Source organism: Schistocerca piceifrons, chromosome 2 (genome assembly GCF_021461385.2).
Source record: "Schistocerca piceifrons isolate TAMUIC-IGC-003096 chromosome 2, iqSchPice1.1, whole genome shotgun sequence".
Lineage (NCBI taxonomy): Eukaryota > Metazoa > Arthropoda > Insecta > Orthoptera > Acrididae > Schistocerca > Schistocerca piceifrons.
The window spans coordinates 901,588,091-901,876,448 of record NC_060139.1 but is presented as its reverse complement, the minus strand read 5'-3'; the positions used below and the strand labels follow the sequence as shown (position 1 = coordinate 901,876,448).

The window sequence follows — 288,358 nt, the reverse complement described above, 5'->3', positions numbered from 1 at the left end:
CAAATTTGGAGTTGTGATGCGCCATTCTGCACGAACAGTGGCATCCGCACGATTAAATGAAAAGGTAGAAATGGCTGTGACAGGATGTCCCGAACGTGTTCAGTTATGGAGCTCAGATTCTGCACTTCCCGATGCTTAAATTCTTTTTTTCCCATCGCCCAACAGCACTCCTATCAACTGCCTGATTGTCATACACTGCATACCAACGTTTACAGATTTTCTCCCGTTTCTTTTACCGCAACCAAGAATTCAATTACAGCACTTTCACTACAGCTCTGTCATGTTGAGGGACGTCCGTTTATTTGAGTAGATATTTCATTACAATCTAGTCTCTCAACTAGATACGCTATTTTATCATTTTCAAGTGCCATCTTTATGATTTTCTACTCGGATCCATGCCTATAGAAAGTAATCTGTTGGTATGTGTTCTAATTAATCCTGATTTCCTCTTTATGATCGGCAGCATTTGTTTCACTCCCTGTCTTGCATGAAATCCGTTCTCTTAGTCTGGCTCTGGGCTAAGGCGAATTTCCTGCTCCCTCCAAGCTTAGCAACGGAGGGCTGAACCGTTGGAATTCACAGATTTATAGCGGGGACAGGAATCGAAGAAGAAGGAGAGATGATGATGAGGATGATGTTTGCTTTGTGGGGCGCTCAACTGCGCAGTTATCAGCGCCCGTACAAATTCCCAACCTTTGCTCAGTCCACTTTCGTGAATGATGATGAAATGATGAAGATAACACAAACACCCTGTCATCTCGAGGCAGGTGAAACTCTCTGACCCAGCCGGGAATCGAACAAGGAGACAGATGGTGGCAGAGGACATTACTGCCTTCCGTCTGGGCATACGTGTCTTGGGGTACGTAGGTGGAACGATCTTTCCCGCCGAATTCGTGGACGTGTGCTTCCGTTGGCTGCTGGAACTACGCGGTAGAAGTTTCAAGACCTTTACAGAGAGTCCGTCTGTTAACTCGGGCGGACAAGGAATCCGTAGAGCGCACTTTGGACGCGAGTTGATTAAGCCGCCATATTGTGCCTGAAATGTGATTAGTCGGAAGGTGCACCAAACAGTGAATCATCTCATGGGTGTGGTGGAGTGAACGGGCACTTGAAAACTGGACGTGCTACAGGCTGGAAACGTAATAGATGCTGTTGGCCGATCGGGATACGCTGTACAGCTGTACATGGGCCAATATTGATGAGATTCAATGCAACTGCTTGTTCGTGTACAGTTATTTATGCCGCGATCAGAGCTTGTTAATAGTTACAGTTCTTTGTATCAAATTCTTTCCAGATTTCTGAAGTCTTTTCCATGTGTATCGTAACATAAATTCTTTACACTGCTCTCTTTTAGGCTGAGCGATGTGCTCGCTCTCTTGTCTCAATGACCATAATAAGCATAATTTTTTTTTCTCTCGACCTGCTCTTGCCGCGTGTAAAACGGTTAAAGAAGTTTTAAGTTTATCAGCATCGCGAATTTCTGTGAATGAGTATTAATAACGTTCCGTCTTGTCCTTTCCCTTTAGCAGTGCTTATGTCTGTTGCAGGATGTTGGATCACAGACAAGCTTAAAAAATCCTTTTCCTTGTTCCGATAGAGGCAACCCCCCCCCCCCCCCCCCGCACTCCGCCCCCCCCTTACCCCTCTCCCATTCATGAACATTGCCTGTTACGAAATTAAACTCCGTTCATGTACAAGTAACTGCAATAAATCCCAAGGTTCAAATTAAATCTTCTACTTTAAGCCTCTCAGCTCGTTTTCAGGTGCATCAGACAATAGATTAAAAATTATATGAGGTACTTTTCAACTTGGTTTCGAAACCATAAGACCATACTGTGCTGCTTGTTCGTAAAGAAACTGTTTTTACATGCTTTCTGGGAAGAAATTCCTCGTCCTTTAATCAATCACAGTGTGACAATTGCACTTATGGAGTACGCCACCAGTATCAGTGAATGTTATAAAAAAAACAAGAAAGGTTAGTACTTGATATACTCAAGTTCCAATTTTGCCTATTCGTAGCTAGAATCACAGATTCAGATCACTAGTTTACCATCAGATCATTCCATACTACGACACATAAAACATAGCCTGCACTTCATAATCTGTCGGTTCTCTTCGAAACTTCGCACATGTGCAGAAGAAACAATAAATCTGAATCACCTAAAAGGACGTTTTCCTATGTCTATTAACGGCTGCAAATATTTTTGGGTCATATTTTCTGAATTTCAGTAGGAGTACCTTAGAACACTTTTCAGACTTTTGCCTCTAGCCGGCCTTGTAAAAGAAGTTTAATGCATTTCGTTATTGCATTGTCGAATGATGGCATTCACTTTATGTATGCTTTAGTCTTTTTCTGAATGTACTCCAAAAAAGCAAAGTTTTTCCAAATGTGAAAGACTGTTCCAAGGAACAGCATGGTCATGTACTTCGAAATAAACATTCTATTCAAATTTAAAAGTGTTGCATCGATAAAATCTTGTTAATGCCGTATTTATTAGCCTGTGTGTTATATTGTTACTGTACTACACATCAATAATCAGTAAGTGAAATAAAATTAAGAAGAAGTATTATCAAAAACCAGTTACAAGATAAGAACATTTTGAAACAGAAGCTATTGGTAACTAACACATATGTCTATTTTCAATACAGGGAAAATTGATAAGGCATTAAAGGAACCAATTTCATTTGCAAACACTGGGTGGCTGTAATTAAAATGCAGGTACTCACTGTAGTGGGACGAAATTGAAGCGTCACCCATCCACCAGTGTCAGCCCAGTTTGCAGGTGAATATAAGTTTAATTTAGTTTTGTTTATGTATTTTACTTAATATTTGTAATAGCTGTGAATTATCTAAAAGTTTTGTATTTTTTTATGTTTCATGTACGGAGAGGGCGGCGCAACGAACGGAGACAGCATCTTCGCTGCCGCGACCAGAGAGGAAATTGCTGGCCACTATACGTCGCGGGTCGACAGCCAAAGAGCAACAGAAGATCCTGGAACCGAGTTGTTGCGTCGTGCTTCTAAAAATTAAAAATGAATTTTTTTGTACTCTTTTTGTACAACAATGACGTCATAGAGAGCTTAATCTTATTGAAAAGTCAGTCCTAGTTTGTCAACGGTCAAGTTCACATCTGTATGTGTAGGAAGCTAATAAAATAGTGTATGCTACTAAAGTTGAAACACGTGTTCTGAGGATTTATTTATGAAGAATTATGTGAACGGATTAATAATATATTTGACAAGATTATTGAATTCTGACAGCGTTCATCGAAACTTTGAATCTCAAAGGTTTATTCAATGTGTGATTCTGATATCGATTAAATCAAGATAACGTGTGTCAATATAATTTCTGAGGAGAAACAAACGAAATTTAAATCGAAAAAGTTTACGAAAACCAATTGGCCCAAGTGATGTAATTCTTTGCATACGACTCAACTGACGTTTTACAGTTTCGTTCAAGAACCATTCTATGACAATTTAAAAAGAATATAAATCATTTTGAAGTGGGTTGTAACTGACGTAGGTGACGAAGTCTGCACATGGTCATATATCAAACGAAAATCGGTTATAAAAAACTTACGTCGTTACACTACATCACGGAGGTCCAGTGTGGGCTGTAATTATCGTATGGCAGCGAAACTTGGTTGATGTACTAATGCGTTAATGCGAAACCGATTTACGCTGGAAAAAATTAGTTCCAATTTTGGCCACCAGGTGCAAATCTAGCCCTGTATAGCATGTCGCCGAAGTCTTTGGTGCTCATATTGGACAAATTGCGTAATCAGTGGTTAATAATAAAATCAGCATTATGACTTTCTCTTTTCTTTCACTTGTTCAGGTCAACTCCTGTTCCTAAGCCATTACATATTGAATCATTTCTATACGTCCTTCTTGCATTCACAGCGCCAGATTTGTACCTGGTGGCCAACAGGGGAATTAAATTTTTCCAGCCTATATCGATTCCTCTTTAACCCATTAGAATATCTATCCATTTTTTCTGCTGTACGATAACTACAGTCCGCACTGGCCCTCTGTGAGTAACTGCACTTTAATTATAATCACCTGATACCACATGTCCGATGGTAGAAGACATTCTTCCGTTTCGAGATACAAGAAGGCACACGACCGACGAAGTACGGTTTAATTGCCACGTCCTATGTAATCAGTTTTAAAAATATAGATTCTTATATTCGCCATAAAGCTCTCTAACTGAAGTTACCAATATCCTCCCAGTAGCTTTAATATGTCACAGAGCACTTAAATATGCAGCTCTCTTAATATCAAAAAACACTGCACAAACCACAACCTCATATCTCGCAAAAAAGAACAGCAGAAAATGCCAGAAACTGCTTATGACAGTTTCTAGTGTACATTGCTTCATGTGATTCTAAAATCAGTCACTAGATTGAAGCATCCACCAGGGAACATCCCTAGATACGCTAACCTCAAGGTACAGCACTCTCCCATACACACGTTTTTTCTTTCAAAATTGTTGTTTTATTTGTTCTGAATTTGTCATTGATTTTAAAACGAGCAGATAAATTTTTGGTACGTTCTGCACAGTAGGCCCGCACATACACTTGCCGACTGCATTCGCCATTGTTGGTAACCAATTAGTTTAACAGTAAGGTTGTTCATTTTTAGCTAGTGACGGTATTATTCACATCTCTTCAATTTAACTGTAATTGTGAGCACTTATAACCGGTCAGTTATCTTTTGATTTGTTCTGTAAATCAAAATTAATTAATATAATAATCAGTTCTTTAAGCTGTCAGTTTGATTCTAAGTTGTACACATTATTGCTGCAGCCCCATGTATTTCGATCTCAAGGTTTGTTTCCAAGTAGTTAGGCGTACTATCAAGCATTCATGAAGTGGCTGAGGCAATCGGAGAGAGGTATGGTGTGTTTTATTAATTGCAGTTCAGTGTCGACATACACTCGAACTGTGGTGAAATAAATCTCTGGCTGCTAAAAAGGCTGTCTTAGATTACTACTTTTATAACTGTTCAACGTATCTTAAATTATATACTATATTGACGGAAAATTTTTGCATTATGTACTCCAAACTTGGATTGAGCAAGCAACAGCTCTACCAGAGCCCTAAATATTCCAAGTATCTACGACCAGTTGCGATACTGAATTCCTAAGCGTATGTTTCTCTTGCCAGCTAATGAGAACACGGTCGTTGATGCTGGCCTTCGTCGACTCATATGTGGTACCGTTGTTGCATTATAAATGTACTCGGTCCACGTTTTGTACCTCTTGCCTTAACGGACAGTTGAAGGTCACGGCCATGAAACGTTCTCCATTCACATATCGTCCCAAGCAGCGTCTTATCTGTAGCCATTTCCTCTTGTTCTGTGCAAAACATGTGCCACTGAGTGTAATGGAAGCTGAAAGCTAAGTATCTGTGCCTCCTGTACATATCAGCTGTGCAATCTGACACTATGAAGCTAATCATGCAACGAAGGTTTTCATGACCGGATGTTTTAGCTACTGGTGAACCTTCCGGATTGTGTAGCTCGGGTTCATGAAACTTTTTCGTTCCTCACGTTTCGGATAGAGCTGAGTTGGACATCTTCAGAGCTGTGAAACTCGGCACAACCTGTAGAAGCTCTGAAGATGTCCGGAGCAGCTCTACACAAAACGCGAGGGACGAAAAAGTTTCATGGATCACGACCATGCAACCAGCAAGATTCAGCAGCACTGAAAGCTTGTTTGTTACAGCCTAAGTTTGGGCTATTTCTCGCCAAACAAGGCTGTTTTTTTTTCGATATAACGGCTTGGAGATGTGCTTGAGGCAGAAAGCACGTCGATTTCTCTGGAAAGTGAATGATTTTCAGGAGACAATCCTTTAAACTTGTCAGCATTCAAATATTACATTGGAATCTTCCATTTTTGGCTTCATTAATTTGTCGATCGGCTTGACGCGGTCTTCATTGATTTTGATCCCGTCGCAATCATGGAGTACCTAAATGCACCCTACATCTTTAAATATGCAGGGATTTTTAATAATTTTGATATAACTTTGGTGGTGTTGGTGAAGGACAAATGTATAAATGTGAAGAGAGGAACCCTGGTCTGGAAAGGACAGAGCGGAAACATGAAACCAAACGCATTCCAGCATAGCTCTGCCGCTGGAAACAATTGTTTGCATGGAGTTGTTGACAACACTGTAGGATAGGCAAACCCAACCAAACTGTAGGCGTTGATGATGAGGAGCGGGAACAAGAAACGAAGATAACACACTACTTGACAACTGCTAATGAGCATGTGACACTTGCTAAGGGACAAATGCCAGTTGCTACGAAAAAACTGACTATTGCTATGGAACGCCCTACCAATGATAGTAAAAGGAAATGTAGAGGGCAGGTCGCGTTAACTGCAGCGAAACCTGTGCACGAACGCTCTGTATGCATTCGACATTTCATGCTGTATGGTGATTGGCGAAGGTTGTTGTGGAACCGATTAGTGGGACATTCCGTATGTTACGACAACACGTTTGAAAGATATCATTTTATGGCTTAGATAGTGGACGGGAAGTTGTATGGCTCGAAGTGTCACTGCTGTGGTCACAGTAATGGGTGGATCCAAAAGTGTCATCGCGTGATTACAAAAGGCCGCTGAAGGAAATGCTATGCAAAAGCATGCCAATTATCGCAGACGAGTCACCACACAGCAAGAGGATAGATTCGCAGCCCTAGTGGCGAACAGGAACAGACATCTGACTCCTAGGCAGATCGCTGCAGACCTTGCAACCGCTACTGGTACTTGTATTTCTCCTAGAACCATCAAGCGGTGATTAAATTAGACTGGTTTGTACGCTCAGAAGCCTGTTAAGTACAGGGTGATTCAAAAAGAATACCACAACTTTAGGAATTTAAAACTCTGCAACGACAAAAGGCAGAGCTAAGCACTATCTGTCGGGGAATTAAGGGAGCTATAAAGTTTCATTTAGTTGTACATTTGTTCGCTTGAGGCGCTGTTGACTAGGCGTCAGCGTCAGTCGATGCTAAGATGGCGACCGCTCAACAGAAAGCTTTTTGTGTTATTGAGTACGACAGAAGTGAATCGACGACAGTTGTTCAGCGTGCATTTCGAACGAAGTATGGTGTTAAACCTCCTGATAGGTGGTGTATTAAACGTTGGTAGAAACAGTTTACAGAGAATGGGTGTTTGTGCAAAGGGAAAAGTTCTGGACGGCCGAGAACGAGTGATGAAAATGTAGCACGCATCCAGCAAGCATTTGTTCGCAGCCCAGGAAAATCGACTCGCAGACTAGCAGAGAGCTGCAAATTCCACAATCAACTGTATGGAGAGTCCTACGAAAAAGGTTAGTTATGAAACCTTATCGTCTGAAATTGGTTCAAGCACTGTCTACAGCTGATAAGATTAAAAGAATCGATTTCTGTGATTTTATCCTTGCTCAAATGGAAACAGATGAATCTTTCGTTTCAAAGATTGTGTTTAGTGATGAAGCAACTTTCCACACTAACGGGAAAGTCAACCGTCACAATGTCTGTATATGGGGCACTGAGAATCCGCGGGAAACAACTCAGTATGAACGTGACTCGCCTAAGGTGAACGTTTTCTGTTCCATTTCAGCCAATAAAGTTTTTGGTCCCTTTTTCTTCGAAGGTGCTACTGTAACTGGACTACAGTATCTGGAGATGTTAGAGAATTGGCTGTTCCCTCAGCTCGAACAAGAAGCACAACAATTCATATTTCAGCAGTATGGAGCGCCACCACATTGGCACTTATCTGTCCGTAACTACCTGAACGTCAACTACCCGAGGCGATGCATCGGCCGCCAGGCAGCCCGTGACAGAGCACGTCATCACTGGCCTCCAAGAAGCCCTGATCTTACCCCCTGCGATTTTTTCTTATGGGGGTATGTTAAGGATATGGTGTTTCGGCCACCTCTCCCAGCCACCATTGATGATTTGAAACTAGAAATAAGAGCAGCTATCCAAACTGTTACGCCTGATATGCTACAGAGAGTGTGGAACGAGTTGGAGTATCGGGTTGATGTTGCTCGTGTGTCTGGAGGGGGCCATATTGAACATCTCTGAACTTGTTTTTGAGTGAAAAAAAACCTTTTTAAATACTCTTTGTAATGATGTATAACAGAAGGTTATATTATGTTTCTTTAATTAAATACACATTTTTAAAGTTGTGGTATTCTTTATGAATCACCCTGTATATCCCAGTCCAACCACACCATCGTCGAGAAAGAGTTTGTTGGTGTAGAGAGCATGTTAGTTAAGGTCAGCACATCTAGAGTGATGTCCTCCCCGAATCCCGCTTTACTGCGGCAAACTATTCTTCCCACCAATAATTGTGGAGAGAGGGGGGAATACGTGACATACCACAGAATGTTCGTGAGCGTCATCGGTACAGCGTTGGCGTTATGGCGTGGGAATGCTTTATGCACAATGGCCGAGCAACGCTGCATATCCGGTACCGTTACAGCACAGCGGTATTGCACGTAGATTATTCTGGATCATGTTCGTTTGTTTAGGGGTGCATCCCGACTTTCTGTTTATGGACGACAGTGCCACACACACAGGACTGCTGAGGTCTCAGACAAACAGGAAGGTGAAGGTACTGAAAGTATGGAATGGCCTGCGTATACTCCCAGGACCTAAACCTTGGTTGACGTCAGCAAAAGTGGGCCAGAGTGGTGTTCTCCGACGAATACTGCCTCACTGTGGCAAGCGACTCTGAACATCCGTCCCCGAACCGTGAAAGAACTGAAAACCGCCTTGACGGGGGACTGGGACAGTGTCCCCCAGGGACCCCTCAACAGTTCGGTAGCCAGCATGATTAATACGTGCAAAATGTGCATTAGTGCCCGAGGAGGCCATATTCCTTACTGAGAGTCCGATATCGACCTTTACGTTGGGAGTCTGCCTGTGTCAAACTTAAACATCACTTACGTCTCTTATGTGCCTTCGCCTGTACCATTTCTCGTTATAAATATACCAGTCCACCTCTATTACGTATGTAGTGGGTTTCATGTGGTCCATCATCGCATGCGGTGATTCCCGTCCATCAATGCCTCTGCCCCTTAGCAACTGTCAAGCAGTGTACACTGCAAACGTACCTAAGGGTGTAGTCTGTTTTTACAAGTTGAAGTCTTCATTCGACCAGCCAGGACATTGTTTTTATGTACAGCCAAGCTAATGTAAATTGTAGGAAAGTCTGTAGGCTGCAACGGATCAAGCGATCACGTAACACACATCCAATGCACTCCATGCTGCAAGACTGTTCCAATGGGTAATGGAAATATGGCAAGTGGTAACATACAACGACCAGGGAGACAAAGAACTGTAAGCGCTTTTGATTTTGAACAAGCAGTGCTTCTATTCGAATTTGAAGAGATTTCCATCAGTACTCGAGCAGTTAAATGATAATGAGCGCCTAGTACAGCACTGTGTGAAAAGTAATATGGGAAAAGCAGAAACAATGCCTTAATAGAAAGTGCAACCATTGACGTCTTAAAACTTCAGGCCTCGCGAGATTTTGAGCAAATGCGTGCTCCAGTGGTGTATAATCAATCTTCACTTCCTTGTGTACCTACTTACCGTGGGTGAAGCCTGTACCACCAAATGCCGATACTCAGTAGTATCAACAGCAACGTATGGGTCACTTAGCGTGATGACTGGGTGTTGTGTGCTGTCCTTAGGTTAGTTAGGTTTAAGTAGTTCTAAGTTCTAGGGGACTGATGACCATAGATGTTAAGTCCCATAGTGCTCAGAGCCATTTTTTTGGTCACTTAGGATCCTAACGCTGCATTTAAGTGCACGCTGTGTGTTTGAGATACTCACCACGTAGTTAGAATATAATGGAAGCCACAATCTATTCCAGTACGACTGTTCTTCTGCAAACTTTGCACATGCATCTCGTGAACATCATCTTCAGAATTGTGGCTCTGAGCACTATGGGACTTAACATCTGAGGTCATCAGTCCCCTAGAACTTAGAACTAATTAAACTTAACTAACCTAAGGACATCACACACATCCATGCCCGAGGCAGGATTCGAACCTGCGACCGTAACGGTCACGCGGTTCCAGACTGAAGCGCCTAGAACCGCACGGCCACACAGGCCGGCTCTTCAGAGCTCTTGAATGGTGAATCTGAACAGAATAGCTTATTTCGGTGTTAGCTTGTCCATTGATGTTAACCCTCGTGATTTATCTTACGATTTCATGCAAAAAGTCTTGTGCTCTAGACTCATGACGACTGAAAGGATTCTCCTAGTAAGAATTTTCGCTGCCTGTGACAATGTTTTGATAGAACTTAGGTTGTTAAAACAGATACGACAGAACTTTTTGCGTCCATTTTATGCCTGCACAGAAGTCAATGGGGACCAATTTGATCAACTGTTGTGAATGTACAATCTTACGCAAGCTATGCAGACAAATAAAATTGTTATACAAATCGTTATTACATGACCCATAATTACCTTGCTCCTTCAGTGACAAAAATGGAAGCGTGCTTACATCTCCAGTAACTGCTAAGTCCGTACAAACGAGTACCGCCTATGCCAAAAAAAAGCACGCAAACCCATGCCTAAAACGCAGCACAGGTCAATTGGAATTGAGACATATTCTGGCGCTAGAACGACAAAAAATACCACTCGACACAAGGTTCAGTTTTGAAAAGGTCAGTTTCATAGAGTATGCTGAAAATTTCTATGTATAAATAAAGAAATTCAGCCCAATACCGGAAAAGTACAAAGGCTACATAGAGACATAAAAAAATCCAAGGGATGTATTTCGTGAGGTTACGGCGAATATTTTATCCCAGGACTCACAGATGAATAAAAGAGCATCCTGAACGAATGTGAAGCAGGACCCTTTTAACTTGTGCGGAACTGAACAATGAAAATGTTGAGTCAGACAAAACAGAAAAATTGGATTGAAACCTTGAAAGAAATGGACCTAATCGACAGTAGAACATCGCCCGAATTTTGTCAAGAGATGAATTGTGGTCGTCAAGCAACCGGAAAAAGTAACATCCCACCAAGTTTCCCACGTGTGTTCCCTAATTAATATTGGTACATTTGCCCTTCACCGTCATTCTTGAAAGTTGTAGTTCCCATGGAATAGCTTCGCATCTGTCACTCTTAAATAGTAAATCTAACAAAAGATAATGGATATCAAAAATAAATATACCCTCAGCTTTTGTCTAAAAAAACTCAACATAGAACTAAAGTCAATGATAAATGGAAAAGCAACTGGGGTTGAGGACATTTGCGGGTAACAGTTAAAAAATTTTCACCCTGGAGAAAATGGATCGTAGACCTTATCAGTTACTGCCTTAATTCGTGCAAGATCCCATGTAATTGAAGAAGACCACAGAGGATGCACTGTCAAGTCCAGGGAAAAACGGAGAATCCCCGAAGAACTATCGTCCGATATCGCTATTATGTCACCTGTACAGACTGTATGAACGACTGATACTGAGCCGCATAGCAGCCATCAGGGACCCAAAACTCATCTGCCAATTGTCCAGTTTTAGATCAGGAAAATTTTGCACCAGCCATATCTTGTTCATTACTGGATATGTAGGAAGAACATGAAATAAACAAATAATGGGGCTAGCCTTAGTTGATCTAAGCTCTGCATACGACACAGTGAACTATAGGTCGCTCATGGCATAACTGTGGCACACTCTTAAAGATTACCAGATCGTAAAATTCAGTGAATCCCTGCTGCAAACCCTAATTTTCTGTCACGCTAGTGGTTATAAACAGCCACTGGCAACGCCGGAAAAACGAGCTCTTCTATGGCAGTATCCTGGATCACTTTCCTGCGCGCAGACGACTTGCCTGTCATAGCTCAAGGAAACAGAACTGAGGTAGTGGAACAAAACACGGATGTCAGAATACTATCAAAAAATTCCTTTACACTCTATCTGTGAAAGACATCAGTCAACGCCTTCCACATTCTCTCAAAACAAGCAAATCGAAAGCTGAATGTAGCCTGGAATCGCATCACCCTGGGACACGCAGATAAATCGACGTACCTGGGTGTCGTAGTGGACAGATCATTAACCTACGGATGGAGCCGCGTGACCGCTACGGTCGCAGGTTCGAATCCTGCCTCGGGCATGGATGTGTGTGATGTCCTTAGGTTAGTTAGGTTTAAGTAGTTCTAAGTTCTAGGGGACTGATGACCACAGATGTTGAGTTCCATAGTGCTCAGAGCCATTGACCTACGGATTCACTGAGAGAATACCCGTTATAAAGTCACAGCGGGAAATAACATACTGAGAAAATCGGGTAACATCACATGGGGACAAGGCAAATCCTGCAGCTCACAGTCTCAACATCATTTTTAGAAAGTTGGGTACCCTGCCGTTGGTGGGGAGGCTTGCGTGCTTCAGCGATACAGTTAGCGGTACCGTAGGTGCAACCACAACGGAGGGGTATCTGTTGAGAGGCCAAACAAACGTGTGGTTCCTGAAGAGAGTCAGCAGCCTTTTCAGTAGTTGCAGGGGCAACAGTCTGGATGATTGACTGATCTGGCCTTGTAACACTAACCAAAACGGCCTTGCTGTGCTGGTACTGCGAACCGCTGAAAGCAAGGGGAAACTACAGCCGTAATTTTTCCTGAGGGCATGTATGACAGAAAGGTGGAAGGAGTAGATCGAGGATCTATACAAGGGCGACGTACTTGAGAACAATATTATGGAAATGCAAGAGAATGTAGAAGAAGATGAAATGAGAGATACGATACTGCGTGAAGAGTTTGACAGAGCACTGAAAGACCCAAGTCGAAACAAGGCCCCGGGAGTAGACAATATTCCATTAGAACTACTGATAGCCCTGACAAAACTCTACTATCTGGTGAGCAAGGTGTATGAGACAGGCGAAATACCCTCAGACTTCAAGAAGAATGTAATAATTCCAATCCCAAAGAAAGCAGGTGTTGACAGATGTGAAAATTACCGAACTATCAGTGTAATAAGTCACGGCTGCAAAATACTAACACGAATTATTTACAGACGAATGGAAAAACTGGTAGAAGCTGACCTTGGGGAAGATCAGTTTGGATTCCGTAGAAATGTTGGAACACAGGAGGCAATACTGACCCTACGACTTATTTTAGATGATAGATTAAGGAAAGGCAAACCTACGTTTCTAGCATTTGTACACTTAGAGAAAGCTTTTGGAAATATTGACTGTAATAGTCTCTTTCAAATTCTGAAGGTGGCAGGGGTAAAATACAGGGAGCAAAAGGCTATTTACAATTTGTACAGAAACCAGATGGCAGTTATAAGAGTCCTGGGCCATGAAAGGGAAGCAGTGGTTGGGAAGGGAGTGAGATAGGGTTGTAGCCTATCCCCGAAATTATTCAATCTGTATATTGAGCAAGCAGTAAAGGAAACAAAAGAAAAATTCGGAGTTGGAATTAAAATCCAAGGAGAAGAAATAAAAACTTTGAGGTTCGCCGATGACATTGTAATTCTGTTAGAGACAGCGAAGGACCTGGAAAAGCAGTTGAACGGAATGGACAGTGTCTTTAAAGGAGGATATAAGATGAACATCAACAAAACCAAAACGAGAATAATGGAATGTAGTCGAGTTAACTCGGGTGATGCTGAGGGAATTAGATTACTAAATGAGACACTTAAAGTAGTAAATGAGTTTTGCTATTTGGGGGGCAAAATAACTAATCATGGTCGAATTAGAGAAGATATAAAATGTAGGCTGGCAATGGCAAGGAAAGCGTTTCTGAAGAAGAGAAATTTGTTAATATCGAGTATTGATTTAAGTGTCAGGAAGTCATTTCTGAAAGTATTTGTATGGAGTGTAACCGTGTATGGAAGTGAAACATGTACGATAAATAGTTTGGACAAGAAGAGAATAGAAGCTTTTGAAATGTGGTGCTACAGAAGAATGCTGAAGATTAGATGGGTGGATCACGTAACTAACTAGGTATTGAACAGAATTGAGGAGAAGAGAAATTTGTGGCACAACTTGGCGAGAAGAAGGGATCGGTTGGGTGGACATGTTCTGAGGCATCAAGGGATCAGCAATTTAGTATTGGAGGGCAGCGTGGAGGGTAAAAATTGTAGAGGGAGACCAAGAAATGAATACACTAAACAGATTCAGAAGGATGTAGGTTGCAGTGGGTACTGGGAGATGAAGAAGCTTGCACAGGATAGAGTAGCATGGAGAGCTGAATCAGACCAGTCTCCAGACTGAAGTCCACAGCAACAACAACAACAACAACAACCTAAACGGCAAATAGTTTTCCGTCTACACTCGCTCAAGTAGCGAAAGTTTAATTGAAACTACCCTGTATTTAAAGACTCCCTCTGCCCACACGATTTAAGAGTGTAATGTCAGAAAACGAAGCATATCATTAATAATAGGATTAAGCTGCCTGAAGGATAGTTCTGTTTTCATTTATATTAGAGTAATTTAAAAGAGTTTCTGTGGTGCAATTTAATTTTGTTTCAGTGTATATTAATGTGGTAGCAACCGTAATTGAGTCCACTATTATAGTTTCAAACCTGTACGTCATCGCAACAAAATAAAGTAAATAAAATCTGTTTTAAATTTAAAATGATTGTGAATTTCTGTGTAAAACGTCTCATCGTAAAGCAACATTCATGCCGATTCCAACATTGCTCTTCAATTTTCCGGGTATGTAATATTTCCGAAGCTTAGTGTTTGTTGTTAGATGTCGCGATCGACTTCGCTTCGGCAATCGATTACGAACTTACATCACTGGCGATGAAATTTTCTCCCCATCTCCACCTTTCAAAAAATGTTCAAATGTGTGTGAAATCTTATGGGACTTAACTGCTAAGGTCATCAGTTCCTAAGCTTACACACTACTTAACCTAAAAATGGCTCTGAGCACTATGCGACTTAACTTCTGAGGTCATCAGTCGCCTAGAACTTAGAACTAATTAAACCTAACTAACCTAAGGACATCACACACATCCATGCCCGAGGCAGGATTCGAACCTGCGACCGTAGCGGTCGTTCGGTTCCAGACTGTAGCGCCCAGAACCGCACGGCCACTCCGGCCGGCTACTTAACCTAAATTATCCTAACGAGAAACACACACACCCATGCCCGAGGGAGGACTCGAACCTCCGCCGGGACCAGCCGCACAGTCCACGACTGCAGCGCCTTAGATCGCTCGGCTAATCCCGCGCGGCCCCGGCTTTCAAACTAGCTTCTTAACGAGCAGACGAGGTTAGCTAACTCGATGACAAACGGCGCCAGCTGCTGCCTTAGCGCTATCTGAAGCACACTCGGGGAAATCGCGTTGTGTGTGTCACGGAGAAGGAGAATGCAGCAGCTGCTAAGGCTGTTACAGCGCTGCAGTAAAGAGAGCCCCGTTACTTCAAGCCGAGTGCGGTTTCTGCTTGAGGCTGCCCGCACAGTAAGCCAGTCTGACTTTACTTTTACGGCCGGTGGTAACTTGCGTTACTGATGCACAGCTGCTGTTCACACTTGTCAGTACACAAAAGCCAGCGGAATATTTTATTCCGTGTAAGAAAAGTGAAAATTAGTCTCACCCTTCTTTTTCAGACGCTCTATGGTTTCTAGAAAAATAAAACACCGCGCGAAGGAACTGTCATCATTATGTCTGTACTTCACCCGCTTGTGGCTTAGATAAAAACATTATATAACCTTTTCGGACTGCACTGGCATTTGAAATACAAAGCAGTATTCGTACTTGACGTATTGTCGGGCTACAAGGTCCAGCGGCTTGCGGCTGACAAAAAATTCTTTTGAGCAGCGCTCGAGGATATAGCTGCAGCTGATCCGGCCACTCACGGCGGCCGCTCTTTCCAATAACAAACGTCCTCGGCGCAGCGGTGCGCCAGCCAATTAACGTCAGCCCGTTCCCTAGGGACAACTGCAGCCTCGCTACTTCCTGGTGCAAACACAAATACACAGTATGTTTGAACGAACAGTCGTGCGAAACTGCCGGCTCCAAATAATACGTCACAACTCGCCTACCGGTACTCTAATTAAACATTGGGTTCTTGTAGGACTGGAGTCGAGTTGTATTACGAAACTAATGCCAGCCATTTATTTTTATGGAAACTACAACAGATGCAGAAAGCACTATCGCTCAGTAAATACAGAACACGATTTCAGTTACATACTGCCATTTTTCCACATAGTCACTACAACATGTATCCACTTCTATTAACAAGAGCCTGCACGCCACGCTTGTATATATTTGAAGCAGCTAAGGTTAGCCACTCCCTTATAGCTTTGAAAACAGCGTCAGGGTCTGGAATACGTTGACCAAATAGTCCATCTTTCGTTCGCCTGAAGAGATGGAAGTCTGAAGGTTCTGGCTCTCTGGCTCTGAGCACCATGGGACTTAACTTCTGAGGTCATCAGTCCCCTAGAACTTAGAACTACTTAAACCTAACTAACCTAAGGACATCACACATATCCATGCCCGAGGCAGGATTCGAACCTGCAACCGTAGCGGTCACGCGGTTCCAGACTGTAGCGCCTAGAACCGCTCGGCCGCACAGGCCGGCATAGTCTGAAGGTTCTGAAAGAAGACTGTACGGTGAGTATGTAGAAGAGTCCAGCGATTGGTTAACGAATTCCACAGTAGTAAAACTGTTGGGGTGCTTGGCATTATCGTGCTGCAAACGGAAATATTAAGATTTCTAGCTCGTTTCTAGTATCCAGTGAAACTAATCTGAGATCTCTTTTCATTCGATGTGTTATAATTCAAATCTGTACACTGGATATTTTTCAAACAGAAGTCTTCAAGTAGATTGTTACGCCACCGAGATTCTGAGTACAAGCAATGTCAGTAGCATTGTCGTCGCTTGTGTAGCAGTGAGAAAGAAGTAAGTGAGAGAGATAGGTTTTGGTCACCGAGCTGAGCGGTCTCGAAATAACTAGCACAAAACAGAGATGCAAATGCGGGGATGTTGATTTTTGGGAATATGATTTTGTAAAGACTGAGCTGAGAAGTGTGATGATATTTAGGTAATGTAGTAGCTGCATTGCTTGCTCATGCGTAATTTATTGTGAGGTTGAGAAAGGAAAGTTTTAGCATGATTTTTCTTTATTGGTTTGGGTAAGTTAGTTTGATTGTCGACACGTGATTAAATAAAGTTATCTTCTCAATGACTTGGACTGGGAGTTTTAGATTGATGATCCCTTGACTGTTTCGTTAACTAATTTCAAAGGAGTCATAATTTTTAAGTAGTGATTTTTGTAAAGATGGTTTTAACTATTAATGACTGAAATTCATAATACACTTCTAAATGCAAGTCGCTTTTCAATCATTCGGTAAGTTTTGTTTCTCCCACCGTCTCCTAACGAAAATTTTGTTTTGTGGTTATGTGTCGCCATACTGCAGTCAGTGGAACAGTCGCTCAAAGTAAAGAATGGTGCGCTTAAAAAAGTTGTTTTTCTTGCGTTGCACTTGGCAAACTCTTTCTTTAGCTAGTTTGCTCCGGTGCTTTATTTTAATATTCAGCACCTTCGAGCAGTACCGAGCTTCTGTTGCCACAAACTAAGTCATCAAAGTTTGTTAAGGCCAATTCAATGTCACAGTCAGGACACTAAAATTGTTCACAGTCCAGCTTTGCAGTTCCAAATCATTATCAGGTATAGTCCAGTAATCTTGAGTTCAGGCCTCATTTACAATGTCTGACAATCATTTTCTGACAGTGCAGTGTCACATGTGTGTATGTGTGTGTGTGTGTGTGTGTGTGTGTGTGTGTGTGTGTGTGTGTGTGGCATTTAGTATTCGGGATTTTCCATGGTCAGTTTGCATAAGTAAAACTACAGGACATTTTAATAAAAGCATTTTGGATATCTACTCTTTCAAAATTTGATTCGTTATTGTTTATGTAGAATTTTTATTCTGATAGTTTTGTGTGTTGGACCTATGAGACAAACACGGTGAAGTCACGTATGGTAGCACTGTTCATTGGACTGCACAATACACAATTTCCCAGGATAGCTTATTTAGTAGAGAGTTTCACATTTTCTAATTATTTTTGAGCCGGCCGGAGTGGCCATGCGGTTCTAGGCGCTACATTCTGGAGCCGAGCGACCGCTACGGTCGCAGGTTCGCATACTGCCTCGGGCATGGATGTGTGTGATGTCCTTAGGTTAGTTAGGTTTAATTAGTTCTACGTTCTAGGCGACTGATGACCTCAGAAGTTAAGTCGCATAGTGCTCAGAGCCATTTGAACCAATTATTTTTGATAACAGATAATTGCTATATAGTTTACGGTTTCATATGGATTTCGCTACTCCTTTCACCAACTAGCGTATTGCACAACCGTATCACTTGCATTGTTCGAGTTCACATTACAACACAGACACACAGAAAATTTAAAGAATGGGAAACCAGTTAACATACACAACAAACAACACTGAAGCAAAACAGTTATGAAGTTCGTCTTCCCCTCTGGTCTTACGGCGGCAGTTCACAGTCCGACCGGTCCGCCAATCCTCTCGCCATCCACAGCTACGACTCGACAGACTGTGTGTGGACCCTGGCGACTGCCTGGTGAACGATACCTGCCGGCACTGACGGAGTGTGGGCTGCCAGGTAGCGGTCGGCGAAGATCGGCGAGCGGGTAGGCCGACCGGGCCACCTGTGTGTGGAGGCGTTTACTCTGGGCATTCAGTCTAGCCAGTGTCGTCTTGTAGCGTTCTGAATTGACAATTCCAAGACACTGAAATGAACTACGTCTTGCTATTTCAGTACACTTCACTTTGCCTGCAGTACTATGTTGCTGGGGCACGCGTATTGTAAGTAGGCTGTTTAGGTTTCCATATTGGCAACGTCACGTAGCGCTCTGTATGAAAATCACTGGCTGTGCTGTGTGCAGTCTGTGGCTGGTTGGCATTGTTGTAATATTCGCTATTGTAGTGTTGGGCAGTTGGATGTGAACAGCGCGTAGCGTTGCGCAGTTGGAGGTGAGCCGCCAGCAGTGGTGGATGTGGGGAGAGAGATGGCGGAGTTTTGAGAGCGGATGATCTGGACGTGTGTCCATCAGAGACAGTAAATTTGTAAGACTGGATGTCATGAACTGATATATATATTATGACTTTTGAACACTATTAAGGTAAATACATTGTTTGTTCTCTATCAAAATCTTTCATTTGCTAACTATGCCTATCAGTAGTTAGTGACTTCAGTAGTTAGAATCTTTTATGTAGCTGGCAGTATTGGCGCTCGCTGTATTGCAGTAGTTCGAGTAACGAAGATTTTTGCGAGATAAGTGATTCATGAAAGGTATAGGTTATTGTTAGTCAGGGCCATTCTTTTGTAGGGATTATTGAAAGTCAGATTGCGTTGCGCTAAAATTATTGTGTGTCAGTTTATTGATGATCTGAATTAGTAAAGAGAGAAATGTCTGTGCACTTTCAGTTTTGCTCAGCTGTTTGAAAATCAAATAACGTAAGGGATTTATCAGCACAGTAATTCATAAATTTTTCTAAGAGGAGGTTTCAGTATGTCACCACTCCATGAGCTGTTATGTGGATTCCAGCTCTTAGTGCCGACATTACGTCACATCTCATATGATACTGGTATTCATAAAATTTTTACCTTCAGGCTTGAGTTGTTTCAGCAGGTCCTGACAAATTTACATTTTTGTTAAGAGTTAACCAACTTTACATAACTTTTGTCTAAGATATTACATGCATAATTCAGTTATGCACACAATTCCTTGGTCGTATTTCGCCGATCATCACGGATTAGTTGATGGAAAAAAGTGGTTCAAATGGCTCTGAGCACTATGCGACTTAACATCGGAGGTCATCAGTCTCCTAGAACTTAGAACTACTTAAACCGAAGTAACCTAAGGACGTCACGCACATCCATGCCCGAGGCTGGATTCGAACCTGCGACTGTAGCAGTCACGAGGTTCCGGACTGAAGCGCCTAGAACCGCTCGGCCACCGCGGCCGGCAGTTGATGGAAAAATTGTTATTAGTGAAGGATGGCAGCTGCCATTTTAATTGAACTTTCAGGGTGAAAATTATTTAAACTGACGAACTCTGGAAGGTTGCACAGGACACCAAAACAAATATTTTACTCTAATGTCATATTTTCCTGTAAGGATTTTTTTAAACTGATAGAGGGAGTTTTCTCTGGATGAAAATTAATTAAACTAACAAACTCAGGGAGGTTGCATGGGCCAGTGCAAACACTTTTTCTAATGTGTGGACCAAAAGTAACTCAAACAAGTTTTAATCCTTTATTACCAAGAAGTAACAACATTAACATAACACAGTTACTTCAGTTGTAGTGGAGGTTTAAAAATACCTCCATTGACTTGTAAACAGAGGTTAACCGGTGGGTCACGTTCTGTCTAACATGGTCAAAGACTGGAGGAACGTCCTTAGTTACCACTGCTGCTGCTACTATTCGGGCTACCAGATCCTCTTCTGTTTCAACACAGGTTTTATAAAGAATGTTGCACATCTCTCTTTGCACAAAAAGGTCCAGAGGGATTAAAATCAGGGGATCGTGTGGGCCATGGTACAGGACCACCACTTCCAATTAACTTTTCTGAAAACCGTCGGTTCGAAATCGATATACAGAACGACTGAATCATGGCGGCGCCCCCTCATGCTAGAACCACATGCGCTGTCTTGCAGCGAGTGACACATTAAACAGCAACTCTGGAAATGCTCTGCCGAGGAAACTGTAATAATGCTTGTCATTTAATGGACTAGTTAGGAGATATAGTCCAATTAAACAGTCACCAACATCTGCCCACACATTCATGTAGCACCACCATTGATGAGAGCGAGTAATTGTAGCATGTAAATTAATGTCACTCAAACACGCCAGTTGAGGATGTTGAAGACCCCATCACGCCCGAACGTTGCTTCGTCTGTAAACAATACACAAGGTGGAAATGTAGGATGCATTTGACATTGTTCCAGGTACTACTGAGAAATCTCTGCTCTGACTGGGTAATCATCTGGTTCCACGCTACACACACACTGTAAGTGAAATGGATTAATAATTGCTCGTCAAGGACGTTTCGTACTGAAACTTCTCCTTTGAATGAAAAGAATGACTACCCATCCCCCTCCCTCGAGGATATCGACTCATCCGAATGGCATTGCATTACAGGTCTGCGTTCTCCTCGGCTCTGGAGCAGTGTAGCACATCGTACACTGTCAGGGGTGACAGTCTGTCGCCGTTTGTTACGGCGTGGGTTACGTGCGCGTCGTCCACTTCTCCTCCTACCTTTGACGAATGTGCATAAACATGCTAGACGGCAATTGTGGGCGGGACGACGTCATTGGACTCAGGAATGGCATCAGACTGTGTTTTCGGACGAATCCGGGTTCAGCTTGTTTGAAAATGATAGCCGCATTTTGGTTCGCCGCAGACAGGCGTAGCGGCATCCAGTGCACAAGACATACAGCGCCACCTCAAGGCCTTACGGTGTGGGGTGCTGTTGGATACAACCACAAATCGCAGCTGTTGCGTGTCCAGGCCCGTGTGACCAACGTGAATCGCTTCCTGTGACCTGTAGCCACACTCTTTTTGCACAACACCCAAGACGCCACTTTTCAGCAAGACAACGCACGTGTCTTTTTGGTAATCACAGGATGTCAGCCTTTTGCCCAGGCCTGCCGTATCACGAGACATGTCACCAATCGAAAATGTGTTGGTTACGGTTGCAGCGCTGTGACCCAATGCCAGCAACCGCAGACGAACTTTGGAACCAGGTCAATGCAGAATGGATGGCTATACTACAGGACGCAATTCGCACATTTTGCACTTCGATGTAATCACATATGCAAAAGGTTATCAGGGTCCATCCTGAATCGAGGTGACTGAAACTATAATAATTTCTGCAGAGCATACTCATTTACATGTCCTGTGAATACGAACGACGTATCTCTTCAAGAAGAATATAATAATTCCAATCCCAAAGAAGGCAGATGTTTACAAATGTGAAAATTACCGAACTGTCAGTTTAATAACTCACGGCTGCAAAATACTAACACTAATTCTGTACAGACGAATGGAAAAACTGGTAGAAGCCGACCTCTGGGAGGATCAGTTTGGATTCCGTAGACATGTTGGAACACGTAAGGCAATACTGACCTTACGACTTATCTTAGAAGATAGATTAAGGAAAGGCAAACTTACGTTTCTAGCATTTGTAGACTTAAAGAATTTGGAGTAGGAATTAAAATCCATGGATAAGAAATAAAAACTTCGAGGTTCGTCGATGACACTGTAATTCTGTCAGAGACAGCAAAGGATCTGGAAGAGCAGTTGAACGGAATGGACAGTGTCTTGGAAGGAGGATATAAGATGAACATTAACATAAGTAAAACGAGGTTAATATGGGGTGATGCTGAGGGAATTAGATTAGGAAATGAGAAAGTAGTAAATGAGTTTTACTATTTGGGGAGCAAAATAACTGATGATGGTTGAAGTAGAGAGGATATAAAATGTAGACTGGCAATGGCTGGCGGGGTCAGGGATTTTCTCTGCCTCGTGATGACTCTGTGTTGTGTGATGTCCTTAGGTTAGTTAGGTTTAAGTAGTTCTAAGTTCTAGGGGACTGATGACCATAGATGTTAAGTCCCATAGTGCTCAGAGCCATTTGAACCATTTTTTTTTCTTTTTTTAACTGGCAATGGCAAGGAAAGCGTTTCTGAAGAAGATAAATTTGTTAACATCGAGTAGAGATTTAAATGTCAGGAAGTCGTTTCTGAAATTATTTGTGTGGAGTGTAGCCATGTATGGAAGTGAAACATGGACGATAAATAGTTTGGACAAGAAGAGAATAGAAGCATTCGAAATGTGGTGCTACAGAAGAATGCTGAATATTAGGTGGGCAGACCAAATAACTAATGAGGAGGTACTGAATAGAATTGGGAATAGAGAAATTTGTGGTAAAACTTGATTAGAAGAAGGAATCGGTTGGTAGGAAATGTTCTAAGGCAACAAGGGATCACCAATTTAGTATTGGAATGCAGTGTGGAGGGTAAAAATCGTAGAGGGAGACCAAGAGATGAATACACTAAGGTTGTATGTTGCACTAGGTACTGGGAGATGAAGAAGCTTGCACAGGATAGAGTAGCATGGAGAGCTGGACTGAAGACCACAACAACAACAACATCTCTAGTCGTTCAACGTGTTCTGTTTTTCCGTTATTTCTGAACATACAATTTGCTGCTTATTTCCAAACACAAGCATATGAGAAAAATTAAACTCAGCACAATACACAAACTCGAAGCTCCGGCTGCTCCAAGCTTCGTCGTGCCTGGTGCTAACGCCATAGGATCTAAAGCGCCAATAGAAGAAGTAGAAGAAGGCTGTGCGACAGTTATGCCGCCGCCGTTGTATATCGCGTGTAGGGTTCATGAAAGCAAGATGAAAGAGTTTAGAGAGCATGCAGAAACATATAACAGACATTTTTCCTCCGGTAAATACCCGAATGGAACAGAAAGTAAGAGCGTTAATATTCGTACAAAGCACTCTTCGTCATGGAGTATACAGTGGCTTGTGGAGTAAATACGAAGATTTAGGTCACAGGCCGCAGCGTTAAGCATTAAGCTATCCGATCACTCTTCCAGGCCTGACTCAAATTCCTTTTGTCACTAATTTGTCTCCTATTACTACCGAAAGTTACAACCGTTGGTTTCTGCTATCACTTCCGAACAATCAGAGGTCTCCCATTGGGTGTGTGGGAAAAACAGCACTGGGATAAAGCATCTGCTGGATTTACCTTCCCATAGGGCTATATGCCAATTTCATTAAAGGAAATCGTAACTGGAATTACACTCCGGAATAAATTTTTCCTTTTCACAAAATATTCATTATATTTTTGAACAATTTTCACTAATATTATTTCAGGTCGGTCCTTGACCTACTCGTGTAGCGCACTAGTTTGTAAGGCAGAGAAAGGAGCCAGACCCAAATACATTCCGCGCGATGGGTTAATCAGCGTGGGCTGGTAGACCGGGCAGCCGGGATGTTGCTTTTAGACGATATTCCACGCTCGTTTTCGCAAATTCTGTGCTGACCCTCAAGACCCTAAGAAAATATGCTACATAAACAGTTAAAATACGATGATACACAGAAAACATTTACTGTTCTGTATTGTTACTGTAGTGACAGGAAAGGTATCTACTCACAGAGTTAAAATAAATTTGCCAGATCATGAAAGCATTGGACCCTTTTCGACCGCATAAATGCCATGAAAGAGATTTCATGCCAGTTCATCTTCGCTCTATTTCATTCCTGTTGACCCTAGTTATATCATTACGGTGAATTTAATTCAATACTGGTGGAGGAAACTCATTTTTTAGTTGATACTGTTGCTCTAACTTATGACGAATTGCTTTGTAGTATGAGCCAAGCTTTTACACACAAACGTAACGTGTGAGATTATTTCCTTATTATTATTATCGTCGCTGTTATTGTTATTATTATTATTGGAATTCTGCCGACTCAGGATCACGTGAAACAGCTATTTATGACAAAATATACTTTACTTTTTTTCCCGATACTTCTTCATTCTTGCTCTCCATTGTTCTCTTCTTTCTTCTGTCCATATCTCTCCACTCTTAAAATTTGTTCTGGAAACCTTTAACTTTTTGTACCTTTTCCCTGTGTTTTATCTGTTATTCTCAAGTCCTATTGTTCTTTCTTTACTTCTAAAATTCATGAAATTTCGGTTTTAGCATTTTGTCAGAGAAGTTGGCTTCTTTTTGTCAGCCTCCTTTTATCCATTCTTTTTGAGTGACCATAAAATGTAATCCACCGATTACTCATTGTATCTACTATATTCTTTTTTTTCTTATACCTGCGTATTGCTTCTCGATCTTTAAATCCAGTTTTCATACTTTGGACCCAAAGTTTTTCAAATTATTCATCTTTCCAAATTATATAAGTATTTAGCTGTGTTAACGCCGAGGCTTTCCATTGCATGTGTTCTTTCTTAAGTGTAACGCCATTTTCAGTTTTCTGGTTCTGTTTGTTTTAACAGCTTTGTCCAAAGCATTAGCCTGCATTATTTCTCCCAAGGATTTAAATATCGACACTTACTTTATACGCCCATATTTTGATTTCATATATTTCGGTGTGCCTTTAACGTGGATCATGTACACGGCTTTTTCAAATGAAATTTGTTATCCCGTTTTTCTGTTACCGCATGGAAAATTTCCGTCCATTTCTCTGCATCTTCCACATTCTCTGCTAAGACTGCTAAATCAGCAGCAAAAGCTAAGCAGTGAACTTGGAAGATTTCTCTCTTTCTTCCAAGTTTCGGTGTATTTATTCAAACTTGTTTTGCTCTTTTTGTTCATTATTATCGCCATTTATATAAACAGCGAGATCGATAGGTGTTCCTTAAGAGTCAGCAAGTATACTCAACAACAAAGAAACGTTTGTGAGAAAAAGACAAAATTCTTATTTTTAAGAACCGACAGGCGGCAATTTGTAGAAGGATGTCGAACCACAAGGATTGTGCTTGGCGTTCATAATCTGCTACGATGACGCGTCTTTGATAGGCTGCGGAACAGGGTCGGCTAATTGGTTTGGTGAGTTTCCAAATTGTGTAACGACATGCGTTATTAAACAATATCCAAACATTCGTTTGAACCCCATTGCTGTGATTCGATTTCTTGGGCGTTGTTAGGATATTCTGAAATACTGAAATAGAGACCAGCTTTTTTCTTCAGCGTGATGTGTCAAGCGTAATCTAGTGTTTGTTGTTAAACGACTAGAAAATATTGTAGAATGAGAAGCCCAGTTCTGCCACAGCCTACACTACTCAAATAGCACCGAAGTATCCGTCAGGGTCAAAATCCTTTCATTCGACTAATCACACTGTAAATCACTGTAATTCCTTTTGACACTACGGAGGCGTTAAGAATTTAACACAGAATTGGTGCCAAGTTGTTCGAGAACTGGTTGCTGCGACTCCTATACGTATATATATACCTCTTGCTACGTATATTGGAAACCATACCGCCTTTCCATTACCGTCATATTAACTTGAATTGTGAAGCTTGGCATTGTCAGGCGAGACAAATATATGAAACGGAAAATTTAAAAGAACTTCCCCTACATCCTCCAAATTACCAACCACTTCCTCACAGTACCTGTATATTCACTCTGTAGTGCAAAAATATCGTATGAAAAAACGCAAAATATGTAAAACGTAGCTGTATGCCCGCAATCTCTACACATTATAATACACTGCAGTTTAATACTGGTCTTATATCCACTACCTGATCAAAAGTACACTACTGGCCAATAAAATTCCTACACCACGAAGATGACGTGCTACAGACGCGAAATTTAAAAGACAGGAAGAAGATGCTGTGATATGCAAGTGATTAGCTTTTCAGAGCATTCACACAAGGGTGGCGACGGTGGCGATACCTAAAACGTGCTGACATAAAGTTTCCAACCGATTTCTCATACACAAACAGCAGTTGACCGGCGTTGTTTGGTGAAACGTTGTTGTGATGCCTCGTGTAAGGGGGAGAAATGCGTACCATCACGTTTCCGACTTTGATAAAGGTCGGATTGTAGCCTATCGCGATTGCGGTTTATCGTATCGCGACATTGCTGCTCGCGTTGGTCGAGATCCAATGACTGTTAGCAGAATATGGAATCGGTGGGTTCAGGAGGGTAATACGGAACGCCGTGTTGGATCCCAACGGCCTCGTATCACTAGCAGTCAAGATGACAGGCATCTTATCCGCATGGCTGTAACGGATCGTGCAGCCACGTCTCGATCCCTGAGTCAACAGATGGGGACGCTTGCAAGACAACAACCATCTGCACGAACAGTTCGACGACGTTTGCAGCAGCATGGACTATCAGCTCGGAGACTATGGCTGCGGTTACCCTTGACGCTGCATCACAGACAGGAGCGCCGGCGATGGTGTACTCAACGACGAACCTGGGTGCACGAATGGCAAAACGTCATTTTTTCGGATGAATCCAGGTTCTGTTTACAGCATCATGATGGTCGCAACCCTGTTTGGTGACGTCGCGGTGGACGCACATTGGAAGCGTGTATTCGTCATCGTCCTACTGGCGTATCAACCGGCGTGATGGTATGGGGTGCCATTGGTTACACGTCTCGGTCACCTCTTGTTCGCACTGACAGCACTTTGAACAGTGGACGTTACATTTCAGATGTGTTACGACCCGTGGCTCTACCCTTCATTCGATCCCTGCGAAACCCTACATTTCAGCAGGGTAATGCACGATTGCATGTTGCAGGTCCTGTGCGGGCCTTTCTGGATACAGGAAATGTTGGACTGCTGCCCTGGCCAGCACATTCTCCAGATCTCTCACCAACTGAAAACGTCTGGTCAATGGTGGCCGAGCAACTGGCCGAGCAACTGGCTACCGTTGATGAACTGTGGTATCGTGTTGAAGCTGCGTGGGCAACTGTACCTGTACACGCCATCCAAGCTCTGTTTGACTCAAAGCTCAGGCGTATCAAGGCCGTTATTACGGCCATAGGTGGTTGTTCTGGGTAGTGATTTCTCAGGATTTATGCACCCAAATTGCGTGAAAATGTAATCACATGTCAGTTTTAGTATAATATATATGTCCAATGAATACCCGTTTATCATCTGCATTTCTTCTTGGTGTAGCAATTTTAATGGCCAGTAGTGTATCTGGATACCGCCAGATGTCACGAGAGACGGACCTACCAGTATAAAAGAAGGTAGTGTTGAGTTACCACTAGAGGAGAAGCAACAAAATGGCTCTGAGCGCTACGGGACTTAACATCGATGGTCATCAGTCCCCTAGAACTTAGAACTACTTAAACCTAACTAACCTAAGGACAGCACACAACACCCAGCCATCACGAGGCAGAGAAAATCCCTGACCCCGCCGGGAATCGAACCCGGGAAGAGAAGCAACAGCACAGTGTGTCGGTCAAGAAGCTCAGTGGCGATCGTCTGCTAGTCATTCGATCGCACTTGAGTAACAAACACATCAGGGACATTCTAACAGTTCTAAAGCTGCCCAAATCGATTGTGTTTGATGTTGTTGTCAAGTGGAAACACCAAGTAACGACCACGGCCAACCCGAGACCAGGCAGATCTCATTTACTGACCGACACATAGGGTGGTTGTAAAAAATAACATATAATCAGCAAAATAAATCACTCGTATGTTCCGAAGTGCTGCCAGCAGCCGAGCCACCTCAATAATTGTGCGTAACGCCTTAAAATGAATGGGTTTCAATTACGGGGTAGCTCTTCATAAGCGACACTTATTTTCTGTCCTCGGTGCCAGGCGACACTTGAGCTGATGTAAGGCCACTGGACAGGGGCTGACTGGAAACGAGTGGTTAGTGGTGGTTATCATGCTATGCCCCGCCGCAGTCGAATGGTATCTTTTGGGTTTGGCGGATGTCTGAATAACGTGAACTGTCGGCATATGTAGAACCATCAGTTAAGCACGGAGTAGGCGGTGCCAATATGAGGGTGTTCTTCGGGGTTACGGTTTGGTACCCTTACTGGAGTTACGAGAACGCTAAATGCAGAAGGACTGAACACATGTTTCAAACTTGTGAGCTGCATACCGTAGAAGAACAGTTCGGAGTCGATAATTGTGTCAACGTGACAATGCACTCTATCATAAAGTAGCATCTGTGAGGCAGTGGCTTGTGGACAATAACATTCCTGAAATGGACTGCCCTGACCACAGTCCCGACCAGAATCAATAGAACACCTTTGGGATAAGGTAGAACGCCGAATTCGCTCCAGACCCTAGTGCCTCTGCGTTCGGCTGTTGCGGTAGAACGGGCTGTCATTGTTCCGCAGACATTCAGATATCTCATTGAAAGTGTCCGCTGCAGAGTGCGAGCCATCATAAAAGCGTAGGTTGGACACACGTTATGTTAATATCCGGTAATAGGTGCCCTGATTCTTTCGATCAGATACTCCATATGGCTTCATCCTTACTGCTACGACTTTAGCACATCAGTATGTACATATAGACAAACCTTTCCTTGTTCCACCGTCGGTGTCTTCTAAGCGGGAATGTCTTAGGCGTTGCACGAAGGCATGGGCGTGTTCGGTTTCGCTTTGTAAGAATGGTGCCTGGACATGTTAGCTTCAGTTTAGTTCAAAGCAGATGTACTCGTACGCTTTTGCGTAAGTCACGAACTTTCTGTGGCGTCATAAAGAGGAAAGACTGGCTGTCTCGCCTGTTCAACTAGACTTCACCCTATTTATTATTTGAGAGGATGGGAATATTAATTCCACCATCACTTGCTACATATGGTGCAGCCACTACTTATCAATTCATACCTTTTCTCTGTAAGTACCTGTGTTAAGTAGAAAAGATATTCCTTGTTTTGTAATGCCACTGCTCCGTGTACGTATGTCCATTTGCCCCGTTAATTATTGCATAGAATTAAATTCTTATTCTGGTAAAATTACCATACGGGTATTGTGATTAAGGAACGCACATGTTATGCACTATTCATGAAATTCACGTAGCTGTTGACCGATAGGTCAATTTCTACAGAGGTCCATGAGGACATTCAAATCGTTTTTCCATCTGTCCCATACTGTCTAATGTTGTTCACGCATTTGTACGATTATGTGAGTGAATATTTCGCTTAAATTAATCACATATCGCTTCCGTAGCATGTCGTTACATAGTTAATGGTAAGCCTTCAGCTATAGACCACGTATGTTAAAAGTAATGAAGTACCTTGGACTCCCATTATCACTGATCTCGTAACTTACGTGAATTTACCAAAGCCATCACCACATGAACCATAGACCTTCCCGAGGTGGGATGGCTCGCAAGCTTTAATGGCACAGACAGCCGTACCGTAAGTGAAACCACGAAAGAGAAGTATCAGTGGAGAGGCTAGGTAAATTTTTGTTTCCCGAAGGGATTCAACAGCTATTTCAGTGGATGCACGGGAAACAGTCTGCATGATTGCCTGACCTGGTTTTGTAACATTTAGTCGACATTGCCTTGCTGAGATGATACTGCAAACGGCTGAAAGCAAAGGGAAACTAAGGCCGTTACTTTTCCCGAGTGCGTGGATTTCCACCGTATCGCAACATGAAGATATTTCGGAGGTGAAATAGTCTCCCATTCGGATCTGTCTACGGGGTAGGTAGACTAGGTAATTTATAGAGGGAAATTGCTAGACTGTTGTTATGTATGGTAGGAATTAGGGATGTACGGCGGCAGGAACAACAAGATTTCTTGGTATGTGAGACAGGATCCATGCACAAGTAGCGCTACTAACGACTAATAAATAGGAATAGGTATAAGCCATTATGAACAATATAATGAATACATCATTGCAGCCAAGATAGATACGAAACTAGCACCCACCACAATAGTACACTACTGGCCATTAAAATTGCTACACCAAGAAGAAACGCAGATGATAAACGGGTATTCATTGGACATGTATATTATACTAGAACTGACATGTGATTACATTTTCACGCAATTTGGGTGCATAAATCCTGAGAAATCAGTACCCAGAACAACCACCTCTGGCCGTAATAACGGCCTTGATACGCCTGAGCTTTGAGTCAAACAGAGCTTGGATGGCATGTACAGGTACAGCTGCCCATGCCGCTTCAACACGATACCACAGTTCATCAAGAGTACTGAGTGGCGTATTGTGACGAGCCAGTTGCTCGACCACCATTAACCAGACATTTTCAGTTGGTGAGAGATCTGGAGATTGTGCTGGCCAGGGCAGCAGTCCAACATTTTGTGTATCCAGAAAGGCCCGTACAGGACCTGCAACACGCAGTCGTGCATTATCCTGCTGAAATATAGGGTTTCGTAGGGATCGAATGAAGGGTAAAGCCACGGGTCGTAACACATCTGAAATGTAACATCCACTGTTCAAAGTGCCGTCACTGCGAACAAGATGTGACCGAGACGTGTAACCAATGGCACCCCATACCATCACGCCGGGTGATAAGCCAGTATGACGATGACGAATACACGCTTCCAACGTGCGTTCACCGCGATGTCGTCAAACACGGATGCGACCATCATGATGCTGTAAACACAACCTGGATTCATCCGAAAAAATGACGTTTTGCCATTCGTGCACTCAGGTTCGTCGTTGAGTACACCATCGCCGGCGCTCCTGTCTGTGATGCAGCGTCAAGGGTAACGGCAGCCACGGTCTCCGAGCTGATAGTCCACGCTGCTGCAAACGTCGTCGAACTGTTCGTGCAGATGGTTGTTGTCTTGCAAGCGTCCCCATCTGTTGAATCAGGGATCGAGACGTGGCTGCACGATCCGTTACAGCCATGCGGATAAGATGCCTGTCATCTCGACTGCTAGTGATACGAGGCCGTTGGGATCCAGCACGGCTTTCTGTATTACTCTCCTGAACCCATCGATTCCATATTCTGCTAACAGTCATTGGACCTCGACCAACGCGAGCAGCAATGTCGCGATACGATAAACCGCAATCGCGATAGGCTACAATCCGACCTTTATCAAAGTGGGAAACGTGTTGGTACGCATTTTTCCTCGTTACACGAGGTATCAGAACAACGATTCGTCAGGCAACGCCAGTGAACTGCTGTTTGTGTATGAGAAATCGGTTGGAATCTTCCCACACGTCAGCATACTGTAGGTGTCGCCACCGGTGACATTCTTGTGGGAATGCTCTGAAAAGCTAATCATTTGAATATCACAGCATCTTCGTCCTGTCGGTTAAATTTCGCGTCTGTAGCACGTCATCTTCGTGGTATAGCAATTTTATTGGCCAGTAGTGTAAATGGTTCCTCGGATTGATTTGTAATAGATTTCTCATCGTTTTTGCCGGCTTCTAGGCTAGAAGACAGCCTCCGGGATAGTTCGATTGGAGGTTAAGAACGATTTTTTGGAACTGTTGTTGTTGTTGTGGTCTTCAGTCCTGAGACTGGTTTGATGCAGCTCTCCATGCTACTCTATCCTGTGCAAGCTTTTTCATCTCCCAGTACCTACTGCAACCTACATCCTTCTGAATCTGCTTGGTGTATTCATCTCTTGGTCTCCCTCTACGATTTTTACCCTCCACGCTGCCCTCCAATACTAAATTGGTGATCCCTTGATGCCTCAGAACATGTCCTACCAACCGATCCCTTCTTCTGGTCAAGTTGTGCCACAAACTTCTCTTCTCCCCAATCCTATTCAATACTTCCTCATTAGTTATGTGATCTACCCATCTAATCTTCAGCATTCTTCTATAGCACCACATTTCGAAAGCTTCTATTCTCTTCTTGTCCAAACTATTTATCGTCCATGTTTCACTTCCATACATGGCTACACTCCATACGAATACTTTCAGAAATGACTTCCTGACACTTAAATCAATACTGGATGTTAACAAATTTCTCTTCTTCAGAAACGCTTTCCTTGCCATTGCCAGCCTACATTTTATATCCTCTCTACTTCGACCATCATCAGTTATTTTGCTCCCCAAATAGCAAAACTCCTTAACTACTTTAAGTGCCTCATTTCCTAATCTAATTCCCTCAGCATCACCCGACTTAATTAGACTACATTCCATTATCCTTGTTTTGCTTTTGTTGACGTTCATCTTATATCCTCCTTTCAAGACACTGTCCATTCCATTCAACTGCTCTTCCAAGTCCTTTGCTGTCTCTGACAGAATTACAATGTCATCGGCGAACCTCAAAGTTTTTATTTCTTCTCCATGAATTTTAATACCTACTCCGAATTTTTCTTTTGTTTCCTTTACTGCTTGCTCAGTATACAGATTGAACAACATCGGGGAGAGGCTACAACCCTGTCTTACTCCCTTCCCAACCACTGCTTCCCTTTCATGTCCCTCGACTCTTATAACTGCCATCTGGTTTCTGTACAAATTGTAAATAGCCTTTCGCTCCCTGTATTTTACCCCTGCCACCTTTAGAATTTGAAAGAGAGTATTCCAGTCAACATTGTCAAAAGCTTTCTCTAAGTCTACAAATGCTAGAAACGTAGGTTTGCCTTTCCTTAATCTTTCTTCTAAGATAAGTCGTAAGGTCAGTATTGCCTCACGTGTTCCAGTGTTTCTACGGAATCCAAACTGATCTTCCCCGAGGTTGGCTTCTACTAGTTTTTCCATTCGTCTGTAGAGAATTCGTGTTAGTATTTTGCAGCTGTGACTTATTAAGCTGATAGTTCGGTAATTTTCGCATCTGTCAACACCTGCTTTCTTTGGGATTGGAATTATTATATTCTTCTTGAAGTCTGAGGGTATTTCGCCTGTTTCATACATCTTGCTCACCAGCTGGTAGAGTTTTGTCAGGACTGGCTCTCCCACAGCCGTCAGTAGTTCCAATGGAATATTGTCTACTCCGGGGGCCTTGTTTCGACTCAGGTCTTTCAGTGCTCTGTCAAACTCTTCACGCAGTATCGTATCTCCCATTTCATCTTCATCTACATCCTCTTCCATTTCCATAATATTGTCCTCAAGTACATCGCCCTTGTATAGACCCTCTATATACTCCTTCCACCTTTCTGCTTTCCCTTCTTTGCTTAGAACTGGGTTTCCATCCGAGCTCTTGATATTCATACAAGTCGTTCTCTTATCTCCAAAGGTCTCTTTAATTTTCCTGTAGGCAGTATCTATCTTACCCCTAGTGAGACAAGCCTCTACATCCTTACATTTGTCCTCTAGCCATCCCTGCTTAGCCATTTTGCACTTCCTGTCGATCTCATTTTTGAGACGTTTGTATTCCTTTTTGCCTGTTTCACTTACTGCATTTTTATATTTTCTCCTTTCATCAATTAAATTCAATATTTCTTCTGTTACCCAAGGATTTCTACTAGCCCTCGTCTTTTTACCTACTTGATCCTCTGCTGCCTTCACTACTTCATCCCTCAAAGCTACCCATTCTTCTTCTACTGTATTTATTTCCCCCATTCCTGTCAATTGCTCCCTTATGCTCTCCCTGAATCTCTGTACAACCTCTGGTTCTTTTAGTTTATCCAGGTCCCATCTCCTTAAATTCCCACCTTTTTGCAGTTTCTTCAGTTTTAATCTACAGGTCATAACCAATAGATTGTGGTCAGAGTCCACATCTGCCCCTGGAAATGTCTTACAATTTAAAACCTGGTTCCTAAATCTCTGTCTTACCATTATATAATCTATCTGATACCTTTTAGTATCTCCAGGGTTCTTCCATGTATACAACCTTCTTTCATGATTCTTAAACCAAGTATTAGTTATGATTATGTTGTGCTCTGTGCAAAATTCGACCAGCCGGCTTCCTCTTTCATTTCTGTCCCCCAATCCATATTCACCTACTATTTTCCTTCTCTCCCTTTTCCTACACTCGAATTCCAGTCACCCATGACTATTAAATTTTCGTCTCCCTTCACAATCTGAATAATTTCTTTTATTTCATCATACATTTCTTCAATTTCTTCGTCATCTGCAGAGCTAGTTGGCATATAAACTTGTACTACTGTAGTAGGTGTGGGCTTCGTATCTATCTTGGCCACAATAATGCGTTCACTATGCTGTTTGTAGTAGCTTACCCGCATTCCTATTTTCCTATTCATTATTAAACCTACTCCTGCATTACCCCTATTTGATTTTGTGTTTATAACCCTGTAGTCACCTGACCAGAAGTCTAGTTCCTCCTGCCACCGAACTTCACTAATTCCCACTATATCTAACTTCAACCTATCCATTTCCCTTTTTAAATTTTCTAACCTACCTGCCCGATTAAGGGATCTGACATTCCACGCTCCGATCCGTAGAACGCCAGTTTTCTTTCTCCTGATAACGACATCCTCTTGAGTAGTCCCCGCCCGGAGATCCGAATGGGGGACTATTTTACCTCCGGAATATTTTACCCAAGAGGACGCCATCATCATGTAATCATACAGTAAAGCTGCATGCCCTCGGGAAACTATCATACCATATTTTTTACTTTATGAGAAGCTTTGAATATTATCGATAATTTTAAAACAATGCTTCGTGCATACATTTCGTGCCAATGAGAGCCTGGGTTCACTGACGGCAGCAGTGTGGAAGAAGGCGAGAACTGTCGTCACCGCTGCGCCCCTGCTGTAGTCTTCTCCTCTCTCGTATTGCGAAGCATCGAACCTGTATTCACTGTTGACAATTAATTTTAGGACACTGGAGAATCACACTTCACTGTTCATCGATACATGAAGCCAATACGGTCATGGTTTAGCTGTTGCTGTTCCTTAGCGTTTCCAGTTCACAGTCACGTCACCGAAAGTCGACTTGGGCAGCTTCAGAAGGGTTGAAATGTCCCTGATTGATTTGTTGCTCAGGTGACATCCATTGACTAGTCACGGTACAGGTCACTGTCCGCTCTTGACCGACCCCTTCTGCTGTCCCTGCTTCTCTACGGACAGATCAAGCGGCGTGGCCCAGTGGTTAGCACATTGAACTCACGTCCAGTCATATTGAATTACCTTTTCCGTGATTTCCATAAACAGCTTCAGGCAAATGCTGGGATGCTTCCTTAGAAGCGGCACGGTCGACTTCTACATCTATATCTACATTTATACTCCGCAAGCCACCCAACGGTGTGTGGCGGAGGGCACTTTACGTGCCACTGTCAGTACCTCCCTTTCCTATTCCAGTCGCGTATGGTTCGCGGGAAGAACGACTGCCGGTAAGCCTCCGTGCGCGCTCGAATTTCTCTAATCTTACACTCGTGATCTCCTCGGGAGGTATAAGTAGGGGGAAGCAATATATTCGATACCTCATCCAGAAACGCACCCTCTCGAAACCTGGACAGCAAACTACACCGCGATGCAGAGCGCCGCTCTTGCAGGGTCTGCCACTTGAGTTTGCTAAACGTCTCCGTAACGCTATCACGGTGACGAAACGCGCCGCTCTTCTTTGGATCTTCTCTATCTCCTCCGTCAACCCGACCTGGTACGGATCCCACACTGATGAGCAATACTCAAGTATAGGTCGAACGAGTGTTTCGTAAGCCACCTCCTTGATGGACTACATTCTCTAAGGACTCTCGCAATGAATCTCAACCTGGCACCCGCCTTACCAACAATTAATTTTATATGACAATTCCACTTCAAATCGTTCCGTACGCATACTCTTACGTATTTTACAGAAGTAACTGCTACCAGTGTTTGTTCCGCTATCATATAATCATACAATAAAGGATCCTTCTTTCTATGTATTCGCAATACATTACATTTTCCTATGTTAAGGGTCAGTTGCGACTCCCTGCACCAAGTGACTATCCGCTGCAGATCTTCCGGCAATTCGCTGCAATTTTCTAATGCTGCAACTTCTCTGTATACTACAGCATCATCCGCGAAAAGCCGCATGGAACTTCCGACACTATCTACTAGGTCATTTATATATATTGTGAAAAGCAATGGTCCCATAACACTCCCCTGTGGCACGCCAGAGGTTACTTTAACGTCTGTAGACGTCTCTCCATTGAGAACAACATGTTGCGTTCTGTTTGCTAAAAACTCTTCATTCCAGCCACACAGCTGGTCTGATATTCCGTAGGCTCTTACTTTTTTTATCAGGCGATAGTGCGGAACTGTATCAAACGCCTTCCGGAGTCAAGGAAAATGGCACATACCTGGGAGCCTGTATCTAATATTTTCTGGGTCATATGAACAAATAAAATCGAGTTGGGTCTCACACGATCGCTGTTTTCGGAATCCATGTTGATTCCCACAGAGTAGATTCTGGGTTTCCAGAAATGACATGATACGCGAGCAAAACACATGTTCTAAAGTTCTACAACAGATCGATGTCAGAGATATAGGCCTATAGTTTTGCGCATCTGCTCGATGACCCTTCTTGAAAACTGGGACTACCAGTGCTCTTTTCCAATCATTTGGAACCTTCCGTTCCTCTAGAGACTTGTGGTACACGGCTGTTAGAAGGGGGGCAAGTTCTTTCGCGTACTCTGTGTAGAATCGAATTGGTCTCCCGTGAGGTCCAGTGAACTTTCCTCTGTTGAGTGATTTCCTTGGACACTTATTTCGATGTCAGCCATTTTTTCGTTCGTGCGAGGATTTAGAGAAGGAACTGCAGTGCGGTCTTCTTTTGTGAAACAGCTTTGGAAAAAGGTGTTTAGTATTTCAGCTTTACGCCTGTCACCCTCTGTTTCAATGCCATCATCATCCCAGAGTGTCTGTATATGCTGTTGCGATCCACTTACTGATTTAACGTAAGACCAGAACTTCCTAGGATTTTCTGTCAAGTCGGTACACAGAATTTTACTGTCGAATTCACTGAACGCTTCACGCATAGCCCTCCTTACGCTCCTAATTCGACAAGACTGATGGCCTCGTTGTTTAGTCACCTCCCCCAAATCAACCAATCTACAGACGACGCAATACTCCGTGCCTCCTTTTATAATGGCCGGTCGGCCTCTCATAACACGTATGCTCAACTCTGCATCGGGTAGAGCTGTCCGGATACTTTGAATGAGATATGTATGTTTAAGACAGGTTACGTTCCTATTCACTGTGTATTGATTATTGTGACCGAGCAGTCTGGGCATCACATACACGAGGAGAGCACAGTATGATCTGGATCCAAACCGCGTTTCAACTCCTCTGACAGAGCAATTTAGCCAGGCTACGACACGTACACTTAATAGCTAATTCACTGGTCCAGTTCTCCGAGCAATAAAGCACCGCAGCGTTGAAATAAACCTTCGAATTTTTGATTGCCTTAGGTTACGTGCTACACCTTGAGCATGAGAGCGCTTTCAGACCGCAAGGTAACAACGTGGCGGAGCAGCCAGTTCCAATCGGGTCACTCTGCCGTTTCAAGTTCATCTCGCCAGATCGTTACACGTTAGAGGCGAGTATTTAGCCTCCAGCGTCTCAATCCCAAGGTCATGAAATAAGAACGAGAGGGATCGGGTCCAGGTAAAATTCAGAGAAAGTGTACCAGGCTCTGCCACAGTTCAGCCAAATGCTCTTACTGCGGCCTGCGCTCTTACTCGGGCCTTACTGGGCCTGACGCATTCCAGCAGTTGAGGATCCAGTTCCAGCTCGAAGAACTGGAGGGCAAACACGCGCGTCTGTTCTAGTGCTAGTGCGAGGCAGGCATGCCGGTTATCGCTGAAACAATCGGTTTTCGGTTATATCGTTTTTTAAACTCCAGTTTAACTTGACTGCTAAAAGCGCTTAAAGTGGCCGCCTTCTGAAATAACAGCGTTCGGTTTTTTGTTGCTATTATTTCCTGTAATAAACGTAGACATGGAACAATGATTGAAGAATTCTAAGACTCCCTCAGACTTTTGCAATATAAGTTTCAATATACGTAACATCAAAATATTACATAAAATAGGAAAGAGAAGAAAACTTAGTCCATCCGCCGTTCACTGTTTTTCTCTGAAAGTGATATGGGGTTGAATACCACAAAAAATCACCAGTATTCTCTTATCGATTCTAATGTTTTGAAATCCTGCTCAAAAATCCCATTGTGACAGAGAATCGTACCACTATTTAGGCGTCACAGATAGTCAGTGCTAAAGGATGAAAACTGAGGTAGATAACAATTTTTTGTGTTAACCTGTCTCTTTCCAAGGGCTACAAGAAAATAAAGGCAAGTCAGTAAATAAGCAATTTTCTATTTTTATTAAAAATTATGAATTAATTGTGAAAGTTTAAGTTTTCGCCCTATGTGATGCCGGAATTTTTTATGCCTCCTTCCGTTTTTAGTCTTTTACCGTAAATGGAGCGTCGTATTTCACTGCTACCGCACTTCATAAAATACTTCCAAACTAGGTGGTTGGTTGTTTTGGGGAAGCAGACCAGACAGCGAGGTCATCGGTCTCATCGGATTACGGAAGGATGGGGAAGGAAGTCGGCCATGCCCTTTCAGAGGAACCATCCCGGCATTTACCTGGAGTGATTTAGGGAAATCACGGAAAACCTAAATCAGGATGGCCGGACGCGGGATTGAACCGTCGTCCTCGCGAATGCGAGTCCAGTGTCTAACCACTGCGCCACCTCGCTCGGTTTTTCCAAACTAGGGATGGTGCCTTTCTATATCGTACCCAATGTCTGGCAGCGACAGCGAGAAATTACAATGTGGACCAGATGGAGTAAGTCTTGCACACTGAATGTGCTAGCGTACCATCTAATAGGACAAGCCACATGGCAACATGTGCATTACTGTCGCGGCAGTGCTGTACCATTTCTTATGCCGCGTGTGTGGTATCTTTCTAACTGTCGGCGTTGTTATTAAAATAGCACGGGTCACTGATCACTTCTCCCATTTTCTGTAATAATCCAACATTTCAAAGCAGTGGAAATTTTACGAATAAACATTTATCGTTGTTTAAAAAGTTTTATTTTGAAACCAATAATTTTAGCACCGCTGCTGTGCCAGATTGATATACTGTTTTTTTTTAAGACGGGTTATTAGCAAAAATTGTAGAAATGGACGAGGACGTAGATGTAGATGAGATGGGATGTGTGATGCTGCGAAAAGAATTTGACAGAACACTGAAAGACCTAAGTCGAAGCAAGGCTCCGGGAGTAGATGACATTCCGCCAGAACTACTGATAGCCTTGGGAGAGTCATCCATGACAAAACTCTTCAGTCTCTTGTGCAGGATGTATGAAACAGGTGACATACCATCACACTTCAAGAACAATGTAATAATTCAAATTCCAAAGAAAGCATTTGCTGACATGCGCGAATTACCGAACTATCAGTTTGATAAGCTATGGTTTGAAAATACTAATACGAATACTTTACAGAAGAATGGAAAAATTGGTAGACGCCGAACTCGCGGAAGATGAGTTTGGATTCTGGAGAAATGTAGGAAAACACGAGGCAATAGTGCCCCTACGACTTATGTTACAAGGTAGATTAAGGAAAGACAGACTTACGTTCATAGCATTTGTAGATTTAGAGAACGCTTCTGACAATGTTGACTGGAATACTCCCATCGAAATTCTGACGGTGGAAGGGGAAAAACGCAGGCAGTGAAAAGCTATTTACATCTTGTACAGAAGCAGACAGCAGTTATAAGAGTCGAGGTGCATGAAAGGGAAGCAGTGGTTGAAAATGGATGGTGATACGTTTGTAACCTATCCCCGATGTTATTCAGTCTGTAGTCTGAGCAACGAGTAAAGGAAACCACAGAAAAATCGGTAATTTAAGTTCAGAGAGAAGACATAATAACTTTGAGGTTTGCCGATGACAGCAATGGACTTGAAAGAGCCGGTGAACGGGATGGAGAGTATCGTGATAGAACGATATAAGATGAACATGAACAAAAATAAAACAAGCCTAATGGATTGCAATAGAATTAAAAGCACGTAATGCTGAGGAAATTAGATTAGGAAACGAGATACTTGAACTAGTAGATGAATTTTACTATTTGGACAGCAGAATATCGGATGATGGCTGAAATAGAGAGGATATAAAATGTAGACTAGCAATGGTAAGAAAAACATTATTGAAGAAGAGATATTTGTTAACATCGAACATACACTGAAGAGCCAAAGAAACTGGTATATTTGCTTAATATCGTGTAGGGCCCCCGAAAGCACGCAGAAGTGCCGCAACACGACGTGGCATGGACTCGACTGATGTCTGAAGCGATGATGGAGGGAATTGTCACCATGAATCCTGCAGCGCTGTCCATAACTCCGTAAGAGTACGAGGGGGTGGAGATCTCTTCTGAACAGCACTTTGCAAGGTGTACCATATATTCTCCATAATGTTCTCGTCTGGGGAGTTTGGTGGCCAGTGGAAGTGGTTGAACTAAGAAGAGTGTTCCTGGAGCTACTATCTAGTAATTCTGGACTTGTGGAGTGTCGCATTGTCGTGCTTGAATTGCCCACGTCCGTCGAAATGCACAATGGATAGGAATGGATGCAGGCGATCAGACAGGATGCTAACGTACGTGTCACCTGTCAGAGTCGTATCTAAACGTATGAGTGGTCCCATATCACTACAACTCACATCCCATACCATTACAGACCCTCCACCAGCTTGAACATTCCTCTGCTGCACCCAGGGTCCATAGATTCATGAGGTTGTCTCCATCCCCGTACATGCCCATCCACTCAATACAATTTGAAACGAGACTCCTCCGACCAGGCAACATGTTTCCAGTCATCAACAGTCCAGTGTCGATGCTGACAGGCCCAGGCAAGACGTAAATCTTTGTGTTATGCACACATCAAGGGTACACGAGTGGGCCTTCGGCTCCGAAAGCCCATATCCATGATATTTCGTTGAATGATTCGCACGCTGACACTTGATGGTCCAGAACTGAAATCTACTGCAATCTGCTGGAGGGTTGCACTTCTATTAGGCTGAACAATTCGCTTCAGCCGCCTTTGGTCCCTTCCTTGCACGACTTTTTTTCAGACCGGGGTGATGTCGGAGATTTGATGTTTTACCGGATTCCTGATATTCACGGTTCACTCGTGAAATGGTCGCACGTGAAAATCCCCACTTCATCGGTACCTTGGAGATGCTGTGTTCCATCGCTCATGCACCGACTATGACACCACGTTCAAACTCACTTAAATCTTGATAACCCGCCGTTGTAGCTGCAGTAACCGATCTAACAACTACGCCAGACACTTGCTGTCTTATACAGGCATTGCCGACTGCAGCGTCGCATTATGTCTGTTTACATAACTCTGTATTTGAATATGCATGCCTATACCAATTGCTTTGGCGCTTCATTGTAGATTTACGTGTTACGATTTCTTTTCTGAATGAATTTGTGTGGAGCGTAGCCTTGTATCCAGCTAATAAGGAGGTACGAATATGACTGGGGAGACAAGAGGTTTGTGGTTCAAATGGTTCAAATGGCTCTGAGCACTATGGGACTTAACATATGTGGCCATCAGTCCCCTAGAACTTAGAACTACTTAAACCTAACTAACCTAAGGACATCACACACATCCATGCCCGAGGCAGGATTCGAGCCTGTGACCGCAGCTGTCGCGCGGTTCATGACTGAAGCTCCTAGAACCGCTTGTCCACCGCGGCCGGCAGAAATTTGTGGCACAACTTGACTAAAAGAAGAGATCGAGTGATAGGACACATTGTCAGACATCAACAGCTTACCAGTTTAGTATTGGAGGGAGGTGTGGGAGAGGGGGGGGGGGGTAAACATCGTAAAGGGAAACGAAGAGGTGAGTGCAGTGAGCAGATTCAGAAGGATGTAGGTTACGGTAGTTATTCGGAGATGAAGAGGTTCGCACAGGACAGAGCAGTATTGAGAGCTGCATCAAACCAGTCTGCGGATTCACAACAACAATATTAGTAAAAATAAAAAACACCTTTTATAACTGAGACAGCCGCGCGGGATCAGCCGAGCGGTCTGGGGCGCTGTAGTCATGGACAGTGCGCCAGGTCCCGGCGGAGGTTCGGCTCCAGTTCACCACCGCCACTGGAGGGTGAAGCTTTGACAATGCCAGCCACTAGTGCTGGCTAAACGTCAGTAAAACCATTAGATGAACGTCGGCCGAAGAACCCGATACAGAAGCCAATAGGCAGTTTGTCAGCAAGTGGCCACGAAAGCCTTATCAATTTTGTATTATGAAAAACGTCGAAGAAAGCGATCTATTGACGCGCAGCCAGTTCAGATACAGAAAGTATCGTTCTTATGAAACACAACTGACATTTTCTACACACGAAGCAATGAGTGCTATGGGTAGGGGGTACCAAGATGATTTTCATAGAGATTTACAGAAGGTCTTTGGCACCGTTCCTGTGACGGTTCGTTTTCGTCACTAATATTAGGGGATTTGAATTCCCGATCAGCGAGTCCAGCGCGGCGCGCGCGCGCCACTGGAGTAATGCACACGGCGGCCACAAGTGCTGGGAGGGTGCTTCACGGACTAGACCAGTAGCGCTGCACAGCAACCCCGACGGCGAAAAATTCAGATTGAGCGATCAACCCGTCCGATCACTCGAACGAAGACGACGGTGCGGGCACATCTGGCTGTGTATCGGGATCTGCTGGCGAGTGGGCCCTTCTTATTGAGAAGTAATGCATCGAGAGAAAATTGTTGTGGCGAAGCTTGAAAGCAGGTTCAGTGTACCATTCTAACTTGGAGACATTGTTTGGAATCAGAATTAGGACTGTTGATGAAATATCGATACATGGAAAGTCGATTTTTTCCGAAGGAATATCGATATACCGGGTGATCAAAAAGTCAGTATAAATTTGAAAACTGAATAAATCACAGAATAATGTAGATAGAGAGGTACAAATTGACACACATGCTTGGAATGACATGGGGTTTCATTAGAACCAAAAAAATACAAAAGTTCAAAAAATGTCCGACAGATGGCGCTTCGTCTGATCAGAATAGCAATAATTAGCGTAACAAAGTAAGACAAAGCAAAGATGATGTTCTTTACAGGAAATGCTCAATATGTTCACCATCATTCCTTAACAATAGCTGTGAACAGCACTGTAAAGCATGTCCGGAGTTATCGTGAGGCACTGGCGTCGGATGTTGTCTTTCAGCGTCCCTAGAGATGTCGGTCTATCACTATACACTTGCGACTTCAGGTAACTCCAAAGCCAATAATCGCACGGACTGAGGTCTGGGGACATTGGAGGCCAAGCACGACGAACGTGGCGGTGTGAGCATACGATCATCACCAAACGACGCGCGCAAAAGATATTTCACGCGTCCATCAATATGGGGTGGAGCGCCACCCTGCATAAACATCGTACGTTCCAGCATGTGTTTATCAGCCAGGCTGGGGATGGTGCTATTCTGTAACATATCGGCGTACCTCTCACCCGTCACGGTAACAGTTACAAAACCAGAATCACGCATTTCCTCGAAGAAAAAAGGCCAGATAACGGTAGATGTGGTAAATCCAACCCATACCGTGACTTTCTCGCCGTGCAATGGAGTTTCCACGACAGTTCTAGGATTTTCGGTAGCCCAAATTCTGCAGTTGTGGGCGTTGACCGACCCTCGGAGCGTGAAATGAGCTTCGTCGGTCCACAACACGTTACTCAACCAATCGTCATCTTCCGCCATCTTTTGGAACGCCCACACCGCTAATGCCCTCCGCTTCACTAAATCGCCGCCGGCCAGTGTGGCCGAGCGGTTCTAGGCGCTACAGTCTGGAACCGCGCGACCATTACGGTCACAGGTTCGAATCCTGCCTCGGGCATGGATGTGTGTGACGTCCTTAGGTTAGTTAGGTTTAAGTAGTTCTAAGTTCTAGGGGACTGATGACCTCAGATGTTGAGTCCCATAGTGCTCAGAGCCATTTGAACCATTTTTTTTTTCACTAAATCGCCATTAACAGTTCATGATGCCGATGGATTTTGTACGGATAGCATCGGAGGGTACGCCTAAGTGCCAACCAAACAGTAGTGTGTGGAATGCCGGTGCGACTTGCGACTGCACGAGCGCTGACTTCCCCGTGCGCAGACGAACCCGCTACAGTCTCCATTTCTACCTGAAGTTTCTCAGCAGCATTACGCCTTGTGCTCGATCGGCTACTACGGGGTCTATCGTCTAAACAACCCGTGGCTTCGAACTTCGAAATCATTCTCGCCACAGCTGCATTTGTCTACGGACCCGTTCGAATACCCTTCCTACGGCGATAGGATCGTAACGCTAGCACATTCCCCATTCTGATAATACAGCTTCACTAAAAGCGCCTTTTCAGGTAACGTCAACATGCTGGGACTGCTGGCGCATCTGATTCTCTCATTACAGCTCCTTTTATACACGATTGTAATGCGCAGTCACTGACGTTTTGCTGTCCAGCGCCATCTGTCGGACATTTTGTGAAGTTTTTTTTTGTTCTAATAAAACCCTATGTCATTCCAAGCATGTGTTTCAATTTTTACCTTTCTATCTACATTATTCCGTGGTTTATTAAGTTTTCAAATTTATACTGACTTTTTGATCACCCGGTATTTACTGACGATGTTTTTTTCCCGACATATTGATATCGGAATGGCAATTACGAGTGCCAATATTTTTATTTTATACAATATTTTTTCGCAAATTTCGGTAAATATTTCAAATTTTTCTTTTCAAATTGGAGTAGAACATAATTTTACTTTCGTTGAGTGAAGGAGTTTTACTACTTAAAAACAGATTTTAATGCAACTAATGTGCTATTTCTTTACATAGGCATTCTTCAAAAACAGTTGCTGAAAATGATAAACAAAAATCTAAATCACAAGATTGGTCTTTGCGGTGGCCGGACACATGAGACATGACGTAATCGGCGCTCGGTGTTACTAACAGAAACTGCGGCGTTTAACTTCACCACTTAGTTTTGACACTACAGCTCCCAGGTCGCTGGCGTTTGCAGAAATGAAAAACGGGGAAGTCGACATGAAGTGTTCCGAACGAATCCGATATGTGACGATACCGAAAGACAAGCGCAACGGACACCTTTTATTGTGCCACTTACATGCAGTTACCATTGTCAGGAAAGTGTTGTCGCCAAACGTGAACGTGCATCGTTTTCCTTTCAATTCTTGCTCTAAGGGAGGGGGGGGGGGGGGGGGGGTAATCAGACTGCTAGCTTCTTCTTGTACAGAATATCTAATAATAAATCAATACTTAAACATACAACCCTAAATCCGGCAGTATATTTACAATATGCAGTTGATATTTTTGTAGGCTGATGCGCCGATAGCTCTTCATTCTATATATCAATACTTTTCTCGATACGTCGAGGTTTCGTAGAGCGATATTTTAAATATCGACATAGGAATCCCGATATTTTTAAAAATATCAAAAGTCATAATCAGAATCTGAATGTACTACTTTCCATGTTTTGTGACATATGACAGGTGAGGTTAGTACATTTTGTAATCCAGCTGGAGGGACCGTTGTTAGTGCTGATTCTAGTGCTCAGTTTAAGACAGCTTTATCTGTTGCGTAAAGAATTTGCACTGGCTCTTGCTTAGGGGTTATTGCTTCCTGAGTTCATTTCTTGTTTTGCTATTTTCAAGCAATATTCAAGAGGCACAGTTCTGGCTAAGAGTTATATATTTTTTAATGAGATTTATTGGTATAAGACTATTCTGTTTGATATGAGGAAGTTCAAATTTCTATGTCACAGTTGGCCAACTTATAAGAGAGTTCCTTGACACCGTTTTAATGATAGTGGGTTATTTCTTTCGTACTTCATAATAAAATGCAAAGCTAATTTGGGGGTCGCCCCCTCTGTGTTTAAGATTTTTTTATAAATAAAGAAAAGTTAAATTATGATCAAAATGTTACGTACACCTTTCGATCTCAGTACCACCACTTCTAAAGTCATTATAGTCCCTCACTAAATTTCCGACGGCCGGACTGGCCGAGCGGTTCTAGGCGCTACAGTCTGGAACCGCGCGACCGCTACGGTCGCAGGTTCGAATCCTGCCTCGGGCATGGATATGTGTGATGTCCATAGGTTAGTTAGGTTTAAGTAGTTCTAAGTTCTAGGGGACTGATGACCTGAGCAGTTAAGTCCCATAGTGCTCAGAGCCACTAAATTTCCGGTCCCTATGGAGTGTCATTTCAGTTGTGTTCGTGATTTCCTATCAGAAGGACACAGTTCGTATTAACTGATTGCAGGTGGTTGATTGAAACAGAAATTGTACCTGGCGTTCCCCAAGGAAGTGTTATAGGCTCTCTGCTGTATCTAATCTACATAAGCGCTTTGGGAGACAAAGTAAATAGCCCTATAAGATTGTTCGCAGATTTTTGCAGTTGTTTACCGTCTACTGAAGGTCGTCACGAAACGAATACGAATTACAAAATCATTCAGACAAGATATCTGGGTGGTGCAAAAACCCGACCGGACAGCAAAGCGCGTTTACGCGCCTTTTGTCAGATACAGGGTGCGACGCCGGTTCCGCATCGAATCCACCGTGCTGAATAACGACGAGGGCCGTTGTGCAGATCAGCATGGGCGTGGGCTTCAGGCGGTTTCCCACATACGGCTACGTGGATGCCAGGCTTCTACCCATGTCCCGCCTCTGTTATACAATTCGCAAACATTTAGGAAACGTTCGCACACTTTCACGTGGACAGTTGGGAATGGGGGAGGCCACAGGTACGACATGTGGCACCCCTTAAATTAATTACAGTTTCATAAACAACCATGCAGGAAAAAGGCAAAAGAAAAAGAGCGTTTGATACAAAAAGTGGCAGCTGATATTAAACACTAAGATCCTCCACAAGCGAACTAAAAAGAACCCAATAAATCTAGGTTATACGATAAATAATACAAATTTAAAGGTTGTCGATTCAACTAATTAATTAGGGGCTACAGTGAAGAAGAACTTAAATTGGAACCATCACATAGAAAATGTTGTGGAGAAGAGAAATCAAAAACTGCGTTGACTCTGCTGCGCGGTATGGTATCCTTACCAGAAACGATTGACGGAAGACATCGAAAAACTTCAAAAGAGGTTGGTTGGGCGGTTGGTTTGGGGAAGGGGACAGCGAAGTCCGGTCCCGTCCGATGAGTTAAGGATGGTGAAGGAAATTGGCCCTTCAAAGTAGGGCAGCTCGTTTTGTATCACCCCAAAACAGGGCAGAGAGTATCACGGATATGATACGCGAACTCGTGTGGCAATCATTAAGACAAAGACGTTTTCCGTTGCGGTGAGATCTTTTACGCAGAACTCGATTCATCAACTTTCTCCTCCGAAACCGGAAATACTTTGTTGGTTCTCACCTGAAGAAGTTACCATCGTAGTAAACTAAGGGAAATCAGAGCTCGTACGGAAAGATTTAGGTGTTCATTTTTTTCCAATTGCTATTCGACACTAGAACAGTCGAGAAATAGTCTGAAAGTGGTTCTGTGAACCTTCCACCAAGCACGTGGAAGTGAGTTGCAGAGCAATGACGTAGATGTAGATCTCTACAGATTTCAAGAAATGGTTCAAATGACTCTGAGCACTATGGGACTTAACATCTGAGGTCATTAGTCCCCTAGAACTTAGAACTACTTAAACCGAATTAACCTAAGGACATCACACACATCCATGCCCGAGGCAGGATTCGAACCTGCGACCGTAGCAGTCGCGCGGTTCCAGAGTGAAGCGCCTAGAAGCGCTCAGCCACACCGGCCGGCTCTACAGAATTACTGCAAACTACATCCATTAGAATTTGCCAATTTAAGTTAAGCCTTGATCTCTCTCTTCAATTTCAACACCCCTCTCTCCCTGTCTAGGCAAATCTGGGTTTATAGCATTTGTAGGCTTAAAGCTTTTGACAGTTGTTATTGGAATAAAGTCTTTGAAATTCTAAAGGTGGAAGTGTTTAAAAAAAAAGAACAGGGAGCAAAAAGTCATTTACAAATTGTACAGAAAACAGACGCCAATTATACAAGTCGAAGGACGCGAAAGGGAATCGGTACTTGAGCATGGTTGTAGCCTATCCCCGATATTTTTCAATCCGTACATTGAGCAAGTAGTAAAAGAAACGAAAGAAAAATTTGGAGAAGGAATTAAAGTTCAGGGAGAAGAAATAAAAGCTTTACCCTTTGCCAATGGCACTGTAATCATGTCAGAGACAGCAAAGCACTTGGAACAATAGTTGAACGGAATGTACAATGTCTTGAAAGAAGGATATAAGAGAAACATCAACAAAAGTAAAACATGGGCAATGAAATGTAGAAGAATGAAATCAGTCGGTGCTGAGGGAATTAGATTCGGAAATAAGATATTACAATTATTATACGAGTTTTGCTACTTGGGATTTGGGCACTAAAATAAATGACGCTGGCTGAAGCAGAGAGAATATAAAATGTAGACTGGCAATGGCCAAAAAGCGTTTCTGAAGAAGAGAAATTTCTTAACATCGAATATGAATTTAAACGTTAGGAAGTTTTTCCTGGAGGTTTTCGTTTGGAGTGTAGCCTTGCATTGAAGTGTAATGTGGACTGTAAACACTTCAGACAAGAAAAGAATAGGAGCTTTTTAACTATGGTCCTACGGAAGAATGCTGAAGATTAGATGGCTAGATAGTGTAACTAGTGAGGAGATACTGAATGCAATTGGGTAGAAAAGAAATTTGTGGCTAACTTGACTAAAAGAAGGGAGCGGTTGATAGGACATATTCTGAAACATCAAGATATCATGAATTTAGTACTGAAGAGAATTTTTGGATGTAAAAATTATAGAGGAAGACCAAGAAATGAATATGGTAAGCAGGTTCAAATGGATGTAGGTTGTAGTAGTTATTCGGAGATGAAAGGATTTGCACAGGATAGAGTAGCATGGAGAGTTGTATCAGTATAATTTTCCAACTGAAGACCACAACAACATAGGTACCATTATCGTGTCTGTGCCGAATTATACTCTAGTGATTCTTGTTTTTTTCATCGGCGTCGTCTTCAGTTCGAAGACTGCTTTGATGTAGCTCTCGAAAATAGCATATCCTGCGAAAGGTTCTTCATCTCTGCATAACTACTGCAATGTACATCCATTTTAACCTCTTCACTGTGGTCAAAGCCTGATCTGCCCCTACAGTTTTCACCCCACAAGCTTCCTTCCATGCCGGCCGCGGTGGTCTCGCGGTTCTAGGCGCGCAGTCCGGAACCGCGCGACTGCTACGGTCGCAGGTTCGAATCCTGCCTCGGGCATGGATGTGTGTGATGTCCTTAGGTTAGTTAGGTTTAAGTAGTTCTAAGTTCTAGGGGACTGATGACCACATCTGTTAAGTCCCATAGTGCTCAGAGCCATTTGAACCATTTGAACTTCCTTCCATTAACAAACAGATTATCCCTTCATGCTTTTGGATGTGTCGTATCAACCAACCTCTTATTTTAGTCAAGCTGCGCAATAAATTCCTTTTCTCCTCAGTTCGATTGATCACCTTCATATTAGTTATTCGATCTATCCGTTTAATCTTCAGTTTTCTTCTGCAAAACTACAATCCAAAAACTTCTATTCTCTTTTTGTCTGAACTACTAATCGTCCACATTTCCCTTCGGTACAAGTCTATACTCCAGAAAAATACCTTCATAAAATGCCGCTTTCCTTGCTGTAACGTGTCATTTTATATCTTCGCTACTTCGGCAACAGTGATTTTTTTTTTCTTTTGCCCAACGCATCTACTATCTTTACGATCTCATTTAGAAATCTCATGCCCTCAGTTTCGCTTGATTTAATCAGTATCCATGCGATAGAATGCTTACCTAATATGTTCCAAAACGCAGCGCATAAAAACGGGTTTCCTCCGGGGCTCTACCTCGGGTTCTGTTGGTGATAAAAAGATAGGTTCAAGTGTTTTAGACATCCCTTGGCTAGGAACGTATGGAGGCGACATTAGTTTATGGACGGATTCTCGGAAAGTCCCACAAAAAGGGTTTTTCATTATATTTTCGCCGTCACCAGCGGACCAAAACGCAGCCGATGATTCAAGGACGTCAGCGTACAGCAAATGGCTGAAATTTTTACGATATATTCCTAAGATCCCTATCTCGAAAAATATTGAACGATATATTTCCGAGATCCCGAACACGAAAAATCTTAAAAATTTTCTTAATATCTTTGTCCTTTTCCAAGATACACAGATTCAAAAGTTACCCTACTTCTGCACGTAACATCCAGTAGGTGGGATAATGTATATAATAAAAAGCGGCAGAAAATTGCTCAAATTTTAACGACATATTCTCTAAAAATTTATATAGAAGCGCTATCTTCCTGTTTTCAAAAAATTTTATCCGTTATCGAGAAACATTTCAAAAACTTGTTTATTGGGTACCGAAACTCAGCCGCGGATTCCGAGACGGCTATAAACAGAAAATTGCTGTAATTTTTGTGTTGCATTCCTAAGACCCCGATCTCGAACAGTCTTGAAACATTTTGTCGTATCTTCATCCGTTTCCGAGATACGGAGTTTCAAATTCACCCTTGTTGCACATGTAAAATCCGGTGTAGGGCGAGAAACATGCTTTAAGTTTGTCCGTTATCATCAGAAGGGTTCCGGGAACCCGATGTTGTGTTACTGAAACACATCTAAAATTTTTGTTCACGTAAAATCCGGTCTTAGATTAACATTAATTTTGCGTTACTGTTCCTGTTTTTTTCAAAGAAGTCTGACTGAAAAGTTGGGTTCCAGCTGCCTCATTCTACCTTCCTCAGCACTTTTAAAAATTTTCCTAAAATTTTTGGCGTGTGGACATATTCGCAGTTTTTATGGTGAGAGAGAAGAAGACAGTGGCAGTGGCAAAGAGACGGAAAAGTTGTAAATACTGGAAGATAATAGATAATGGTTGTGGTATAGAAAGAGCGAAGGAGACAAGGGCACTGTGGAAGTGGAACATAGTTGACAATGACAGGAGAGTATTAGAAAAAGAGAGTGAAAGAGACAATGCCAAGGGTATTCGGAGGTGGGGAATAAAGAGAAATAGTGAGTTGAAATGGAGGAGAGCCAGTGACAATGAGAGACAGAGTATATGACAATGACAACGAAGAAGGAGAGCGAGTGACAGTGAGAAGAGATAGCAGCAGTAGGAAAGGAGGAGTGTGATGTTGGCAGTAAGAGAGCAAGAGGGAGACAATGATAGTGACAGGAGACTGCAGCAGTAGGAACAGAACGAAGGAAACTGTGGCTGTGACGAAAGAGTCAGTCATAGAAAGACACAAAGAGATAATGACTATGAGTTGCGTTAAATGTGTGAGTGAGGCAAGGCAAATGGGAGTGGATGGGGTATGAGCGACTTACAGCTACGGACTAGTGGGCGTGAGTGAGTTAACGTTAGGGAAGCTTGTGGCAGTATGAAATAAGCTGCTTGTTGAAAATGGCGCGAATACGTTCGCATCCCATTATTTTTATGAAAATTTTTAAAGATGTAAGGAAGGTGGAATTCAGTAACATATTCGCATTTTTGCTAGTTCGATTACGCACCACTACCCTGTTTCACATTCGTTGATGTTCATCTTGTAACCTGCCTATCACTGACCGAATTATGACTCATCAACAAACGTCAAAATTTTAATTTTTTGTCACTGAAATTTAATTCCCTTTCCAAAAATCTCGTTGCTTTCCTCCACAGGTTGCTCACTGTATATACTGAATAACAGAGATAATTCACTACAACCCTTTCCAACTTTTTCTCCCCCTTCATGTTCTTCGACTCATATAACAGCAGCCTGGTTTCTGTACAAGTTGTAAATAACATTTCACTCCCTGTATTTTATCCAACTGCCTTTACAATTTCAAAGAATATAGTCCAATCAACATTGTCAAATTCTTTTTGAGATCCATAAATGCGAGAAACATAGGTTTGCCATTCTCAAGATTACTTACGTTTCGTAAGTAATCTTGATCCTGTTGAGCACCACAGCTAACACTGATGTTAATGATTAAGGAAAACCTCCTCAGCTGCATTATTACACATTTATTGTGTTACGATCGGTTGGTTCGTAGAATATCTTCAGGTTGCCGAGTTGTGCTAATGTCATGACACAAATCGTCTGGTTGTTGTATGTAACCTTAAAGAACAAATTCAAAAGAAATGCTCATAAATATTCCGCCAGGTGGTCTGCAGAAAGTTTTGAGCACTGCTTTTGGACTTGTTCTTTAATATTACATACTAGAACCAGACCATTTGTGTCATTATATTAGCACAACTCGGCAACCTGAAATGTTCTGCGAACGAAACCGGTTGTAACACGATAAATATGATATAATACAGCTGAGTAGGTTTCCATTAATCATTAATAAGATTAGCCTAGTTTTGCCTTTTTTTCATTTTACCTTCTAAGATAATTAATGTCGTGTGACTAGGGCCTCCCTTCGGGTAGACCGTTCGCATGGTGCAAGTCTTTCGATGTGACGCCACTTCGGCGACTTGCGCGTCGATGGGGATGAAATGATGATGATTAGGACAACACAACACCCAGTCCCTGAGCGGAGAAAATCTCAGACCCAGCCGGGAATCGAACCCGGGCACTTAGGATTGACAGTCTGTCGCGCTGAACATTCAGCTACTGGTGGCGGACACCTTCTAACATTAATCATAGGGTCAGTTCAAATTCAAATGGCTCTGAGCACTATGGGACTTAACATCTGAGGTCATCAGTCCCCTAGAACTTAGAACTACTTAAACCTAACTAACCTGAGGACATCACACACATCCATGCCCGAGGCAGGATTCGAACCTACGACCGTAGCGGTCGCGTGGTTCCAGACCGACGCGCCTAGAACCGCTCGGCCACACCGGCGGGATATGGTCAGTACCGCCTCGCGTTTTCCTAGTTATCTCCAGAACCAAACTGGTGTTCCCGAGGACGGCTTCCGAAAATTTTTTCGTTCTTTTTAACATAATACATTTCATTATTTTGCAATGATGACTTATTAATATGATAGGTCGTTTGAACACCAGTGAGCCCTGACTCCTTCGGTTGATATTGTTATATCGCTGGATGTCGTCAGTGCCGCGGAAGGAGAATCGATGGACACCGTCCAGATGTAGAGTGCGCACACGTGTGCAAATAACATGGGTCGTGGCGCTCGCCAGATCTTGCCGTAAAAGACACAGCACAGTCCTACCTGAACACTTGCAGCTATCATTTATGGCCTGCTTACTCTGGCTTTTGCTGGACCCTATACAATGAGACTGTAAGTAGGCTGTTTAGATGTAAGTAGGCTGTTTAGGTTTTTATGTTGGTAACGCCACGTAGCGCTCTGTATGAAAATCACTGACTGTGCTGTGTGCGGTCTGTGGCTGGTTGGCATTGTTGAAATATTCGCTATTGTAGTGTTGGGCAGTTGGAGCAGTTGGATGTGGACAGCGCGTAGCGTTGCGCAGTTGGAGGTGAGACGCCAGAAGTGGTGGATGTGGGGAGAGAAATGGCAGAATTTTGAGAGCGGACGATCTGGACGTGTGTCCGTCAGAAAGAGTAAATTTGTAATATTGGATATCATGAACTGATATAACTTTGGAACATTATTAAGGTAAATGCATTGTTTGTTCCTTATCAAAATCTTTCATTTGCTGACTATGCCTATCAGTAGTTAGTGCCTTCAGTAGTTAGAATCCTTTTATTTAGCTGGCAGTATTGGCGCTCGCTGTATTGCAGTAGTTCGAGTAACGAAGATTTTTGTGAGGTAAGTGATTCATGAAAGGTATAGGTTATTGTCAGTCAGGGCCATTCTTTTGTAGGGATTATTGAAAGTCAGATTGCGTTGCGCTAAAAATGTTGTGTGCCAGTTTAGTGTTGATCAGAATAGGAAAAGTGCGAAAAGTCTGCGTACGTTCAGTTCTGCTCAGCTGTTTGAAAATGAAATAATGTAAGAGGTTTATTGGCATAGTCATTCATTAATTTTTCCAAGGGGACGCTTCAAGCCCTATTCGAAACGGGCAGTGATTGTGGCCAATCTTCGAGCCGTTCCATAAGTGCCATTCACAACCATGTACGTTATCCCCAGGCTGTTTATTCACGACGATCAGTGCGCCGACTCTGATTTAGCGGATTCCTGTCAGTTCACCAAATCATCAGGACAGCCGTTATTTCTGTGTCGTATCAACATTAATAATCTGTTCTCATGAACACACCGGAATACAAGGAACATCACAATCAACAGCAAGAACTGACCGATTAAAGTATACGAGAACAGAAGCAAAGTCATTCCAACAAATATTGGTCCACTAATGAGCGGTCTGTGGGATGACTGTGAATGTGCGGCTGCGAAAGCCACTCACTCCAGTATGAAATATTGTCCTACTTAGTGCAAATGTAATTCAAATGCACATGTTTCGATCACGTCCCTTCCGATTCCTCTCAATTTATGTGCGGGCTACAGATTTACGAGTTTTAGTAGTAACAGTGACTCGAAGGCGCCAGCTGACTATGAATGAAGGTGCGCATTGTTATTGACAGTAAGTTTTTAGTTACGACAGGACAGTAGAAGTTTTGTGTTGCTGAATCTGGTACAGTCCCGTTACCAACAACGAAGTCCGACTGCAAAAGTATTGTCGCAGTCTTAGTAAAATGATAAGTTTGTAACTTCTGTCACTTTCCACTGCCAAAACAATCGAAATAAGAGTAGCTGTGTCAGAACTCCTCTGTTGAAAAGAATCGTGACATCAGCACAACGAAGCGGTAGCTTTACAGGCGGATCCGGTTAACAGTGAATAGCCCGGTGTTTCACAGCAGTGCACTGTCTCCACTTATCTCCGATACAAGTGTACGAAGCGACGAGCAGCAGGATACCGCCCGCGGCAAGTGGAGCAGTTAGAAATTTGGCCAGAGCAGAGCAGACCAGTGGATGTGGAGTTATAGAGCACTGTTCTCCTGAGGGGAGACTGGTGGCCAGGGCTGTACTGCAGACTCATCCTGGTCCTCTTCAGACATGCACATACACTACGAGGTGTGTGACACGCTGCATTGTTCTGCTAGTAGATGCCGTCCTGCCGAGGAGAAGCAAACTGCATGTAGGATTCCACATCGTCCCCAAGGACAGAGGGATAGACGACAGAGGGATAGAGAAACAATTAAAATCGCTCAAAAGAGGAAAGGCCGCATGGACCTGATGGGATACCAGTTCAATTTTACACAGAGTACATGAAGGAACTTTCCCCCCTTCTTGCAGCAGTATACTGTAGGTCTCTAGAAGAGCGTAGCGTTCCAAAGGATTGGAAAAGGGCATAGGTCATCCCCGTTTTCAAGAAGGGGCGTCGAACTGATGTGCAGAACTATAGACCTACAGCTCTAACGTCGATCAGTTGTAGAATTTTGGAACGCGTATTATGTTCGAGTATAATGACTTTTCTGGAGACTAGAAATCTACTCTGTAGAAATCAGCATGGGTTTCGAAAAAGACGATCGTGTGAAACCCAGCTCGCGCTATTCGTTCATGAGACTCAGAGGGCCATAGACACGGGTTCCCAGGCAGATGCCGTGTTTCTTGACTTCCGCAAGGCATTCGATACAGTTCCCCACAGTCGTTTAATGAACAAAGTAATAGCATATGGACTACCAGACCAATTGTGTGATTGGATTGAAGAGTTCCTAGATAACAGACCGCAGCATGTCATTCTCAATGGAGAGAAGTCTTCCGAAGTAAGAGTGATTTCAGGTGTGCCACAGGGGAGTGTCGTAGGACCGTTGCTATTCACAATATACATAAATGATCTTGCGGATGACATCGGAAGTTCACTGAGGCTTTTTGCAGATGATGCTGTGGTATATCGAGAGGTTGTAACAATGGAAAATTGTACTGAAATGCAGGAGGAAGCGAATTGACCCATGGTGCAGGGAATGGCAATTGAATCTCAATGTAGACAAGTGTAATGTGCTGCGAATACATAGAAAGAAAGATCCCTTATCATTTAGCTACATTATAGCAGGTCAGCAACTGGAAGCAGTTAATTCCATAAATTATCTGGGACTATGCATTAGGAGTGATTTAAAATGGAATGATCATATAAAGTTGATCGTCGGTAAAGCAGATGCCAGGCTGAGATTCATTGGAAGAATCCTAAGGAAATGCAACCCAAAAACAAAGGAAGTAGGTTACAGTACGTTTGTTCGCCCACTGCTTGAATACTGCTCAGCAGTGTGGAATCCGTACCAGATATGGTTGATAGAACAGATAGAGAAGATCCAACGGGGAGTAGCGCGCTTCGTTACAGGATCATTTAGTAATCGCGAAAGCGTTACGCAGATGATAGATAAACTCCAGTGGAATACTCTGCAGGCGAGACGCTCAGTAGCTCGGTACGAGCTTTTATTGAAGTTTCGAGAACATACCTTCACTGAGGAGTCAAACAGTATATTGCTCCCTCCTACGTATATCTCGCGAAGAGACCATGAGGATAAAGGCAGAGAAACTAGATCCCACACAGAGGCATACCGACAATCCTTCTTTCCACGAACAAGACGAGACTGGAATAGAAGAGAGAACCGATAGAGGTACTCAAGGTACCCTCCGCCACACACCATCAGGTGGCTTGCGGAGTATGGACGTAGATGTAGACGTAGACAAGATCACCCTGCAAATGCCACGAAAACATTCCCCAGACCGTAACGCTCCCTCCTAGGGCCTCGACCCCTCCGATGATCAAACGGTCACCTTCCCAATGGAGCATAAAACCTGGTCCATCCGAAAAGACCACCTGTCGTCACTCAGTGGACGTCCAGTTGCGGTGCTGGCGAGCAAATTCCAGCCTCTGTCGCCAATGAACATCAATCAGGATGGGTGTATGAACCGGGCACCTGGCCTTCTGCGGAAGCCCATAAGCAGCAACATTCTCAACGGTCGCTGAAGTGACACTGTTGGTTGCCCCTTCATTCACCTGCTCTGTGAGTTGCTCAGCAGTTGCTTGTCTATTCGCCCGTACAGCCGTCGATCACCCCTGTCGTCTATGGTCGTGCACTACAGATGCCTCGGTGTTATTTGCATAGTGCCATTTTCCCATCCATGGTATACTTTAACCACGGTGGCACGTGAACAGCTTACAAAGATAGCTGCTACGGAAATGGTTCCACCCTTGGTTCAAAAGTCGATGATCATGCCCTTTGGGATGTCATCTAAATCCCTCTGTTTTCGAATTACAACAACTGCACTGTTTCCGCCTCCCCCGAGGAGCTTGATATACCCTCCAGTGCTACAGTTGGAGACAGAAACGATGGCGGTCGAGTTTAGACTCGTTCTGCGCACCTACGTCACGCATACTCCGACAGCCAATGAGCGTTCAGTAATGTTCTGATGGCTCCGTTGGGAATGTTGTACCCAAAGCAAACATTAAACGTGATCGTAGAGAGTTATTTACCGAATTTTTAATTCCATCTGTTGCGAGTCGTTATGGCTGATGCTGATGGTAAGTAACAAATTCTACACAAGCGAGCCGCGCGGGATTAGCCGAGCGGTCTGGGGCGCTGCAGTCATGGACTGTGCGGCTGGTCCCGGCGGAAGTTCGAGTCCTCCCTCGGGCATGGGTGTGTGTGTTTGTCCTTAGGATAGTTTTGGTTAAGTAGCGTGTAAGCTTAGCAGTTAAGTCCCATAGGATTTCACACACATTTGAACATTTAGAAGTCTACACAAGCGAATGACAGACACAATTTGCAGGATAGACTCTTACATCAAATGCAAAGCACGTGTATGCGCGTGCCGCAACTGACTCTTGGAACCGGCAACAATGCGGTTCCCGTCCGTTTCTCGACCTGATCAGATCGGCGTCATTCATGGACTGGACTATCCTCGTAGTGTTGCCAATTGCCGTCTTTGAGTGCTTATTGCATGCTGACGCCTAACATAGCCGGCGGTAACATTAATGTAACTGGACCATGTACGTGCCTCATGGCACAGCAATTTCTCTGAGCGTCTCAAACGCGCAGTCATTGTTGTATAGAGTGGTTCACCATAAAATTACTGCTAAAAGCAAACTGCAGTCTAGAAGCCATGGTACAACACACATTTATGACCGTGGTCCATGGAACTCTTCTATCCCTGACGTTTCGTCCAAAGCTACGTTGGAGATCTACGGAGCTCCTCCTGGTTGTGCTGAGTCTTGCCAACTGACAGACTCAGCACAACCAGGAGCACTTCCGAAGATGTCCAATGTAGCTTTGGACGAAACGTCAGGGATAGAAGAGTTCCATGGATCACGGCCGTACAACCCGGAAGAATTCTCGGCAGCTGAAACACCCATTCGTGAAAGCCTTCATTGTATGACACACTTATGAGCCAAAACATACGACCATCTCTTAATAGCGTGTTGATCAGCCTTTGGGAAGCAATATGGTAGCGATGATACGTTGCATGGATTCCACTAGTCTTAGCAAAGTATGCGGTGGAGGTACATGGCGCCAACTGTCTATTACACGTCACGTACTTCTCCTAAATTGCGGGTCGGCTGTTTGTGGGCGCAGTGCTGACACCTGATAGGATCCCAGTTGTGTTTCATGTGATTCAGATCAGGAGAATTTGAGGGACTAGAGATCGGCTTCAGTTCATTATTACGCAGCTCATACTACTGTACCACAATTTTGGCGTCGAGACACTGACAGTTTTTCTATTGGAAGATGCTATCGCCGTCTGGGAAGACATCAAGTATGGTGAGCAAAACTACACTACAGGCCATTAAAATTACTACACCTCGAAGATGACGTGCTACAGACGCGAATCTTAACCGACAGGAAGAAGATGCTGTGATATGCAAATGACTAGCTTTTCAGAGCATTCACACAAGGTTGGCGCCGGAGGCGACACTTACAACGTGCTGACATGAGGAAAGTTTCCAACCGATTTCTCGTACACAAACAGCAGTTGACCGGCGTTGCCTGGTGAAACGTTGTGGTGATGCCTCGGGTAAGGAGGAGAAATGCGTACCATCACGTTTCCGACTTTGATAAAGGTCGGGTTGTAGCCTATCGCGATTGCGGTTTATCGTATCGCGACATTGCTGCTCGCGTTGGTCGAGATCCAATAACTCTTAGCAAAGAATGGAATCGGTGGGTTCAGGAGGGTAATACGGAACGCCATGCTGGATCCCAACGGCCTCGTATCACTAGCAATCGAGATGACAGGCATCTTATCCGCATGGCTGTAACGGATCGTGCAGCCACGTCTCGATCCTTGAGTCAACAGATGGGGACATTTGCAAGACAACAACCATCTGCACGAACAGTTCGACGATGTTTGCAGCAACATTGACTATCAGCTCGGAGACCATGGCTGCGGTTACGCTTGACGCTGCATCACAGGCAGGAGCACCTGCCACAGTGTACTCAACGACGACCCTGCGTGCACGAATGGCAAAACGTCATTTCTTAGAATGAATCCAGGTTCTGTTAACAGCATCATGATGGTCGCATTCGTGTTTGGCGACATCGCGGTGAACGCGCATTGGAAGCGTCTATTCGTCATCGCCATAATGTCGTATCACCCGGTGTGATGGTATGGGGTGCCATTGGTTACAAGTCTCGGTCACCTCTTGTTCGCATTGACGGCACTTTGAACAGTGGAAGTTACATTTCAGATTTGTTACTACCCATGGCACTACCCTTCATTCGATCACTGCGAAAACCTACATTTCAGCATGATAATGCACGATCGCATGTTGCAGGTCCTGTACGGGCCTTTCTGGATACAGAAAATGTTGGAATGCTGCCCTGGCCAACACATTCTCCAGATATCTCACCAGTTGAAAACGTCTGGTCAATGGTGGCCGAGCAACTGGCTCGTCACAATACACCAGTCATTACTCTTGATGAACTGTGATACCGTGTTGAAGCTGCATGGGGAGCTGTACCTGTACACACCATCCAAGCTCTGTTTGACTCAATGCCCAGGCGTATCAAGGCCGTTATTACGGCCATAGGTGGTTGCTCTGGGTACTGAGTTCTCAGGATCTATGTACTCAAATTGCGTGAAAATTTAATAACAAGTCAGTTCTAGTATAATATATTCGTCCAATGAATACCCGTTTATCATCTGCGTTTCTTCTTCGTGTAGCTATTTTAATGGCCAGTAGTGTATTACGCGTCACGTACTTCTACTAAATTTCGGGTCGGCGGTCTGTGGGCGCAGTGCTGGCACCTGATAGGACCCCAGATGTGTTTCATCTGATTCAGATCAGTACAATTTGAGGGACTAGAGATCAGCTTCAGCTCATTATCACGCTGCTCATACTACTGTACAACAATTCTGGCCTTGTGACACTGACATTTTTCCTACTGGAAGATGCTATCGCCGTCTGGGAAGACATCAAGCATGATTGGATACAGGTGGTGAGCAAAACTATTCTAGTAGTCTGCAGCGGTCTCGATGATTGAGATTGCTGCCACACATTCTGTTCAAGTCAAGATGTATGTCACCTGCAGCATAATACTGTCCTCAGCTGCCCGTGTCCGTGACGTGGCACGTGTTCCGAACAGCAACTCGTACAGGTGTCGGCGTGTCTGGACGCGGCAATAGGCCTGCTGTAACTGAAAGTGATTCATCTCAGCAGGCGACACCTTCTCATTGATCCATAGTCGAGTCTCGAAGATTTCATGCTCACTGCAATCGTAACTGATCATGTCATTGGGTCAACAAGCAAATACGTATGGGCCATACGCTGGTGAACCCCATGATCAACAGAGTGAGCCCAGTTGTGTTCTCTGAAATATTAGAACCTGCACCAGCAATGTGTCAGGCAGTTATAATTAAAGTGCGGCTACTCAAAGGTCCTATGTGGGCTGTGAAACTTGGTAGATATGGTAAACCGCTAATGCGGAATCGGTTTATGCCGGAAAAATTAGTTCCAATTTTTTCCACCAGGTGCAAATCTGTCGCTGTGAGTGCAAGAAAGACGTCTCCCTATGTAATGGATTAGGAACGGGACGTGGGCAGCAAGTCAAACAAGTGAGAAACGCATACCGTTGATTTTTATTAACAACCGCCGCTTTCAAAATTTGTTTTCTATGAGCACCGAAGACGTCGACTAGAGTTCGAAGGCTTGCGATACCGTACCTCACAAGCGTCTTCTAACCAAACTGCGTGCCTATGGAGTATCGCCTCAGTTGTGCGCCTGGATTCGTGATTTCATGTCAGAAAGGTCACAGTTCGTATTAGTAGACGGAAAAATCATCGAGTAAAACAGAAATAATATCCGACGTTTCCGAAGCAAGTGTTATAAGCCCCCTGTTGTTCCTGATCTATATTAACGACATAGGCGACAATCTGAGTAGCCGTCTTAGATTGTTTGCAGATGATGCTGTCATTTACCTCATCTCACCAGATGACCAAAACGAATTGTAAAATTATTTAGATAAGATACCTCTATGGTGCGGACTGTGGCAATTGACTATGAATAAAGAAAAGTGTGAAGTTATTCACATGAGTACTAAAAGAAATCCGCTAAATTCAAATCTGAAGGCTGTAAATGGTGCAAAAGGCTCTAAGCACTATGGGTCGCCTAGACGTAGAACTACGTAAACCTAACTAACCTAAGGACATCACACACATCCATGCCCGAGGCAAGATTCGAATCTGCGACCTAGCAGCAACGCGGTTCCGGACTGAAGCGCCTAGAACCGCTCCGCCACAGCGGCCGACTCTGAAGGCTGTAAATTCAACTAAATACTTAGGGATTACAATTGCAAATAACTTAAATTTGAACGATCACGTAGATAATGTTGTGGGTAGAGCAAATCAAAGACTGCGATTCATTGGCAGAACACTTTGAAGGTGCAACAGATCTCCTAAAGAGACTGCTTATACCAAGCTTGTCCACCCTATTCTGGAGTGCTGCTGTGCGTCAGGTGGGACTGATGGATGACATCGAAAAAGTTCAAAGAAGGTCAGCTCGTTTTGTATTATCGCGAAATAGTGAACATGGTGCAACAGACATGATACGTGAATTGGAGTGGCAATCGTTAAAACAAAGGCGTTTTTCATTGCGACGGGATCTTCTCATGAAATTTCAGTCACCAGTCTTCTCCTCCAATTGCAAAAAACTTCTGTTGGCTCCCACATACATAGGGAGAAATGATCATCACGATAAAATAAGAGAAATCAGGGCTCGCACAGAAAAATTTAAGAGCTTGTTTTTCGCCCACGCCGTTCGAGAGTGGAACGGGAAAGAGGCAGCTTGAAGGTGGTTCATTGAACCCTCAGTCAGGCACTTCATTGTGAATAGCAGAGTAATCACGTAGATGTAGATGCTGCACACCACCAGATTTGCACCTGGTGGGCAAAACTGAAACTTTTTTTTTTTTTTAAACTGTAGATGGGTTCCGGATTAACGCTTTGCGCTGTATCGGAGTTTCGCTGCCAACTCTTACAGGACCTTTGTGAGTCACTGCACTTTATTTATAACAACCCAGGACTCTTTGACATATCTACCACAAGTCGCCCCCTGCCCTACTCTATAGAGCCGGCAGGCCCCCAAACTCCATATTCTACTATGAAGCTTGGACGTCCAACACGTTGTTGGCCACTCGTGGCCTCATCTTCCTTCAGCTACTTCCCACAGGTGCTCAAGACAGTAGACCAGCTTCGCCGTTTCCAAGGTGCTCGTTCCCAGGAGCCAGGTCATAACAATCTGTCCTTTGTCAGTGTCGCTTACGTCAGCAGATTTCCCCATTTTCTGAGCGATCGTTGATAGAATGATTCCTATTTGAACTTCCCGTACTACCTCTCAAACCGGAGCAAGTTTCCAAGTGAAATGATGTGAAATGTCTCGCTCCTGAAAATCCGCTGCGTTACCAGCATTAGTGATGACTGACGGCGTCTGTTGTTTTGCAGACTATCGAGTACCAGTTTTCTGTGCCTGAATAATTTAGCTCATCTGCGACGACAAACGCAGACCTAATGTAATTTATCTACAGCTACATTATCTACTCTAACAGAACACTAAGTTTATTAGGACAATTAATATGAACTGATGGCGGGAGCAGGAGACTGAATAAGTCTGACATTACACATCTTTATTACGTCTACTAAAAGACCACTGGCGTTTGAGCTCAGCAGACTGTTAGTGCAGGCAGGATCGGCACAGATACTGCAAAGGCAACTGCATTGACAAAACGTGCGTAGTAGATCTGTTACTGCCAAACCTTAAGCGGAGAAAGTAGGACAAGGCTTGCACTGCTAAACAGCGGGAACATTTAATGTGATCTACATGTCTACTCGGTACCGCAGTCCCTGTTTACACATCGAGAGCACGGAGTTTTCTCTCAGTCGCCACAAGTTTTTAGACAAACAGGCAACCGCTCTCTCCTTTGTCCACAATGATGGCTTAGTAGGGACGTTACAGCCTGTTATGAAATTATTTTAGAGCCGCTAAAGCAATATTGTGCAGTTAGTATAATTTTACCAATGCACAGAGGGTACCATACGTGTTACGAAATGTTTACTTAGAATTAAACACATACTTTCGGTGATATTGTCTTTTTTTCGAAACATTTATACCCAGCATGGAGAAACCCTAAAGAGCAATAATTTCTGTGTTTTATGCATTAAGATTTCCCTTGCCCATTCAGAGATATCTTTCAGTTTCAGCAAGTTGTGATAAAATTCATGATTTTCATTAAATATTGCAAAAATCCGTTTAGGTTAGCTATCCTTCGTATAGGTTTTTAATATGTCGCACTGTAAGGAAATACATAGGGTATAATCCCACAGTTAGTACTACCACAGCTCCCCGATCTCAGAGATGTTGTATGACTTATTTACGATCCGATTTTTTTAACAAATGCTTGTGTCTCAAGACCGTCTTCTACTCTATCTCTTCTGTTGTAGAACTCTTAGCAATGGGGTGTAGTAAAAGGTTGTATTTTACAAAGTTAGTTTCGATTAGCTGAATTACAATATCATTCCGTTACATGGTAACGAAGTCCAATGCCGGTCTATAAGCGTCATTGTATTGCAGAGTTAATTCTGACGCACGAAACTGATTAGTCATCTTTCCATGGTCATGAAGCATCGTGTTAAAGATAGGCCTACAACACAGGCTTTGCCAATTTTGTCAGTCATCTCATCATTATAATCGCCCTTTCTCTCCTCTGCCTGTTATATTCCCTTCGAGCAATATTTGATAATTTACTAAACGGAAAGAGCGATTGTAAGGGATATATAATTCTAGAGTAGTGCAAAGTTGTTACTCCAGCCAAAACGAAGTTTTGTGTGTTCTTTCAGAGCCCAAAGTCGATCATGTCAAGTCCTGAAATAATACCTGGGCCTTTGTTTTGTAGACTAGAGTGATACAATTTGCAGATCTTCAGTCAGGGAAAGATCCCCTAATGATAAAAAATGTATCAAGCCACAGTAGAGAGTCAAATGAGAACGTCATGAGTGATTTATTTGGCCGGATGGACCACATTTTTTGGGAGTGAAAGGAGCTACTAGCGAGTTGACGGTGACTCTCTCGTCCTCCGCCCGCTCCGTCATAATAAACCTACGCCCCTCGCCAGCCAGAAGGGTGGTTAGTGATGGTGAAGGGGTTCTATATTAGTCCGCCTTCATGTAATATTTCCTAGGAATATTTAATTACGTGTAGTTATTCTAGCAGGTAAATGTGTTGCTGTCTGCTTTACAATGAACGAGAGCTGGGAGAAATATTGCCTAGCGAATCATTTTATGTTAATTTCGTTTCACTCTGTTTCACATTAGCATCCTGTGCTATCCTCACCGCATTTCCTTTCAAGAATAAGCTCCATAATGTGGGGATTGGTGAGTTACTGGGTTTTTATTTGCATCTAGAGCATTAGGGTAGCTAGTCTTTATTCTTCTTTGTAGAGGCTCTGTAATTTTCCAGTTCAATCTTATTTTTACCACTTGCCTTGTGAATTGAGCTGGCCATAGGCAACGAGCTTCCCACTATTTTTAACAGGTGCGCCCCGTGATTTGCCAAGTTAGGGAACGCATGGGAAGTTATGGAAAGTTTCACTGAGTATTCAGTTCGAATTTTATCCAGTAGGCTCCGGTGAGAATAAGTTACAATGTTTTTGGCGGTTTCCTGGCGCCCACCAGCTCGTGTGAGCACTGTAAGTAGGCTGTTTAGGTTTTTATGTTGGTAACGCCACTTAGCGCTCTGTATGAAAATCACTGACTGTGCTGTGTGCAGTCTGTGGTTCGTTGGACTCATTGTTGGAATATTCGCTTGTGTAGCGTTGGGCAGTTGGATGTGAACAGCGCGTAGCGTTGCGCAGTTGGAGGTGAGCCGCCAGCAGTGGTGGATGTGGAGAGAGAGATGCCAGAGTTTTGAGCGGACGATCTGGACGTGTGTCCGCCAGAAAAAGGAAAATTGTTTAACTGGATGTCACAAAATTATATATATTTGCTGACTATGTCCATCAGTAGTTAGTGCCTTGAGTAGTAAGAATCTTTTATTTAGCTGGCAGTATTGGCGCTCGCTGTATTCCAGTAGTTCGAGTAACGAAGATTTTTGTGAGGTAAGTGATTCATGAAAGGTATAGATTATTGTTAGTCAGGGCCATTCTTTTGTAGGGATTTTTGAAAATCAGACCGCGTTGCGCTAAAAAAATATTTTGTGTCAGTTTAGTGATGATCAGAATAAGTAAAGAGAAAACCGGTTTGAGTACGTTCAGTTTTGCTCACCTGTTTGAAAATCAAATAATGTAAAAGTTTACTAGCACAGTCATTCATAATTTTTCTAAGGGGACGTTTCAGCACCAATCACCACCAGGGCGTATTTGTGATTGGCTGAGTAAACATGCGGCGGTCAAACGGGGACTAAGGTGGTTTTCTAAAAAGTTTGAAGAGAACGAAGAAGTTATGACCATGAGATGGGTAAGACATGCTCTTATGAGTGCTCCTATGGGGGCTTGTTGAAAAGTAATACCCGCCAGTTCTTATAGTTTTTTTAAATAAAATTAAAATTATTACCATTCTTCGTCTTTATTCTTCAGGTCTACATATTCATTTCTGGTGGGGAAGACATTTCTCCCAATGAGAGACCAGTTTCTTGATACCGCCACTGCAGAAAATTGGACTCGGTTGTGGAAGCTACAACTTCACGTCTGCTTGCAATGCTTCGTCAGTATCAAAGTGAAGTGCTCAAGTGTGTTCTTTAAGTTTTGGAAACAGATGAAAAGCGGATAAGCCCAAATCGGGGCTGGTGAAGGATGATCGATGAGAGTGGATCCAAGATGTCGGATTGTTGCAGATGTCGCAGTGCTCGTGTGCAGTCTGACATTGACATGCTGAAGGAGAGGGTGCTCCTTGTGTGGAAAAACTCTTCGAATTCGTTATTCTGTTTTTTGAGGGAATGCAGCATGCTGTTTATCACGCACTGACATAATTACACAACTGGTCATTAAAATTGCTACACCAAGAAGAAATGCAAATGATAAACGGGTATTCATTGGACAAATATATTATACTAGAAATGTCACGTGATTACATTTTCACGCAATTTGGGTGCATAGATCCTGAGAAATCAGTACCCAGAACCTCTGGCCGTAATAACGGCCTTGATACGCCTGGGCATTGAGTCAAACGGAGCTTGGATGGCGTGTACAGGTGCAGTTGCCCATGCAGCTGCAACACGATGCCACAGTTCATCAAGAGTAATGACTGGCGTATTGTGACGAGCCACTTGCTCGGCCACCATTGACCAGACGTTTTCAGTTGGTGACAGATCTGGAGAATGTGCTGGCCAGGGCAGCAGTCGAACATTTTCTGTATCCAGAACGGCCCGTACAGGACCTGCAACATGCGGTCATGCATTATCCTGCTGAAATGGAGGGTTTTGCAGGGATCGAATGAAGGGTAGAGCCACGGGTCTTAACACATCTGAAATGTAACGTCCACTGTTCAAAGTGAGGTCAATGCGAACAAGAGGTGACCGAGACGTATAACCAATGACACCCCATACCATCACGCCAGGTGGTACGCCAGTATGGCGATGACGAATACACGCTTCCAATGTGCGTTCACCGCTATGTCGCCAAACACGGATGCAACCATCATGTTGCTGTAAACAGAACCTGGATTCATCCGAAAACATGACGTTTTGCCATTCGTGAACCCAGGTTCGTCGTTGAGTACACCATCGCAGGCACTCCTGTCTGTGATGCAGCGCCGAGTGTAACCGCAGCCATGGTCTCCGAGCTGATAGTCCATGCAGCTGCAAACGTCGTCGAACTGTTCGTGCAGATGGTTGTTGTCTTGCAAACGTCCCCATCTGTTGACTCAGGGATCGAGACGTGGTTGCACTATCCGTTACAGCCATGCGGATAAGATGCCTGTCATCTCGACTGCTAGTGATACGAGGTCGTTGGAATCCAGCACGGGTTCCGTATTACCCTCCTGAACCCACCGATTCCATATTCTGCTAACAGTCATTGGATCTCGACCAACGCGAGTAGCAATGTCGCGATACGATAAACTACAATCGCGATGGGCTACAATCCGACCTTTATCAAAGTCGGAAACGTGATGGTACGCATTTCTCCCCCTTACACGAGGCATCACAACAACGTTTCACCAGGCAATGCCGGTCAACTGCTGTTTGTGTATCAGAAATCAGTTGGAAACTTTCCTCATGTCAGCACTTCGTAGGTGTCGCCACCGGCGCCAACCTTGTGTGAATGCTCTGAAAAGCTAGTCATTTGCATATCACAGCATGTTCTTCCTGTCGGTTAAATTTCGCGTCTGTAGCACGTCATCTTCGTGGAGTAACAATTTTAATGGCCAGTAGTGTACAATATGCACTGCCACGTTACACGGTACAAGCTACACCCTACTGCCCCCTGGCGGCAGACGGTCGCAACTTGCTACAGCGAAGCAGGAATTTTTTTTTCCCTCCTTTATTGATTTTCGAGTCCCCCCCACCTGGGGATGGGCGGGATGACAGCAGCTTAATACGCTGCTCTACAGCCGAGAGAAAAGTTAAACAAACAATAGTGAGAGAACAAACAATATATAAAAAGGCGCTAAAACGGTGATGAAGAGACAGAGGAAGGAGACATGCATAATTAAAAAACACGGCTACAGTCTGGTTTCTGTTCGCATGAGATAAAACCACAACTAGCAACAGTATGGTGGCTGTTCGCAACACTGACAGGGGACGCACAACACTGAAGACTCACTGAAACCAGCACTGTACAGGCGACACGGCAGCAGATGGGGAGTGGGGAGGGGGCAGGGGGGGGGGGGGGCGTGACCGAAGCAGGAAGGTCGACCGAGTAATATAAATGACACGTATTACTTCAGCTGATGTTGAGAATAGAATAAAAATTCGGGGACATTGTCTTTCAGCAAGCCCTTGTAAGTTGAATTAGGATAGGATCGGCTTAGTTATTTCGTAATGCGATGTATATGTTAATTGAGTTACTTTAATTCAGCCTCAGAGAGTTAATATTCTTTGGTAGTCTATGCAGGGTAAAATCTTGTAAGACTCGCTGCCTTTCCGCTCGCAAGGCATGAGTATATTCCCATGGATCAAGTTACCGTTCTAACTGCTGAGCAGATCTTTCGAAGCCGAGCAGACTGAGTACGAAGATCGATATCTGAATTTGAGTCCGAGCATTTTTATGAATTTTCTCTTTTTTTAGTGAAATATCTTCGAGGATTCGACTGGACCATGCCGCAGTTTTATACATGAAGTCTTGAAACGTTATGAAAGCAGCCAAGCCAGTGAAGACATTAGTAGTTTGAGAAACAGTAGTGATCATTAGAATCTCCGCTTCTATGTTGAACTTAGTTTCTGGACCTTGTTTTCTTCGCCTGTGACGCCGTTACCCGTAAGTCGTGCTCCTTTCTCTTGTGGTTTTGCCTGGTTAAAGATGTAAATGTCAGGGTGAAGACTTGGAGCTAATTGCTTTCCCAAATGCATTCACGCTACAGTTTTTTTTACCAAAGCCGATATCTGTTGAAGGTACAACCACGAGCCTCCTCCCTCTGCTTTCCTATCTGATAAGGATGCATAACGATACTTTTTATCTTGTATTCGATACTTGCTAACTGAGTTGTGAAAGAGAGCCTGAAAGATAATAAATGTTCAGTCTTATGAAAAGAAATTCAATGTTCATTCTTTCTCCAACATACTTTCCACTTTCTTCCCATTCCCCTGTAAGATCACTCAAAATAGTAATGCTTGTTTAAATAGAGAAGTTTGGTGCAATTCACTGCCCCATTACGTAACATCATCGTTTCCAAATTGTGTTGCGCTTCCTAATATTATTTAGTGGGCCATATTCACTAATGATCTCACACGACCTTGTACGGCAGTGGCAAACGGAAATAGGAAGGAAAGAGTCATCCGAAAACAGAAGTGGCAACGTTTTCGTGAGGTGAACTGAATGAAAACAGTCGATACAATCGGTTGTCGGAAAACAATCGACTGATTCAGTTGTAGTTTTACGTTTCTCTTGAATTATTCATTCATTCTTCTGAGTAATACCAGCCTATGGAAACAACCCTATGAAAAAAATCTATACAGTCCGCTCTAGTTTAGCACTTTGACTGAATAATTAATTCTCCCATTTCAAGTGAAATCTCTTTGTAGCCTTTTTGTCTGTTCTAGTAGACAGTCTAAGTTTTAGATTGGTTCCCCACATTCGTTTAAGTGAATGCTGCGCCGGTTAACGATGCGAAGAAAATCAACAAGTGACGACGAATATTTTTCACGAAAATCCAGCTCCGAAAATTTTCAGTATATGCTTAAAATGATGATGAGGTCCCATACTCCGAGGAGCGTAGGGGACGATGCGGGAGACCCGCACCGCCGTACTAGGCAAGGCCATTGCCCTCCTCCGACCGTAATGAGGATGAATGATGATGATGAAGACGACACAACAACACCCAGTCCGGGAATCGAACCCGGGACCTCGTGCATGGGAAGCGAGAACGCTACCGCAAGACGAGCTGCGGACAAATGTATGCTTAGAAAGCAAATGATTAAGTCAACGAACAATTAAAAAGAATTGTATCCTACTTGCTTTCTTTTCACATCATTTCAGTATCAACCAGTAGAGAATTATTTGTGATGGGTGTAGTTATTCATTTATTTGAACATAAATTTACAATTCAGCGTCAGTTCTTAGACTTTTAAAACCAACCAGATATTGATATTTAACGCGAAGGACGAAAAATTCGTATATGAGTAAACAAAATATAAATTTTGAAAATACGTCATTCGCAGAAATATAGTTTTTACTTCACTCTGCTTGATAAAAGATACGTTGTTTGCCTCGAAAAAAGTTGGCAACGCTAATCATGGTACATGTACAATCGAAAAGTCTGAACAAGAATGTAAGCGAAAACACTTCTATGTGGAGACTGGATGGAATCATTCATACAAATGACGTAACCGACAGAGACTTGTTTCTGTCGGTTGTCTCGCATAGAGTGGAAACACTCACACCCGAAGAGTGGTTGGTTGGTTGGTTGGTTGGGGGAAGGAGACCAGACAGCGAGGTCATCGGTCTCATCGGATTAGGGAAGGACGGGGAAAGAAGTCGGCCGTGCCCTTTGAAAGGAACCATCCCGGCATTTGCGTGGAGCGATTTAGGGAAATCACGGAAAACCTAAATCAGGATGGCCAGACGCGGGATTGAACCGTCGTCCTCCAGAATGCGAGTCCAGTGTCTAACCACTGCGCCACCTCGCTCGATGAAGAGTGGGTGGAAAACGTTCGTATAGCTGACGTTGTTGCAGAGAATAGTTTCATTTGCTTGTTTCAATCGGATGAAAAAAAAAAACAGTTATATAAAGAGACGGTCTGGGTTGCAAAGATATCTTCATTACGAATAACGGGTGTCACCTGGTTAAAGATTTCGCAGATTTTCTAAAAGAAAGAGACAAGTAAGGATGTAATTATACAAAATTACAATTACAATTAATAAATTATTTTTTACCATTAAAGAAAAAAAACAAATTAACACTCACAAAAGGTTATCAAAGAACTACATACCACCAGCTGATAGAGCGGTTAGTAAGAACGATGATAACAGCCCATTTCAAGGAAGGGCCACAGAACAAGATACACTGGAACGAAACCAAACGTATAAACTTAAAAGGACTAATACCTTCAAATAATCAGAGCCGTCAGGTTGAGAGCAGCGTAGAGACACACAGATGGCAAATGAACTTGAATATCAGGTGACTAAACGATCTGCTATAAGGCCACACTGAAACTAGAGTGCGGAGGGAAACAACGTTGCCGGTGCTAGTAACGTGGTACAACGACAGAAGGCGCTAGTGCCGGTAAAAAGTAACTAATGTAGGCGTAAGAGTATAAGACTGTAAGTTCTAATGTGGTTGCCTACTAGGCCGTTTAGTCACCTGAAATCCAGGTCATTCGATGTCCTTGCGCCCCGAATTATCGAAGATTCGCTTAAAGAGCATGATCTAGAATTACACGTCGTCGCCTATCTCCACAATAGCCGTCTTTGAATATATTGTTGAGCCACGGTATTCTGTCCTATGTCACCCTCCACATCACCAACTCCCGTATCTTCTATCTCACTGCTGGCGTCCCCCAGAGCTCTGTCCTCTCTCCTCTCCTCTATCTCCTGTACACCGCTGATATGCCCAAGTCACCCCCGCCTGTCCACCTTCTCCAATATGCTGATGACAAGGCCTTCCTGGCTGTCTATACTACCTTTCAACGGCCCCAACGCGCCCTCCAAACCCGCCTCGACCAGTTCACCACTTGGTGTAATCAGTGGTTCCTTCGTCTCAACCCCTCCAAAAACCAGGCAATCATCACAGGCCGCACCACCCGCTCCTTCCGTCGCCATGACTTCTGCCTCACCCTCTATGGTCGTCCCATCCAGCTCACCCCCACCCTGAGATACCTTGAACTCACCCTCGGCCGACACCTCACCTGGACCCCTCACCATCCAGCAGAAAGCACATTCACTCCTCTGCCTCCTGAAACTCCTGTCTGGCCGGACATGGGGATTACATACTTCCACCATCCTCCACACCTACAAATCCCTCATCCGTTCTATCCTCTATTATGCCAGCATTGCCTGGATCTCCACACCCACCCGGTTTTACAAGGCCCTCCAAATCCTCAAACGCCATGCGCTCCTCCTTGCCTTCTGTATCCACTTTCCTTCCCCCACATGGCTCCTGTACGACCTCATACTCTTCCCCCACCTCCTCCTTTTCCTCCAACATCTCCGCATCCTTTACACTGTCTGCAGGCTTGATCCTCCCCTCCCCCTGGTTTCCTCCTTCCTCTCTACCCCCCGCCCATTGCCGCACCTCTATCGCTGTATCTGTCCCTCTCTCCACCTACACACCCTCCATCTCCTTCATCAGGGCAATTTCCAGCACATCCCTCTCCCGGACGTTCAATTTCTCAGTGACATCTACCCTTCCTTCCAACTGTAACATGGCCTTGTTCCCCCCCCCCCCTCTCCCCAGTGCCCCCTTTTTCCTCTCTACTTCTTCTCCCAGAGTGGATTTTCCTCCTTCTCTCCCTGAGTCCCTGCACCCCCTCCTCAGTTGTTTTCCTCATCTGTCTCTTCCCTCCCCGGCCCTTCTTCACAGCGCCCCCTCACCTCATCCCCCTTTCTCCCCCCTCCTCCTCGCCTCCATCTCCCCTATCCCCTTTTCCCTTGTCCCCCCCCCCCCTGGCAGATCCTTCCAGATTTTTATACGTTATCAGTGTGATGCATTAGTGTTGTGTTTCGGTGCCGTTATACAGTGTCCTCTAGTGATGTGGTTTTAATTGTGTGCTCGACCTGTTTTTCGTCCATGACTATTCCATGCTTCACCGTCCGTCACGTGGCTGTTTTCATCATTCTACGACTTTTATGCTCCAGCCGTAATTTGCCTGATGCCTTTTAATCTAGTGTGTGTTTTTTGTGTAACATACTTTATCTAGATTTTTATCTCTGATTTACAGTCACCGCTTTGTATGCTTTCTTTTCTTCTGTTCCGCCTTTTTTGTTTCTATATTCCGCCATGTTTTCTTCTTTATATTGTTTTACAAGTCTTCCTGTCTATTTATGTCTCTTGGCTCAAGAGCAGCGCTTATGCTGCTGCCAGCCCGCCCCTGATGGAGAATGGGAATTACAATAAAGGAAAAAAACGGTATTCTGTGTTTGAAAAACAAGTAAGAATATTTACAAGGAATACTATAAAATCAGATAGAACACAATGCAAGTTGCATATGCGGCTCTTCAGCCCGTTTGTATTCACATAGATCTGCAACATCTGAGACACTGCAAGGCTACGCTTAGCTTCCTAGAGCTCAAGGTCATAGACTGTGGGAGAGTACATGGGTGCAAAGAGAGTCAATAAAACAAGCATGACCTTACCGCGAACTGGAAGCTGCTCATCAGGTCCTTAGTCAGTTCGACGCCGTCGCAGGCCACCAGATAAAATACTCTTGACTTCGTGGCTCAATTAGCTCCATACGTCAATAGGAGCTTTGACAGCGAATCGCGTCCGGTTTATGTCAGACTGTCCTTCGAACCCGCTGTAAGGAGCGTGACTCAACGTTCTCTGTGGCGTTCATATATAACTCCAAGCGAACTGCTAATGAAATCTCATAGCAATTCTTCACAGTCCATCAAGGCTGCAAGAGGTACTCACTCCGTAGTAACGGGACTTTACGCAGGACTGTAAACGCTGCTTGTGGGAAGAGCCTGTCGCTAATCCTTACCGCAAGTCAACTGAAATGAGTCTGCCTATAATCAGTTCGCATACAATAATTTTCAGAAATGTTTTCGATACCAAGTGATAACATACAAAAATCAGATGTCAGCTTTCTGGTAACTCAGTGCGCAGCTTTTACGTTTTAATAGAAAAACGTCGCTACACATCTTGTCTGGTACTTATTTACCTCAAACCACGACTATGGAGGATATTTAAGTAGAATCATATGATGACAAGCTCCAGGCTTTAAAGCCAGTACTGGATGAAATACTTAAGTCTTACTGAAAAGCCGCGATTGCTGCCGACATGAAACGCCCTACTGGGGCAGAGACATAAATATTACGAGCAAACAAAATATTCAAATTATGATCTCGCCACTAACACGATAATTTTCGGTTATCTTTAAATGTCACCTCCCTCGCACCCGCACCGAATTCCTAAGGGTGACAGAGGTGTCTTAAACCAAGGGTATATTTTTACAGATCATAACTAATAATTATGCAAATTTTGGTTTACTTTCATTCATGCGTTGCTGAGTTATGCTTACACGGAAGAACCTTCCCACCCATTATCCCATAAACAGTGAAGTAAGGGATGCGTTACCAACCTGATAATTGTCTCCTGGTGCTAAGTCCATTTTGAATCGACTTTGGTTGAAATTTCTGTAGGCATTCCAGAAGTATCTTCGACCGTACGCACTTATACACACAAATAAGTATTCTTATGCATGTATTTTTGTAAGGCTTGACAAGGTAAATTTTGTGGAGTGTACGATATTAATTTTCGATATAAAATTTATTTATCTTGACCAAAAATTTGTACAATGATATCTGGTTTTGTTTTATCAGGCAATCACCTTTGGATCATTAAAACATGGTTACAGAGAGTAGCTCTTCAAACATAAGTTCAACCAAATTTGTTTCACAGAAAAATCTGTACCAACAGATAAATATTTTAGGGGTAAGACACCCCTAACATATCTGTTTATCGGGTAGATGATGGGAAAGAGATTGCATGTAAACATAACAAAGGAACGCCTGGATTAAATTCAACCATTCTTCATAAACATACACTACACGTCAAGGGAAGTGAAGCACCAAGAAGGGAAGTAGGACACGGAAAGAAACTTCACAGGTTGAGAGCGTTTGCAATGTTATTTTACTGATTATAAAAACGAGTTACATTTACAAACAACTTTTCAATATGAGCACGCTAATAAGTATGACGTTGCATCACATCTGTCCTAGATTCAAGCGCTGATTTCTTTATAAAAGATGTCAGAAAGCCGTTGCATCCTCTTCTGAGACAAACAGGCTGTATATCGTGGTATTGGGAATGGGACAGAGTTGATGACCGAGGTGGTCTCGCTCATGTTACATCGGGGAAACACCTGCTGATCTTGTTACCCTTGCAGCTCATCAGCATCGTGGTGAAGTTCGTAGAGGTTCGTGACGTGTAGAAGAGCTTTATACTGTTGAATGTTGGCACCATGATATTGTCACACAATAAGTAACACGCGAGGCCACAGGATGTCCATAACATATCGTTGTGCCATCACAGATCACTGAATCACTACCGACTGTGAACTGAAATCATACTCAATGGCTTCCCACACCATTATGTCAAGAGTAACACCACTGTTCCGCTAGAAAACACTGGAAGAATGAGACTATCCCATGATCGCCACCATACTCGTGCACATGGGGTGGTAATTCCCTAGTCCGACTCCTGCTAGTCAGTTACAAGTGGTGCAGCATGACCCAGAATATTTCAGGGATCCCTTACTTGTTTTCAGATGGCAGGTGAGGATGTAAAGGGGTTACAATGTGCTTGGTCGACAATATGGCTACGTTCCCTTGTGATGGTCAGACATGGCTGACCGGAATCTTGACGACTAGTGTGCCTGTTCTCACATTCACATGCACTCCAATATTGCGCACTGTGACATCTGAATGTCTTACAAATGTGGACGCTGCATGACGCGAGCAGACAGCCAAATAAGGACTGAAAATGTCACCCAAGTATGAAGCATCTCCATGTCTTTCACAGTGTAAGATGTGGGTTGAGCAATTAGCATACCCATGATGTGCTACAGAATATATCCCCGGTGGCCGACAGTGATGCATGTGAATGCATGCGATTAAAAGAAATCGAGAACAAGCAATGGATAACGACTTGTCTCATTAAATTACCAGGGGTAGTCCACTTAAGCATAAAAATATGATATCGCACCTCACATGGATCTATTGATAATGTGATCCGTCAGCCTGTGCAAAGAAAATAATTATCGCTGTAACAAGTAGATTTATTGCTGAAAGACATCAAATACATTTCACCTACTGAATCAAGAATATAATTATTTATCGGTGGAACAGGGCACTGAAAACACGTATGATAGCCTTCGTACAGGTGGATCAGTACATGATACAAACAATATAAAACTATGTTGATGAATATGACCAATGAGTGTGGGATAAATTAATAAGTTAAAGAACAAGTCCCTACAATTTATGAACAAACATCACTTCTCTCTTTAACTGCGTAGTGGGTGCAGCTATTTGGCTATGAAAATTAGATCAGCAAAATACAAGACAAATGATTTTGCAGTTATCCTATCTCAGTAAATGCAAATACAGCTGATGTTAATGGTGCATGAGAGAAGAACATGGTTGCAGTAATGGCTACGAATTCTAAGTTCAGCCGCAACATCTGAGTTCTGCTCGAAACTGGAGATATCTCACCTTGCAGCTCTATGACAAAGCATAGAATCTCTATGAAAGCCTAAGAAGGGTTCTCTTACTCACCTCTAGAAAACTTCGCTGGTTCTGCCAGCACCAGAATCTCACCAGTCAATTACGACAGACCTTGTGAGTTCTGACAAATCATAATTTAGTAAACATGCTGAGCAAATTCTTTACTCGCACAGATTCTGCTGTGGTTAATTGACTATGTAAGTTTCTCCCTTAGAATGGAGCAGAAAGCAGAAAATCTCACACACTACAAAAAGGCCAGATTTCTAGTTGCAGCCAGTGACATGATGTCCACAACATTTGTGCGGGAATTCTTCCCCACTACCACAATAATTGCTAAGAGCCAATCAGAGATGTCCTTTCTAAATTTTGGACAAAAATTCTATCTGGCCTCCTTCGCGACTAATAATTGGAACCCAGGCTAGCAGTGTCATCTTTTCTGCTGTCCTCCACATCTTCCTTTTCCTGTGCACACCATGAAGCTTTATAATTGGCTGGGCCACACTTGGTAGTCACTCCTGTTGCATTCGGTCGGCAGAGCAGTCTTCCCTGTGTCTACGTGGCTAAAATTTTGGCTCTCAGCAGAAACGTTTTTACGGCCCATGCGATTCCCTCATGAGTCTCAGCTTTCGTTATCGAGCTAAAAGTTCCAGATTGCAGCTCATTACAAGACTCCTCCACCTTCTGAAAGGGAAAAGAGGTAGAGATAGTCAGAGTTGCAATCATTGATACTTCTTGTTACTGCTTGCATTTTTCACGCAGCTTTAGTGGTTTGGTTTGATTTACTAAATAGATCTGCCTGTTGGATTAGTGAACAGGTTACAAGACAGTCTTGGAAAAAAGCTGCCACATAATAACAGTGACCTCTCAATATCTGACGCTGCTCATGTTCCTTATGTATCCTACCAGGACACTAAACATGAACGATACTAATGCGCTCCGGAGGCCAGTCTACCTGTCACAGAGAATTATAACTCCATCATTTATGTACTCACTGATGGTGTGTGTGTGTGTGTGTGTGTGTGTGTGTGTGTGTGTGTTATTGTGTGTACGTGTTGTTATACTGACATCAAACTATGCTCTGGGTGCTTCATCTCTTTGTCATATATATATCTGTAAAAACATACTTTTCGAGCAAATGACATATGCTTCGCTATTTGGAAATAAATACCATGTGACTAAGTCAACCTGAAAACGGAGTGGGATGATGGTGGATGTAAGGGAATGAAGAATGTGACATGTATTCATAACACAGGAACGCATAGCGAAATTTCAGTCAAAAACATTGCACATATGGCACTCTACCAAGGAAAAAATATTTTTAGTACAAGACACCCCCAACTTCGTTAGGACTAGGGAAGGGACAGGAAGAAAGTGAAATGTAAATACAACTGAAAACGACCAGTTTTAGTATCCAAACCATAGTTTCTTTCATTGTTCGAGGAGTACTAGCCTTGATGTCATTCACCCTCGGGAAGAGTAAACAAAAATATTTTGCATGATAAAGTTCTGCCTTAAATTAACATTACAGTGAGCTTGTGATTTCACTTTATAATTTCTTTACTGTATTTCTGCTTTCCAAAACGTAAATAAATTATGTTTGGTTTTACACTGTAGAGAAGTTCCATTCGTTTCCCTATCTAAGATCAGAGTTCGATAAATAAACATCTGGATAATGCTAAGATATTATCTTGTCGGAATATCAGTGGCACAAACAACGTATATATGTCACTAAGTAACAGACATCAACCAATATCACTTTCATGAACATAGTAGTTCATTCACAATTACTTATTTTTGTCATTTGTAGTATATGCACTGTTTTCCTATAATACACTCTACCTTTTAGTAACTATGTCTTTTTCTAGCATATAACACTATTGTAATTTTTATATACTCGAACCACAGGCATTTTAACAACTCCAGTCAATATTTCTAAGAGGACTTACCGGTATGTAAATGAAACACGTAGAATATGATTGACAGGCCACACACACATAATTTAGGATAGAATTTAAACAATTTAAAGTAAGTCCTTTACCTACCTCTCACATAAAAAATTCCAGGCTAAGAGGGACAGTTAGTATTTAATTTAGTTAAGCAAGGCATCATTATGAGACTGCTATTATACAGTCTACGAATATAATATAAAATGTGTCAGTACATGTAAATTTTTTTCCATTCTTTTCAGTGCTTAATATATTATTTACAGACAAAAAGATGCTACAATGGTATGCTATAATAAGGCACAATATTTGTTTTAAAACCAAAAAATCCGTCAAAAGAAAGAAAAACGTGCCAGCTTAACCCCATTTCCTAAGTTGCAAGAACAGATCAATCAGCGACCACGCCTCTTTACTACATACCACCTTTCGCTTGCAACGAGTAAATAAGCACTTTGTGTCTTTTATTCATTTTACACATGTATGTTGTTGTGACCAGTAATGCAGACTGGTTGTTGATCATCAGTTTTGAAATTCTAGAAAACTGGCTTCAGAATAACTGTACTAGGGGGTAAACCCACTACAATCCGCTTTTTAGTATAAAAACCACTTTTCCGTGAAAAGCATTCATTCAACGTGCAAGGTAACTACAGGCAGAAGGGAAACGTCATGAAAATGGGATAATTAATGCGTCACTGCCATCTCCATATAGATTCTGAGATTACTGGAAGAAAGAGTTGGGTCTAAGACGAACTTCTCCTTCAACAATGACCCAATTGATAGCACACAGGACGTTCGATTAGTGATATATATATATATATATTTATATTTATATTTATATATACCCTTCTATACCTTCAATAAACCATTAGCCCCATAATGTCAGTAGCTAAAGCAAAGACATAGTCCACCAAGGAGGTAGATCAGTGAATGCTTTGCTACATCAAAAATATATGCTTAGGTGACAAAAATCATTGAATACCTGCTAATTGCGTGTCCGACTTCCTTTTGCTCGATGTAGTGCAACAACTTGATGTGGCATGAACTGAATAAGTCGTTAGAAGTCCCTTGCAGAAATATTGGCCATGCGGCCCCTACAGCTGTACATGGTGGCGAAAGTGTTGCCGCTGCAGTATTTTGTTCACGAACTGACCTCTCGGTTATATCCCACAAATGTTCGATGGGATTCATGTCGGTTGATCCGAGTGGCCAAATCATTCGCTCAAATTGTCCAGAATGTTCTTCAAACCAGTCGCAAACAACTGTGACCTGGTGACATGGAGCATTGTCGTTCACAAAAATTCCATCATTGTTTGGGAACAGGGCGCCGGAATTGAGTAGCTTTACCATCAGTGTCATTACTCAAGATGTACGTAAGAGGACAGAATTCTTTTACTTGTCTTGGTATATCGGCTCTAGGAATTTCGACTAAGTATTTCAGTCAGGCGCAACGTATTTCTCCTTCGTCAACAAGAGTCTTGTAACGCTTCACACAAAAGTATATAATGCCTCTGAACTGTACCAATATCAGCTAAACGAACGATAGTTACGTGCAAACTATTTTAACCAACTTTTCTCACTAGATTAACAAAAAGAGATAACAAGAATCACCCCAACAATGCGACCGAGCGGGCTGGGGCAGCGGTTAGGGTACTGGACTTATATTCGGGAGGACGACGGATCGAATCCACTGTCCCGCCGTTGAGACTTAAGATTTTCCGTGATTTCCCTAAATCACTGCAGACAAACAGCGTTACGGTTTCTTTGAAAGGGCACAGCCTATTTCCTTCTTCATCCTTCCTTAACACGAGGTTGTACTGTGTCTCTTATGACTTCGATGTGAAGGGGCGGCAAAACCAATCTTTCTTCTCTTTTTTTACGCTACTAGAAGGTGCACTTTGACTACTAGATAATCACTAATCGGGATAGATTCGGCTGATTATAAGGAGTAGTTGCGATTAAACACTCACCCGGAGCAGAGGAAACGCAGTTCTGTATCTTCCGTGTAGCTGCATCTTTTGCCCAGAACACCGACCTTCCCGTATGCACTTCGAAGGTCAATAAATTCTGCGCATCTGTGATTGTGCAGATGGCGTTACATCCGTTCCCCTAATCTTTATGGAAGTTAATCTCTCCGCATGTTGTAAATATACTGACGGGCTCTCGCACTGATAGTGTGTGCGTCAAAACACTGGCTGACTAGTCTGTTGCGAAGCAACGACACTGCTCTGCTCAACAAAACCTTTTCCGCTAAATGTATGCCTATATTTCCCCAGATCTGCGGGCCAACTACACAGAGTAAGGAACTTAAGATATTCACGTAATGTATCGCTTGACACTTGTGACATACTGGAAATCGGTACTTACCTAGACGAGTATGCGCAAATACGACAAATATCAACGTACTCGCAGAACTTTAGTAACCATAAAAAAAGATTTCATCCTTTCTTCCAAGTAACCTATGGTGTATTTGCGTTGCACTGATTCAGTATTACAATATTTTAGCACATCTTAACAGAATTTACACTGCAAAATTGCGTTCTGTTCTGCAGCGCTCGAGTCACGCTCAGAGGAAATATGCAACACACAAATAATTATACGTGAAGTCAATCACACCGATGTCTTAGACGTTCGTCCTGCCGAAATTTATTTACAATATGTTTTTCTCAAAATACAGGGTGATTCAAAAAGAATACCACAACTTTAAAAATGTGTATTTAATGAAAGAAACATAATATAACCTTCTGTTATACATCATTACAAAGAGTATTTAAAAAGGTTTTTTTTCACTCAAAAGCAAGTTCAGAGATGTTCAATATGGCCCTCTCCAGACACACGAGCAATATCCACCCGATACTCCAACTCGTTCCACACTCTCTGTAGCATATCAGGCGTAACAGTTTGGATAGCTGCTGTTATTTCTCGTTTCAAATCATCAATGGTGGCTGGGAGAGGTGGCCGAAACACCATATCCTTAACATACCCCCATAAGAAAAAATCGCAGGGGGTAAGATCAGGGCTTCTTGGAGGCCAGTGATGAAGTGCTCTGTCACGGGCTGCCTGGCGGCCGATCCATCGCCTCGGGTAGTTGACGTTCAGGTAGTTACGGACAGATAAGTGCCAATGTGGTGGCGCTCCATCCTGCTGAAATATGAATTGTTGTGCTTCTTGTTCGAGCTGAGGGAACAGCCAATTCTCTAACATCTCCAGATACTGTAGTCCAGTTACAGTAGCACCTTCGAAGAAAATGGGACCAAAAACTTTATTGGCTGAAATGGCGAACAAATGTACAACTAAATGAAACTTTATAGTTCCCTTAATTCGCCGACAGATAGTGCTTAGCTCTGCCTTTTGTCGTTGCAGAGTTTTAAATTCCTAAAGTTGTGGTATTCTTTTTGAATCACCCTGTATATAATCGACTAACAATGTCGGAACATGACAGACATTTTTAATCATAGAAATTGTGAAACGTATAAAAGTTATTTATAGATTACTAATGACTTGGCAAAAGATATGGTTTACTAAGAAGACACGGTAAATAAATTTCATCATTCCTCTTGCAGTTTGTCGACCGATTTAAAGTACAATGAACTTACTAACCAGTGTTATCCATGTTTGTACCTGTCTGAATATTAATTAGGTTATTATACTGCATCCAGAACATTTAGTGAATAAACTAGTGGATCGTTGCATCCAGAAACAAAGCATACACTTCATACCTGCAAATGTCACTTTGTTAATTATTATTTGCCACTAAGACACAGTGACAGCATTCAGCACTGGATCAGCACCAATACTACCTCATCCTGAGAGTTTTCCTATGGAAAACCAATAATTGTACTTGCTACATCCAAATATCTCATTATGTCACCGTTTCCAAGAATTTAAAACAAACAAATTGAGTACCACACGGAGATCCGATCAGTTCGACACTGTTCAAAGCCATGGCAGCAGACATAACGAAGATCATCACGGACAGCCGGCCGAGTTGGTCGAGCGGTTCTAGGCGCTACAGTCTGGAACCGCGCGACCGCTACGGTCGCAGGTTCGAATCCTGCCTCGGGCATGGATGTGTGTGATGTCCTTAGGTCAGTTAGGTTTATGTAGTTCTAAGTTCTAGGGGACTGATAACCTCAGAAGTTAAGTCCCATAGTGCTCAGAGCCATTTGAACCATTTCTTTGAAATCATCACCGACAGCTCAGCAACACTCATACTTTGTGCGGATGATCTGGTTATAGGCTCAGAAGATAAAGAAGAGCTCTAAAATGTGCCAAACAGACTCACGTCATGACTTGTGGAAAGTGACCTGCAAATAAACCACAGCAAAATCAAACAGATGATTTTCAGAAGAGGTAGTAAGCCCTCACCAAAAGACAAGATATAGCTACAAACCTCTAAAGGTAGTACCGAAATACAGAAATCTCGGAGCCACTCTGCAAACGACACTGACATCATTCAACATCCATGTGAAAAAAAGTGCAGTAGCAGCAATAAAACCAATTTACAACATCCAACAGCCTCAAAAACTCTCAGTAAAACCGGCAGTGACACAAGTTAAAATGGCCATAGCACCAACAGCAACTTACAGGATCCACTTAATTTGAGACAAACTCAAAGTCAATGAATCAGTAACACTGGAGAAAGTCAAATCACTCTGTATGAAAGCCCCTAAGACTAACTTGAATCCTTCTTCATAGAAGACATCACAATGCAAACGTTCCTGTACACCACCAAGGCATAACAAATGGTTCAAATGGCTCTAAGCACTATGGGACTAGGCAAACTACGAACTCCGACATGTGGTAACAGGTACACATCACATGGATTCCACCACAAGTTCTACCAAAACAAGACTGCGTTTGTAAACTGTGAAAGATATTTGTGAAAGATAACTGTGAAAGAGACGATCCAAAAAACTGCAGAAAAAGAACAATCTCAGTAATAAAACTAAGACCAGAGTAATACAACTCAGCTTTCTATTTGTATTAGTATTTACATTTGTGTTTCTGTTTCCATATTGGGACATTTTCATTAACAATAACAGTACGTGGGTCGTTCAACAATTAATGCAGCACATTTTTTTTTCCTCAAAGCAAGATGATTTTATTCGGGATTCCAGTAAGTCATATTATTCCAAAACTCTTTTGGCTACAAACCTGGCCTTACGCCACATTACTGGGAGGGCCCCTATGTCCGCATGGTACTCCACTGATCCACGTCGGAACAAAAGTCTTTCACTCCCTCTCCCCCTCCCCCCCAATCCCCGCTACCCCATCATACATATATTGCTTCCTGCGGAACATCCGGGTGTAGGGTTGATGAGGAAGAACAAACATGGCTCTAAGCACTATGGGACTTAACATCTAAGGTCATCAGTCCCCTGGACTTATAACTACTTAAACCTAACTAACCTAAGGACATCACACACATCCATGTCCGAGGCAGGATTCGAACCTGCGACCGTAGCAGCAGCGCGGTTCCAGACTGAAGATGAAGAAGAACAGTCCACTGAAGTTTTATGTACTCCTATTGGGTGTGCAGACTTGCATGAGGCCTGACGCTGTCATGGAGAAGGAGAAGTTCGTTTGCATTTTTGCAGCGACAAACACACTGAAGTAGTTTGTTCAGTTTCCTGTGAGTAGCACAATACGCTTCAGAATTGATCGTCGCACCACAGGGAGGACATCAAGTAGATATACCCCTCCAGAGCCCTAGAAGACCTTCCCCACGACTTTACCGGGTGAGCACGCGGCTTTGACCTTTATCTTCGGAGGAGTGGTTGTGTGGCACCATTCCATTGATTATAAGTGATGAGCCCATGTTTCATCCTGTGACGATGTTCAACAAAAAATTTTCACGATCAGCCCCGTAATGCGCAACAATTTCACACTACAGTCCTTCTGGTCTTCTGTCAGGTAGCGAAGAATGCAGCGAGGACACAACTGGTGGACCAGTGTGTCAGCGCTCCGAACAGAGACGTCCAGTTGTGCAACGAGGTGTGTGATTGTGAGACATCGGCCACGTCGAGTGAGAGTGTCCACACGTTCCAAGATTGCGGAAGTCACAGCTGTGCGCGGCCGGCCAGCACGTGGGAGACCGGACGGGTTTCCGTGATCTTGTTGCGACGATGACAGTTGCCTCGCTGGGGACTCACGGTGCTTTTTCTCAATGCTAAGTCTCCATAGACATTCCGCAGTCACCTATTAATATCTAAGATGCTCTGGTTTCCGACAAAAGATATTCAGTGGTAGCTCTCTGCTTGGAGCGCACCTCTGTTACAGACACTATTTTGAAGGCCACATATAGCGCCGCCACCTATAGAAACTTCATGTAACCATTGGGGATGAAGGGGGAATATTCTAGAACGTCCTGCTACAAAGTATGCATATACAGCGTGACAATTACTCAACTATATGAAATAAAATCGTCATAACCTGTGACCAGTTTGTGAAATTTTAGTATAATGACAGTTACAAACTTCAGTTTTCCTTTGCAAAGTTTGTTAACTAATGTTTGAAAAAGACGCCATTTAAGATCTCAATTTCATTCTGGTACAAAAAGCTATAATTACGTTTCCGGTATTATAAGTTCATCTACGCTGCCGCGCATGTATTCCTACATCCCACCTGCTCTCCATCTCTCTACTCTCCATACCCTCGCCCAAGGTGGCTTCCACCAACTCCCCTTCCCTGATGATGCCCTCATCCCCTTCATCTACCCCTCCTATCAACTTTGATCCTCCCTTCCCACTTCCTGTGTTTTTTCCTTTGGGCACCCTCCCTCCCTTCCCTCTCCTTACCCCACATCCCCCCTTCCTCCACCCCTCTTCTCCCGGGCTTCCCCTCCCCCTTCCTCCCGTCCTCCCTCCCCCCTATCTCCCCTGCCCTTGGTATCTCTGCTCTCCCGTCTCCCTCTCCCACCCCCCTCCTCCTCTCTTGGCAGGTCCCCAGACTCGTACGCTCAGTGGACATTCGCGCGCCGGAGGCCATCGCCATAAGTGCCTCGTGTGTGTGCCTTCGTGTTTGTGTTTAGTGTTCTTTCGCCATCACGCCACCACCGTTCACCTGTGCCGTCACAGTCGCTCGTGTTTTGTGCGCCATGTCAACAGGTTTTAGTGTTTTTTCTTGTCCAGCGTGAACGGCTTCGTGTATATTGTTTTCTGTCTCTACAGTTTTTTTACCCACCATTTGTATTGTATCATCTGTACCTCCATTATGTTTTGTATTGTATCACTCGCGGCTGAAGAGCAGCGTACTATGCTGCTGACAGCCCACCTTTGTACAAGGTGTTTAAAATAACAATAAAGAAATATATATATATATATATATATATATATATATATATATATATATATATATATATATAAGTTCATCTACACTGCCACGCATGTATTCCCACATCCCACTTGCTCTCCATCTCTCTACTCTCCATACCCTCGCCCAAGGTGGCTTCCACCAACTCCCCTTCCCTGATGATGCCCTCATCCCCTCCATCTACTCCTCCTATAAACTTTGATCCTTCCCTTCCACACCCTGTGTTCTTTCCTTAGGGCACCCTCTCTCTCTTCTCTCCCTCCTCCCTTCCTCCCCCCTCCTCCCTCCAGGCTTCTCCTACCCCCCTACCTTCTTTCCTCCCCCTCCCATCTCCTCTGCCACTGGCATTTACACCCTCCCCTCTCCCTCCTCCCCCACCTTCACCCCTTTGGCAGGTCCCTGTACTCGTACACATAAAGTGAACATTTGCCCGCTGGAGATCGTCGCCAGTGTTTTTGTGTGTGCCATCGTGTTAGTGATTCAGTGTTTCGTCATTTGTGCTCCTTCGTTCACGTGTGCCATTTCTGTCGTCTCTGTTAGTGCCCGAGTGCTGATCGTTTTTCTTTGGACGCCGCACTTGTGAACGACTTCATGTATCCTTAAATTTGTGTGTCTACTGTTGTCTATCTACCGTGTTGTTTCGTTTTTCGATGTCTCCACTTGTAATAAATGTATTACCTGTGGCCGAAGAGCGGCGTAGTATTGCCACTGCCGGCCTACCTTTATATAAGGTGTCAAAATAACAATAAAGGAATATATATATATATATATATATATATATACACACATAAGTTCATTATCTGTTCAAAACTGAATGAAAAATACTTCAGGATGTTTCGACTGGTATTTGCAAGGAGGTTCAAACTGCACGGTTGGCCGCGGGGCATGACGGGAATTAGTGTGCGCACTATGGTTTGGTTTGGTCACGAAGCCTGCTTTCATTTGGATAGGTTCGCCGATAAGCAAAATTGGCGCATTTGGGGGAGTGAGAATCCGCTTTTAGCGATCGAGAAGTCTCTTCATTCTCAACGGGTGACTGTGTGGTGTGCAATGTCCAATCACGGAATGATCGGTGCCATATTCCTCGATGGAATGGTGACTACCGAACGATACGTGACGGTTTTGGAAGATAATCTCCATTATCCAAAGTGACCCTGAATTCGACAATATGCGGTTCATGCAAAACGGAGCTCGACCCCATCGAAGCAGGAGACCGTTTGATATCCTGGAGGAGCACTTTAGGGACCACGTTCTGGCTCTGGGGAAACCGGAGGCCACTGGTATGGGCCTCGATTGGCCGCCATATTCTCCGGTTTGAACACGCGCGACTCCTCTTTGTGGGGTTATAGTAAAGAGAAGGTCTGCAGCAATAACCCCAAAACCATTGCTGAACTGAAACTAACCATTCAGGAGGCCCCTGACAGCATCGATGTTCCGATACTTCAGCGGGTCATGAGAAATTTCGCTATTCGTCTGCGCCAAATCATCGGCAATGATAGCAGGCATATCCAGCATGTCATAGCCTGAATCCGAATACCTGTAGTGACGTTTACATGTTCAATAAAGTGTGTGCACGGTGTAGTTTGTGACTGATTTAGGTTTTTTTAAAAATATAGTTCAATAAGTGTCAGTGAAATTTGACGAGAAAAAAAAAGTTGCATTACTTATTGAACGCCCTACTAATTTTAAGATAGGATTTAATGAAAGTAACGGTAGCTACTTGAAACAAGATGGTGACACTGGTTAGCATTAACTGCCAGTATATTGAAGGTAAAGCACTTTCCACACAGTTAAATTGAGTCTGGCTATCCTTTACATGAATAAAGTAATAACATGTCTGTACCTCGCCTCGTCAGAAGCAATGCAGCTGAGAATATGGAGCAAAATGTACTTCTGCTGATTTTTTAGGTTTCTTACTTACTGGAAAGCCCAGAGGTAGCATGAGGGCTACCTCTGATACTTTCTAGTGTTGGGGTGTTTGATGATTACCCTGACAAATTGAGCACCAACACCAAGGACAACGAGCGGGTGCAGAGGTTCCACAAAAATAGCTCTGTACAAATAACCTTCTACGAAACGGTGGTAGTACATGTCGTTCAGCATAAATTCCTCTGTAACTCGAAGATCATGGGCCACTTAATATCAATGTTAACAGACAAATTGGCCAAAGCAGGCTTAAATTCAAAGCAAGCTGTGGAAAATGCTGATACCCTGATTATCAACACGGTGCTACCGTTGGCCCCTACACATTCAACCGTCGTAGTTGTTGGAGAAGACGTGGAGCTTTTCGTCATTCTAAGAGGTCTCAACTAACAGAACAGTATATTATTGATGAAACCAGGAAGAGAGAAAAGTCCAACAGCAGTTTTACCCTCTTCAGGGACCTGACCACCTTGCTCGAGACAGTGTCCTGTTCGACCTGAAATTTAACCTTCAGAAGGAACAGCTGGCCGCTTCGAACACCGAGATTCAATACTACCAACATTACTGTAGCCAATCTATTGAAAAAAATTGTTAATTTCGAACTTTCTCTTATTCATGGTCACTTTTTTCCGTATTTGACCCAATGTCTGGTTTGATAGTACAGGATGCCACTGATTACACAACAGCATCACCTCTGGTTCGCACACCCAATAATTTGGACAGCAACCGTTTCATTCATGACATGTTACATCCGGTTATTGGGGCCCATGTTCTAAGCCTCTCTGACATCTTTCAACAAGATAACGAGGCGCCTTATAATGTTGTCGTGACCTGTTTAGAATGTGTTCGACTCCTTCCGTGGGACTGAGCGAGGTGGCGCAGTGGTTAGCACACTGGACTCGCATTCGGGAGGATGACGGTTCAATCCCGCGTCCGGCCACCCTGATTTAGGTTTTCCGTGATTTCCCTAAATCGCTCCAGGCAAATGCCGGGATGGTTCCTCTGAAAGGGCACGGCCGACTTCCTTCTCCGTCCTTCCCTAATCCGATGAGACCGATGACCTCGCTGTTTGATCTCTTCCCCCAAACAACCCAACCAACTCCTTCCGTGGGCACCATGTTCTCCAGAGCTCTCGCCAATCGATAACGTCTGGTCCTGAGTCGCCGAGAGACTGCCACGCCACCAGTCGCCAGCCACTACCATAGATCAACTCTGACACAGACGTGAAGCACCACTGCGTGCTCGAATCTGTGATACGAGCTCAATTCGACACTATGACGAACCATGTCAGAGCCATTGCTCCTGTTGCCTTTGCTGACGGCTCTGTGTGTTAAATTATCTATCCTGTTTCCTCGCAATATCACCTATAAATTTAATAATGTCTTCTTCCTACTATACCGTATGCAGAAAATAAGTAAATCTTCCAGCATAGGAATTTGGCCAGTGATTTGCTCATCAGAAATATGTACCAGTTCAAACATCTACTGACATCGTTGGAAAAAATCTAAGTACTTTTAAAAAAAGATTTTTTTGATGAGCAAATCTCTGACCTAGTTCATTTGCTAAGAATAGTACTAAAATAAAACTATTTTGATTTCAGTGGCAAATTATGCCACCAGCCTGACGGCATCGCAATGGGTAATCCATTGGCAGACATCTTGCCCGATATTTTCATTAATGCACTGGAAGAAAAATTCTTCAATAATTTTTCAGCTGATGATCTGGGTATTTTGTCGTATTCTCGATGCCTAGACGACATTTTAATTATACACAGGAATTCCCTGGAAGGAATTGGACACTTGTTTGAAAGTTTTAATAATCGTCCTGAAAAAATCAGCTTCGCTTGTCAATTAAGAAATAACGACTGTTAACTTCACTACTTGGACCTTGTTATTTGATAACGGGAGATATTTCTTCGGTATTTTTCGAAAAGCACCAATACAGATCACATTGTGATCGCTAGTTAAGTGCATCCTCATTCCCATAAAAAATAATTTTTTCATTCAGCCATTCATCGTCCAGTTTCTATACCTTTGTCACCTAACAAGCTTAATGAAGTGATGAATTTAATAAAAACTATTGTAGTTAATAACGGCTATGATCCCTCGTCAGTTGAGAAGACCTTCCGAGTTAAAACTGACGCTAAAGTGACCACTTTAGGCATCAGTGCAGTTTCTGGCAATAACTAGTACAAAAATACCTTTTTCCTGTTCCATTTTCAGGCCCTATTTCCTGTAGAATTCGTCGCCTTCTAGTTAAAAAATGTGGATGCAAAGTTACCTTTTCCACTAACAATAACTTGTAAAAAAAATCTTATTCACAATCTAAAGTCCACAGTTGCTCCTATACACAGATCAGAAGTTTATAAAATCGCTTGTGATAAGTGTCCCGTTTATTATATAGGACAAAGTGGAAGGTCTTTCAGAGTCAGTTGCAAGGAACATTTATTGGGAAAAAGAGGCACTAATGTACATAATTCCACTTTTTATGATCATCTGTCAATTTCCGGCCATAAACCGAAAAGTGTTGAAGAAATTTCCATTTTGCATAGGAAAAAGAAAGGTCATAGGCTCGACGTACTCGAAGAGCTGGAGATTTTCAAGCGTATTTCTGAGAATGATGGCAATGAACAATTACAATAACGTAACAAAAATTTTTTCAATGGCTTTAATCCACTACTCTCGGAACTTTTATTCCTTTATTTTCACTGTTTTGCTGCCTCTAGTTCCGAAAAATCTCTTTCTTTGAAACTCAAAAGATGAGTAGTTACGTTCATGCAGATATTTTTTGGATTGTGCAGCTGTTTGTATAAATATTCTATAATATTCTGAGCTTTAGGTAGTGGTTATTTCCTTATAGCCTGATAGGTGGCTCTGTTATACTTCATTTGCTCGGCTTTTTGGATTTTAAAAAGTACCGGGTGATCAAAAAGTCAGTATAAATTTGAAAACTGAATAAATCACGGAATAATCTAGATAGAGATGTGCAAATTGACACACATACTTGGAATGACATGGGGTTTTATTAGAACCAAAAATATACACGCGTTCAAAAAATGTCCGACAGATGGCGCTTCATCTGATCAGAACAGCAATAATTAGCATAACAAAGTAAGACAAAGCAAAGATGATGTTCTTTACAGGAAATGCTCAATATGTCCGTCATCAATCCTCAAGAATAGCTGTAGTAAAGAATAATGTTGTGAACAGCTCTGTAAAGCATGTCCGGAGTTATGGTGAGGCATTGGCGTCGGATGTTGTCTTTCAGCATCCCTAGAGATGTCGGTCGATCAGGTCACCCCAAAGCCAATAATCGCACGGACTGAGGTCTGGGGACCTGGAACGCCAAGCATGACGAAAGTGGCAGCTGAGCACACGATCATCACCAAACGACGCGCGCAAGAGATCTTTCACGCGTCTAGCAATACTTTGTTTTTTTTTCTAATAAAACCCCATGTCATTCCAAGCAGGTGTGTCAATTTTTACCTCTCTATCTGCATTATTCCGTGGTTTATTAAGTTTTCAAATTTATACTGACTTTTTGATCACCCGGTACATTAAGCTCTCTTCCTTTGTATTTTCTTATTATAATTAACTGCGGTTTAATTTAATTATTTCTGTTATAGTGTCTCAAATGGGCACAGGTTACTGTCCACGCCCGATAGGCGTGAAACTTTTACTGTTTTCGTGGCAGTAGTGTAAGCCACTGGGCCGAGCAGTCTAATGTTGTTCCAGGCAAGGCATACGTGCCAAAGTTCTGAACGTCATTAATTTTAATTTTTGTCTTGAACATGTCTGCTCGAAACTTTGACCATCGCTTTCAACGCAGTGTAACTTTACGTAAGTAACCTTTGTATGCCATGACAATTGTTATCTTAATATTGTTGTCTAACTTAATTTTTATGTATTATGTTATAGGTTTTGTTAAAATTTAATTCTAATAAAAACATCCTTAGAGGTGTCTAAATCTAGGTCAATGTACCAAACAGTTATTTGCAACCGGTTGGCTGTGTGATCCCTATGCTGAAGCTTACACTCATGCTCATAAATTAAGGATAATGCTGATACATGGTGAAACATCGCTCTGGTGGGCGGTTTGCGGTTTTAAATCACCTCGGGGTATGACCATGGGTTGCGTTTGACCTGCGGTCGTCGCACGGTGGCACTGGCAGCAGTCCAAATACGCAGAGGTGTGTTGGTGCATGTCAGAGTAGGGTGCAGCGAGTAAGTGTGCAGACGTTTTCAGACGTGCTAGTGGTGGTTGCGTGTTGAAAATGGCTCAAAAAACTCATATTGGTGACATTATGAGGGGTAGAATACTAGAGCGACTTGAGGCTGGTCAAAGACAGCAGGTCGTAGCACGGACCCTCCGTGTGCCACAGAGTGTGAGCTCAAGATTATGGCAACGATTCCAGCAGACAGGAAACGTGTCCAGGCGCTACAGTACGGGACGTCCACAATGTACAACGCCACAACAAGACCGATATCTCACCATCAGTGCCCGCAGACGGCCACGGAGTACTGCAGGTAGCCTTGCTCGGGACCTTACCGCAGCCACTGGAACAGTTGTCTCCAGACACACAGTCTACAGACGACTGAAGAGACGTGGTTTATTCGCCCGGAGACCTGCAAGGTGCATTCCACTGACCCCTGGTTACAGGAGAGCCCGTAAAGCCTGGTGTCAAGAACACAGTCCATGGTCATTGGAACAGTGGTCCCAGGCTATGTTCACGGACGAGTCCAGGATAGCCTGAACAGTGATTCTCGCCGGGTTTTTATCTGGCGTGAATCAGGAACTAGATACCAACCCCTTAATGTCCTTGAAAGGAACCTGTATGCAGGTCGTGGTTTGATGGTGTGAGGAGGGATTATGATTGGTACACGTACACTCCTGCATGTCTTTGACAGACGAACTGTAACAGGTCAGGTGTATCGGGACGTCATTTGCGCCAGTATGTCCGTCTTTTCACGGGGTGCAATGGGTTCCACCTTCCTCCTGATGGATAATAACGCACGGCCCCACCGAGCTGCCATCGTGGAGGAGTACCTTGAAACAGAAGATGTCAGGTGAATGGAGTGACCTGCCTGTTCTCCAGACCTAAGCTCCATCGAGCACGTCTGAGATGCTCTCGGTCGACGTATCGCTGCACATCTTCAAACCCCTAGGACACTTCAGGAGCTCCGACAGGCACTGCTGCAAGAATGGGAGGCTATACCCCAGCAGCTGCTCGACCACCTCATCCAGAGTATGCCAAACCGTTGTGCGGCCTGTCTACGTGTGCATGGTGATCATATCCCATATTTATGCCGGGGTACATGCGCAGGAAACAGTGGCGTTTTGTAGCAAATGTGTTTCGGGACGGTTTTCTCAGCTTATCACCAATACTGTGGACAGATCTGTGTCGTGTGTGTTAACTATGTGCCTAATCTATTAGCGCCAGTTTTGTGTAGTGGCCCGTTGTTTGGCACCACATTCTGCAATTATCCCTAATTTATGAGCATGAGTGTATATACGTTGCTGAGAGACAGTCACGTTTAAAACTGAAACAAAATTTCGTTGCTTCTTGTCCTTGCTAATACATTTTTAATGGCCAATAGTGCACTTGTCCAGTTCCTGTTCGTCCGCGTGGAAAAGAACGTCAAGCGGGGTACAAAACATTCTAGAAAGTATTTTGCGCGGTGACGGCACGTCAGCGTGTCCCGTCTACGACAAAGATGTTTCGCGCGGCGCTGCCGGCTGTCGGCGCGTGAACTGTTACGCACGCCCCAGTTGCGAGCCACTGGGCGAGAAGTAACTGCCGGCTTGCACGCGCCACAGGCTACAAAGACAGGCGCGCCGGCTGCCCGCATCGCGTACGGCGGTATCGGTCAGCAGGCAGCGATCGTCCGCAGCGCAGAAGCGAATAACTCGAGGAAAAATGGAAATCTGTGTGTGATCAGCTGAAATAAATGAATCTTCACATCGCACTAAACTGAAAAGAGGCAGAGAAAGTATTTGTACGTACCTCCCACTGAGCGGGCTGATACCGTGGTTAAGACACGTGTAGCAGAGGTTCGGACTCGTCTCAGGGATGGATGTGCCGTTGCTTTGCGTCCGGAGTACTTAAGAAATAAATTTTTGTGAAGTACGTACACCATGCGTGGTGAGGTGTGTTTAGTGACGGATGAACAACAACTTCTAGTAAATGAGAAATGAGGTCGTTTGTAGCTTCTGAGGAGATCAGTTACCATTATTTAGATTCAGATTATAAAAATCACTTTCTTGCTTACATTATATTTTATTGAAACTGATTGCCGGTTTCAACATTGTAGCCATCGCCAGACCTAAGGATGAGAAAACAAAACAAAAAAGCATCAATAAATTTACCAAACGAAAAATAGGCGTTAAATGTACGAATAAACTGAGCAAGTCATCTAAAAATTTGGCAGCCACACGTAGGCACGTAGTCAGTATATAAGCAGCAAGAATAAGGGGAGGCCAGCCGGGGTAGCCGAGCGGCTCTAGGCGCCACAGTCTGAAACCTCGTGACCGCTACGGTCGCAGGTTCGAATCCTGCCTCGGGCATGGATGTGTGTGATGTCCTTAGGTTAGTTAGGTTTAAGTAGTTCTAAGTTCTAGGGGACTGATGACCTCAGAAGTTAAGTCCCACAGTGCTTAGAGCCATATGAACATTTGATAAGGGGAGCTCATTTATAGATTAAATAAAAAGGGCTGTGAGTACTATGGGACTTAACTTCTGAGGTCATCAGTCCCTAGAACTTAGAACTACTTAAACCTAACTAACCTAAGGACATCACACACATCCATGCCCGAGGCAGGATTCGAACCTGCGACCGTAGCGGTCGCGCGGTTCCAGACTGTAGCGCCTAGAACCGTTCGGCCACTCCGGCCGGCCATTAAATAAAGTTTACAACGATAAGCGCTAGTAAGATACTGATTACAGGCAATTATTATCATATGCATCAATTACAACGAAAAACCTAGTACACATTTAAAGAAAAAAATGCACACGTGTAACTATTTACACTATAAAAGCATTAAATGGCACAGACTCACACGAATGTCGGAAAAATGAATCCACTGCAGAGACTCGTTTGTTGCTTTAACAAAAGTGTGTCTTTCCTCACTTCTCTGATCGTCTAGCATCAGCAGAGTTCAGCTCACAGTTTGGCCCTTTAAGCATTCTCAGATACGACGATAAGCCAAAATATCTTGGTGTCACACTAGACAGAACACTGACATATCGTATACATCCCTCCAGTACAGCTAAGAAGGTACAGACAAGTGTGGACCGGGTGAGGGAGCTAGCAGGTAGTACACGGAAAGAAAGCTACATCAGTTCTCTGTGGAGCATTCTTTGCATTGGTATACTCTGCAGTAGTATATTGTGCACCAGTTTGGCTCAGTAGCGCTCACACGAAGAAAGCTGACGTTCATTTGAATGCAGCAATGAGAACCATTAGTGGCACAGTCAGATATACAGTTTCACGCTAGCGGCCAATGCTATCCAGCTCATCTTGAATTGAAAGGCTGCTTTCTACAACCTTTGCCAGCGAGTTTCTAAAAATGCGTCAATCTCCCTTCACAAATTAAAAATAAAATCAGTCAGGTCAACAGCAAACATCGTAATAATTGAGGTAAAATCACAAGTAGAATTCAAATGGCTCTGAGCACTATGGGACTTAACATCTGAGGTCATCAGTCCCCTAGACTTAGAACTACTTAAACCTAACTAACCTAAGGACATCATACACATATATGCCCGAGGTACGATTCGAACCTGCGACCGTAGCAGCAGCACGGTTCCGGACTGAAGCGCATAGATCCGCTCGGCCACAACGGCCGGCTCACAAGTAGACAAGAAAAAAAATAATAGAAAAAACAGCACAGCTTAAGGACATTAAGTTTGAAGAGCTCAAGAAGTTTAGACCGCTGCTGGCAATGACCATGTCTCAACATATTTGACTGACCAGGAATTCTCAGAAGAGCTCTACGAAATAAAACTGAGTGAACACACTACTAAAGACGAGTTCGATAGCAAGGTTAAAATGAAATTTAAAACTGGACCAAAGGGCAAAAGGACAGTAAACAATATTCTAGAAGTGTCGCCAAGAGTACGATTACTGCTGCTTCAAAAAGAATGGGTTTTTATACAATTTGAATCTTTGTATATCAACGACTTCGTTGCTATACGAAAACGTTTTTACTGTTGGGGCTTCGGTCACCCATCGAAGCGTTGCGACAAGGATCCAGTATGCGGGAGATGTGCAAAACCGGGACACAAAAAGTCAGAGTGCAGGCTGGAGAATCTTGAAGACTGTATACCATGCAAACACAGAAATAGAACATGCGATAAGGCAGGGGGGCCAGACTGTCCTACAATAAACAGCTCTACAAAAGAAAAATAGAGCGCATCGAGGACGATGTTCTGAACAACGTCCATTAATAAGGCGTGCTAGCACAACTGTCAGAAACCCAACCCCCCCGACACACGCAGGAACAGACATAACACAAACCGGCAAAGGTACAAATCGCCATCGACTAGGATGAAAGGCTGGCGGCGAGCCGTTGGCTGGCGGCAACAGCTGGGAATATTGCGACCCCAAATGCAGATACTAGTACTAATGAACGTGAGGTAACGGGCGAGGTGTGGCACCTTGGAAATATTCTAAGTTCAGAGTTAGCGGCCCGGCAGCAACCACGTGGTGCCGAACGTTAGCTGAACACAACTGAACTACAACGGTAGTGGATGACATCGGAAGTTCACTGCGGCTTTTTGCAGATGATGCTGTGGTGTATCGAGAGATTGTAACAATGGAAAATTGTACTGAAATGCAGGAGGATCTGCAGCGAATTGACGCTTGATGCAGGGAATGGCAATTGAATCTCAATGTAGACAAGTGTAATGTGCTGCGAATAGATAGAAAGATAGATCCTTTATCATTTAGCTACAAAATAGCAGGTCAGCAACTGGAAGCAGTCAATTCCATAAATTATCTGGGAGTACGCATTAGGAGTGATTTAAAATGGAATGATCATATAAAGTTGATCGTCGGTAAAGCAGATGCCAGACTGAGATTCATTGGAACAATCCTAAGGAAATGCAATCCGAAAACAAAGGAAGTAGGTTACAGTACACTTGTTCGCCCACTGCTTGAATACTGCTCAACAGTGTGGGATCCGTACCAAATAGGGTTGATAGAAGAAATAGAGAAGATCCAACGGAGAGCAGCGCGCTTCGTTACAGGATCATTTAGTAATCGCGAAAGCGTTACGGAGATGATAGATTAACTGCAGTGGAAGACTCTGCAAGAGAGACGCTCAGTAGCTCGGTATGGGCTTTTGTTAAAGTTTCGAGAACATACCTTCACCGAAGAGTCAAGCAGTATATTGCTCCCTCCAACGTATATCTCGCGAAGAGACCATGAGGATAAAATCAGAGAGATTAGAGCCCACACAGAGGCATACCGGCAATCTTTTTTTCCACGAACAATATGAGACTGGATTAGAAGGGAGAACCGATAGAGGTACTGAAAGTACCCTCCGCCACACACCGTGAGGTGGCTTGCGGAGTGTGGATGTAGATGTAGATAGAACATGAGGGGTAGCCCCAGTGCGTGGTCGAGCTGCGTGGCTGGGAATCCCATGGTGACGCTGAGTCAATGAAGGAGACGCGCCGGGAGTGCCAAATATGGCGGACTTTGTGAAACCATCATGGCAGACATTTCACAGTTCGTATAGAAATTAATAGTAGCCAGATGAATCAAGATACCTCAAAAAGAAACATGTTCATTACCATTATCTGCATGACGATTCTGATGGTGTGATCAGTTTTTCAATATCTTTATTAGTTTAAAGTTTAGTATCTGACTGTAAATTATACACGTTACACCCACCAACGAATTTCCAAAATCTAAACGGTTATCCGATTTCGTCGGTCTTTAGAAAGCTATTAGTGTGAACCTAAATTGGTATAAGTTACAGGCCTGGAACTTGAATAGTACAGAAGTTGTTGGAGATCGAAGTGGCATCAGACCATAAGTACTCCACAGTTACACAAAAAACGGTAGCAGCATGGTTATAAATATATTCTTTCATCTATGTCTTTGTCTATATCCGATATATTCTATTCGCGAAGAAACTGGCCAAATATTTACTGTGTTTTAGAAAGCCAGAGACATTAGGCTACTGGCCTAGTTTTGCTTGCTGTTCCTTTGATATATGTTTATTTAATTTGTTTATGTATTTAACAACGTATGTTAGAGCGTGTTTATGGTCCGGCTGTAGGAATATTTATTTAATTGCAAGTTATTTAAATGTAAATCTAGTATTTCGAATGTGGTTCATTATGTTTGTGAATGTGCGTTGGCTTGAAGACATGGCGGGAGTGCTCTAGTCAATCACAGCGCTAGTGAATGGGGAGACTGGATGGAAGTGGGAGAACAGTACGGGAGAGGACAGGAGAGTTCTGGACAAAGTCGCGCAGGACGGGGTATCCGGGACGCACGGTCGCGGAAGAGACTTGGAGATTGTGGAGCGGTTTGCGCGTGGTCGCGGCAGATAGAAATACTTCGGAGTGCCGGCTTGTGCACTTGGGAGATTTTCCGTAGCTTTTACAGTGAAGACCTAGTGTGCGTTTAGAAGTGAATATCTCGCGAGCTATGTTGTTGTTCATAACTAATTACGTGCTGTACGAATCTATTGTTTCCCTGTTATTCAACTTATATTTTATTTAATTGTTAGACCATCGACACCAATAAGTGTTTTGCAGAAATATGCCGCTTTCTCAAAAGTATTTCTACTATCGTACTCATCATTTTAATTCGTTAAAATAGTACCTGCAGATTTTATTTAATTGCAATCTTTCATTTATGAATTTATATGTTACATTCATAATCCGCAATTGCCAAATGACAGGAAACTTCGACCATTCGATTCATATGTGTATTCACATTGTATACTGTAGACTCAGCAGTATTTGGCTTGTAATGCGGCAACTACGTATCACAGCCCCGAGACAGAGAAACCATCCAAAACTTTTAATATTTCAATTCTGAGTCTGAGGGTACATAGTTGAGGGCCACCACACCATCACATTTCTTTTTGAAACCCCGCATGTAGTACTTCAGTTCTGGGAGGCTATACAGTTTAGCTACTTCAGCATTGCCGACTATATAGACGATATGATATAGACGATGTAGAGACTAGATAGACGATATTATGTAAAGGATCATACCACTCATTAACACAAAATGACTGGCGCAGAGTACACCATACAAGCTTTAAGGGGCTCTGGAACGCCCTATACTTGCAATGTTAAAATAAAGCTTATAAATTACATCTTTCCTCACAAAGTATTTGAGGTAGGAAGTTGAACTTTTTACAGATTATTTATTGGAATATGGGCTACAACTTAACACAGGGATTTTACAAAATTTTAGTTCAGTTATTAAAGATGATTTTTTTTTCAATTGTAATGAAAATTCACAACATTTTTTTTTGCAATTTTTTATTTATATATTCAAAAATATACAGTTTTTTGGAAAAAGGCTGTGTTAAATTATGCAGAAGGTACTGTGTAACATTTACTGAAAGTTTGAAACAAATATGTTTGGAAGATCCTTAGAAAACATGTAATTAGTATGAGAAAATAAAAGTTTTGGGAATCGGGCGACAAAGATTGGATTAACTTTTTAGTGCATTCCAGGTCCATAGGATGGATTATCTTCATCCTCTGCAAACTCCTCCTCCAGCTTCCTCTTGTTCCTCCTCCTGTTTACTCTTGCTTGTATTTCTAGACTCTTTACAGCCCTGTCTGCAGCCCGAAGGCGTTCCTTGTCTAAAGCAAGCATCGCTCGTACCATGTTAGAACCTATCTTCATTCCCATATTTCTAAATACCTTGCACCTTACAATGTTGCCATCATTGAAAGTCGCAACAGCATCATACACATCAAAGTGAAGTGTTTCTATTCCAACAAATACAGTCTTGGGGATTCTCGACCATATAACACTATTTACACTTTCATTGGGGTTTTGAGTTTTTCCGTGAATACACTTTTTCAACAGTTCAGGTGCTGCTAAGTCTATGAAAATAGGTTTTATCACCTCCATTATTGCATGAGGCAGACTATGCTTATGAGTGTACACTTCACCAGTTAGCAATCGTTAATAATAACACCATTTGACAGCAGTTTAACAGCGCCACAGTGGGTCACGCCCATGTAGAACACATTTCAAAAAAAATTTAAAAATAGTTGTAGTCTTCGGAATTGAATAAATTATATATCCATTAAAAGGTAATAGTCTGCAGATTCAGAAAACGCAAAAAAGTAAAAATTGAACTTTTCATGATTTTGAGCCTTTCCGGAGTCCCTTAAGGGAAGACCACACCCTTCAGGTATGGAAGGCGAGGTTGAGTACAAGGACACGTTGCTCTGTTAATTACGTAGCATTGACTGGAGAAATGACTTACTATCGCAGTACAGAGGTAGGCAAGCATGAGAAACAAAAGTGATGCACACACACGCACACACACACACACACACACACAAGGGCTATGCTGAACCAGTTTAAGCCGCAACACACCAGCGAAGAATTTGGAATTACTGCAGACTATGAGATTACAACTGGAGTCTCATGTGGTAAAACAAAACAACATCGATTTTAAGACAAGGAGACAAAAACACATCTGTAACGTCTGTAAAGGGTGATAAAAGCAACATGAAAGCTCTTAATCGACCATGGTCACATCTAAGTCACCTGCAACAAAGTGGTTGAAAGGAGATAAGAAGTATCGTGAAATCAAACAATTGAACCGGTGATTGTAGGAGAATAGTAAGCTAAACACTCCTTCAGCATCTTAAAGAGTGAGAAAAGGACTATGCAAACTATCACTCTACTTGAGGCATACAAAACTGACCTACAACCACGTGGTGCAGTACACAACGAAAGCATCATGATATCCAACAACTAAAACCACAATTCATAGCGAAGTAATAAGCAAAAATCCTGCAGAACTGCACTCCTGAAAGAAAGGATATTGCGGAGACATGGCTTAGCCACAGCCTGGGGGTGTTTCGAGAATGAGAGTTTCACTCTGCAGCGGAGTGTGCGCTGATGTGAAACTTCCTGGCAGATTAAAACTGTGTGCCGGATCGAGACTCGAACTCGAGACCTTTGCCTTTCGCAGGAGAGCTTCTGTAAAGTTTGGAACGTATGAGACGAGGTACTGGCAGAGGTAAAGCTCTGAGGACGGGGCGTGAGTCGTACTTGGGTAGCTCAGTTGATAGAGCACTTGCCCGCGAAAGGCAAAGGTCCGAGTTCGAGTCTCGGTCCGGCACACAGTTTTAATCTGCCAGGAGGTTTCACACAAAACCATAATTTAATTTTAAGCAAATGCTAGTTTTTCACGCATTTCAGTGTTTATGACGACATACCTTCTGAAAATTGTGGTATAATTTTGCACACACAGTCTGGTGTGTAGAGGCTGCACGTCCCACATACAGGCGACCACGAAAGGGTTATATCATCAGATGACAGAGCTCAATCGTGCACGCTGCCTAGACCACCGGGGCAGAGTGAGCACCGCCAGTGGTCTCTGGCTCCGTTCATGTGTTTGCCTCCACGGGTCACGTGATCGAAAAACTTCCTGTAGTTCTCTTCGCGTCGTTTAGATTGTTTGCAGATGCTGCGGTCATCTAACGTCTCCTAAAATCATCAGAACATCAAAATAAATTGCAAAGAGGTCTAGACAAAATGTCTGTATCGTATAAAAAATGAAAACTGATTCTAAGTAATAAAAAGTGAGAGATAATCCACATGAGTACCGAAAGAAATCCGCTGTATTTCGATTACACAATAAATCACACTGTAAGTAGGCTGTTTAGGTTTTTATGTTGGTAATGCCACGTAGTGCTTTGTATGAAAATCGCTGACTGCTCTGTGAGCAGTCTGTGGCTGGTTGGACTCATTGTTGGAATATTCGTTTGTGTAGTGTTGGGTAGTTGGATGTGAACAGCGCGTAGCGTTGGGCAATTGGAGGTGAGCCGCCAGCAGTGGTGGATGTGGGGAGAGAGATGCCAGAGTTTTGAGCGGACGATCTGGACGTGTGTCCGTCAGAAAAAGGAAATTTCTTTAATTCGATGTCACAAAATTATATATAATGACTTTTGAACACTATTAAGCTAAATACGTTGTTTGTTTTCTATCAAAATCTTTCATTTGCTAACTATGCCTATCAGTGGTTAGTGCCTTCAGTAGTTAGAATCTTTTATTTAGCTGACAGTATTGGGGCTCGCTGTATTGCAGTAGTTCGAGTAACGAAGATTTTTGTGAGGTAAATAATTCATGAAAGGTATAGGTTATTGTTAGTCAGGGTCATTCTTTTGTAGGGATTATTGACAGTCAGACAGCGTTGCGCTAAAAATATTGTCTATCAGTTTAGAGATGATCAGAATAAGTAAAGAGAAAACTGTTTGAGTACGTTGAGTTTTGCTCAGCTGTTTGAAAATCAAATAACATAGAAGTTTACCAGCACAGTCATTCTTAATTTTTCTAAGGGTACGTTTCAACACATATCTAAAGACTGTGAATTGAACAAAATACCTGGGGATTACAATTACTTAGAACTTAAATTTGAGCGATCACATAAATGACATTACGGGGAAAGATAACCAAAGTAACAAAAGAGTGTATTTGATTAGTACAAACCCAGAAGACAAAACAAATGGCTCTGAGCACTATTGGACTTAACATCTATGGTCATCAGTCCCCTAGAACTTAGAACTACTTAAACCTGACTAACCTAAGGACAGCACACAACACCCAGTCAGAAGACAAAACAGGTCTACTAAAGGGACTGCGTACGTTTGTACGTCCTCTTCAGTATTGCTACGCGGTGTGCAATCCGCGTTGGATAGCACTGACGGGGGACATTGATAAAGTTCAAAGAAGGTCAGCTTGTTTTGCACTGTCGTCAAATAGCGGAGAGACTGTTACGGATATGGTGCGCGAGTTGGGGTGGCAATCACTAAAGCAAAGGAGCTTTTTGATGCGGCAGGATCTATTCACGAAATTTCGGTCTCTAACTTTCTCCTCCGAATGTGACAGTATTTTGTTGACGCCTGACTATGAAAGGAGACTCGACTATCGTAGTAAAACGAGAGAAATCAGAGCTCGCATGGAAACATCTAAGAGATCGTTTTTCCAGTGCGCTATTCGAGAGTGGAATGGTAGAGAAATAGTCTGAAGGAGGTTCGATGAACGCACTGCCAGGAGGTTAGGTGTGAATTGCAGAGCAAAAAAATGGCTCTGAGCACTATGGAACTTAACTTCTGAGGTCATCAGTCCCCTAGTACTTAGAACTACTTAAACGTAACTAACCTAAGGACGTCACACACATCCATGCCCAGGGCAGGATTCGAACCTGCTACTGTAGCGGTCGCGCGATTCCGGACTGTAGCGCCTAGAACCGCTCGGCCAAACCGGCCGGCAATTGCAGAGCAGTCATGTAGATGTAGATACAGATGTAGATCGAGGCCATTAGAGACGGCGTACGAGCTCGGATTGTTTCAAGGATTTTTTTATATAAAAAATCAGCCGTGTCCTTTTCAAAGGAACAGTCGTGGCATTTGTCTGGAGCGGTTTAGGGAAATCACAGAAAAACCAAATATGGAAGCCAGGACACGGATCTGAACCGTTGTCCTCCCTTTAAAACTTGACTTATTGCGTTAAACTTTGAACTCAAGTGAATACCTCTTCTGAGTAGACTGGGACGGAATTTTACAATTTTAAAATCGATCAATAATTATATGAAATAGGGAAAATCAAGCATTTGACGCCGCTGTAGTTGAAACTGGGTGACAGTTCAAGCCGTTTAGCATTACAGATTATTAGAATCACGGGGGCGTATTGATCTTTAGTACCCTGCAAACTGAAGACGTAACTTTCATATGAGCCGCCCGGGTTGGGAGCACTGTTAATAGACAGCGAAGGCGAACAACACACCGCGTGCCCACCCATCACGTTCCGGCCAGTGGCAAAACGCAAGTGTCTCTGTTGTTGGGATGCGGGGCCCTCTCTCCCCCTGTCGGTTCCCGCCCAGAGAATTCCACCGTTACGCTTGTTGCTAACTTCGGCTCAAGGACTATTCGGAAACTTGTCTGCCCAGAGACTTACGTGTGCAGACACAGGACCAAAGATATACAGGGTGATTCAAAAAGAATGCCACAACTTTAGGAATTTAAAACTCTGCAACTACAAAAGGCAGAGCTAAGAACTATCTGTCGGCGAATTAAGGGAGCTATAAAGTTTCATTTAGTTGTACATTTGTTCGCTTGAGGCGCTGTTGACTAGGCGTCAGCGTCAGTTGATGCTAAGATGGCGACCGCTCAACAGAAAGCTTTTTGTGTTATTGAGTATGGCAGAAGTGAATCGACGACAGTTGTTCAGCGTGCATTTCGAACGAAATATGGTGTTAAACCTCCTGATAGGTGGTGTATTAAACGTTGGTATAAACAGTTTACAGAGAATGGGTGTTTGTGCAAAGGGAAAAGTTCTGGACGGCCGAGAACGAGTGATGAAAATGTAGCACTTCATCACTGGCCTCCAAGAAGCCCTGATCTTACCCCCTGCGATTTTTTCTTATGGTGGTATGTTAAGGATATGGTGTTTCGGCCACCTCTCCCAGCCACCATTGATGATTTGAAACGAGAAATAACAGCAGCTATCCAAACTGTTACGCCTGATATGATACAGAGAGTGTGGAACGAGTTGGAGTATCGGGTTGATATTGCTCGAGTGTCTGGGGGGTGGGGGGGGCCATATTGAATATCTCTGAACTTGTTTTTGAGTGAAAAAAAACCTTTTTAAATACTCTTTGTAATGATGTATAACAGAAGGTTATATTATGTTTCTTTCATTAAATACACATTTTTGAAGTTGTGGTATTCTTTTTGAATCACCCTGTACTACTCAGTTCTTTTGAAAATGCTGGCAGCATTACTGCATTTAGCTAAGAGAGAATCTCAGCTACGATTGCCACATTAATAAAGGGAGGAGACTGAAGAAACATGCCTTGGAGTCTACAAAATACTATTATTACTCTAACGAAGTCGCCTCTTTCGTATTTACAGTATGTGGGAGCATAATGTGGATCGAGTTATGGAACTTGTCGGCACGACAGTGGCTGACACGTTTCGAGGTCACTGTACCACACTGGCTGTATCAGCACTTTTTATTCCTTCTTAAATGTGGATTACAGTTTCGGCATTTACTCATTTTCAAAAAATAAGGATGCGTACTAGGCATCAAGCAGAAGTGCGATTAATTGTACTTTGCCTATCTGTCCTCATATGCAAAGTGACATACATCAAATTGATATGGAAAGAAAAATACGACATTGTAGTGTCTTCTGTGCACATGAGTATATTCACATCAACTTATTACGTCTCATCATATGAATAATCGGTATAGAAGACACTAGAACGTTGCATCCCACTTCTTATGCAAATTTAAAGTATTCACCGTTACCTAACGGGAAAGATGCATTGAGGTGACAGAAGTCATGAAGTACCTACTAACATCGTATCGGACATCTTTTTTCCCGGCGTAGCGCTGCAACATCACGTGACATGGATTTAACAAGTCACTGGAAGTCTCCTGCAGATAGTTCTTAAATTTAATTGTTTTCGGCGGTGTTTCGTGCTGTTTGTGGCGAAATAACAATTTAATAAACTCTTGGAAACGTTCGCTCGCTGTGTTTTTTTAGAGTTTCCTATGCGTTGAAGTCGCTTAGTTTTCAGCTGACATTTCTTATTGCTTCCAGTGAAATATTTCAGTAAAATTTTCATTCAGTGTTTTATCTTCCTTGAGTGATCCAGTGGCCGCTTGAATTTTTGGTTTTAGCCAATAATTTTGTGAAGTTTTGTTGGTATTGGTATTAGCAGTGGTATAGTAGTAATAACACAAGTAGTTCCTTTCATAGTAGACAGAGAATTTCGAGACCGCTATTGTTAGTTCTATAAATACTTCTACTGGTGTAACTGAACTTAGGTAACGTAAACGTATAGTGTTTTTCAGTAACTGTAAAATTTTACCATGAGTAAGAAGTGTGGGCTCAGTCGTAGGTTTGTGGGATTTGTTCAAAGTATTTTCATTGGGAGGAATGCAGTGGGGAAGCCAGTGGGCATTCCAACGAGATTCTCTCCTGAGAATGCAGCATCTGTAGTAGAAATAAGTTGATAGAGGGGCAGGAGCGTAAGATGTGTGGCCTTCAGGTGCAGCTACAACGCACAAAGGAGGAACTAGATAGGTTGAGGAGGGTGAAGGGTGGTGGGGAATGGGAACTGGCAGTTGGCAAGAAGGCAGCTAGGAGGAGGAGGTATTCAGACAGTTATACGTTGCGTATATGCACTAGATTTGCCCAACTGTCTGAGTTGATTGGAGAGGAGCCTCTTGTAGCTGTAAATGTAGGGAACATGCAGCAGTCCTCAGCAGTTAGGAGGCCTAGGTTAGTTGCGAAGTCAAACAGAAAGAAGAAGGTTCTGCTGCTAGGTAGTTCGCACGGTAGAGGTGTGGGCCAGCAGTTGGGGGAAGTGTTGGGGAGTGACTACCAGGTCACCAGCATTGTGAAACCTAGTGCAGGGTTGGCTCAGGTGACTGACAGTTTATGGGAGTTATGTAGGAATTTTACAAAGGAGGATCACGTTGTGATACTGGGTGGAGCAGGGACCAGTCTTGCTAGTGACGGGGAATATGATGTAGGTGGTGACCTGGTAAAGATAGCTACTCAAACTGGTGGCTCTGATGTGCATTTCGTGCAACTGTTTCAGCGTCATGATCGGCCTCATCTTAATGCAGCTGTTAGGCGCGTTGACATGGGGCTGGAGAGGGCGCTGATGGCAGAGGGCATGGGTCACATTTCAGTGGCGCCAGTTGGGTCTCTCAGCAGATCAAGATTCACTAGGCATGACCTGCACCTCAAGAGGTATGGGAAGGGGAGGCTGGCAAAACTTATAAGTGCCAGTGTAGTGGGTGGTGGTGGGATCACTCATGTAAAAATTCCTGTAGTAGTTGGTATTAGAGGTGCACCTTTTTTAGACTGAAGTCAGCTGATAGGTGTACCTGCTTAAAGGAAGTCCCTCTAACTAAGGGCACACCTTCAGAGGATGTTATGTTTCCAAGCAGAGAAGGAATTAGCATATTTCATCAAAATATAAGAGGTATTAGAGATAAAGTTAGTGAACTGCTTATAGATGTTGACTCTGAAATTATTGGTATATCAGAGCACCACTTAAATAAGCTGTTTTTCAAGGAGTTCCTTGGGGTTTGGGGGGAGTGTCTATGTACGTAAAAAACAGTATTCCATTTGAGTCCATAGACCTAACATGGTACTGCACTGAATAGATATTTGAATGTTGTGCAGGGGTAGTTGAATTTAGTGAAACTAAACTCCTAATTGTTGTTGTTTACAGGTCCCGTAACTCTGACTTCAGAGCATTTCTGCTCAAGCTAGAGGGGACTCTTGATTCACTTTGTAGGAAGTACCAGAAATTACTTATATGTGGTGACTTCAATATAAATTTTGTGTATGATGTTGGTATGACTCCTAAATTCATAAGATCTGACACAGACTGTGTTTTTTCCAACTAGGGTGCAGGGGAACAGTAGCACAGCCATAGACAATACTTTTATTCATTCTTCATTACTAGATGGGCAGTCTGTTAGTAAAAGCGCGAATGGCCTTTCCAACCATTAAAAGGCTTTTGTACTCAAGCAAATGTTACATGTAACTTACAGGCAGATTAAAACTGTGTGCCCGACCGAGACTCGAGATCCAGAGTTCGAGTCTCGGTCGGGCACACAGTTTTAATCTGCCAGGAAGTTTCATATCAGCGCGCACTCCGCTGCAGAGTGAAAATCTCATTCTGGAAATGTTACATGTAATTACAAACTATGTATGAAAGTTAATCCAACAGTAATAGAGAGTTTTTTAAACCTTGTCAAGGAACAAGAGTGGCAGGATGTTTATAGTGCCGATAACAGAGATAATAAATATAATGTTTTCCTTAACATATTTCTCATGCTCTTTGAGACTTGCTTTCCATTAGAACGTTCTAAACGGGGTACTAGCAGTAACAGGCAACCCGGATGGCTGACTAGTGGGATAAGGATATCATGTAGAACAAAGCAGGAATTATATCAAAATGTTAGAAGTAGTCACAACCAAGCTGCAGTAGCCCATTACAAATAGTATTGTAAGGTGCTTAAAAATTGTATTAGGAAGGCAAAGAGCATGTGGAATGCAAATAGAATAGCTAATTCACGGGATAAAATTAAAACTATATGGTCAATTGTGAAGGAAATCTCTGAGCAGCAGTACAAGGTCGACGATATAAAGTCAGCTGGTAGTAAAAATATTTCTGTTACTGATAAATCAGATATATGTACAGTATTTAACAATCATTTTCTGAACATTGCTGGTGAATTAAATAAAAATTTAGTTTCTACAGGGAATCGTATAACTTTCTTGGCAAATACTCCTCTGTGATACGGACAAGGGGGAGATTCAGTCAATAATTAAATCACTGAAGACTAAAGACTGTCATGGACATGATGGAGTGCCTAGCAGAATATATAAAGTACTGTACTGCACATGTTAGCCCTGCATTTAACCGTATTTGTAATTTTTTCTTTAGGAATGATCAGTTTCCTGAACGATTAAAGTACTCAGAAAAGGATAATGTAGACAATTTTAGACCTATTTCTATGCCATCAGTGTTTGCTAAAGTTATTTTAAAGGCTGTTTCTGTAAGGATACTTGATCATTTTATATCACACGATTTGCTATCAAATGTACAGTTCGGCTTTAGAAGTCGCTTAATAATTGAAAATGCTACACTCTTGTTTCTCCGTGAGGTTCTGGTTGGGTTAAACAAAAGGTTTCGAACGCTAGGCATATTTTTTAATTTAACTTAGGCGTTTGATTGTGTTGATCACAAAATATTGCTACAGAAGTTGGACCATTACGGAATACAGAGAGTACCTCACAATTGGTTCACCTCTTACTTTAGCAGCAACAGCAAAAGGTCATTATTCACAATGTTGAGAATGGCTGTGATGTGGGGTCTGAGTGGGGTACAGTCAAGTGGGGGGTGCCCCAGGGATCAGTGTTGGGGCCACTCCTGTTCCTTATCTATATAAATGATATGCCCTCTAGTATTACGGGTAACTCTAAAATACTTCTGTTTGCTGATGACACTATCTTGGTAGTAAAGGATGTTGTGTGCAACATTGGTTCAGTTTCAAATAGCGCAGTTCATGACGTAAGTTCATGGCTTGTAGAAAATAAACTAACGCTAAATCACAGTAAGACTCCGTTTTTACAGTTTCTGACACACAGTTCAACAAAACCTGACGTTTTAATTTCACAGAATTAGTGAAACTGAGCAGTTCAAATTTCTAGGTGTTTTGATAGATAGTAAAGCCCACGTTCAGGATCTTGTTCAAAGACTTAATGCTGCTGATACCTGAAGTGAGTGATCGTTCGACACGAAAATTAGTCTGCTTTCCTTATTTTCATTCGCTTATGTCGTATGGTATTATATTATGGGGTAACTCTTTCCATTCTAAAAGGACATTTTTGGCTCAGAAAAGGCCGGTTCGGACGATAAGTGGAGTAAGTTCACGAACCTGTTGTCGACCCCTGTTCACGAGTCTGGGTATTTTGTCGTTAGTCTCTCAATATATACATTCTTTACTGTCATTTCTTGTTAGCAGTATTAGCTTCTTCCCAAGAACAAGCAGCTTCCACTCATGTCATGTGGCACTCGCGTCGTCCCGGTGCTGCCATAGCCCATTAATGCCAAATTTCACCTAACTGTCCTAACGGTACATTAGTCGTGTGTCCCACATTGATTTCTGCGGTTATTTCACGCAGTGTTGCTTGTCCTTTAGCACTGACAACTCTACGCAAACTCTGCTGCTCTCGGTAGATAAACGGGGACCGTCGGCCACTGCCTTGTCCGTGGTGAGAGGTGATGCCTGAAATTCGGTATTCTCGGTACAATTTTGACACTGTGGATCTCTAAATATTGAATTCCCTAGCGATTTCCGTAATGGAATGTCCCATGCGTCTAACTTTAACTACCATTCCGCGTTCAGAGTCTTTTAATTCCCGTCGTGCGCCCATCATCTCATTGGAAACCTTTTCGCATGAGTCTGACTACATACGATAACTCCGCCAACGCATTTCCGTTCGTGTACGCGATACTTATGCCATCTGTGTATGTCCATTACGCTATCCCATGACTTTTGTTACCTCAGTTTAATGCACCATACATGGTTCGCCATAGTAGATGGACTCGGTGGAGCTATTGTACTTCCTGTCAAGAGCAGGCAGGGTCTCACTATCGGTAAATTCCACTGAGTGCAGTGTCGTCCGAAGTTGACAAGACCACACAGTGATATCTGACCCCATGATTTACCTGAAAATGCGGAATGGAATCTGACTAAAAGACTCCAACACGACGAATCAGAGAATTAATTTCATTCATGATTTAAAATAACATTTCTCAAGCAAGGACAGCTTTTCTCATGTATCACAGGAAGTGGAACGCAATGGTGGGTTGAAGTAGGCAAATGAACTAACTAATAATACTCCATTAAAAGGATGTTTTCGAGTACTAAATCGTGGTATACTCTCCTCGAAGTTTAGCAACCATTTAACAAGTAAGGTTGATTGGTTCAAATGGCTCTGAGCACTATGGGACTTAACTGCTGAGGTCATCAGTCCCCTAGAACTTAGAACTACTTAAACCTAACTAACCTAAGGCCATCACACACATCTATGCCCGAGGCAGGATTCGAACCTGCGACCGTAGCGGTCGCGCGGTTCCAGACTGTAGCGCCTAGAACCGCTCGGCCACTTCGGCCGGCAAGCACGGTTGACATCAAAACTTTGGTTCCTTGTGGGGTCTGTTTTCTTAGTAATTCTATGGACATTATTCGGTCAGCGCAGAATCACTTGTGAGCACACTAATATTCAAGCACTCACTGCAGAAGTGGGGGGAAAACATTAGAATGTAAGTTTACCAATAATTCCTAGGAACTGCGTGCGGTTGTTGTAAAACCTGACTTGTGACCATTCATTCTGCTCAAGAAAATCTGTAGAGCAAAGTGACAGCCTAACGGGAGCGGCTAATAAAAATCAAGTCGCCCATTCAATACTAAAGTAACAATCGATAAGTATTTATACACGCAAAATTAAGTTTCAATATTCCCTTAACAAATCATTTTAATAACTGCAATGAATATCTGCATTATGAAACGAAAACGACTAACCAAAATCCCAACCAAAACGTTTTACGCGAAGTGTGCTCGGAAGCAGAACATGTGACTCGCCATACCATCACAGCCCGACTTACTGTTACTCCCCACTTTCTAACACATCCCAGAAGTTGAGCTCTGCTTCAGTCGCCTAAGGTGGCTGTGGCCACAACCAAATGATCGCAAGAGCGATCCCGACTTCCAAGCCATTTGCCCACTCAGGTGGAAGCTAAGAATGCCAGTAACCGTTACACAGACTTCCACTAGTTTACCAAACAAAACTTCGATAGAAAGTCTGGTGGAAAATTCCACAGTCTAAGCCTCGGTCTGAGTGACCAGTCGCAAGACGTACTTCTAAAAAGAGTAGAACAATCTGTCTCCGCTGCGCGCGAAAGCTTTGAAAGCTAAAATTTGACGAATGTTCCCGCAACAAGAGCCAAGAAAGCTATACTGATTCTACGACGCCACACAGTCACGTGTCACAAAGCTAACAGTGGTTAGATTATGGGTAAAGCGTAAAAAATAGGATTCTGGCACGAGAAAAAGGAAACTCAGTAAAGTCGGTTCCCCATAAAATCCTTCTCCCTCGCATGATTATACTCTGAACTGCCAAAGAAACTCCTATAGCCATACGTATTAAAATACAGAGATTTGTCAATAGGCAGAACACGGCGCTGCGGTCGGCAACGCCTATGTAAGACGTCTGGTGCAGTTGTTAGATCGGCTACTGCTGCTACAATAGCAAGTTATCAAGCTTTAAGTGAGTTTGAACGTGGTGTTGTAGTCGCCGCATGAACGATGGCACGCAGAGGTAGCGTGAAGTGGGGATTTTCCCGTACGACCATTTCACGAGTTTACCGTGATATCAGCAATCCGGTAAAACATCAAATCTGCGACATCGTTGCGGTCGGCAAAAGATCCTGTGAGAACGGGACCAACGACGACTGAAGAGAACCGTTCAACGTGACACAAGTTCAACCCTTCCGCAAATTGCTGCAGATTTCAATGCTGGCCATCAACAAGTGTCAAGGTTCGAACCATTCAACGAAACATCATTGATATGGGCCTGCGGAACCGAAGGATCCATCGGTTATCCTTGACGACTGTGCCATACAAAGCTTTATTCCTCTCCTGGGCCCATCAACTCCGACATTGGACTATTGATGACTGGAAACATGTTGCCTGGTCGGACGAGACTCGTTTCGAAGTGTATCGTGCGGATGGACGTGTACTGGTACGGAGACAACCTCATGAATCCTTGGACTGTTGAAGCTGGTGGAATCTCTGTAATGATGCGGGGCACATACAGTTGGAGTGACATGGGATCCGTGATACGTCTAAATACGACTCTGACAGTTGTCGACTCTGGTCCTGTCTGATCGCCTGCATCCATTCATGTCCATTGTGCATTTCGACGGACTTGGGCAGTTCCAGTAGTACAATGCGATACTCCATACGCCCAGAATTTCTACAGAGTGACTCCAGGAACAGTTTTCGGAGTCTAAACACTACCGCTGGCTACCAAAGTCCCCAGACAGGAACGTTATTGAGTATATCTGGGATGCCTCGCAACGCGCTGTTCAGAAGAGACCTTCATCCCCTTGTACTCTCACGGGTTTATGGACAGCCCTGCAGGATTCATGGTGTCAGTTCCCTCCAGCACTACTTTAGACGTTAGTAGAGTCCATGCCACGTCGTGTAGCGGCACTTCCGCTTCCTCGCGGAGGCACTACACGATATTACGCAGGTGTACCAGCTTCTTTCAGTGTAAGATAAGTGAATAGCATAATAGCAATCTGCTGGACTAGTTGAACCCAAGTTAATCATTACAAATAATACTTTCATGGAAGATGGCGGAGACAGGTGCCCTTCATTACTCCAAACCCGGGAAGAATAATCGCACTGAACGCGTTGTTATTCTATCAGGTCTAGGGATATTTTTTTCCTGGTGTCATTCGCCCTGACTCAGTGATGAGGACGAAAGGGAGAACCTTGAACATAGTAGTCCATCACAGATTTTAATTATTATTTTAACAGCGAACACAGTATGAAACACAAAAAATATTCAGAATCATATTGGGTACAAAATTTACACGTGTAATATACTCCAAGGGAGATTCGTTCTAGACGTCGCTCAGGCAATACACAATTTACAAACGGGATTAAACACTACTAATTTCTTAATTATACAAAACAACGGTTCAGTCATCATGATCTCATAACCAGTTTACTTGATACGTCACTTAGAAACAGAGATTTACGGTCCCTACCACCAAATTTACTTTGATGTCTAACATAAAAAGTAAACAACCTAAGTATGTGCAAAAGGCTACATACTAGTTCTTGTACCAATGTGTTATTTGTGTACTTACACTAGTATTTCTTACTGAAGTTACACTTCAACCTCATTACAATATAACAAATATCAATAACTACAAAGGGTTTGACACCCTCATTATGATCAGTTATGATTGTGTGCAGAAGATTACATCAGGGTACTAAGCATAAGTGTGCATGCGCGCGCGCCTGTGTGTGTGTGTGTGTGTGTGTGTGTGTGTGTGTGTGTGTGTGTGTGTGTGTGTGTGCCCGTGTGCGTTCGCACGTGTATGTATATTTGATGAAATTCTGAGTTCTTCCTAGTTAATAGGTTTCAGAACACCTTCGAACCTTAAATCAGATACCAGTAGTAATCCATAGATGTTACAATTCGTTGCAAACTTATTGTACGCGTAATATCTTAAGCTCAGCTGGTTTGATTACAACTAGTTTCAAATTCTAATTTGAATTATTAACTGAATTATTTTACGTACTTGGTGCCCAAAAAATCAGTACACATTAGAATATTATTTGAAGTTCGTAAAAGTTTGTAAATTAATATTTTCTCACAAATGGCGTTTGAATATTGATAGTCTGTTCAGAATAAGCCACAAAATAAAAAAAAAATACTTTTGAAATCACTCGCTAATAGACTTGTGCCACATTTATCAGCTTCCAGAAAACTGAATAAATTTTTTTCTTGCCTTTTTAGAGGTAGTACTCTGATCAATAGATGTGTTCGACACAAATTAACGAAGACGCACGTTTATTAATCATTTGCTAACAGGTATTACAGAATCATTCCATATGAAAGACCATTTCACGACTAAGTTTGATACATAATTCGTAATCTTTTTTCAACATTCTGTTATTAATAGACAGCATAGTAGTTCTTGACAATGCCCCAGCTGTTCTCTCCGACGCAAACCTTCAGCGCCCTTTGTTCAGTAACACGCACTGCCCGTCACTCCGTCGGTAGACCACCACTGGATACCATTGCCAGGAACTTGTTCGTTCGACGTGAAACAGTTAAAAAAAGACATTTTTAACATACTCATGGCACACAGAACACGTAAAAGAACAGCTAACGCTTTTTACTTAAATGACGTCACACAAGCGGAAAATAATGACAGTGCTGCTTCTTAAAATCAACACCACTACAATAAGTTCTACCTATTTTATCCGAACAGTTCACTAATACTGTCCATTGATCTACAAGGATTGACTGTTGTGCAACTAAAGTCGCCCAAAATGCATTACGACTACTTTTATTTGTTGCACTGTTTGAATTTCTTGTTACTTATGTAATGCAATAGTGCAGTGCCTGTACAATTACGAATTCCTATGTAAAGTTCCTTCGGACATAAATGCATGTATGTGGGAACAGGCGCCGTGGCATCTACAGCCGTTATGAAATACATGAAATGTATTCGCAGTTGCGGATATGGACTACCATCGGAATACAGAACAATATTGGCATTCCACTATTGTACGAGGGCAGTTCAATAAGTAATGCAACACATTTTTTTCTGAAACAGGGGTTGTTTTATTCAGCATTGAAATGAGGGCCTGTATGCCTGCACGGTACCATTCCACTGGTCGATGTCGGAGCCAACGTCGTACTGCATCAATAACTTCTTCATCATCCGCGTAGTGCCTCCCACGGATTGCGTCCTTCATTGGGCCAAACATATGGAAATCCGACGGTGCGAGATCGGGGCTGAAGGGTGCATGAGGAAGAACAGTCCACTGAAGTTTTGTGAGCTCCTCTCGGGTGCGAAGACTTGTGTGAGGTCTTGCGTTGTCATGAAGAAGGAGAAGTTCGTTCAGATTTTTGTGCCTACGAACACGCTGAAGTCGTTTCTTCAATTTCTGAAGAGTAGCACAATACACTTCAGAGTTGATCGTTTGACCATGGGGAAGGACATCGAACAGAATAACCCCTTCAGCGTCCCAGAAGACTGTAACCATGACTTTACCGGCTGAGGTTATGGCTTTAAACTTTTTCTTGGAGGGGAGTGGGTGTGGCGCCACTCCATTGATTGCCGTTTTGTTTCAAGTTCGAAGTGATGAACCCATGTTTCATCGCCTGTAACAATCTTTCACAAGAAATTGTCACTCTCAGCCACATGACGAGCAAGCAATTCCGCACAGATGGTTCTCCTTTGCTCTTTATGGTGTTCGGTTAGACAACGAGGGACCCAGCGGGAACAAACCTTTGAATATCCCAACTGGTGAACAATTGTGACAGCACTACCAACAGAGATGTCAAGTTGAGCACTGAGTTGTTTGATGGTGATCCGTCGCTCATCTCGAACGAGTGTGTTCGCACGCTCCGCCATTGCAGGAGTCACAGCTGTGCACGGCCGGCCCGCACGCGGGAGATCAGACAGTCTTGCTTGACCTTGCGGCGATGATGACACACGCTTTGCCCAACGACTCACCGTGCTTTTGTCCACTGCCAGATCACCGTAGACATTCTGCAAGCGCCTATGAATATCTGAGATGCCCTGGTTTTCCGCCAAAAGAAACTCGATCACTGACCGTTGTTTGCAACGCACATCCGTTACAGACGCCATTTTAACAGCTCCGTACAGCGCTGCCACCTGTCGGAAGTCAATGAAACTATACGAGACGAAGCGAGAATGTTTGAAAATATTCCACAAGAAATTTCCGGTTTTTTCAACCAAAATTGGCCGAGAAAAAAAATGTGTTGCATTACTTATTGAACTGCCCTCGTATTTATCCGCGGACACCGGACAAGCGACTTTCAAGTAAAAGGACTAGCTTTTACGGGAATATACACAATGGATGTACGAGTACAGCTTGTAGACACGGCGTTGACAACGTATGGAAGTTTGGGTGTCGCCGGGAGTCGTAATCGGACAGTCAAATTGTAAGACGACCGCTCGCACTAACCGGGAAATACGGGCTCAAGTCCCGATCTGGCCCACATTTTCATTGTCATCATACCATTATACAGCTAATAGCAGTCCATATTCGCAATTGCGAATACATTTCATTTAAAAATGTAATAAATGAATGCTATGATCGTTTGGACTTGGAAGAGCAGTTGAACGGAATGGACAGTGTCTTGAAAGGAGGATATAAGATGAACATCAACAAAAGCAAAACGAGGATAATGGAATGTAGCCGAATTAAGTCGGGAGATGCTGAGGGTATTAGATTAGGAAATGAGACGCTTAAAGAAGTAAAGGAGTTTTGCTATTTGGGGAGCAAAATAACTGATGATGGTCGCAGTAGAGAGGATATAAAATGTAGACTGGCAATGGCAAGGAAAGCGTTTCTGAAGAAGAAAAATTTGTTAACATCGAGTATAGATTTAAGTGTCAGAAAGTCGTTTCTGAAAATATTTGTATGGAGTGTAGCTATGTATGTAAGTGAAACATGGACGATAAATAGTTTGGACAAGAAGAGAATAGAAGCTTTCGAAATGTAGTGCTACAGAAGAATGCTGAAGATTAGATGGATAGATCATATAACTAATGAGGAAGTATTGAACAGAACTGGGAAGGAGTTTGTGGCACAACTTGACTAGAAGAAGGGATCGGTTGGCAGGACATGTTCTGAGGCATCAAGGGATCACAAATTTAGCATTCGAGGGCAGCGTGAAGGGTAAAAGTGGTAGAGGGAGACCAAGAGATGAATACACCAAGCAGATTCAGAAGGGTGTAGGTTGCAGTAGGTACTGGGAGATGAAGAAGCTTGCACAGGATAGAGTAGCATGGAGAGCTGCATCAAACCAGTCTCAGGACTGAAGACCAGAACAACAACAACATGATCACTGATGCGATACCTGCTATAAACGACGGATATTAGTCACAATCTCAGTTGGGAAGATAAGAGTAATAAAATATTCGGTGTCGAGATGTAAGTACTCGATAGAAAGTAGAGTCAATAAAATTTCCTGTCCTTACAGCTGTCACACCCATAGTAGGGTGCGCTGTACGTTTCTGGTTTGTTCTCATTGCTGAGTAAATAAGCATTTGAGTCATTTTCTGTTTCATTTGGATATTGTCTCGAGTGTACAGTTGGACAGGTACAATAAAAAATGGCTCTAAGCACTATGGGACTTAACATCTGAGGTCATCAGTCCCCTGGATTTAGAACTACTTCAACCTAACTAACCTAGGGACATCATACACATCCGAGGCAGGATTCGAACCTGCGACCGTAGCACCAGCGCGGTTCCAGACTGAGGCGCCTAGAACAGATCGGCCGCAGTGGCCAGCACAGGTACAACATTTCGACGGCGTGAATACCTGACCGCTACCCACATTCCGCCTCAGACATACGTTAAGCAAACATTTAGAAAACGTACTCGCTCCTCACATTTGCACATAGATTTTACTCTAGATGCAGACGGATGGAGTAGACTGATTATGTCGTGGCGGTAAATAGGCGACTGATAACCTTAGATGTTTAGTCCCATTCGACCCGTAAACGGCAGCAAGTATTCGTTCACACTGATGCATGTGACTTTCACCGAATTTTCATTTGAGACTTTCTGATGTTGTTTCGGGAATACGGCAACTAGACAGTCAGTCAAACTCTAGCCAGTTAAATACCCATAGTCATCCGACTACATTAGCGGCGGTGGAACGTGAGAAATGCCCTGTTTTGACGGTTTGCTGCCCTGCCGCTGGGCTTAAGCGCAGCGCTTGGGCAGTGACTAAGCGCGTACCTCGGTCACGGCTTGAGCAGCGCGCGGGGAAGCTCCAGCAGGAAAACACGCGGGTCATTGGGCCGGTCGCCTGGGCGCGGCACGTGACGCGCCCCGACTCCGAGCGACGCTCAGCTGTTTCTCGGAAATCGACTCTGCTGCGCGCCCTGACGCGGCTACGGCTTCCTGCCGCGGCCGGCGGATGTTTAGCAACTGGGCTGCTCGCGGGCCAGAGGAAGTTCCACGGCACCCCGACACCGCACACTCAGCCGCGACAATCTGTGACGTATTACAGTTTCGTACCGTTCACTGCAGCATCAAAATAAATAAACCGGAATAGTCAGAAAGCGTAGAGGGCACTGATAAGAAATTTCTTAGGGGACTAAAACCATGTGCAGGACCGAGACTGGAACTCGGAACCTTTGTCTTTCGCAAGCTAATGCTCTACCTACTCTAACAATACCACCACTTGCAAAGTAGGTTAGAAATCAGATTAATAATGTTGCTAACGCAGCATATGTTCGCTTTATCGGGCAACAACAAAGTTATTGACTTGGATGGTATCGTCAGAATAGAAATAATGAAGGCACTGTAAAAAAGTCATTAATTTTGGCATTTATCTTGAATGGAACCCACGTAGATTTCGTCGAAGTTGTTATGGCTCATCTTGTTGATTCTAGGGTGATTCCACTTTGACTGCTAGAAGGTCCAGATCTGTATTTTAGCAATATTTGAAGACCTAACAAATGCGTTTTTCAGGAAATTCTTAATGATCAAACAATCCCAGATCATAACAATGGTATGGTGGAAATAATTTTTGACTTGGTGTTCACGATCCACATTTTTATTACACTTCTTGTAAATTCACATATACTTCTTCTTAATCGTCACATCATCAAGAAAACAGTTTTGCATCAGTCTTCATATATTTAATTTCCACTTTAACCAAACGCAAGACTTGACTGTTCTTTTACAAAGCGAAACAACAACTTAACTTCTGCAAAGTGAAACAAAGACTGCTCTGTGCGCATTCGCGCCAAAACGGTTGCAAGTAAGTCAAAGATTATGACAGTCTCACAGGAATGAATACACACAAGAACCATATCACTGTAATACATAGATACATCGGAGTACGTATACATTAATAAAACCAAATGTGAATATTGTCACAAAAATATGTGTGTTACTTCGCAGAAAAGTAGTACGATATTGCTGGTATCGAGAACTGGGGTTGGACTGCCGTAATGGTCACGTAAATAAAGAACCATTACACTACCCAAGCATGACTCTCGATCGCGAAAGGCGAATGTCCCGAGTTCGAGTCTCGGTCCGGCAGACAGTTTCAACCCTATCAGGAAGTTTCATATCCGCTCACACTCCGCTGCACAGTGAAAGTTTCGTTCTGAAATTACCCCCCCCCCCCCCCGGCTGTGACTAACAAGAGGACCATCAGACCTGTTAATCACGAATTCCGATTGGTCTTGGGTATGTTGTAGACGGACCTGTCCTGAATGGATGGCTGGACGCTTTTCATGCGATGGCCCCTAGTTTCCGAGAAAATTTTACGGACACCCCGTAATGTTCGTGAAGTTTCGACCGAGCGAACGTAGTGGATTGATTAATCTTCAAGGCTACGACGCTGGTTGTAAGGGTTCAAACCTTGTATGTGCACTTTTTCTTCAGCTTCATCCAACCATCATTAAATAGTGCTATTTTGTCGAAAACTGACATTCTGAACCTGTGGTTGTGTACAAAATATAGGGTGACTCTTATAGAGAAGATATCAGTAGGCAACCACTTTTTACAGTGCTATTTATTTATTTAAATAGCGGCGTTGCCGCTTTCGACCGACAGGTTCATCTTCAGACGGCTCGTTCGCGTTAAGATCCATTTTACATTGTCTTTCACTTTTTGTTTTCCCAAATGATGAAATTTCCTTGGGGTGGTGGAGCACTACAACCAAAACATGATGTGAGGCAATGTCTTTTTAGCTGTAACTATCGTTGTGTGGCACAATTACAGTAAAAGATATTGCTTCACATCTTGTTTTGGTTGTAGGGATCTACTACCCCAAGGAAATTTCACCGTCGCACTAGGTAGCCGCGCGATCTGGGGCGCCTTGCCACGTTTCGCGCGGCTCCCTCCGTCGGAGGTTCGAGTATTCACTCGGGCATTGGTGTGTGTGTGTGTGTGTGTTGTCCTTGGCGTAACTTAAAAAATGGTTCAAATGGCTCTGAGCACTATGGGACTTAACTTCTGAGATCATCAGTCCCATAGAACTTAGAACTACTTAAACATAACTAGCCTAAGGACATCACACACATCCATGCCCGAGGCAGGATTCGAACCTGCGACCATAGCGGTCACACTGTTCCAGACTGTAGCGCTCGGCCACCTCGGCCGGCCAGCGTAACTTAGTTGACGTTACATTGAGTAATGTGTAAGCCAAGGGACCGATGACCTCAGCAGTTTGGTCCCACATGAACTTGCCACCTTACAAATTTCATAATTCGGGGAAACAAAAAGTTTGGGGAAAAAATATAAAATCTACCTCAAAGTGAACGAGCTGACTGAAGATGAACCTCTCGGTTCGAAACTGGTAGCAACGCTATTTAAATACAAAGCACTATAGAAATTGGCTGGCAGTTGTTATTTTCTCTGTAAGAGTCAACCTATTTCATTAAATGACATGCTAAACCATTCAAAAGTAGTTATTTTCCCCTTAATATTTCATTAATAAATCAATCATTACAGCAACTATGTTGAAGTCTGTATTCTGATTTTTACAGAATAGGTTGCAAAATCGTGTTACTCGCTATCACTTGTATCGCTTATTGGGTTAGAATTCTAGTTGTTATTTGTTGTAGAAGCAACCGAAAACATTCGTTGACCACCACGCAAGTTTAATTAAAGCTGCTGCCTTGCAGGAACACGGTTTTTCAGAAGCGTTACCGGAATACACAATTCGTTTATATTCAAAAAGATTGTTCTTTCTTCTGGCTTCTTCGATGAGAACTACGCGTATTTGATCACTCCTGTGAAAACCGGTGCCCTAAACTGATGCATATTTAAAGACCGTATTTTTATGGAATCTTCCGTCGAAGCTATTTCTCTATTAGTCTTTAGCAAGTCGGAAGCATTTTGAAAGTGTTTCGTGAAAACTCTAAACTGCCTGTAAAAGCAAGCATCAAATGGAAGACTAATCCGTAACGCCTGCGTGGCAGTCACAAGCCGTTGCGCTACGTATGTTTCGTCAAAACGCGACTATCGTTACTGATATAGGAAGAATCTATAAAACTCTTAGCACTGATTTTTTTTCGGAAAATAGGGGTCGTCGCATGATTGCCGCTAGCCATGAACTAAGGACAGGTATCTCTAAAACGTGCCGGAGGCTCATTAAAATCCGTCATTAACCAGGTCTAATGATCTCCTTGTAAGCCACGTCTCTGCAATATCCTTTCTTCCTGGAATGCCAGTCGTGGAAGTTTCGCAGAAGAACTTTTGCGAACTTTGGAAGATAGAGGACGAGGTACCAGCGGAAATAAAGCTCTGCTGACGGATCGTGAGTCGTCCTTGGGTAGTTCAGTCAAATGGCTCTGAACACTATGGGACTCAACTTCTGAGGTCATTAGTCCCCTAGAACTTAGAACTAGTTAAACCTAACTAACCTAAGGACATCACAAACATCCATGCCCGAGGCAGGATTCGAACCTGCGATCGTAGCGGTCTTGCGGTTCCAGACTGCAGCGCCTTTAACCGCACGGCCACTTCGGCCGGCCGGTAGTTCAGTCGACAGAGCACTTGCTCGCGAAAGGCAAGGCCAGGAAATTTCAGAAGGAAATATGATGAAAGTCACATGCATCAGTGTGGACGAATACTTGCTGCTGTTTACGGGTTTAATGGGACTGAACATCTAAGGTCATCAGTCACCTATTCACCTCCAGGACATAATCAGTGTACTCCATCTGTCTGAGTTTAGAGTAAAATCTATAAGCAAGTGTAGGGTGCGAGTATGTTTTCTAAATGTTTGCTTAGTGTAATCCGAGGCGGAACGTGGGTAATCGTCCGGTATTCACTTAATGGGTTATGTCAAACCACCTACAGATCAAATCCAGGATAGCCGCCACTTGGCGGATTCTAACCGGTTATGGTGCGCCTTCTCGACCCGCAAACGACTGCTTTGACGTGCACGGCTATGCGAGTAGCCACGAATGAACGGTTGTCGACCAAGTTCTCAATGGAAATACTTGACAAAGGTGACATATTGCACTCCAACTATAGCATGAGTCATAACGGCCGCAAACTCGAAGGACTATTTCAACACCACAACAGAGCAAAGAAGGAGGAAAGAAAGGAAGATTAAAACTTAACCTCCCGTCGACTACGAGGTCACTAGAAACAGAGCACGAACTGAGGTTGCGGAAAGATAAGGAAGGATATCGGCCATGCCATTTCAAAGGAGCCATCCGAATATTCACCTTTAGCATTTCACGGAAATCACGCGAATCCCAAACCTGGATGGCCTAACAGGAATTTGAACCGTCGTCCTTCCGAATTCGAGTCCAAGGCTGTAGCGCAGTCGATCACAATGGAGCGAGATGGCTCACTGGTTAAGATAAAAGAAAACATAAAACTGTGATCAACCCTAAGGGCAGTGTCAAAGCCACAGTAGATGTTGTTATTGCGTGTGGTATACACTTGCCTTCCTTCAACCTTTGAACAAACTTCCGCATGTTGTTATAAAGTGTCCTCCTACAGCGTAATGCAAACACCAAACCAGAGCGTACATTGTCATTGCTCATGTTAACAAATTAATATCACAGATGTATTCACATTTTTAGCCCAGATAGGAGTGTTAGATGCCTAGTGTTAAAACAACCACAAAAATAAACAAAAAGTGAATGTATATATCTCATATGCACGTCACGGATGTATGTTCCATTCTGAACTCCACAAGGTTAAACGATAACTGTTTACAGTGTAGCACGGTGGTCTAGGGAAAAGCGAGACGAACAATTTAATGTAAACACTTGTCGTATGTCATGCCGGGAAACAACCACAAAATAGCCAACAATAGCCATCAGAGCTATGGCGCATGCACGACGCGTGAGATTTTTAATATCCTCTCGCCCTCTTACGCCACCGACTTAGTCGTGATTTACATATTGTACAGCTGATGTTTGTGTAAATGTTACCTCATAACTTCGTGAATTTTAATAGCATATAATTAACAATTACATCCTTTTGTTTCTCTGGCCTTCCTACTACGAGACGACTGTGCTCGCAAGGGTTAAGTTTACATCGAATTGCATACGTAATAAGTTTTTCACAACGTATTCAAAGCTCTTTTCTTTTCGTTACTCTCATAGGGAAGGTTAAGTTACAAATGTTAACCAAAGCCTGTGGCATAAAAGGCGAGAGGATATTAAAAACCTTGCACTGTACTCATGCGCTGTATCTTAGGTGGCATTTGTAGGTCATTCTGAGGTTGTTTTCCGGCTTGATAGATCACAACTGTCTCATATCAAAGTGTTCCTCTAGACAACGCCCACACTACTGTTTCCGATTGTAAACAGGCATCGTTTACACCCTGTACCTATGTACATGAACGGGGCATACTTTCCTTTCTCTTCTTGGTCTTGGATTTAATCCATTTTCTTTCATTGTTTTGTCCTCGTTGTATTATGTTAAACATTTTATTATGCTACAGATAACTTTATGATCGCAATCTTAACAATAACGGACTTTTCTATATAGTGTCACTTACGTGTTCAACTACCTGCAATCAGATTGTAGAGGACGGTTCTTGTTGAAATATCAAGTACGAGTAATACAGAAGGACCCCTAGTGTGTTCTCGGTACTTAACATTGTTTCACTTGTTGCAACCGGTTGGCTGTATTATTCGAAACATGTTCTTGAACGGCTGCTATCTCACAGCCATGTTTAAAACTGTGATTTCACTTGCGAAATGGGATGCCCGGTTCCCTGCGGAACAATATCAACAGAGTTCGAGTCTCGGTCCGGCACACAGTTTTAATCTGCCAGGAAGTTTAACATCAACAGGAGCGTGTGTCTGGTAAACACAGAGATTTTTACATGTTCCTGAAAAATAGTCCTTGAGTCATCAGAAGTAGAAAATTGTGTGCATTTCTGGCAATTCTTTTTTAACTCATGGTTGCTGCTACTACGAAATGTTCCTTTAACAGAAAAGAGTAACGAGAATTTTAGCTTATTGTTATGACAGAAGAGACAGACAGTTGTCGCCTTGTGACTGTCGTTAAAGATAGCACATTTAAGGATCAAAAAATTATGTTTGGAAACCAAAACTACGCTGAAGGCAGCCCGAATACGAAATGAAGGTGGTAACTTAGTATAGAAATACGCCATCCTCCCGATTATACGGGTCAGGTTTATCAGGAGTTTGGATTATCCGTGGATAGTTCACTGGCTGTTTAAAAGAAAAAAATTATGCATATAGCATTGCCTTACAATTAGAAATAATATTTCCGTTTAGAACAAAAATTACACAGACTGATTCGCTTCACGTATTTATGATATGTCGTCACTGGCACTGGAGAATACGAGTCTGAGATCCGTAGGTGCATGTCCAGGGCGAAAAATTCTGTAGCAAGACTTGCTCGCATCTGGAAGACACTTCCATCACTGCCAAGACAAAGCTCACCCTCGTTTTAACTGTAATTTTCCCTATGGCGACCTGTGCAGCAGGAACTTGGGCGATGAAGACGGATGATCGTCACAGGATTTATGCTCTGGAAATATGATGCTATAGACGATTACTTCGAGTACCATGGGTTACACACCGGACTAAGCAGCCTATCCTGAGGCAGACCGGCATCAGAGCAAGACTGTCGACTCTTGTCAACCAAAATCAATTGACATATTTTGCTCACTTTCCCAACGCAAGCGCCAATGGAAAGAACCATCATAAGGGAGGTCGAAGACCTAGAGGACGGCTACCATTGCGGCCGATAGACCGTGATGGGCTTGCAGCAAGCAAGTCACCTTGTCCAAGACAGAGCTTCGAGGAGACAAGTCGTCAAGGGGCTTACCATGTGATACCACTACGCTCCTGCGTAGGGCTAAACCAAAGGGACGGACATGACGAACACATCCCTATGCAGTTAAATAGCGGTTCCTAAAAACCGTAATTTGAACAGCTAAGTGACGTGGGTATAGTGGACAAAATGTGTTCAGCAAAGGAAGGGAGCGAAGACGGGCCCGTTATCACGCTCAGAGACGAACTGAAAAGTGTGCAGGGAAAAATTTATTTAACTATATCGGTGTTTTGAATGTTGGAAAAATGAGATTTGAAGTTAGGTAAAAAGTAAATGAAAAACAGAAAAGTAAAAAATTGAACATTTATGGCCGGAAAGTGAACCGAAAGCAAGTGATGTGAACTACGTATTTTGAGTGTAATTTTGTGCAAAAAATTTTGTTACTGGCGGATAAGGCGCGATTATTGCAATGGAATTTCAAATGTAACATGTAGTACGTTTTTTAAATATTGTACATAGAAGTTTACGGCAAAAACGTTTCTTTTCGGTTGTCCATATCTTCTGATTGACCTCGTAGTCTTCGAATGGTTCAAATGGCTCTAAGCACTATGGGACTTAACATCTGAGGTCATCAGTCCTCAAGACTTAGAAATACTTAAACCTAGCTAACCTAAGGACATCGCAGAAATCCATGCCCGAGGCAGGATTCTAACTTGCGACCGTAGCAGCACCTCGTAGTCTCGGATCCTCATTAGCAAAGTGCGCTGTTGACTTCGATTTCATCATCGACGTTTATACATCGACGGCTGATAGTAATCGATCCCAAAATATACTTTTTAACGTCGATGACAAACGATGAATTTATAGAGTGGCGTAAAAAGCAGCATATAAAAATATTTAATATCTGTTAATCAATAAATGCAGTAATGAGTGAACAACTTTTTGTCTATAGACTAAATTGCTCACGTGTTTCATAAAAAATTAAAAGTTACAAAATGAAATATCAATGACTCACTGAAATCGATTCCCGGCGAATAGAACGTTGCTACTGTGCCTTATCACTTCCTACTCATTTTTTTGGTTTCGTACCTCAGTGAATGAATCGTGGAATTTGCCAGGAAACACGTTTGACAGTACAACTACAGAAAGAAATCCGAAAATTGTTAGTTTGTATGTAATTATAACACGCGAAAAAAATTTCTTTTGGTCATTTGTTATGTCCGTCAGCCTGTTAAGACCCTTTTTTCTCAGGAACAGGTAGATGGTTCAAATGGCTCTGAGCACTATGGGACTTAACTTCTGAGGTCATCAGTCCCCTAGAACTTAGAACTACTTAAACCTAACACACATCCATGCCCGAGGCAGGATTCGAACCTGCGATCGTAGCGGTCACGTGGTTCCGGACTGAAGCGCCTGGAACCGCTCGGCCACTCCGGCCGGCTGAACAGGTACACATATCAACTTGAAATTTATGTCGCATACTAAGGTCTACAGCCCAGTAGCGTTGTAATAAATGTAAGATCCTAAGTCAATGCAAACAAAAGGTGCGGTCATTTGTGTCACATGTTTTCTTACTCGCAAACTGAATCAGCAAAACCTCTAGGGTCTTCCCACTGACCTAGAATCATGAAACTGAACAGTCTGTCTGTTGTTGCGTTACGACCCGTTTTTTCATGAATTAGGAGAAGCATATCTTTCCTGTACCGATATCGATAACGCAAAAATCGTCGAGATTCTTGGGTTGCGGGATGGATGAACTACCTACATACATAATTGCGACTGTACAGGACCCTCGGCACGCGAGTCATACTCGCGTTTATCCGGATGTGTGTCTGTTAGACAGCACGAAAATGAAAGTGTTCGAAGTGTTGCTAGTAATTATCTTCCAATGTAACAAACGAAAACGGTAAAACTATTCGAGAGTCTACATATCACAAACGTCTGAAGAACCTTAATTGTGGATATGTTGTTTTCCTTTATGTAATTACTTACATTTACGTGTATCACGTATCGTAATTTTAAAAAATCGAAAAAACTGGGGTACACGAAATGATGAATTGAAAGAATGGTGAAACACGATAGTTAGCGCTTAGCTGCAATAATAGCCAAAGTTCTTGCCTTAGTACAAAAATATTGCTCTCCTCACGTCCCTCCCCTGACAACAATTATGTTTGTTTGGTCAAAAATGAGTTGCACTGGTGGGTGTCGTTATGAAATAAGTAGAGAAAAAGGTTTGTCCTTTAAAAAATGGATAAATTATTGATAGTTGTAACAAGAGCCTGGTCTTCTTCCAAATATCGAAGACCGATATTTTATGTTTGATATCGAAGTGTTACGATAATGTAAATGCTTTAGTAACGATATTAAAATATCGATGTTAAACTCCCAACATCAAAGTTAGTATATATTTGTAAACAAGAGTGTCCGTTTGTTTGTTTGTAATTCATGCAAATTTACAGTTTTATCCCGATCTTGATGAAAGTTTGCTCAGCACACTTTACCTTTAAGACACGAGGAAGTTCACTTCCCATTGACCGAGAGTACACAGTACAAGTAAAGGAAATTTGTAATTATATCATACGGAAACAATATGTATGAAGAGGAAAGGTTGTTACCCTAAATCTCTAAGTTCTTGGCCGATTTACATCAAATTTCTACCCTAATGAACATTAGGCGAATACGTATGTATATTATCAAATATCTCGAATAGTACTTGATCGGTTTACTTCAAATTTTTTGGCTCATGTACTTCAAATTTCTACATTTAGATGAAACAATGAATAATATCAATAAGAAATTAAATGTCTAAGAAACGGAATACATTGTGGTAAACTGATTGTAGTTTCTATCGCGAGAATACGTTGCAGCGGCAATACCAATTTTGGAGGTAGTACCATCAGACATCACTTTGCCTTTCACGGGCAAGTGTTCTACCAACTGAGTCCCGGGGACCCGAGTTTCGGTCCGGCACACTGTTTTAATCTGCCAGGAAGTTTCATTGACAGAAACATGATTGCCAACTCTTATTTATTGATTAGTTGTTGTTACACATGACATATACGATAGGAGATATTTTCGTCCGTGTTTCAAAGCTATTTTTATTTTTAAAATCCACAGTGACACACAAATGCTAAGGCAGTTCGTGGATATAGTACCAAAAAATGTCACTAGATCGCACGCCGATGAAAAGATCGAATAGAACCCGAGATTTCCCACACTGTGACGTAAAGTGTTCGAAGAGAGTCGTACTGAAATAGTGCCCTACTTGAAACAGCGAAAATTGAGCTGAAACAATACCCTTCCATTGCAAGCGATTGCAGTTTCCCATTGTAATGGTACTTGAATTACGTAACCATTACGGCACCTCACCTCAACCTCTCGATACCAGCAATATTCTACTGTGTTTCTGTAAAATAGTTAACATATTTCTCTGACAACGTTCAGATTTGATTTCATTAATGTAGAGGTACTTCGAAACTTCGATATGTATATGGAATGATATTATTCTTATGTGTATTCTTTCTATTGTCACTATGATCTTAGACGTGCTTGTAACTCTGATTTTTGGGCACGTAAGCTGTTATTGGAGAGTCAAGCTTTGGTCGTCATGTTAAAAAGACGCAAATTGTGGTCAGTTTATGAAATGTGAACTTTAACGGTGAGGAAGATATTTTCAAGTATGTTTTATATTGTGAGCCCGCATCTCGTGGTCGTGCGGTAGCGTTTTCGCTTCCCACGCCCGGGTTCCCGGGTTCGATTCCCGGCGGGGTCAGGGATTTTCTCTGCCTCGTGATGGCTGGGTGTTGTGTGCTGTCCTTAGGTTAGTTAGGTTTAAGTAGTTCTAAGTTCTAGGGGACTGATGACCATAGATGTTAAGTCCCATAGTGCTCAGAGCCATTTGAACCATTTTTTTTTTATATTGTGAAGTTATGTTTTGGAACGAGTTACGTGTTATTGCAACAAAAGTAATAAGAAAGGAAGTGTAACTTAAATTCGGAGTGCTGATTACTTTTTTTACATCGCCATTGACCTAACTTGCAAAAGTTTAATCTTCAAAAATGGTTTATGAAACACATCTATATAACTTTTGAATATCGCAGAGTAACACCTAGGCCTCTTTGCACCCGAGCTTGGAATCATCACTACCTAGATTTTCGACGATTGAGCCATGAGCTCACAACGAGAACAGCGTGGGAAACAGGAAAAGATGAGTGCCTAGTTTATCCATTATTTCAAGAAATGACTTTATTAACTGTGCTCTAATGACACCTGCCACATAATATAACTTTGCTGTTGCCCGAAAATGCAATATGCAGCAGCGTGAGCAATACTACAATCATAGTTAATTTTTGACCTTTGTTGTGGTAGGGTTGTTAGACCATGCGACTTGCGTTCTTTATGAGTAACAACATGGCAAAGGGCCAATCACTATGTGTGGCAGGTATTAAACGTCCCGTGCAACGCCGGGCACTAGACCTAGTTGTAAACATCGACCATCCTCGATCCCTAGCTTGCAGTGGTAACCCGGAGCTTGCTGTACTTCTAGAAAAGGTGGACAGATTTCATAGAGGGCGACGGCCAGTTGCGGCCTTGAGATAACAACTCGTCTCGCCCACTACGGAGCTCACTCGAGCGAGACCGAATTCTCAAGGTGAGTCAACAGTCTTCGGAGTCCTTCATTGACGGTTCCACTCACTCCAGTTCCGAAGAGCACCCGCCCCGCGCCGCGCCACGCGACTTCCTGCACAGAAGTGCCCAGCTGATCGGCGAGCTGTGTGGCAGACTAGACCGTAGAGTTTCTTGTGGCGGCGGTGGCGGTCCTCCGAATGGGCGCAAAAAAAGCCGCCGAAGGATTTCCCGAGCCGCGCACGACCTTCCCCACTCTGCACGCGGGTGCGCCCCCCCCCCCCCCCCCTTTTCCTGCGCCCGACGCAGCCCCGAGCGGCGCGCCGCGGCGTCCACTAGCGGCGGCGGCGTCCGTCGTATAAAAGCGACGCCGGTGCGGCGCGCCGCCTCCAGTCGTCGGGCAGCCGTCGCCGCGTCAGCTGCACTTGCCTCCACACACACACCGCTGGGATTTGCCCTCGAGGGCTAGCCCGGCCGACACGAACGACCTACCCCACGAGGAGGCACTACTGCAGCGACGCTACAAGACGGCGAAGGACGACCCGGGACCACAATACGCCTGGAACGGAATGCCGCCCCAGCAGAAGAACTCCCCGCCGTCCCGGCAGAAGCAGGCTGACGACAAGGAAGCCGCCAACGGCGGCGTCGCCTCACGACCGGCCGTACCCGAGCTGGTGGTCGTCTGCAGCTCCAAGACGCCCTCTCCTGAAGATGCACCGCTGCCGCAGCCGCCGGCGGATCAGCCCGAGAAACTGCTGGATTTCGACGACGTGTTGCCGCACATGGGGGAGTTCGGCGTCTACCAGAAGGGTCTTTTCATCCTGCTGGCGCCGTTCGCCTTCTTCGTCGCCTTCGTGTACTTCACGCAGATCTTCGTCACGCTGACGCCCGAGAACCACTGGTGCAAGGTCCCGGAGCTGATGAACCTCTCCATAGAGCAAAGGTCAGTTGCGAATAGTTGCCCGATTTCTTAGTCCACGGCAAACAATGGCAATGAAGTTGCAAACATTGGGAGTACCGCACAACTGCTGTATTGATCACTCAATAAAAAGCCACCAGCTGCTAACGTAATGATTTTTCTTGACACGTTTCGGGTAGAACCAATCATCACACTATCATTTTTGGTGGTCAGATAAATGAAGACAGTATAAAACAAACAAAACTGTCATCTCAGCTGCCATGATGTTCATGACAATGTGATGACGGGTTCTGCCGGCCGGAGTGGCCGAGCGGTTCTAGGCGCTACAGTCTGGAACCGCGCGACCGCTACGGTCGCAGGTTCGAATCCTGCCTCGGGCATGGATGTGTGTGATGTCCTTAGGTTAGTTAGGTTTAAGTAGTTCTAAGTTCTAGGGGACTGATGACCTTAGAAGTTAAGTCCCATAATGCTCAGAGCCATTTGAACCATTTTTTTGATGACGGGTTCTACCCGAAACGCGTCAAATAAAGTCATTAGGTTATCGGCTAGTGGATTCTTATTCAGTGACATATATAGCAGTTGTGAAGCACTCCTACTGACTTCCAAAACAGTCGCACTCTTACTTCATGTCTTTATGTCACAGTTGAATGGGAATACTGAGAAGCATCAAATGTCCATTTTGTGACAAAATTGAGCCACCTCTGATTTTGTACATACATACATGCATACAGGCCCGACCGCGAAATAGAGAAACCCCACATGTTTTGCCATTTTCTGTGTTGTTATGCAGCTATTGTATCACATAAATCGATGGGAAACCTCCACATCTACCAAAGGTTCTCAGCACTGTTCTAAACAGAAAGAATAATCGATATGAGCCTGTAAACGACAAAAAAATGGATTTACCTAAGGCTTTTTCCACCGCTCCTAACAAAAGAAGATATCATCCAAAACATCTACACTGACGTACGCAGTTGGCCAACAGGTGTCAAAGAAAGAACCATGAGTAGAGTATAATTCCACACACATAATTCGTTCGATTTTTTTCGGATTAATGATGAAGCACGACTTAAGTAATGATTTATGCTCGTTTATTACAAAATATTAAGAAAGCTCACATGTTCACTACATAAATTTTAACTTAACATCAAGAAAACGTATCACGATTGTATACAGTCAGTTGGTATTTTTCCCTCTACATTCATTTAAACGAAAAATACGAGGAAAACCGGACTCTCGGCGAAATTTTAAGACCTGGAATGCTCTTGTACTTCCTGAAAAGCCTATTCTTTTTTTTAATTTGGGTTTTCTCAATATTCATATTCAGTTACAAATGAAGTTTTAGCTTATAAGTAATGAAAATACGTAGTGTTCCCCCTTAGACTCAGCTCTTAACAAAATACAAGAATATCGTATACATGGTCTTTCAGAATTAATAGCGAAATCTAACATGGGTAAAAGTGTATGATAATAGGTGCAAAAGAAGTCCGGTGAGCATGGGTCCGCCATCCGTTTGAGAGATAATAACAAACGTGTGGTTAAAGTCATCGGTGACTTCACTATGAAATATTGCCCACGTTAGCATCAACGTATTTAAAGTGTTAACTCTGTGGTGAAGTCCCCGTCTAGCAGGACTCAAATTTCACCCATGGCTCATGTTTGATGCGTGACAGGGCACCACACATTTTGCTGCTAGTGGAAGACAGCTTCTATCGCGACAATGACGTTGAAGATAGTTAGGTTGGGCGGGGCCTGTATGTTTGCTGCAGGATCACCTGATCTCAGTCCTCTTGATTTTTCTGCCTGTGGTCAATTCCAAAGTTACCAAAGTGGAGTGTACAGCACCCCAGTTGATACGTTTGAAGCCAGCCGCTGTGGCCGAGCGGTTCTAGACACTTCAGTTCGGTACCGCGCGCCTGCTACGATCGCAGGTTCGAATCCTGCCTCGGACATGGATGTGTGTGATGTCGATAGGTTAGTTACGTTTAAGTAGTTTCTAAGTCTAGGGGCCTGATGACCTCAGATATTAAGTCCCATAGTGCTCAGAGCCATTTGAACCATTCTTGATACGTTTGAAGAAGTGGGGCAGCGAGTTGCACATTCCTGACAAGATTTACGACATGATTCGGAGATGTTCGAAAGCATTCGTAAACCTTTTCTGAGACGAGTGCAGTATTGAATCCGAATGCTAAGGCGACGAACGCCTCCTTCAATAGATACAAGCGTTCAGTTGCAACATTTAACTTGCTGAACTAGTACTGTATTTCTTCCACAACGTTAATTGCACTCAGTAACGAAGTGTGAGCTGATATGAAACTTTCTGACACATTAAAACTGTGCCCCTGCAGGGACTCGAACCCGGGGTCTTTACCTTTCGCCGAAAGTGCTCTACGACTGTTACTCGAGCATGATCCATTAGACCTCCTCACAGCTTTACTTCCGCCAGTGCCTCATCTCCTACCATCCGAACTTCACAGAAGTTCTTCTGCGTAACTGGCAGGATTACTACTCCTGGAAGATAGGATATAGCAGAGACATGACTTAGCCGCAGTCTGGGGGTTGTTTCCGTATTGGAATTTTCACTCTGCAGCGAAGTGGGCGCTGATATGAAACTTTCTGACAGATTAAAACTGTGTGCGGACTGAGACTGGAACACAGGACCTTTGCCTTTCGCGGGAAATTGCTCTGCAAGCTGAAATACCTGAGCACTACTCACGACTGTTTCACCGTATTTCTTGTTAAGGTACGCCATGGGAGAGATTTGAGCCCTATTAGATGTGAGCTTGATCGAAAAACTTACATTCATTTGTATTAATTAGGACAATTCTTTATGCAAACGACAAATGCAGTTCAACGATGACTTATATTAAAATATTTTATTAATATACGGCTCATAATAATTAACACAATTTCTTTTGTTTTTAACGTAGCTGGAACAGTAACAAATCGTTTACTAAACAACCTTTTCATTTTTTTACAAACCGATTTTCACGCGCATCTGTCACACTCCAGAGATAAGAGCATTTAAGTGCGTTTCTCTACGGGTCAATGACGAGATAGATAACTGTAAAAGGCTTGTGCGATTGTGTTGTGACTAAATCGTAATCGTGGCTCCGTAAAGGTTATCAATCAGCAAGAAGCACAAATTTTCTCCTGAGGAATACCTAGGCTCTTAGTTGCTTTTTTGCAGCGTTGTTTAGCATGCTCGTTGTGTTGTTAGACGGAAATGCAATGCGTGTGATGGAAAGACAATTGTTCTGATACATACTGATACTTTTTTCCTCCTTTCTTTGTGCATTCGAGTATCAATTTTTGCTGCTAATGTATGTTAATTTTTGATAAAATGAACAACACTTTACTGACTTTAATGAAAATAGGTATCTATAGTGTCGAATTAAAAAAAAAACTTAGATTCATTATTACCGTTCTGTACCTTACAACAAAAGCTGATATTGGTATCTACTTGTGCAATTTTGCAGTGTTTCTGCTTCGCATTCTCAGTCCCAGTTTACAGCTGGCCTTCGAAAATATGTCGTAAAAGTTACTGTAGTTTTGCTATATCTACTCTTACTGTCCTGATGTCACTATGGTTAAGAACGCCACCTTTCCCCATGTGTGATTTTGAAATTACTTTTGAAACAGCCTTTCTGCCAAGGGACATTGACTTGGCTCATTTTGGTTGCTTACCGTTACGGCTGCACTGAAACGAAAATTATGATAACTTCTGCTCTGTGAAAAAGTAATTCCACTTTACGACAAAAGCGTACTGCAGCCTAAAGCAAAATCAATTCGAATAAGAGACTCGACTTACGGAGAATAATCCCACTTCATCTAAATTGAAAGCCTCAGTATTTCTCTGTCAGTGTAGTGAAACGCTTCCCATAATGTCCATGTACACTTTCATAGTGGACATATTCTTAAATTGCACGAAACGCAATCATTTCTAATTGTCACTAAAGACGACGAACACCACGCGCAAATGTCATTTTTCGTGTGCAAACTGTATTGACGAATACGGAGAGAAGGCGAAATCCTCTCTCAAAACTCTTCCCTGCGGTTCTTTCCGACAGTTGTGTTACGAAAATGTAGATAGCGGAGGACAGGAAGTCCGCTAGCTGCATGCCGAGTTTCCTGTTCTCAACTTGAGCCGACCTGATTAGTGTTTCAACCGCGGCGCCGCTTCCTATTAGTTTCGAAATTACTCCTTTACTCATCTTATGTATAGAGATTTTCAAAACCTCCACTGGTATTTTAGTGTCTAGATCGAAGGGTAGTGAAATAATTAGCATTGTCAAGTGTCTTTTTATTCACTTTCAAATACGTTTGAGGACACAAATTTGATTCTTTCCAAATATGAGTTGTTGCAGCGTTTCAGAAATTATGTGTGAAGCAGACACTGGAAAATATATCTTTACTGCCGTTTCGTGTCTGGCAGGTACTGCGAAATATGAAAATAATTTTACCTGGAGAATTTTGAATGTCTTGTTACGTAGAGACCAACATATGTTAATCATTATCACAAACACTGACACGCAGTATTACGCCACCCGGAGCGGCCGAGTGGTTCTAGGTGCTACAGTCTGGAACCGCGCGACCGCTACGGTCGCAGGTTCGAATCCTGCCTCGGACATGGATGTGTGTGCTGTCCTTAGGTTAGTTAGGTTTAAGTAGTTCTAAGTTCTAGGGGACTGATGACCTCAGCAGTTAAGTCCCATAGTGCTCAGAGCCATTTGAACCATTTGAACGCAGTATCACAATTCGTTAACGGAGCATAGATGTTACACACTCAGGGCAGGGTACCTTCTAGTAAACTAAATGATATTGTCTCGTTGTTACCACAGTCAAGTTCAAATCTGAAAGTAGCGTCGTGAATGAAGAACAATACTTAGCACAGAAGTCATTATGGACACATACGTACAGAAAACAGAACTGCCACCTGGATGGAGCATACTGCTATTTATACGAACATCGAATGTCCAGTATCTGAAAAGCTTACAAATACAAGCAATTTCAAAACCTTCTAGAAGTGATAAACACTAAATAAGAAACACGCAATTTGATCCGGACACATATTAGCGGACACTACTATGTGATGCGCCCACCCTTCGTCTGGCATTTAAGATTTATGAACTCAGCTGGGAACGCTTTCAATGAGGTGTCTGAATGTCTGGAGGAATAGCAGCTCATTCTTCCTCAAGAGCCTGGACGCTGGGGCCTGGACAAAGTAGACCTTCTGACTCATCCCAAAGGTATTCCATTCGGTTCAGGTTGGGACTCAAGGCAGGCCAGTCCATTTCAAGAATATTATTGTCCACAGACCATTGCCTCGCAGATGCTGCTTCACGATACGGTGCGTTATCATGCTGGTACAAACAATCGTCGTTTCCTAACTGTTCCTTTATTGTAAGCAGTACATAATGAGCAAAATGTGATAATATTCCTCCATATTTAGGGTTATATTAAGCGCACTGAGAGGATCACGTTCTGACCAAGAAAAACATCCCCATACCGCAACATCATCTCCTCCATACTTCACTCTTAAGTTAACGTTCTCCCTTCCAGCTGATTGCCACAGCGTCTAGGACAATTTATCACTTCAGCTCATTCGTTTCCAGAAAGCCACTGCCCAGTGTCGTCGCTCTGTGCATTACATCAAGAGTCGTTTATCATTGGCGACACAAATGTATGGCTTACTATGAGCTGCTCGGCCATTGTACCCATTCTCTTTAACTCCATCGGCTCAGTCACTGTGTTCGCTGGACAGCTGGTAGCATTTTGGAACTCACGAGTGATTCCTTCTGCTGATTTCATACTATTTTTTTACAACCACAGTGGTGCCCGACTCTCCCTGACCGTTAATAAATAAGATCTACCTGTTCTTGGCTGAGATGTGATAGTTCCTCCGCGTTTTCACTTTACAAGAATATCACCAGCAGTCACCTAGGGGAACTTGAAAAGGCTTTATACGACCTCGATCGAGTTGTTATTTATGTGATATGCAATGACTACCCCACATTCGAAACCAAACAGCTCTCGTGACCGATCGATGCTGCTATTACTGCTTTTCTACTGATGACACAATACTTCCCACCTCCTTGTACACCAGCGGATCCACCTCTCATGGCATGTAGTGGTCAACTACGCGTGACATCGGGGTATCCGGATATTTTTGATCAGATGGTGTATTTGCTGGTGACTGGATTTGAGCTGGCGACAGGCAGCATCTCCAACCAGCAATGCTAGCAGCTTCTGCATTCTGCTCGCAGCTCAGCTAGCTGTACTATTACTTCCACATATAAGTATTGCACGATTACTTTTTCAAAGACGAAAAAGATGTTTGCTTTAAGTAAAGGCCGGCCGTTGTGGCCGAAGGGGTTCTAGGCGCTTCAGTCCGGAACCGCGCTGCTGCTACGGTCGCAGGTTCGAATCCTGCCTCGGGCATGGATGTGTGTGCTGTCCTTAGGTTAGTTAGGTTTAAATAGTTCTAAGTCTAGGGGACTCATGACCTCAGATGTTAAGTCCCATAGTGCTCAGAGCCATTTTTTTAAGTAAGGCCATACCTGAAGCAACAATGAAATTCACCGAGTCGGTTTGAAATGTTTCATTTACTGTCTTCACCTCTTTTTCATTATGACACTCCATTTGCAGTTCTATTAACGCATCCATTCTACGATCTTTATTTTCTGTGACACATTATGATGCGGCGGAAAGCATTATTAACCTACTGCTGTTAAAGAAAAAATGTGGCGCATCTTTCTGTGGTCTGACGTCTCTGTGAGTCGAACGGAACATGCAAGTTTAATGCACGCGACAATTATTTGAACAATGACAATAGTGTCCAGCTGTGGAGTCACTGAAATGATCAGTCTTCTGTGCACATATTTCTTTCCAAGGCAAGCCCTTTTATTTCTTTAACGAATACCAATATCAAAAAATAAAAACTTTGTGCTTACTCATGTCAACGACTTTATTCTCATTAACTTGCTGCACTTTTCATGCGGCTAGCAGGGAACAGAAAACCACCAACATAGTTCACTCTCATTAAACTTTTGAAACCAACTGACATCTGCCTGTAAGCCTTTTAAATTTATTGTTTCACATATATGTTCGACAGTCGCTAGTTCTCCTTGTTTCTTAACGTTTCCTTGGACGCTTTCCCTCGCATACTCTTCACTTGCTGGTAAACACTTACAACCTGCTGACTCAATACACTCGACTGTCGCACCGTCGAGCAATAGTCTGTTGATCAGAATTATAACTATGTCCACCGTAATTTATCGTAAAGGTTCTTGTCTATTAAAATACAATACTGTTACGTGGTATGGTCCAGGATATCGTGTAAATGTTTACCGTGATAATGATTTTTGAGTTCACCTCTGTGACCTTCACACGAAGATCATTTCTCAGATGTATATGTCTGGGCTTTATTCAGACAGATTCTTCAGCAGCTAACATAGTTTATTATAGGCTACGTACACGTCGAAATGGCTCGTGAGTGGTGCTCTGAATTGGATGGATTCTGACGTATGATGGACCGTACAGTGTTAAAAAAAACCATTTGAGAGAACTGCCGTTCTCGAAAATCGTCAGTATATACTCATTCCCAATTATATACTCTCGACTAAATATATAAACTCAAAAAGCAACGACATCTTCACCAGGCTGTTAGTTTAAAAGAGAACTTTGTTAAGCACTACTAGCTGATTTAGAGCCCTCTCTCGATTTCAGCTGAACAACCGGATTTGTCCATGGACTACAGTGTTATCTTCAAGTGCGTATGGTATGAGATTTTTGCTTTGCGTAGTGTCTCGTTTGTCTTGACTACCCCAAATAACTTTTTGTCGAGAAGCGAAAAATAAATGCACGAAGCAAATGTTTAGCTACCAGGGCGGTCATTCTCTAGCATGACTGCCTTCATTGTAACTTGGTTCGTTACGAATATATCAACAGCAGTACGTCTTTTTAATAATTCACCCTTCCTTTTTTTGGTAATCCACTGCCTCTGCTCTAGGTCCGTTCATGCACGTAAAACGGTGTACCATTCTCGTAAATATGACGTTACTAAAAACGTAACACAAAACTGAGTTCGACTCTCTCGTACGAGCACATAGGATGTAATCCTAGCAGTAACGAAATTTGTCAGTTTCTTGGAGTTGACAATGAAGAAACGGAAACGCAAAGACAATTCAAGCTGGTCATTCAGTTCCTCGTCTTCATTTGAGGATTTGTGTGAGCGCAACGTACACCAACGAAGAGAGGGTGGAAATAATACTCATCTGAGGAGAAGTAGCTACTAGGTTAGCAGAGAAGTAATAGCAAAATGGTTTCTTGTTCACAAAATGGGTACATGTAGTACAACACTTTCGTATTTCTAAACGATGTATTTGTGTACAGTAAAGGCAGTTCTTGATGAAAAACTACATCATCATTACCTTTTTTTGTTGTCGTTGAAAGTAGGCATAACGCTACTTGGGGAGAGAAATCCTACAGAGAGGGATACCCTGACAAGAACCCACCTATCCGACGGATCTTTCTTCATCTTATTGTGACTCTTCAGGAAGTGAGAAGTTTCTATCCAGGGCAACGCAGTCGTAGAACTCGCACACACGAAACCGCTGATGTTACTGTTCTCGACACTGTTGCAATAAATCCAAACTTGAGCACGCAACAGCTTGAACAGGGGACTGGAATTTATAAAACGAGTGCACATTTCGTTTCAACACGTCACCAGTTCCATTCTTACCACATACACTTACACCAATAATTCCTGAATAGTGTGCAGTTCTGTCAGTGTGCACAGCAGCAAATCTTTTCCCACCTTAACTTCTTCTCCGAAGTTCCTTTGACCAATAGATGCTCATTCTCAAACAAAGGACAAATAAATACAACGGACATGTAGTATTCAACCGGCTAAAACCCACTACGGTTTAGACACTAGGAACAACAGCGCCAATGGGGACTTAATGTCTGGTGTGGGTGACTGATATATTGGTCCTTATGACTATAGTGGTAACCCAAACGGCAGGGTATATGCCAACTTCCTGAAATGAATTCTTCTTCGTCTTATGGATGAAGTGCCACTAAGAATCAGAATGCTTGCGTGATATCAACACGATGGATGTCCAGCACATAATGCCTTGAGTGCGTTGATGTTCGGAGCCATCTTGCCAGATGGACTGGTCGTGAAGCAACAGTGGATTGGCCTGCTCTATCTCATGACTCACCTCCTCCAGAAGTTTTTCTTTGTCGATGTTTGAGCGACGTAGTCTATCGCAAAATTCCACCAGTTCTAGAGAGCAAACAGGAGCATATCGTACTTGCTTATAATTTACTTCAGTAGGTAACAATGGAACAGCAATGAACTCTTTCACCCAACGCATAGACCGATGTACTACAGTCCTTCGTCCTACTTTGAGCAACTTTGAATGTTCTACCCCTTTTTGAGACCACAACGGATTACAGTACAACAAAATGGTATTAAAGATTGCCATTTCTGTTTGTTATTAAGTTGAAAGTTGAATTTACATGATAGTTTTCGAACAGGTCTTGATAAGATGAACTGAATTACCGAATAAAAAATATTGGTTACTATTTGAAGAAGAAGAACCGTCGTTCATATCTTCGCATCGCACTAAGTTACAAGACAGGCAGTCTCCCTAGAAACTAAACAACATTCGATTGATGTCTTTCTACTTTTCTTCTGGTCAAGATAATGGGACATGCTTTTTTGTCGAAAGCTGACATTTTGAGAACGTGGCTGTGTACAAAATACAGGTTGATTCCTGCAAAGAAGGCAACAGCAACCAGCCACTATTGATAAATGCTATTTCTTTGGACAAACGACGCCGTTTCCGGTTTCGAACCAATAAGTTCATCTTCAGACACTGTTTCTACATCTATATCTACATTATACTCTGCGAATCAGACTTAAGTGCCTGACAGAAGGTTGATTGAACCACCTTCATAATAATTCTCTATTGCTACAATATCGAACAGCGCGCGGAAAAGACGAACACCTATATCTTTCGTCCGAGCTCTGATATAACTTACTTTATCACCATGATCGTGTCTCTCTATGTAGGTCGGCGTCAACAAAATATTTTCGCATTCGGAGGAGAAAGTTGGTGATCGAAATTTCGTGGGAACATTCCACGCCTTTCTTTTGATGATGTCCAGTCCAAATCCTGTACTACGTCAGTGACTCCCTCTCCCCTACTTCACGTTAATACAAAACGTGCTGCTCTTCTTTGAACTTTCTCGATGTACTACGTTAATCCTGTCTGTTCAGGTCTAGATATACATTTGCTGAAGTTTACATCAGAATAAACTTCGGAAATATGTATTTAGACGTGAATAGTCGTCTGAAGATGACCTCGTCCGTTCGAAATCGTAACGGTGTTATTTGTCTAAAGAAACAGTAGTGGCTGGTTATTGTCGTCTTATCTGCAGAAGTCACCCTCTATAATTAGGACACCACATGTGGACAATTTCGAGGGTGACGTATTCACATGCATTTCTGCCTTTAAATTCAGCACATCCTCGAAAGTTACCAGTACTGATTAATGAAGCATTCATTTGAAGTAATAGCCACACAGTTATGAGACTGTTCTTTGAGTTTGTCGAGGATGTGGTGTACACCCCGAATGCGTCAAAGAAATAAACTGTTCTCGTCCTACACTAAATTAAAAGAACAGCGTCCAAAAAACAAGGAATCTCCAAACCAAAGTCATGCAACACTTCATTCATGGTGCAAACCTAACTTGCAAAGTTGCTTCTGAGAATGTCGTTATATGTGCAACACCCGTGCAAACTGAAAGCCACTAGGCATAGTAGCATCGTTTCGCAGACGAAAGCTTTCACCAGATTTCAACACATTCGCACGTCGTCTGCCACCACTTTACAACCGTCTTCGGCTGCAACGTGGAGTGAGCAGTCACAGTCCTGATATAGCGTGCCGCCACTAACATTATTGATGAGTAACGCCAACTTCAGTTCTATTATGTGCTCTCAAAGTGCACTCTAAGCGAAAGAGAACGCAAAACAGGACGAAGAGTTCATTAGGTGCATGCACTGTAAACAAACATCTCCTTCTTTTCCAAACTGCGAGTGAGGCTGTTCGCGGCACTGAGGAAGCACAGTTCAAGGCAGCAGCGCTTTTAAAGCCGGCCGTGCTGTTTGCATAACCAGTACCTGAGGGCCAGTGGCCGTGGTCAGGAATACCCGCAGCCGCCATCAGCCGTCGACCCGTTCTCCGTGTGTGTTTAACCTATTTCCGTGTACGAGATAAATCTCTTGACAATATGTTATCTGTTTGTAGTCCTTCAGCTAATATTTTATATAGCTATAATCAATTTTTGAGCTGATAAGACAGGAACACAGAGTTGTTTTCTTTGTTTTCCCCGGTTTGTACACTTACACCATCACAGTCGTTATAGCTGAACTTAAGCGTGCTTGACAAATGCTGGAGCCGGAGAGACCTGCACAACTGCCGCCGTGTTATATCGATACATCTACGTGAAGTCACTGGTGAAAGGCAATGCCAAGCAGTCTGTGTCAGAGCTGCACGCAACAGTGCTGTCTGCGTTCACTTACCGGGAAAAACATCTTGTCGGCAGTCTGTAGGTCGTGACCCCATGAGCTTGTCAGAGGCTTATGTCATTCGTTACAATACAGTATTACTACAATCACCGAAATGTCGTGCTGGTAAAAAGGTGCAAATGAGTAGGATAGGGGAACACAGTCACAGCAGTGTACCCGTGTAGGAAATGTCTGCAGCCATTCTGGAATTTGTGGATGGAGCTGTGCAGGAAAAAAGATAGCCCCCACATCTGGAGGAAAGAAACAAGTCTGCTAATGCAGCACAGATTTCTTCTGGCCTCGCTAGTGATTCGGCCGCCCACGTTTTCCCAGGACCGTTTCGCAACCGTTGCACAGTCAGTGAGACATTTTACATTTTCAACTGTAGTACTAGCGTCTCCAATGGCGTGTTATTTATGACACGGACTTGAATGATAAAAAGGAGAGAGTTTAAGTCCCCGAGGCACTGGACTGGATCAGAGAAAAGGTTTTGCAAGAAGGAAGGAAGATCTACACTGAAGCGCCAGAGAAACTGATATAGGCATGCGTTTTCAAATACAGAGATATGTAAACAGGTAGAACACGGCGCTGCGGTCTGCATTGCCTGTATAAGACAAAAAGTGTCAGGCGCAGTTGTTAGATCGGTTACTGCTGCTACAATGGCAGGCTATCGAGATGTGAGTTTGAAGGTGATGTTATAGTCGGCGCACGAGCGATGGGACACAGCATATCAGAGGTAGCGATGAATTGAGGATTTTACCGTACGTCCACTTCACGAGTGTATCATGAATATAAGGAATCCGGTAAAACATCAAATCTCCGACATTGTTGCCGCCGGGATAAGATAATGCAGGAACGGGACCAACAACGACTGAAGAGAATCGTTCAACGTGACAGAAGTGCAAAAATTCCGCAAATTGCAAGAGATTTCGATGTGCACCATCAACAAGTGTCTGCGTGCGAACCATTCAACGAAACATCATCGATATGGGCTTTCGGAGCCGTAGGTCCACTCTTATACTCTTGATGACTGCGCGACACAGAGCTTTACGCCTCACCGATATTGTGCTGTTGATGACTGGAAACGTGTTGCCTGGTCGGATGAGTCTCGTTTCAAATTCTATCGAACGGATGGACGTGTGCGGGTATGGAGACAACCTCATCAATCCATGGTCCCTGCATGTCAGCGGGTGACTGTTCAAGCTGGTGGAGGATCTGTAATGGTGTGGTCTGCCGCAGTGACCGAGCGGCTCTAGGCGCTACGGTCACAGGTTCGAATCCTGCCTCGGGCATGGAAGTGTGTGATGTCCTTAGGTTCGTTAGGTTTAAGTAGTTCTAAGTTCTAGGGGACTGATGACCTCAGATGTTAAGTCCCATAGTGCTCAGAGCCATTTGAACCATTTAATTTTTGTAATGTTGTGGGGCGTGTGCAGTTGGAGTGATATGGGATCCAGCATCCATTCATGTCCATTGTGCATTCCGACGGACTTGGGCAATTCCAGCTGGACAATTTGACACACCACACGCCCATAATTGCTAGAGTGTGGCTCCAGGAACACTCTTCTGAGTTTACTCCTACTGGTCACAAAACTGCCAAGATATGAACATTATTGAGCATATCTGGGATGCCTTGCAATGTGGTGTTCAGAAGAGATCTCCAGCCCCTCGTACTCTTACGGATTTATGGACAGTCCTGAGGAGTTCATGGTGCCAGTTCCCGCCACCACTACTTCAGATAATAGTCAAGTCCATGCCACGCCGTGTTGCGGCCTTTCTGCGTGCTCGCGGGAACCGTAGACGATATTAGGCAGGTGCGCCAGTTTCTTTGCCCCATCAGTGTACATCTGCACCTAGATGGCGTTCACAAACAGTTTGAAAGGGTTGTAAGGGTGTTGCGGAGCAGGTCGTGCAGAGAAATAATTGTTAAGAACAACATTCGATAAGCTGCACTGTTTCCGAGTTAATTAGCACTGAAGTTAGCCCATCATGGCGCTGCGCGCGTAAATTCAAATGGCCCACCAGATACGGTGCCGCCAAACGCGCGCTTCGTTTGGTTTCCTAAACTTGAACGAGAGAGCGATACAAAAATTCGACATGGGACAGTAGTAAGGATCGAACCCGACCCAAAGGCTGAGCAGTCTACCCGTGTGCTATCATGCACGCTATGGTAACAAGTGACACTATTTGGGAGGTCACTTGAAATTGTGCGCGCAACTGCCTGATCGTCTAACTTCAAAGTTAATTAACTCGGATTTTTTTAACAGTTATATCTCAGCACAATCTAGCGTGTACCACCCCTACAAGCTTTCCAGACTCTTTCTGACCACTTTGTATCCTCCCCTAGCAATCTTACAGTCTCTTACGGAGGGCACAAAAGGCACCACTATCTGTTCCCACCTTCCATGTTCCATTCGCGAATAGCGGGTGGGAAGAATGGTTATTGAAAAAACCTTCGTATTACCTCAAATTTCTCGGATTTTCTCGTTGTGGTCTTTTCGCGAGACGTGTGGAAGGAAGTAATAGTTTGTCCCTTACTTCCCAGAACGTACTTCTCGGAATTTCAATAGTAGACCTCTCTGTGAAGCTTCTTTCTCGTAGCGCTTACTACTGAAGTTTGTTGAGCATCCCCGTAACGCTCACATACCGAGTAAAGGACCCGTTGACGAAACGTGCTGCTCTTAGATTGATCTTCTCTTTCACTTCTGTTAATCCTACTTGGGAAGGGTCCCAGACTGATGAGCGATGCTCAAGAATTTGTCGGTTAAGTTTTTTTGTAAGCCAGGTTTTTCGTTGACGAATTGCATGTCCTTAAGATACTTCCAATGAATCTCAGCATGGCATATGCTTTTGATCCGATGTGTTTTATGTTGTCGTTCCACTTTAAGTCACTCCGAATGGTTAGACCTAGATATTTTACGCTGTTTTCCAGTGGCTTGTCGTCAATTGCGTAATCGTCCTGCCGGCCGGTGTGGCTGAGCGGTTCTAGGCGCTTCAGTCTGGAACCGCATGACCGCTACGGTCGCAGGTTCGAATCCTGCCTAGGGCATGGATGTGTGTGATGTCCTTGCGTTAGTTAGGTTTAAGTAGTTCTAAGTTCTAGGGGACTGATGACCTCCGATGTTAAGTCCCATAGTGCTCAGACCCCCCGTAATCGTCCTAAAGTGAATTTCCTCGCCTATTTATACGCAATACCGTATATTACATTTATTTCCGTTCTGGGCCAACTAGTCCCTGCACCAACCATCGATCCTCTGCAGATCTTCCTACAATCTGTTACAATCTTCTGGCGCTTGCTATAGACAAGCACATCACCTGTAAACAGATTTGTGGAGAAAAAATCGCCATGCCTTGAATCTATAGTGAAGTTCATGAACATAGCCAGACTAAGAAGTGAAATGAACTTTTACCGTTGTTTCAAGCACAAATACGTCACCGCAGTTCCAAAACCTGTTGCTCGCTCAAGAAATTATTTTGTAATCTGTGAGGAAAAATCGCGATGCTTTGTGGATGTTATCGTTGAATCACTAGTGACGTCCACGAGTATTGCCACACCAACAACTGAAATGATCTTTTACCATAGTTCATGTGTAAAACCACGCAAATGATTAGAATTACGTAACTGAGCAGTATCACTGACTGAGTATTCTGAATTCTGCGAAGTTAAGAGTGTTACAATGAACGAGCCAAAAGTTCGTTGTATTTAATAAAAGATGTTCAGTCTCTCTCCACACGCTTTGTATGAAAGTCTCCAAGTATCAGCAGTGGTCAGTAGAAGTCTGTGACGCCCTTACAAATAAACTTTCATCTCAGGAGAGAAGCTGCACCAATAGTATTTCCAAGAAAACTTGTTTGTACGATCTCTCGCCCGGGTTCCCGGGTTCGATTCCCGGCGGGGTCAGGGATTTTCTCTGCCTCGTGATGACTGGGTGTTGTGTGATGTCCTTAGGTTAGGTTTAAGTAGTTCTAAGTTCTAGGGGACTGATGACCATAGATGTTAAGTCCCATAGTGCTCAGAGCCATTTGAACCATTTGTACGTTCTCTGCCACACACGGCTGAATTACAGTAGGTGTTGTTGCATGAAAGAGGGGCAGTGCTTCGGGTTTTAAAACCTCACTGAAATTGCGGCTGCTGTTCACAATGAACTCAGTACGTAGGATTCGAGAGCCCATTTTCTGTCGCATGGCGACTCAACAATAAAACATCCGGCTTGCTGCTACGACGCTCAACAGTTCTGTATTCTAGACTGCAGTCACTACGGTAGTTCTCACACGTATCTGACCACAATAGTGGTTCAGCATGAAGCGTATCTTATCCGAAAACTCAATATTTTGCCAATCAAAGGGCCACGGATTCCGTTTGCGAGTCCATCGGTACCTGACGCTTTCCTGTTTCCTGTGTAATGAGATCTACCGCAATAAGTACGTGCCCACCGGATCACCCCGTAGCAGACTGTGTCGAAATATGCACATAGACTAGTGCCTTTCTAACAGCAGTGCCCCAGTTTCATGCCAATGTGGTGCTTCGTTTTCCTGTACGGTATCTTACTCCAGTCATTTTGCTTTCTTAAGTACCCACCCGTTGCTTCGTACAGCCCTCTTCCATGTACTGTTATTACAGACACATCACTGCAGTAACAGTTTTCACTGTAGAAGACAAAATGTCATGGTGCGGCAAACCAGAGATATATTACTTTGTCCCATTCGAAGTCACTCATATCATTAAATTGCGCCTTTGACGTCGACGAGGTATTCTGGTATGCCTTTCACATTTACGCTTCGCTGTCTGTGCTAGGCCTATCACAGAGCACAAGAGCTCTTATTACCGGTATGCTATTCTGCACTCTCAGTGTTTGTATTTATTGGATACTGCAAATTTTACAAAAGTCAGGATACTAACGCAGAGGACAGCGGACTCAAGTGACAACATACTGGAGTTGTGGTAGGCAAGGGGAAAATTTTTCAGCGAAGATGGGCAAAGGCGGAAAGAAGATAGCATACCCTGACGAACAGAAAGAGAGAGCATTGTATTCTGCGTGATGTGACAATGCGTTCGGTAAGATTCTACGAGTATAACAATGCAAAAACAACTCCCTCTCTATTTTTTTTTTGAAAAATCATATAATTAAGACAGATCCCGATCTTGGCTTCGAATGAACGATCAATCAGAAATAAACTCAGCACGACTTGTGGAGAAATCCGAGATAAATGCTTTTTCCCCCCCTGTGTAATCCCCGCCATGTCTGAAACTTTTTCCACCAACTGAGTAAGATCTTCCTACTCGTATTACAGATATTTGTCACAACTATATCCTTGAAATACAATGGAGGAAATGCAGTGTTTTATTAGATAATACAATAAATGGCATAGAAAGAAATAAACCAATATTTTTGGAACTGACGTGTTCATCTCTCTCTCTCTCTCTCTCTCTCTCTCTCTCTCTCTCTCTCTCCCTCTCTCTCTCACACACACACACCCACACCCACGCCACCCACCCACACAAATACATACACACAGACACACACATCCACGCGCAGGTAAAGACGAAAAAAAAACAAGTAACAGTCGGCTCAATTGATGGCAGGTCTGTTTCCGCTTCGACTCGTTGAGACCCCGCCCTGCTTGTCGTTTAACAATGATTGAATTCAGGCTACTCTTTGGAACGGTCACTCAAAGCATTCAGTGTCGATTTAACGGCCGCTGCAGCACAAAAACCTTTCTCAGCGCAAAGACACTACCCGGCTATTTCCAGCAGCTACGACCGTAACCCCCTTTCCATTGTTTACGTGTGCCTGTACGACAAAGGTGAGATGGCTCACGTGCTTTTCGTGGTTTGGCGTCTTCGTAATCAGTTGCGTGATGTGTTAAGACAGTAGTTTCAACGAGTCGTCTAAAGCGGCCTGGTTGTTTAACATGTGATAAAAAAAAGTTACTGGATGCAGCTATACCTACGTCCTACGTTTGTCTAAAATGGTTTTTCGATACAGTTTATTTTCTTATTGCAGGATATTTTTACTGAGTGCCTATGTACTCTGGTGTTATACAATTTATGACAGTTCTTTACTGACATTTTTTTACGGTGTAAATTCTTTGCAGCTTTAGGTGTTTTAGAAGCTGTTGTGCATGCGGATTCCAGAACCTGTGGAATCCAGCGTATCGAGATCAGCTTTGTATTGCCGAAGTGCAACTGACACCCTCGCGAACGTTCAACTCGGCGCCCTGTCACACACCACATACGCCCAACACTACAGAATGTGCATCAAAATCAGCAGGAACTAAAAAAAAAAACGCCAAAGTCGTCACTTGGTCTTCAACCAGGAGTAAACAAAGTACATAGGATAAAACTGCTTCTTGCGCGTCTCAACGACAATACATTACTGATTTACTTTTTGGAAGCACTGTTTACATATTACACTAATTTCAGGCCGGTTGGAGGCCATTATTCCACATAAGCGACTTATCACATGCCACGTTGCCCTCTCCCCCTCACTTCGTACGCATTCAGCGGGATCAGTTTTCGCTAATTGTGATACGCTCTGTTTACAGATCTTGCAAAAAAAAATGGTTCAAATGGCTGTGAGCACTATGGGACTCAACTGCTGTGGTCATCAGTCCCCTAGAACTTAGAACTACTTAAACCTAACTAACCTAAGGACATCACACACATCCATGCCCGAGGCAGGATTCGAACCTGCGACCGTAGCAGTCGCGCGGTTCCGGACTGCGCGCCTAGAACCGACAGATCTTGCATTAGGCGCCCATAACGCCGATGCAGCCCCTACTAATGTTATGATACGTTGTGCATCTTGCGTCCCTCTCAGCTTGACGCCCCAAGCGGCGACTTGGGCCTAAAACCGACCCTGGTTAATTATGCACATTAAAACGACTGGTCCACGACGTGTTCCTAGATAAGGAACGCCAATGCCAGTCGAGCAGCATAACTGAACCACCGTATCTCACCAACATTGTTATAACGAGACATCTGGTGCATATATACAGACATGAATTGTGATATGTTGACAGATGTACTACCACCTTTTCCAGTAGTACTTGAAATAGTTCGAAAGCCGAAATTAGTATAGTGGAAATAATAAAAACAAGTTGTCAAATGGGTGCTCCGTTATCACTTAAAAATATCTTTTCAGTGTTACTATGTGATGCCGTTTTCTGTAGATAATACTTTTATATTAATTTCTTTTGTCTTAATGTTTCTGCATACGCTTTAAGGCAAAACAAAACAACACACCCCGAAGGACGTAGCTAAACCGAACGGAATCGGTAGATGTGCTCTAAACATACAGACAAACAAATGATTAAAATTTCAGAAAAATTGAATGATTTATTCAAGGGAAAGGGATTTTCAGATTGAGCTAGTCAATAAGGTATTGGTCCACCTCTGACCTTATGCGAGGAGTGAACCGGCTTGATACTGATTAACAGATTTGTTGGAAGCCCTCATAAGGGCTGGCGTGTTAGATCGTCAAAATCCCAAGCCGGTTGGAGAACCCTTCAGTTGGAGAGAGATTCGGTGATCACACTGGCCAAAGTAGGGTTCTACAAGAACGAAGACAAGCAGTAGAAACTCTCACCGTGTGCGGGCGGGCATTATCTTGCTGAAATGTAAGCCCAGGATGGCTTGCCGTGAAGGGCAACAAAACGAGGCGAGCAACACCGTCTAAGTGCCACTGTGATGTCAGGATACCGCGGATGAAAACCAAAGCGATCCTGCTGTGGAAAGGAACGGCACACCAGACCATCACTCCTGGTTCTCGGGCCGTATGACGGGTGATGGTTAAGCTGGTATCCCACCCCTGTCCGAAACGTTTCCAGATACTTCGCTGGTCATCGTGGCTCATTTCGAAGCGGGAGTCATCACTGAAGACAATTCTGCTCCTGTTAGTCACATTCCAGGCCAACGACGTGTCTGAGCAGGGCCTTCCAACCACCTCAGTATTTTGACAATCTAGCGCTCAAGTCGGATAGAATTTTACACGATATCCCTCAGGAGGACTCCAACAACTCTATCAATCAATGCCAAGCCGAATAACTGTTTGCATATGGCTCAGAGATGGACCATTGCATTATTGACTTGCTCAATTCGTTAAGCTGTTTCATTAGTTTTTACAATGGGATTGGGACAATACGGCCACCGCGACTCCTTTGGAGAAACATTTCAGAATGGCAAGAAAGATTGCTGGCGTCATGCACGGAGGAAGAGAAACTACTGTGCTGAATAGCGAGCAGAACTGCAGCCAGCGAGATGTGCCAACAAAAGGGAGAGAGCGGTTTTTTGTGTGCATCTTCCTGCGGTTTGACTCGGGCACGACACGTATGTCGAAATATTTTATCAACACCCACTGAACTCTGTATTCAGCTATCTGTGTTTTCTTTTGTGCGTACTAACAAGTTTATGCATAGACAGCGTGAATTGATTACTAAAACAACGCCGAGAACACAGTGCAAATACTAGATGTACTTTGGAACTTACAGTCACTGCACTAGACCTAGATGTCTGTGAGAAACAGAATTGTCTAGTTCACTTTTTGTTCTCGTCTTCTTCAGCTGTCTATTAATTTTCATCCGTAAAAAAGAAGACTTCAATACTTTCAGAATTTTTTTACTTTTTTCTACCCGCTGAAGGCAACGAAAGTGCAGAAAATCGCAAACTGTCCTTCCGTTAAGGTTACAATGGGCGAGACATTTATGTGGTGATTGATTTACCATGCTATACACGTGGTAGAAGTAATGTATGTTAATTACACGTGGTAATATTTAGTGTAAAAAATTGCACTCAAACTTCAGCCCAGCATTTGACGCCAATAAATTAATTATCCACAGAAATGTAATTGAAGTACATTGTATTTGCTTTTATGCACACAAAAAGTACGCAAGCATTTGCCGTTGGTTACCGCGCGACTGTTTTCTGAGGTTGGCATTATTGTAAACGAGGTATTCGTGGCCCGTCCTCTATCGGTATCTTATGTCCCCATAATTCAAAACCCGCCCCAGCTATAAGTGTTAGCATTATACAGTATACGCCTTCGCCACAACACAGCACGAGCGCACTGGAGCATGAAAAGAAATGAGTAACGAACTCAAAGTGATCGCAATATTTGAAATGAGACAAACGAATTCAAAACCTTACTGGCTGCTCATTATGTTCTTATTCTTTGTCATCAGCCTTCGGTTTGATGCGGCCTGCCACGACTACCAGTCCTGTCTCAACATCTTCATGACAGTGTGGCACCTATAACCAAAAGCCTCGATTATGTTTTGGATGTACTCCAATCTTCTTATTCCTTTCCTCGTCGATTATACGAAGGAAAACCTCATTTCCTATCTTATCAGTCCACCTGATTTTCAGTACCCTTTTGTAAAACCACATCTCAGAAGTTTCGACCCACTTCTTTTCGTGTTTTATCACAGTCCTTGGTTCATCTCCCTATAATGCTGCGCTAGAGACTTACATTCCCAAAAATCTCATCCTCAAATCAAGGTCTACGTTTGATACAAGCAGATCGTTTAGCGGCGAAAGCCATCTTTGTCTATGCTAGTCTCCTTCTTATGCCCTCCTTCCTTCGTCTGCCATGCGTTATTGGGCTTCCGAGGTGGTCCTTAATTTTGGCGTGAAGTCTAGTGCTAATCTCATTTCTGCTACTCCATATTACTTTCGTCTTTCTTCGTTTTACTCTCGGTCCATATTCTGTGCACATTACATCAAACAAATCGTTTTTAATTCTACCTTATTTTCACTGAGGATGACAACTCATCGATGAATCTTATCATTGATATCATTTCACCCTGAATTTTACTTCTACTACTAAAATTTTCTTTTATTTGCATCATTGCTTCATTTTCAGGCTGAACAGTAATGGCAAAATGCTACATCCTTGCCCTACGCCCTTTTTAGGTCGAGCACATCTCTACTGATGTCCTACACTTTCATAACGAGTAGTTTGATTCATCCTTCTGCGTTGATTGACACAAGAGTGTAGGACGGGTGTACCAGGCAAGTGCTACTTGTGCAGAGTAGATATGGTGGAAAAAAGTATAATGCTGATACAGACTGTTACCTCATCTTCACCGAATTCCACTTCCGCCACGATTTGTTCAAGTACATAACGTCACAAGTGTCTGCCAAGACCATTCATCCCCGTTTGGGAACCCCGCCGTCTGCTGGAACTTATTATTTCGCAGAATTCTCTTCCGCTGCTTCACAGACTAAGCGATGTCCTGCATTCGCTATTGCAATCAGTGGCTTCTAACCAGCTCCTGTCTCCTCAATAAACATTATGATTCACCTGCTATGGAATCCTTTTCCAAAATCTGTTTGAAGAAAGGCTGATTACTGGCTGTCACAACACACTTTTGTGTTTGGATGACCCTGTCAGCTAATTTCTTAACCCGGTCAGGCTGATAATTGCTTTTTCTGAATCCCTGTCGTCCGCGTTCCTCTACAGTAACACTGATAATAAGCTTGCGTGCTCGAAATTTCTGTGAAATCTCTATGGCATAATGCTTTAATTAATAGATAACTATAGTCAGACTCTCTTTCTAAATCACACTCACATATCTCCGTTGAACCATTCTGTCTGGGAAAGGTAACCTTTGGCGATATTGCACTCTGCTCCAATTGGATACCATCCGACACACAATGTCACGTTCGTATAGTGAGACATTTGGAGACTTCCCATCACATTTTGTAGGATGGTGAGGCAATAAATAAGTTTCAAACACCATAATACATGGTATAGTTTTAAATTTCACGCCTATACATACACTATGTGATCAAAAATATCCCGACATCTGGCTGAAAATCACTTACCAGTTCGTGGCGCTCTCCAACGGTAATGCTGGAATTCAGTATGTTGTTGGCCCACCCTTAGCCTTGATGACATCTTTCACTCTCGCAGGCATACGTTTAATAAGGTGCTGGAAGGTTTCTTGGGGAAAGGCAGCCTATTTTTCATGGAGTGCTCCAGTGAGGAGAGGTATCGATGTCGGTCGGTGAGGCCTGGCATGAAGTCGGCGTTCCAAAACATCCCAAAGGTGTTCTGTAGGATTCAGGTCAGGACTCTGTGCAGGCCAGTCCGTTACAGGGGTGTTACTGTCGTATAACCACTCCGCTACAGGTGCTCGATCGTGTTGAAAGATGCAATCGCCATCCCCGAATTGCTCTTCAACAGTGGAAAGCATGAAGGTGCCTAATTCACCATTGTAGGCCTGTGTTGTGATAGTGTCACGCAAAATAACAGTGGGTGCAAGCCGCCTCCATAAGTTTCAATGTTGGCACTGCACACGCTGGCAGATGATGTTCACCGGTCATTCGCCATACCTACACCCTGCCATCGGATCGCCACATTGTGTACTGTGATTCGTCACTCCACACAGCGTTTTTCCAGTTTTTCCACTGTTTAATCGTCCAATGTTTACGCTCCTTACACAAAGCGAGGCGTCGTTTGGCATTTATTGGCGTGATGTGTAGCTTATGAGCAGCCACTCGACCATGAAATCCAAGTTTTGTCACTCCCGCCTAACTGTCATAGTGCTTGCAGTGGATCCTGATGCAGTTTGGAAATCCTGTGTGATGGTCTGGATAGATGTCTGCCTATTACACATTACGACCCTCTTCAACTGTCGCCGGTCTCTGTCACTCAACAAACGAGGTCGGCCTATACGCTTTTGTTCTGTACGTGTCCCTTCACGTTTCCACGTCGCTATCACATGGGTACAATGGACCTAAGAATGTTTAGGAGTGTGGAAATCTTTCGTACAGACATATGACAAAAGTGACACCCAATCACCTGACCACGTTCGAAGTCCATGAGTTCCGCGGAGCGCCCCATTCTGCTCTCTCACGATGTCTAATGACTACTGAGGTCGCTAATATGGAGTACCAGGCAGTGGGTGGCAGCACACTGCACCTATTATGAAAAACGTATGTTTTTGGGGATGTCCGGATACTTTTGATCACATAGACTATCTAGAAGGTAACAGCACACGTCGCGCAAAAATTAGCCGATACACAGTATTTAGCGACCAATGGTTCATCATATGCAGTCAGACTAAGATGGCAGGTGTGCTGTGAGTGTGTAACCGATTACAACAATGCGATTTTCGTGATCACATCCATAGCGAAATTCGTCCCGTACATGATTAGAGCTGTATTTGATGGGAATTTTTGTTTAATTTGAAACAGGAATTCAGCAAAGAACAAGAAAATGTCACAAACAAGGAGCGTCCTGGCCGCCTTAGTTGTCCAGTGATGGCACATAGTTTCCACGTAGCTATCCCCCACAGCAAATCAATTTAAGGGACCAAATAAACTTGTTATATGCGGACAGGTCACTCGTTAGACGCTAACACTGCCAGAAGATTTCTGTGCTGCAGATGTTAACGCCTTGTTGAACAGTAAGATAAGTGTTTAAGTTTACAAGGGGATTATGTTGAGAAGGAAAATAAATTTCAGGCTGGTACGTGCAGCTGTGACGTCGCTACCAGAGTTTGCGACTTATTTATTCACTCCCTGTCGTACATTCGCAATGAAATATTTTGCATTCTCTTTGTTTAACATACTGCATACAGCCTTACTCTATAATACAAAAAAAGGTAGGAATACAATGGTCAGAAACTGAAGTAAGTGCACACTGTTTCTCAACCGATTTCAATGAAAGGGTGCTCTGGGGGCAGGCCTCGTATGCTTCGCGCAGTGCAGCCGCTCTATGTTTCATACTTCTCATCAAGCAGCTGCCTCCACTGTAGACAGCGATCATTTGTTTCTAAGGAAGACTCGTGGATTGCATTAACAGACCAAAAACTGCTTGAGTACTCATACAAAAAAGGGACATTTATCAACGGTAACCGCGATGCAATTGCACGCAATAGTGTTTGCTCGCAGAGGCTGGTCACGTCGAGACATTACGAATTCTGTCGATTCAGATTTCCAGAGCTGAGATGCTAAAGAAAAATTGGCACTATGTACACAGAACGTCTTTTAAGTGGTTGCTCACCAGCAGCAAGTACTGAAAGTTTCTTTTCAACATCAAAATTTAGCTATGCATAATCTAACGGTGCCAGCAACGTTTAGTGATGTCATAATCGCATCACTAGGAGGGGTGTTCAATAATTAATGCAACACTTTTTTTCTGAAAGCAGGTTGGTTTTATTGAGGATTCCAATACACCATATTATTCCTCGTTCGTTTGGTTACAAAACCCTATTTTTCAACATAATCTCCGTTCAATGCGACGGCCGTACGCCACCTTACTGGGAGGGCCTGTAGGCCCGCACGACACCACTCTACTGGTCGAAGTAGTAGCTAACGTCTCGCCGCATCAACAACTTTCCCACTGTCCACGTACTGCTTCCCACGGAGTCCATTGTTCATTAGCCCAAACAGATGGAAGTCCGAAGGTGTTAGGTCTGGGCTGTGGAAGGGATGAGGAGGAACAAACCAACGAAGCTTTGTGAGCTCATCTAGTGTGTGCAGACTTGTGTGAGGTCTTGCCTTGTCATGGTGAACGAGAAGTTCGTTTGCATTTTTGTAGCGACGAACACACTGAAGTCGTTTCTTCAATTTCTTGAGGGTAGCACTGTACGCTTCCGAATTGATCGTTACACCATGAGAGAGGCCATCAAACAGAACAACCCCTTGAGTCCCAGAAGACCGTCGCCTTGATTTTACCTACTGAGGGTGCGGCTTTTGACCTTTTCTTTCGGGGGAGAGGTGGTTTGGCGCCACTCCATGGATGGTCGTTTTGTTTCCGATCCGAAGTTATGAACACACGTTTCATCGCCTGTGACGATTTTCGACGAAAAATTGTCACGATCAGCCTCGTAACGCACAAGCAATTCCACACAAATGGTCCTTCGTTGTTATCTTCAGGGTCTTCTGTTAGGCTGTGAGGAACCCTGCGGGCACACACCTTTGAGTACCACAAGTGGTGCACGAGTGTATCAGCACAATCAACAGAGATGTACAATAGTGCAGCGAGGTGTTTGATTGTGATCCGTCTGTCACCTCGAATGAGAGTGTCCGCACGTTCCAACATTGCAGGAGTCACAGCTGAGTGCGGCCGGCCGGCACGCGTGAGATCGGATAGTTCTGCGCGACCTTGTTGCGATGATGGCAGACGCCTCGCCCAATGACTCACCGTGTTTTTGCCCTCTGTCAGGTCTCCGTAGACATTCTGCAAGCGTCTGTGAATAACTGCGATGCTCTGGTGTTCGCCGGCCGATGTGGCCGAGCGGTCCTAGGCGCTTCAGTCTGGAACCGCGCGACCGCTACGGTCGTAGGTTCGAAGCCTGCCTCGGGCACAGATGTGTGTGATATCCTTAGGTTAGTGAGGTTTAAGTAGTTCTAAGTTCTAGGGGACTGATGACCTCAGATGTCAAGTCCCATAGTGCTCAGAGCCATTTGAACCTCTGGTTTTCCGCCAAAAGAAACTCAATGGCACTTCTCTGTTTGGAACACACTTCTGTTATAGACGTCACTTTCAAGGCTACATACAACGCCGCCAACTATCGCAATTTCATGAAGCTAAAAGGGCTGAAGCGGGAATATTCGACGATGTCCCACAACAAATTTCACATCTTTTCAAATTAGACTGGACGAGAAAAAACTGTGTTGCATTACTTACTGAACGCCGCTCGTACAGTACTATCCACGCTGTAACACTGTCTGTGTCATCAGAGGCTGCTACGGATCAGTATAAATCTCTTGTACCGTGTTACAAAGAAGAGATAGTTACGCTGTTACGTGAACGCTAGTACTGAAGTGAGACATGACAGCATGCGGGCCGAGCTGTCTCGTTAACGGCTGCACAGACGGCTACGGCACCATGGCAACCGGGTCACGGACATTCGCGCCGCCAGCTGGCGAGGTGCGAGAGAGCCGCTCGCCGTTTGTTGACGTCTGCTCCGGGAACTAGAGATCTGTGATGGGTTTGATTTTAACATTAAGAACAACTTTCTTCCTTGTCGGAAGGGCATTTCAGCAGATGCATTATGTGAGATTCGCATACAGCGGAACGCTGCAACTAATAAAAACAGCATCTCCGCTCGTCCAAGAACTACACGTCCTACGTGGAAGTGGCAAACTATTGGTTCTGCGCAATACATCAGCGCCAACCGTAGACTTAAACTGTGTCGTACTGGAGTTTTGATCTCATTCCCGAACTTGCAGAAAAAAAATAATGAATTAAGGACTGACAAAATACTACAATGGTAAGGCCGAAAACTGACATGTGCCACGAATTTGTTACCGGTAAAAAAATTAGATTGTTATCTTCATGGGTTCCAGCTATAAAGCTACATCAACTTGGTTAATTTGACATTGAGCACATGGACCCTGCTGAGTCTCCTTAAGACTGTTCGTAGATGATGTGGTTGTGCGTAAGACAGCAGCAACGTCAGAAGACCGTAGCGAACTGCAGAGTACTTATGATTAGTGCAACAGCTGGCAGTCTGCCCTGAACGTAAATAAACGTAACGCATTGTGCATACTTGTGAGAGAAGAAATCTACTACTGTACAATTACACAACAGGTGACAAACTGCTGCAAACAACTACAATAAAATACCTAGGTGTACCCACCTGGGACGAACAGATAAAACAAACTTTGAGAAAAGAAGAACAGAAGAATCTTAACACGTATCAGTAAATAAGCAACACATATTTTTCCTGAAAGCAGGTTGGTCGTATTCAGGATTCCAACATATCACATTATTCCCCATTTTTTTACTACAAAAGCCTCTTTTCCAGTATAAACTCCGACGGACTTACGCCACTTTGCTGTGAGGACCTGTACGTGCGCATGGTATCGCTCTACTGGTCGACGTCGGAGACAACATGTTGCCGCATCAATAACCTTTCCACCATTTACGTACTGTTTCCCGCGGAGTACATTCTTCATAGGGCCAAACAGACGGAACATGTAAGGTGCGAAATCCAGGTTATGGGGGGGGGGGGGGGGGGGGAGACAATAGTCCAGTGAAATTTTGTGAGATCCTCTCCGATTCGCAGAGTTATGTGAGGCCTTGCGTTGTCATGGAGAAGGGGAAGTTCGTCTGCATTTTTGTGGCTACGAACACGCCGAAGTCGTTTCTTCAATCTCCTAAAGGTATCACAACACACTTCAGAGTTGATCGTTGCGCTATGAGGGGGAAGATCCCTTCAGAGTCCCACAAGACCGTCGCCGTGACTTTACCTGCTGAGGGTGCGGCGTTGAACTTTTTCTTGGGAGAACCGGCGGTGTGGCGCCATTCCATGGACTGTGTTTTGTTTCCAGTTCGAAGTGATGAACCCATGTACACTACTGGCTATTAAAATTGCTACACCATGAAGATGACGTGCTACAGACGCGAAATTTAACCGACAGGAAGAAGATGCTGCGATATGCAAATGATTAGCTTTTCATAGCATTCACACAAGGTTGGCGCCGGTGGCGACACCTAAAACGTGCTGACATGAGGAAAGTTTCCAACCGATTTGTCATACACAAACAGCAGCTGAACGGCGTTGCCTGGTGAAACGTTGTTGTGATGCCTCGTGTAAGGGGGAGAAATGCGTACTATCACGTTTCCGACTTTGATAAACGTCGGATTGTAGCCTATCGTGATTGCGGTTTGTCGTATCGTGACACTGCTGCTCTCGTTGGTCGAGATCCAATGACTGTTAGCAGAATATGGAATCGGTGGGTTCAGGAGGGCAATACGGAACGCCGTGCTGGATCCCAACGGCCTCGTATCGCTAGCAGTCGAGATGACAGGCATCTTGTCCGCATAGCTGTAACGGATCGTGCAGCCACATCTCGATCCCTGAGTCAACAGATGGGGACGTTTGCAAGAGGACAACCATCTGCACGAACAGTTCGACGACGTTTGCAGCAGCATGGACTACCAGCTCGGAGACCAAGGCTGCAGTTACCCTTGACGCTGCATCACAGACAGGAGTGCCTGCGATGGTGTACTCAACGACGAACTTGGGTGCACGAATGACAAAATGTCATTTTTTCGGATGAATCCAGTTTCTGTTTACAGCATCATGACGGTCGCATCCGTGTTTGGCGACATCGCGGTGAAAGCACATTGGAAGCGTGTATTCGTCATCGCCATACTGGCATAGCATCCGGCGTGATTGTATGGTGTGCCATTGGTTACACGTCGCGGTCACCTCTTGTTCGCATTGACGGCACTTTGAACAGTGGACGTTACATTTCAGATGTGTTACGACCAATGGCTCTACCCTTCATTCGATCCCTGCGAAACCCTACATTTCAGCAGGATAATGCACTACCGCATGTTGCAGCTCCTGTACGGGTCTTTCTGGATACAGAAAATGTTCGACTGCTGCCCTGGCCAGCACATTCTCCAGATCTCTCACCAATTGAAAACGTCTGGTCAATGGTGGCCGAGCAACTGGCTCGTCACAATACGCCAGTCACTACTCTTGATGAACTATGGTATCATGTTGAAGCTGCACGGGCAGCTGTACCGGTACACGCCATCCGAGCTCTGTTTGACGCAATGCCCAGGCGTATCAAGGCCGTTATTACGGCCAGAGGTGGTTGTTCTGGGTACTGATTTCTCAGGACCTATGCACCCAAATTGCGTGAAAATGTAATCACATGTCACTTCTAGTATAATATATTTGTCCAACGAATACCCGTTTATCATCTGCATTTCTTCTTGGTGTAGCAATTTTAATGGACAGTAGTGTATAATCGCCTGTGATGATGTTCGACAAAAAATTGTCATGATCAGTCTCGCAACGCGCAAAGGATTCCGCACAGATGTCCCTTCGTTGCTCTTCATGGTCTTCCGTTAGGCGGCGAGGAACCAAGCATGCAAACACCTTTGAGCATCCCAAATGGTGGACTGGTGGACGAACGTGTCAGCGCTACCAACAGACACGACCAGTTGAACATCGCAGTGTTTGACTGTGACACGTCGATCACGTAGAATGAGAGTGTCCGCACGCTCCAACACTGAAGGAATCACAGCTATGTGCGACCGGCTGACACGCGGGAGATCGGAGAGGTTCGCGAGATCTCGTTGCGATGATGACAGACATCTCGACCAACGGCTCTCTGTGCTTTTGTTCACTGCCAGGTCTCAGTATAAATTCTCCAGAGCACATATGAATATCTGCGATTCTCCGCTTTTCCGACAAAAAAACTCGATGACAGGTCTCTGCATGGAACGCGCCTTCGTTAAAGATGTCATTTTAAAGGTTATGTATAGCGTCGCCACCTATTGGAACTTGATGAATCTATAGGGAATATTCCACGATGCCCCACAACAAATTCTGCATTTTTTTTCACCCGAAACTGGCCTAAAAAAGGAGCGTAGCATTACTTGTTGAACGTCCCACGTAAACGTATCTCCCCCAGGAAAGAGGTGGCTTATAAAACGTTTGTTCGGTCAGTCTTGAGTATTGCTCATCAGTCTGGGAGCCTTACCAGGCTGGATGACTAGAAGAGATAGACAATACGCAACAAAAATGGCACATTTCAGCACAAGATCAACAAAATGGCAGACGCTACAGGAGAGGTATCGCGCGTCACGCAGAAGTTTACTATTAATATATCGGGAGAGTAAATTTAAGGAAGAGTCGGATAATATATTACTTCCTCCCACAAAGATCCCTCCAATGATCACAACTAGAAAATTCGAGAAATTAGAGCTACTAAGGAGATTCACCGGCATTAATTTTTCCTAGGCCCCTTTTGCGAATGGAATAGGAAAGCGAAGATCAGTACCTTCCACCACACAAAGTAAGGTGGCTTGCGGATTGTAGATTCAGATGTAGATGTATGTTTTGGTAACCGCATGTTAAGGATTTTTTAGTGTTATGAAAGCATTGCAACACTACTTGGAGTACCAAAGGAAATAAATCATAATTGCATTACTACTCCGTGACAAGCTATACACCATTGGTCCGTTATACCAAAATACTCAGAAAATATCCCTGACCTGTCTTCGAAATTTTGCTATGGAGTTTCGGTCGAGTGTGTAAAGTAGTGTTCAAATAGTTCAAATAGCTCTGAGCACTATGGGACTTAAAATCTGTGGTCATCAGTCCCCTAGACTTAGAACTACTTAAACCTAACTAACCTAAGGACATCACACACATCCATGCCCGAGGTAGGATTCGAACCTGCGACTGTAGCAGTCGCGCGGTTCCGGGCTGAAGCGCCTAGAACCGCTCGGTCGTCTCGGCCGGCGTAAAGTAGTGTGATGAAGATCACTATGTCTCAACAACGGCGGTGTTTGTTTCAAAAATGGAGAAACATCCAATCCGAAAAAATTCAGCAGTGTGAACTTGTCGTGTATTATGCTCCTGTCAAAACAACATTCCTGTCACTCTTCAGTACTGCAGTCGTGACGCCCTCTACTCACATCGTGTTGTTAAATTACGATATCTCTACTGCTCTGAGTTAAGGCAGTACACAAAGACAAAAAGACGGCAGACCGAAACAACCTGTGGAGGCACAAGGACAATGTGAGTTACAAAAGTGGGCCCTGATCTGTTTCATCACGTCTGCTTCCTTCCAAGCACTGAAGTGAGAAACCTTAAATGTCGAACGTGGAATGTTGTTTGGCATCCTGTAGCTCTTAGGAGCTCCTTCTGACTACAGCAGGAAGAGTGAAGGCCAGGTGCAGCCTCCACTTTCTGCAGTCACGACTCACTCTCGCCTTAATCGCTGGCTACAATTTCTCCCACATGCTTTAAACAGTATCGACTACATGTGAATTCTGTTATTATTCGACAATATTCTGTAACAAAAAAAAAAATGGTTCAAATGTCCCTGAGCACTATGAGACTTAATATCTGTGGTCATCAGTCCCCTAGAACCTAGAACCTCTTAAACCTAAATAACCTAAGGACATCACACACATCCATGCCCGAGGCAGGATTCCAACCTGCGACCGTAGCGGCCACGCGGTTCCAGGCTGAAGCGCCTAGAACCGCACGGCCACACCGGCCGGCGTGTAACAAAGATAAGAAAGTTTATTTCATGGGCCTTTGGTTCTCAGGGTCAAAAAAATTACGGCTAATATGTTCACCCACCTCCATCACCCCAATTTTTTCATTAAACATAGTCCAAAACAGCCGTTTTTACCCCCTTCATGAGTCAAACCATTTTTCGACTTTTTTTTATCGTGATGGGGTCCTATATGCTGTGTTTCGTTTTAAAAATAGTGCATAATTACGCTGACCTCTGGTACTGCCGGGAGGATGGTGTTCCATCACATTGACCATACGTTTATTCCGTGTTCTCTCTCAGCAGTTGTTCCGATACATCTGTTGTTCCCTCTAGATCCTGATAGTACCGGAAGCATTGCACTCGATCCTACTTACAGGCGTAAATCAAGCAGTTAATTGGTACACAGATTATTCAAAATTAATCATGCAAATGAGTGAACAGGAAGGAGGCCATAACTCCGGGACGAACCTAAATTTGACTCAGTACTTGAAACGTACTGCGCACTACAAACAGTAACTAAAGCACCAAGAAGAAACACTAACTAAAGCACCAAGAAGACATGGTCGGAGGGCAATGTAAAATGGTGCATGTACACATCATCAATAGGTATGTAACTGATCAGATTTGTAATTCTTTGTGGCATGTACAACGGAATCAGTGGGTACAAATGTTGAAACATTTTTTATAGGCGGCAATCAACAGTATGGACACACAATGCGCAACGGAATTAAAAGATCACTTTTTCGGAACTCCGTAATTCCCACCCACTAAGACGTATAAGTTTGAAATTTGGCTCAGAGGTGCCCACAATCTTCTTCTCCAATGGTGCAAAAGCGTGGCGCCCTGCGACATCACCCTAGGGATCGGTGCTTCAAACAGCAAGATGTCTACGTATGCGAAAAAAGGGCACCGCTCAGAACTTGAAGTGACGCGTAAGGTGGGTTGATGAGGTCAGTTGGGCACCAAACTTCGTCGTTTCACCCTCTCTTATCCACACTTCGCCCCTTCTTTTGTCGCTTCTGTGGTGAAGGTTAGAACCGCCATTCCCAGCGTTGGAATCAGATGGTTTTCTTATGAGTGGCCGAGGAAAACATTCGAGACAAAGCGTTGCTCAGAATCAGCAAGAAAAGCTTCAGGGGGTGTCATAAAGAGCGTTACTGGAACCACCCCTTTCCCTGGGGCGTCGATTCTGACACATTTCGAGGTCAAAAACGACAATCGCGGTGCACTGAGCAACAGGAAAAAGTTCTTCACAAACTTTGACACTGCTGAAACCCTCGAACGTTTCAAAACTTATCTTTCTGGGGAAGAATACGTAGTAAACGTGATCCGACCCCTTGACCCCCGAAATTCCAGCTGCCTACCTATAAGCTCATCTGACCACTTTATAGGTTGTTTCTGTACACGTTTCATTTTCAAAATTCTCAATAAAGGAGGGCAAGTGTCACCATGAGTTTTACCGAACTGTCGTTTTATTCACGCTTGTGTCAGTGTTGCAACCTGCAACTGTACTCGGTCTCTTTCACTGCCTGTTTTACACGTGGCTCTTCTGCAAGGGGGTTTGGTAGTGAACGGTTGCATTTGCGCCCCTAATACTGAATCATATATCGGCTAGCCTTTGAACAGCAGTGAACTGAATACACAATTGTCTATACTACAACCTTGCGCTACATGAGGTACACTATACAAGTTCAGATTGAAACTTATTTATTTAAATAAAAAAAATTCTAACTTTGTGGCCATGCGTATTAAAGTTCACAAATAAATCAGATCTGGATAAATAATAATCGGTGCAATTCGCACACGTGGTTTATTGCCTCGCACCTACACACTTTCACGTTGTACTTTCACAGTTTATTCGCATACACTGGCGTCCATGCTTACACTCGCGGCAATTTGCCGCTCCGAATTTACTACCACGACGGACAACGACCAAAGACCTGATTTTCGCGCTCATGTCCCCAGTCCTGAGTCGGGTCATGTGACACTACATTTATCAAAATAATTCCTAAACATGGCCACAGTTCGTTTACTATTCTTATGAGATTTAAATACTTAAACCTAAATATATTACATAATTTTACACACAATTCGTTGCAATAAAAAAAAACACTATGCAACAGAACTACGAGCGCTCATCATAAAAAAAAAAGTATTTTCAAGTCCATTTTGAATTACACTATTTTCACTCTGTATTTAATACATAATTTTATTTTTAAGCACGGAAAATTTAAATCAGAACTAATTTATGACATGCTATCAGATTTACATAATTAGGAATAACTCGATGTTTTCGCACAGTTTCACCCTCTCCCTTCAGTTAATGACGTCTTTGCACGAAATATGAGACATACAAATACTTGTCTGGCACTACAGAGATCGAAACTGAATGGAGTCTTCATTATAAAATAATGACTTACTTTGCAGTTGTCGTAAACATCTTTATAACTTGAAATGTTTTGATTGAAGTACACCAGCCCAACATATTATTTCTGCTGCTGTGCTTTAAATTTAAATTACGAAGTACTTGGAAGAGCTCGTTTTGACATGGCTTCTATTTCAATGATCCAAGGACTCACTACAAGCACACCCTACAATATTTACTTAAGTGCAAAGTCATGTACAGTGATTATATGCAATTATGTAACCAAGTCATTTAAACCATCGGAAACTGCTGAATGCTGCCTTCATCAGGGAAAGATGAGTCTATAAATATATTGACTTGTCTTTGTGCTTTTCATATCCCATCCATTTTTCCATAGCTGATATTTCCACTGCTTATCACCCGTTACCTTACAACACCCCCCACCCCGTGATCACGCCCAGGAGGGAACAAAATAGGAGCGCTGAAAACCACAAGCGAAATTTGCTGCTTTGGATCACTTTCAAATTTCGCCGAATAGTTTTGAACGATCTCTAGTAGTTCCAACCTGTGCTCGAGAGCAAAAATTGATGTCGCGCTGCGCTCCAAAAGCGCAGAACACTTTTAATCGGAATGCAGCCCTACAACTTCCGTAGAGAAGGTTTGAAAGGTCCGAGAGAGTCAGCTGTGTCAAAGGTTACGAGGAACGCCTTCATGTTACTCCTCGAACTGCGAACTTTAGTTTTCTGTCTTGAAATTTCTGGAAATTAACGCCTCAGGGACAGAGGTGGTTTCATCGACGCCCTTTATGTCTCCACGTGGAGCCTTTTCGTGCCGATTCTGAGCGGAGAAAGTCTGGAATTTTTCCTCGGTCACTCATAGGAAAGCCACGTGACTCCAACGCTGGAGGGCACGGTTCTCACCTCCATCACAGAGCCGCCAAAAGAAGGTTGGCTGCTTGATTGATTTGGGGAGGTGACCAAATAGCGAGGTCAGTGGTTCAAATGGCTCTAAGCACTATGGGACTCAACATCTGAGGTCATGAGCCCCCTAGACTTAGAACTACTTAAACCTAACTAACCTAAGGACATCACGCACATCCATGCCCGAGGCAGGATTCGAACCTGCGGCCGTAGCAGCCGCGCGGTTCCGGACTGAAGCAAATAGCGTGGTCATCAGTCCCATTTGATTAGGGAAGGATGGGGAAGGAAGTCGGCCGTACCATTTCCAATGAACCATCCCGGAAATTTCCTGAAGCGATTTATGGAAATCATCGAAAACCTAAATCAGGATGGTCGTAGCCGGGTGTGAACCGTCGTCCTCCCTAGTGCCAGTCGAGTGAGCTGATCACTGCGCCACCTCGCTAGGTTCAAAAGAAGGGGTGAAATGTGTGTTAGAGGGTCTGTGACGGTCTACCCATCGTGTGATACGTCCGCGGTGACATTGGGCGGAAATGTGGTTGCTGTCAAATTGACATAATTCACCCACCTTACAGCCCACATGAACTTCTGAGCTGTGGCCTTTATTTCGCATGTGTCGACACTTTGTTTGTAGCGTCGTTGATCCCGAGGGTGACGTCTCAGGGCATCAGGCTTCTGTACTACTACAGAGGAAGTTTGTATGCACCTTTGACCCAAATTTCAAACTTACATGTCGCAACGAGTGGAAATTGTTGGATTTCGAAAAAGTGATCTCTTAAATTCCGTTGCGGTGTGTATTTTAGGAAATGCATGACAACTTTGCTGTAATGAATTTCATGTATTTATTCCTGTCTGTTTCGGTTCTAAACCATCGTTCAGGGAAACAGAAAACAATACTACTTTTATATGACCTGTCAAAGTTGTATTATTTTTCTATTTCCCTGACCCGAAGTCAGCAGGAATAAATATATGAAATTCAACACAGCGAAGTTATCATGCATTTTACAAAATGTATTATTGTTGTTTGTGTTTAGTGTTGCTAAAACGCCAGGTAGCGTCTGTAAAAAGCGTGAATATATAATAAGTGGGCACTATGAAGGACACGGAGAAGCCGCGTACTTGTGTGAGCGTTATCAGCACCTGACAGAGTTTGGAAGCGGTCTCAGAGTCGGCCTCTGTTTGGCCGCCTGGTCGCACCGTGAGGTGTCTACATTTCTGTGACATTCGGTTGTGAAAGTAGCCCGATGTTGCACTGCTCGTGGTGCAAGTGCGAATTTAGCGGAAGCAAAATGACGGTTTGGATTGCAAGTTAGAGACTGTTTGAGAGCTGATTGGTTGAGTCGAGGGAGGGACCAAACGGCGAGGTCATCGGTCTCATCGGATTAGGGAAGGATGGGGAAGGAATTCTGCCGTGCCCTTTCAAAGAAACCGTCCCGGCATTTAACTGAAGCGATTTGGAGACGGGGGTTTCAACAGTCGTCCTCCTGAATGCGAGTCCAGTGTGCTGTTAATGAGTAAAATGGTATGTATGGTGGTATAGAAAAAGAAGTAGAGTCCATATACAAATGGGTGTGAGTTTCAGACGAAGAAGGGCGAGAAGTGGATTGGGGAGAAGGTGTAAGGATGTAAGGGGGTTGCGGTCACTCGTCTAAACTCGTCAGCACTGTTATCGTTGTTTGTGATGGCGGTGGGGGGGGGGGGGGGGAGGGGGAGAGAGAGACATTGGGTGGTTGTAGTCGTTACGAGCTCGAAAGTGTGTGTCGCTAGTGGACTAAAGAGTGCAATAACTTACATCCGCACAAAAAGCATGACAAGGAGGTGATCACTCACGTCCGTAGTACACCACGAAACAATGGAATACTGACCGAGGCTTGGCGCCGCTCACTGGCAGAATTGCGACAGTAGTAAAAGAGCGGTTTTCGAGTGCGGCGAGCGGGATGGCGGTCAGTGTGACACAACACGGCCGACCCTTCCCCGACGCGGCCACCTGCCCGGTAACGTTCGCGGCGCTAGGTAATCCGGGCGACACGCACGCGCCAGCAAATTTTATGGTCCGCAATAATGTGAAGAAACCGCGACAACTCGGGCGCTGCCAGCCAAAGGGTGTCGTAACCGTTGCCGGACACAGCCCGGTGTAACCAAAAAACACGAGTCACCACAGGTAAATAATACCTCCCGTTTTTCCGCCTGATTTAATTTCTAGCGTTTCATACGCCCGATAGGCATTACAAATCCGGTTACCGCTTCACAAAAGAAATTAAATTTATCAAGTGAAACTTTCGTTTCCAAGAATTCTTCGGAAGTAGATAGCATGGATAATATGGTAGACGAAAGAAAATAATTTCTGAATTAAACGCCGCAGTCGGGATTTACGATGTAATTACCGTAAAATAAGATGAGCAGAAACATTTTTCAACTTTAAAAGAAAAAGTTGAGAATTTTAAAAAGAAATATTAAAATTAAAATATTATGGGATTATAAGTCCTGTGCCTAACTTTAAACGTGTAATAAATTCGGGACCTAACTCACGCTTTTACGCTGACACGACAGAAGTCATGGGATATCTCCTAATATCGTATCGGTCCTCCGTTTGCCCGGCATAGTGCAGCATCTCGACGTGGCATGGACTCGACAAGTCGTTTGAAACTCACTGCATAAATATTGAGCCACGCTGCCTAGATAGACGTCACTAATTGCGAATGTGCTCCCGGTTCAGAATTTGGTACACTAACTGATTTCTCGATTATGTCCCATAAATGTTCGCTGGGATTCATATAGGGCGATCTGGGTGACAAAATCATTCGCTCGAATTCTCCAGAATGTTCTCCAATCCAATCACGAACAATTGTGTTCCGATGGCATGGCGCATTGTCATCTATAAATTTTCCTTGTTTCGGAACATGAAGCCCATGAATGGCTGCAAATTGTTTTCAAGTAGCCTAACATAACCATTTCCAATCAATGATCCGTTTAGTCTGACCTGAGGACCCAGTTCATTCCATGCCATTGTGGAGCTGCCAACAGCTTTTACAATGCCCTGCTGACAACTTGCTTCCATGGCTTTGTGGGGTCTGCACCACACTCGGACCCCACAATCAGCTCTTACCAAGTGAAATACGGACTCAGTCTGACCATGCATGGTTTTCCATTCCTCCAGGGTCCAACCGACATGGTCACGAGCTCAGGAAAGCTGCTGCAGGAGATGTCGTGCTGTTAGCAAAGGCACTCGCATCGGTCGCCTGGTGCCGTAGACCATTAATGCCAAATTTCACCGCACTGTCCTAAGGGAAATGTTCATCGTACATCCCAAATTGACTTGTGCGTTTATTTCACGCAGTGTTCCTTGTGTGTTGGCACTGACAACTCTACTCAAACGCCACCGCTCTCGGTCGTTAAGTGAAGGCCGTCGATCACTTCGTTGTACGAGGTGAGAGGTAATGCCTGAGATATGGTGTTCTCGGCACAGTCTTGACACTATGGATCTCTGAACATTGAATTCCCTAACGAATTCCGAAATGGGATGCCCCATGTGTCTAGCTCAAACTATGCCTACTATTCCGCGTTCAGAGTCTGTTAATTCCAATAGTGCGACCATAATCACATCGGAAACCTTTTCACATGAATCAACTGAGTACAAAAGACAGCACCACCAATGCACTGCTCTTTTATACGTTGTGTACGCTTTACTACCGCCATCTTGTACATGTGTATATCGCTATACCATGTCCTTGTCAGCAGTGTACAGCCCAAAAAAATAATAGAACAGAAACAGCAGTGTTAACAACGTTACTTTTTACGTTTTTTGGTCTTTGGGGTAAATAGACACGCGTCAGAATCTCTTGTGGATCTATGACAATGTCAAAGAAAATTTATCTGGGACTCGCTCAGACAATTTTTAATCAATGCAAAACATAAAAAACATTGCATGCACTGTGGTTGTCTATTGTGGTTGTTTGTTCCGTTTTCCAAACAAAGAGTGTTACATCTGTAATTAGTTTATTGCCACATGAAATTGATGAATCTGGTTTTTTGTTAATACATTAAGCCACAGACATCCAGTTTAAAAATAATGACTTTGGTCCTACGCGCCGTACCCCTACATATAACGAAGAGATTTCCAACAACATCTTGACTAAAAAACGATTCCTCATCTGATAAAAAAAATCTCTTTAATTGGCCTTGTTTAAAAAAAAAAAAAAAAAAAAAAAAAAGGAGGACATCAACCTAACCTTTGCCTTCCAAACAACAAATTATACATGCATATAATCTAAACGACTGCTTACTTTTCCATATTTTTTTATCACAGCATAATGATCTGGGTTGGGAACAGTGCCAAGGTAGTTCTCCATCTGCGTCAAATTATCGGTCTTCTTGTGTTCACAGTAGCACAGTCCTTGCCCTACCTTTCTGTTCATGACGATTCTACTCCCGTTATACCATTTTCTGCTGCTGTTGATGTTACCCTACACTAATCTGACCAGAAATCCTTGTCTTCTTTCCATTTCACTTCACTGACCCCTACTATATATAGATTGAGGCTTTGAATTTCTCTTTTCAGAGTTTCTAGCTTCCCTACCACGTTCAACATTCTGACATTCCACGCCCCGACTCGTAGAACGTTATCCTTTTGTTGGTTATTCAGTCTTTTTCTCACGGTCACTTCCTCTTTGGCAGTCCCCTCCCGGAGATCCGAATGGGGGACTATTCCGGGATCTTTTGCCAATGGAGAGATCATCATGAAACATTTTTAATTACTGGCCGCCTGTTCTGTGGATACACGTTATGTGTCTATGTATGTAATATATATAGCTTCGAATTCAGTAGCTACAGTACGGAATAGTAGCAATAATAATAATAACAATAGTAATAATAATAGTAGTAAGCACTCAGAAAACTATTCGCACAACCTACCAACCAAGCACTAATCGACATTAAAGTTAATACAAACGATACCGTACAGCTAGTCAAACCTACCATACTACTCTAATGCCCTTTGAGATATTATAAAATTTACTTTCGTGAATCGATTTTGTATGACTTAAGTGGCAAAATAATAACTACCTCAGCTTTATTTCTCAATCTGAAGCAATAATTACTGTCATTTTATGGTGTTGGAATGTGGAAAAAATTAACAAAATACCTAGTTGATTACAATGACGTTTAATTACTCAAAGACGAAACAAATGCCAAAAGAGTCATTGCGAACCTGTTTACAACAGGTTGTTGGACATACCTGACCTGTTGCAGTGGGCGTCGCCAGTTCAGGAGCAGACTAATACACACAACAAAAAAAGTGTTGAATCACCTCGGTTCCAAGCTCACCTCAACATTGACGTTGAATATGTATATTCCATCAATAACAAAGTCCCATAGATTGATCGTAGATCTCGCTCAACCCGCACAATTATGCATGCGCAGTGCCTATGCGACGCAGTGAGTAAGACAGCTAATCAGTTCCAGTCGTAACACCAGGAAGGAAATCATTCCTGTGTTGTCTGTAGTTCCGCCATGCCTAAAAGGTCGATTTTAAAGTTTGGTAGTGCCCGCATTGTTACGTTGTGTCAGTTTGGGCTCTCATCAAGGGAAGTTTCCAGACGTCTCATGGTGAACCAAAGCGACGTTGTTCGGACACTGAAGAGGTGCAGAGATACAGGAACTGTCGATGACTTGCCTCTCTTGCGCCGCCCAAAGGATACTACTGCAGCTGATGACCATTACTTACGGATTTCCAAATGCTGAATAATGATAATCGTGTAGCCACAGGACGTCGTGTTTCGACTCAAACTGTACTAAATAGACTGCAAGATGTGCAGCTTCACTCCCGACGTCCATGGCGAGATCCAACTTCGACACCTGTACACCACGCAGCACGATACAGATGGGCCCAACAACCTGCTGATTCGTCAGAATTGGCATCAAATTCTGTTCACATAAACATTCACAAGACAATCGTCGGAGACGTTTATGGAGGCAGTCTGAACACCTTAGACACACTGTCCACCGAGTGCTGCACGGTGGTGGTTCCCTGATGTTTTGGATGGCAATATGCAGGGCAAATGTATACAGCTGGTGGTCATTGAAGGCAATCAAACGGCTAAACAATACAGGGATGACATCCTGTAACGTATAATGCAACCACATCAGGAGCATATCGGAGAAGATTCGTCTTACTGGAGGGCAATTCTCGCGCTCATAGTACACATCTTGTGAATGCATTCCTTCATGATGACGGAATCGCTAGATTAGAATGGCCAGCATTTTCTCCAGACATGAACCATATCGAACATGCCTAGGATTCGTTGAAGGGCTATTTTCGGATGAGATGAAGCACTAACCAATCTGAGAGGAGTGAGACAATCTGGGCCAACAGCGCCTTGATAGTCGAGTGGACACCATGCCACGACGAATATAGGCATGCATCAAAGCAAGATGACGTGTGACCGGTTATTAGAGGGTGGTATGTGGTGAAATGTAAGCCCAGGATGGCTTGCATGAAGCTCAACTAAACGGGGCGTAGAATACCGTCGACATGCCGCTGTATTGTAAGAGCGCCACGGATGATAACCAAAGGGACCCTGCTATGAAATTAAATGGCACCCTTGTTTCTCAGGACGTATGGCGGAGGCCATTCACGATGGTTCCCCTCTGCTGTCTGGGGTGTCTCCAGAAACATCTTCGCTAGTCATTGGGGCTTAGTTCGAAGCGGGGCTCATCACTGAAGACAATTATATTCCAGGACGGCGGTGGGATAACAACCTGATCGTCGCCAGCCGTACGGACCGTCAGCCCGGAGCGTTGGACTGGGGTGCCATGTCTTTTCGTAGTAGGACACCCTTATACTACGGGACTCATACACCACAACGATATTTTACGTCTAGTTTTGTTGCCCTTATGGCAAGCCATCCTGGGCTTACATTTCAGCAAGATAATGCCTCTCTGCACACGGCGAGAGCTTCTACTGCTTGTCCTCGTGCTTACCAAACCCTACCTTGGCCAGTAAGGTCGCCGGATCTCTCCCCAGTTGAAAACGTTGGAGCATTAAGGGTAGGGCCCTCCAGACACCTCGAGATTTTGACGACCTAACGCGCCAATTGGACAGAACTTATTGACGCAATAATTTACCCACAGCCCTGTGATTTGTAGAAGTTTATTTTATTTTATGAACTTCTACAAATCATAAGGCTGTTGGTAAATTATTGCATAGAGAAGTTCGTGCCAGCCGTCGTCCCACGATCCGTAATGGATCAACGAAGATTAATTGGACAGAAGGTGGCACAGTATCCTCAGGAAGACGTCCAACAACTCTATCAATTAATGCGAAGGCGAATAACAGCCTGCATTAGGGGGAAATATGTTTACACGTGTATATCATACCACACATTCTACTTTTTGTAAGTTATAAGAAGCAAAACCACAACTTTGCAAGGACCAAATGTCTAAAAAACTTTACGCAAGTGCTCCTCTGCACGACCAACAGATGCCATTACTCATTACCTTTTTAGAACATTAGCGTATACATCTGAATACTTCAAATCGAATTATTAAATCAGACTGGTAAGTAACAGAAAGAAAATTATGTTGTGCATTTGTGTTTTGAAAGTGTGTGTCTTGAACGTACGTTGTTGTTGTTGTTGTTGTTGTCTTCAGTCCTGAGACTGGTTTGATGCAGCTCTCCATGCTACTCTATCCTGTGCAAGCTTCTTCATCTCCCAGTACCTACTGCAAACTTAGAACTACTTAAATCTAACTAACCTAAGGACATCACACACATCCATGCCCGAGGCAGGATTCGAACCTGCGACCGTAGCAGTCGCGCTTAGTGTATTCATCTCTTGGTCTCCCTCTACGATTTTTACCCTCCACGCTGCCCTCCAGTACCAAATTGGTGATCCCTTGATGCCTCAGAACATGTCCTACCAACCGATCCCTTCTTCTAGTCAAGTTGTGCCACAAGCTCCTGTTCTCCCCAATTCTATTCAATACCTCCTCATTAGTTATGTGATCTACCCATCTAATCTTCAGCATTCTTCTGTAGCAACTCATTTCGAAAGCTTCTATTCTCTTCTTGTCCAAACTATTCGTCGTCCATGTTTCACTTCCATACATGGTACACTCCATACAAATACTTTCAGAAACGACTTCCTGACACTTAAATCTATACTCGATGTTAACAAATTTCTCTTCTTCAGAAACGCTTTCCTTGCCATTGCCAGTCTACATTTCATATCCTCTCTACGTCGACCATCATCAGTTCTTTTGGTCCCAAATAGCAAAACTCCTTTACTACTTTAAGTGTCTCATTTCCTAATCTAATTCCCTCAGCATCGCCCGACTTAATTCGACTACATTCCATTATCCTCGTTTTGCTTTTGTTAATGTAATGAATTAACTGGGCTGTTGCATGATAATGAATTCATTGAAGTAACAGGTACAAAAGATTTTATCTCCTTAATGCGATTTCATTTACAAAATTTTAATGACTCATCGATTGCGATGAAAACAAATTAAACGATTTCCACTTCTGTAGTAACAAAATGGTAACAAAAAGGTGTCTAGACCCAAGTGCACGACGGTCAGCTGGACTTCGGCGTCCTAGCTGTCAGTTGTACGAGTGCACCACGTCACGGTGGAGAGTGCTTGTACACAGAAATGTTGGGTTTGCGTTTTCTTGATAAAGCTGAAAGTATTAACTTCACTGAAAGAGAGTATCTCCCCGTCCGATCCAATGAGCCCCAGCGCCACGCAAGACACCACAAGGGGTCCACAACACAGGCCTCAACACATTTGGTGGTAGTGAATAGTAAATTGCGAACAACTTCTTCACTCTGTTGCCGACCAAAATTTGGCCACAAAGAATTCAGATTTTCTGTGGGGAATTAGCTACCTTAGACACTAGACCGAGTTCTCCTATATTAATATGTATATCTATCACAGTACAAGAACAAACTAAACCAGTGTATGGGTTTCAATTTTTTCATTCTAGATACTTAAGCTCAAACCTGAGAAACATCCCAGCGTATGTTGGTCATTCCACACTCCTGTATGGATCATGACATAATGACTACCAAAGGAATATAACGTAATTTTCTTAGGAGCTATTGCCTGATAACACCCAGGAGCAAAATTTACTAATTGCTAACTAAAGAAGATATAGCTTTTCAGAACAGAAAACGTATTGCCGTAACGCATAGTTTCCATTCTCGTCGTTCAGTTTCATGCAAAACTGTTGCAGCTGACCGCCTTACATGGGACTTCAGAAAATTTACAGTTCGAACTACCAGTTTCATCACGTGATTCGCGCCAGCGAACTTAGCACAAAGTGCAAATCCCACCTGTCTATCGTTGCAGTTTGTTGCTCTTTCATCGTCAACTAAATCTTAAAATTCTTTCTGCATTGTGTTGTAATGTCGTCCCATGGCAAATCTGCAGTGTCGTCGATAATATTGAGAATTCTCACCCCTCTTTTCTGTCATTCCCGTTCAGTTTCAAATGCTTGTGACTACCTATTTTTGTGCAAATAGCCACACGACCTGTGAATTTGTTTTATCCTACGAAAAAAATAGGGAAGGGTTAAACAGCGTTCATACCATTATTCTGCCGAACTGAAGCTCCGCAATGCTAAATGAAATGTCGCGCTAAACTGAGTACTTCCGAGAAGTAACGAACAAAGCCGAGAAAGGCCGATACTCGGCCCACATGAGGTACGCACTTCGTGTTCCCGTGCAGTTTGGACAACCGCGAGTGAGCCTGATACACATTATTCTACAGCATAGGCGCAAAGTAAGTGTATACCTATAAACCATAGTATTTCCGTTGGGAGACGTTGGGCATCATGTTGTGATTCGCTGTTCCATAGCTCTTCCGCTGCGATATATTTCATTAAAAAATCATGATTAGAGCTCATATGGAGTCTTGCTGACGGTTGTTCTCTCAGGGAAACCATTCGCGACTTGAAGACTTGGAAAGGAGGAAGGGATAACGACAGGGGGTGGACCAATAGCAGTGGTTCAGGAAGCACCCTCTGCCACACATCGTATTGGCTTGTGTAGTATAGGTGTGGATATAGATTTTCCGTATTGTTTGCTAAGGATGATTTTTAGGAAAAATATGCGAAATACTGGCTAACGTTAGTCAACGGGTCGAGTTATCTAAATATGTTAAATTGTGAAAGCAACAACGTCCCATCTGCGTGATATTGACACACTCAGTGTAATAGTACGTGAAAAAGGAACAGGAGCAAGATACTGAGCGTAACGGTCAACGTATTTCTGGGGTACATGGTATATGTATGCCTGCAGATATGTTTCGAAGTGATGTGAGACTATACAGGTCTTTTTTATTTTTTGTCACATATTCCTACAGGAAATATCATTAGTCAAAACTAGAACATAAGTTTTATAATGACATGTCCGAAAATCAACAATACTTGTTGAGATACAGGCTGCTTTAATTGTGACAAGTAATTTTCGTATTCGGCGATGCAGACCACCACAAGAGACGGCATAGTAAACTAGCACAATATGTGTAGGCTACAGCAAATACTCGATCAGTCATGAAAGTGAGACATCAGGATCGTGTCAGTAGGGTATCAGTGTATTGGTTGGAATTGTCGGTGACAAACTCATAGGACCATACATTTTAGCAAACAGATTAACATGTGCTATGCATCGCTGATTTCTGCGCGATTAATTACCAGCGCTATTGGAGAACGTTACCCTAGCACAGACACGACGACTGTGTTTTATGCAAGACAGTGCTCCACCCCATTTTCTAAGAGACGCGGGACGTTTCAAGATTCGATGGCAGGGAAGCCAGACGTTGCAGGGACGTTCGACCAGTGTAAGTGATGCAATCCAGATGGAGCCAGGAGTATTAGAAAGAGTGCGCAATTCACTGTGAAAAAGAGCTGAAAGATATCTCGGGATGCAGCATTGGCTATAGTGTTTGCTGAAGGAAGTGAGAGGACAGATCGGCCCATATCTCAATAGGCACTGATTTATGGACACGTGATTATAATAACTTTTCTTCTAGTTTTGAGTGATACTAAACCCTACAGGAATATGTGACACCACATTTAAACACCCTGTCACATATTCCTACAGGAATTATCATTGGTCAAAACTAGAAGATAAGTTCTATAATGACATGTCCAAAAATGAAAAATACTTGTTCAGTATGTGTAGTCAACTTTTTTCTTGTGACATCAGGTTTGTGGGCTAAAGCAGTCGGCACACGGGATGCGGCAGCTAACGCTGACGTGCGCACAAGCGGGATATCCAATATCGTGAGCTGCAGCACCGTCGGCACAGGGGGCGAGCTGGTTAATGTGATTTTGCGTTCTCAGCCCTCTCCAGTGGCAGTTGTCGGCTTTATTTGGCTGCAAACAGTAAAGTTTGCCCACTAAAATTGACGCGCGTGAAATTACTACATCAGCTCTAGTAAAACGCATATTTCCTCTCTGGACCATATGCTAGTTTTGTTGTTCTGTCTGTGGTACACATAAATGAAAACTTTAGTATCTGCGAACGTTAAAAATGAAAGATACATTCCACTCAGTAAGCTATAAGCTTATAAAACTTCACGAAGTGGAAAAAAAACTCCTAACAGAGACTGTATTTATATTTAAATAACAATAAATATTACTGAAATTATTTCTATTAATTTCAGAGGAAAGTTCCATAAGCTTTTAAAATTGTGAAGGTGAAAAAAAAAAGAGTTGTACACAGCAGGATGCTAAGCCTCTACTGACCTACCCTCCGTTCTATTTCGTGGCATCCAACCAACTACGCCATACTGAAACTCACCAAAATATTACTAACTGACATTTAATTATAACAAATTCTAACAAGAACGACACATTTTCATGAATCTTCAACGATCCATTGCCTTAAAACGGGTTACTATCACAACGCGCGAATTATAACTCGAAAATAACTAAATACAAAAATTCCTCAACCACAAATACGACGTTTCCCGCCAGTTTATTTCAACGCCAGGTGCCAATAATGATTCATTCTCGAGACATTCAGCCGGCCGCGGTGACCGAGCGCCTCTAGGCGCTTCAGTCCGGAACCGCGCAGGTTCGCATCCTGCCTCGGGCATGGATGTGTGTGATGTCCGTAGGTTAATTAGGTTTAAGTAGTTCTAAGTTCTAGGGAACTGATGACCTCAGATGTTAAGTCCCATAGTGCTCAGGGCCATTTTTCGAGGCGTTCAGAAGCAGCATACATTCACAGAGTGTTACGTACAAAATAAAACCCACAGAATATGGGCTTCTGCTGAACACAAGTACTGTACGACATCTCGCTTTCTGCTTGTGACTTAAGCCCTTTTTATACGATGAACGAAGCTGTTCAAGAAAGATTATTGTCTACTGGAGCGCTCCAAGAGTACCAGGCACGAACTAAAAACTCGTATAAGATCTTGTCGCAGGGTGTTTAAATGATAAACGTAGACACAATGTACCACAACTAGCATAACAGTGCCAAATTCGTGGTTTCTCATTAGTTTATCATTAATTATTTATGAAACTTAGAAAGATTAAAAATCTTCCGTGAAAATATTTACGAAAAGTTATCTATACTCACTTTCTCAGAAAGTTCCTTGTGATAACGAAACGATCATAAAGAGAAACAAAACTCAACATACGATAAGTGAACCGGAAAGCAATTTGGCAGACTCAGCACTGAGCAGAGAAGTGACCACAGCAGACAGCTACTTACTCGTGCATGCGCAGTGAGGCTACTAGTACCGAATTTAGAACTAGCCATATTCCTTTATCTCCAGAATTTTCGCTAGTCCCTACTAACGCAATCATAATAGTGAGCCCGTTCACACAACAGACAGCCGCCATTCACGCAACTGGTAGTCAATCGATTACAAGTTCGTTCATCGCGTAAAACGGGCATTAGGCAGCGTTCTTGCTTGCTATTGCCTCTACTACACATGGTACGCTGCCAAAACTTCACAGAACTTTTTTGTGTTTCACGTGACAAAATGATCCCGCAACGTGAAATAAGAGGAAGTGGCGTTACAAAATTTGTAGAGCACGACGTCAACGTTACCTAATCGTCCCGTGTGCCAACGGCGTAATAACCAGACAATCTGTGCTCGCTTTCGGATACCCTCTCGTAGCGAGACAAAAGCGTACCGCTAATCCACTATTAGAGGTAGTTCGTACGTCTTACAGTAGGGAGGCCGTTACTGTCCCGTAGGCAGAATTGCCAACTTTTCCTCCTTCTGAACTAGTGTTTACTTTTAACCCAGAGTAACGGCACATTTTAATCGCACACGCACGCTTGAGTCGTGATGAGAAGCCATGAACTTGGATTTGCGAGGTGGCACGCCGCCCACATCTCGCTAAGGACACCGAAGCTGTGGCAGTCGCGCTCATATGTCGCATAACCGGCGGTGGGCGTGGTGGAGTAAGCTTCAGCAAAGCGGGCAGTGGGGGGAAGGGGGGGGGGGAGGATGCGAGGTGCGGCTCACCCCGGCTGAGCGGTCACAGGCCGCGCGGGCTCTGTGAAGTCCCCAGCGCTGGTACCACGGCAAAGGCATACAAAGTGGTTCAGGAAAAACAACGTTACTGCCGGCGATAAAAGGTGTCGCACGCACAAAAAAGCCAGTGCTTTCCCACACAGTCCGCTGAATGTGAGGCTTCCCAGTTCCCTTCTACTGCCAACGTAGAAAATAACTCTCTGGTAACATGGTACAAAGAAAATCAAGCTTCTGTACACACCCCATCACACGTTACTCCATACAGTGCATGCTGTCGACAAATGTTACAGCTGTTAAGTATTTTCGAATGTTGGCCCTTCTGGACTATTCTTACAGTTTCTAATTGGCTTTAGCGCACAACAACATGGTTACAAGCACTCTGACCTCTTTACGATGAACTGTTCCGTCTGAATTTGTCAAAACAACACTAATCGTCACAAAAATATGACAGTTCTCCAGTTTTAAAATCCAGTACTACGATGTAAGTATTAAAAGCAGTGTCTAGTTGGCCGCTATATAAAAAATAATGTACTCACTCCCAAAATTTTTACGCTGAAACCTTCATATGTATGAATCTGCTCATTGCTCACACAAGTTTGACAGGAATCCTAGGTGAAAGCAATTGCTTATATACCTGTGCGCACTGTATTTAATCTTCCCTTCATGATCGGTAAAAGAGTGATACGTAAGGCTCTGGAGCACATTCAAAGGTTGCTGACCTAATGCTGTGTCTTCACAAGTTGTCAGTCTGGTCAGTCGGCTTCCTTCGGGTACCAGGACTCTATCTTCAGTATATCCGTCATGATCTCCCATGGGTCAAACGCGCATGAAATCATTTGTGTTGCCGTTTCTGTGTACGTCCAATACCCCTATTTGGTATGGGTCCCACACACTGGGGCAATTACGATCGGACCGTTTTGTAACCACCCTTATAGACTGACTGCATTTTGGCAGTGTCCTACCATTCTACCGATTACTGTTAGCTGCTTTAAATGCGACAAAGCCTGCGTGGTCGTTCCATTCCAGCCGGTCTGGGTGGCCGAGCGGTTCTAGGCACTTCAGTCCGGAACCGCACGACTGCTACGGTCGCAGGTTCGCATCATGTCTCGCGCATGGATGTCTGTGATGTTCTTAAGTTAGTTATATTTAAGTAGTTCTAAGTTCTAGGGGACTGATGACCTCACATGTTAAATCCCATAGTGCTCAGAGCCATTTGAACCAGTTTGAACCGTTCCATTTCATATTCTTACAAATTTTTACACACAGTTATAACTACGAGTCGGTTGAAAATTTGAATCATTGATGTTATAGTCATTTTTGAGTTTTGTAAAGTGAAGAGTTTTATTTCTCTGAACACCTGAAACAAATTTTCACCATTTGCTCCGCTCTGAAATGTCATCAAGATCTGATCGAACGTTTACGCAGATTTTTTCAGGCACTGATTCATTCCGGATAACTGTTTCAATTGCAGAACTTCTGAGGCAACTTCTAATACGATCTTCTAGATCATATTTACACAAAATGTACAGCAAGGGTTCCAACATACTTCTCTGGAGCACCCCTGAAGTTGCTTCCGTGTACGTCGATGGGTCTCCAGCCAAGACAACGTGCTTTCGTCCATAACCAGAAATCCTCCAACCAGTCACAAATGCATCTGATACTTCATAAAATCACACTTTCGTTAAAAATCATTGAACGGAACTGAGTCTGGTGCTTTCCGAAAGGAAGGAAACCTACGTCCTCTATATCACCTTGTTCCTTGGCTTTGAAGATCTCATCTGATAAAAGCTTTAGTTGTGTTTCGATTCAGCCGAAATTCTTATATTACTCGGTACTTTGGGCAACGGCCTTACCGTAGTGGATACACCGGTTCCCGTCAGATCACCGAAGTTAAGCGCTGTCGGGCGTGGTCGGCACTTCGATGGTCACTTTTGCTCTGAAGACGGAGTGCTTACGCGGTACTTTATTGTGCATATTGTAATGGTAAAATATATTAGTTACACGTTTTGAAAGCATGGAGAGTCTCCTTGTCTCCAAGTACTAACACATTCTAAGACGGAAAAAGACGCACCACAAAGGAATCTTCCGCATGGGACAGAATTAGGCAGATGTTATGTACATCTACAGACAAACAACATTACAATTTCAGAGAAATTGTATGGTTTATTCAAGGGAAAGAACTTCACAAACTGAGCAAGTCAATAATGCGTTGGTCTACCTCTGGCCCTTTTGCAATCATTTATTCGGCTTGGCATTGATTGACAGAGATGTTGGATGTCATCCTGAAGGATATGGTGCCAAATTCTGTCCATCTGGAGAGTTACATCGTCAAAATTCCGAGGAGGTGGAGCACCCTGCCCGTAGTGCTCCAAAAGTTCTCAGTTGGCGACCTTGCTGACCACGCCATGGTTTGGCAAGCTCGAGGACAAGCAGTAGAAACTCTCGCCGTGTGCGGGCAGGCACTATCTTGCTGAAATGTAAGTCCAAGATAGCTTATCATGGAGGGTAACAACACAAGACGTAGAATATTGTCGGCGTACCGCTGTGCGAGAGAGTTAGTATCCTCCACTAAGTGAGGCGTCTCCATACACGTTCTCTGCTGGAGTTTCATTGAATGGAGTAGAAGTTTCTTTAGTGATGAGTCCCGCTTCGAATTGACACCCGATGATCAACTGAGACGTGTCTGGAGACGGCGCTTTTAATGTCATTTACACATGATAGTTTCTGTCTCATAGCCTTTCTTTAACTTTTACTAATTATTACCGCTTCAGAATTCTTCCACTGCGAAGGGACTCTTCCTTGCAAGATTTCTAGATTTCCGGAAAGCTTTTGACACCGTTCCTCACAAGCGACTTCTAATCAAGCTGCGGGCCTATGGGGTATCGTCTCAGTGCGACTAGATTCGTGATTTACTGTCAGGAAGGTCGCAGTTCGTAGTAATAGACGGCAAATCATCGAGTAAAACTGAAGTGATATCAGATGTTCCCCAGGGAAGCGTCCTGGGACCTCTGCTGTTCCTGATCTATATAAATGACCTGGGTGACAATCTGAGCAGTTCTTAGGTTGTTCGCAGATGATGCTGTAATTTACCGTCTAGTAAGGTCATCCGAAGACCAGTATCAGTTGCAAAGCGATTTAGAAAAGATTGCTGTATGGTGTGGCAGGTGGCAGTTGACGCTAAATAACGAAAAGTGTGAAGTGATCCACATGAGTTCCAAAAGAAATCCGTTGGAATTCGATTACTCGAGAAATAGTACAATTCTCAAGGCTGTCAGTTCAACTAAGTACCTGGGTGTTAAAATTACGAACAACTTCAGTTGGAAACACCACATAGATAATACTGTGGAGAGGCGAGCCAAAGGTTGCGTTTCATTGGAAGGACACTTAGAAGATACAACAAGTCCTCTAAAGAGACAGTTTACACCACACTCGTTCGTCCTCTGTTAGAATATTGCTGCGCGGTGTGGGATTCTTACCAGGTGGGACTGACGGAGGACATCGAAAGGGTGCAAAAAAGGGCAGCTCGTTTTGTATTATCACGTAATAGAGGAGAGAGTGTGGCAGATATGATACGCGAGTTGGGATGGAAGTCATTAAAGCAAAGACGTTTTTCGTCGCGGCGAGATCTATTTACGAAATTTCAGTCACCAACTTTCTCTTCCGAATGCGAAAATATTTTGGTGAGCCCAACCTACATAGGTAGGAATGATCATCAAAATAAAATAAGAGAAATCAGAACTCGAAAAGAAAGGTTTAGGTGTTCGTTTTTCCCGCGCGCAGTTCGGGAGTGGAATGATGGAGAGATAGTATGATTGTGGTTCGATGAACCCTCTGTCAAGCACTTAAATGTGAATTGCAGAGTAATAATGTAGATGTAGATGTAGACACTCATTGTGCAGACCGCATCTAATTGGTCACATAAGGCTTGTATTACTTCGCCAGAGATTCCGTCCGGTACTGGAGATTTTTTCTTTTTCAGTCTTAAAATTATATGCCTAATTTCTTCTTGTGCAAAGGGGTGCACAAGTTTATTGTTCCTGTATTCTTCACTTAACATGTCCCGTAACCAACGCTAATCATCTGTCTCGCCTTCTTCTCCATCGTCAGGAAGTAGTGTTTCCATTAACAGGGCAGCTGACTGTTCCCAACTTTCTGTAACCATCCCATCATTCCTTCTGAGTTCTCGCAGATTATATGGTACACCCAAGGGATCGGTTTCTAAGTTATCCTCCACGAATTGTTTCCATCGTTCCATTTTTGTTTTCCGTATGTTGTTGTTGTTGTTGTGGTCTTCAGTCCTGAGACTGGTTTGATGCAGCTCTCCATGCTACCCTATCCTGTGCAAGCTTCTCCATAACTCTTCCTTAAAACGTTGTTTAAAATACCTGTATCTATGTAACCTTCGGACTCTTTCTTCTTGAGTCATGGTGCTCTAGTATAGCTTCCTAGCTCTTCTTGTTTCGCATCTTAATTTCTGCAGCGTCTCGGTCCAGATGGAAGGCGCTCCTATACAATGACCTCTGCTGATAGGTATCGACGCCTCCTTTGCTCTATGTATAGTCACTGCCAATTCCTGCGCTTTAACATCTACATTATCGTCCAGGGATGGAGTTCCTGGACCCTGAATCACTCTTCTTAGTTCTTCCCGATTGGCGTCCTTGATCTTATTTTTGGGTCTTATGCCCACGTTTTCTGTGTCAACTTGAATTTCCCTTCCAGTCCTATGTATAGTCACTGCCAATTCCTGCGCTTTAACATCTACATTATCGTCCAGGGATGGAGTTCCTGGACCCTGAATCACTCTTCTTAGTTCTTCCCGATTGGCGTCCTTGATCTTATTTTTGGGTCTTATGCCCACGTTTTCTGTGTCAACTTGAATTTCCCTTCCAGTGATGGTATAGCGAATGATATTGTGGTCACTCGATACCATTCCACTCGCAAGCTTCCAGTCTTTCACACGGCGCGCCGCTGCTTGTTTGGAAGTGGCGTCAATATTTGACGTTGTTCCGATATCCCCTTCGTAGGATGGCGGATTGTGATGTGTATTCAATGCCTGTAGATTGAGTTCCATAATGGTTTCGTCTAGTTGTCTTCCACGGTCGTCAGTCAGTTGGCTATGCCACAATATTAACTTCGCATTTGCGTCAATGGAGTACAGAAGAGGCTTAGCTCGTCCTAGGTGTTGTTGTGGTCTTCAGTCCTGAGACTGGTTTGATGCAGCTCTCCATGCTACCCTATCCTGTGCAAGCTTCTCCATAACTCTTCCTTAAAACGTTGTTTAAAATACCTGTATCTATGTAACCTTCGGACTCTTTCTTCTTGAGTCATCGTGCTCTGGTATAGCTTCCTAGCTCTTCTTGTTTCGCATCTTAATTTCTGCAGCGCCTCGGTCCAGATGGAAGGCACTCCTATAGAAGACCTCTGCTGATGATCTGTGAGATGGAATGTTCTTCATACATGGAGATGAAGAGTACTGCTTAAGAGAGAAAGCTGTGACTGCAGAGACAAGGCCTAGCCTTTTAAAAGAAGAAGCCTTCGTGACATTTTCGGCAGTATCAGGTTTACAGCTATTCGTAATGGATATCCAAGGTGGACAGCTTAGCGTGCGGCTCCCACCAGGAACTCAGCATGAACGAATAATCCCACCGGCAATTTACACCTAACAGCTGATGTACAAGCAAGCCGTCCTTCAAAGGCATGTTGGTTAGTATCTTTCCTGAAAGTCACGCGCAAGGCCAAAAAATGCAAGTTGTCGGAAGAGCGTGGTTAAGGTACAGTCTTATTTATTCAAAATGAACCCTGTTAGTAACAGTGACTAATCACTTTTACAATGAATTTACGAAACGGTCTATTGTGTTCCATGGAATGTTACATATTCTACCTCAGTCGTTCAGATTTACACGTTTATCTGTAGAGATGCGTCCATCAAACCTCTAGAGACCCTTGTGTTCAATTTATAAAATTCAAGGACACTTTGGAATTTCGTTCTGCAGCCTCATGACCTTCTTGCTACCGAAAGTACCTATATTACTTGTTGAGGTATTATCGGTATGTGGTTTCTGTTTTCGTCGCTTCCTCTGTCGAAGATCGAGAGAACTTGATTGATTCTCCTTGGATTGATGTTTAGTGCCAGAGAAAGGAAGTTACCAAATTAATACTTTCAGTTAATGCGGAAATTGATACTGGGGTGAATATAGATTTCTCATCTGAATCAATAGGTGACAGTGCTGTTGGCGCCTAATATAGTAATTGCTTCCCACAAAACTGACACTATGCGAATACAACACGCATAAGGGGGAAATAACATCTCTGCAACGACGTAATAACACCTAGCCATCTGTTGCTTTGAATGTAGCTGGTTTATTACTGCCTGGTTTACGAAACGTAGGAGAAACAAAGGTCACTTACGAGTACTACCTCTCACTTCGATCCCACAGATTTTAGAAAGTAAGATGAACATTTCACAGTTTCAGACATTGCATTAGACATCATGCTGAACAGTGATTAAGGATGACAGAATTACTGTGTTCGCTGAGGAACCGAATCAACTGTTGGAAAAAGCTTCGACTGGCCACAAGAGTAAGGGAAGTATCCTTACCCTAAAGCTTGCACATACAGAATTACGAGGGAAATGGAACTGGAGACCGGCTATGACATTACTTCATTAGATGTGTGGCCAAAGCCTGGCTTGCTCTCCCCGGAGCAGCGCCCAACGGAATAGGAGTGTCGTGAGTCAAACACTAATACGATCTAATGCCTAATGTCGCTTCCAGATACTCCTACCATCTCGGAACTTCAAGAGCTGGTGTCCTATAGCGCCCTAACATAAACGCGGCCGCAGGAAGTACGCGGTCGGCACGGAGACTCGTGAGAAATCTGAACGAAATATTAGCTAACCAAATAAGATTCGTCCTTTTCATGCCTATCTCCTGGACAAATAGTGTTCCTCTCTCCTCAACACAATTTCCACGTAGCAGAAGGTGGCACCCTTATTTCCTTCTATAGGGACATCGCGGATGAGTCTGCATTCTGAAGTTGATAGACACAAATAGTATACCGAGCACCCTCGGAGTCGTTTAAGGGCCTCACAGCCGGCCGGAGTGGCCGTGCGGTTCTAGGCGCTACAGTCTGGAACCGAGCGACCGCTCCGGTCGCAGGTTCGAATCCTGCTTCGGGCATGGATGTGTGTGATGTCCTTAGGTTAGTTAGGTTTAATTAGTTCTAAGTTCTAGGCGACTGATGACCTCAGAAGTTAAGTCGCATAGTGGTCAGAGCCATTTGAACCATTTTAAACCAAAGGCCTCACACTACTTCTATTTTTAACGGAAAACTGAAGGGAGATCACTCCGTGAAACGGTCATATTGCCGTGCCCTGGCATGAAAAACAGAGACAAGGTCTTTGAAATGAAGTTAATTAAGAAATTAGTTAATCTCTTAACTGTTTGAAAGTTTGACATTAATTGTACAGTAGCCCTCAAGATGGTTCTGCAGTTCCTCAGGAGCATACTGATATGTCTAGTCGAATTTTAATCCTTTCAGTCGCCACGAAATTAGCCTGCTAATTTAAAGGAGATGTTAATTAAACAACTGATCAAAATTTTAAAATAAATTATCTCTTCCGCATCCATCCTTCAATCACTCCATACAATTGTTAATTTCCATTCAGCTTTCTCAGTACGTCCATCCCGCCTCAGCCGCTCAGACTGTCACGTTTATATGCAGAGACGCGTCTCTGCAACCTCCGGAGGCCCTTGGGCGCAATGTACAAAATTTCAGGGCCCGTAGGAATTTACTTCCGCAGTGTCATTACTTTCTTGATACAAGGCACAGATACGTTAATTTTTTAGTTAGGTCAAGTAACTGGGTATAATTGGATCTTACTAAACATAAGCCGGCCGGTGTGGCCGAGCGGTTCTAGGCGCTTCAGTCAGGAACCGCGCGACCGCTACAGTCGCAGGTTCGAATCCTGCCTCGGGCATGGGTGTGTGTGATGGCCTTAGGTTCGTTAGGTTTAAGTAGTTCCAAGTTCAAGGGGACTGATGACCTCAGATGTTAAGTCCCATAGTGCTCAGAGCCATTTGAACCATTTTTGAACTAAATATAAGGAAAATTATTCTAGATGAGGTAAACTGACAAAATCGTGCCGGTAGTAACTAAAAATAATAATTTCAAAAATGCAGTTCAATATAGATACAAGGAATAATAATTCCTCAGAATTACACTTCCTTATCTAACATAATATTTCAAAACAGTGTACAAGTGAATGTTTTGAGCCAGGTTTTACTGCCCGTTAGGAAATGTATTCTAACGCCTTGTCTGTACGTCTTGTCTCGAGGATCGAAACTGACTCTGAATGTGCTGTTAGCTCACTCTTCTTTCATCTTCTTTCTTTTTATCCTCATTTTCCTTTTACGATGAAGGTGATTTTAGCCCGTTGAACACCTCAAGTTTTATCCCTATATCTTTATTACCACTACGTCTTTAGGTTACGTCCCCTCAGCCCCCCCCCCCTCCCTCAGGCTAACTACTGGCTTTTGGTATAGTTTTTAAGAGTTCCTCCTGCTGTCATAGGTAGTTTCATATATAAGTTTCTTTACTAGCATAAGCAACCGTGTGCGGTTATTTTTATGTTTCATCTCCTATTTAGCTCGTCTCTTGTTCTATTCATTTCATTTTTTGTTATACGTTGATCCACGGTTGGGAATATATGGGCTATTTAGCCCCGACCCATGGATAAACTTTCTCGTATTCGTATGCGCATGCGCATTCAAGTAACTTTCCTTGTCTTGCGCATGTGCATACATAGCGGGTCAGGCTTGTAAGTGAGCGACCGTTTGTAGCTGCAGTTTATGGCGGGTCATGGCCCATCGAACATAGGCCGGTGTGAGGTGGAGCGTACACCATTAAGTAGTGGTTCTGACTTTGTACATATGTACTGTTTGCATTTTCCTTTTCTTTTTCGTTTTTAAATGTATAGCTATGGTGTTCTTTTAATCACTGACAAAAGTCTTCTTAGGCACTTGTGGGTTTCATTGTTGTTCTGAAGAAGGTATAGTTGTTTCTGTTGTTGTGGTCTTCAGTCCTGAGACTGGTTTGATGCAGCTCTCCATGCCACTCTATCCTGTACAAGCTGCTTCATCTCCCAGTACTTACTGCAACATACGAGGGCGGTTCAGAAAGTAACCTCCGATTGGTCACAGTGCGGGTTGTGGGGGGAGTAGCGACGCCATCTGTGCGTTCACGCACTCAACAGGTCAGTCGGCATCAAGCCGTGGTCGAGTGAACGTCATACCTGCGCTAGTTTAGTTTTTGTGGCAGTTTGAAATGTGTGCTGCAATAGAAAACCCCGCCAAATGTGAAGTGCGTGCTGTCATAAGGTTTTTTACAGCCAAAGGATATTCTGCAGCAGCTATTCATCGTGAGCTTTGTGCCGTGTACGGACCAAGAGTTATGAGTGAAGGAGTTGTCCGTGAATGGGTACGTTTATTTAAAAGTGGACGAGAAAACGTTCATGATGAAGAGAGGAGTGGTAGACCATCATTGGTGACTGACGAACTCGTTCAGACAGTTGATGCAAAAGTTCGTGAAAATCGACGTTTCTCAATGTCGGAGTTGTCTACTGGTTTTCCACAGATTTCTAAGACTCTCTTGTACGAGACAGTGACAGCAAGATTGGGTTACCGTAAGTTCTGTGCACGATGGGTGCCCAAAATTCTTACCGACCACCACAAAACTCAAAGAATGGCCTCTGCATTAGACTTTCTGTCACGTTATGAAGACGAAGGAGAACCATTGTTAAACAGAATCGTGACCGGTGACGAAACCTGGATTAAGTACGTGAACCCTGAGACAAAAGAACAATCAAAGATGTGGGCACATTCAAATTCGCCTACCAAACCAAGAAAAGCCTCGCAAGATTTTTCTGCCAGAAAACTGATGGCAACGGTGTTTTGGGATGCCAAAGGGGTGTTGTTGGTTGAATTCATGGAACGTGGTACGACCATTAATCAAGACGTGTACTGTGAAACAATAAAAAAGTTACGACGGGCTATACAGAACAAACGCCGTGGTATGCTGACTTCCGGTATCGTTTTTTTGCACGATAACGCCCGTCCTCACTCTGCTTGCAGAACAACGGCCCTTCTTGAGTCCTTCAAGTGGGACGTTATCAACCATCCACCTTACAGCCCAGACCTGGCGCCAAGTGATTATCACCTCTTCATGCATTTGAAGAAATGGCTCGGGTCACAGCGGTTTGATGACGACGAAGAGCTCAAAGATGCGGTCACAGGCTGGCTCCAGGCACAAGCGGGTGATTTTTATGCAGAAGGAATTTCAAAGCTTGTGAAGAGATACGATAAGTGCCTCAATCGCTATGGAGACTATGTAGAAAAATAGTGTAAAGATGTAGTTGTACGATGTATATATTAAAATATTTGTATTTAACTTGGTGTATTTTTTTTAAATCAACCGGAGGTTACTTTCTGAACGGCCCTCGTACATCATTCTGAATCTACTTAGTGTATTCATCTCTTGGCCTCCCTCTACGATTTTTACCCTCCACGCTGCCCTCCAATGATAAATATGTGATACCTTGATGCCTCAGAACATGTCCTACCAACCGGTCCCTTCTTCTTGTCAAGCTGTACCACAAACTCCTCTTCTCCCCAATTCTATTCAATACCTCCTCATTAGTTATGTGATCTACCCATCTAATCTTCAGCATTCTTCCGTAGCACCACATTTCGAAAGCTTCTATTCTCTTCTTGTCCAGACTATTTATCGTCCATGTTTCACTTCCATACATGGCTGCACTCCGTACAAATACTTTCAGAAACGACTTCCTGACACTTAAATCTGCACTCGATGTTAACAAATTTCTCTTCTTCAGAAACGCTTTCCTTGCCATTGCCAGTCTACAATTTATATCCTCTCTACTTCGACCATCCTCAGTTTTTTGCTCCCCAGATAGCAAAACTCCTTTACTACTTTAAGTGTCTCATTTCCCTAATCTAATTCCCTCAGCATCACCCTTTCAAGACACTGTCCATTCCGTTCAACTGCTCTTCCAAGTCCTTTGCTGTCTCTTGACAGAATTACAATGTCATCGGCGAACCTCAAAGTTTTTATTTCTTGTCCATGGATTTTAATTCCTACTCCAGATTTTTCTTTTGTTTCCTTTACTGCTTGCTCAATATACAGATTGAATAACATCGGGGATAGGCTACAACCCTGTCTCGCTCCCTTCCCAACCACTGCTTCCCTTTTATGCCCCTCGACCCTTATAACTGCCATCTGGTTCCTCTGCAAACTGTAAATAGTCTTTCGCTCCCTGTATTTTACCGCTGCCTCCTTTAGAATTTGAAAGAGAGTATTCCAGTCAACATCGTCAACAGCTTTCTCTAAGTCTACAAATGCTAGAAAGGTAGGTTTGCCTTTCCTTAATCTTTCTTCTGTAGTTGTCTACGCCGAAGCCTTGGTTAACACTTAACACTAGGTGCTTTTTTTGCAATCGAGGCAGGTTTTCAGTTTTTTTAATACTTTAATGGAAGCCTTTGCCATACCGATGTATCTCAGAAGTGACAGCAATCTGGTCACGTTTACTGAGTAGCAGGACGCACACGGGACAGGGTGGCATTCCCTTCAGCGGCCCGGTCTTTGCAGCCGGACTGTTTGGACGGGGCTAACAGGAGACTGCGGACTGCTGCTGCAGCCCGCAGGCCAGCCCCGCCGTGGCTGCGCGCGGCCATTCAGAGGCGGCAGCGGATCGTGACCTCCCGCCATTAGCGAGTCCCGGGCGGCCATTGTGGCCGCTGGCGACTGCCCCGTTGTGAAACAGATACCGCGAGCTGCCAAACAAAGGGCGGCGCCTGCGCGCCTTCTGTGTGTTTTATGCGAAGCCGATGAAACAGGCTTTTGTGGAGTGAGGGCTGGTGTCCGGCAGCCAGTCGATGCCCCAAAAATGAGGTGGAGCGCGGAAGCGGCACTGAAGGCCTGGTGCTAAGCCCGCGCCTCACCTGAGACTCGGGGACGCCCAGCACCGCTCCACCGTCTGCTGCGCCTTGAAGAGCACCCGAGCTAGCCTTCCCCCTTCCTACCCGCCGCCTCGCCGCCCCGACTTCCCGCGCGTCAAGCAGTCAGATGACCTGCCTAGATAAACGTGTCTCCTCTTTTGACAAAAACTTGTACAACATTCTCTCCTCTTGATGCAACAGCTTGGAAAGGTGACGGTATTCTGCTGGGTCCCTGAGCACCTGGGAGTAAAGGAAAATGAGCCCATTGACATAGAAACCGAGAAGGCCCCGTATGAGCGACAAATTTGACACTGTGCTGTTCGCCAATAGGCTGACAACTCGCTGTCGAGCCAGTCTTTCATGCATCAATTGAAGCGAAAGTAGCTAGAAGTGGGGTCAAGCTGCAGCTTGTGTGTATTGAATAGCTGACAACATGGGCACATCACATCCAACTGTACCACGAATCTTACAATAATAGATTGCCTGCGAGAACATTTCGTGTAAGATGTGTGTCGTATTTGTTGAAACCCGCTAGGATAGTCGAGTGCGCTAACGCGCTGCTTCCTGGGCTCGGACCGAGCGAGGTGGCGCAGTGGTTAGCACGCTGGACTCGCATTCGCGAGGACGACGGTTCAATCCCGCGTCCGGCCATCCTGATTTAGGTTTTCCGTGATTTCCCTAAATTGCTCCAGGCAAATGCCGGGATGGTTCCTCTGAAAGGGCACGGCCGACTTTGTTCCCCGTCCTTCCCTAATCCGATCAGACCTATGAGCTCCCTGTTTGGTCTCTTCCCCCAAACAACCCAACCCTGGACTCGGGTAGGCGCGCCGGCCCCGGATCGAATCCGTCCGGCGGATTAACGACTGCGGCCGGTGTGCCGGCCAGCCTGGATGTGATTTTTAGGCGGTTTCCCACATCCTCCTAGGTGAATACCCACGTCCCGCCTCAGTTACACGACTCGCAGACATTTGAAATACGTTCACACTATTTCACAGTTTACACTAGACGCAGACTGCTGGGGTACACTAATTCCGTCCCGGGGGCTACGGGGGGGCGGCAGAAAGGGCATCCGGCCACCCCTTAACTTAACCTTGCCAAATCCGGACTTAACACTGCCGACCCTGCGCACAGTGCGGGATAAAGGCAGTAGCGAAAGAAAGTGTGTCTTATTTGTTGAATATTGAGCAAAAGCACTCGAGATAACGAATTTATTAACAACGTCTCAATACCAGAATGAGATTTTCACTCTGCAGCGGAGTGTGTGCTGATATGAAACTTCCTGGCAGATTAAAACTGTGTGCCGCACCGAGGCTCGAACGCAGGACCTTTGTCTTTCGCGGGCAAGTGGTCTACCAACTGAGCTACCCAATCACGACTCACGCCCCGTCCTCACGGCCTTACTTCTGCCAGTACCTCGTCTCCTACCTTCCAAACTTTACAGAAGCTCTCCTGCGAACCTTTCAGAACTAGCACTGCTCAAAGAAAGGATATTGCGGAGACATGGCTTAGCGTACACTCCGCTGCAGTGTGAAAATCTCATTTTGGAAACATCCCCCTGGCTGTGGCTTAGCCATATTTCCGCAATATCCTTTCTTTGAGGAGTGCTAGTTCTGAAAGGTTCGCAGGAGAGCTTCTGTAAAGTTTGGAAGGTAGGAGACGAGGTACTGAAAGAAGCAAAGCTGTGAGGACGGGACGTGAGTCGTGCTTGGGTAGCTTAGTTGGCAGAGCACTTGCCCGCGAAAGGCAAAGGTCCCGAGTTCGAGTCTCGGCCCGGCACACAGTTTTAATCTGCCAGGAAGTTTCAACGTCTGAGTAGTATTGAAAAATTCAACTGATATTACGCGCCAATTTGTTGCTATGGATAGCTGTATATTCATCAAAACACATCAGAGTTGGAACAGCACTCAAAACAGTGGATGCACGCATAAAGAAACAGAAGTCGGTTTCATGTTGTGGCTTGTGTTTTCTGAGAAACGAAAGCATTGGTTACCTTGTACAGAGTAGTGCAATAACAGGTGAATACTACCCTTGCGTTCTGGATTACATGGATGGAAGAGTGTGTGAGGAAAGGCCTGGACTGTAAATAAAGATAAGTTTGTGTATGTATATTTTTTCAGAATGAACCTTTCAGTCATGTGCTTTGACACCGGAAAAACTAACAGATTCCCAACCGCCCAGCTTGGACGAGGTCTTACTGAGTCGACTCCGTGCGGGTCATAGTCCCCATACACATGACTTTTTTCTCTGGTGTCAAGACAAGATCTTCTCATTGGTGAGACCAGTGGCATACACATTTTAATGCGCCATATCCTAGAGCAGTTAATTTTATTTTCTGACGAGAGGGCAACAACAGATTTAAGTGGACATCTGCCCTCTATTTTAGCGGATGACGAGACGACAGTTTTAAAATTTTGTCAATTGTCCAGGCTCAACCCTAACCTCTTAGGTTGGAGATTTTAGTGTGGTGCAGAGCAGCTTCGCAGTCCTTTATTAGTCCAGTGATCAGCCAGCTGCAATTTCTGCTGTACTGTTTTGCATCATTCATTGTGTTTTCCCTAACTGACCGCTTCAGAATAGACGATTGAATTGGTTTTAATGAGTGCGTGCGCGTGTGTGTGTGTGTGTGTGTGTGTGTGTGTGTGTGTGTGTAAGTGCTGTGTCTTATAAGAATGTGCTGCGGTTCATGTTGAAAGTTTTATGGTTTTCCTTTAACTCTCTCACTCGTCCCAAAGATCTTCGTAAAGGCGCTAAAGACCCTGATGTGCCCCCAAGAACTTACGTCATCATCGTCATCCTCTTGACGTTACGTAGCCTCGACAGTAGCGAGGGAAACGAAAGAACTGCGGGAAGAGCTCCCAAGCCAAGTCAAGCGTCATGCACCCGACCAGGTGACCACGATCGGGACATAGTTCTACTGCACAGGAAAAACAGGGAGAAACGAATGCCAACGTCGATGCGCTACAAGATCGGAAATGCTGTGAAAAAAGAGTGGCGTTTTAGCGTGGATATCGTATCTCGAGAAAAGAAAAGAGGAGTTGTCTGTTGAGGAAATGAGGAAGCTGAAAAAAGAGAGGCAACAGATGTTGTAGAACTGTGTCGAAGAACGCTGATTGCAGGATAGCCAATTATAGTTTCAAATCCCTTTGTAAAAGGACAAAATTGTTATAATCGGATTCTGTATCTAAGTACATAGACTGTACCCTACTATTGAATACACAGCTGCGAATACTTACAAGGGGAGTGCGCCAACTCAGCTGACTATAACTGAATAAAAGTGTCTTACTTAGTCGATGGTCGACAACATGTACAAATTTTAAAAAATGCATAACACTCTGCTGTCTGTAATAATGTTATTTTATTTTCCTATCCCTTTCGGTTGTGAATCATCATCAACGGCAGGATAATTATCACCGATATATCACATGTCATACATGCTTTAAAATGAGTTCTCATAGGAAACCATAATTGCCATGATAATATAAAATCGAAAATTGTAGTTAGATAAAAATATGATGGCACATTGACACAAGAACAAGTGATGTCAACGAATAAAAATAATTTTAAAATATGGATATGTATCTGTTCTACCAAACATTAAGGTCGTTTGTTTAACGAATCCTGTATTTCTGTACAAACCATGTGTGAATGTTAATGAATCTAAAAATTAGAGAAGCACACGTAGCTGAAGGAACAATTCAATGTAATAGATTGTCAGACCGAGTGAGGTGGCTCAGTGGCTAGCACATTGGACTCGCATTCGGGAGGACGACGGTTCAATCCCGCGTCCGGCCATCCTGATTTAGGTTTTCCGTGATTTCCCTAAATCGCTCCAGGCAAATGCCGGGATGGTTCCTTTAAAGGGCACGGCCGACTTTCTTCCCCGTCCTTCCCTAATCCGATGAGACTGATGACCTCGCTGTTTGGTCTCTTCCCCCAAACCAACCAATTGCATTCGGGAGAACGACTGTTCAGTCCGCGTCCGGCCATTCAGATTTAGGTTTCCCGTGATTTCCCTAAATCAAGGCAAATGTCGGGATGGTCCCTTTAAGAGGGAAAGGCCGATTTCTTTCCCTGTTCTTGCACCATCCGAGCTAATACTCCGTCTGTAATGACCCCAATGTCGATGGGACGTTAAACCCAATATTCTTTCCTTCCTTTAACAGACAGTTAGGACCAGCAGCTTCGCAAGATTCGAAAATGAGGTAATACTAGTCAGAAAGCTAAGTAATGCCTTGAAACAATACGTGTGAACATATGGAGTACTTGCACAGCTATATATCCTAGCAGCTGTGTTGTCGTACGTTCTGTCCTTATTCCCCGTACCTGAGTGGTCAGCGCGTCTGCCAATCATGCAGCGTGCCAGGGCTCGATATCTGGCCAGGTCGGAGATTTTCTTCGTTCGGGGGCTGGGTGTTCTGCTGTCCTCCTCATCATCATCATCGACACGTAACTCGCCCAGTGTGGCGTCAGCTGAAAAAACTTGCAGCTCGTTGGACGAACTTCCCTAGGTGGGGACTCCCGGACATCATTTCATGTCGAAGTGTAAATATAGACAACGGTTATGAAATGTATGCACACATCACAAGGGCAATATGTGGAACCTGCTGTCTTATTTCTGTTATATACGCATTGCGGTAGTTCAGTATCAAAAGCCACACTACCTAACACAAAAAGCGAAGCACCCGGAAGGGAGCGAAACTTCACAGCCGAGAGGGTATGTGACGTTATTTCGTTGATTACAATATCGCATAAAATTTACCACTAACTTGGCATAATCACACTTATCAGTATGGCGTTGTATCGTCTCAGTTCTGATGCATGCACTGATCCGATTAAAAAGCTATTGTATCCGCTCCTGAGGTAAGCTGCCCACAAATGGTACTTGATATCCTGGAATACTGACAATGGTATAGAGCTGACTTCCCATGCATGTCCTATAAGGAACAGATCGGGGGATCTTCCTAGCCACGGGAGTACCTCAATATCGTGCAGATAGTTCATAGAGACATGTGCAATGTGTGGACAATTGTCCAATTGAAAAGTGGCACCACGATACTGTCACGTGAGAGAAGACTTATTGGGGCGCAGGGTGTGTGTGATGTACCATTATCCCAACAAAGTCCCCCCCCCCCCCCCCAAACCTCTACCAGCAGTGATCTGAATTCATACTTGATGGCTCCCCACAGCACGACGCTAGCGGTAATATCACTGTGCGTGGAAGAATGGAACCTCTTCCCCGACCGCTGTCATACTCGGTGACGATACTCACCTGAGATAGTGCTGAACTGCGATTCATCGTTGAAGGCAATGTGACGCCATTCATCAGCATCCCATGCTTCCTGGTCGTGGCACCACTTCAAACACAGCCGTTTGTGTCGAGGTGTTAACTGCAGTCTATGGATAGGATAGTTATTCCCTGCTCTGGAAGCTGCTATCTCCGACCAATAGTGCGATATGATACGATACCTCGTTGAGAGTCTATTACTTGATCTCAGATGGCTGGTGCAGATGTGAAGGGGTCACGATGGCGCACAATACGGCGATCCTCCTTTGTCGTGGTCTCACTTGATCGATTGGAAAGTTGACTAGTAGCATGCCTGCCCTCACGTTCCCAGGCTGTCCAACATCAGACCACTGTGGCATTCAAATGTTTCACAAATCTGGGTGTTACTCGATTCGGTTAGCTGATGAAATCGAAAACCAAATGAGGCTCCTTCCAAACTCGTGTCAGATGCTGACAACGCTGTCTCACACGAGTATATGGTCCCTCACACTGAGGACTCGAGTCTGACGCTGCTCACGTCCCTTATACATCGTACCAGGCGTGGCAGGAAATCTAAACGCGATTAACGCCAATACACTATGGTGGCCGTTCTAGTTGTCACGGAGAATTGTAGCTCTAATAATTTACATAACCATCGATGGGATTCCAATTCGGTTTTACAGAGAGTACTCTACTGCACTGGCTCCTTACTTAGCTTGCATTTATCGCGAATCTCTGGCCATCGTTAAGTCCCGAGCGACTGGAAAAAAGCGCAGGTGACGCCTGTATATAAGAAGGGTAGAAAGTCGGATCCTCAAAATTAGAGACCAATATCCTTAACATCGGTTTGTTGCAGAATTCTCGAACATATTCTCAGTTCGAATATAATGAATTTTCTTGATACAGGGAAGTTTCTGTCCATGCATCAGCACGGCTTTAGAAAGCATCGCTCCTGCGAAACGCAACTCGCCCTTTTTTCACATATCTTGCGAACCATGGATGAAGGGTATCAGATGGATGCCACATTCCTTGACTTCCGGAAAGCGTTTGACTCGGTACCCCACTACAGACTCCTAACTAAGGTACGAGCATATAGGATTGGTTCTCAAGTACGTGAGTGGCTCGAAGACTTCTTCAGTAATAGAACCCAGTACGTTGTCCTTGATGGTGAGTGTTCATCGGAGGTGAGGGTATCATCTGGAGTGCCCCAGGGAAGTGTGGTAGGTCCGCTGTTGTTTTCTATCTACATAAATGATCTTTTGGGTAGGGTGGATAGCAATGTGCGGCTGTTTGCTGATGATGCTATGGTGTACGGGAAGGTGTCGTCGTTGAGTGACTATAGGAGGATACAAGATGACTTGGACAGGATTTGTGATTAGTGTAAAGAATGGCAGCTAACTCTAAATATCGATAAGTGTAAATTAATGCAGATGAATAGGAAAAAGAATCCGTAATGTTTGAGTACTCCATTAGTAGTGTTGCGCTTGACACAGTCACGTCGATTAAATATTTGGGCGTAACATTGCAGAGCGATATGAGGTGAGACAAGCACGTAATGGCAGTTATGGGGAAGGCGGATAGTCGTCTTCGGTTCATCGGTAGAACTTTCGGAAGATGTGGTTCATCTGTAAAGGAGACCGCTTATAAAACACTAATACGACCTATTCTTGTGTACTGCTCGAGCGTTTGGGATCCCTATCAGGTCGGATTGAGGGAGGACATAGAAGCAATTCAGAGGCGGGCTGCTAGATTTGTTTCTGGTAGGTTTGATCATCACGCGAGTGTTACGGAAGTGCTTCAGGAACTCGGGTGGGAGTCTCTAGAGGAAAGGAGGCGTTCTTTTAGTGAATCGCTACTGAGGAAATTTAGAGAACCAGCATTTGAGGCTGACTGATGTACAATTTTACTGCCGCCAACTTACATTTCGCGGAAAGACCACAAAGATAAGATTAGGGCTCGTACAGAGGCATATAGGCAGTCATTTTTCCCTCATTCTGTTTGGGAATGGAACAGGGAGAGAAGATGCTAGTTGTGGTACGAGGTACCCTCCGCCACGCACCGTGTGGTGGATTGCGGAGTATGTATGTAGATATAGATGTAGATGGTGTGTACGTGTACGAAGTAGCGCTGACTGCCGACCCTGTCTTCTGGGTCTTCAGATTTTCCGTCAGCCAGTGTATTCACAAGAGAGAAGTAGTATTGGACGGCCTGCCGCTCCCTGTTGCAGGAAGGCGCTGGCGATCCCGCCAGCCGAGTCTGGCGGCTTCTCCAAGTGCCGCGAGTATGCGCTGGACTGGGCGGCGCTCAACCTGTCCACCGTGCAGGCGGCAGACCCCGCCTGGCCCACGCGGCCCTGCTCCAGGGGCTGGGAGTTCGACAGCGACGAGGTGCCCTACTCCACCATCGCCATGGAGGTACGGCTGCTGCAGCTCGCCGCTATTACTAGCTAGTGCTGCGCGATCCAAAAAACCGACGAGTTCGCTGCTGTCACAAACTGGCGGAAAGTACGTAAACACCACAGGCGACAATAAGAGCTCCTTCCGTTTCACGTTGTTGATCTACTCGTGCTGCCACCACTCGATATCTCAACGAGAACAGCTGTTGGCTGTTCTGCCGGTTGGGGTGGCCGAGCGGTTCTAGGCGCTACAGTCTGGAACCGCGCGACCGCTACGCTCGCAGGTTCGAATCCTGCCCCGGACATGGATGTGTGTGATGTACTTAGGTTAGTTAGGTTTAAGTAGTTCTAAGTTCTAGGGGACTGATGACCTCAGATGTTAAGTCTCATAGTGCTCAGAGCCATTTTTTTTTTGTTGGCTATTCTCGTAAATGTTCTCAGTTCTCAAATATGTATTAGGTTTCATCATTGTTATCTGTCTTCCGCCTTTTCCTTTAGATGCTCTAAATTCGTGGAGGTATGTCCCGTCTATGCACCTAAATGAAGGCAGTTTGTTTCTTGCCATACACGTTTTGCTTCTTTTATTTGGGTAGCATCATCAGTGGCCTGAAAAAAATTACATTTTCACACACCAATATATATATATAGTTTGTGTGTATTTTGCTGTGTGGAAATGTATTTTTTTCAGACTACTGATGATGCTTCCCAAACAAAAGAAGCGAAACGTGTATGGCAAGAAACAAACTGCCTTCATATATATATATATATATATATATATATATATATATATATATATCCAGCGAAATATACACACACAAACCCATAAACATTTGCACAGAAAATTACACACATATAAAAAAAATTTGCACGCACCAAAATACAAACACCCACACACACAAACTCAAAAAGAGGTACAAATTCACGAGCGCGTGCACAAACAGACACACACGCACACACACACACACACACACACACACACACACACACACACACACAACAAATGAAGAACATTAAACACAACAGAAACAAAAGACAGACAAACACACAACAGTTGGCAACACCACACACCGAAAATACACATATGTGGATTATCAACTTCAAACGGCTCCAACAAGCACTATAGGACTTAAAATCTGAGGTCATCAGTCCCCTAGACGTAAAACTACTTAAACCTAACTAACCTAAAGACACCACACACATCCGTGCCCGAGTTAGGATTCGAAACTGCGACTGTAGCAGCAGCGCGGTTCCGGACAGAAGCGCTTAGAACCGCTCGGCCAAAGCGGCCGGCTGTTGATTATCAAACGGATGTGAAAGTGGAATATGTGATGTGACAAATTTGGTTGAAACAACATCAGAAATCGTCCAGCTGGAGTATGGAGACTAACAAATTCATCTCCAAGACCACACATATGTGTTAACAGAGCTGGAAATCTTAACACCGAACGATACATTCACAATACGGAACTTGTGCTACAAAAGTTGCTTCTAACCTAAAAAGCAAGAGAAAAACACGACAAAATGTAATATAGCAACATAGTATATCTATCACATAATAAGTTTATTGCACTCGTATGCATTAAAAGAAATATGTATTTCAGGCCACTGATGATGCTTCCCAAATGAAAGAAGCGGGACTCTTATGGCAAGAAACAAATTGCCTTCATTGAGTTGCATAGGCGGTACATAACTCCACGAAAGTATTTGGTTTCGTTTATTTCCATCTGCCACGCGGGATTAGCCGAGCGGTCTAGGCGCTGCAGTCATAGACTGTGCGGCTAGTCTCGGCGGAGGTTCAAGTCCTCCCTCGGGCATGCGTGTGTGTGTTTGTCCTTAGGATAATTCAGGTTAAGTAGTGTGTAAGCTTAGGGGCTGATGACCTTAGCAGTTTAGTCCCATAAGATTTCACACACACACATATTTCCATCTGTCTGTTTCTCTGAAAATTCAGGCCGTAGCTGTGACTTGTTCACTTCTAAAACAAAAAAGAACTTTGCGTTTCCTTAAACGTCGTATAGAAAAGACTAAAAATAAAATAATAAAAAAGACAAAATTACCGAGACTTCGGTAGCTTTTGCGCCCTCGTCATCAGGAGTTAAGACCTCTGACTGCAGCGACAAGTTCTCCTTTCAGTTTTCACTATAGACGACGCATTCGCCGTGCAAGAATTCGCCAATTGCGTCGATGTTTAAAATTGTTTTTATATATCGTTTATTTTTTCCGTCTCAGTTGCACATTTCTTGTATAGTACGACTAGCTTCAACCACACTCGATCATCCTCGAATTTATGTAGTGCCTGCGCAGCAACTATACACAGAATTATGATGTGTAGTTCTTGCGTAGATACGACGAATTGTTTTCGCAAATACACAGATCCGGAAATTATCTAGTGTGGTCGAAACTAGTCAAACCGAAACAAATTTGCATTGAGCCGAGAAAATAAACCACACGTAAAATTTTAAAATTATATCAATTCCCCACGAAGGCAAGGCGTAGCAGCGGATAAAACCGCTTTCCAGGCAGTGGTTCTACAGATTTAATAAGCTCTGGTTAAGTAGGAGCTGTGAAGGAGTGGTACGGTGGCGGGCTAACATCAATTCAGACATCCTCTAAAACAAATTTTACTAAAAAGCAATTCTTACTCAACAGTTATTAAAAACGTATTGTCCTACCCCTTTTATTTTTTTCTTCTTTTAAGGGGTAGCCATTACAAAGCTTACTCTTAATTGATGATGTTTACACTGATCCAACATCAAGGATAAAATAGCGGGGATACAGTAGTGTCAAATTTGACCCCAAAGCAATTATAACACCAATTAAAAGTTTCAACTCAAGTTAGATAACTACTTGTGATAAAAAATTTAAAATCGCCAATGGTATCTTAAACAAATTTATAATAACAAACAGACAGCAACAACATTCAGAGAAATCCAGTTTAGCAAAGCCCTTGAAATACACAACAGATTACAGCGGGACCCATTATCACAAGTTCTGTACACATCAATTTTTCTCGTGCTAAAATTTAAAATTTTCTCATTTACTGTACTGAAGTACCGAACAATTTCAAAACAAGTTTAGATGCAAGACTCCTTCAGATTGACGCCATATTAGGAGACGTGAACTGTTTAGTTACAAAAGGTAATTACTTAACTCAGGAACAAATCTGCAGCATTAGAATTCATCCCCCGCTACCTCAGTGGGTTTACAAAGGCGTAATCTTGCAATCGTATTTTATTTCACACGTCACCCTTGCGCACTCTTCCTGGTAGTACATTAAATGAAACAAATCAGGTAACACCGGTCCCACACATGCGTACAAAATAATGGCCCCCAACAGGGCAAACTCAATGACAACCTTGTAACATGAACAGTTAGAACAAACAAATGACCGGTCACGAAATAATGGAACTACAGGCGCCCCACAAGGGCAGATTCAATTATAATATTTAGCAAGACGAACAACTAAAACACACAGATGGGCAAATACTCAATAATAAAGTTATTCAGCTCCTCGTGCAGTTATCCAGTACTCGTGTGTCAATGCAACCAGAGCGCCGCAACAGTATAGTGAAGACTGCACACACCTCCAAGCTTTAACCGCCTGTGTCCTTCTGGCAAACGCCAGTATTGTGCAACGAAAGCGCTCTTGCACGCAAAAGGAGAATTCCTTTCCAAATTACAGCTTTCCAAACAACGGCTCTCAACTACAACTAGTCCGCGCTGTCACTGCAGGTGCGGCCAAGTCGTTTCCTGGCACATACACGGGCTGCTCCCAGCACAGGGCCCCGCCCGCCAGCTTCCTCGTGCCGCTGCTAACTGAAGACTCCAGTGGCTGCCAATCACAGGCCGCATCGTGAACCACATTCGCACCACAAGCCTCTCTGGCGAAGAGATTCTACACAACAAGCGATTCCATCACAGGGGCACAAGTCGAAAAATAGCAAAACTTTGAGGAAGGTTTCGACCCGCGGCAAAGAAGTTTAAAATATAAAAAGCAGATCAAATTAAATGGTGCTTTCCTAAAAATACGTCTGGTGGACAATCTTTACCATGTTCACAAATTTTAAGGTGCTTTTATATTTGTTGTGTTGGCAGAAGAGCCAACACCGTGCTACTAGAGGAGGCCGAAATGCACGCGTTTTAGCTCACGCAGGCTGGCGTGACGAAGGAAGGACTATACTGACGTGAGGTCTGGAACATGACAAGGAATTAGACTTCAGAAAGCGGATGTAATTAGTTTGATACTTAACTTTAATCCATTAATGATGAACGTCGCTCTTGACGGTACATGAGTCACAATATTATGTGTTCAGAAGACATAGTAACTGAATATGGCACCTTGCTAGGTCGTAGCAAATGGCGTAGCTGAAGGCTATGCTAAACTGTCGTCTCTGTAAATGAGAGCGTATGTAGGCAGTGAACCATCGCTAACAAAGTCGGCTGTACAACTGGGGCGAGTGCTAGGGACTCTCTCTAGACTAGACCTGCCGTGTGGCGGCGCTCGGTCTGCAATCACTGATAGTGGCGACACGCGGGTCCGACGTATACTAACGGACCGCGGCTGATTTAAAGGCTACCACATAGCAAGTGTGGTGTCTGGTGGTGACACCACAATGTTACAGTTAAAACATACTTACTGGCGAAGGTGACCACCTCATACAACGTTACTCGTAAGGACTTCCAGCGTTTCAGAAGACGACTATAGAACATACAGAAAATAAACATCAGTGGACCAGCGGAAGTAGACCTGCGGAAAAATGCTCCTATCGGAGCACAGAGAAGGCGAATATGTTCCTGATTTAAAGGCTCAGATTGAAAAGTGGGGTACCAGCTGCCTTAATCTACCTTGCTGAGCGCCTTTACATATTTTCCCCAAAACTTTGGTCTGCGAACGTATTCGCGCTTTTTTATGCTGAGAGAGAAGGAACGAAAGGCAGTTGGAAAGAGACGACAAAGCAATAAATTATGGACGATAACAGACAGTGGTTGCGGTTTAGAAAGAGCGAAGGAGACAATGGCAATGTGAGAGAAACAGAGGGACACAGTGGCAGTGGGTCATGGTTGACAACGATAGAACAATGCTAGGAAAACAGTGAAGGAGACATTGCCAGTGGGAGAGGAAGAAAGAGAAGGACAAAGTGGAAGCGGGTGAGAGCTACTGTTAGTGACAGAGTCTATTACAACAACAACGAGGAAGAAAGAAGTAGTGACAGTAAGAATCGAGTGAGAAAGAAGAATGAGATAGTAGCAGTAAGCGAGAGCAAGAGGGAGGCAGTAACAGTAAAAGGAGACGGTAGTAGTACAGCAGAATAAAGGAGACTATACTGTGACACAGGACACTGTGAAAAAGAGACACAACGAGATAATGTCCATGAGTTGAGCTGAATAAGTGACTGAGACTGGACAAATGGGAATGGATGGGTACAGTTAGGAGAGATTGTGGGAGTGAGAGGTGAGTTTGATGTTAAAAAGGATGCGAATATGTCTGCATGCCAAACTCGCTGGGAAAATTTTTAAAGATGCTATGGAAGGTGGAATGCGGCACCTTTGAGTCAGAGCATATTCTCCTTTCCTGTGCTCCAATAAGAGCATTTTTCTGTTGGTTCCCTTCTTTTCCCTGCTACAGCAGGGCATCTCACTTGTGTGAACAGAACTTCACGGGTCAGTAAAATTATGATAGTTTACTTACGTGATGTTGAAATAATGCAAAACTAATATTACACCTCAGACCAGATTTTAATTGCACATTCCAATCAACACCTCCTGTAATTCTTCTTCACGTTCACTCAGGACAGCAATGTCATCAGGGAATCTTAATATTGATATCCCAGTTTTGAACCTTTCTTTTACTGGTACTTTCGTCACTGCTTCTTCGAAGTATAGATTGAACAGCAGGGGCGAAAAACTACATTCCTGTCCCACAACCTTTTCAATCCGAGCACTTCGTTCTTGGTCTTCTACTCTTATTGCTCCCTCTAGGTTCTTGTAAATACTGCGTATTACCTGTCTTTTCCTACAGCTTACCCCTATTTTTTCCCTCGTGATTTCGAACGTCTTGCACCATTTTATACTGTCGAAAGCTTTTTCCAGGTGACAAATCCTACGAACGTGTCTTCATTTTTCTTCAGTCTTGCTTCCATTATGAACCGTAACGTGAGAAATGCCTCTGTGGTGCCTTATCTTTCCTCAAGCCAAACTGATCGTCATGTAACAGATCCTCAAATGGAAACACGAAGGAACAACCTCAGCTACAGCTAGACCAGCGGGCATCATACCACTGACGTACGGGGACCATCGATCATTGCGAAGGCTGGTTGCAAAAAATCGCATGAAATCAGCGGAAAGAATCACTAATGAGTACCAAAGTGCTACCACCAGTCCAACTAGCACAATGACTGTGCATAAGGATTTAACACTTAGGCGCCGACGCCCGTAAAAATACGGGCGTGCGCGACCTGCTCGAAAGTCCGGCGCCCGTAATTTTACGTGCGCGTGTTCTCGTTCTTCCCCTTCCTTCCTTTGCGTGTTCTTACGGCTCCCGCTTGTCTGGGAGGAGCTGCATGGACTGTAGTTCGAGTATTGGCCACTAGATAGTGGGCATGCTGTGGAAGGGTGTGCTTCCCTTTTTATTTGTCGGCCTTTGTGAGCAGCGATTTTTTCCCGCACTGTCTCAGTAGCGTCGACATGGCGAAGCGTGGCCTGACAGACAAAGAAATTGCTCGCGAGTTATATCGTGATTTAGAAGAAATTGACGTTGATTTGTCAGAGGAAGATATTGTAGATGACTCTGATGATGATGTGGACTATGTTCAAGAAGAAGTTTCTGGCAGCTCAGGTAAAGAATTCTGACAACAAAACATGTATAATTTTTGCTCAGATTTTCACTGAAAAAACTCTCAGTAAGTAATTATGATTTTATTTGCAAATATTACTCTTCTGATATGACTCAGAAGAGGAGATCAGGTGTCCAAGCACTTCAACAGCAAGTAATCCCGTCGATATTGTGCCTGAAGAACGAGTGAGACTAACGGCGAGGGGGACGGCGAGACGTGCGCGCCGCACCGATTCTGAGGGAGGTTGGACGACTACTGATCGTGCACCAGATATCCATCTATTCTCAGGACAACTTGGAATATGCAATGTTGTCAGTTTAGACCAGAACAGAGCACCTTTAGAATTTTTTTTCATATTTCATATTTAATAAGTCACAGCTGCAAAATACTAACACGAATTCTTTACAGACGAATGGAAAAACTAGTAGAAGCCAACCTCGGGGAAGATCAGTTTGGATTCCGTAGAAACACTGGAACACGTGAGGCAATACTGACCTTACGACTTATCTTAGAAGAAAGATTAGGGAAAGGCAAACCTACGTTTCTAGCATTTGTAGACTTAGAGAAAGCTTTTGACAATGTTGACTGGAATACTCTCTTTCAAATTCTAAAGGTGGCAGGGGTAAAATACAGGGAGCGAAAGGCTATTTACAATTTGTACAGAAACCAGATGGCAGTTATAAGAGTCGAGGGACATGAAAGGGAAGCAGTGGTTGGGAAGGGAGTAAGACAGGGTTGTAGCCTGTCCCCGATGTTGTTCAATCTGTATATTGAGCAAGCAGTAAAGGAAACAAAAGAAAAATTCGGAGTAGGTATTAAAATTCATGGAGAAGAAATAAAAACTTTGAGGTTCGCCGATGACATTGTAATTCTGTCAGAGACAGCAAAGGACTTGGAAGAGCAGTTGAATGGAATGGACAGTGTCTTGAAAGGAGGATATAAGATGAACATCAACAAAAGCAAAACAAGGATAATGGAATGTAGTCTAATTAAGTCGGGTGATGCTGAGGGAATTAGATTAGGAAATGAGGCACTTAAAGTAGTAAAGGAGTTTTGCTATTTGGGGAGCAAAATAACTGATGATGGTCGAAGTAGAGAGGATATAAAATGTAGGCTGGCAATGGCAAGGAAAGCGTTTCTGAAGAAGAGAAATTTGTTAACATCCAGTATTGATTTAAGTGTCAGGAAGTCATTTCTGAAAGTATTCGTATGGAGTGTAGCCATGTATGGAAGTGAAACATGGACGATAAATAGTTTGGACAAGAAGAGAATAGAAGCTTTCGAAATGTGGTGCTACAGAAGAATGCTGAAGATTGGATGGGTAGATCACATAACTAATGAGGAAGTATTGAATAGGATTTGGGAGAAAAGAAGTTTGTGGCACAACTTGACCAGAAGAAGGGATCGGTTGGTAGGACATGTTCTGAGGCATCAAGGGATCACCAATTTAGTATTGGAGGGCAGCGTGGAGGGTAAAAATCGTAGGGGGAGACCAAGAGATGAATACACTAAGCAGATTCAGAAGGATGTAGGTTGCAGTAGGTATTGGGAGATGAAAAAGCTTGCACAGGATAGAGTAGCATGGAGAGCTGCATCAAACCAGTCTCAGGACTGAAGACCACAACAACAACATTTCCTGACAGGCAGTATGATGAAACACAGCCGGCCGAAGTGGCCGTGCGGTTAAAGGCGCTGCAGTCTGGAACCGCAAGACCGCTACGGTCGCAGGTTCGAATCCTGCCTCGGGCATGGATGTTTGTGATGTCCTTAGGTTAGTTAGGTTTAACTAGTTCTAAGTTCTAGTGGACTAATGACCTCAGCAGTTGAGTCCCATAGTGCTCAGAGCCATTTGAACCATTTTGATGAAACACATAAAGGAACAAACTAATCTGTATGCTCAACAATGCATCAGGAAATTGCGAAGCACAAATTCCCTTTTACCCACCTGCTCATTATCAAAGTGGAAAGGAGTTACACTTATGGAAATAAGGAAGTTTCTGGCAAAGTGTGGCGAAAAGACACAAGCTACCAGTGCAGTGAATGTAAAGTGGCATTGTGCAAAATGCCGTGCTTCAAAATTTACCACACAAAGAGCAAAATTGCATCCTAAAATAGTTACAGGAGGTTACTGTAGATAAGACATACTGTATCCATCATAATTACAATTTTTGTGTAAAATAAAAAAAAATTTCCTTCTAGAAAATACAGTGAATATAACTTTGACCAATTTTTCCTTTTTTTAAAAACAATGTTGTAATAATAACGCTTGTCAAAAGTATGTATTAATTCAAGAGAAAGGTAATATATATGGTTTTAAACAAGAAGGTCTAGGTTTTTCAATAAGAGTAATTTTATTGCTATAACCTTTCATGAGTTGTAGTAGTTTAAAATACGTTAAAATCAGCCAGTCTTTATGGTAGACACCCGTGCGCAATGGCTCAGGACCCAAAGTGTTAAAAAGAACAGGGTAAAATGGTCGAACGGCTTCTCATAAACCACGCATTTTTGTAGTCACTGCCAAGTGACTCTTTGAGATCGTGTGAAAATATGGCGTGATGATTCGCGCTTTATCCTGTGGCAGTCCTATGGAAGGAGTTAGGTCACATAATGCTTTATAAAACTTGACTACCGGTTTCGCCTTTGTATCCCATAGCGTTGCGTGGGCTTTCTAGGCAGAAAACAAAGAATGAGGACATATCAACAGTTCTGATAAAAGACCACACATAAGCACTCAGGTCCGATAGAATGCTCCAGAGTGTTCCAAGTTGGTTATTTTACATTCACTGGCAGGGAGGCGGTGTACTCGCAGGCTGATATCACGAGACTGAAGGGGTGGTGGCAGCCTCTCATTCACTTCGATCGCGGCGCCCCCTGGACCGCCTAGGACGAGGTGGCCATAGGTCGGCCGTCAATTGGCGGTCGCGTTTGATGTGTGTGGCTGCTTCTGACGGCAGCGCTTGTAACGTCTGACGCCAGCCTATGAATGGCGAAGTTGCGCGTCGGCATGGTGTCTGTTGCGAACGACGGTGGGCGTCAACAAATCTAAAACTTTTGCAGCGTCACATAGGCGCGTGTGTGACGCTGCTAACTTTTTAGATACGATGTCGCTTGCAAAGACGAAACCGATACTTAAGTTCGATAAAATATTGTGTCACCACGACACTGACTCTTATAATCTAATACTATACCCTTTACTTCATTCATTTTGAGAATCAAGGGGCGATCTCTGATATTACATTAGTAAAGATGAATTTCTCTGCCAAGATCTCTAATAAATGCTTTCCAGATATAAAGATGGTAGCTTGATTACCGAAACCGGTTATCGAAAATAAAGGTTATTATTAGCGATCTTGGCAAAGAAGTTTATCTTCACTAATCTAATACGATACAAAACTCGCAGGTCAACTCAGGAGGTACAAACGGCTTCAATTCGCGAGAATTTGGGTTTGGGGAATCCCCGGAGAAGGCTATCTGTCGTCGTGTGTAGTGCCATAGTGCCAACAGAGAATTATGGAGGAGATGATATTACAACATCGGGGTGTTTTCCTCGTTTAGGGTGTGGTTCCCTTATTGCGCATTCTGTTCTTTTTTTTTTTTATCACTCTTCTGCTTGGTTTGATGCGGGCCACCTCGAATTCCTCTCCTGTACCAACCTGTTCATCTTAGTGTAGCACTTGCAGCCTACGATCTCAGTTATTTGCTCGACGTATTCCAATCTTTGTCTTTCTCTACAGTTTTTGCCCTCTTCAGATCCCTGTAGTACCATGGAAGTCATTCCCTGATATCTTAACTGGTGTCCTCTCGTCCTGTCCCTTCTCCTTCTCAATGTTTTCCACATATTCCTTTGCTCTCCGAGTCTGCGCAGAACCTCCTCATACCTTACCTTATCAGTCCACCAAATTTTCAACATTTTTCTGTAGCACCACATCTCAGATTCTTCGATTCTCTTCTGTTCCGGTTTTCCGACAGTCCATGTTTCACTTCGATACAATCCAAACGTATATTCTCAGAAGTTTCTTTCTTTCTCTTTGATAGTAGCAGACTTCTCTCGGCCAGGAATGCCCTTTTCGCCAGTGCTGCTCTGCTTTTGATATCCTCCTTGCTCCGTCCGTTACAGGTTACTTTGCTGCCTAGCTAGCAGAATTCCATAACTCCATCTACTTCGTGACCGTCAAGCCTGATGTTAAGTTTCTCGCTGTTCTCATTTCTGCTACTTCTCATTACTTTCGTCTTTCTTCGATTTTCTCTCGATCCGTATTTGGTACTCATTAGACTGTTCATTCCATTCAGCAAATCATGTAATTCTTCTTCACTTTCACTCAAAATAGGAATGTTATCAGCGAATACTATCATTTCACATTAAATTTTAATTCCACTGCTGAACCTATCTTTTATTTCAATCATTGCTTCTTCGATGTACCGATTGTGCAGCAGGGGCGAAACATTACATCCCTATCTTACACCCTTTTCAATCAGGGCACTTCGGTCTTGCTCGTCCACTCTTATTATTTCCTCTTGGCTCTTGTATATACTGTCTATTACCCGCCTCTCCCTACAGCTTGCAACTATTTTTCTCAGAATTTCGACCATCTTGCACCATTTTACATTGTCGAACGGTTTTTTCTAAGTCGAAAAATCCTGTGAATGTGTCTTGATTTTTCTTTATTCTTGCTTCCATTACCAACCGTCAGAATTGCCTCTTTGGTGCCTTTACCTCTCCTAAAACCAAACTGATGGTCATCTAACACATCGTCAATTTTCTTTTCCATTCTTCTGCATATTAGACTTGTCAGCAACTTGGCTCCATGATCTTTTAAGTTGATTGTGCGATAATTCTCGCACTTGTCCACACTAGCAGTCTTCGGAATTGTGTGGATGATATTTGTCCCAAAATCAGATGGTAAGTCCCCAGACTCATACATTCTACATACCAACATGAATAGTCGTTTGGTTGCCACTTCTCCCAATGATTTTAGAAATTCTAATGGAATGCTATCTATCCCCTCTGTCTCATTTGATCTTAAGTCCTCCAAAGCTCTCTTAAACTCTGATTCCAATACTGAAACCCCCATCTCTTCTAAATCGAATCATCTTGCTTCTTCTGTCACATCAGAGAAACCTTCGCCGTCATAGAGGCCTTCAATGTACTCTTTCCACCTATCCGCTCTCTGCATTTAACAGCGGAATTCCCATTGCACTCTTAATGTTACCACCCTTTTAATTTAACCGAACGTTATTTTGACATTCCTATATGTTCAAATGTTCAAATGTGTGTGAAATCTTATGGGACTTAACTGCTAAGGTCATCAGTCCCTAAGCTTACACACTACTTAACCTAAATTATCCTAAGGACAAACACACACACCCATGCCCGGGGGAGGACTCGAACCTCCGCCAAGACCAGCCAAACAGTCCATGACTGCAGCGCCCTAGACCGCTCGGCTAATCCCGCGCGGCCATTCCTATATGCCGAGTCAATCCTTCCAACAACCATTTCTTTTTCGATTTCTTCACATTTTTCATGCAGACATTTCCTCTTAGCTTCCCGCTTAAGAAAACGCTAAATGAAGAAGGATGTGAACATATAGGATGATCAATTGTTAACGCAGCTGCTTCAGCGGCGTGCGCCGGATGCAGTGCAAGTTACAGGAGGTCCGCAGTAAACGTAGTACATGTCGCTTCAGTTGTTTCTTACATATTTATCATAAACCCTTAGAGAAGAAGTAAATTACTCACGCGTGTTAAAAAAGGAGATGCTGAAACTGCCTTCCTTTGTTGTTCGAGCATTTCTCATACCTGCTTAGGGAATTGCTCATTACACTCTACAGTTCCCTCTGAGAAATGGCATCATTTCTTGACGGATGTTAGTTTTAAGTTCATCGAAAGTAGTTTTGATTTGCTCACTATCTCTTGTAATGCACTCGAGAGATAAAATCGCAACGGTTAAATGGGGCGGAGAGGGAGGGGGGCTGGACGAGGAAGTCTTATTTTGTTAGTGATAACTCTATCTTAAAATAAGTCGTGAATTTCCTGTAGTGAGGAGTTGGTTGTATGTGCCGTCAGAGTCCTGCTCAAGGGTCGAGAAAGCTCTTTCTCTCTCAGGTAATTGGCGAGAAATGGGGCAAAATCCTTTCCACGTATCTCTCATTTTTATTTTCAGAAAAACAAAAAATAGAATTTTTTGTTCTTTCAACGCTACCAGCGTGCCACATTTCTATTTTCTGTTCATGCAGGGGTGCCTTGCGTATTACGTTAGGGTTTCCAGAGCTCCAGTAACGGTAACTTCGTGAATTAACGTATCCACTTAGATGGAACCATGGTTCGCCCGATTAGAAAGTTAGGTGAAGGTCAATTTCTCTTCCATGCACCCTATTCAGATCTATTCACAAAACTGCAAACTTTTTTGAAGGCTCACCCAGCTTGGGTTCTTGCGCTGTAGCTACTTTGTACGGCTGTAGCTTCAGTGACTTTATAACCGTTTGAACAGAGCCATAGGAAATTCTCATTTGCTGAGGAAGATGGCAAATCGATTTTCTAGGAGACCTTACTAGAGCATGCCCAATGCTATCCAGAGCTTCTGCTGCGAGTATTTACGGGGCTGTCTCTATTTTCTGTCAAGAACGCTTCTCATTTCACGAAATTTATTCATCAATCAATGAATCGTACTCCAATTAGGAACCTGAACACCAGGAAATTGCTCTTGAAATAATCTTTTCACTTGAAACACTTTCACTCAATATCTTGCGTTTTATCGCTTAACAGACACGTGCTATCTACGGAAAAATTTCTACAGAAACAAAAGACCTCACAGCAGATGGGAAAAGATCTCAATGCCAGCCGGCTGGCCGCCAGCAAGGGAAAAAATCCCTGCCAAGCAGCTGCGTTAAGGATTGATCACCCTGAATATAACACTGTTGTGTACTGCACACAACAGAGGAGCAGCTTGGAGACGATGTCTGCATCTTCTATGTACGACTTCGTACACAATGGTGTAACTAACCAGTTTCTAAGGGTTATTACGTTAAGATTAGGGTCGGCGCCTATTCTAACCATACAACTAATCAAAGGTTTGGCCGAGTCGGAAAATAAATTAATTTGATCACAGACAAAAGACTCATAAAAATGTATACATTGTGATATCGCTCGTAGGGGATGCGATGTAATTAATAGTACTGCCCGTGCACTGTTCACGAGAATCAACCGTTTAAAATAAAATAGAAAATGTATGAACACTGTGCATAAGATCAGCTCCCAGCAACGCACCTGAAAATAAGACTTAATCTAAAGCATTTGTTTTAAAATAAAAGAGGAAACTAATCAGTGGACCTGTGCGTAAGGGTTGGGTTGTTTGGGGGAAGAGACCAAACAGCTAGGTCATCGGTCTCATTGGATTAGGGAAGGAAGGGGAAGGAAGCCGGCCGTGCCCTTTCAAAGGAACCATCCCGGCATTTGCCTGGAGCGATTTAGGGAAATCACGGAAAACCTAAATCAGGATGGCCGGACGCGTGATTGAACCGTCGTTCCCCCGAATGCGCTGTGCGTAAGGAAACGCGTTGGATGTGCTAACGGGAAAGCTATGAGGTGAGTGGCTTAGGTGCAAAAACGTAACCTCGGAACACAAGAGAAAATTGTGGATAAAATCATGTATTCCTAAGATATGGATGTGAGGCATGTACACAATTCCTGATAACATTAATTCCTAAAACATTAAAGAAAAGCATCGATACATTTACCGTTATAATCTACACCTAAAATCATTGGTGTTAATCATTCATGCAGCTGTTGCTGCCTGATAACTTATCGCAATAACTCGTGAAACAGTACATGTTTCGCAGTACACCCGCGTGCCCACATGGTTTGTGGAGACGCAATTTCTAGGTGTCGTGGCCAAGTTGCAACAATACCACATCACACAATCATGAACAGTTAACATTCTTTAAAACAAACATGAGATCGGACAGTTAGTGATGACGGTAGCCCAACAACTCTAATGTTCAACCATGTGGTTGGCTCCCCACGGACGAAAGATACATAAAGCAAGGAAAATTTGCGAGATGGCAAAGCTGTTAATATTTAGAAAGGTGAAAGCTTTTGCAGGCACAGCTGAAGGCAAACAGACATTCATACAGAAGCGAGTACTCACTTCTTATCGACACCTTTGCGTGGCGCTCCTCCGGCGGATCCAAGTCTGCTACATAAATTTACTAAAGGAAAAATCTGCCAAAGTTTTGCATTCCTTGCTGCGACAAGGCAAAACAATCTTTCAGAGTTGAAAAGCGAGACCAAAAGCTAACAGCTCTCCTCTCGCCAAGTAACGACGCGCCACGCGGTCAGTCTAACTCACCCTTCTTCAATTGGAGCACAGCTACGGACGCTTCCCGTACCGGCGGCAGACTGCCTCCCTTTTTCTTCTCCAGCCTCTTCCACGCTCTGCGTGGCCCGGAAAACCCAAAGATGCCATTTCTGCCACCAACCAAACGCAGGTGGATTTCTCACAAGTAGCGCAAACCTCTTTGCTTACTTGACCACTACGAGAGTTGGCTATTCTGTACAACTGCTGCTGAATCTGTACGACTGTCGCAGACTTTTGCAGCAGACTACGCCACCGTCTAGCAACGTGACACACAACCACATTCATTCAATCACACCACTGTGAGAATTATGAGCAAAGAGAAACAAGGAAAAGAAAGAGAAATGCTAGTGAAAATGGGCTACCGGACTAATGAAAAGTGGCTACAGGACCCTTTCAATGGTAGAGAGATGTGGGTTACGGTGTGATGGGTCAACTATCTTCCCAGGGAAAATGGACAGGCACAGAAATGATTAGCGAACAAGTTAGCACAATAAACTGAAAATTTACTTAAGCTGTATTTCTCTAACTGTACGATGGCTCATTACAAATAAGGCAGCAAGAAATAATGTACAGCTCTCAATGTCAACAAGGATGAGACTCTCTGAACTAAAGCTTCAGCTGTGATATTGGAACTGTGACTAGGTGGCCTCTGCTTAGCGTCACGTAGCAGAGTGGCTCAAAGTGCAAGTGGACCACGAGGCTGCCATTGGCCATCCTGTGTCACGGCAGCAGAGGGCACTCGTGGTACGGAGACAGTGGAGGCGTGGCTCAGCGGGCTTGTACCATAGGGTCCGCCGTATCCTGCGCGACTGCTGTCGGTGCCTGACGGAAACTTGCAACTCCATTGCCAACTTTGAGACGTCCCTGGGGTTGTATCGATGATTTGGTGGAAGACACCAAACAGCAAGGTCATCGGTCTCATCAGATTAGGGAAGGATGGGGAAGAAAGTTGGCTGTGCTCTTTCAAAGGTACCATCCTGGAATTTGCCTCAAGCCATTTAGGAAAATCACAGAAGACCTAAATCAGGATGGCCGGACACGGGATAGAACCGTCATCCTACCGAATGCGAGTCCAGTGTGCTAATCACTGCGCCACCTCGCTCGGTATCGGGGTTGTATCGATACGTAACACCACAGTATCAGCATGACAGTGCACCTTGTCTTAAAGCAGCATCTGTAAGGCGATGGTTTGCGGACAATAACGTTCCTGAAATGGAATGGCCTGCACAGAGTTCCGAACTATACCCAAGGGAACCCCTTCAGGAGTTAGAATGTCGGCTTCACTCAATACCCCAGTGTGCAATGACACTACCTTCTCTGATTTCGGTTCGTGAGAATGAATAGGCTGCTATTTGTCCACAGACATTCAGACACCCCATTTAAAGTGTCACTGGCAGAGTTTAAGCTGCCTTAAAGGAGAAGGGCGGGCGCACCTACACTACTGGCCATTAAAATTGCTACACCAAGAAGAAATGCGTATGATAAACGGGTATTCATTGGACAAATATACTATACTAGATCTGGCATGTGATTACATTTTCACGCAATTTGGGAGCATAGATGCTGAGAAATCAGTACCCAGAACAAGCACATCTGGCCGTAATAACGGCCTTCACACGCCTGGACATTGAGCCAAACAGACCTTGGATGGCGTGTACAGGTACAGCTGCCCATGCAGCTTCAACACGATACACAGTATCTGGAGAATGTGCTGGCCAGGGCAGCAGTCGAACTTTTTCTGTATCCAGAAAGGCTAATACAAGACCTGCAACATGCGGTCGTGCATTATCCTGCTGAAATGTAGGATTTCGCAGGGATCGAATGAAGGGTAGAGCCACAGATCGTAACACATCAGAAATGTAACGTCCACTATTCAAAGTGCCGTCAATGCGAACAAGAGGTGACCGAGATATGTAACCAATGGCACCCGATACCATCACGCCGGGTGATACGCCAGAATGGCGATGACGAATACACGCTTCCAATGTGCGTTCACCGCGATGTCACCAAACACGGATGCGACCATCATGACGCTGTAAACAGAACCTGGATTCGTCCGAAAAAATGACGTTTTGCCATTCGTGCACCCTGGTTCGTCATTGAGTACACCATCACAGGCGCTCCTGTCTGTGATGCAGCGTCAAGGGTAACTGCAGCCATGGTCTCCGTGCTGATAGTCCATGCTGCTGCAAACGTCGTCGAACTGTTCGTGCAGATGGTTGTTGTCTTGCAAACGTCCCCATCTGTTGACTCAGGGATCGAGACGTGGCTGCACGATCTCTTACAGCCATGCGGATAAGAAGCCTGTCATCTCGACTGCTAGTGATACGAGGCCGTTGGGATCCAGCACGGCGTGCCGTATTACCCTCCTGAACCCACCAATTCCATATTCTGCTAACAGTCATTGGATCTCGACCAACGCGAGCAGCAATGTCGCGATACGATAAACCGCAATCGCGATAGGCTACAATCCGACCTTTATCAAAGTCGGAAACGTGATGGTACGCATTTATCCTCCTTACACGAGGCATCACAACAACGTTTGACCAGGCAACGCCGGTCAACTGCTGTTTGTGTATGAGAAATTGGTTGGAAACTTCCCTGATGTCAGCACGTTGTAGGTGTCGCCACCGGCGCCAACCTTGTGTGAATGCTTTGAAAAGCTAATCATTTGCATATCACAGCATCTTCTCATTGTCGATTAAATTTCGCGTCTGTGGCACGTCATCTTCGTGCTGTAGCAATTTTAATGGCCAGTAGTGTACATTATCCCTAGAAAACTAAAGGGAAGGAAAATGTTACAGTGTTACTAAACCATTCTAAATTTTACTATTCCATATTATACACAATGTAAGTCATAATTTACAACTTCCTGGCTAGTTAATTACAATTATCGAGTCTCCAATTTTATGTCACAAGCAAAATGGGTACTAAATGTCCTCGAGGATGAAATTTTCTTCCTGCAGCTGAGTGTGCGCTTATACGAAATTTTCTGGCAAATTGAAACTGTGTGCCGGTCCGAGATTCGAAATTGGGACCACTGCCATTCGAGGGACGCGCTCTGCCGACTGAACTACCCATGCGCGACTCACGAGTCGTCCTCATGGCTAAACCATGTCTCCGCAATATCTTTTCTTCCAAAATTGCTATTCCAGCATGTTTTGCAGCAGAGTTTCCGTGAAGTTTGGAAGGTGCGAGATGAGGTACTGACGGAAGTGAAGGTGTGAGGAGGGATCGTGAGTCGTGCTTGGGTAGGTCAGTGGGTAGAGCACTTGTACGTGAAAGCCAAAGATCCTGCGTTCACATTTCGGTCCATCATACATTTTTTATCTGTCAAAAAGTTTCATAAAATCCTGTTTTACGCACTGTACTCACAATACCAAATTGCTGGCAACGGCAATTTGGTACCCACTATAATACGACAGTTTAGTAATCTAGGGCTAAAGTCCTACTAATATCTTCCCAGGTGCTTTTGATCGGGTAGTGTAATTAGTTGCCTGAGTTAAGATCCTCATCTCCTCTAACAGTATTTTGTGGCCGTTCTCTGGCTGTTGTGGGTAGTTCTCTTTGTTTCATACGGCTCACAACGCTCGATGACTGTGTGAGCGTTTGTTTCAAGGTAAGTACGGCTGCTTTCGAAGGGAAGGCTTTACACACGTGGCACTTCATTACCAATGATATTTATAACGAGGCACAACTTTTCCCAACCTTCGGAGCGGGCCGTAACATCAGTTTCAACCATCACTCTGAAGAACGAGTTCTATCTTGCCAGTTGTCGCATCGCAGTAAGGAAAAAATGCTGCTGGCTTCGCTAAGAATGGTTCCATTAATTTTCCAAAATGATTACGATAATATATAGAAGCAGAACAGATTACGAAAACAAGTTTTCTTGAAAATACTGAAGATACTTAAATTCAAAATATCGTAATAATTATGACCAATAAAGAAAAGATCTGTAGCGCATTATAAATCGGTGGTGTGAGAACATAGTATTAGAAATAATCCTTTTATCCAACACAGCTATAAAAATCGGTAAGACAAACTCTTTCTTTCCTTTTAAGCAAAAAGGAAAATGTTATCCACAAAGTTAACTTAAGAAACAAATGTACCTTTGCTTCATTTATGTAGCACTATTTTCTTTGTAGTCGCGGCACATGACATGAAATCTTCAGTTTCTACGCATACTATGTCCTTTCAAACGGAGACTGTCGTTATCTTCTCCCATCCTCCCCTAATCCGAGCATGACTTCTCTACCTTATGATCTCGCCGTGAATAGGACGCTAAAGCCTAATCTTTCCTCTTTAAATTTTTTTACAAACGTAGCCTGTATTTCTAGAAATGGCTAGCACATTTGTTGCTTTCTACGAATCTTATGTGTATTATTCTCGGGCTCTAGAAAATTACGTTCATTCATGCTACCCGAGAAGGTGCCTCGTCTTACAACATATCATTTATGGAACATAAATACTTTTCCACAACGTAATAATCCATCAGATATTGCTTTTAAAGAACTATATCAGAAAATATCAGTGTCAAAAAACAGAAACATAAAGTATCGTCTCCTTAAAAATCATCGATGAAAAAAATTCTAACACTATTATGCAAGGCAACTATGTCGTCATTCACTCCAAAAATAAATGTTCTGCTGCGTTATTACTAATAATTACACATTAACATTTTTAATTGTCCTAAAAGCGTTCTGAAACATATCTATACAGTATTGTCTTCCGAGCTTCAGGGATGACAAAGAAACGGAAATGTTTTAGAGTATCTCCGATAGAGAAACGTGTGAGGTACATCGGCTTGCATATTTCAGGGGCAATTTTAACTCCAGAAAGTGGCAGGATCCGCATTGCTGTAGGGATTCTGGTGCGCAGCTTAAGGCTATTTACAACTTCGCAAGAAGCCGTATGCGTGGGAAATGCTTTTAAGCGGCAGTCGTGCGTTTGTGTACACTGCGACGCCGTGCCTTCTTTTTTTCCCGTTCGTGATTGTCTGGAGGTGGGAGGGGGGGGGGGGACTCTGACGTAAGCGAGGCTAAGCGATAGAATACTTGTGACTGGCTTCTCTGATGAGTTAACGTCAAAACACACCCTGAGTATGGCGTCGTGCAATAGTCGCCGAAACGTCGGAATTTTATAGTTGACAATGCGGTCACAAACCCAGAAGAATGGCCGGCCGGAGTGGCCGTGCGGTTCTAAGCGCTACAGTCTGGAACCGAGTGACCGCTACTGTCGCAGGTTCGAATCCTGCATCGGGCATGGATATGTGTGATGTCTTTACGTTAGTTAGGTTTAATTAGTTCTAAGTTCTAGGCGACTGATGACCTCAGAAGTTAAACCGCATAGTGCTCAGAGCCCAGAAGAATTTTATTGACTGTGACAACGGCCGTAGAAACCTGCATTTAAATTTAATGTCAAAAATGTTTTCCTAGTAAACATTATCATCTTCTTCTACAGCGTCCAACCCGTGGCTGCGTCTGTTTGAACACGAGCCTCCACATATTATCCTGTTCTCCCAACAGCTTCCACTCTCCACTCTATCCCAGTCTTCTCTCGCTTCGTCTCACATTCCTTCATACAAACGATCCATCCGTCTCTCGGACTCCCTCTAAGTCTTTTGCCTCTTATTGTCATTTAATGCGTCTGATTTGGTATCCTGTTAACTCCCATTCTTTTACCGTGACCACACCGTCTTAATCTCTCTTTTCTAAGGACTATATCCTGCTCGCCTACTCTATACAGTTGTAAAGCGCATGCTGGATTCTGGAAAAGTCTGTCTGTCAGAGTGTAAATTAATGTAGTTTGTATGGAAGTGTGTGTATTGATATAACAACTGGACATCAAAATGGAGGCAGACAGATGGTCGCTAGCCGAAAAAAGCCGCCTATACTGTCGCAAGCCAGCACCCAGCATTATGCTAGCAATAATGATGTAACTTCCTGAAACCATCTGAAGATGAACCTGAAAAGGTTCGAAAACCAGTTCATGGAATAAAACATAATTATTCAAAAAAGTGACTGGTTGCAGTTTTGTATAACTTATTTACATTCAATATACGTACAGTCACGGTTCTAAAATATCCGTAATGGATAAGCATAATCTTTCTTCATTTCCCAATTTTACAAAACAAAGTGAATATTGGAACATAACATGCTCGGTATAACATATGTTCGCTTTTTCGTTGTACATTCTTGCTCCATATTAGGTTTCTTACTGTGTGCAGTTATCTATGTGCTGGCCGTTTGCCCTTTCACTACTTCCTTTGTTGTAACTGACGCTGTCTTCTATTACGATTCCCATTTACTTGAAACTTCTCACTTTCTTTAGTACTTTCCCTGTAATACTTACATTCGTTGCCACTCTCGTCAGTAAAGTTAATAATGAATGAAAAAATACAACTGAATAAAAATGACTTCTTTCCGAACGGAAATAGTGTTGCCACTTGTATAACCTGACATTTCTGAATAATCAGCTTCGACCAGAAAAGGATTTGTACGACGACCCTCCAAGTACATCAATCAAAATCCACTGTGTTACCTTCTTGTGCCAGTTTTAGCGTGTATACTTCGAATACAGCCTCCTTTCTTTTTTTATTATTATTTATCGGTATTCTCCTCAACACAGGAAATTCTCCCCAACATGACAACATATTCAGAACTTATTACGATAATTATTACTCAAGTACTCAACACTATCTCTTCAAGAAGTTTCTCTAGGTACTTCCATCTTGTGTATCCTTTTGTTCTGCGCCGAATCTTCAAGTTGTCATCTATACATTTTGGAGCCAGGGAGTAATCGGTCATTCTCTTCTTCTTCTTTCCTCAGTTTTCCACACCATTGCCAATTTTGGTATTCTTATTCCTTTCATTCTTCTTAAATGAGTGTAATGCTGTAACTCTCTTCGATCCATCACATCACATAATCCTTCTTCCACTTAGATGATATTATCACTTCGGTGTTCCTTAAGAAGTCTCTCGTTGATATTCTTGCTAGTCTTCTCCAGAAATCCATCTGTAATACTTCCAGCTTGTCTCTGATTATTTGTTCAGGTCACTGCTCCATCCAGAACTATACTCTTTCGTATTGACTTTTATATGTGTCTCATATTCATCACATTCCTGCTCCATAACATTGAATTAACCATGACAATGACCTTGCTTTCATTAATAAATTATTTTACTAACTTCTAAATTTAAATTTCCCTCTTTTTTTCTAAAACGGGCCCCTTGTAGCAAAAATTGTTGACTTTCTTTTTCATCTAGATCGTTATTAACACATTCTATTTTTTGATAATAACTCTACAAACCCCAGTTTTTATATTCCATTTGCAGCTAATTATACATATAATTTCCAATCCTCTCCTGTTTGTTTTCCTGAACTTCTTTTCTTGTGTTTGATTATTACACAACAGTAAGGAGACGATGACGATGATGTTTGGTTTGTGAGGCGCTCAACTGCGCGGTCATCAGCGCCTGTACAAAGTCCCAATTTTTACACTGTGCCTTTTTTTTCACAATCCAGTCTAGTCACTGTCACAAATGATGAAGAAGATGATGATAAAATGATGAGGACAATACAAACACCCCATCGCCGGGCAGATGAAATCTCCACCCCGGCCGGGAATCGAACGCGGGACCACGTGATCCAGACTCAGCAACGCTAACCACTGGAGCACGAGCTGCGGGCGACAGGAAGGAGAGGTCAGCAGCAGAGTATTGTGGCAACTGTCATCCCAGGGAAGCTGGACAGATGCAGAAATTCTTAGCGAACAAGTTAACACACTAGACAGAAGATTTACATAACTCTGGTTTCTCCCAGTGTACGAAAATTCATTATAAATAACTCAGCAAGGAACAGAGTCCAGCTCTCAATGTCGACAAGGAAGATTCCCTCTGAATTAAGCACAACCGATGGTGTCGTAGCGAAGAGCCTCCACGCGCAAGTGGATTGAGCGCTTGCCACCAGCCGTCCCATATTGCGGCAGCAGAGTGCTCTCGTGGACCAGAGCTGCTGGAGATGTGGTTCAGCGGACGAGCGCCATTGGGTCCACCAGATCCCGCACGGCCGCTGTCTGCGTCTGACGGAAACTTGCAGTTCTGTTACCAATATGAAGATGACTGTCGTGTGATTTTGATATGTGATGCGACATCTTTGTCTTTGACAACACCCTATCCGTCCCTCAAAGTTTATGTGTGATCGCACTGTCGCAGCCACTGTCCACGCGAGAGACAAATTATGAAACGTACTGCTCCGCAGATTTACTTGGATACGTATATTGGTGGACCTGGATTAATCCTAGGAAGTTCTACGTCATTAAATATGTCTAAATGTTACCAGACTCGTTTTTTGGCCCGAAAGCCGTGGCTCCTATACCGCTAACAAAAGCCCTTTAGTAATTTAACTAACAAGGGGAGGCCGCCAATTGTGAAATTCATATTCGATTCATACTGCGCATAATAAAAGCTCATGGCCAGAGGTGTAATGTGGCAAAGCACCAAGATGCACTTCTCAGCCGTTGTCGAGAAAATCGACAGTTAAAAGAAACCGTTGCGGTGAAATACTCTCTACGATTAAGTGTTTACTACAGCGTCGTGGCGCAGCGGTAAGCGCTCGGGTTTGTAATCCGAAGGTCGCCGGATCGAATCTCGCGCCATGCAATTTTTTTTATTATTAGTTTTTTGTAATTCATATATATATATATATATATATATATATATAATTGCTTATGCATGTTGGTGAAGGCGGATCGCTCTCCAATTGTACCGCCTCCATTTTTCCGTTTTTTTAACAGGGTGTACCAAAACTCTCCCGTCCGCACTGATTTTCGACGATGTTGTAAGTTGCGCTAGGGACCGCATCTACCTTCTTTCAAAGTTAGCAGGCAACTACGCTGTTATGCGGCGGCTCGTTTTGGCCCATTCAACATCTGTCCTTCAAGTGTAACGAGCGAGTAACGGAGTTTATATTTCATGCCTGCCACAGCGAATTTGTGTTCGTGGGGTCTCTATTCTAATTCGAACGTTTGACTTACGCTGTACGTATTCGTTTCGGAATATCGTTTCTACGTCTTCCGTTAACTATACGTGGTTAACATTATCAAGACAATTAATAACATTTGTGAAATACAACTTTGTTTGCGGAAAACATAATGATGTTCGAAGTCGCCAGTTTTTCCACGACAAACGACTTTCAACAACTTATTGTATGCATAATTGTTGCAACTGATTGCCGGGAAATATATATATATATATATATATATATATATATATATATATATAAACATTTGAATTACAAAAAACAAATACTAAAAAAAATATTTGCATGGTGCGAGATTCAATCCGGCGACCTTCGGATTACAAACCCGAGCGCTTACCGCTGCGCCACGACGCTGTAGTAAACCTTTAATCGTAGAGAGTATTTCACCGCAACGGTTTCTTTTAACTGTCGATTTTCTCGACAACGGCTGAGAAGTGCATCTTGGTGCTTTGCCACATCACACCTCTGGCCATGAGCTTTTATTATGCGCAGTATGAATCGAATCTGAATTTCACAATTGGCGGCCTCCCCTTGTAATTTACATTCAGAAAGATCCCGATATCCACCCATTGTGCTGAACAACGCACACCGTTAACAATTCATACACTGTCTCAGTCTGGCAACTTTATTAACGGTATACACAAATGTTCACATGGCTCTAATCACTATAGGACTTAACATCTGAGGTCATCAGTCCCCTAGACTTAGAACTACGTAAACCCATCTAACCTAAGGACATCACACACATCCATGCCCGAGGCAGGATTCGAGCCTGCGACCGTAGCAGCCGCGTGGTTCTGGACTGAAGCGCCTAGAACCGCTCGGTCACAACGGCCGGCCGATACACACAAAAATAAGGCAGGAAAACACTTCAAAGTCCAACGATCACACGAAAACACCACACTCAAATTTCCACTGAAACAAAAGGAATTTATTGACTTCAGTTAAACCTCACCAAGTTCACTTCGGTCAACAAACACGACGTCTAGCATCTCTCGTCTCCGATCCGATAGAAGGCGCTACCTGGTGATCTCGTGTGTGCTCACAAAACCGCATCAGTCACCTGGATCTCTGGAAAATCATTGTTCAGCGAAAGTGCAGGTTTCTAATTTCCACCTTCCGGTACAAACAATGGGCATTCTGAAGACCTTGATCCACCTAGCCCATTAAATCTCAGATACTGACAACCTACAAATGGAACTGGAACACCTAAAAAGTGTGCTCCTGAACAATTTACTCGTATATTCGTCCCAGCTAGTGGAGTGAGCACTACAGACGTGATTGGCAGACAAAAGAAGAGGATGAAGCTTTCAAAAGGACAGCTTATGCACCATATATTGGAAATATTTCCGCAAAAATAGGCAGAGTGTTACGAAAACGTAACGTTAAAATGATCTTTCGCCCTGTATAAAAAATCTCGGCGCTTCTGGGCTCTATTAGAACACAGAGAGGCGCAAAGCAGGTGTTTGTAGGCCTCTGGCAAATCTTATATATGGCAAACGACGTATCCCCACACTGTTTAGGAACCCAAAAACAGACGACGTACCCGCGTCCTCCAAGCCAGCACATCCGCTATAGCAGAACACTCTATCACTACTGGTCATTCGATGAAATGTAATGAAACCAAAAATTGTTCCTCCTCTCGGTCTTCTGCAACCCCTTCATCAATGAATCGATGTAAATACGACGGAGTCCCTTATCAATCGTGTCACAGAAAAAGTTCATGCTCTGCTTAACCTGCGTCGTTCTGAGATTTTCCCGCTCGAAGATGGTCGATTGGATGGACTGGATTGGATTGTTTGGGGGAAGAGACTACACAGCGAGGTCATCGGTCTCATCGGATTAGGAAAGGACGGGGAAGGAATCCGGCCGTGCGCTTTCAAAGGATCCATCGTGGCATTTGCCTGGAGCGACTTAGGGAAATCAGGGAAAACTTAAATCAGGATGGGCGGAAGCGTAATTCAACCGTCGTCCTCCCGAATGCGAGTCCAGTGAGTTAACCACTGCGCCACCTCACTCGGTGAAGATGATCGACTTGATATCTGTGAGGCGAGCATTCACCGCGGTGAGCGCGTGGTACAACACACAGGCATGCAGCAGAAACTGCAGGCCACTTTCTGCTGCTATTACATGCACAAGCCTGTACTGTACATTTGGAAACTCTGATGAGTTATTTAATACCGAGACGAAAAGTGCTATGAGAAACGGGATCTGTGCATTGCACATAATATACCTTATTTCATTAAATTTGTGTAAACAAAAATTTTTCACTATAAAAGGAGATAGCCTAATGGTTGAGGCGACAGTTCGTGAAAAACAGGAGACGCAGGTTCGAGTTCTGGCACAACATAAATTTTCGTTTATGGCGACATATTGACGATAAAATACAGTATTGTGCAAAAGGTAACACGAAACTTGTGGTGTCACCGCCAGACACCACACTTGCTAGGTGGTAGCCTCCAAATCGGCCGCGGTCCATTAGTGTACGTCGGACCCGCGTGTCGCCACTATCAGTGATTGCAGACCGAGCGCCGCCACACGGCAGGTCTAGTCTAGAGAGACTCCCTAGCACTCGCCCCAGTTGTACAGCCGACTTTGCTAGCGATGGTTCACTGTATACATACGCTCTCATTTGCAGAGACGACAGTTTAGCATAGCCTTCAGTTACGTCATTTGCTACGACCTAGCAAGCCGCCATATTCAGTTACTATTGATATTGATATCGTGAATCATGTACCGTCAAGAGCGACGTTCATCATTAATGGATTAAAGTTAAGTATCAAACTAATTACGTCCGCTTTCTGAATACTCATTCCATGTCATGTTCCAGACCTCACGTCAGTATAGTTCTTCCCTCCTCACGCCAGCCTGCGTGAGCTAAGACGCGTGCATTTCGGCCTCCATTCGTAACACGGTGTTGGCTCTTTTGCCAACACAACAAAACTAACTTTAGGAAAATGTTTCACTGCCAACCAAGACAGCTCCAGCATACTTGAACAGTACATGGAAAGAACTGTTACATTATTGTATTGTATTGTATGTTAACCGGGGGCCTAGAAACGACGAAGAGGCTCCGTCCCCGCCGCAGCCGCAGTGGTCCACAACCCCACGACTACTACCGCAGTCCACTTCACCCCTCCGTCGTCCCCTGCCCCACACTGAACCACTCTTTCAGGGTTATAGTGCGGATCGGCCCCCGGTGGACCCGCCCCAGGTAACGTCTGACACCAGACGAGTGTAACCCCTACGTTTGTGTGGTAGAGTAATGGTGGTGTACGCGTACATGGAGAACGTGTATGCGCAGCATTCGCCGACATAGTGTAGCTGAGGCAGAATAAGGGGAACCAGCCCGCATTCGCCGAGGCAGATGGAAAACCGCCTAAAAACCGTCCACAGACTGGCCGGCTCACCGGACCTCGACACAAGTCCGCCGGGCGGATTCGTGCCGGGAACCAGGCGCTCCTTCACAGTCCGGAAAGCCGTGCATTAGGCCGCACGGCTAACCGGGAGGGCCACTGTTACAGTATAGTACACAAACTCACTGAAAGAAATATTCAACGAGACGAACAGAAATGACACTTTTATTCAAAGACAGTCGTTACCCTGACGTCACTGCAATTTATGGCGGTCCTGTGGACATTACAAAATGCGACATGGTTTTTAATAGGATTTATGATCAACACGGAGGTCAATGCATGCTCTGCGCTGTGCTCCCATAACAACCACAATGATACTAAGGAGTTCCATTCCTCTACCAGCCCAAGTCAGGGCTGAATGCATCCCTGAAAGGACGCACCCGGGGAAGGAGTAAACATCACAGTAATTTTGACTGTTGAATGTATCGTGTTCAGAGATGTGGAGGTCATTACTCCCACGCAACATTATACTTCCCCACACCATAAGACCTGGATCACCAAAACGATCATGTTCTACGTTTCTGGGTGCATTACCTATTCCCACCTCTCACCATGCGAACACGATCGTTTTCGTGGTCCAGGTCTTATGATGTTGGGAGGCATAATGTTGCCTGGGAGTACTGACCTCTGAATCTTTGAACGTGGTACACTCACCTGTCGAAGTTAATGTGACGCTGTCCTCCTTCCGCATGCGCGTCTTTTCAGGGGTGCATTTGATCCTGACTTAATTTTTACTGATGACAGTCCAGACCGCATCGAACAGCGCTGGTGAAGTAACTCTTGGAATAAGAGGATATTCGGCGAATGGTCTAGCCTGCCCATTCCTCCCACTTAAATCCCATCGACCACTTGTGGGACGCGCTGAGGGGACGTATTGCAGCACGTTCACGTGCACCGCTTACCGTCCACCAGTTGTCAACCGCGCTGGTGGAGGAATGAAACGTCCTACCACAAGAACTCCTTACCAACCTCGAGGCTGACATGTAAGCACATTTCGTAGCATGCATTGGCTTCAGTTATAACCAGACACCCTATTAACAACCACGTTCCGTCTTTTATATTGTCCACAGGTCCATCGTAAATCACAGTCACTTCCGTATAATTATCATCTTTGAACAAAAATGCCATTCCCTCTCATCTCATTGTGTACCTCTTTCAGTTACCTCTGTACTATGCTGTAGCAGATCTTTCTACATACATGAAAAAAAGTTTTGCATCACCTCGGTTCGGAGAGTTCCGGAACCTGTACAAAAAACTGGAATAGAGATCAACATAAACACCATTTCGCTCTTTTTATTGCTCATGAGAACCATATGTTGCATATTGTACCACCATACAGCGAGGCCTTCAGAGCTGGTGGACCAGATTGCTGTACACACCGGTAGCTCTAATACCCAGTAACGCGTCCTCTTGCATTGATGCATGCCTGTATTCGTCGTGGCATGCTATCCACAAGTTCATCAAGGCACTATTGGTCCAGATTGTCCCACTCCTCAACGGCGATTCGGCGTTGATCCCTCAGAGTGGCTGGTACGTCACGTCGTCCATAAACAACCCTTTTCAATCTATACCAGACATGTTCGATTGGGTTCATGTCTGGAGAACATGCTGGCCACACTAGTCGAGCGATGTCGTTATCCTGAAGAAAGTCATTCACAAGATGTGCACCATAGGGGCACGAATTGTCTTCCATGAAGACGAATGCCTCACCAATATGCTACCGATATGGTTGCATTATCGGTCGGAGGATGGCATTCACGTATCGCACAGCCATTACGGTGCCTTACATGACCACCAGCGACGTTCGTCGGCCCCACATAATGCCATCCCAAAAACAACAGGGAACCTCCACCTTGCTGCACGCGCTGGACAGTGGGTCTAAGGCGTTCAGCCTGACCGGGTTGCCTCCAAACACGTCTCCGACGATTGTCTGGTTGAAGGCATTTGCGACACTCATCGGTGAAGAGAACGTGATGCCAATCCTGTGCGGTCCATTCGGCATGATGTTGGGCCCATTAGTACCGCGCTGCATGGTGTCGTGGGCGTTGGGAGTGAAGTTGCGCATCATACAGGCTACTGCGCACAGTTTGAGTCGTAACACGACGTCCTGTGGCTGCACGAAAAGCATTATTCAACATGGTGGCGTTGCTGTCAGGGTTCCTCCGAGCCACAATCCGTAGGTAGCGGTCATCCACTGCAGTAGTAGCCCTTGGGCGACCTGAGCGAGTAATGTCATCGACATTTCTTGTCTCTCTGCATCTCCTCCATGTCCGAACAACATCGCTTTGGTTCACTCCGAGACGCCTGGACACTTCCTTTGTCGAGAGCCCTTCCTGGCACAAACTAACAATGCGGACGTGATCGAATCACAGTACTGACCGTGTAGGCATGGTTGAACTACAAACAAGACAAGCCGTGTACCTCCTTCCTGGTGGAATGACGAACTGATCGGCTGTCGGACACCCTCCGTCTAATAGGCGCCGCTCCTGCATGGTTGTTTACATCTTAAGGCGGGTTTAGTGACACCTCTGAACAGTCAAAGGGACTGTGTCTTTGATGCAATATCCATAGTCAACATCTGTGTTCAGGAGTTCTGGGAACTAGGGTGATGCAGAATTATTTTTGATGTGTGTAAATATGGCGTACGTTCCATTGAGGTCTGTCACTTGGCAATGACACATCATGCTGAAGTTACTTTCTTCCTTAAGTTTTGTGTAGCAGTGTATTTACATATCCCAGATTTTTTTTTGCACACGGTGAGTTTACTTGCGTACTACGACGTGGTTCGCTGAGTCGACAATGGACTCAGTGGCGCGTGAACTCGGCGTCGTCAGCAGAGTCTTATCCTTCGTGGAGACGATCGTGCGACACTACCCGTCTAGAAGTGACCTCGTGTTAGATCGCAAAAACCATTCAACCTTTCCCCGGGAGTTGGTTTGAGAGTATCTCTTACAACGGTTCTGCCCAAGTTGCCAACCCAGGTATGCTCCTCGCTCAGGAACGACTGAAGAATTTCTCTGTCACGATCGTTGGTAAAACGGATTTTGCACGATGCCTTTGACTGACATTGTCTTCCTTGCTAGGCATACCGGCCTCGCTCTCACTTCTTGTCCCAAGAAGCTGCCATTGTACAAAACCGCCTCCACATACGAACAAGAGTCATATGTCGCCCAACGTGCTCCATAATCTCTGTCTCTGTCTCTCTCTCTCTCTCTCTCTCTCTCTCTCTCTCTCTCTCTCTCTCTCCCCTCTTTTTCTGTGTCTCACGTCACTTTTGAAAATGTTGAAATCGCACTCCCAGTTGCGTGCCTTAGAAACGAGACACCACTACCGTACTCATTGCCCTGACTGCCAAACCATCTTACTATAGGAAGGATTCGACTTCCTGCTCATCTCAGTGGAGTAGAGCAGGCGTGTTGACAGATTAAGAATGGGAGGGGGTAAAACAACCTTACCTAAATAACAGTCGACTACAAACTCAATGAACTATGTATACTTTGATAAAAGCCGACAAATGCATTAATAATGATGCTTAGATCATTGAAGAACGTAAACAGGCCCTGAAATAGGTGAAACGTTGGCAAGTTACGAGATTGTTACCACTCTACCGGCAGACAACGCACTGTCAATGAAGAAAAACCAAACATGTCACAGCAGAGGACACGTATAAAGTGAAGAAATAAAACACGTTAATGAGAGCGAGCGAGAGGTAACATTGTCTATTGATAACACATGGCAGTAGGACACGGCAACTTATCTCAGCAGCGGCATGGAGACAACGTTGGTCCCGCTTCATTGCTTCATGGGAGTCGCGTCAGATAATATAGTGAAAGCTGCACGATATTTCAGTGAGACATTTGCTCTTCATCTTCAGGTGCTTACTGACGTGTTGCTGCAGTGCCTCGCCAATATATGCGCTGGCTTGTTGGAAAACAGTGGGCGCCAAGGTGTGGTGCTATAACGTCATCCTAGACAAATCATAGAGAGCGGCGACGTGCAGAACCCCTGCCGGAGAAACGGGCCACGGTCTCCGCAAGCGTACGGGGGAGCCATTTTACATGAAAGTCGCCTGCTCGGGGTCGGCGTATAAATAAGATATTGTAGTGCCTGATTTATTCCGAATCACGATGCAATGTTCATTCGGACATCCAGGTATGTTTTTCCGGAACACACATAACGGATGCACGATTACTGTTTGTACTCCTATGGTTGACGACATATGAAAGTTTGGGTCTGGCCGTGAATCGTGCTCGGATAGCCAAATGGTGAGGCGAGCACTCGCGATAAGCGGGAAATCTGGGTTGGAGTTCCGGTCCGGCACATATTTTCATTGCCGGTATTCCATTATGAGCTGACGGTAGTCCATATTCCTAATTGCGAATACATTTCGTGTATTTCGTGATGGCTGTAGTCGCCACTGTGCCTGTTCCTTCGGACATGCATGCATGCATGCAACTGCTCGTGAGTGGGGCATCACACGCTGATTTTTTCAAGACTACAGTGTCTGAAAAAAAGTGAAGAACGCAGAAAGGAAGGAGAAAACTAAACTTCAAATGTTGGGAGGGAATATGATGGTACATTAGTGATGCTATTTCAGTGATTACGAATTTGCAGATCTTTTGGGCTGGATGCATGCACTGATTCCATTTTTATGTCAAAAAGCCGTTGTATCTTCTGCTTAGGCACGGCGGCCCATATCTGTTTTAATTGGTCCTTCATATCATCGTTTCTGACACCGGAACGATGAAGACAAAAAATGGCTCGAATGGCTCCGAGCACTATGGGATTCAACTTCTGAGGTCATCAGTCCCCTAGAACTCAGAACTACGTAAACCTAACTAACCTAAGGACATCACACACAGCCATGCTCGAAGCCGGATTCGAACCTGCGACCATAGTGGTCGCGCGGACGAAGACATCCGAGATGGTCCCACACATGGTCGGCAAGGAACAGATCTGCGGAACTCGCCGGCCACTGGATTACCTCAGAATCACACAGGCAATTCATACAGATATATACAATGCGTGAACGTGCATTGTCCTGTTGGAAGACAACACGATACTGTCACCTGAGCGGTGCTACATGAGGATGCAGGATGTCCGTGACGTGACGTTGTGGCGTCAGAGTTCGCTGTCACTATCAGCCGAGGTCTCTAGTTATATCCGACGGCTTTCCACAAAAATGGTTCAAATGGCTCTGAGCACTATGGGCCTTAACATCTGAGGTCATCAGTCCCCTAGAACTTAGAACTACTTAAACCTAACTAACGTAAGGACATCACACACATCCATGCCCGAGGCAGGATTCGAACCTGCGCGCGGTTCCTGACTGAAGCGCCTAGAACTGCTCGGCCACCGCGGCCGGCCTGGCTTCCCACACCATGACCGCCAGGACTAAATTCGCTGTGTCCCGCGAAGGCATTGGAAGAATGGGACCTCTGCGCAGGTCACCGCCCCGCTCGCCGCCGAACCGCGGTTCATCGCTCAACACAGTAGGACGCAGCTCACCAGCAGTCCATGCATCCCGCTTGCGGCACCACTCCAGACGCAGCCACTTGTGTTGTGGTGAGCAATGCAGTCTACGTATGAGACGGTAATTCCCTAATGTGCCTGCTGCTAGTCACTGACCAATAGCGCAGGCCAAAACAGGATGTTGCAGAAAATCCATTACTTGTTCTCCTATATCGCTTCAGGCAACTGCCGGGATGGTTCCTTTGAAAGCGAACGGCCCACTTCCTTCCAAATCCTTTACTAATCCGATGGGACCGATGAACACGCTGTTTCGTCCCCTCCAACAAATCAACCAAGCAACCAACCAACTTGTTCACGGAAGTGCACAATACGGCGATCTTTTCTTGTGGTGATCAGCCACGGTCAACCGAAACTTTGAAGACGGCTGTGTCTGGCAGCAAGTTTCCATGCAGTCCCATTTCACGTCATTGTCACATCTGAATGCCTGGAAAATTTATATAATGCACGATTAGACCAATCGGCCAAATGGAGACCCACAATGAGGGCCCTTTCACTGTCAGGTGCTGATAACTCTGTCTCGCTCCAGTTCACGGTAGCTCCGTGTCCTAAACAGTTATCACTCATCATCTGATCGTGCTTATGGTTCGTAAGGGCCGTGAGCATAATCAGAGGATTACGAACCAGCGACAACAACACTACACAGAAACAATGCTAAAGCAGTATGGTAAGTGCTCTACCTGTCACAGAGAATTGCAACTCTAATCATTTATATACCCGCCGATGGTGTGCACATATATGAAGTTACATCGACATACAGCCATCTCATGTTGGTGATTCATTTTCTAGTCACTGTATATCTACAAATATATATACACTACTGGCCATTAAAATTGCTACACCAAGAAGAAATGCAGATGATAAACGGGTATTCATTGGGCAAAAATATTATACTAGCACTGACATGTGATTACCTTTTCACGCAATTTGGGTTCATAGATACTGAGAAATCAGTACCCAGAACAACCACCTCTGGCCGTAATAACGGCCTTGCGACGCCTGGGCATTGAGTCAAACAGAGCTTGGATGGCGTGTACAGGTACAGCTGCCCGTGCAGCTTCAACACGATACCACAATTCATCAAGAGTAGTGATTGGCGTATTGTGAAGAGCCAGTTACTCGGCCACCATTGTCCAGACGTTTTCAATTCGTGAGAGATCTGGAGAATGTGCCGGCCAGGGCAGCAGTCGAACATTTTCTGTATCCAGAAAGGCCTGCAACATGCGGTAGTGCATTATCCTGCTGAAATGTAGGGTTTCGCAGGGATCGAATGAATGGTAGAGCCACGGGTCGTAACACATTTGAAATGTAACGTCCACTGTTCAAAGTGCCGTCAATGCGAACAAGAGTTGACCGAGACGTGTAACCAAATGGCACCCCGTACCATCACGCCGGGTGATACGCCAGTATGGCGATGACGAATACACGCTTCCAATGTGCGTTCACCACGATGTCGCCAAACACGGATGCAACCATCATGTTGCTGTAAACAGAACCTAGATTCATCCGAAAACATGACGTTTTGCTATTCATGCACCCAGGTTCGTCGTTGAGTACACCATCGCAGGCGCTCCTGTCTGTGATGCAGCGCCAAGGGTAACCGCATCCATGGCCTCCTAGCAGATAGTACATGCTGCTGCAAACGTCGTCGAACTGTTCGTGCAAATGGTTGTTGTCTTGTAAACGTCCCCATCTGTTCACTCAGGGATCGAGACGTGGCTGCACGATCCGTTATAGCCATGCGGATAAGATGCCTGTCATCTCGACTGCTAGTGATACGAGGCCGTTGTGATCCAGCACGGCGTTCCGTATTACCGTCCTGAACCCACCAATTCCATATTCTGCTAACAGTCATTGTATCTCGACCAACACGAGTAGCAATGTCGCGATACGATAAACCGCAATCGCGATAGGCTACCGACCTTTATCAAAGTCGGAAACGTGATGTCACGCATTTCTGCTCTTTACACGAGGCATCACTACAACGTTTCACTAGGCAACGTCGGTCAACTGCTGTTGGTGTATGAGAAATCGGTTGGAAACTTTACTCATATCAGCACGTTGTAGGTGTCACCATTGGCGCCAACCTTGTGTGAATGCTCTGAAAAGCTAATCACTTGTATATCACAGCGTCTTCTTCCTGACGGTTAAATTTCACGTCTGTAGCACGTCATCTTCGTGGTGTAGCACTTTTAATGGCCAGTAGTGTAACATTGATTCATTAACGAATGGAAATTCTCGTATGACTACAAAGTGTCCCTGTGCCCGGCAGCTGGAGTGGGTGTGCGACAAGTCTGCGCTGGGCTCGGTGGCGCAGTCGGTGTTCTTCGCGGGCGCCATCCTTGGTGGCGTGGTGTTCGGCTGGGTGGCCGACCACTGGGGCCGCATCCCGGCCTTGGTGGGCACCAACGCCGTGGGCGCCGCCGCCGGCATCGCCACCGCCTTCGCCTCCAGCTTCTGGGCCTTCTGCCTCTGTCGCTTCCTCGTCGGGCTCGCCTTCGACAACTGCTTCACCATGATGTACATCCTGGGTACGCACAGGCCGGAATTTCTCACACTAAGAGTTTGTAGGTCAAAATGCACTTAATTGTCTACGTCGTCCCATTTCATATTGTTACCTTTGATCCAGTGTTTTCCAATGAGTACCTCCCAGCACTGCACTCCGATTTTGCGAAGTCCGTAAAATACCAATGTACAGCTAGCATCATCTCCTCACTGGATGAATAGTTTTCCGCCTGAAAATTTCTTTATACGTGTGAAAATGTGGAAGTGAAAGGGTGTCATACATGGTGTAGAGAATATATATTCCAAAGATCCATACTTCAAAAAACCCTTGGGTTTGACGTGAAACATATGGTCGCTCGGCGACCAAAATACCTTGGCTGACAATACACCGTCAGATTTGAATCAGTAATAACCACGAGACTAATAATGCGTAAACGATGTTAGAGCCCACAACAGATAGACCATGTCTGGACGTGTTCGTCGGCAGTACTTTTTCTGACTGTGACGTCACCATAGAAGTTAGGCGCGTGCGCGTGATTGCTGAGAATTACCTTTACGTAAAGTTATCGCGAAAGCACGTATAGCTAGGACACTGATTCTGATATATGGTTCAAATGGCTCTGAGCGCTATGGGACTTAACTTCTGAGGTTATCAGAACTTTGAACTACTTAAACCTAACTAACCTAAGGACATCACACACATCCATGCCTGAGGTAGGATTCGAACCTGCGACCGTAGCGGTCGCGCTGTTCCAGACCGTAGCGCCTAGAACCGCTCGGCCACTCCGGCCGGCATTTTGATATATGCCCTCGAATATAAGTGAATATTAGTATTAAATTGAAAATTACAAAATAATTAAAGATGTCGTTTCATATGACTCCGACATATACGAAACGCAAGTCGGAGGAAAGCTTGCGTCGAAATGAATGCAAAAAGCCAAAAAAGTCCAGAGCCGATTGAGCAACTGTAGCGTGAAAAGAAAATAGGACTTGCTATTTATCTTTTCTGTAACCATTACGATATTGTATGTAATCACTGTGCTAAAGACAATGATAATTAAATTACATTTTAATACGAAACCCTTGTTACAGTCTTATCCCAACACTTTTAACAAAAATCTGCAGCGCGGCCACAAACTCCTCGCACAGTTTTTTATTTTTTATTTCAGTAGCCAAAGCACCATTAAAGTCAAGTTCATGGCCTGGATAAAATAACTATTTTCCTGTAAAATTAAGAACGCTCTTTAACTGTATTTTCATCTAGCTGGACCAGGTGACACTCCAGTTATTTTACTATCGGTTACAAGGCACACAGTAGCGGAAGTTCCTTTTGCGATACGCAAAATTATATCCCCGTCAGCTTTTCCAGCAGACAAATTCCGCCATATAAGGTTTGAACGATGTCTCTGAAATCAACAGCGATTCACCGTCTTCATTAATACAATGACGGAAACGAAGTGTTACACCTCGAACGCTACCAAATGGATACTCCAGTCTTTCCACAACAGTGGGATATGTTGATTAACATTTCATCCTTAAGGGGGATTACTTTCAGTATATTTCAGTACAGAAAAAGCCATTCCTGCAGATTAAGTATGATGTCAAACCTTGATGGCTGTTGAGTGTGCGTATCGTAACAGAAATTTTCTGGTGGACATTTCAACACAGCATACCTGTAAGATGCGCACGGGCAGGTTACCGTAATTTTTCGGACATTGAGAAAGTCGAAACATTGGCGTGAGGAACGTGGGGGCTTCATAATCACATATTTCACACAGCTGACTGTAGTACGATGCAGAGCAAGTTTTAGCGGGATAGACGCGAGACAAAAATGTGGCAAGAAGAGAAGGCAACAGACACACCCCACGTTGATGTCCATTAATAGGTGTCCGGGTGCGTTTGTTCAGATAGTGTTAGGTGTTATTTATTATCCACTGTGAGATGAACACCTCCACGAAGTGTAGTAAATATCGGACTAGCGCTTCATCACTTTCCACTAACTTCAGTGTACGTGTTAATAGTCTACGAAAAGGGCATTTAGAGAGTGTAGGACATTTACAGCAACTGTCAACGTCTACTAAAACGTATTGCTAACTTAACAGCATTAATGACACATCCATTTTGTTTATCTGTTGCTCTTGCGTCATAAATAATGATTTTGGACTGTTGTTGTGCGTACACTCGTTATCCTATCCAGTTGAGTACGACTTGACGGACTTGTGTATTAAGCGCCGTTTGAGTAGGCAACCGAAACGACGCTCCTGCATCGCTGGTAGCTGACATGTTTCCTCTGATCTGAAAAATGAATCGTCTGTGTCGAGTGTCTAGTCCACCACGCAGCTTAAACATATCATAGGTAAATAAGCAAAGTTGTATCCGGTAAAAACGGCAAACCTTCGCACTTTCAGATTTTCGTAACAAATGGGGAAAGTGGAAGAGATAAACTATGTAAATTATCTAAACTGTCTTACCATGAGGTGGGCCACCATAACAAATTTAATAATAACGACTGTTATCATAAATTAACATAGATATATTTACAATTCAATATACAGATATATATATTTACATTTTAATTTTTTTTTCAAAGAAGATATGCACTTTGCTGTTCTATAATGTCTTTATAGATCGTCTTCCTTCCATCAAATGGGTGGGATTGTTAGTCACAAGTGAGAGTTGTTAGGTGCTTGGTTTCATAAGTTTCGGATCTTAAGGTAACAATGTACTTGCAATGTACCGCTTTTGAGTCTTATGGGAGCAACCATAATTTGAGAGGACAGCCGGCCGTTGTGGCCGTGCGGTTCTAGGCGCTACAGTCTGGAACCGCGTGACCGCTACGGTCGCAGGTTCGAATCCTGCCTCGGGCATATATGTGTGTGATGTCCTTAGGTTAGTTAGGTTTAAGTAGTTCTAAGTTCTAGGGGACTGATGACCACAGATGTTAAGTCCCATAGTGCTCAGAGCCATTTGAACCATTTGAGAGGACAGCCACAGTTTGCAGTGGAATTTTTCCGAGTTAATAACGAGAGCGTTAGCGTCCGCTGGATTTTGGAAGATGCGGCCTTACTGCGTGTAGCTTTTCCTTCAGTCCTGCACTAATGAAACTGATTTACCATGATGCCAGATAATATTTTCTAATTGCTGTGACGATCAATACTGGTACCAAACGTATGGCCAAGAGCAGGATCTCTTAGTGTGTTGTTACTGGGAGAAAAGATGGAATACCAGCCACCGAGGATAAAACGTAGGCGGTGCTGAATAGCAGAAAGGTATAAATGTCAATCATCTTTTCCCGGCGTTGGGGAGATCATGCTGAGCAGAGCGGGGGGCCGCAGAGTGAAGTTCTGAATTTTTCTTCAGTCTCTGTTTGCCGCAGAGCAGTGAGGAGAATGAAACAGGTTTTTGTGAGTAATAGAGACGTACGGATTCACAGCCAAACTGTTCGGAGGGAACGTGTAGTGTAGTTAAGGATTTTTGTGACAATCAGGGGAGACTGAATTACGCTGTAAAAACTGAGTTCTTCCAGGTAAGCCAAAGATTTGCATACGATTTGAATGTTTTATCGTCCCATTTGTTAACATATACCGAGAGACATCTCTGTCGGACACTAATAGACAGTCGAGTGCAGGCGACACGATTTATTTTGTCTTCTAGTCTAGTGGTCGGAGTTGTGGAAATTTTTGTGTAGCAGTCAGAGCGCTACAGGACTCAAAACAGTGGGGCAGGAAGCGTAACAACTGAATCTAGTTTCACAGATCTGGGCACTGCAGAGGAGCCTTGTCTACAGAGCGACATGCGTGTGAGAAGTTCATATGGCTGCGCCGACTAACATTTCAGCTGCAGCGGCGTAATTAAGTCGCAAAACGAACTCGCTCGCGAGATTTCGTGAGTGGAGTATGTGGTCGGCGACAGGAGAGGAACATTTCACGCTGAGTCCCAAACGTAGAGTGCAAATCATACAGGTCATCATTCTGGAGCATTTTTAAAGGGTTAGTAAATATTTTTCCTTTACGTGAGATTCTTATTTACCTCTCGTGTTCACAAGATGAGCGCGAGCTGCGATGACAGGCACATTCGAGACGGTGTAAGTCGCAGATTCTAATTAGAAGGCAGTGAGACATGTACATCGAGTTGATCGACAACGGTGAGATTGCTGTGTACAAGAAAGCTGTAAGGTAGCAACGAAATGACAAGAATGTAGGCGTCTGGCTCTGTATTTCTTTTTTACCTATTTATTCTAAATAATCACAGCATAATACTGGATTACTAAAATAAACCATACAACCTACACATTTATGTAATAGAAATTTTTTTGCTCATTGTGGGTGGAATGGAGTTTTGCGTGGGTTGTGCGAGCGTGGGTTTACATTAAATAGTTCTTTTATTAAAGAACAGATTACAACATGCGAGCGCATATGAAAATTATATTTAAGCACAAATAATGAATTCAGGAAACTGCTGATACTAGAAATAAAACAGTATTGCGCCCAGAAAGAAATATAATAATTCTTAACTCAAATGGGCAACAATAACAACAGAACTTACACTAAAATGTGAAAAATGGCTCATTACCGCCTTGATCTGCTGGTAAAGTACTTTATTTGTACAACCAGTTTCAATAGTCTGACCATAATCAGGTTCATAAAAGTGTTTATAGATCGACGACGTAATTTGTATTACAGTGTATTATTCGTGCTTTTATCATCTGATAAAGATTTTATGTTTCGCCTGACAGGATGTTGTGAATAGTTTCACGAACCTAGTGATGGTCGGATGACTGAAGACGGTTGTATAAATAATTTATCACCAGTTCATGGCGGTAATATGACATTTTTCAAATGTAGAAGAGCGCTGGGAAACCACCTCCTGAAAACATATTCTGAAAGACATCCACATATTAGTTATATAAAATAAGCTTGCCCCGTGATTACCTTTACTCTCAGGCACACTGAATAAGTAAGAGAAGCGACCAACTCACTATGATATCTACAGTCTGGTACTATCGACCAGTCCCAAAGCCAACACAGCTACACAAACTAACTACGACACGGACCATAGTGAGAGCAGTACAATACACTATAATTTATCACAGGTATACAACGGAGGAACAATGCTCTCGCAGTGTAAATAATTTCACAATGAAAATATTACTCTCTCTTACAACACAGCCCTGTCATGCAATAATGCAGTTCACCAGACAGTATTCTTCATGGCCTCGCACTTCTTCTGTACAGCTACAACAGATGCAAGTCGGTCTCACCTATCTAGATACACACCGCCGCACTTTGAACTAGTCGACCAATAGTGCTACACTCAATGACCAGCAGCTAACAGATACGGGCCAGAAGAGCATGCGCCATTTGTGCTCTCAACTGAATCTCTGTAACCAACTTGTCCACCGGTCCGCTTCGATAGCTGCAAGGTCGGCGCGGCCGATTGTTAAGCGAAGAGCCCCGTATTTGATTCCCGGCCGGGTCGGATTCTCCGCTTGAGGACTCGGTGGCTGTGTTCTCCTGATGTTCGTATCTTCGTAACTGATATTCCATTATTGAGATGGCTGAGTGGATACGTCCCCAAAACCAATAAATTAAAAAAAAGACTTCTCCACCGTTCCTCCTCACTGACTGTTAACTGCCGTCTTCCGCTACCCAGCTCGACCATGTCCGACTACACTTGGCCACGCCCCACGTTGGCAGTTGCACACTGCTGCTCGATTCCGTGTCGCTCTACTTTCCAGTCTGCTGTGCTTGGCCGCTGTCAAAGAACTTACTGCTCGTCGCTCCCTCACGTCTCCAGAAGTCGGTCGGATGGATACTCGCACCGGTGTCCACACGTAACAAGTGCCCTCTCGCAGAGAACACCGTCACAGTCTAACAGAAAACTCGGCGTCGGCGGCGAGAAGTTTAAATTGGCAGTAATACAAGACACAGAATATCTAAAATAACTATTACTGCCACTACAAAACTACTTGGCGCCCATAACACTGAACAATAAATTTCAAATGAAAATGTGTAAATTGCATGATTTTGAGATAGTTATGTTTATTACAGTATAAAATGATACAAAATCATCATCTTCATAAATACTACTTTTTTTTAAAGTAATCTACATTTTTGTATAAATAACTCACTAACTAAATATGCATGTTCCAAGATTCGGCATAACAAATTTTAAATGAATAATTACTTGAAGTATGTTATGTGTTATACAATTATGAATTTCAGTGCCATTCTGGAAGTGCAAAAGTAAAATATTAAGAAAAAATTAACATAATAGTACATGAATTAAAATACTTTGTATCATAACTGTGTAAAGTACAAAAGAAAATATATAAATTAACTGGTCACAAATGCGTATATAAAGGATTACAAATGTTAAATGTCCCTATGTACAGTATGTACAATTACATATTTTGTTCAGAGATAAATTCAGAAGATGACCGTTTTCGCTTGGCTTGACTTTTGTGCACATACTCGGGAACATCCCTTATGACAGCCCAGCAGTACTCTGCTAAAATAGTAGGGCTCCACTTTCCGGCATACCTACATCGTTCTGAGTCTGCTTAGTGTATTCATCTCTTGCTCTCCCTCTACGAATTTTACCCTCCACCCTTCCCTCCAATACTAAACTGGTGATCCCTTGATGCCTCAGAATGTGCCATACCAACTGATCCCTTCTTCTAGTCAAGTTGTATCACAAATACCTCTTCTACCCAATTCTGTTCAGTACCTCCTCGTTAGTTACGTGATCCACCCATCGAATCTTCAGCATTCTTCTGTAACACCACATTTCGAAAGCTTCTTCTCTTCTTGTCTAAATTATCTACTCATTGCCTCTCAATTTGACATTAAACATCTTATACACTCCTGGAAATTGAAATAAGAACACCGTGAATTCATTGTCCCAGGAAGGGGAAACTTTATTGACACATTCCTGGGGTCAGATACATCACATGATCACACTGACAGAACCACAGGCACATAGACACAGGCAACAGAGCATGCACAATGTCGGCACTACTACAGTGTATATCCACCTTTCGCAGCAATGCAGGCTGCTATTCTCCCATGGAGACGATCGTAGAGATGCTGGATGTAATCCTGTGGAACGGCTTGCCATGCCATTTCCACCTGGCGCCTCAGTTGGACCAGCGTTCGTGCTGGACGTGCAGACCGCGTGAGACGACGCTTCATCCAGTTCCAAACATGCTCAATGGGGGACAGATCCGGAGATCTTGCTGGCCAGGGTAGTTGTCTTACACCTTCTAGAGCACGTTGGGTGGCACGGGATACATGCGGACGTGCATTGTCCTGTTGGAACAGCAAGTTCCCTTGCCGGTCTAGGAATGGTAGAAAGATGGGTTCGATGACGGTTTGGATGTACCGTGCACTATTCAGTGTCCCCTCGACGATCACCAGTGGTGTACGGCCAGTGTAGGAGATCGCTCCCCACACCATGATGCCGGGTGTTGGCCCTGTGTGCCTCGGTCGTATGCAGTCCTGATTGTGGCGCTCACCTGCACGGCGCCAAACACGCATACGACCATCATTGGCACCAAGGCAGAAGCGACTCTCATCGCTGAAGACGACACGTCTCCATTCGTCCCTCCATTCACGCCTGTCGCGACACCACTGGAGGCGGGCTGCACGATGTTGGGGCGTGAGCGGAAGACGGCCTAACGGTGTGCGGGACCGTAGCCCAGCTTCATGGAGACGGTTGCGAATGGTCCTCGCCGATACCCCAGGAGCAACAGTGTCCCTAATTTGCTGGGAAGTGGCGGTGCGGTCCCCTACGGCACTGCGTAGGATCCTACGGTCTTGGCGTGCATCCGTGCGTCGCTGCGGTCCGGTCCCAGGTCGACGGGCACGTGCACCTTCCGCCGACCACTGGCGACAACATCGATGTACTGTGGAGACCTCACGCCCCACGTGTTGAGCAATTCGGCGGTACGTCCACCCGGCCTCCCGCATGCCCACTATACGCCCTCGCTCAAAGTCCGTCAACTGCACATACGGTTCACGTCCACGCTGTCGCGGCATGCTACCAGTGTTAAAGACTGCGATGGAGCTCCGTATGCCACGGCAAACTGGCTGACACTGACGGCGGGGGTGCACAAATGCTGCGCAGCTAGCGCCATTCGACGGCCAACACCGCGGTTCCTGGTGTGTCCGCTGTGCCGTGCGTGTGATCATTGCTTGTACAGCCCTCTCGCAGTGTCCGGAGCAAGTATGGTGGGTCTGACACACCGGTGTCAATGTGTTCTTTTTTCCATTTCCAGGAGTGTATGTCGAATATTAAGGTTAGTTTCCCTAATGAGTTACAATTTTTAAGTGGCCTTTAGGCATCAAAGGTCGGCCGCTGTGGCCGAGCTGTTCTAGGCGCTTCAGTCCGGAACCGCACTGCTGCTACGGTCGCAGGTTCGAATCCTGCCTTTGGCATGGTTGTGTGTGATGTCCTTTGGTTAGTTAAATTTAAGTAAAAGTCTAGGGGACTAATGACCCCAGATGTTAAGTCACATAGTACCGGGTGCTCAAAAAGTCAGTATAAATTTGAAAACTTAATAAACCACACAATAATGTAGATAGAGAGGTAAAAATTGACACACATGCTTGTAATGACATGGGGTTTTATTAGAACCACCCCATATTGCTAGACGCGTGAAAGATTTCTTGCGGGCGTCGTTTGGTGATGATCGTGTGCTCAGCCGCCACTTTCGTCGTGCTTGGCCTCCCAGGTCGCCAGACCTCAGTCCGTGCGATTATTGGCTTTGGGGTTACCTGAAGTCGCAAGTGTATCGTGATCGACCGACATCTCTAGGGATGCTGAAAGACAACATCAGACGCCAATGCCTCACCATAACTCCGCACATGCTTTACATTGCTGTTCACAACATTATTCCTATTGTTGAGGAATGATGGTGGCCATATTGAGCATTTCCTGTGAAGAACATCATCTTTGCTTTGTCTTACTTTGTTATGCAAATTATTACTACTCTGATCAGATGAAGCGGCATCTGTCGGATATTTTTTGAACATTTGTATTTTTTTGGCTCTAATAAAACGCATGTCATTCCAAGCATGTGTGTCAATTTGTACCTCTCTGTCTATATTATTCCGTGATTTATTCGGTTTTCAAATTTATACTGACTTTTTGATCACCCGCTACTTAGAGCCATTTGCACCATTTAGGCATCAAAGACTAATGACATTCTAAAAGTTATAAACAAAGAATGGTGTAAGCTCTTGATTATTTACAGTTTTGAAGTGATATTTAGGCAACACGATCTGCCGCTGTTTACAAATTAGTACGAAATATTTTTTAAAAACGAATTTGTTTGCATTTCTTTACGGGTTTGTCAGAAAGGCAGATCTCGGAATGGGGTAATCGAGTTTACGACAGCATTTTCTATTTTTCACAACTTACTATATAACTGTGTTTGTGTGTACCTCGAAGCACAGGAAGGAATAACCGGACTCTGCGTGTTGTGTGCGCAGTGCTGGAGTACGTGGGTCCGCAGTGGCGCACGTTCGTGGCGAACATGTCGATCGCGCTGTACTTCACGCTGGCGTCGTGCCTGCTGCCGTGGATCGCCTACTTCGTGGCCGACTGGAAGCTGCTCTGCATCGCCACGTCTGTCCCGCTGCTGCTGGCACTCGTCACGCCCTGGGTGGTTCCGGAGAGCGCCAGGTAGGGCGCACCACCAACTGCTGCAGCAGTCAGTAGCCGCTATAAGCAGGGACACTTCACTGCTACTGAAAAAGGCGCTCTGCTTATTATTAACTAGGAAGGGTAGAGGGACGGATCCTCGAAATTACAGACCAATACCTTTAACATCGGTTTGTTGCAGGATTATCGAACATATTCTCAGTTCGAATATAATGAATTTCCTTCAGACAGAGAAGTTGCTGCCCATGCATCAGCACGGCTTTAGAAAGCATCGCTCCTGCGAAACGCAACTCGCCCTTTTTTCACATGATATTTTGCGAACCATGGATGAAGGGTATCAGACGGATGCCATATTCCTTGACTTCCGGAAAGCGTTTGACTCGGTGCCCCACTGCAGACTCCTAACTAAGGTACGAGCATATAGGATTGGTTGCCAAGTACGTGAGTGGCTCGAGGACTTCTTAAGTAATAGAACCCAGTACGTTGTCCTCGATGGTGAGTGTTCATCGGAGGTGACGGTGTCATCTGGAGCGCCCCAGGGAAGTGTGGTAGGTGCGCTGTTGTTTTCTATCTACATAAATGATGTTTTGAATAGGGTGGATAGCAATGTGCGGCTGTTTGCTGATGATGCTGTGGTGTACGGGAAGGTGTCGTCGTTGAGTGACTGTAGGAGGATACAAGATGACTTGGACAGGGTTTTTGCTGGGTGTGAAAGAATATCAGCTAACTCTAAATATAGATAAATGTAAGTTAATGCAGATGAATAGGAAAAAGAATCCCGTAATGTTTGAATACTCCATTAGTAGTGTAGCGCTAGACACGGTCACGTCGATTAAATATTTGGGCGTAACATTGCAGAGCGATATGAGGTGGGACAAGCATGTAATGGCAGTTGTTGGGAAGGCGGATAGTCGTCTTCGGTTCATTGGTAGAATTTTGGGGAGATGTGGTTCATCTGTAAAGGAAACCGCTTATAAAACTACGACCTATTCTTGAGTACTGCTCGAGCGTTTGGGATCCGTGTCAGGTCGGATTGAGGGAGAACATAGAAGCGATTCACAGGCGGGCTGCTAGATTTGTTACTGGTAGGTTAGGATCATCATGCGAGTAATACGGAAAAGCTACAGGAACTTGGGTGGGAGTCTCTAGAGGAAAGGAGGCGTTCTTTCCGTGAATCGCTGCAGAGGAAATTTAGAGAACCAGCATTTGAGGCTGACTGCAGTAACATTTTACTGCCACCAACTTACATTTCGCGGAAAGACCACAAAGATAAGAGGGATTAGGGCTCGTACAGAGGCATATAGGCAGTCATTTTTCCGTCGTTCTGTTTGGGAGTGGAAGAGGGAGAGTAGATGCTAGTTGTGGTACGAGGTACCCTTCGCCACGCACCGTATGGTGGATTGCGGAGTATGTGTGTAGATGTAGATGTAGATGTAGATTAACTATGTGCGGCATAAAACATTTCATAATGCACCACCCTTTAACATTCCACAATTGCAATACGATAAATATTCGCTAACAACACTGCTAAGTGACATTCGTCATTATGTAAGCAACTCTTTTCTAGGTTAAGGGCGGGCAAATTACATGACAACTTCGAAACTGTGCTTCACTTTTCAAGGTGGCTTCAGCGACCCGTATTACGAGGTAATCTTCAATTCCAACGTCCAGCGCTCTTTTAAATGAACAGGCTGAGAGATAAATAGCTTTCTAGTAAAATTGCAGTTCATTAATCCTTCCACATGACATTTCACAGTTTTTTCCAAAACATCACTGATCAAAACCAAACATAACACTTCCAAACTCATCGAAAATTCGTAACAAATTTTCTCGACTGAAACGATCTGAAAGTGATCCACTACAAAAACCTGAACTGAAGTGCCTTTCAAAACAGTCTTAGGCGCTTGAAGCCAAAAATAGGATAACATAGAATGTACAGATGTTCCAGAATCTTCGAGAGCATACCGTAAGTCAAAATATGATTTAGAAGACTTCCTTGTTTTTTATATTATCAAGCAAATTTAAATTCAATAATATTTTCCGAAAGTTTAATTTATGTAAAGATTTTTAGTAGTAATGTCAAGTGACAAAGGTTGCAAAATCTATAAATATAAAATTAGAAACTTCCTGTTGCTGAATAATGTCGATTTCATATAGATAGTAAAATAAATAAAAATATAAATGGAAACAGATATTTTGTAATTATATAAAACTGAAGGCAACAATTGACAGGAATGGGGGAAAGAAATACAGTAGAAGAAGAATGGGTAGCTTTGAGGGATGAAATAGTGAAGGCAGCAGTTGATCAAATAGGTAAAAAGACGAGGACTAGTAGAAACCCTTGGGTAACAGAAGAAATATTGAATTTAACTGATGAAAGGAGAAAATATAAAAATACAGTAAATGAAGCAGGCAAAAAGAAATACAAACGTTTCAAAAATGAGATCGAAAGGAAGTGCAAAATGGCTAAACAGGGATGGCTAGAGGACAAATGTAAAGATGTAGAGGCTTATCTCACTAGGGGTAAGATAGATACTGCCTACAGGAAAATTAAAGAGACCTTTGGAGAAAGGAGAACCACTTGCATGAATATCAAGAGCTTTGATGGAAACCCAGTTCTAAGCAAAGAAGGGAAAGCAGAAAGGTGGAAGGAGTATATAGACGGTCTATACAAGGGCGATGTACTTGAAGACAATATTATGGAAATGGAAGAGGATGTAGATGAAGATGAAATGAGAGATACGATACTGCGTGAAGAGTTTGACAGAGCACTGAAAGACCTATGTCGAAACAAGGCCCCGGGAGTAGACAACATTCCATTAGAACTACTGACAGCCTTGGGAGAGCCAGTCCTGACAAAACTCTGCCATCTGGTGAGCAAGATGTATGAGATAGGCGGAATACCCTCAGACTTCAAGAAGAATATAATAATTCCAATCCCAAAGAAATCAGGTGTTGACAGATGCGAAAATGACCGAACTATCTAAGTCACAGCTGCAAAATACTAACGCAAATTCTTTACAGACGAGTGGAAAAACTGATAGAAGCCGACCTCGGAGAAGATCAGTTTGGATTCCGTAGAAATGTTGGAACACGTGAGGTAATACTGACCCTACGACTTATCTTAGAAGAAAGATTAAGGAAAGACAAACATACGTTTCTAGCATTAGTAGACTTAGAGAAAGCTTTTGACAATGTTGATTGGAATATTCTCTTTCAAATTCTGAAGGTGGCAGGGGTAAAATACATGGAGCGAAAGGCTATTTACAATATGTACAGAACCCAGATGGCAGCTATAGAGTCGAGGGGTATGAAAGGGAAGCAGTGGTTGGGAAGGGAGTGAGACAGGGTTGTAGCCTCTCCCCAACGTTATTCAACCTGTATATTGAGTAAGCTGTAAAGGAAACAAAAGAAAAGTTCGGAGTAGGTATTAAAATCCATGGAGAAGAAATAAAAACTTTGAGGTTCGCCAATGACATTGTAATTCTGTCAGAGACAGCAAAGGACTTGGAAGAGCAATTGAACGGAATGGACAGTGTCTTGAAAGGAGGACATAAGATGAACATCAACAAAAGCAAAACGAGGATAATGGATTGTAGTCGAATTAAGTCGGGTGATGCTGAGAGAATTAGATTAGGAAATGAGACACTTAAAGTAGTAAAGGAGTTTTGCTATTTGGGGAGCAAAATAACGGATGATTATCAAAGTAGAGAGGATATAAAATGTAGACTGGCAATGGCAAGGACAGTATTTCTGAAGAAGAGAATTTTATTAACATCGAGTTTAGATTTAAGTTTCAGGAAGTCGTTTCTGAAAGTATTTGTATGGAGTGTAGCCATGTATGGAAGTGGAACGTGGACGATAAATAGTTTAGACAAGAAGAGAGTAGAAGCTTTCGAAATGTGGTGCTACAGAAGAATGATGAAGATTAGATGGATAGATCACATAACTAATGAGGAGGTGTTGAATAGAATTGGGGAGAAGAGGAGCTTGTGGCTCGACTAGAAGAAGGGATCGGATGGTAGGGCATGTTCTGAGGCATCGAGGGATCACCAATTTAGTATTGGAGGGCAGCTTGGAGGGTAAAAATCATAGAGGAAGACCAAGAGATGAATACGCTAAGCAGATCCAGAAGGGTGTAGGTTGCAGTAGGTACTGGGAGATGAAGAAGCTTGCACAGGATAGAGTAGCTTGGAGAGCTGCAACAAACCAGTCTCAGGACTGAAGACCACAACAACAACAACAACATAAAACTGAATGGCAAAAATACTGTAAATGTAGATTTATTTTCAGACGATTTGTTGTTAATGTTTCATGGGATATAATAGATACATTATAACATATTGTTATATAAATCATAAAAAATATTGACGGAAAAATTGTTTGTGACAATCACAAAACTCTATGAACGTCCACAGATATGACATACATGATTTATGTAAGAGAATTAACGCAAGTCTCGCTGAAATTTAAGTAGTATTGTGCAGCTCATTAATTGCGAAAAACTTCCGATGGATCTAGATTCATTACAATGCCCAGGGCAGGGTTTACAGCCATTTCAGGTCATGACACCGAACGAACAGGATGCCTTTTTTTGATTGAAAGTAGCCTTATGCAGACAAATGACCTCTTTCAAGGAAATTTATTCCACTAAACGAATCCTACACATTACCTTCACCACAGGTATTACCGTGTCAATGGCATTCGGTTTTATAGGTCGGTCGTGTCTGTGTACTGAATGGAATTTTAATGGCACCGCTTCTTAAACTCATTGGAGTATGCGCAAACATCATTATGTAGACTACACGTGAATTTAAACCCGGAATTATAAATTATGTAGTGTATTTTGAATTCACTGGAGAAAAATTATTTACTTGAAAAAGAAAAGAAAATCGCATTTCGAAATACACTCCTGGAAATTGAAATAAGAACACCGTGAATTCATTGTCCCAGGAAGGGGAAACTTTATTGACACATTCCTGGGGTCAGATACATCACATGATCACACTGACAGAACCACAGGCACATAGACACAGGCAACAGAGCATGCACAATGTCGGCACTACTACAGTGTATATCCACCTTTCGCAGCAATGCAGGCTGCTATTCTCCCATGGAGACGATCGTAGGGATGCTGGATGTAGTCCTGTGGAACGGCTTGCCATGCCATTTCCACCTGGCGCCTCAGTTGGACCAGCGTTCGTGCTGGACGTGCAGACCGCGTGAGACGACGCTTCATCCAGTCCCAAACATGCTCAATGGGGGACAGATCCGGAGATCTTGCTGGCCAGGGTAGTTGACTTACACCTTCTAGAGCACGTTGGGTGGCACGGGATACATGCGGACGTGCATTGTCCTGTTGGAACAGCAAGTTCCCTTGCCGGTCTAGGAATGGTAGAACGATGGGTTCGATGACGGTTTGGATGTACCGTGCACTATTCAGTGTCCCCTCGACGATCACCAGTGGTGTACAGCCAGTGTAGGAGATCGCTCCCCACACCATGATGCCGGGTGTTGGCCCTGTGTGCCTCGGTCGTATGCAGTCCTGATTGTGGCGCTCACCTGCACGGCGCCAAACACGCATACGACCATCATTGGCACCAAGGCAGAAGCGACTCTCATCGCTGAAGACGACACGTCTCCATTCGTCCCTCCATTCACGCCTGTCGCGACACCACTGGAGGCGGGCTGCACGATGTTGGGGCGTGAGCGGAAGACGGCCTAACGGTGTGCGGGACCGTAGCCCAGCTTCATGGAGACGGTTGCGAATGGTCCTCGCCGATACCCCAGGAGCAACAGTGTCCCTAATTTGCTGGGAAGTGGCGGTGCGGTCCCCTACGGCACTGCGTAGGATCCTACGGTCTTGGCGTGCATCCGTGCGTCGCTGCGGTCCGGTCCCAGGTCGACGGGCACGCGCACCTTCCGCCGACCACTGGCGACAACATCGATGTACTGTGGAGACCTCACGCCCCACGTGTTGAGCAATTCGGCGGTACGTCCACCCGGCCTCCCGCATGCCCACTATACGCCCTCGCTCAAAGTCCGTCAACTGCACATACGGTTCACGTCCACGCTGTCGCGGCATGCTACCAGTGTTAAAGACTGCGATGGAGCTCCGTATGCCACGGCAAACTGGCTGACACTGACGGCGGCGGTGCACAAATGCTGCGCAGCTAGCGCCATTCGACGGCCAACACCGCGGTTCCTGGTGTGTCCGCTGTGCCGTGCGTGTGATCATTGCTTGTACAGCCCTCTCGCAGTGTCCGGAGCAAGTATGGTGGGTCTGACACACCGGTGTCAATGTGTTCTTTTTTCCATTTCCAGGAGTGTACATTCCTGCATTTGTCTGTTAGTCTGTAGAATGCTTTTGTAGTCTCATTTATACAGCCACGCATCGTATCTTTGAAATCTAGTTATAAACACCAGTACAGCAAATATTTACCGGGACGCTTAACAGTATTCTCCAATTATATAATTACTAGTAAATTCTTGAACACTAGGTTTCATACATTATAGTAGCACCTGCGATCTGTTTCTCTGAATGTTGCAGGTGGCTAGTGTCTCAAGGAAAAATCGACAAAGCGTTACGAATTATGAAGAAATTTGAGAAAATAAACGGCAAGAAAATCGATCCCCAAATTTACAAGGATTTTGAGGTAAGTAGTAGGTTGATATGTCGATAAAAGGTTGTTGCCTGGTTGGAAACTAAACGTAATACTGTAACGTTACTTCCGGTCTACAGGACAGCTGTCACAAGATCTGCAAAGAGGAGGAGCAGGACAAGAGCTACTCAGTGCTGGACCTCTTCAGAACTCCGAGACTCAGGAGGATAACCATTCTGCTAATTATCATCTGGTAAGAAGGAGTTGAGGCGGAAATTAGGTTCACCGCATAGAACGTCGACTGAGATGCCGTATGTCTCTCTCTCTCTCTGTCTCTCTCTCTCTCTTTCTCTCTCTTGCTTTACAAACTCACACACACTCTCCTGTCTTGTTCTTTGCACATTTTTGTTTTGTTTCCTTATTTAGTTCTGTAGGTTCACTATGATCGACTCTCCTGTTTACCCAATTCAGTTGCTAGTTCATACAGATAAACTTGTGATATGTTGTGATGCTCCGTGTACGTATTTTGAAGTGTTTCTTGACACATAGAGTTGTAGACTATGCGAAAATTTTGTTGTGGCCGTCTGCTTAGATAGGCTCAACTACTTCTTGTAGACAACACCATCACTGTATTGTAATCATCTTCATAAGTTGGCGAAGGTTCTTTCGTCAACTGCTAGCAGACATAGCATTCCTATAATGGAGCCTCGCTTATGGAATTAGCCAACTGCACTGTGTCCCCTGGTACTGCCTTCGAATCATTTCTGTGCTGGACATTTCAGATAATTGAGGACATACGTAGCAATGAGAGTTGAAAAGTTTGGGACAGGAGAGGAATTCGTGGCGGGCCACATAAAACCAGTCAGGATATTGATGACTCAATGTATATACTTTCCGACTCTTCCCGAGAAATTTCAAGAGTAATCCTCGCCGTGATGCAAAACGCCTCCTCTCTTGAAGCGCCTGGCACTAGAATTTGTTGAGCACCTGTGTAACGCTCACGCTCCAGCGATCCCGTGACGAAACATGCTGTTCTTCTTTGAATCCTCTCTGTCTCTTCCATCAATCCTATCTGCACAGGTCCCACATGGATGAACAATATTCAAGAATCGATTGAAAAAGTGTTTCTTGCCACTTCTTTCGTGGGCGAGCTATATAGATGTTAATTTTATTGTTTACAAATTTTCCTTGTTCATAAATTTTGTCACATCCTTGATCCTGGGAATGGGACACCTATTTTATTGTTCCGTTCCTGATAACTATGGGATATTTGCCTAAAAACGCCACTTTTTTCTTTTTCTTGCTGATATCTTCAAATTTATACAGTTTAAGCCATGAATCACTGTTCATAATTCGTCTTGTCCTGTATGATTACCTAGACGTTGGCAAAAGTCATGTTGTTGTTGTTGTGGTCTTCAGTCCTGAGACTGGTTTGATGCAGCTCTCCATGCTACACTATCCTGCGCAAGCTTCTTCATCTCCCAGTACCTACTGCAACCTACATCCTTCTGGATCTGCTTAGCGTATTCAACTATTGGTCTCCCTCTATGATTTTTACCCTCCACGCTGCCCACCAATACTAAATTGGTGATCCCTCGATGCCTCAGAACATGTCCTACCAACCGATCCCTTCTTCTAGTCAAGTTGAGCCACAAGCTCCTCTTCTCCCCAATTCTATTCAACACCTCCTCATTAGTTATGTGATCTATCCATCTAATCTTCATCATTCTTCTGTAGCACCACATTTCGAAAGCTTCTACTCTCTTCTTGTCTAAACTATTTATCGTCCACGTTCCACTTCCATACCAATACTTTCAGAAACGACTTCCTGAAACTTAAATCTAAACTCGATGTTAATAAAATTCTCTTCTTCAGAAATACTGTCCTTGCCATTGCCAGTCTACATTTTATATCCTCTCTACTTTGATAATCATCCGTTATTTTGCTCCCCAAATAGCAAAACTCCTTTACTACTTTAAGTGTCTCATTTCCTAATCTAATTCCCTCAGCATCACCCGACTTAATTCGACTACAATCCATTATCCTCGTTTTGCTTTTGTTGATGTTCATCTTATGTCCTCCTTTCAAGACACTGTCCATTCCGTTCAATTGCTCTTCCAAGTCCTTTGCTGTCTCTGACAGAATTACAATGTCATTGGCGAACCTCAAAGTTTTTATTTCTTCTCCATGGATTTTAATACCTACTCCGAACTTTTATTTTGTTTCCTTTACAGCTTACTCAATACACTGGTTGAATAACGTTGGGGAGAGGCTACAACCCTGTCTCACTCCCTTCCCAACCACTGCTTCCCTTTCATACCCCTCGACTCTATAGCTGCCATCTGGGTTCTGTACAAATTGTAAATAGCCTTTCGCTCCATGTATTTTACCCCTGCCACCTTCAGAATTTGAAAGAGAATATTCCAATCAACATTGTCAAAAGCTTTCTCTAAGTCTACTAATGCTAGAAACGTATGTTTGCCTCTCCTTAATCTTTCTTCTAAGATAAGTCGTAGGGTCAGTATTACCTCACGTGTTCCAACATTTCTACGGAATCCAAACTGATCTTCCCCGAGGTCGGCTTCTACCAGTTTTTTCCATTCGTCTGTAAAGAATTCGCGTTAGTATTTTGCAGCCGTGTCTTATTAAACTGATAGTTCGGTAATTTTCAAAAAAAAAAAATTGTTCAAATGGCTCTGAGCACCATGGGACTTAACGTCTGAGGTCATCAGCCCCTTAGAACTTAGAAGTACTTAATCCTAACTAACCGAAGGACACACACACATCCATGCCCGAGGCAGGATTCGAACCAGCGACCGTAACAGTCGCGCGGTTCCAGACTGTAGCGCATAGAACCGCTCGGCCACTCCGGCCGGCGGTAATTTTCACATCTGTCAACACCTGCTTGCTTTTGGATTGGAATTATTATATTCTTCTTGAAGTCTGAGGGTATTTCGCCTGTCTCATACATCTTGCTCACCAGATGGTCGAGTTTTGTCAGGAATGGCTCTCGCAAGGGTGTCAGTAGTTCTAATGGAATGTTGTCTACTCCCGGGGCCTTGTTTCTACTCAGATCTTTCAGTGCTCTGTCAAACTCTTCTCGCAGTATCGTATCTCCCGTTTCATTTTCATCTACATCCTCTTCCATTTCTATATTATTGTCCTCAAGTACATAGCGCTTGTATAGACCCTCTATATACTCCTTCCACCTTTCTGATGTCCCTTCTTTGCAAAAATCATAGTACATGGAAATTTATTTTCACCAATTCTTATACCATGAGGTATTCTCTCCATCCATTCCCTGAGCACGTCCTCAATGTAGCTGCTGAAGAATACTGGTAACGTTCAACAGCTTCGCCTTACTCCCTGGTTTATCTCTATTTCTGGCGTCAGCTCTTTCTTGTATCTATTCTTATTTGGCGTTTTTAGAGAAACGTCGGTATACTTTTATCAGGTGCGTAGGAAAGCCTCATTTCTGCATTAGTGACCAGAGATTTTTCCTGTGGAAAAGGTCAAATACCTTTTTATAGTCGACGAAAGCCAGGCTTGTTTCCAAACTCTCATATTTTTACTATAATTTTTGAGATGATAATAAAAGCTGTATAACTAGCCCTCACATTTATTCAGTGCGTGACAAATGGAACTCACTGTGGATATCAGTGCTCTTTTCTTGTATTACTGTACAGCTGCCATCACTTTAAACCACCTGATACAGGGTTCGGTGTCACTATAAGCGGTGCACTCTGCTGGCAGGATGGCGATCTCGCTGTGCTTCGACGGGCACGTGCGCAACGTGGGCTCGCTGGGGCTGGACGTGTTCGTGACGTTCACGATCGCGTCGGCCACGGAGCTGCCGGCGGACACGTTCCTGACGATGGTGCTGGACCGCTGGGGCCGGAGGTGGCTCGCCTGCGGCTCCATGGTGCTCAGCGGCGTCTTCAGCCTGCTCGCCAGCGCCGTGCCCACCGGTGAGCGCCCACTCACTCACTTACTTGTTTGCTGTTCTCTCTTCGTCTGTTATTTGCATTCTAAAACATACCAAATGTTGCACATCAAGTTGTATAAACGAATAAAACTCACTGACGGGGAAATCTTCTATGGTGTCAGGCAGCGTCATCACTTTTTCTATACGGTCGACGTTTCGACCCCTCTGCTGGGATCGTCTTCAGGAGTTCTTGGTGAGCCGGCCGCTGTGGCCGAGCGGTTCTAGGCGCTTCAGTCTGGAACGTCATCGGCGCCCAAATGCATAGAAACAGGAACACATGCGATGAAGGGACGAAGACGGACAGCGAACAAGGAGAACGGCTAAAAGACACAGACCTGACGCAGTTCCAAGTCCTCACATACAGAGGCAAAACAAGAGGAGAAGAAACGCACTAAAAAAGGAAAGGAAACACAAGGAAAAGAGAACAGAAATCGAAGTGAAACAAGTAGGTAATCGTGACTGGCGGACCTCTTACATAAAACCTGAGTGAGCCAGTCACCCAGCAGCACATTGAAATCCTCTCCCTAAAATCCGAGGCAACAAATTGGACAGGACACAAAACCGTAAGACCTTAACCACAGTCGTTGCGTCGTCTTGCAAAATACAGGGAAAATCCGGTGGCAAGGAAACCACCGCCCTCTGGTCAGAGAATAAAAGACAGTCAAGTAAAATGTGGCGGACAGTAATCTGGACGCCACAAGCACTGCAGATTGGGGGGTCCTCCCGTCGGAGTAAAAAACCATGCGTTAAGGGGCTGTGCCCGATGCGGAGGCGAGTGAGGAGAACCTCATCCCACCTGCATGACTGGTAGGACGTACGCCATGGCCGCGTGGTGGCCTTGACCAGACGCAGCTTATTTTCACCGTCTGCCAGCCACTCCTCTTCCCATTGACGCATAACACGAAAACGCAAAAGGGAGGTAACAGCATGGAGGGGGGCGGCACATTCAACAACGTGAGGGAGGGAACATGTATCTTTGGCAGCCACATCCGCCAGTTCGTTTCCCCTAATACCCACGTGCCCCGGCACCCAGCAGAAAGAAACCTCCTTCCCCTGCCGTTGCAGGTGGAGTAGGGCATCATGGATGTTCTGGACGACCGTATCCGCTGGGTAAAAGTGTTGCATGGTCTGAAGGGCAAAAATGGTTCAAATGGCTCTGAGCACTATGGGACTTAATATCTGTGGTCATCAGTTCCCTAGAACTTAGAACTACTTAAACCTAACTAACCTAAGGACATCACACACATCCATGCCCAGGGCAGGATTCGAACCTGCGACCGTAGCAGTCACGCGGTTCCAGACTGAGCGCCGTGAACCGCTAGACCACCGCGGCCGGCAGATCTGAAGGGCACTCAGGGAGTCAGAACAGATGAGAAACTTAAGACTGGGAACACATCTCATCTGCTCCAATGCCCGCAAGATCGCAAACAGTTCTACGTTCTAGGGGACTGATGACCTCAGATGTTCAGTCCCATAGTGCTCGGAGCCATTTGAACTATTTGAAGTTCTTGGTGTTCGCGGTTAGCTGATTATTCAGCCGACTGTGAACGCCAAAATATCCTGGAGGGCACTCTAGCAGTAGGTTCGAGAAGCCGATCTTGTAGAGGCAGTAGAAAAAAATATGACACGGCCTGACATGCTAGAAGATTTTACCTTCAACGACAACGGTCACGAAATCCTATACACTTACACATAATGCAGTGCCCGATAAGAAAAGTGAAGTACCCGCAAGAAATTGCTGCGTATCCATTCACTTAGTACAGGTACACACCATCGGCGGGTGTACATATCAGCGTTGCAAATCTCTATGATAGAGTGACCACCAGAGCACAGTACTATTTAGTGTTGTTATTGGGTCTGATTATATAAGGGGCGTGAACAGTGTTAGATGTTGAGTGATCACTTTGAAAGATACTGAGATGCCGCGTACTCGTGAGAGACATTACCAGCTCCTGACAGTCTGAAAGGGGCCTCCCTGGGAGTCAGCATTCGGCTGGCTGGTCGTGCAGTATCAAAATTTGTGGGATATCTGGATGACAGTGGCCCGATTTTGGACTGGAACGTGAGGGTTAGTTTCTGGTCGGTCACATCTGACCACAACCAGCGAAAATCGCCGTATTCTGCACCAAGCACATTGTAGCTGCTTCACATTGCGCCTGCCATCCGAGAACAAATAAGGGACTCCTTACAGCATTCTGGGTCATCCCGGACCAGTGATCGGGAACTAGCAGCAGCTAGCCTAGGAAATCGCTGTCCCATTCGTAGAGCCCCGTTAACACTACAACATAAACTGCTGCCTTTGGAGCGGTGCCGTGACCGGAATCCACGGACAGGGGATGCATGACATCGCAATGGGTTCAGCGATTAATAACAGTTATGCATTACCACGGATGACCAGTGTCGGCGTGTCGGCGAATGGGAGGAGACGTAACATCCTTGCAATGTTTTGAAGAGGCACAGCAGTGTTCCGGTGTTACCCTGGCATCATGGTATGCAAAGCCATCGGATGTGACTTCAAGTCGTGACTGGTAATGACTGAAGGAACACTGACGGCACAACGGTACGTCACGGACATTCTGCGTCCTCATGTGTCATCTGTCATACCACAATATCGTTGTGCCGCTTTTTAAAAGGACAATCTCTCCGCACATGGCACGTGTCTCTATGAACTGTCTACTTGATTCTGAGGTACTCCCGTGGCCAGAAAGATCGCCACATATGCCCAAAATAGATGTAGCACGAGCCCGATCGACTGTTCATATTTGACTCGATTTTGTTTTCACTGAAATAACATGGCATATCTTCTCACCCCGTGAACTTTCATTTCGTTTGCTCCTCCTCTCCTGTGTACTTCTTTATTATCAGGCAGTGTAATTAATGGTGTTCAATTATACTGTTTTCTAGCTTTACGTAAATTAGCATTTTAACGTTATTTTCTGGCACGAATACATGTCAAGCTAAGCGACCACAATTCTCAAAAAATACCGAAGAAATTTATGAATATACTATGGCTAAACGGCATTTAACTGTGTGGCCAACCACGAATACCACCATTCAGTCGATAAATTTTCTTTATATATGCGACACTCTTTCTGTATTACATACGTTGGCTCTGTGGTGTTAATATTCTCATTGCAATAAATGTAAATGTCGTGTGACTAGGGCCTCCTGTCGGGTAGACCGTTCGTCGGGTGCAAGTCTTTCGATTTGACGCCACTTCGGCGACTTGCGCATCGAGGGGGCTGAAATGGTGATGATTAGGACAACACAACACCCAGTCCCTGAGGGGAGAAAATCTCCGACCCCGCCGGGAATCGAACCCGGGCTCTCACTGCAATATAATCGTTAAGATTACGTTGCAGTTCTCGTGAATCTACCACACTCAGTTTTCAGAGGTTAGTCGTAAGTTCTCGATTGATACCCTGTCAACTACTTTGGTTCTCAACCTCAAATTTTTACACATGAAAGGGTGGTTCCGATGTTACGTAACATTCGAGATGTGGGCGTAATATAGTACCGTTAGAAGAGCCAAGACAAAATACAGCCCTCTGATAAAGTGAACTATTTTGCCGCAAACCGTTTTCGGCGTAGAGGAAAGACTGCTGATTTGGACGGAAGTCCAGATCATTTCTTTATTTTACGTACCACGTTTTTCACAATAACACTTTCTATCTTATAAAAAGATGGCAGAGAGATTCATCTGTCTTATTTAGTGTCAGATTATTAGTATAAGGTATGACTAGTTGCGAGACCCTCGCTGCAGTGACGTTATATGTAATCACAGTGGGTGAATCCTTTTGTCTAGAGGTAGCGTCGTGGTATTCTCAGTTTCACAAGTCGAGCTATTTCCTCATTGCTGAAGAGCTGTTTCCACGCTTCATTGCATTATAGGTTCCTCCCGGACAACAGACAGAACGAAACTTCCTTGCAGATTAAAACTGTGTGCCGGACCGAGACTCGAACTCGGGACCTTTGCCTTCCGCGGGCAAGTGCTCTACCGACTAAGCTACCCAAGCACGACTCACGCCCCGTCCTCGCAGCTTTAATTCCGCCAGTACCTCGTCTCCTACCTTCCAAACTTCACAGAAGCTCTCCTGCGAACCTTGCAGAACTAGCACTCCTGGAAGAAAGGATACTGGGGAGACATGGCTTAGCCACAGGCTCGGAGATGTTTCTAGAATGGAATTTTGACTCTACAGCGGAGTGTGCGCTGATATGAAACTTCCTGAGTAGACTAGGTACTGGCGGAATTAAAGCTGTGAGGACGGGGGGGCGTGAGTCGTGCTTGGGTAGCGCAGTCGGTAGAGCACTTGCCCGCGTTAGGCAAAGGTCCCGAGTTCGAGTCTCGGTCCGGCACACAGTTTTAATTTTCCAGGAAGTTTCATATCAGCGCATACTCCGCTGTAGAGTGAAAATCTCATTCTAAAAACACAAAGAACGTTACTCATATACTTCGAGCAGAAGGGAGGGTGCTTCACAGATTTGTCGCAGGATTAAAGATGTGTACGGAGAGCAGGGACGCACATGGTGCCCAATACTCCGTAGTTGTTACTTTATGAGATGGGACGTGTGAACATCAAGGACATGCCACTGTCTGGGCAGACGCTCGTTGTCATCACTAGTGCCACGATTTCGGCTGTGGAGGAGCTCACATGAACGAATCGTCCGCTCATCACACGTTACACTGCTGTCCAACAGTCGATAGGAACTGCGCATCACATAATCCACGTGAAGCTACATTATGGCAATCACATAATCAGAAGACGGCCAGAATGGGTTTCATTGACCCATTTGTTGAGATACACGGAACCACAAACGGATTCCACTGCTCAGTTTGTGGCAGGTGATGAAACGCGGTGTCGCCACCTCAACCCTGCGTCCAAACGGATCAGCATGATGTGGCGTCATTCCTTCGTCAAAGAAGAAAAAGAAGAAGAAAGACAGTCTGTCCGGAAGACCAGAAAAGTAACCTACTCATCGCCTGGCTGCCATAGGGTGCAACAGTTAACGCTGAGCAACACTGCAACACGTTGCTGAGACTCAAACAGACCATCAAGAACAAGCGCAGGGGTAAGCTCAGGAATGAAATAATACTTCTCCAGGACAACGCTAGGTCACTTGTGGCTAACAAGACCCCGAGCTTCTTCAAAAATTTAGATGAAAGGTCCTGGAACATTCTCCTTACAGCCACGATATCTTCCCACGTGAGACGCATATCACATGCTCCTTAAAACAATCTGTGAAAGGTCTGAGGTGCAATTGTGCCAAGGACGTGCTGGACACTGTGAAAAACAGGATCCTTCAGCAACCCAGGAGTTTCTACTCGCCGGCCGCGGTGGTCTAGCGGTTCTAGGCGCGCAGTACGGAACCGTGCGACTGCTGCGGTCGCAGGTTCGAATCCTGCCTCGGGCATTGATGTGTGTGACGTCCTTAGGTTAGTTAGGTTTAAGTAGATCTAAGTTCTAGGGGACTGATGACCGCAGTAGTTAAGTCCCATAGTGCTCAGGGCCACAAGCCAGTTTCTACCCTGAAGCCATTTATTCCCATCCTACGCTCTGGGATCGGTGTATCAATGCTGGTCGCTTTTATGTATAGTTCTACTCTTCCACATGGATGTGATTATAATATTGCTATTAAAATTTCTATATATATAACTCAAAAAATGTGTGTGAAATCTTATGGGACTTAACTGCTAAGGTCATCAGTCCCTTTGCTTCCACACTACTTAAATTATCCTAAGGACAAACACACACACCCATGCCCGAGGGAGGACTCGAACCTCCGCCGGGATCAGCCGCACAGTCCATGATTGCAGCGCCTCAGACCGCTCGGCTAATCCTGCGCGGCTTTATATACAACTGTAGTCTCTTTTTCATTTGGACACACCTTATACTTATCAAGAAAGCCATGACCACAGTCAGCTCAGATCCCTACCCCGTTTGTTGACACTGAAAGACAACCTACCTACTTTCCAGATATGAAGTGAACCATCCCTGCACATTTTCCCTGATCAAAAAATGTTCCAGGTTATGAATATAATCCAGGTATAATATGGTTCATGCAATTAAACTCTTTATTAAATCAAAGAGAAAGAAACCCTCTGCTGTTACCTGACATTGTCAGAAGGAGAGCGAGCTGTTTATCGATGTAAAAAAGATTCCAAAATAGAATTTTTATACTACATGATATATAACCTGACTATTTGTTCCATCAAAGTTCTGTTGCCATCTTCACATCATCGGATATGTGAATTATAACGCCCCTAACTGTGGCACATTACCATCTGGACATTGAAAACATGGAGACAGTACACTAAAATGAAAGGCGTAACTGATCAGCAAGGCGCAGAGGCGTCAGATAGATCAGACAGAGCACATCCAGTACCGTCACATGTGTGTATGCTGAGCACGGAGCCGGTTAGCAACATGCACACATGTGACAGCAGTGGATGTGCTCTGTCTGATGTATCTGACACCTCTGCGCCTTACTGATACAGTCATGGCTTTCTTAATGCACTACTTCGAAGTTTTCAGTGTCCAGATGGCAATGAGCCACACATAGGGGCTTTATAATTCACGTATCCGATGATGTAAAGATGGCAATAGAACTTTGCTGAAACTAGTTATTGCCGGCCGATGTGGCCGTGCGGTTCTAGGCGCTTCAGTCTGGAACCGCGTGACCGCTACGGTCGCAGGTTCGAATCCTGCCTCGGGCATGGATGTGTGTGATGTCCATAGGTTAGTTAGGTTTAAGTAGTTCTAAGTTCTAGAGGACTGATGACCTCAGAAGTTAAGTCCCATAGTGCTCAGAGACATTTTTGAAACTAGTTATTATAGTAATTGGATACGTATGACATGCGATCTGGGCAATAAAACTTCTGCTTTGGAAGCCTTTTTTTTGCACAGAAAACTCTCAATTCTCAACCTACTGTCAAGCCCTGCGAGTGCGTCACACAGAGACAATAAATTGTATTTTCTGCGGATACTCCATTTCTGAAGCCAAAATAAAAGTCTGACAGCAAATTGCGTGTACTGACATATACACTGAATTCTAAGAAGCTTTCGTAACCTCTCATAGCAATGATCTAGGAGTCGGCGACAAGTTAAACTGCAACATTTCTTCCTTAAAATTACTATAAAACGAGCAATAGTTGAAGCCCGTCGCTAAGCAGGCTACTCTCCTGTCGCAGGCATCGCGTCCGCTTCGCTGGCCATCATGGGCCGGTTCAGCGTCAACATCTCGTACAACATCGGGCTGCAGTACGCCGCCGAGCTGCTGCCCACCGTGGTGAGGGCGCAGGGCGTGGCGCTCATACACATCATGGGCTACGTCGCCACGCTCATCTCGCCCTTCGTCGTCTACCTGGTGAGTCTGCTCTGACATGTTGGCCTGCACTGCGGTACTGTACACCCTGATACCCTCGCCACCAACATGGACGGCGACATTAACCCTATAGCACTAAAGAGAGGGGGCAGGGGGGAGAGGGGGGAGGGCAGTGTTACATTGCAACTAGGCCATCTTAAACTTTACTACTCTAAATTTTATTCAAAGGAGGCCATAATTTATAGGTTGTGCACTAGCTAATTACAGTTATTAGTTTTCTAAAGGTACGTTATGTTCAGAATAAGTACAACATGTCCTGTTTTATAACATAAAACGTTACTGGGAAAGAAGTCATAATTCATGTTACGTATGCAATAATAACAAATTACGGGTATTATAACTCCAGGATTATCTTCCAAACAAAATGAGTGGAAAGTTTCCCCCCATAAACACTATTACACTACTAGCCATTAAAATTGCTACAAGAAGAAATGCAGATGATAAACGGGTATTCATTGGACAAATATATTTTTCTAGAACTGACATATGATTACATTTTCAAGCAACTTGTGTGCATAGATCCTGAGAAATCAGTACCCAGAACAACCACCTCTGGCCCTAATAACGGTCTTGATACAGCTGAGCAATGAGTCTAACAGAGCTTGGATCGCGTGTACAGGTACAGCTGCCCATGCAGCTTCAACACGATACCACACTTCATCAAGAGTAGTGACTGGCGTATTGTGACGAGCCAGTTGCTCGACCACCATTGACCAAACGCTTTCAATTGGTGAGAGATCTGGAGAATGTGCTGGCCAGAGCAGCAGTCGAATATTTTCTATATCCAGAAAACATGCGGTCGTGCATTATCCTGCTGAAATGTAGGGTTTCGCAGGGATCGAATAAAGAGTAGAGCCACGGGTCGTAACACGTCCACTGTTCAAAGTGCCGTCAATGCGAACAAGAGGTGACCGAGACGTGTAACCAATGGCACCCCATACCATCACGCCGGTATGGCGATGACGAATACACGCTTCCAATGTGCGTTCACCGCGATATCGCCAAACACGGATGCGACTATCATGATGCTGTAAACAGAACCTGGATTCATCCGAAAAAAAATTGACGTTTTGCCATTCGTGCACCCAGGTTCGTCGCTGAGTACATCATCGCAGGCGCTCCTGTCTGTGATGCAGCGTCAAGGGTAACCGCAGCCATGGTCTCCGAGCTGATAGTCCATGCTGCTGCAAACGTCGTCGAACTGTTCGTGCAGATGGTTGCTGTCTTGCAATCTGTTGACTCGGGGATCGAGACGTGGCTGCACGATCCGTTACAGCCATGCGGATGCCTGTCATCAAGACTGCTAGTGATTACGATGCCGTTGGGATCTATCACGGCTTTCCGTATTAACCTCCTGAACCCACCGATTCCATATTCTGCTAACAGTCATTGGATCTCGACCAATGCGAGCAGCAATGCCGCGATACGATAAACCGCAATCTCGATAGGCTACAATCCGACCTTTATCAAAGTCTGAAACGTGATGGTACGCATTTCCCCTCCTTACACGAGGCATCACTACAACGTTTCACCAGGCAACGCCGGTCAACTGCTGTTTGTGTATGATAAATCGGTTGGAATCTTTCCTCGCGTCAGCACGTTGTGTGAATGCTCTGAAAAGCTAATCATTTGCATCTCACAGCATCTTCTTCCTGTCGGTTAAATTTCGCGTCTGTAGCACGTCGTCTTCGTGGTGTAGCAATTTCAATGCCCAGTAGTGTATTACAGTCCAAGCAAGACCTAGCTCGGTGTTCTGCACAAATTGCTCTTGAGCAGTAGTTACGAGATGTGTCATCCTTTATTTGCTCGAAGGCAGAGCTGAGCATACATTTCCTCCTTGTGATTCTTGTGGTTTCTACTACTGCACAGGCGAATTTCTTCAAAAAAATCATCCAGTATGTTAGTATCAAAATCAAAATCCATGTCGTGCTAACTGCAACAGCAAAAGGTAAGATTGACTCTGAACCAGGCCAATGTGGTATAAACTAAGACTCTTCTAACTGCAACTGCTTGATATTTCACCTAAGGCAAATTCTAAACGATAAAGTAAATACGCTGACTATTTGAAAACAGGCACGCCTTTACCAAACATTCGCAATATTTACAAGAGCACCAGCGTCAGTAAACATCTGAAGTCTGGCAGTAAATAATTCGGCGATTGTCAGCAACAATGTATGCCATGAAGTTTCTCAAGAGAGTGTGTCACTCATGTGTCATTATTGGCGGGAACCACGAAGAGATACCAAATATAATCGTGAATTTAACGAGGGTTTAGTAATCTAGAGTTTATCCGCGACCTTTCTTACTTATGCAGTCTTTCTTTTGTCGTGAGTCTCCCGACCGGTCTGACACGGTTCGCCACGAATTTCGTTCTCGTGCCACCCTCTTCAACACAGAGTAGCATTTTTTACCCTGTGTCCTCAATTATTTGTTGGGTAGTTTCCAGTCTTTGTCTCCCCTACAGTTTCTGCCTTCTGTCGCCTCCTCAGGTACCATAGAACTTATTCCCTGATGTCTTAAAACATGTCCTATCATCCTGTCTCTTCTTGTCAGTGTTTTCTCTATGTTGAGGAAAATCGTTTTCCTGCGTAGGCTCTTTTATTTTGAAGTAACCACTTCATTTCATTATTTAGCGATTAGCCAATTTCACCCTGTTCTGTCTTACCAAGCTACTATCTCAAACGTGAAACCCACATATAAAAAGTAATAACTCTGACACTTGCGCGGATCTGTCACTTTGTCATTATACAACACATTAAAATACGTTATTCTAACTATTTAAAAAGTATATTTTCATTTTAAGTACGAGAGGTGTCCAATAAGTAATGTAACACATTTTTTTCTGAAAGCAGGTTGTTTTTATTCAAGATTCCAATACACCGTATAATTCCCCATTCTTTTGGATAAAATTTCCTATTTTTCATTATAATCTCCGTTCAATGCGATGATCTTACGCCATCTTACTAGGAGAGCCTGTATGCCCGCATGGTACCACTCTACTGATCGACATCGGAGCCAACATCTTGCAACATCAATAACCTCCCCAACATCAGCGTACTGCTTCCTACAGAATGCATCCTTCATTGGGCTAAACAGATGGAAGTCGGAAGGTGCGGGATCCGGACCGTAGGGTGGATAAGGAAGAACAATTCAATGAAGTTTAATGAGCTCCTCTCCTCTCGAGTGGGAAAACTTCTGTGAGGCCTTGCGTTGTCATGGACAAGGTGAAGTTTGCATTTTGGTGGCGACGAACACGACGCTGAGGTCGCTTCTTCACGGCCAGCACGCGGAAGGTCGGATAGGTTTGCGCGACCTTGCTGCGATTATGACAGACGCATCGCCCAATGATTCATCGTGCTTTTGTTCACGGCCAGGTCCCCGTAGACATTCTGCAAGCGTCTCTCGATACGAGGGTTGGAACTTAAATAGTGGCAACTATTTATTCACAACCGATACAAAAGAGTTACATGTTTGCACCTGTTACTGTCCTTCACAGTAGTCACCAGCGTGGTGTAGAACCCGTTGCCAGCGACGTGGAAGGCGTAGTATACCGCCACCAGAGCCTGCTCTGTTGATGGTGCGAATCGAGCGGTCTAAAGTTATGGTGATTCTCGTGTACAGCTGTAATGGTGTTATCCTAACGCATTACGTTCCTCCACTGCAGACCGTCAGTTCACAGTATTACTGTTCGTATTTGGAGCATCGCCTGCGATCAGCTTTGCGAACGAAGCGGCGACACTTTCTGCGCAACCCACCCATCATTTGCACGACAATGCGCGGGTGCCTGCATCGCAAGCTGTGGCTGCTCTGTTCGGTCGATGGGACTGGCAAGTACTGTACCATCCACCATACTCCCCGGACTTAAGTCCTTGTGACTTTGATTTGATTCCGAAGATGAAGGAAGCACTTCGTGGCATTCGCTTCAGAACTGTTCCAGAGATTCGACAGGCAGTAGACCGCGCCATTCGCGCCATCAGCAGAACAGGCTCTGCTAACGGTATACTAAGCCTTCCACATCGCTGGCAACGGGTTCTACACAACACTGGTGACTACTTTGAAGGACAGTAACAGGTGCAAACATGTAACTCTTTTGTATCGGTTGTGAATAAATAGTTGCCACTATTTAAGTTTCAACCCTCGTATATGCGATGCTCTGATTTTCTTCCAAAAGAAACTCAGTAACAGCTCTCTGCTTGGAGCGTAACTGCGTTACAGACGCCATTTTGAAGGCTACGTATAGCGCCGTAACCTATCGGAACTTCATGAATCTCTAGGGGCTTCAGCGGGAATATTCATCGATGTCTCACCACAGATTCTGCATTTTTTAACCGAAACTGACCGACAAAAAAGATGGTTGCCTTACTCTCTGAATGCCCTTCGTAGTTACAACAAGGCGCATGAGGCTCGCGTTTATGAAAATACAATTTTGACGAAGTTAAAAAAACGTATTTTAATGGTTTGTATGAGGGCACAAAGACAAAATCGTCACAATGGTTGCATTTGTTCCTTTTTACCAATGCATCTGTTATCTGATATATTAGCCCGAGGGTATGAGTTCAGCTATTCGCTAAATGATAAAATAAGGTGGTTATTTCAAAATAAAACAGCCCACGCAGGAAAATGACTTTCCTCGATAACTTCACAGTGGCTAAGGACCCATATATACAAAAGACTATTATTCCACATGTTCCTTTCTTTGCCGATTCAGTAAAGAACTTCCTCATTTCCCATCTTATCGGTTCACCTAATTTTCAACATCCTCATATACGACCGCAGCTCTAACGCTTCGATTCTATTATTTCCAAGGGGGCGAAATAGCGCTGTAGTTGGCACTCTGGATTTGCATTCGAGAGGACGACGATTCAGATGCCTGTCCAGCCCTACAGATTTAAGTTTTCCGTGGTTTTCCTGTATCGCGCAAGGCAAATGCCGGGATGGTACCTTTGGCAAGGGCGCTGTCGATTTCCTTCCTCATCCTTCCGTAATCCGATATCAAACTCCGTCTCTACCACGTTGTCGACAGGACGTTAAACCACAATCTTCCTTCCTTCTTCTTTTCCGGTTGTCCCACAGTCGCTGTTTCACTGCCGTAGAATTCTGTGCTCCAAACATACAATCTCAGAAATTTCTTCCTCCAGTTAAGGTCAATATTTGATATTGGCAGACTTCTTTTGGCCTGCAATGCTCCCTCTGACTGTGCTTCTGTCCTTCTTACACAAAAAAAAGTTCAAATGTGTGTGAAATCTTATGGGACTTAACTGCTAAGGTCAACAGTCCCTAAGCTTACACACTACTTAACTAAATTATCCTAAGGACAAACACACGCCCATGGCTGAGGGAGGACTCGAACCTCCGCCGGGACCAGCCGCACGGTCTATGACTGCAGCGTCTAAGACCGCTAGGCTAATCCCGCGCGGCCCTTCTTACATCAATTGCGTTGTTCGTCGTGAGCTATTTTGCTTTCACAGGAACAACATTCCTCAACCTCGTCTATTTCGTGGCGTCGCTAATCTCATTTCTGCTACTTCTCATCACTTTCGTCTTTCTTCTGGCGTTACTAGTTAGGATCACACTATCTTCTCAAATGTGTCGGTTGTTCGCTAAAAATTTGACTAACAGAATCTAGAACGTTATCCGGGACGGTTAATGTTCAACAGAAGTGAAACTAAAATTAACTGCCCTCCAAGCAAGTGTAACAGGTTCTTTAATGCTCTCGTAAACGTAAACTCCGTCCCCAGACCAAAGGGAACCGTCAAAGTGCCATGTCATCCTCTGCCAAAGGTGTCACTGGATGCGGTGTGAAGGGGCGTGGCGTCAGCACATCGCTCTCCCGGCCGTTGGTTTTCGTAACCTGGAGCCGCTGCCGCTCCGTCACGTAACTACTTAACTTGGCTCGTGAGGCTGAGTGCACCCAGTTCAAGTCCTCCCACCAAGAAAAACATTCCTAGCAGGGCCGGGAACTGAAACCGGATCCTCAGCGTGGCAGTCAATCTCCTGACCACTCAGCTGTGAGGTCGGCGCATTAGCCATATTCCTTTATCCAACGCGCGGATTCGATTCGGGTCTGGCTCACTCTGCTGTCTCCCAAGCCAGCGCGCTGTGCGTTCCGCTACCCGAGTAGGATCTCTAATTTTCTCAGAGTAGGTAGTTGTCGGGCAGGATCGACTGCATTAGCAGATTGTTTTCTGACGATGCTGTTGTGCACAGGAAGGTGTCATCAGTGGAAGATCGTAATAAATACGAGGGACGTCCAATTGGTAATGCAACACTTTTTTTTTATTCAGGAGTCCAATTCACCACATTATTCCCCACTCTTCTGCCTACAAAATCCAGTTTTGCAACATAATCTCCGTTCAAGGCAACGGCCTCACGCCACGTTACCGGGAGGGCCTCTATGCCCTTATGGTACCAATCCACTTCTCGACGTCGGAGCCAAGGCCTCTTGTAGTACGATGCTGAGTCAAACGAAAACCTTAAATTTTTTAAAATATTATTTATTGTGCAGAAGTGGTACAAAGCTACATCACTTTTCAACATAATCTCTCCCAAGCACAATGCAAGTCCTCCAGCGCTTACAAAGTGCATAAATTCCTTTAGAAAAAAATTCTTTTGGTAGTTCGCACAACCACTCATGCACCGCGTGGTGTACCTCTTCATCAGAACGGAACTTCTTTCCTCCCATTGCGTCTTTGAGTGGTCCAAACATATGGAAATCACTTGGGGCAAGGTGTGGTGAGTATGGTGGATGAGGAAGATACTCAAAATGCAGGTCTGTGATTGTAGCAACTGTTGTACGGGCAGTGTGGGGCCTTGCATTGTCATGTTGCAAAAGGACACCTGCTGACAGCAATCCACGTCGCTTTGATTTGATTGCAGGCCGCAGATGATTTTTTAGGAGATCTGTGAGTGATGCACGGATGACAGTGGTCCCTCTAGGCATGTAATGCTCCAAAATGACGCCTTTTTCGTCCCAAAAGAGAGTCAGCATAACCTTCCCTGCTCATGGTTAAGTTCGAAACTGCTTTGGTTTTGGTGATGAGGAATGGCGCCATGCCTTGCTCGCTCTCTTCCTTCCCGGTTGTCGGACGAGAACCTAGGTTTCGTCCCCAGTAACGATTCTTGCAAGGAAGCCATCACCTTCTCGTTCAAAGCGCCGAAGAAGTTCTTCACAAGCATCAACACGTCGTTCTCTCAGCTACCGTGGCACCCATCTTGCGGAAACTTTGTGAAACTGGAGCACATCATGCACAATGGTGGTCTGCTGACCCATGACTAATCTGTAAACATGCTGCAGTGTCATGCAGTATCACTTGGCGGTTTTCCTTCACTATGGCTGCAATGTTCTGTGGAGTCACAATTAGTTGCGCTTGACCTGGACGAGGAGCTTCTTCCACTGAAGTCACACCATTTGCGAACTTCCTACAACATTCGTAGACTTGCTGCTGTGACCAACATGCATCACCGTACTGAACCTTCATTCGTCGATGAATTTCAATACGTTTCACACCTTCACTATGCAAAAACCGAATAACAGAACGCTGCTCTTCCCTGGTGCAAGTCGCGAGTGGGGTGGCCACCTTTATACTGATACTGCGACGTTATGTGTCCATCTGCACTATGCTGCCACCTACAGGCCATTCTGCACGCTGTTTATAGCACGCTTACCAACTTACACGATAACGGCACCAAATTTCGATTTGTTACTACAACTTTAAGGTTTTCATTTGACTCACCCTCGTATCAATAACTCCCCATCATGCACATACCGCTTCCCGTAGAGTGCATCCTTCACTGGGCCAAACAGATGGAAGCCTGAAGGTGCGAGATCCGGGCTGTTCGGTGAATGAGGAAGAACAGTCCAAAGACGATTTGTGAAATACTCTCAGGTGCGCAGGGGTGCGTGAAGCCTTGCCTCGGCATGGAGCAGGAGAAGCTCATTTGCATTTTTGTGGCAACGAACACGCTGAAGCGATTCTTCATTTCCTGAGGGTAGCACAATATGATACCGCCTAACAAAGACGTTAATGAGAGGAAGCAATCAACAGGTCTTATAACTGGAGCCACGAACGACGGCTGTCAAGTTTAGGTTTGTTCGGCTCACGTGCGTCACGCATTCTCCGAAAACCAGTGACCGTTCAGTAGTATTGTGAGCGCTCTGCTGTTAATGCCGCAGCAAATTCAAAAATTAAACGTGACCGTAGCGAGTTGTTTAGTGAATTTCTATTCTATTTGTTGCGAATTGTCATCGCTGATGGTGGCGGTAAGTGATAAATTCTGCAGAAGCAAGCGAGAGATATAATTTTCAGAATATACATTTTCTTCGAGCGGAAAGCACGCCCATGAGCGTACCGCAACTGTAATTTCGAATCGTCAACAATGCAATCCTCATCTGTGCCTCGACTTGCGCGAACTGCCATTCTTCGTGGATCGGACTATGGTGGAAGGACTGGGTAACAATTTGAACGTAGTTTTTTTTAATTATATCTTGACAAAATTTATTACCACCACAATATAGTTCACCAATAAAGTACAAACTGTCGATAGTTCCTTTCTTTTGACAATAAACCATTTACTAACTGTAAAAACATATTGTTGTTGTCTTCAGTCCTGAGACTGGTTTGATGCAGCTCTCCATGTATACATTTGCACTGAAATGAGGATTGACACATTGTCGGATGAACCATTCGCAGGAGTGTACCCGTGGAGGCCAATCAGCTGCTGATAGTGCCTGCACACGCTGTAAATGGTACGGAAACAACTGGTTCTCTCGTAGCACTCTCCATACAGTGACGTGGTCAACGTTACCTTGTACAGCAGCAACTTCTCTGACGCTGACATTAGGGTTATCGTCAACTGCACGAAGAATTGCCTCGTCCATTGCAGGTGTCCTCGCCGTTCTAGGTCTTTCCCAGTCGCGAGTCATAGGCTGGAATGTTCCGTGCTCCCTAAGACGCCGATCAATTGCTTCGAACGTCTTTTTGTCGGGACACCTTCGTTCTGGAAATCTGTCTCGATACAAACGTACCGCGCCACGGCTATTGCCCCGTGCTAATCCATACATCAAATGGGCATCTGCCAACTCCGCTTTTGTAAACATTGCACTGACTGCAAATCCACATTCGTGATGAACACTAACCTGTTGATGCTACGTACTGATGTGCTTGATACTAGTACTGTAGAGCAGTGAGTCGCATGTCAACACAAGCACCAACGTCAACATTACTTACCTTCAATTGGGCCAACTGGCGGTGAATCGAGGAAGTACAGTACATACTGACGAAACTAAAATATACATAGTGTTACAAAAAGGTACGGCCAAACTTACAGGAAACATTCCTCACACACAAAGAAAGAAAAGATGTTATGTGGACATGTGTCCGGAAACGCTTAATTTCCATGTTAGAGTCATTTTAGTTTCGTCATTCCAACGAGATCAAATTGTAAATTTTCACAATCAACATGTGTCGGCTGACGAGAATCCGCACGCAATTGTGCAATCACGTCATCAACAAAGATTTTCTGTGAACGTTTGGGCAGGCATTGTTGGTGATGTCTTGATTGGCCCCATGTTCTTCCACCTACGCTCAATGGAGCACGTTATCACGATTTCATACAGGATACTCTACCTGTGCTGCTAGAACATGTGCCTTTAGAAGTACGACACAACATGTGGTTCGTGCACGATGGAGCTCCCGCACATTCCAGTCGAAGTGTTCGTACGCTTCTCAACAACAGATTCGGTGACCGATGGATTGGTAGAGGCGGACCAATTCCATGGCCTCCACGCTCTCCTGACCTCAACCCTCTTGACTTTCATTTATGGGGGCATTTGAAAGCTCTTGTCTACGCAACCCGTTACCAAATGTAGAGACTTTTCGTGCTCATATTGTGGACGGCTGTGATACAATACGCCATTCTCCAGGGCTGCATCAGCGCATCAGGGATTCCATGCGACGTAGAGTGGATGCATGTATCCTCGCTAACGGAGGACATTTTGAACACTTCCTGTAACAAAGTGTTTGAAGTCGCGCTGGTACGTTCTGTTGCTGTGTGTTTCCATACCATGATTAATGTGATTTGAAGAGAAGTAATAAAATGAGCTCTAACATGGAAAGTAAGCGTTTCCGGACACATGTCCACATAACATATTTTCTTTCTTTGTGTGTGAGGAATGTTTCCTGAAAGTTTGGCCGAACCTTTTTGTAACACACTGTATATTGCATTTTTGTGACAGCGAACATTGATCGTGACCGGGCCAAATATCTCACGAAATAAGCATCAAACGAAAAACTAGAAAGAGCGAATCTCGTCTAGTTTGAAGGGGGAAACCAGATGGCGCTATGGTTGGCGCGCTAGATGGCGCAGCCATAGGTAAAACGGATATCAACTGCGTTTTTTAAAATAAGAACCCCCATTTTTAATACATATTCGTGTAGTACGTAAAGAAACATGAATGTTTTAGTTGGACCACTTTTTTCGCTTTGTGATAGATGGCGCTGTAATAGTCTCAAACATATGGCTCACAATTTTAGACGAACAGTTGATAACAGGTAGGTTTTTTAAATTAAAATACAGAACGTAGGTACGTTTGAACATTTTATTTCGGTTGTTCCAATGTGATACACGTACCTTTGTGAACTTATCATTTCTGAGAACGCGTGCTGTTGCAGCGTGATTACCTGTAAATACCACATTAATGCAATAAATGCTTAAAATGATGTCCGTGAACCTCAATGCATTTGGCAATACGTGTAACGACATTCCTCTCAACGGCGAGTAGTTCGCCTTCCATAATGTTCGCACATGCATTGGCAATGTGCTGACGCATGTTGTCAGGCATTGTCTGTGGATCACGATAGCAAATATCCTTCAACTTTCCCCACAGAAAGAGATCCGGGGACGTAGGACCCGGTGAACGTGCGGGCTATGGTATGGTGCTTCGACGACCAATCCACCTGTCATGAAATATGCAATTCAATACCGCTTCAACCGCACGCGAGCTATGTGCCGGACATCCATCATGTTGGAAGTACATCGCCATTCTGTCATGCAGTGGAACATATTGTAGCAACATCGGTAGACCATAATGTAAGGAATCAGCATACATTGCACCATTTAGACTGCCATCGGTAAAATGGGGGCCACTTATCCTTCCTCTCATAATGCCGCACCATACATTAACCCGTCAGGGTTGCTGATGTTCCACTTGTCGCAGCTATCGTGGATTTTCCGTTGCCCAATAGTGCATAATAGCCGGTTTACGTTACCGCTGTTGGTGAATGACGCTATGTTGCTAAATAGAACGCATGCAAAAAATCTGTCATCGTCCCATAATTTCTCTTGTGCCCAGTGGCAGAACTGTACACAATGTTCAAAGCCGTCGCCATGCAATTCCTAGTGCATAGAAATATGGTATGGGTGCAATCGATGTTGATGTAACATTCTCAACACCGACGTTTTTGAGATTTCCGATTCTCGTGCAATTTGTCTGCTACTGATGTTCAAATTAGTCGCGACAGTAGCTAAAACACCTACTTGGGCATCATCATTTGTTGCAGGTCGTGGTTGATGTTTCACATGTGGCTGAACACTTCCTGTTTCCTTAAATAATGTAACTATCCGGGGAACGGTCCGGACACTTGATGATGTCGTCCAGGATACCGAGCAGCATAAATAGCACACGCCCATTGGGCATTTTGATCACAATAGCCGTACATCAACACGATATAGACCTTTTCCGCAATTGGTAAACGGTCCATTTTAAAACAGGTATTGTATCATGAAGCAAATACCGTCCGCGCTGGCGGAATGTTACGTGATACCACGTACTTATACGTTTGTGACTATTACAGCGCCATCTATCACAAAGTGAAAAAAGGGATCCAACTAAAACATTCATATTTCTTTACGTACTATCCAATATGTAATAAAAATAGGGATTCCTATTTTAAAAAATGCAGTTGATATCCGTTTGACCTATGGCAGCGCCATCTAGCGGGCCAACCATAGCTCCATCTGGTTTCCCCCTTCAAGCTAGACGAATTTCGTTCTTTGTAGTTTTTTCGTTTGATGCTTATTTCGTGAAATATTTGGCCCGGTCACTGTCAATGGACCACCCTGTACATACCCTTAGGCTTCGAAAATGTCAGACAAAACAATTTACTCAAAGGGGTTCCTTAGACCAGAATGAATAAATTATGAGGAAACAGCCTTGTGTGAGCTCATGGTACAAGCCCGCAGACGCACATTACACTCCTAGGTAGGCCTCGGGCACCCGATCCGCGGAAACAATGCGTGAAATTAACACTGGCTCAACTACAACATACGTAAAACTTCTCTTAAAAAAGTCCGGGATAAAACAACAGTTCACTGGCCCATGTCAAAAGACACTGAACTCAAGGCTAGCACAGAAGCGGGCACGAGCAATTTATTGCTTCAGAACACAAACATTAATCTTAAAAGATTTTATGTCAAACTTAATCAAGCGTGCCAAACAATGCAAAGTATCTTTTCAGTGTGACACGCACCGGATGCCGGTTACCTCGACTGTGAACAAATGCTCGACTCGAAAACTGTAATTAACCACGCCTACAAATAACAAGAACTTCAGTATGTCCGAAGGATTATCCAGCCAATTATTACTAAAGCTTGTCAAGAACTGCAAGTTACTAATGCTCCCGCACAAAAAAATTTATTCCTATCCAGGGGACCTCCCTTCTTGACAAATAAAAGTTGAACAGTTAAAGTATAAAATAACACATATAGGCTGCAAGATCCTTTAAAAGAAATGAAACACCAATAACCCTACAAAGACATGACCTAAACAGATCTCCCTGCTATATTTTCCCTTTTAGTTTAAGAGGAATTAGCCTTAATAGATCCAGTGGTTTGTTTACGAGGGAGAGGGTTGTGTACGTATGACGAGAGTTCAAAAATAGACGTTACCAAAACATGACCGCAAAGCGGACGGCAGCAGCGTGGTCTAGGCGCCTGGCCATGGTGCGCGCGGCTCCCCCCGTCCGAGGTCGGAGTCCGCCCGCGGGCATGGGTGCGTGTGTTGTCCTTAGCGTAAGTTAGTTTAAGTTAGATTAGGTAGTGTGTAAGCATAGGGACCGATGACCTCAGCAGTTTGGTCCCATAGAACTTACCACAAATTTCCAATTTCCAAAACGGACGAGGGGAGCAAGAAGCAGTCAAGAATCAGTAAACCGGTGCAGTGTGAGAAAAAGAGCCATCGGCCGGAACAAGTGTCACAGAAATGTCAAAGAACGCTCACCATTAAAGCTGGTAGCGTCAGAATCCAAGCTCCACTTCGACCACGGATGGCAAGCACTTCGTTTTGACATCGGCCATACGCACAGCACGCTCAGCTCGCTCAATAGACATAGCTACTTTATGATCCCACAGACGGGTTGAGTTTGTCTTTGTGCCTTCTTTTGCCTTTTATTAATTGCCTGCTCAGGCTGGAAAACCGTGAGATGCACCGAAAGTCCCAGTTTGGGCGCTGTTAATGTCGGCTGTTCCATGGCGTGTCATTTTTTGGTGTCTTTTCCCTGCTTTTTCCATAGCTGTTTCACAGAGGAAGACTGCACTGTAGTTCCTTCTCTAGATTGTCGCACAAATGACAAAATTGTAGATATCGAAATAGATGACAGAGGGATAGAAAAACAATTAAAATCGCTCAAAAGAGGAAAGGCCGCTAGACCTGATGGGATACCAGTTCGATTTTACACAGAGTACGCGAAGGAACTTGCCCTCCCTTATTGCAGCGGTGTACTGTAGGTCTCTAGAAGAGCGTAGCGTTCCAAAAGATTGGAAAAGGGCACAGGTCATCCGCGTTTTCAAGAAGGGACGTCGAACAGATGTGCAGAACTATAGACCCATATCTCTAACGTCGATGAGTTGTAGAATTTTGGAACACGTATTATGTTCGAGTATAATGACTTTTCTGGAGATAAGAAATCTACTCTGTAGGAATCAGCATGGGTTTCGAAAAAGAAGATCGTGTGAAACCCAGCTCGCGCTATTCGTCCACGAGACTCAGAGGACCATAGACACGGGTTCCCAGGTAGATGCCGTGTTTCTTGTCTTCTGCAAGGCGTTCGATACAGTTCCCCACAGTCGTTTAACGAACAAAGTAAGAGCATATGGACTATCAGACCAATTGCGTGATTGGATTGAAGAGTTCCTAGATAATAGAACACAGCATGTCATTCTCAGTGGAGAGAAGTCTACCGAAGTAAGAGAGATTTCTGATGTGCGCAGGGGAGTGTCGTAGGACCGTTGCTATTCACAATATACATAAATGACCTTGTGGATAACATCGGAAGTTCACTGAGGCTTTTTGCAGATGATGCTGTGGTATATAGAGAGGTTGTAACAATGGAAAATTGTGCTGAAATGCAGGAGGATCTGCAGCGAATTGACGCATGGTGCAGGGAATTGCAATTGAATCTCGATGTAGACGAGTGTAATGTGCTGCGAATACATAGAAAAAAAGATCCTTTATCATTTAGCTACAATATAGCAGGTCAGCAACTGGAAGCAGTTAATTCCATAAATTATCTGGGTGTAGGCATTAGGAGTGATTTACAATGGAATGACCATATAAAATTAATCGTCGGTGAAGCAGATGCCAGACTGAGATTCATTGGAAGAATCCTAAGAAAATGCAATCCGAAAACAATGGAAGTAGGTTACAGTACACTTGTTCGCCCACTACTTGAATACTGCTCACTGGTGTGGGATCCGTACAAGATAGGGTTGATAGAAAGAGAAGATCCAACAGAGATCAGCGCGCTTCGTTACAGGATCATTTAGTAATCACGAAAGCGCTACGGAGACGATAGATAAACTCCAGTGGAAGACTCTGCAAGAGAGACACTCAGTAGTTCGGTACGTGCTTTTGTTGAAGTTTCGAGAACATACCTTCACCGAGGAGTCAAGCAGTATATTGCTCCCTCCTACGTATATCTCGCGAAGAGACCATGAGGATAAGATCAGAGAGATTAGAGACCACAAAGAGGCATACCGACAATCTTTCTTTCCACGAACAATACGAGACTGGAATAGAGGGGAGAACAGATAGAGGCACTCAAAGTACCCTCCGCCACACACCGTCAGGTGGCTTGCGGAGTATGGATGTGGATGTAGATGTACTCGGTCCATGTATTTCTGGTGACATACTGTAGCTCTACTGAAGGTGATAGGTGGTGTCGGAAGTTCCATGCGGCTTTTCGCGGATGATGCTGTAGTATACAGAGAAGTTGAAGCATTAGAAAATTGCAGCGAAATGCAGGAAGATCTGCAGCGGATAGGCACTTGGTGCAGGGAGTGGCAACTGACCCTCAACATAGACAAATGTAATGTATTGCAAATACATAGAAAGAAGGATGCTTTATTGTATGATTATATGATAGCGGAACAAACATTGGTAGCAGCTACTTCTGGAAAATATCTGGGAGTACGCGTGCGGAACGATTTTAAGTGGACTGATCATATAAAATTAATTGTTGGTTAGGCGGGTGCCAGGTTGAGATTCATTGGGAGAGTCCTTAGAAAATGTAGTCCATCAACAAAGGAGGTGGTTTACAAAACACTCGTTCGACCTATACTTGAGTTTTGCTTATCAGTGTGATATCCGTACCAGGTGTGGTTGACAGAGGAGACAGAGAAGATCCAAAGAAGAGCGGCGCGTTTCGTCACAGGGCTATTTGGTAAGCGTGATAGCGTTACAGAGATGTTTAGCAAACTCAAGTGGCAGACTCTGCAAGAGAGGCGCTCTGCATCGCGGTGTAGCTTGCTGTCCAGGTTTCGAGAGGGTGCGTTTCTGGATGAGGTATCGAATATATTGCTTCCCCCTACTTATACCTCCCGAGGAGATCACGAATGTAAAATTAGAGAGATTCGAGGCTTTCCGGAAGTCGTTCTTACCGCGAACCATACGCGACTGGAACAGGAAAGGGAGGTAATGACAGTGGCACGTAAAGTGCCCTCCGCCACACACCGTTGGGTGGCTTGCGGAGTATAAATGTAGATGTAGAAGGTGTGAATGTCCGTGTGTCGGTCTCTGCAGGCTGTGGTGAGTCCGGTGCTGCCGCTGATCGTGTTGGGCGCCATCGGCGTGGTGGGCGGCGCGCTGTCGCTCTACCTGCCCGAGACGCTGGACAAGGAGCTGCCGCAAACGCTGCGCGACGGGGAGCAGTTCGGCCTGGGGCAGCGGCTGCTCGACTTCCCCTGCTGCGGAAAGTGAGTACAGCCTCGTGCCGGCACAACTTTCCAGTATCCAGCACCTAGTCCGGATGGAGAAAGGGGCAACTGCTGATCAGTGTATCAAAGTTAAAGGTAAAACCTTCAGCCGCGTGTTTGAATCGCTTCATTTACTAGGGTCACTACAAAAGAAATGCAAACTATTTATTTAAAAATCCACATTTTATTCTACATGTTTGAAAGTTTTACAGTGTTCAGATACATCCTTTAGGAACAATATTTTCATTTCTCCACATAATTTCCATCCCTCTCAACTGCCTTACGCCATCTTGGAACCAGCGCCTGTATACCCGCACGGTAAAATTCTGGACCAACCTGCTGGAGCCACTGTTTGGCAACTTGCACAAGGGCGTCATCATCTTCAAACCTTGTTCCACAAGAGAGACTTTCAGTTTCCCAAAGAGATGGTAGTCACACGTAGCCAGGTCAGCACTGTAAGGCGGGTGTTTCAGTGTTGTCCATCCGAGTTTTGTGATCGCTTCCATCGTTTTTTGACTGACATGTGGCTGTGCATTGTCGTGCAACAGCAAAAAAATCCTGTTTTTGCCGATGTGGTCGAACACAACTCAGTCGAGCTTGAAGTTTCTTCAGTGTCGTCACATATGCATCAGAATTTATGGTGGTTCCGCTTGGCATGGTGTCAACAAGCAAGAGTCCTTCGGAATCGAAAAACACCGCAGCCATAACTTTTCCAGCAGAGGGTGTGATTCTGAATTTTTTTCTCTTCGGTGAATTTGCATGATGCCACTCCATTGATTGCCTCTTCGTCTCTGGTGAAAAATGATGGAGCCTTGTTTCATCACCTGTCAAAATTCTTCCAAGAAATTCATCTCCACCATTCTCGTACTGTTCCGAAAGTTCGCTGCATACCGTTTTCCTTGTTTCTTTGTGAGCCACTGTCAACATCCTGGGAAACCACCTGGCACAAACCTTTTTTTAACGCCAACACTTCCAGTATTCTGCGAACACTTCCCTCCCCTATACCAACGTAGCGTGACAATTTGTTCACTGTGATGCGTCTGTCAGCAGTCACCAATTCGTTAACTCTCTGCACATTGTCTGGAGTGTGTGCCGTACGAGGCTTGCCGCTGCGAGGACAATCCTCAATATTGCCGTGCCCGCTTTCATCACGTAACCTGCTTGCACACCGACTAACTGTAGTGCGATCGACAGCAGCATCTCCATAAACATTTTTCAACCTCTTGTGGATGTTTCCCACTGTCTCGCTTTCACAGCACAGGAATTCTATGACAGCACGTTGCTTCTGACGAACGTCAAGTGTAGCAGCCATCTTGAAGACATGCTGTGACGGCGCCACTCACGGCAACAGGTTGAACTAAGTTTGAAAACAAGCGGGAAGGATTTGTCTACACACTGTAAAACTTTCACACATGCAGAACGAAAACTGTATTTTTACAAAAATAGTGTGCTTTTCTTTTGGAGTGACCCTCATAGAAGCGACAGATTTCGGTGCCAAACTGTACCGATAATAGAGGGACCTGATACCGGTGCAATGCGTCACCAAAATCTGTCGATTCCAAATAGAGAGATTCAAACACGAGCTGAAAGTGTTACCATTAATTCTCAAATCTTGCTGTACAGACACTGTATCCAGTTAGAAAGGTGTCCCTAGGTGTCGTATCTGTTTCTTTCTCCAGTTTAGCTTATCAAATGTATGTGTGTGTGTGTTTGTGTGTGTGTGTGTGTGTGTGTGTGTGTGTGTGTTTGCGATGATAGCAGCATATAACCGGTCTTCAGCTGTAACGGATTTTTTCATCACCAGATTAACCTTCCTATTAAAACCACTCTAAACACCCGATTCCTGAAGTAACCCTTTTTTATTGCTGTTATTTTCAACGATAAACGTAGAGCTTGAACAAAGATCGAATAATTCTAATGAAGTTGAAAGAGTAGATCTCGATCGATATGATCGATATGACCTGGTGGTCAAGGAAGGCAGAATTCGGTTATGATTGTGGACGGGGCCGTAATCAGTTGCTATTGGTTGGCTTTTCTTTTAATCACACACAATTAATTTAAAATCAACAACAAATTAAAATAATGTCAATAATTTAAGAACTGTTGCACGACTGAAGGCTCTAATGGCAATAAATTAAGAACTGATTAAACTTGCTGCAACTTAAAATTACAGTTATTAAAATATTAAAGACAAGTAACCAAGGTCTTAAAGCTCGCTGCAAAAATACAATTGCGGTATTAAAATTTTATGACAAGTAACGACACTCATGGTTGAAGGCCTTAATGGCAATAAATTAAGAATTGTTTAACTTGTTGCAATTTACAAACTACAGTTATTAAAATACTGAAAACAAGTCACCAAGGTCTTAAAGGTTAACTTATAAAATACAATTGACACATTAGAATTTTAAGACAAGTAGCGACAGTCACGGCTGAAGGCCTTTAATGTCAGGAATGGCAATTATTAAAAAATTTAACAAACATACTGTCAAACAGCAAGGCAACAGCAAAAGTCAATTTAAACGACGGGCAACAGATTACCAAACAGGTGAGACAAAATTATAGTAAGCTTGCTAGCACAACCGTTTAAACTTGCTGTAACGCCAAGAATGGCAATTATATTTTAAAAAATTTAGAAACATGCAATAAAACAGCTTCAGAAAGGAGAAAGGATTCACTACTACCAGAGTAGAAGAAACACCAACCGACCTACAAATCAAGGAAACTGTCAAAACGACACGCCTTACCGGACAGCAGCGGCAAGGCGAGGAAACGCGCACTGCCGTTACCTATACTAAACTCCAGGGCAGGTAACTGGGGCGTTAGCGGCCACCAGGCAGGAAAAATACCGCTGGTTTAACTTAACAAATAGTAACACATAGACTGCATCAATTAGTAACAAGAAGTCGAGGAAAGCTAATTAGATCCGCCTTCTCAAAGCATTCCATTCGTTGCTCTTCATTTCGGCGACACTGCGAGCAGCAACAAGAACCCAAATCACTGGAGAAGGGCGAGATCTCAAAGTGGTGGAGGTTTCACTACTAGGATTAAAATCCACTTAACTTAAAGCTTGTTGGACCCGGTTGACGACCAGGTCGTGCACCCCCGCGACCACAGCCCTTCCTTCTGGCAGTACACGTGTGCCGCCAGCAGTCCCAGCGTGTTCCTGCACTGCACTCTTGGCTCCTTCACAGTCCCCAACCGAACTGCTCTCTCACACGACCCGGAAGAACAATGACGCCACCCCAAAGATAGGGCCACAGTTACTACATATCGATAACGCCGCTGCTGCCACTAGCGGACAGGCTTGCAAAACCAAGTGGCGCCAGTCAACACAACAAGAAGACCAGCAAACGAACCATGTCAGCTAAAGGATACAGTCCGGCCTTCAACAGAGGACGGAAACCTGCAACAGCACCAACGCGAGCCGTAGCACGGCTCAGAGGGTGTGGCAGAAATTGGTCACTGTGTCTCCAGCGAGGAAGAAAAGCGCAGCGATGGAGAGAGCGGATGGTCACAAGTACACGACTTCTTTGCATAATACTTTCGGATATCAATTTCTCGCGTTGAAGCAACCACAGAATTAAGAGTTCAGTTATATCCAAAGTCATGGGTGTATCAATCAAATATATCTTCTCTTTCAAGGAACATTGTGGAAGTTTTCTCCTTATATGATGTCTCAAGGTTGTAGTCCCTCCCCCCGTATTTTACCCTTTGAAGCAAGTAGAGCATTTTACTTCACTGTAATCACACGTCGTAAAACACTTCCAAACTAGGGATGATGGCATTCTGCAGTACAACGGATGTCGGTGAACGACTATCAGAAGCTATTGAGTAGACGAAGTGGTTCACACTACATGAGCACGTATACCGTCTAATACGCCACACCACACAGCAACGTGTACATTACTGTCTCAGCAATCCTGTATCGATTCTTCTGTCACTATCAATTTCAGACTGGCGGCGTTCTTATTACAGTAGCACTGATCGCGTTTCCGTTTTCTGTAATAACACAATATTTCGAAGCAACGGAAATTTAAGAATAAACATTGTTGTTGTTGTTGCTGTGGTCTTCAGTCCTGAGACTGGTTTGATGCAGCTCTCCATGCTACTCTATCCTGTGCAAGCTTCTTCGTCTCCCAGTACCTACTGTAGCCTACATCCTTCTGAATCTGCTTAGTGTATTCATCTCTTGGTCTCCCTCTTCGATTTTTACCCTCCACGCTGCTCTCCAATACTAAATTGGTGATCCCTCGATGCCTCAAAACATGTCCTACCAACCGATCCCTTCTTCTAGTCAAGTTGTGCCACAAGCTCCTCTTCTACCCAGTTCTATTCAATACCTCCTCATTAGTTATGTGATCTACCCATCTAACCAGCATTCCTCTGTAGCACTACATTTCGAAAGCTTCTACTCTCTTCTTGTCTAAACTATTTATCGTCCATGTTTCACTTCCATACATGGCTACACTCCATACAAATAATTTCAGAAACGACTTCCTGACATTTAAATCTATACTCGATGTTAACAAATTTTTCTTCTTCAGAAATGCTTTCCTTGTCATCCTCTCTACTTCGACCATCATCAGTTATTTTGCTCCCCAAATAGCAAACCTCCTTTACTACTTTAAGTGTCTCATTTCCTAATCTAATTCCCTCAGCATCACTCGACTTAATTCGACTACATTCCATTATCCTCGTTTTGCTTTTGTTGATGTTCATCTTATACCCTCCTTTCAAGACACTGTCCATTCCGTTCAACCGCTCTTCCAAGTCCTTTGCTGTCTCTGACAGAATTACAATGTCATCGGCAAACCTCAAAGTTTTTATTTCTTCTCCATGGATTTTAATACCTACTCCGAACTTTTCTTTTGTTTCCTTTACTGATTGCTCAATATACAGATTGAATAACATCGGGGATAGGCTACAACCCTGTCTCACTCCCTTCCCAACCACTGCTTCCCTTTTATACCCCTCGACTCTTATAACTGCCATCTGCTTTCTGCACAAATTGTAAATAGCCTATCGATCCCTCTATTTTACCCCTGCCACCTCCAGAATTTGAAAGAGAGTATTCCAATCAACATTGTCAAAAGCTTTCTCTAAGTCTACAAATGCTAGAAACGTAGGTTTGCCTTTCCTTAATCTTTCTTCTAAGATAAGTCGTAGGGTCAATATTGGGTCCCGCGTTCCAACATTTCTACGGAATCCAAACTGATCTTCCCCGAGGTCGGCTTCTACCAGTTTTTCCATTCGTCTGTAAAGAACTCGCGTTAGTATTTTGCAGCTGTGACTTATTAAACTGATAGTTCGGTAATTTTCGCATCTGTCAACACCTGCTTTCTTTGGGATTGGAATTATTATATTTTTATTGAAGTCTGAGGGTATTTCGCCTGTCTCATACATCTTGCTCATCAGATGGTAGCTCGTTTGCAAAAGAAAAAAAAGTCTGATTTGAAAACAAAAAATTTAGCATTGCTGCTGTGGTAAATTGACATGCTGTTTATTTTATCCGTTACTAGTAAAAATGAAAAAAGCTGTTATAACTGAGACCAAACAAATACCGTAAAGCAGCAGTTATTCAGAACAAAAATTCGAGTATAGGTGTTCCCAATCCTTAATATGTGTGTGTGTGTGTGTGTGTTATGTGTTTTGGTGGGTATGGGTGGGCAGATAGCTAGTTGGGCAGATGGGGAGATTTATGGGTGAGTGGGCATGTGAGAGTTTTCGTGTGTTGGAGAGTGGATGTGGTGAGTGTGGTTGTTAAGAAGTGTGGTAGTGTTGGTGTATGGAGGTGTCAGTGTGTGGGAGTATTGAAGTGTGGATTTTTAGAGTATGGGAATATGGGAGTGTGGATGTGTGGGAGTGTGAAGGTTCTTTGGTTGTGTGAACGTTGTGTGGTAGTTTGGGAATAACTGTTCACGTAAACTTGTAATTTTAATACAGCAATATTCTGTAACTAGATTGTTGCAAACGCAATAAAACAGATACTGACCGACGCCTGTGCTGTGTGTCCACAGAAAACCAGAAGCGAAGGACGCAGCAGCGGCGGTGGAGACGGGCAAAGAGGCGTCACCGCCGGCCAGCCCGTTCCAGCGAGGCCTGGGCAACCGCGCCTCGCTGCGAGCCTCCATCCGCGGGGAGACCTACCGCTCCAGCATGATCCTGCGCTCTTCCGTGCGCTCGCGCCGCGCTGCCTCGCCGCCAGATGCCAGCACCGCCGCAGGCGCAAGCGTTGGCGCCGCCACGCAGCCCGACGCCGTTTGATGAGGCGGAGCAGACCAGACAGCCCTCTAGCGTCGCTGCGTCGCAGCACTCGGAGAAGTTAAACACTTGCCGTCCTCTGCTCTCCCTTGCCCTCTCCATCGCTGTCTCGGGCTATATCGGTGGAAGAATAACCAGCGTATGGATCTCTCGTACACCAGTCTCTGATTCGAGCCACAGCTGACGCTAGTGTTTTCAGTTCCTAAGATCCACGCCCTCCCTTCTCCTTTCATGTTTAGGAAGCTGGGTGGAATAAAGGTTTATATAGACTCACTATTTTGGCCGGCAGGTCCCGTCGGCCTTCGCTGCCGACATGATTCTCTAGCTAAAGCATCATTGTATGTCAGCATGCATACCGCTCTCCCGATCCTTAATGTCGCATTTAGGACCAAAGCCACAACTGCTTCTACAAGTAGCTCATCAGTCATCGCCAAGGAGCCTCCCACCAATGGAAAATTCTCATCAGTACCGGAAATGAAATCCCGTTAAACAGATGTCGGTCAAGTGGGCTAGCTGCTCGGCTATGGCGGTGGACAACATTCTGATATCCTTCTCAAAAGTTCATCATCTTCAACATCAGATGTGTGCCTACCCCGCCGCTAAAATTCTTTTTCAGCACAAGACAGAAATCGATGTTTTAAGCACATACGCAGATGCAATGTTCTTCTTCTGTGAACTTACGATTGCGTTCCTTTCATACACTTTCTGAGTCTGAGACTATCTCTGCACACATTTAATATTCACAGTAAGTGTTACAGAGCGTATTACTATATATTAAAACTGAATATTGTATCAAACATGAAACCACACAGTCTATGCTTTGACCATAACAGACGCGGGTAGACTCAGGAAAAGTGAGATATTTCTTTAGTTTCATCACGGTCCCATACACGAGCTGTTTAATTTATGTCAGTCAGTTCTCCCAGATGCTCTCCGCCAATAACATGGCAAATATAAACAACTTAGTTTAAAAGACTAGAAGCCATCGGTGATAGAGTATCGTACTTTCAACATCTTTGATAGAATTGTGGTATTTAATGTCTGTGTGGCTGCATAAGTTTTCTCGCTGACAGAATATAATATTTTGAACGTATTGGACAATGTTGTTAGGCAAAGTTTCACTACCTTTACCAATGTAAACACGTTACTGGAACAAAGTATATACGAAAAGAAGGGACTGGCCTTCCTGTAGGTATTATTTCGTAAAGTAGGCCAACTAAAATTCGTATTAGAATATGTACACGCCGATAACTTTTCTACTCATAAAACTGCCTACTGCTCTGTACGTCTGGATGTATTTCGTAATCACCACAGGCACCGCCGAAGAGGGAAGTTGGTATTTGCTTGTAAAAGCGAAATTAAAAAGTGTTTGCATCATCTAAACAAAATATGATTAGCATTTCTGGAAAATACTATAGCGATAGTATCTGGCACAGGCAGATGACAAATGCAAAGCACGTATGCGAAATATTAGCACAAGAAGTTAACCTGCGTATTACTTTGCGCCCAAAATCCCACTCATTACTCAGTATGCTGGGAAAGCCTGGAAATTCACTGTGTGAGTGAGAAGCATCTGAAGCTAAACTGTAAAATCTCGTGTGGAAACCAAATCACAATGCTTCGACGGGACTGTCCAACGACACACATTAGCATTTCTTAGGTTACTAGACTACTCTGATCTTCTCGCTAAACAACATTTCTCAAAAGCAAAATTGCTCCGTAAAATAAGTACTTTTCTTCTCCCCTGGCGTCGTGCAGTTCTGCCGCAGATTCTTTAGTTTTCGTGCACAACATTCATACGGTTAACAGCTCAGCTATCAACGATTTCTCCGTATCTTTTCTTCATTTTTGTAACACACGCCTGTTTTTCTCAGGGTGCTATGAAGGCAACTGAGCACGAAGTTACATTTGAACATTTATCTCCCACGGTGTTCCATTTACGGAATGAACGCAGACTGTCATGCCTTCTGTGGTAGCTGTCTAGTTTAATCAGGAAACTGCTGAAAATTCTAGTTCTCTGGCTTTCGAGCAGCAAGCCCTTTCGAGAGATCGAGGGTCGTCCCAACGTAGCGCGACAAATTCTCATAGTTTCCTATAGCTGAAGCTCAGTTCTGGCACAATTGAAACGACCACGCAGTGTGTGTTATGAGAGTTTGATTACTTCCTTTACGTGTTCGTATTTTTCTTCTCTCTCCTCCTTGCAGTCTATGGAAAACAAGTCACGTGCTCACTCTAACACATTGTGAGGATACCATCTCGAATTAACGACTGGTGACAAAGAATGCGTGATCGAGGAACATGCGTTGATACGCCGAGACCCTACGTTTGCCCTATGCCACACCATTGCCCTTCAGACGTTCCGGCAACTCGTTCTGTGAAATTCGGGCGACCTCCATCGCACAATGGGTATTCAGAGCGATGAGCTAGAGACAGATCTAAGTACAGTATTGTTCCTGTAACTGGACGTAAGACGTCCAAGAGATACGCCGCAATTCTTGTGGTTAGAGACACTAGTCATTTTTATGTATTTAAAAAATTCTAATATTTAAATGTAAAAACTGAAACTGTGTTTGTTATTCAAAGGATAAATTTGGAGATTACAACAAAGATTTTCTGTATATATGTGTACTTATATTATTTAAAAATTATAAATGCTTCAAATGATGAAGACATATAAGATAAATAAAAGAAATATAATCTATTTTTCTGAAATATCATTTATACAGTTATTTCTAGAAAGTAACAGATTATCTGATGATAATGTAATGATAAATTGTTCAGTAACGATGTATGTCACCCCATGATACCTCAGTTGCTTCGGATACTACAGACGATAGGAAAATTGTATGCATACATCAAAAACTTGTCATTAATATTCATCGTAGAATATGCTCCAGTAAGGGGGTAGGAACGTGTGATCTCACTATGAATAACACTTAGAAAAACTTTTGGGACGAGTTTCTCGCACTAAAACAAGGGGGAAAAGGCCACTCAGGCGTATGTACGAAGATACTTTGTTCTTCAGAATGACTGTACTTGGTTTATTATACGCTTATAATCGTCAGCTTATGGGAATTACTTAAAATTTAAATTAAAACAACTAACAGGAAGCGCTTGAAATGTTTCATCTTTTTTGTAAACTATTGGTTAGGAACTTGTCAGATCATGGTCTCTCCCACCATCCCAAAAGCCATTCAAACGGTGTCGATTAATTTTGCAGGCTTCTGTGACAAGAGTCTCATCGTTAGGACGTCCACTAAAAATAACTAATTCTTCACCGTTAATGTAGTCACTAACAATATTTCCCATCTTAGGGAATCGTGACCGCTGTCATATTAAAAGTTACGTTCTGTTGTAAATAAGTTAACTGACAGATAATGCAATTGCGTGAGTGCTGAGTTCTTGTGGTAAGGAGAAATAATTAACTCTTCACGTTATATCATGCACCTGAAGCGCTAATTTATAGGCCTTATTTTTGTAGCTCGTAAATAACGAATATTCGTGTAGTGTACAGTGTGTTAAGTGATTTAATTCTATTTTTAAGAGTGTGGTCTGTGTTGCAATGTGCGATGAGTGTGGATGTTGCCGTAGGATAGTCAGACAGGGGTCGTATGTCTAGGCAGTGGGCTGGAGATTCACTTGGATGACTGTATCGGGGAATTGA

General features: G+C 43.8%; 1 protein-coding gene across 1 annotated transcript; it reads left to right on the top strand.

Annotated features, from left to right (window-relative positions):
• The first annotated feature begins 130,350 nt into the window (after positions 1 to 130,350).
• On the top strand, positions 130,351 to 284,697 carry LOC124775976 (organic cation transporter protein-like). The gene is made up of 10 exons (XM_047250816.1): positions 130,351 to 130,880; positions 198,704 to 198,890; positions 234,314 to 234,572; positions 244,041 to 244,233; positions 250,763 to 250,868; positions 250,955 to 251,067; positions 254,568 to 254,782; positions 261,989 to 262,164; positions 278,258 to 278,430; positions 284,451 to 284,697. The coding sequence occupies exons 1-10, from the start codon at positions 130,507 to 130,509 to the stop codon at positions 284,695 to 284,697; spliced, it is 2,043 nt and encodes a 680-aa protein (XP_047106772.1). The 5' UTR covers positions 130,351 to 130,506.
• Positions 284,698 to 288,358: the final 3,661 nt, after the last annotated feature.

Bases quoted from the DNA above. Each gene is read 5' to 3' on its own strand.
- LOC124775976 (XM_047250816.1), top strand. From the start codon at position 130,507: ATGCCGCCCCAGCAGAAGAACTCCCCGCCGTCCCGGCAGAAGCAGGCT. The intron at 244,234-250,762 runs GTAGGGCGCACC...TGAATGTTGCAG, and splicing joins GTGGTTCCGGAGAGCGCCAG to GTGGCTAGTGTCTCAAGGAA. The intron at 262,165-278,257 runs GTGAGTCTGCTC...CGGTCTCTGCAG, and splicing joins CGCCCTTCGTCGTCTACCTG to GCTGTGGTGAGTCCGGTGCT.